At 43.8% G+C, this 288,358-nt stretch overlaps 1 long non-coding RNA gene across 1 annotated transcript; it reads left to right on the forward strand.

Annotated features, from left to right (window-relative positions):
• The first annotated feature begins 17,370 nt into the window (after positions 1-17,370).
• Positions 17,371-221,219, forward strand: LOC138417244 (uncharacterized). Its single transcript, XR_011248050.1, has 6 exons — positions 17,371-17,478; positions 27,627-27,758; positions 174,303-174,391; positions 195,183-195,299; positions 198,736-198,980; positions 219,255-221,219. It is a non-coding gene; the product is annotated as an uncharacterized lncRNA (long non-coding RNA).
• The last annotated feature ends 67,139 nt before the right edge of the window (positions 221,220-288,358 follow it).

Here is a 288,358-nt window from a genome sequence, read left to right on the forward strand (position 1 = left end):
AGTCGAGTGTCTACTTTGCATTTGGCACATGTCTTGTAAAGGTGGCCAGAGGTCAACAGAGTGCACCTTTAAAAAGGAAAAAGAAAACAGCTTTGATTTATTTCGATTACACGTATTCCTTGGAAGCAGACTGTGGTTTCTCTTGGTGATGGGCTCTCCGTTCAAAGAAAATCTGATTTAAAACAACCTCCTTTGGCTCTTCCCTCGTGGACGCTGCATTTCTGTATCTGCTCCTTCAGCAGGCCCTCTTTTTAATCCCTAGACCAAGGACTCTGCTATTCCTCTTCCTTGTAAAATAAGATACAGATCTGTGCTTTCAGAAAGTCTCCAAAAGGAGAAAACTTTGGGGAAGTGATAGTAGTGAGCATAGGTGATTCTTTCACATTCTCATAGCGATCGACACACTCCCCCAGGCAAATGATCTGGTGTCTCTGCTTCTTCCCTCTCCCTTGATTTTCTTTCCAAAGCAGCTCTAACCACCGCGTGTGCCACCAGCGAATTAGTTTCATAGACTGTGAATGTTAAAATGCTGTTGCTGTTGTTTTAGTTGTTAAATCGTGTCCAACTTTTTGGGACCTCATGGATTGTAGACTGCTAGCATCCGCTGGATCATGGAAAAAGCAAGAGAGTTCCAGAAAAACATCTATTTCTTCTTGATTGACTATGCCAAAGCCTTTGACTCTGTGGATCACAATAGACTGTGGAAAATTCTTCAAGAGATGGGAATACCAGACCACCTAACCTGCCTCTTGAGAAATCTGTATGCAGGTCAGGAAGCAACAGTTAGAACTGGACATGGAACAACAGACTGGTTCCAAATAGGAAAAGGAGTACGTCAAGGCTGTATGTTGTCACCCTGCTTATTTAACTTCTATGCTATGCAGAGTACATCATGAGAAACGCTGGACTGGAAGAAACACAAGCTGGAATCAAGATTGCCAGGAGAAATATCAATAACCTCAGATATGCAGATGACACCACCCTTATGGCAGAAAGTGAAGAGGAACTAAAAAGCCTCTTGATGAAAGTGAAAGAGGAAAGCGAAAAAGTTGGCCTAAAGCTCAACATTCAGAAAATGAAGATCATGGCATCCGGTCCCATCATCTTCGTGGGAAATAGATGGGGAAACAGTGGAAACAGTGTCAGATTTTCTCTTTTTTGGTCTCCAAAATCACTGCAGCTGGTGACTGCAGCCATGAAATTAAAAGACGCTTACTCCTTGGAAGAAAAGTTATGACCAACCTAGATAGTATATTCAAAAGCAGAGACCTTACTTTGCTGACTAAGGTCCGTCTAGTCAAGGTTATGGTTTTTCCTGTGGTCATGTATGGATGTGAGAGTTGGACTGTGGAGAAGGCTGAGCACCAAAGAATTGATGCTTTTGAACTGTGGTGTTGGAGGAGACGCTTGAGAGTCCCTTGGACTGCAAGGAGATCCAACCAGTGCATTCTGAAGGAGATCAGCCCTGGGATTTCTTTGGAAGGAATGATGCTAAAGCTGAAACTCCAGTACTTTGGCCACCTCATGCGAAGAGTTGATTCATTGGAAAAGACTTTGATGCTGGGAGGGATTGAGGGCAGGAGGAGAAGGGGATGACAGAGGATGAGATGGCTGGATGGCATCACGGACTTGATGGACGTGAGTCTGAGTGAACTCTGGGAGTTGCTGATAGACAGGGAGGCCTGGCGTGCTACGATTCATGGGGTTGCAAAAAGAGTCAGACATGACTGAGCAACTGAACTGAACTGAACCTCCTCTGTCCGTGAAATTTCCCCAGGAAGAATACTGGAGTGGTTACCGTTTCCTTTTCCAGGGAGTCATCCTGACCCAGGGATCGAACCTGTGTCTCCTGCATTAGCAGGTGGATATTTTACCACTGGGCCACCAGTGAAGCATGAATGTTGTAATATTATACCCCTAAATCTTTCAGGGTCACTCATGGTAGATGAAACTGATGCAGGCATCTTAGACTCTCACTATAGACTGCATTAAGGCTTTTATTTAACAAGATTAAATTGGGAGGGGGTATAGCAGGAGAGAAACCTGTATGCAGGTCAAGAAGTCACAGAACCTTACTTGAAACAAGTGACTGGCTCAAAATCGGGAAAGGAGTAACACGAAGCTGTATTGGAGCATCAGCTTTAGCATCAGACCTTCCAGTGAATATTCAGGGTTGATTTCCTTTAAGACTGACTGGTTTGATCAACCCTGAATATTCATTGGAAGGACTGATGTTAAAGCTGATGCTCCAATACTCTGGACACCTTATGTGAAGACATTAATTCTGGAAAAGATTGGAGGCAAAAGGAGAAGGGGCCAGCACAGGATGAGATGGTGAGATAGCATCACCCACTCAATGGTTGTGAATTTGAGCAAACTCTGGGAGATAGTGGGGGATAGAGAAGCCTGGCATGTTGCAGTCCCTGGGGGACACAAACAGTCAGACATGCCTTGGCGACTGAACAGCAGCAAAGAGCAGGGGAGAAGCTAAGAGAATGAGCTTTGGACTGAGATTGGCGGGCCTTGCCTATAGTGCTGCCGTTTCAGTCCCTATGACTGTGCTGCGCTTAGTCGCTCAGTCCTGTCTGACTCTTTATAACCCCGCGGACTGTAGCCCACCAGGCTCCTCTGTCCAGAGGGATTCTTCAGACAAGAATACTGGAGTGGGCTGTCATGCCCTCCTGCAGGGGATCTTCACCCCAGGGACTGAACCCAGGTGCAGGCGGATTCTCCACCATCTGAGCCACCAGGGAAGCCAAGGTGTAGAAACGTCCTGAGGTCAGCTTCAGCTGCAAAACTGGGATCATCTTAACAGTCTCTGTCTCATAGCGAGGACTAAATGAGATTGCACAGTTCAGCACAGAGCTGGGCAAGGAGTGATCTGCACAGCTAGCCGCCAGCAGCAGCACGGACGTCTCTGCACTGTGCTTCTGCGTGTCAGTGGCAAATGACCCTTTCCCTCGCCACCGAATCCAGCCTGATAATCGTCATCACGGCCAGACGCACTGGTGTGTTTCACTCTGGCTTTTCCGCACCTCCCTGTGTGAGTGCACGGGGGCGGCCATTCGGTGTGCTTCCTCTCACTCTTGTTCACGCTGCAGGCCTAGTCCATGTTCAAGACTACGCTCCCTGTTGCCTCACCTTCTGAGAAAACTACGCAGTACTTGACAGAATAGGTTTAGGGAAGAGACAACAAGCCTGCGTCCTCTCTGTGCTGTTCTTATGAACGCCTCCGGCCACCTACCCCAGTTCCTGGCTGGAGAATAAGCCAGGGAGGGTATTCATAGCTATTCAGTCCATTTTTGCCCCTAGATAAATAAGCCCTGGTATTCCCAAGACCTCCGACTTTTTTCCCACAAAGCACTGGCTAGTGATTTGCCAAACTTTATAAGGATTTTTAGAAGCTAGTCGACACGCATTCACAACACAAAAATTCTGAGGTTAGGGGAGTTAATTCAATCACTCGCATTGCCGACCCAAGTCTATGCTCTCAAGCTCTCATTCTCTGTCTTCTGCACACGTGTCTCCCAAGTTCCCCTCTGGACTGTTCCCCACAGGGCGCTGATTGTTTCTGTGAAGAGTGGTTTTTACTTACATACATCTTTTCTAACCTCTGTGTTATTCGTCTGAAGGGGAGTTCTGGTTGCTGAGGCCACTGGGAGTGGTGCGGGTGCCTTCAGCATTAGGTATCTTCTCCACCGGCTGCAAGCAACACCATGCAGCCTTTCTTACTGGTTCCTTTGCTGTGTTGCCAGGCATATGCTTGCCTGAATCCCCTGGCTTAATGCCTTTTCTTATTAACTACATCCGGCATGCTGTCCCCAAAACTAATCGATCTTTTCCCTGAGTGTCGTCATATCTCTGTCTCTTTCTTAATCCTCTGGCTTCTTTCTTCCTTTGAAATACTTCTGCTTTCTTTATCCATTAATTCCACCAAAGGTTTAGTAATAGTGCGTTAACAGACTGACTAGTTGACCTTATAGAGACAAGCTGAGAGTATGTGACTTCACATATTGATAATTGGGTGACCTAGGGCAAGAACATCTTGGTTTAGCTTTGGATGCCTTCTTCTGAGCTTTTGTCCCTACATTTATTTTGACTTCTTATTCTGTATTGAGTTATACCGATTAACAATGTCGTGATAGTTTCAGGTGAACAAGAAAGCCATACCTATATGTGTATCCTTTCTCCCCCGAGACCCCTCCCATCCAGGCCACCACATGGCGCTGAGCAGAGTTCCGTTATATGTGGAATCTAAAAAGAAATGATACAAGTGAAGGTACCAAATAGGAAGAGACTCACAGACTTAGAGAACGAACTTATGGTTGCTGGTGGGAGGGTTGGAGCGGGAAGGATAGTTAGGGAGTTTGGGATGGACTTGTACCTTCAGCTGCTGAACAACTTTCTTGAGACTTTTTTCTCATGGGAGATAATCCAGCTTTGATAAAGGAAGTGCTTCCTCCCGGCTCTTTCCCAGGGCCATCCCTTCTAGGGGTCACCCTTCTGATGCACATGACTAATATTTCTGTACCCTTTGTTGTCCCTACATTTAGACCGTCTGAACAGCAGTATCTTTCTCCTTCCTCACTACTGCCCTCCATTAGGCCGCTTTGAGAGCAAGTAAGATGCTGCTTAATTGGAGTGTCCCCTCACCCACCCATCACATCAGTTACATGAGGGAAGATCATCTTCTGATTCATCTGAGGACGGAGGAAGCAGAACCGATCGCTGTGCCAATGAAGTTGAGGGATTCATGCAAGACCGGGCTTCCTTATTCACAGTCAACAGACACACTTTCATTTCTTTGGCTATATATGCAATCAATGCTTGACAGTGGGGACTTTGTTCCTGAAGACGGTGGACAGGAATCTATGAAGGAGGAGCCGTAAGAGATACAGGGAGGGATCCCCGTGGCCCAGCCCTGCGCCTACCACTGCCCGCGTCACAGCTAGACTCCCCCGCACACAAGGTGAGGAATAATAAAGAGCCACCACCATACATGGACTCCCATCAGGCATCAGACTTTCTTCCAAGAGTCTCATTCGTGTGGCTTCGTTTTAGGTTTGGCAGATACTCTGTGAGGCTGGAGCTAAGTGTGATTGCCCACAGGCACGTAGCATGCAACACCATGGCTGGGACGATAGCTAATAGGGGCAACTCCACACTCCACATTCTCATATTGTACTTGGGATGTACATTACAAAGAGAAAGGTTCCATCCTGAAAGTGAAGTCGCTCAGTTGTGTCCGACTCTGCCACCCTATGGTCTATAGCCCATCATGCCCCTCTGTCCATGGGATTTTCCAGGCAAGAATACTGGGGTGGGTTGCCCGTTTCCTTCTCTGAGGATCTTCCCGACCCAGGGATCTATCGCAGGCCTCCTGCTTTGCAGGCAGACTCTTTACCGTCGGAGCCACCAGGGGATCGGGTGTTCTTGCGCCGCCCGCTCACAGCGCTCTTACAAAATGAGAGGGGCAGGATGACAAGGAGAGGAGAGGGGAGGAGGAGCAGCAGGGAGGAGTGTATTTGCTACTGAAATAGTAATAATGACATTTCTCAGTCTTATGCTTGTGGGTAACCGTATCATGATAGTCACTGCTTAATCCTTTTGCCAGAAAGACAAAAAAATATGTAAGCAAAATGCAGCCCAAACCAAAAGACTACGTTGGCATTTTTCCTTCCCTTCTTTTTGTTATAACTTTTTGTTTTAAGTCAGTAATGAGTTTCTTCTTCGATTTAATTAGAAAATCTGCTTCACTTTCAAGCTAACACTCAGGTAAGTGTCAAACTTCCAATTATACAAATTAAAATATGTTTGGAACCTATGTTAAAAACACTATTTGCATTAGGCTTTAATCATCATAAAGGAAAAATGTAAATGTTTCCAGGCGGTCCAACTACATAAATAATCACTCATTTCTTAAGTGCATGGTGGAGTTTTCCCCTGAGAAAATTCCATAACTTTGAGAGCAATGTAAGGGTAATTAATTACCAAAAAGAGATTAATACTGCGTGCCAAGAATCATAACAAAATGCACAGGGGCCCTCCAAACACAGTCTGCAGGCGGTTCAGAGAAGGAAATGTTGTGAAGTGAACCTATTTAATTCACATTTCAGGCTTAGTTCACAAAAGCTATTTCTCTTTTTTTGTTCAATTATCTCCATTGAATCTCTATTCCACATCATCTGAATACCTGCAATACCTTTTTATTGCCCTCATATTCCTCATAGTGTATCTCACCGAAAGTCTCATCTCAGGAAATCCATTTAAGTCTTGTTGCTCCCAACTAATTTCACAGTGACTCAGTCATCATAGTTATCTGCTCAAAAACCTTCAATGGCTCTCCATTACTCTCAGAATACATTCCAGTCTTTTTGGAAAACATTTTATTAAATTTTTTAATTGGTGGAAAATTGCTTTACAATTTTGTGTTGGTTTCTGCCATACAACAACACATATCATAATTTTATATATATATATATATATACACACACACACCCCCACACATATATATGTGTGTATATATATGTCCCTTCAGTCCTGAGCCTCCCTCCCACCCCGTCCCCCCAGGCTAGGTCATCACAGAGCACCAGGCTGGGCTCTGAGTGGTACTTAGCGGCCCCCCGCTCTCTATCTCAGACACGAGAGTGTGTATACATCAGGGCTAATTTCTCAGCTTGCCCCACTCTCACCTTTCCCCACCATGTTTACAAGTCCATTCTCTGCTGGGTTCATCAATACCATTTTTCTAGACTCCACACACATGTGCTGATATGTGACATTTGTTTTCTCTTTCTAACTTACTTCACTCTGTGTAAGAGGCTCCAGGTACATCCACCTCATTACAGCTGACTCAAATGCACTCCTTTTTGTGGCTGAGTAACAGGCTTAAAGGAAGATTCTGAGGCTCTTCCCAAGCATGGTTTTGGCCAGATTTGCTCTTTTCCTCCTTCCCTTGCCACCAAGCCCATTGTTCACCAGCTCACTGTTCCCCAAATTTGACTGCTGAAAAAAATCCATTGGGATATGTGTGAGTTAAGAATTCAGATTCCTAGGCGTCTTTCTAGGAATCAGATTCTCTAGGGAAAGGGACTTGGAACCTACATTATAACAAATGATCCAGATCTTTCAGACAGTTTGGAAACTGTTCTAAGCAAACCAAACCCTTTGCCTTCCCCTCCACATGACCCGTGGTTCCCTTCATGGCTCCGTGGTAAAGAAGCCTCCTGCAGTGCAGGAGACGGGAGATGCAGGTTCTCTCCCTGGGTTGGGAAGGTCCCCTGGAGGAGGAAATAGCAAACCACTCAAGCAATCTTGCCTGGGAAAAATCCCATGGACAGAAGAGCCTGACGGGCTACAGTCCATGGGTCTCAGAGTTGGACATGACAGCACAGATGCACACATAGCAAAACCCAAACACGACCCGTGTTTCCTCCCCCACACCCCCTGCCTCCTGAAAAGCTGTCACCGAGGACAGTTCAGTCGGCATGGTCTTGGCGGGGGTTTCCCCCAAATAGAGCCTAAGACGAGACTTTGGAGGTAGGTGGTTTATTTGAGAGGTGATCATGGGACGCACATAGAGAGTGTGGGAAGTGAGCCAGAGAAGGAAACGGGCCAGGCAGGCACTTTCCGGCAAGGGTATTGCTCGGGGCAACGGCAACGCAATTCTGCTGGCCGTCAGCAGCCTCTGAGAAGTGTGCAGAAATCCTGCTGGAACTGCCCCCCTGCAGTGTGGAAGTTTGGGCATTTACCTGCCTGCTTGGGTTCTCTTCTGTGTGGGTGACTTCATGGCCGTTAAATCCCTGCTCTTCCTGCCAAGGGCCCCTGAGGCATTGAAGCGGACTTTGGGGCAGGAGGAAGAAACACTGGGCATTCTCCAGATGGGATTCTGTCACTAGGGGGTAGCCTGAGCTCCTGCGGTACTGTTCCCTGCAGCTGCAGATCATGTCCGAGGTGAGTCCAGGACGGGGTGGGGCCAGAGGCACTCACTGCGTGCGTCCTTTTCATTCTGTATTAGCTAGCTATTGCTGTGTAACACACTTCCCCAATAATGATTTATGTAGCCATACTCACACACATTTATTATCTCATCGTTTCTGTGGATAGAGAACCTAGGTGTGGCTTAGCAGAGCCTTCCAGCTCAGGGACACCTCAAGTCTGACTTCATTTCAAACCTTGACTGGAAAGGACACGCTCCTGGGCTCAGTCTGGGGGTTGTGGATGTTTCCTCAGGAGTAGCTGGACCAGAGGCTTCGGCACCTCGATGGCCATTTTCCTCCCTGGGCTGCTTCCCATGTGGGCCTCTCCGAGGAGCTTTTCACAACACGGCTTCGTAGACTGAACAAGCAAGACAGATTCAGTCTTCTGTAATCCAACCTCAGAAGTGAGAGCTCTTCACATCTGCTGTATTCTGGTCATTACAAGTGACTCACTAGGTCCAGCCCACACTTGGGTGGGTAGAATCCACCATTTTCCAATTCTTAGGGTTATCTCTGTGATCCATTATCAGAATTTGCTAGGAATCAGCCAGGAATTTGTGTCATGATAAAATGTTATTTTGGTGTTTTATCTGTCAAATTTTGTATCTTCTTTTCCTATACTTGAAACTTCTGTAAATCTAAGGCACTACAGGATATATGGAAAGAACATTTGAATAAATCATTCGACACCTTTTTCAAAGACTGCCCTTTTAAAATTAATTCATGTGAAATCCAGTCAAGAGGTAGTAAGTACTATAAAAATTTAAGGTACTGTTAATAGATATTTCATGCTACATAGGCCTGAAAGAAAATGTAAACCACTGTAGCTAGAAGATTTACCCAAAGCTTGTAGGGCCTTTGTATTAAACTCTTTTTTTCTTTTTTAAAAATTTTTTTATTTTAATTGGAGGCTGATTACTTTACAATGTTGTATTGGTTTTGCCATACATCAACATGAATCTGCCATGGGTGTACACGTGTTCCCCATCCTGAACCCCCCTCCCACCTCCCTCCCCACACCATCCCTCTGGGTCATCCCAGTGCACCAGCCCCACGCATCCTATGTCATGCACCGAACCTGGACTGGCGATTCGTTTCACATATCATAATATACACGTTTCAATGCCATTCTCCCAAACCATCCCACCCTCTCCCTCTCCCACAGAGTCCAAAAGACTGTTCTATACATCTGTGTCTCTTTTGCTGTCTTGCATACAGGGTTATCATTACCATCTTTCTAAATTCCATATATATGCGTTAGTATACTGTATTGGTGTTTTTCTTTCTGGCTTACTCACTCTGTATAATAGGCTCCAGTTTCATCCACCTCAGCAGAACTGATTCAAATGTATTCTTTTTAATGGCTGAGTAATACTCCATTGTGTATATGTACCACAGCTTTCTTATCCATTCGTCTGCTGATGGACATCTAGGTTGCTTCCATGTCCTGGCTATTATAAACAGAGCTGCAGTGAACATTGGGGTACACGTGTCTCTTTCAATTCTGGTTTCCTCGGTGTGTATGCCCAGCTGTGGGATTGCTGGGTCATAAGGCAGTTCTATTTCCAGTTTTTTAAGGAATCTCCACCCTGTTCTCCAGAGTGGCTGTACCAGTTTGCATTCCCACCAGCAGTGTAAGAGGGTAAGAGTGTAAGAGGGTTCCCTTTTAAACCGTCTCCACCTTACCCGGGAGGAGGCCTTTGAACTGACCGCCTGAGGCCCTGAGTCCTGTAGGCTCACAACTCGTCTGGGACTCAGTTTCATCTCCTAGTCACTGGGGCGGGCTAATGGGAACCGTGGGCTCTGCGGGTGGCGCAGTGGTAAGGAATCCACTTGCCAGTGTAGGAAACCCAAGAGGTGTGGTTTCAATCCTTGGGTTGGGAAGATCCCCTGCAGAAGGAAATGGCAGCCCACTCCAGTACTCTTGCCTGGAAAATCCCATGGACCGCGGAGCCTGGTAGGCTACCATCCATGGGGTCGCAAAGAGTCGGACACTGAGCGACTTCGCTTCACTTTCGCAGTATCCTCAGAGTCGGACATGACTGAGTGACTGAACTGAACTGAACGGTATCCTCAGAGTCAGACACGACTGAGCGACTGAACTGAACTGAACAGCAGCCTTGACTGGGAAATCCCATGGCCAGAGAAGCCTGGTGGGCTATTCGGTCCATGCGGCTGCGGAGTCGACATGACTAAGCGCGTGCGTGCGTGCACATGCGCGCAACGGTGTGAACCTCGCAGCCTGTCACATGTTGACCGAGCAAGCACCGCTCTGCGGCGCCCTCAAAAGCGCTCATCATACTGCCTGCTTAGCACCTGGCACACTGTAGGCATACAGTAGACACCAACTGATCCTGACTCCGTGTCCAAGGGGACACTGGCACTGTGGCTGATCCATTTTTAATTCTTCAGTTTTAAGGGGAGCTTCTGAAGATCTTACTGGGGAAAGAGAAGAGCTAGGTTTACAGATTAGATGATATCTATATAATCGACTTGAAAGAAATTCCCTGAGTGAAAAATTAAGTTGCAAACATTTATCCTTGCAGTTTGAAGAACTAACAGCAGGTGGAGTTCCAAGCTCACCCGGGGGATCAATTATTCCGCACCTACTTATCGAGAGCCTCCCTATCCATGACATGCTGTCCTCTGGGCTCAAGGATGAGTGGGTGAGAGCAGAGACAGCACTTGGCAGTCAGGAGGGTCCCACGGGAGCGGCGGGTGCAGACACCCCGGGCCAGATACGGGTGCGCAGTCGTGCCTGCGTGGTGAGATGGGAAGCAGAGACTTGGGGGTGATGCCTGTGTTCACAGGGACGGACTTGGGGGGCTGCTGGCAGCATCTGGACGGTGCGGGACACTCTTCCTGTCTAAGCATGGCAGCTCAGAGCTTGTCCTCTGCAGACAGCCTGCTTGGGCTTGACGTGTGGCTTCACCATTGACTTGCTTTGTGATCCTGGCTATGTTACTTGATCCCTTTGAACTTCAATTTCTTCATCTGACATATGCGAATAATTACATGACTTATTTTGCAGGGCTGTTGTGGGTGAAGGAAAGTTGCATGGCTCAAGGTAGCCTGGAGTTAAAACTCCCCTCCAGGTCCTCCCCACCATTCTAGGCAAAACAAATAACTTTCTCACCCGAATAAAAAAATAGACATTAGGTTGATTATACCCAGCTCCAAGCCGGCCCAGCCTCTGGCTGATCTCCAGAGCTTCTTGCCCCAGCCGTTTAGGACAGTAGCTTTCTGCATACATGCCTCTATATACTTACTCTTTTCTTAGATAAGTGCAGCAGCTCGCTGAGCTGACTGCTGTCCCTTCTCGCCTCATTAAAGATGATCTGTTCCTGTAGAGTGCCAGTCTTGTTCTTTTTCTGAAACTTGCCTACTCTAACTCTGGACCTTCCAGTGGGGATTAAAAAATTATATACCTAAAGCATTTAGAACAGCCTGGCAGTGGTGTTTTGCATCAGCTGCTATTACTGTCGCTCTTGTTGATGTTATGGCTGTTGTTCATATTGTTCTTGTTATTATCATTGTTCTGATTGTCAGCAGCGGCGGTGAGACTCACGTCCTTTCTATCTTTTTATTTTCTTTGGTCTCCACTGTATTTCAGGGACTTTCAGATGTGCGATTCTGATTTAAGAGTATCCTGGGAAGTGTGCTGAAATGCAATTTGGGGGCCTGAGTTTTGGTTCAGTGGGCTGAGTGGGTTGGTTATGGGGCCTAGGAGCTGACATCTTTACTGGCCACCTAGACAGACTGCACTGTCAGAAACCCTTCCTTAAAGGTCAGAATCATGAAACCTAGGATTTATGGAAACACTACCATGCTTTAGACCCTGGGCTAAGTGCTTTGAGCATACCATTTATAATCTCAACAAAAGCTCTGCTAGGCCAATATCATTATCCTCATTTGATAACAGGCAAACTGAGGCTCAGCACAATCTGGACACCTCATTCCTGGTGACAGAGCTGGACCCTTTTGCTCTAGAGCCTGCCCCTCTTCTGCCGTGCAGCGCCGCGGCACTCCGTGCGAAGGTCCGCTTGGTTACTTTAGGCTGTTAGTCCCCAGTGTGACGCCTCCACTGCTGAAGCCCGTGTGCCCCAAAGCCCGTGCTCCTCAGCGAGAAAATCCACCGCAGTAAGAAGCCTGCAGACCACAGCCAGGGCACAGCCTCCAATCGCTGCAGCTAGAGGAAGCGTGCGGCGCAGCACCAGAGACCCAGCACAGCCCAGGAAAAATTCCCCTGTGTGAGACCACTTAGCTGAGGATTTGGGTGGGCTACTCTCTGACCTAGATAGCATATTCAAAAGCAGAGACATTACTTTGCCAACAAAGGTCTGTCTAGTCAAGGCTATGGTTTTTCCTGTGGTCATGTATGGATGTGAGAGTTGGACTGTGAAGAAAGCTGAGCGCTGAAGAATTGATGCTTTTGAACTGTGGTGTTGGAGAAGACTCTTGAGAGTCCGTTGGACTGCAAGGAGATCCAACCAGTCCATTCTAAAGGAAATCAGCCCTGGGATTTCTTTGGAAGGACTGATGCTAAAGCTGAAACTCCAATACTTTGGCCACCTCATGCGAAGAGTTGACTCATTGGAAAAGACTCTGATGCTGGGAGGGATTGGGGGCAGGAGGAGAAGGGGACGACAGAGGATGAGATGGCTGGATGGCATCACCGACTCGATGGACATGAGTTTGGGTGAACTCTGGGAGTTGGTGATGGACAGGGAGGCCTGGCGTGCTGCAATTCATGGGGTCGAAAAGAGTCATACACGACTGAGCGACTGAACTGAACTCTCTGACCCAGGCTCTCAACAATGGAGAAATATGGGAACCTCCATCTGCGAAATAAAACATTTTATTTAAAAAATTTCCAGCTTTATTGGGATATAACTGACATATAACATTGGCGGGCAAACAAAATTAAGAGATGTTCACTATGGTGGGGTTTTACAGGAGGGATAATATCAGAGGGGTATTTTGAAAGACAAAAGGCATTTCCAACAGGCAGAGACATAGAGAAAGGGCCTGGCGGGGAACAGAAGGATGTGGGAAAGACCATGGCCTGTTTGGGGATTGTAAGGAGCTTCTCGTGACAGAGCAAAGGATGGTGTTTTGTGTGATTGGAGAGGTGGGAAAGACTTGGGTAATGAATGACACAGCAAGTCATGCTCAGGATCGTGGGGAGACATGGGGGAACTTTAAGCAGGAGTGGAACATGGTTTCTAATTATATGGATGCCTACAGTGTGGTCGTAGGTAATACTGATGTCAAGATTTATAAGATCTAGGCGACCAAAAGGACCTCACCGTGAAGCTTTATCTACTCTGTGTGTGTCTGTGCACACGTGTGTCACACAAGGACCCCCGTGTTCTTTCTTTTTTTTAACAAAGATTCTTTTTTGATATGGACCATTTTAAAAGTCTTTATTGAATTTGTTGTTAATATAATCTTGCTTCTGTTTTATACCTTGGTTTTTTGGTCACAGGGCATGTGGGATCTTAGTTCCTGGACCAGGGATCAATCTTGCCCCCCTGCATTATAAGGCAATGTCTTAACCACTGGACTGCCAGAGAAGTCCCCCTCCCGCGATATTCTTTCATAGAACGCTTTCTTTTGTAATTGCCACACCTTTCATAAGCCTTTGGAAGCTTTGCTGTAAAAGAGAGCTACAAATGAACATATCAAAATCAACTCAAAAGTTAACCAAGGATTTGAAAGCAAAATTAACTTCTCACTAATGGTTGACATTTTTTTTTTATCGTCTTATCCTAAGTAATTCCACACATGCTTTCCCTTGACTAGGGAATCATTTAAAGTCACAGTGGAGTAAATGAAACTAAGATGCTTCTCACTCCCTCTCACTGACAGATTTTTAATATAAGTGTCAGAGCTTGAATATTTAAAATCCATTCTGCTACCTCTCTTGTCAACCCTCTCCACCCCAGCACCTGTGAGGCTTTGGGAAGATCAGCTTAAGAATGAACGTGTAACTTCTGATGTCCTATTAAAGCAATTCGACAACTGCTAATGTTTCCAGGATACTGAAGTCCCTACCAGACAATAGGGGCTCCAAAATGAATTCAGCCATGGACCATGCCCATCCTGTCAAGGTGCAGGTCTGGGGGAAAGAGCTGTGCCCTGAGCCATGGAGCCAGACGCGGGGTGGAGTTCCTACAGTTGGTATCACGTGACTGCAGCACGAATCATAGAGAGCGAAAGTAAGGAGATGCGCTGGGCAAATGTGACTCGCAGCTTTGCAATCCACCTTAAAAAGAAAGTATGGGCTTTACTCACTTTACCCTTAGAGCAATGGTCCCAGAGCCTTTGAAAAGAAAGGATTTCAGCAAAGGACTAACACCAGGCGGTCATCTTAGAAAATTCACTTTGATGGGTAGTAGGGTTGCTAGTGGGTTTCCCTGATGGCTCAGCAGTAAAGAATCTGCCTGCAATACAGGAGATGCAAGTTCAATCCCTGGGTCAGGAAGATCCTCTAGATAAGGAAATGGCAACTCACTCTAGTATTCTTGCCTGGGAAATACCACGGACAGAGGAGGCTGGTGGGCTACAGTCCACAGGGTCACAAAGAGTCGGACATGACTGAGTGCGCGCGCGCGCACACACACACACACACACACACACACACACACAGGGCTACTAGTAGCACACACAAGTGACTGGTACGTTTCGAAAGTGTGCCCATTCCTCTAGGGAGACTGCAAAGCCTGGTGCCTAGATTTATGATTTGGGAGAGGAAGAGTAAAGCCATAACAGACAGCACCCCCTCCTCCCCCACCGGCAGACAAACCCTGCATGACAACCAGCCCCGAGGAATGGAATGGGGAATGCAGGTCCGAGGCTGCTGGAGACAGCAGTGATGGAGACAGCAGTGATGGAGGCCGGAGCCCAGAGTGCAGATAGAGAACGCAGAGAAGACGGGTTTGATCCGGCACTGAGCTTGATGGGGTCTAGAAAGGTGGGGCAGAGATACGAGGTTGGTGCCTCGGTTTCTGACTTGACCATCTTGGGATTTCACATAATAAATGTATCTAGGTGACGGCATATTATGTTAACATTCAAAATCTCCTGCTCAGTCATGTTGGACTCTTTTGCAACCCCATGGACTGTAGCCCACCAGGCTCCTCTGTCCGTGAGATTCTCCAGGCAAGAATACTTGAGGCGTTGCATTTCCTCCTCCAGGGGATCTTCACAACCCAGGGATAGAACGTGCAACATTCAAAATAGCATATAGCTTAAAGTCTGGACCAAGATACATACATGTTATGTCATGAGTATGTATTCTGATTATCTATAGGAATATTTTCAAATGATTGCTAGAATATTCCTCGAGTCAGAATCAACTGCTCCCCCCACCTCCTTTTGATGGTAAAGGATATTCTGTTTGGAAGCCATCAGTTCAGTTCAGTTCAGTTCAGTCGCTCAGTCGTGTCCAACTCTTTGCGACCCCATGAATCACAGCACACCAGGCCTCCCTGTCCATCACCAACTCCTGGAGTTCACTCAGACTCACGTCCATTGAGTCAATGATGCCATCCAGCCATCTCATCCTCGGTCGTCCCCTTCTCCTCCTGCCCCCAATCCCTCCCAGCATCAGAGTCTTTTCCAATGAGTCAACTCTTCGCATGAGGTGGCCAAAGTTCTGGAGTTTCAGCTTTAGCATCATTTCTTCCAAAGAAATCCCAGGGCTGATCTCCTTCAGAATGGACTGGTTGGATCTCCTTGCAGTCCAAGGGACTCTCAAGAGTCTTCTCCAACACCACAGTTCAAAAGCATCAATTCTTTGGCGCTCAGCTTTCTTTATAGTCCAACTTTCACATCCATACATGACTACTGGAAAAACCATAGCCTTGGAAGTCATAGATGAGCATTTTGCGAGCCCTTCAGGTCAGTTTCCAGAGTCCTCAGCTTTTCCTGCCTTAGCTGGACTGTGTGCAGCAAATGGGCGAGTCCAGAAAAGGAGTGTCCCTGATGCCAAATGCCACACTGATGGTGCTTCGTGAGGAGAGCTCGCCTGTGTGTGGCTCGGCTCTGCGCCCAGGAGGGAGGGGCAGAGATGAAGCTGGTGCAGGACAATAGGGCCTTCCTGCCCTGTGCCTGCATCTCCTCTCGCTGTCCTGCGGGCACGGTCTGCTCCCGCCCCTCCAATGTGGCATCACAGGCATCGAGTGAGACGGGAACATCTCCAGCCACAAAACGTTTGAAAATGCTACCTTTTAGCGAATCCAACCAGTTAATATAATGAAATACTGCTGCCAAAATCTTTCCCCCTACCCATGTCCACTGGTGCCAGATAAAAAAATATAGAGACAGTTTGGAGGAAATAGAGTGGCTTTCTCTTTGTTAGGCAATGGGGAATATACAGCAGGCTTCTGCCTCAAGAACTGTGCCCCCTCCCTTGGGGAACTTGTTTAGTTGCTAAGTCCAGTCCGACTCTTTGTGACCCCATGGTTTGTAGGCCACCAGGCTCTTTCCTCTGTCCATGGGACTTCCCTGGCAGGAATACTGGAGTGGGTTGCCATGTCCTCCAGGGGATCTTCCTGATCCAGGGATCAAACCAGCATCACTCGCACTGAAGGCAGATTCTTCAGCATGGCACCACCAGAGAAGCCCTGCCTGGTGAATAGGGAGAGGTTTTATATCCTCATGAAGTTCTTGTATGTACATACATTTTTTCCCCCTGCAATTTTACAGCCAAAAGCTGGTGTCAGGAGGCTCAGCAATCCGGTCTGGTGTCCCGGAAGTTATTGGCTGTGAGCTTCTTCCTTTCGAGCAGCAGAATCCTACAAGAAAGTGTAGGGGGCAGAACTACGCCAGGTGCAGAGTGTAATCTACATGGAGTGAGAGGGTAATTAGTTTTGTGAGGGACGAGTCCAGCTACAAGTGTGTGTTAGTAGTAACAGTTAAAGAATAAGCAAGATTGTTTAACTGTTGCAGACCCGTTTGGCTGGTATGTGCCAAAGGCCGCTCACTCAGTTTTGTTTTCGCTGCAACGATCCTGCATGTGTCACCAGCAAAGCCCATTTACAATTCCAGGGAAATCAAGCTAGAATTGCGGTAAGAAAGTCCAACCTTTTTTTTTTTCCCCTCCCTTTGTGCTTAGTCTGGAGTTACTGGCTCACAGGGGACTGTGTTTAGAGGCCTCGCATCCTGCATTCAGACCAGAGCTCCTGGGGCAACACGACCTCCCGCACGGGTACCCGAGGGCTCTGTGGGCAGAAGCCCAGCGGCAACTCTCAACTCAAGATGGCTGCGCCCAGCCTCGCGCAGAGCCGCTCCCGGAGCCTGGAGCTTCCGGGCTGAGCGCTCCCGCGAGAACTCCGCCGGCCCCGCCCACCCGCCGCGAGGCCCTAACCAGCCCGGCGCGCAGCCTGCCGGGAGAGGGTGTGCTGTTGCGCCCCGGCGCCTGCCTCTCGGCTCTGTGGTCCGAGAGGAAGCGACACGCGGCAGGAGGACTCTCGTGGGGCCCCGACTTGAGAAGGTTGGTGACAAACAAGTCTCGTTTCAGAGAAAATGAGCGCCCTTTTCTCACTGAGCCCCGTGGCGTTTCTCGTCTAGCCCGTGTCTCAGGCGCTCCGTTGCCTTGTCCCCACCCTTTTTTGTGTTTTTAAACAATGATACCAATGCGGGCAACTGCAAAAGCAAAAACGAAATGAAAAGGTGGAAGAGAAGAAGAGTTCTTTTTCCTAAACTGAGGTTTTTCTGAGGTGTTTCTTCGGAGCGGGCTTTTATTTCCTCAGGGACAAGAGGCCAGACTGACAGAATAGCGGAGAAGCGCCCTCTTCCTGTCCTTGTATAATGACTGTCGACTCTTCGGGAAAATGGATTGCTGTGGGGTGGAAAGGCTGTCCTGACAGGGTCACCTCGGGAGCCTCCTAGATTCTTCAGGGAGAAGCGCGGGTCAGAATTCTCCTTCCTTCTGGAAGGAGGACAGGAGAAACTGCTGGAAAGCTCATCAGAGTGGAGAGGGAAAGCGGAGGTGTTTCGGCGTCGCCCTCGAGTCAAGGACCTCCACCTGTTTCCGTTTTGTTTGCGCGGTGGTCTGAGTCAGCAGCCCAGGCTGTGCCCCGGTGTTGTCGCCCTGACCAGTGGGAACGGGAGCCCAGCATTAGAAGCAGAAGGAAGGGCGCACCTGTTCCTGTTTGTTGGTATTGGAGTTGACACTTGCAACTGGTTAGTCACTTTGGTTTCACGTGGACACAGAACAAAAAATGTTCAGTGTGGTTAAAACTCGGTCTAGGCTGTCATTTACAATTGCCTTGTTATTTTAAAAATGGCCGTTTCTGGATTTTATTCTTTTCTCTTTATCCCGATCATTTTTCACCAACGTGTTTCTCCACCAGTCAGTCACCCTTGGGCAGCTCTCAGTCGGCTATACCCGGAAAACCTCTGCTGTGAGATCTCAGCTGTGCCTTTGCTCTAGCCGACAGACGTCAGGGTTGAGGGAGGTCAGGGTTGAGGGAGGTCAGGGAGGGGCATGACCCCCAGTTCATCCTGGAGCTGGATCGCGGCAATTGGGGGCGGCTACCCCATCCCCATCCTGGAAATCTACACCTGCCCACTGTCCCCACATAGATGCTGTTAGGGGATGTGGCCCTCAGATAGGAAGGTGTTAGACCATCTGGACTATGTGCCTGGCTGTGCTCAGTTCAGTTGTGTCCGACTATTTGTGAGCCTGTGTTCTGTAGCCCACCAGGCGCCTCTGTCCATGGGGTCCTCCAGGCCAGAATACTGCAGTGGGTAGCTATACCCTCCTCCAGGGAACCTTCCCGACCCAGAGATCGACCTCGCATCTCCTGCGCCTCCTGCATTGCAGGTGGATTCTTTCCCACTGAGTCAGCTGGGAAGTCCCACTGTGTGCCTGGACTGTATCAACTTAAGATTCTGGCAGGCACATGCAGAGCTATACTGTCTTCCAGATCCCAGGACAGACTTCATGTGTAAGTTGCCTTTTTTGTTAAAACTACCCATCCCCAGTGGATTTCTCTTTCTTCTGTCCCTCCCTGCCCTCTGCATTCAGGGGCCAGTTTGCAAACTGGTGGGAAGATATGTTCAGGGCCTTAATATTTTAAACATAAGTGTAATGTGATGAAACAATGGACTGAAAATGAAGAATGGAATGCAATCACTGACATAAGCCATGGTACGCAGGGTTGTGCTGTGGATAAATACATCTTCAGTGAACTGTTGTGTCATTTTTTTAGTTACAGGCTGTTGGAACAAAGGATCTCAGGGAGGCTGTTTTAATTTCCTGCTCCTAGCCTCCTGTATTAAGAATGATGAATCTAAGTGAAAAATCCTGATTAATTCAGTGAGTTGTGGCTGAGGTGTACCTGTCATGAGAGTGAGAGAATGTTTTAGTCTGCTGATGTTTTCTAAGACAGTACTGTTCATTGAGTCTCCAAATTTATTTACCAGCAGATATTTTTGTGTGAGCGTACCATGTACCAGGCACCAATAAGAATATTGGACTAGCATTCTATTGTTAAGCTTACAATTGCATTGGGACATATTATTTTCTTATTTAGAACAGTGGTTCTTAGTATGGAATAATACTTGGGAATTGAGTTGAAAAATAAGTACAATTTCTATGTCTGTTTCTATATAAATAGCTCAATGATATATATATATATATTTGGCCAGTTTGGGAGAACACGTCTGGGGTGGGTAATTTTTAAAATAGTTTGAGTAGTATAAAGACGAGTTGTTGTGAGTGTGGGTATTTTGGAAGGTTCCTCAATGAAGTTCTTATCCTTCAGACTAGCTAAAACCAAGATAGGAGAGAGGCCTATGTGTCTTCCGGTCAGAAAAGGCCGGCCACACTTATTAAATGACTGCAGAGAAGAAAAACACTCAAATTAATTTGAAGAGACTCACCTAAGTATTGGCTCCCAGATTCAAAAACTGATTGATTGATAAGCTGCTTCTATGCATAGCTCTGTCAATTTGCTCCAGGCTAAATGGCAGCAGGCCAAATGTATTTACTTAATTGTGGTTGTTTAGTTGCTAAGTCCTGTCGGACTCTTTTTCTACCCCATGGACTATAGCCAACCAGGCTCTTCTGTCCATGGGATTTCCAGGCAAGAACACCGAAGCAGGTGGCCATTTCCTTCTCCAGGGGATCTTCCCGACCCAGGGATCACACCTGAATCTCTGGTGATGGCAGCGGATTCTTTACCACTGAGCCACTAGGGAAGCCTTTGCTTATTTAATGTTGTTGCTGTTTAGTCACTAAGTCATGTCTGACTCTTGGCAACCCCATGGACTGTAGCCTGCCAGGCTCCTCTGTCCATGGGCTTTCTCAGACAGGACTACTGGACTGGGTTACCCTATCCTTCTCCGGGGGATCTTCCTGACCCAGGGTCAAACCCAGGTCTCCTGCGGTGGCACGGGGCTTCGTGACTCATGTACTAGTTCTCCCAAGGAATAACAGTAGGCAGGAGGCTAGCCAGCATGGTGAAAATAAAACACTAAGTCTTGCAAATGATTTACTTTTGTTATTATAAGGCAGTGCCAGCTCAAGATTTTACTTAGAGTTACTTTGTTGCGACAGTGTCTTAATGTGCTCTCTTGCTGCATAGTGGTGAGCTTACCACCCCCCCCCCCCCCCCCCCCCCCCCCCCCCCCCCCGTCTTGGGAACCTGAAGCCCTTGGGTGTGCTTCAGGAAGTGCTTCCTGAGCACTTGCATATGTTCTTTGTGGGTTATGTGACTGAGGGCAGGCCGAGAGCGATGTTCGGGTTCCTTCATCCTGGAAGTGAGGTCCTGGGAGGGCGCGCAGTATTGCTGTCTCAGTGGGATCTTGTTGGAAATATAGAATCATGGGCTCTTCTCTGGCCTACTGAATCAGAGTCTGCATTTTAGCAGGATCTCCAGGTGGATCCAAACATACGTCACACGTGAAAGTTTAAGAAGCACTTGACTATAAGGCCTTTGATGTTTTCTACATTTTTTCTTTTATTTGTCAATTTTTCAGTGCAGTTGTTCTTCTTTTACAGAGTAGCTCCTCGCTTTCCCCCGCTCAAAACAATTCAAATAGCTTTTGAAGCAGAAATCATTTAGACCTTAAATGGGAAAGTGAGGGAGAAAGTGGTTGCATTTGGAAGTCAGTGTTGAATAACAGTTTTTTAAAATCTGAAGTTTATCCATTTTAGAAGTCTAAACACAGTCCTGGCCCCAGAGATCATAATTCAAACAGATTACTTCATCTCTTTACCTGTATTCTAAAGAAAGAGATGTGCGTTTTTAAATGCATGTGTATATAGCTTCGTTAATGAAAGCTTTACTGCAAAAGCACTTTGTTCCTAATGCATCCTTAAGTGAAGTTTTGCATTCTTAATTTTCCACTCAAGTAATTTAGAAACCATTAGTTAAAGTGGAACTCTAAGATGAAGTAGGATCCTTGTAAGTTTAGATGGTTTCCTCTGAAGATTGCTCTTATAATTGTCAGAGAAAGATAAATTCTTAATTGCATTTCATTACACCTGAGTAGCGGATACATGTTTGCTTTCCAGATACCTGTCTGGCCAAAGCGGAGGAGGATGGGAGATGAAGTGTTGTGATAACATTAAGCTAACAGATTCCGGAGTTCTCCACCTGTCTAGCTGGCCACTGTGAATCACCTTTCATCAGGACAGAAGCATTTCCCCGTCTATCTACACCTCCTTTCTCAAGCAGCCGAGTCAGAATCGGTGTTTCTCCTTTGTCCCTGTCTCTCCTATAGTTTACTACACGCTAGACAAGCGAACGGTTGTTGCTCTTGAAGGGTAGAGATTTCTTTTGTCGCCTTCTGAAATTGGCAGTCATGGACGATGTCGGCCTCACAGACAGAAGCAGGTGCCCTTCCTTTGTTTCTCTCCTTAAAAGTGTGGTTCTGCCTCTGGCTCTTTTTAAATCCCATTACAAAATCTTCTCTTGTGCCTGAATGGTTTGATTTTTCTTTCAAGTTAGAGGTCTTCTAGAGAAAGTCTTTGAAGTACAATCAGATCCAAATTTCAAAAGTAAAGAGATATATTTTACTGATCTTAAGAAAGGAATTATGTTCACAAATACTAATATTTGCCCAGGGCCCTTTCCGAAATGAAAGATTTGCCCACGTAGATGAGTCTACGTGGATGTTGTGCAGCTGTAATTTAATACTAAGAAAACACTTCCTAACATATAGACCCTATGTAAGCTTCTCATATTAGCATCTGACTTCTTTCTTGTCTTTTTCAAGGTCATAGAAGGTGTTAGAAATTTGAGTTAGAAATTTTGCCATAGTTTCTAGCTTGAGGATTTTGAAGAAAGGCTAGCCTGTATGATTTTTCTGATTATATATAATACAAATGAGGGGGAGGTTTGTACTATGAGCAATATTTTTCTGACGAATCTGTGATCTCTTGGGAAAAGGAAATGGAGGTTAGAAGAATCTACCGAAAGTCTCCAGGTTAAAGTATTGTTAACTTTGGAGGGATCTGGAACAGACTGAGCTCCTGACCAGAGTTATGAATGTGTTACTGTTTCTTTTCCCTAGGCAAAAGGACTACACTTTCATTGGATTGCCAAGGAGTCTATATTAAAAAAAAAACAAAACAACAACAAACCCACAAGATTTACCGTTTGAATCATTCACAACTCATAAATCCCTGCTCCCTCTTTTCTTTGAATTATTTTACCTGGTTTCCATGATGGCTTTCATTTCCTGATTTCATTGTCTGCTCCTTCCTTAGCAATACTTGCTTGATGTAGACGTATATAGATTTGTGCTTCCAAGAGAAGAGAGTTCTCCTTCATGGGTTTTGTGAATCGCTGGTTACTGTGAACTTTGTATGTTCTTTGTCAGTACATATATGTGATTATAGATCTGTTTACACCTGTACATATGTAATTGGGCTTTCATGGCAGTGCTGGTGGTAAAGAATCTGCCTACTGATGCAGGAGATGCAAGAGACGTGGGATTGATCCCTGAGTTGGGAAGATCCCCTGGAGGAGGAGATGGCAACCTACTCCAGGATTCTTGCCTAGAAAATCTCATGGATGGAGGAGCCTGGTGGTCTGCAGTCCATGGAGGCACAAAGAGTTGGGCACGACTGAGCACACTTACCATGCATATATGCATTAGATGCTACACGTGTGCATGTCTGATGCACACATGCACACGTGTATGTGTGCATGCTGAGTCACTTCAGTCGTGTCCAACTCTTTGCGACCCTGTGGACTGTAGCTCGCCAGGCTCCACTGTCTGTGGGATTCTCCAGGCAAGAATACTGGAGTGGGTTGCCATGCCCTCCTCCAGGGAATCTTCCCGACCCAGGGATCGAACCAGAGTCTCTTAGGCCTCCTGCATCAGCAGGCAGGTTCTTTACCACTGGTGCCACCTGGGAGGCCCCCAAACACATAGATATATGTATGTACATAGACACATGTGTTCACACTGATGCCTTTGTATATTTAAACATGTATATGTACATTTATATGCATATTTATATATAAGTGCAATCATGCATATCTATATGTAAATATGCATGTAGGTATTATATATCTATATGCCTATGTTTGTATGTATCTGTATAGGTGAATATAAATATTCAGGCATGTATATGCACATATATAGTGTATGTGTATATCCATGCACGTGCACATGTGTATGTGTGCACATGTACAGATATCTGTATATCCGTGTGTGTGTGTTTACACGTGCAGTATGGGGCTTACCAGATGGACGCCGTGGTAAAGAATCTGCCTGCCAATGCAGGAGGTGTGGGACACTTGGCTTCAGTCCCTGGTTCAGGAAGATCCCCTGGAGAAGGAAATGGTGGCCTGCCTGTGGGGAGAGAGCAAATTAGTCCAGGTGGAATGTTCAGGCTTTCTCACCCCACGTTTTATAAATAAGGACTATGTAACAGCTGAGAGGTCAGGGGCGGCGGCCGGGAGGAGCAACCCCACGTCCAAGGAGTGGCTGCTGCGTGGGCGCAGGAGGGCCAAGAGGAGCTACTCCACATTCAAGGTCAGGAGGGTAGGGGGTGAGGAGATACCCCTGGTCCAAGGTAAGGAGCAGCGGCTGTGCTTTGCTTGAGCAGCTGTGAAGAGATACCCCACGCCCAAGGTAAGAGAAACCCAGTAAGAGAGGGCATCCGAGGGCAGACACACGGAAACCATACTCACAGAAAACTAGTCAGTCTGATCACACGGACCACAGCCTTGTCCAACTCAGTGAAACCAAGCCATGCATGTGGGTCCACCCAAGATGGGCGGGTCATGGTGGAGAGGTCTGACAGAATGTGGTCCACTGGAGAAGGGAATGGCAAACCACTTCAGTATTCATGGGGTTCTCTCCATGAACAGTATGACTCCGAGAGTTGGTGATGGACAGGGAGGCCTGACGTGCTGCAATTCATGGGGTCACAAAGAGTCGGACACGACTGAGCGACTGAACTGAATTGAACAGCTGAGATCACTTACAGTGCTGGGCACGTGCTCCCGAGGTCCCTGCTTGGCCAGGGGCTACTTTGTGCGGTAGCCGTCCGCGAGCTCACCTGAAAGGCCCTGGCCTCCCCACTGTGCCCGGCGGGTCCCTGGGGTCAGCCGGAGCGGAGAGGATGCGGCACTCTGCCACCCTGGCTGGGAGGGGAGACGAGGGCGCGGCTCCGGTGGCCCCTCCAGCTCCGAGTGCGCCGTGTCCACCCCGGGGTAAGGGACAGCACGCAGCGTCAGCACCACAGCACTCCAGTGTGCCTGCCTGGAAAATCCCGTGGACGGAGGCAGGCTGCCGCCTGTGGAGTTGCAGCGCCAGACACAGCTGAGTGAGCACCACGCGCACACACGCGTGGAATCCATATATCTGTATCTCTGCACTCGCGGGTGTGGCTGTGCTTATTCGTCTGTTGAGACTTAAGACAGAGCCTTGTGGTTGTGCACTGAGCATCAGAATAAGCTTCAGGAGCTGAAGCAGGGGAGCTGTGGCAGGCAGCGTGGCAAGCGGCCGAGTCGGGAGAGAGCCAGGTGGGGGATGTTTGGTCAGTTCCGCCCAGTAGTTGGGGGCTTCCCTAAGATCAAAATTTCCTGGAGAACCCAATTCAGTGGGTTGAGGTGAAGTGATGTTTTCCTCGGTGCTGTAAATCATAAATAGCCAGCTGTTCTTGTGTTGAATGGCTGCCGGAGACCAGGGCCCAGTTACCGGTGTCCGTCTTGCTCCGGCCGAGACCCGCTGCGAGTAGGGAGGGACGGGGTCAGCGATGGTTTCAGTTACCCGATCAGTTTTTGTTGCTGGAGCGTGATGTTCTATTTCCCTTGCCCAGACACACTCATTACTCAGGAACTCTGAGGAGACACGCTTTTCAGCAGCTGTGAAACGTGCTGCCGCTTTTATGGTGAGCAGACAGGTGAGGCCGTCAGAGCCTCTTTCCCCCCCAGCTGGCTCCCAGGTGCTGGTGAGAGACAGGTCACTCGTTGGCACTGCTTTTTGTAACTCTCATTTTTTTCCCTAATTCTTACTTTTTTTGAATTTGAAAATAAATGTTTTATTTTTAACATCATACATGGGAAGATCCCCTGGAGGAGGCATGGCAGCCCACTCCAGTGTTCTTGCCTGGAGAATCTCATGGACAGAGGAGCCTAGTGGGCTACAGTCCATGGGGTCGCAAAGAGCTGGACACGACTGAGTGACTGAGCACACAAGAATAATAATACTTGCCTCTCAGAGACACTGTGAAGATCAAACGAGATGACGTATCCTAAACCATCTTATCAAACATCCAGTGTAGGTCCCTGTTGCTGTTATCGTTGCTGCCACCACTCACTGCTGTTAGGGTGGAACATGAGTTAGCAGCGGTCCCCCAAGCAGATCAGAACTGTTATCCACAAATAATTGAGGATTTTTAGCTCTTGAAAGTTATTTTATTGATTCATTCCAGACTCGCAGCTGTTCAAGGACCACTGTGCTTTGCTTATAAACATTTGGCTACCAGATGTTGCCTATCTTATGTGTGTAAGTATTCTTCCTTTTTTCAGACAGAGATGGATTTGTGGGTGTTACTTGTACTCTAAGTTGAAAAATAAAAGCCTATGTCAGAATAAGTGCTTCAGGCTCTTTACACCTCATTACTATAACCTTGGGTGCATACTCAAGTGAAAGAATGTATCAGGAGTCGATATTCTTATCAGTCAAGCTATTGGCACCTCTAAAAAAAAATTAATGTTGGTGTAATTAGATTTAAAGGTACTGCAAAATGTTTTCTCCAGCCACAAAATAATAGGATAATCTCACAGTACAGGAGACAAATTGCTAACATCCTTATTGCAACCTAATCATTTCACATCACAGCATAGGAAGGGTGGTTCCTCTGACTTTCAGAATGTTTTGTAGATGATGAATTTGATTTCTGGTAGTAATGAATCTTTATAGAATTATATAGGGTGCCTAAGAAATGGATTTTTTTTCCAAGATGCCAGATCTGAACTGATGAGAAATGTCCAGATGAGTGTACTTTTAAGCAAAACTGAGTTGGATGTGTAAGTTGTATGCCAAAGTACATGGGATCAGATACGAATTCAGGACATAGAGGAAAAAAATCACGCATTTGTTTAATTGCTTCCAGTGCACCTTTGAGTCCTTGATAAGAGTGTCTGATAATTGCTCAAAACCATTTTATCCAACTCTTCAGGACAGCTGATCTATGATGAGACAGAAAGAGGCCCTCCTTTTAATTTCTCCTGACTTAATCGATTAAGTATGTTAATTACTCTACTTAAATTTTTCTCACGGTGTTGTTTGTTTGTTGAGGTGGATCGTTCTGGCAGTTGATGAAAAATAGCTTCCTGCTAAGCCAGCATAATGAATATTGACGTTCTTGGCGTTTACAGCCAATAGAAATAGCATTTTCAAGTCTCCATTTCCAAGGTCCTTGCTTAATAAATAACTTCTCCAACTGTCTGCACTATGGGGACATACTTTCTCAAAGACTGGAGTGAATAAAGCTGAAAAATTATTTGTGGATTAACGTCAGCATCTATAAAGAACAAATATTGAGGTTAGAAGTTTGAATCTCCAAGACAGAATGGCAAGGGGAAGCTGGGCCTGGGAGTCTGGAGATGCAAGCAGGACAGACTCAGGCATCATTAACTCGAAATCTCTGCCCCTGCTGTGTCTTTGCATTAGAGAAACATTACCGCGTTAAATGTGGCCAGCAACCCTGATAAAGATGCTAATTGAAAGAGGAACTTTTCCAGCACCTTTCCAGTTTCCTCTATACCCTGCTCAACCTTTATCTTAGTTTAACAGAGAAAACAAACAAAAAAACCCCTAAGGCCTGAAAAAGATGATAGCAGGAAGAGGAAGCTATTTTTTTCTGTGTCTCTTATGTAAACGTTGTCTTTTGGTAATACACATCTTAAAAAAATGAGAAGGAAAGAAAGCCCTTTAAAACACTTAAAAAATAAAATGGCACTTTCCCAAGGAATATTATAAGTTTCAGTCTCCAGACTTCGAAGCTCTCTTATGGGGCATTTTTCTACAAAGATCTTCAAATAACGCCCCTCTGAAAAGCTGTCTCTCCTTGACAGCTCTAGTTTACCAATCCATGATTACTTGTCATGTCTTGTTTTCAGTGTTCACGTGTAAAATGATAACCCCTTTTTTCCCTTCTTACAGCTCTCAGTCTGGAAAGAAGTCTTTATGATGAGGTTCTGTCTGCACTTCCGGTCTTTAGGATCTCAGAACTGGAGGACTGAAGAACCTCTGTGGATCTTGGATATCACCTTTGCCAAGCCTCACATATCCCAGGTAGGGAACCTGAAGTACGTTTCAAGTCAGTTCCCTCAACTTACTTGTACCTTCTGAGTGCTCATGCCAAGTTTAGAACTCAGGTTAACTGCCCTGCTCTTAGCTACCACAGAGCTGATAGTCTCTTTTCCTAATTTCAGAAGACAGAGACAGCTTGCTGGAGTTGTGGTTCACGAATGTTTACTTTTCCTCAATTGTTTTGAAAATCCACCAAGACCGGATGAAAAGAGTTTCGCTTTGTAAAATACTGCAGCCTCTTGGGTCCTTTGCTTTGCCTTTTTGCATATTGCTGTCTTGCTGTATTCACGATGAAGTGTACTTTTGTTCAAGAGGAAAAGCAGCCGTTGTATCCACCTTTCCCCTTTCTATGTGGGAAAAAGAACTGGTATGTGAAATACTATTCGAAGTCAACATCAGCCTTGTGGTAGGAGAACCACCTCCTTGCAACCTTAGCCACCCGTAGGGAGTAAAAGATGTCGTGCTTGTTACAGACTCTAAACCAGGGCTCCCCAGTTTGCAGGGTCTAATGCCTGAGGGTCTTAGGTGGAGCTGAGGTAACAATAACAACAGAAATAAAATGCACGACAAATGTAATGTACGTGAAAGCGAAGTCGCTCAGTCATGTCAGACTCTTTGCAACCTCATGGGTGGTAGCCGGCCAGGCTTCTCCCATGGGCTTTTCCAGGCAAGAAGGCTGGAGTGGGTTGCCATTTGCTTCTCCAGGGGATCTTCCCCACCCATGGATTGAACCCAGGTCTTCCACACTTCAGGCAGATTCCTTACCATCTGAGCCACCAGGGCATCCTGAAACCACTCCCTGCCTCTCTAACCCATCCTCCGGTCTGTGAAAAAATTGTCTTCCGCAAAACCGGTCCCTGCTGCCAAAAAGCTTGGGGACCACTGCTCCGAACTGGTTGAGGTCATCTGAATAGAGTCGCCCGAGTTACTGACGGTGAGATTATTGCTGTATCACACAGGGTTTTAGAATTTCAGTGGTGTTTATTCTGTCAGCTCTCTCTTTTGGCAGATGAAGAACCAACGGTTGTATTTGTCAGTGCTTTTATTGGTTGCCGTTGATAGTTGTTTAGATCTAATCTGAATGTACATCTTAATCAGACTGGCTAAAACTCAAAAGAAGGGAACTAAGAGCTGTATTGGCTCTTGGAAGTTTAGATGATAGCTTGATGGACTCGGGCTCAGATGATGCCGCCGGTCTCCTCCTCTCTGTCTTCTCCCCTCCCCTTGGTCTCCCTCCTCTCGCTCTCCATATTGCCAGCTTACATTCATCTTTACTCACTCTGGCTGTTGTTCAGCCACTAAGTCGTGTTTGACGCTTTGCAACCCCATGGACTGCAGCATGCCAGGCTTCCCTGTCCTTCACTATCTCATGTCCTTTGAGCCGGTGATGCCATCCAACCACCTCATCGTCTGTTGTCCCCTTATTCTCCTGCCCTCAGTCTTTCCCAGCATCAAGGTCTTTTCCAGTGAGTCGGCTGTTTACATCAGGTGGCCAAAGTATTGGAGCTTCAGCATCAGTCCTTCCAACGAATACTCACGGTTGATTTGCCTTAGGGTGGACGGGTTGGATCTCCTTGCTGTCCAAGGGAGTCTCAAGAGTCTTCTCCGACACCACGGTTCAAAAGTGTCAGTTCTTTGGTGCTCCGCCTTCTTCATGGTCCAGCTCTCACATCAGCACATGACCACCGCTGGCCTGGTTTAAACCGGGAAACTTGGCTCATGGTGACCCTGTGTGCCCTTGAGTACAGGCACGCCATTTGGTGCATTCAGGTCCCCTGCCTGCTTCCTTGAAGCTGCCGAGAGAGTTAGGTGGCAGTCCCACCGAGAGCTCAAGGACTGAAGGGTGGCCAGGGAGAGGAACTGTTGCTGGACTAGGGGCTGGATGCTTGGAAGAAACTAATAATAATCATATAGTAACATCAGTGTCTAACAGTTATTGATGTCTCACCTTAATATGCCAGGAACTTTTCTAAGTGTTTAATAGCTAATAACTTACTAGATTCTCAAAACAGTATGAGGTAGATATATACATAGGACTTCCATTTATATGAATACATGAAGATTAATCACAAGAGAGATTAGTGGTCCGTCATTATGATTTAGAAGCCAAGTGCATTGTTTTTTTCCCCCCAAGTATATTTTAAAGCCCAATACCCTTTCAGCTAACATTCATTAAATCAGTGTTTGCTTACAATTAATTGGGAACATTGGGAAGTGAGAAAATACCAACTTTGTCTTTATGGCATATGCAGTCTAAGGGTGGAGTCAAAGACATCTTATACCTAAACACATATTCTATATCGAAATAATGACCATGTGATTTATAGAAAGAAGCGCTACAAAGCAATCATGCATTGTGAAGGACTGTGATATGGAGATAGCTACTGTATTCTCTCTTGGTTGTTCAGAAGAGCTGTATTAAAATTGCTTTATCACAAGGAAAATTAGTTCAGATGACAATGATTGTTCAGAGAAGAAGGCTCGGTTGTTGCAAACATTAGAAGTCTTTTTTCCCAGGTGAATAGGGTCTTTCCAAGGCTGGAGGAGGGTCGTGGGTAGAGAGGCGGGAATTTTAAAGAACATGTGTGTGGAATAAATGGATAACAAATAATTCAAATGTTGATGAAAAAAACCATTTGGATTAGTTCTTATTTTGATTTTTTCCCTGATTTAAAACAAATTGCGCTTAAAACACCAACCAAGAAAACAGCAAGAGTTGCTTATCATACACTATAAATGATGTTTCTTTGTTTCAGATTGGTGAAGGTATATGAGAATATTTTCTTTAATTTTAAACTAGAATATTCATAGCATCAAGTTTGAGATTTAACTCTTGCTTCTTTTAGGGTTTCATTTGAAATGTTGATATTAGCCTTTTTCCAGTTAAAACACTTGAAGCTTTTGTCTCATTAATGAGGTCCATAAACCATAGATGCTTCTTCCTTTGTGACAGCACCCACCCCTGCCCCATTTGACAACTTAAATTTCCCACTAGTCAAAAAAAAGTTAATTTGTATTAACAACCAGTTTCACAAGAGGTTGATTATTCAAAAATGGGCTTGGACTCTAACCAGAAAACTTAAGAGTGCTATCTAGAGATCAACAAAGTATTAGAAAGCAAGAATACCAACTGAATCTGAAAATCAAAATATAAATCATATTGAAAAATCTTCTGGAGGATAGAAAGGCCATCTTATCCATTTTATGTCCTTATCAAAGTGTCTGAATAATGCCTCCAATGCACAGCTTACCCCAGCTACACGGACATGCTTTTCTTGGTGCACAGAGGGCCATTAAATCTGTCAGAGACTAGAGGAGATTACTTCGCATTTCTTGGAAAAATTGACTTGGAAGGTCATTGAAGGCTAATGCACTTGGGCAGTTATATTGGGGAGTTTACAAATCACTCGGCAGTTATGTTTTAACCAGAAACAAAAAATGAATAAATCGAAGGATGGGGGTCTGCTAGGTCTGTATTTGTGACTTCCTGAACGTGTCTTTTGTGTGTGTGTGTGAGTGATCAGCGTGTGTGTGTCTCCCATTTTATTCTTCCTGATGAATGGCTGGAGATACAGAATAACCTGAAATAATTCCAGGAAGGTAGCAGTCACTGTTCATTTGTCTCCATCTGCCGCATTAATTCTGATCAGATACAAACCCACTGGACAGACAGCAGGTGACGGATAGGAGTGAATGTTTTGTGTGTGTGTTTTGCTTTTCTCTTCCCCATCATATTTCCAGGGCTACAAGTTTAAAGATAATGCCCAGTGGAATTACAGAAATGTGTTCCCATGGCAGAAGTTTAGAGCATGTTTCTAAGGGATTCAGGTTCTCTCATTTCTAAAGCTTAGAGATGTAACTTTTGCTTTCTGAAACATTGTAACTGGGGAACAGGAAGCCTGAAAGTTCAGGAATTTTTCCTTGTTTATTTTTCCCTTGATACACAAGAAAGAATAAAAGAATAATATATAACCTCTGGTCCTTTTTCTTCTTCATTTGATCTTTGTCTCCATTGTGAAACAAGAATATAATAAAAAGGAGAAGTTAATTGGACATCCAAAGAACCCTAAATTATGAGAGTGTAGTTCTGAAACTGCAGTGAATATATATACATGTGGACACTGATCTCTGAGAGGGGGTTTTGTTTTTGAACCTGAGTATAATTATGTGCTTATCCAGGGCAGGAGCCAGGTCATTCTTCTCCCAAATGCCTAGAATGGAGCTTAGAGTATCTTAACAAGGTAACAGGATCTAAGATTATACAGCACTTACTCCCCTGTGCCAGGAGGGCGTCCCTGGTGGCTCATCAGTAAAGAATCCACCTGCAAGATAGGAGACATGGCTGGAGCCGCAGGTTCCATCCCTGGATGGGGAAGACCCCCTGGAGAAGGGAATGGCTCGCCACTCCAGCCCTCTTGCCTGGAAAACCCCATGGATGAGGAGCCAGGCGGGCTGCGGCCCATGGGGCTGCACGTGAGTCGGACACACAGCTTCGCGACTGGACGACAACAGCAGCCCCGGGCCAGGCAGGCTCCGTGCCAGGCAGGCTCCGTGCCAGGCAGTGCTGGAGGCGCTGGCACATGCGGTTCCTTCACTCCTTTAGAAGTTGCTTCTTTGCAGCAGGTGCCCTGCCCCGCAGCTGCCCACTTGAGCTCCCTGGCAGTAGGCACCCCGCCATCTCAGCCTGGGCTCACGCACGTCTCCTCTCTCTGGTTTCTTCTCCCTGGGAGCTTGCTGGAGCAGAAGGATGCGCAGCCCTCGAGCAGTGGCCGACGGGAGATCCTGTGTGGCTGGCGGAGCCTCCTCCGCCCCCAGTGGGATGAGTCCCTCTGGGAATTTCTGCCCAGAGGCCTGTGGCTGGAACCTGCTCATCGTCTCAGGCTTTACTGCTTTCCACCTTGCCTGGTGGGCGTTCTTCGCTTCCACCCTCACTGGGCTCCCCGGGATGAGCTCCAGCCTACCAGCACTCCGGTCCTTGTCGTCTCTGAGTCTACCTGTGGGCCGACCACAGTTAGACATTCTTGCCATATAATGTGAGTGGCCTGAATGAATGGACAAATGAGTGAACCTGAGAGATAGCTAGCAGTTCCAGGCCAACCAGAACGTGTTCAGTTTCCCATAGATTCTGCCATTAAGTTAATGTACTCAGGCAGCAATGCAGCTGCCGTGGTTAATGAAGCCGTAGGGAGTTAGGCTTAAGTAGAGACACAGGGAGGAATAGATTAACTGAATACAAACAGTCAGTGGAAGATCTGGGTCAGTTTAACGTGACTTGAGTCCAGCTGAGCTCCTGCTGAACACTGGCTTGAGATACCTTCCAGCTACGTTCTTCTGTAAATTCCTATTATCAGTAATTGCTTAAGACAAAGTAAGACTTTACTATGAAATGATGGATAATTTAGAGAAGCAATTGGATTATTTTGATTCCTTTGAAGTCTGTTGAAAATGACCCATGAACTGGATATGTTAATGATAACATTTATTTCGTGCTTTTGTACTTTGGGCTAAGGCCGAGGGAATGTGTTGATTATTGATGGTGTATTAATGATTATTGATTTTATGCATTTGTTGTTATTGTGAGATTAGCGATGACCTTACTTAGTTTATTCTGGCCCCAGAACTAGGTTGGTGATTCTGACAGTTGTTTCGGTTCTGTTAGTCAATGAAACAGCAGTAACAGCCGTGGACTCCCATGTGTCAGATACTGCTCAGACACATGTCGTGTCTTTTAATTACCATAACGCACCAAGGACGTTTCTGTCCTAATCTTAAGTTCAGTCGCTCAGTCGTGTCCAACTCTTTGCAACCCCATGGACTGCAGCATGCCAGGCCTCCCTGTCCCATCACCAACTCCCAGAGTTTACTGAAACTCATGTCCATTGAATCAGTGTTGCCATCCAACCATCTCATCCTCTGTTGTCCCCTTCTCCCGCCCTCAGTCTTTCCCAGCATCAGGATCTTTTCAAGTCAGCTCTTTGCATCAGGTGGCCAAAGCATTAGAGTTTCAGCTTCAACGTCGGTCCTTCCAATGAATATTCAGGACTGATCTCCTTTAGGATGGACTGGTTGGATCTCCCTGCAGTCCAAGGGACTCTCAAAAGTCTTCTCCAATACCACAGTTCAAAAGCATCAATTCTTCAGCGCTCAGCTTTCTTCACAGTCCAACTCTCACAGCCATACATGACTACTGGAAAAACCATAGCCTTGACTAGATGGACCTTTGTTGGCAAAGTAATGTCTTTGCTTTTTTTTTTTTTTTTTTTTTTGAGTATTTAAAGATTGGTGCTTTTTATTTTTTTTATTTTTATTTTTTTTTAATTTTAGTTTTTTATTTTTTAAATTTTAAAATCTTTAATTCTTACATGCATTCCCAAACATGAACCCCCCTCCCACCTCCCTCCCCATAACATCTTTCTGGGTCATCCCCATGCACCAGCCCCAAGCATGATGCATCCCGAGTCAGACACAGACTGGCGATTCAATTCACATGGTAGTATACATGTTAGAATGTCATTCTCCCAAATCATCCCACCCTCTCCCTCTCCCTCTGAGTCCAAAAGTCCGTTATACACATCTGTGTCTCTTTCCCTGTCTTGCATACAGGGTCGTCATTGCCATCTTCCTAAATTCCATATATATGTGTTAGTATACTGTATTGGTGTTTTTTTTTCTGGCTTACTTCACTCTGTATAATCGGCTCCAGTTTCATCCATCTCATCAGAACTGATTCAAATGAATTCTTTTTAACGGCTGAGTAATACTCCATTGTGTAGCTGTCTAGGTTGGTCATAACTTTTCTTCCAAGGAGTAAGCGTCTTTTAATTTCATGGCTACAGTCACCATCTGCAGTGATTTTGGAGCCCAAGAAGATAAAGTCTCTCACTATTTCTACTGTTTGCCATGAAGTGATGGGACCGGATGTCATGATCTTAGTTTTCTGAATGTTGAGGATTAAGCCAACTTTTTCACTCTCTTTCACTTTCATCAAGAGGCTCTTTAGTTCTTCACTTTCTGTCATTTTACCATTTACCAATTTTATTATTTTACCAGTGAGGGATTTGAAGCTCAGAAAAAAGTAGGATAACATCTTCAAAAATGCCTAGGCTGTGCTCCTTCAGCTAAGCGTTGAGGCTTCAAATATTGTGGGAAGGAAGATCTCAGAAGTGTCAGATTTCACCAAGCATTTACTTGCACTGTTGCTGTTCAGCCTGACTCTGAGACTCCATGAATTGCCTGTGGATTGCCCACGCAGCCCGTGCTTCCCTGTCTTTCAGAGCTACTAAGAACAGATAAGAATTCAGAGACTGGACGTGAAGCTGATGTATAGTTTTGAATCCAGAAGCAAGCAGTAAGATGGTGGTGTTACTTTAAAAAAAAAAAAAACTAATATTGTTTTTTTCACAATGAAACCCAGGTTTCTTAAGTTAGTTCATAAGTTCTGCTGACATCTGACATCTGTTTACTTTTTCAGCACTTTATCCCACACAGTCATCCCTCTTTATCCACGGTTTTATAACCAGGAAGGGTTAATTTTGACTCCATGCTAAAGACTTTAACCCTTGTTTTTGCCATTTTTGTTATTATACGTGCTAAATCACTTCAGTCATGTCTGACTCTCTGGAACATCATGGACTCTAGCCCGCCAGGCTCCTCTGTCCTTGGAATTCTCTAGGCAAGAGCCCTGGAGTGGGTTGCCAGGCCCTCCTCCAGGGGATCTTCCCCACCCAGGCATGGAGCCCACACCTCTCACGTCTCCAGCATCAGCAGGCGTGTTCTCTACCACTATCACCACCTGGGAAGCCCAGAGACCACCGCCCGCTCGGCCTGACCCTGAGGCTGAAGCCCTTTGTTAGCTCACAGGGCACCCCACCAATGACCGGGGCACCCTTCAGTTCCTTGTGCAGGGAGCGGCGCTGCCTGTAGCACGGCTCAGAGACTTGCATTTGGAGGGCTGGGATCACAGCTGCTGCCACAGCCTTGTTCATCGATACGGCAGGAGACACTCATCTCACGCCACCTGTGAAGTGACTGTAAGAGGAAGAAGCTAACCCGTCCCCCTGCCTGATACTTGCTTAGAAAAGTCACATGGTTTTACTTTTTCTCCCCGCCCCCCCCCCATCTCTGATCCATGGAACAGTTGGCATCTGGGCCCCAATGAGGGGGCTAGTTGGAGGCTTTGGTCTGCCACCTTCCCGGTCAGCTGGCTCTCCAAATAAAGTCGTGTTTCTTGCATCAGCACCTTGTCTCTCCGATTTATTGGCCTGTTGTGCGACCAGCAGAGCGAGCTTGGGCTCGGCAACAGTTTCACGTTCTGTGGCCTCAGTTACCTGAGACTAGGCGTGGCCAGAAAATATTAAATGGAGAATTCCCGAAGTTAACCGTTTATGCCTTGAGAGCTGCATGCCATCCTGAGTAGTGTGTTGACCTCTCACACTGTGCTGTTCTAGCCAGCCGAGGATGGGTTGGGTCATCTAGGTGGTGGCTGGAGTCACCGCTTTGTTGGGCGTGTCCAGGCTGTGTGTGCTACCCACCGATTACTGTCGGAGGAAACACAGAGTGCGCGAGTGTGGGGCTTGGCACTCTCCCGGCTCCAGACACCCACTAGGGGGGTCTCGGAAACATTCCCCCAGGAACTGGGGGGGCTGCTGTCCTGTCTTCGTGGCAGCCACAGTGAATTTCCTTTAGTTCCCCCAAAGCACAAAGCACATTTCCCCCCTGGACTTGGCGATGCTCTTTTTATTGTCTCAAATCTTTTCCCCATTGCTGCTATTATTTGCCTAGCTGGACATTTTATTATTATTATTTATTTATTTTCACTCAGGCCCCAGTGAAGTTTCATTTTCTTTGGCTGAGGTCTCTGTCTGAAATCAGCAGGTCTTGTTGATAGCAGGCCATTGGTGGAAGACCTCTGTGGCTGGGAGAAGATGCCAGTCCATCGAATAATCAATGACCAGTAAGATTCCCATGTTCGAGAATGTGAAGAGAGACATGAAATCAGTAATCAAGGAAGTGAGACGGGGTGGGACGGACAGACAGACACCGGAGCAGAAGTGGCGGGGCTGCCGGACCACGACACGATGCGGAGACTGGGATGGGACAGACAGAAAGGAGCAGAGGTGAGAGGTACCTGTGGGCCTTAGAAGGCTGAAGCCATTTCCTGAGATTCACGTGATCGTTCAGCAGGAACACTGTGACCCTCTCTGTATTTAACCCTTGTTTTAGGCTCTGGTTGTACTGCTAAACACGTGTAGTCTTGATACGCACTGAGCTTTAATTCTAGATGGGCATGTGTGTGCTTCATTTCTCAGCCATGCATGACTCTCTGGACTGTAGCCCGCCAGGCTCCCCTGTCCGTGGGATTTCCCAGCAAGGATACTGGAGTGGGCTGCCATTTCCTTCTCCAGGGGATCTTCCCGACCAGGGATTGAACCTGAGTCTCCTGCACCGCAGGCAGATTGTCTACCCGCTGAGCCATGCGGAGGCGTAGACGGTGTAAAAGCAGGGAAGGCGAGGCAGGGAGAAGATGGGTGGAGTGGAGGCGACGGCAAGTTTACTTTAAGAAGATTTAAAGTAATTGCTTCACTGTGAAGATGACATTTGAACAAAGGCCCAGAAGGGCTGAGTGAGAGGCATGGGGAAGACGAAACGCCTTGTCCAGTGCTGTAGAAATTCTCTCTTGGGAGCAGAATGAGTTCTGAGCCAAAATAAGGCCTGCTGGCATTAACACCATCCTCTATACAGAAGTGGCTTGTCGTTAGAAAATCCATATTTACCCTGTGACGAGGAGACATGAAAATGTTTCTGAGGTTTTCCCGTGATCTACAGAATAATGCAAATTTGCTGACATTTTCTGATGAAGAGCAAAAGCTTTAGTTAGGATTTGAACCAGTGGCTCCAGGGACTGGCAATATCGTTAAGTTGGATTTAAATCTTCTTAAGCCAGGTGCTTAATCCAGTGAATCCAGTCTTTAGTTCGCTAAGCTACCTTTCTGTGCCTGCTTAGGGAAATGATGTATGTTGGCTCCCAAAGGTTTTCTTTAAGTCAGAGCCAAGTGGAAGTCATGCCCCTGCAACCTGCTGTGAATAAGAACATGAGCTCCTTGGTTCTGCTGGAGTATGATTGTGACAGAAGGCATGGCAGAAGCAGAGTTGCCTGGAATCTGATTTGGTTCATATTGTCGTTTTCATACTGTCATGTGGATCTTTAATATTCATTGGCTCTGGAGTAGAGCGAGAAGGAAGAATCAGTGTACTTACAGATTTTGCTCTGTGGAAATCGGCGTTCGTCTAACGTGCACCCTGCTGCCTCAAGACCCTCAGTTTTCTGTTTTCTCTTTTTTTGTATTTAGTTATTGATGCTGAGGTGGGTCTGGTTGCTGGGTGGGCTCTCCTCTAGTGAGGTGAGCGGGAGCCCCTTGCGTTGTGGTGCTTCTCCTGTGGTGGCGTCTCTCTGTGCAGAGCGCAGGCTCTGGGGCCCGGGGGTTTCTCCCGGGCTCTGGAGTGCTGGCCAGAGAGGTGGTGCACAGGCTTAGCTGTGGCATGCCACGTGGGATCTTCCTGGACAGGCACTGAACTCATGCCTCCTGCGTTGGCTGCACTGGGTGAATTCCTATCCACTGAGCCACCGGGGACCCCTCAGCCGTCTTGTTTGGGTAATACATGATACATGTGTGTGTGAATTATAGTATAGGAGGGATCACAGAGGCTTTCAGGGGAGCCTGCAGTTAACGTAACTCAGTGAAGCAGTCGGACAGAAGGAGACGGACGCTAAAGTGTTACCAAGTCTGAGCTCACTGCTCCCTGCACTGTGGCAGGCCAGCGCACCAAGAGAGCAGGTGTGGAGGCAAGAGCACGACGCTATTCGGAAAGCCGACTGACCGAGAAGGTGGCAGACCAGCGTCTGAGGGTGGCCGTCGTGCCCGGGTCTGTGAGCCAGGTTCTTTCACAGTCAGAGAAGCAGTGCGGAGCGGTGTGTGTAGAGTGAGAGGGAGGCGGAGGGATGGGGAAGTGAGGAAGGGCCTTCGTCTTCCAAGACGCTTCTGGGAGCGGCCAGCCACTGGAAGGCCTGTGTCAGTCTCCTCTTGTCGCAGCTGTTCACACGTGGGCTCAGTGGCTCAGTGGTAAAGAATCTGCTGGCCAGTGCAGGAGGTGCAGGTTCAGCCCTGGGTGGGGAAGGTCCCCTGGAGGAGGAAATGGCAACCCTCCAGTATTCTTGCCTGGAGAACCCCGTGGACAGAGGAGCCTGGTGGGTCACAAAAGAGTCAGACACGACCTGGCAACTGAACACATACCCAGGTGCGCAGGCTCAGCTTCTCCTCTGACTTGAACAAAGGCGATTTACAGTCAGGCAGAGGAGCAGGGTCCTCTGAGGCAGGCTTTATGCATGATTATGGTAACAAAAGCAACAACAAAAAGGCAAGCCAAAGAAACAGTTTTCAATACAGAGTCAGAATTGGCTTCTTCTCTGCAACAAAATTGCAGACTGGCATCATCCTTTAAACACAGGGGAGAGTTTAACACACTGCCCTCTGCCTTTGCAGCTGCGGGCCAAGGTCAGGTGAGGAGAGTGGGCGTCTGTCTTCAGTTCCTAAAGCCTACCCTCATTAACCATGTGACTTTGAGATTTCTTAAGCCTGAGTTTCTCCATCTGTGAAGTGGGTGTAATTTCTTCCACGGTTTAGTTGCGTAAATCCAGTGAGGTGATGCCTGGTCAGATGTTCAGCACAGACCAGTGAACGCGCGCGAAGTCGCTTCAGTCACGTCCAACTGTGTGACCCTAGGGACTGTAGCCCACCAGGCTCCTCTGTCATGGACTCTCCAGGCAAGAAGACTGGTGTGGGTTGCCATGCCCTCCTCCAGGAGACCTTCCCGACTCAGGGCTGGAACTCACATCTCCTGCATCGGCAGATGGGTTCCTTACCGCTGGTGCCACCTGGGAAGACCCCTGACCAAAATAAGCACTTAACAAAGGATGAATTTCGTGACTTTCATTAAAATTGGTGTTCATCATTTACGACACACCATAGGAAAGATTTGTTCTTTACTGAACATTGGACGTTATCTGGAGCAAACCTTTTGTGTTATCTGATTCTGATTTTATGGGATTTAGTCTACAACTCTGTAAGGTGTGAATAACCTAAGCGATACAAAATAATTCCTGCCCATTGATGTGTAAATGAATTTTGCTCCATTCCCAGGGAAAGCTAGCTTTGGTGCCCATTTTTAATTCATTTTACTTCTTATATATTGTGCTTCTTTGACTTCTCCATTGAACTGGTTTATCTGCCTGGTTTGCTCATTTAACCAATGAATATTAAATAAAATCTGTAATGCAGGCTGATTTTATATCTGTATGAGATTCATGATTTTACCAGTTCTATAAAATTTTCCTTTAATGTTATAAAAAAACTATTCAAAGGATTGTGAGAGAGAAAAGGAATCCTTGAGACCTGGGAGATCTGACTGAGATGTAGCCTTGCTGGGCACAGAAAGCAGACTCCGCAGACGTGGAAGGATTAAGTCCCCATGAAGGAGATAAGATGCGAGTTTAAGGAACCGCTCTACCCTGGTGTTGATGAGTATATTCCACTGAGGAGGCCATTCAATAGATCAGACTTATTGGAATTTCTTTCCTCCCTCTTTACTTACTTCAGAGTACTAAGCCACTGAATAGCAGAAAAAAATTCAATATTCCCAGTAAAATCCTTCTTGACATAAATCTATAATGTGAGCAGCACTTTACACTGCAGAAGCAAGTATTTGTCTGTCTGTGTTCCTCTCATCAAGGATCATATGTTATTAATTTTGTCATTCTTTGCCACATAGGGCCTAAAGTATATTAGGGGTGAGGTATCTATTTACTGAATAAATGCAGAAATAAATTAATTTATCAGGTAAAAGCAAACTGCTTTACTAATTAGAATTCAGTTGCCAATAATATGAACACAACTTAAAATATGTTTCATGAGTTAAGGTAATTTATGAGTACACTGTCAAAGAAAAAATAATATTCATGACACTTGTTAGTGATGATCAGGAAGACATTTTTGAAGGGGTCTGACTGGGATGGGCTGGGGATGGCAGCAAAGGGGTCTTGGAGGGAAGATGGACTCAACTCCAGATACACTGTGGGAAAGTGGGAGCTTACAGCGCAGGAGCGGGTGGGGACAGTGGGTGGGGAGTCACCGCGAGGAGGCGCGAGGGGGAGGGAGCTGTTCGCTGTGGTTCAGCCTCTGAGTCGTACCTGACTCTGCAGCTCCATGGACTGCAGCACGCCAGGCTCCTCTGTCTCTGCTGTCTCCTGGAGTTTGTTCTGACTCATGTCCATCGAGTCGGTGATGCCATCCAACCATCTCACCCTCCGTCGTCCCCTTCTCCTCCCACCTTCAGTCTTTCCCAGCATGAGGGTCTTTTCCAGTGAGTCAGCTCTTCCCATCAGGTGACCAAAGTACTGGAGCTTCAGCTTTAGCATCAGTCCTTCCAGTGAATATTCAGGGTTGATCTCCTTTAGGATGGACTGGTTTGATCTCCTTGTAGTCCAAGAGACTCTGAAGAGTTTTCTCCAACACGACAATTTGAAAGCATCAATTCTTCAACACTCCCTTCTTGATAGTTCAACTCTCACATCTGTACATGACTACTGGCAAAGCCATAGCTTTGACTAAGGGGTAAGGGAGGGATCTCTGTGGCAGGCCCGGGTGATCAGACCTCGCCCGGGGGAAGGTGGAGGATGAAGGACTGGTGAGAGACGGAGGTGAGACAGCGTGGTTAGATTGGGTGGATGGGGAATTCTGGCTGAACTGACTTAGCAGGATTTTTACTAAGATCAGAAAATGCAGAGAGGAACATGAAAACCCAAAAGCCAGGCCTAATTTAAAGAAGCTCAGGAGAGGCTGATGAAAGTCTGGCCTTAGAGAGAATCTGTCAACACAACTTTAAAAGCGCGGGCTCAGCTCTGTTCCAGGGCTCACATAACCTCACCTTGGCTAGGCTTCCTCACCCTCTGTGTAATTTCCTCTGCACTCTGTTGCTCTTTGCCCTTGGGCAGTGCCGTTTTCAAGGAGTTATGCTCTGGTGGCAGCAGGTTTTGCTCTGTCCCCGGAGCTCGTGCTTTGCCAGCTCCCCGCTGCGCGCCCCTTTACGTGGTGCCCCCTCAGGCGTGCCCACAGAGGAGGCTCAGCTCAGCTCAGGCACATCCCGCTCTCTGTGACCCCACGGACTGCAGCACGCCAGGCCTCCCTGTCCATCACCAACTCCTGGAGCTCGCTCAGACTTGTGTCCATCGAGTCCGTGATGCCATTCAGCCATCTCATCCTCTGTCGTCCCCTTCTCCTCCTGCCCCCAATCCCTCCCCAGCATCAGAGTCTTTTCAAATGAGTCAGCTCTTCGCATGAGGTGGCCAGAGTACTGGAGCTTCAGCTTCAGCATCAGTCCTTCCAATGAATACCCAGGGCTGATCTCCTTCAGAATGGATTGGTTGGATCTCCTTGCAGTCCAAGGGACTCTCAAGAGTCTTCTCCAACACCACAGTTCAAAAGCATCAATTCTTCGGTGCTCAGCTTTCTTTATAGTCCAACTCTCACATCCATACATGACCACTGGAAAAACCATAGCCTTGACTAGACGGAGCTTTGTTGGCAAAGTAATGTCTCTACTTTTTAACATGCTATCTAGGTTGGTCATAACTTTTCTTCCAAGGAGTAAGCGTCTTTTAATTTCATGGCTGCAGTCACCATCTTCAGTGATTTTAGAGCCCCTCAAAATAAAGTCAGCCATGGTTTCCCCATCTATTTCCCATGAAGTGATGGGACCAGATGCCATGATCTTAGTTTTCTGACTTAGGAGAGGGTCAAAACAAAAAAGTATGTGATACTCCTAGTTTCCAGGGGAGATGTCACCACCCAGGCTCACAGAGGAAATGCCACAATCTTGTCAGGTTTCAGAACGGGCTTCCCAGGTGGCTCAGTGGTAAAGAATCTGCTTGTCAATGCAGGAGATGCAAGAGACGCAGGTTTGATCAGGAAGATCCCTGGAGGAGGAAATGGCAACCCATTCCAGTATTCTTGCCTGGAGAATTCCACGGACAGAGGAGCCTGGCAGGCTACAGTCCATAGCGTTGCAGAGTGTAAAGAGTCATGACTGAGTGACTGAACGAACAAACGAACACATGTGTACACGCACACACACGCACATGCGCACACATGCACACACGCACACACACGCACACACCACAGGAGTAGGAAGTCAGGGTAGGGCCGTTAACGGGATTTCTGCAGGAAAGACAGAGCTGGGCAAATTAAACAGTGCGCACTGGCGGGTGCAGATCAGCTCAGTGGGCTCTGAGCTGAGGAGGTGGTCCTGGTTCCTTGGCACTTGGCCCCAGGGTGAATTAGGCAGAGGCCGGTTATTCCTTCTTGGGGTGTGTGGCTCTGGTCTGGTTTATTGGACAAAGGAGTGCTCTAGCCTGGCCCTTTGCTCTAAGGGTCAGCTAGCCCAGGGAGGGGCCTGTCCCCCCGGCAGAAAGGGTTTGTCAGGTGTTGAAAACGGGGGGAAAAGTCAAAATATGTAGAAAAATTTAAAAGTATCTACACAATAGACTGCTCTATATTATTTTCCTGTTCAGATCTCGACATATTTTTGTGGAAGAAAGGAGGCCAGAGTAACAAGGGAAGTGTTAGGGGAAGTGCAGTGGCTGGCACCGCCCGCCCTGGCCGGGCACCACAGTGACCATTCTCATGAGCTGTTTCACGGCAGGAGGTCCTGGTGAGGATCACGGAACTAATAAGCCTCCACCAGCTGGAAGAGTTCGGGAAAGGTCAAAAAAGAGACACCGCATGTCCAACCACCTCCCAGAACCCTTCTCTCTGGCATCCATCTTGGCTGAGTGATGCGTCCACCACCAGGAAGGGCTCTGTCACTGGCTAAAGACAACTTGGAAACTAATCCCATCACCATAAACCCTGAGACTTCGAGCCACGTGGCAGAGGGGTCCTCCTGAGCTCCCTCACCCTCCTGCTCTCTACCCGGGCGCCCTTCCCAATGAAATCTCTTGCTTTCTCAGCACATGTGTCTCCTTGGACAATTCATTTCCGAGTGTTAGAGAGGAGTCCAGTTTCGGACCCTAAGGGGTCCCCCTTCCTGCAACAGAAGGAGGTGGGAAGGGAAGGAGGGTGAGTCAGGCTTGTTAAACTTTCTAATAGATGCAGAACACATGGGATGTGTACTTTCTTGTAAAACCGCTCCAAAATGCAGGTTATGAACCGCAGATGACTGCAAAAATGCCTTTTAAAATTGCAAAAGTCACAAAAAAAATTGCAAAAGTCTTGGGCTACAGGTAGGCCTTTTTCTCAAGGACATTCGTTGCTACTCTGGCTAGAAAAATGTTACAGCTATGACCCCAAAATGTTGACTTTATTGAAAGATTAGTTGCCATGATGAGATTGTGGGTTAGGCCTGAGTCTCTGTTGGCTCTAGTCTGATGTCCTCATATCTCAGCCTGGATGGGACCAGCGCAAATGAGGTGTTGCCTGGGAGCATGTCCCCTTCCAGGGAAGAGAAAATCCTCACCATGGGCTTCAAAGACCATGTTGGCTGTTTTCCAGTGGTGTCAGTCTTCAGCAGTTCCGGTTCATTTTCTGCCCCACTGCAAGTGCTTGCCCAGAATACCCTTTGGTGAATGGTAATACGATTCAAGTGACATCTAATCAGAGTATTCTTGTAATTGATCTGATATTTGCAAGGACTTTTCCTAATCTTTGAGGATGCTTTATAGCAAGGATGCTGCTATCTGTTAGAATTAAATATGAGAAATGGAAATATTAGCTCTTTGATAACAGATTAAAAATCAGAAATTAGATATGCAAATGATGGTTCCTTTTTAATTTGTTTCTTTGAAAGAAAGATTTTTATCATGGTGCAAACAAATAAAAACTTGAATATGTAATTAAGCACATTATGTAAAACTAGCCTGTCTTTCCAAATTGTTTCCTCTTAATGAATTGCAAATGAGTGTATTTAGCCTGAAAAGTTTAAAGTAAGAATTGCACAGTTTTTCTCCCTTGGTTCTTTAAAGTTCAAGTGAAGATTCTTGCTGCACACACAGGAAAGAAGATGTAGAAGCTTGGTTGAAATTTGCACTTTGTCTTGTTAATTATTCCTTTTATCTAGAACATGTGTGCACGCTAAGTCTCTTCAGTCATGTCCGGCTCTTTGCGACCCCATGGACTGCAGCCCACCTGGCTCCTCTGTCCATAGGGTTCTCCAAGCAAGAATACTGGAATGGGTTGCTATGCCCGCCTCTAGGGGATCTTCGCCATCCAGGGATCGAACCCATGTCTCCTGCAGCTCCTGCATTGGGCCGGCAGGTTCTTTACCACTAGCATCACCTCAGGTGGACATTTAAACCTTCATTTATTTTAAAAATTATCTCCATGCCAATGTTGTTGTTGTTTTCAAATGTTTTCTTTTTTCCTCTCTGTGATATTGGAAATGAGAAGATGGAGTTCAGGGTGGCTCGAGGCAGTTGTCTCAATAGGATGAATGGGAAGAAAAATCGTTTTCCCCGTACCCTTCTTGGTTCCTCACTGAGACCTCCCTGTAATAAAAGACAGATTAACAGGAAGAAAGAACAAACAGGAGTTCAGCATTGCGCACACCTGCTGTATGCCCAGGAAATATGAGGGAGATACGGGAGACGCCCGGGAAGACTGCTGGCCCAAGCAGCCACCTTAGATGCTGTCTCCAGCTAAAGTCAAAGGAAGGTGCTCGAGCTGGGGGTGGGACAGTTATGGGGGTGACCAGGAAAAGCCCAGTAAACAAGGGCAAGGTTGTTATGCAGATTTAAGTCCTTGCCGTCTCCATTGATGAGTTGCTAGAGATTTAGAGCATCTTCCTCTTTCTAGTGGAGATCCTTTCAAATGGAGGATTCTCATATATGTCAATGTCTCTTTGTTGTTATCTAGTAACTAAATCCTGTCCAGCTCTTTGCAACTCCATGAGCTGCAGCGTGAAGCTCCTCCTCTGTCCTCTACATTCCCTCCCAAGTTTGCTCGAATTCCTGTCTGTTGAGAGGTGATGCTGTCTAACCATCTCATCCTCTGCCATCCCTGTCTCCTTTTGTCTTCAGTCTTCCCCTTACAAGATGTCTCTTACAAAAGAGTAATTTCCACTTGGTTTTCAAAGATTCTTCTGTGTCTGCTGTTTCTTAAAAATAATCAGCCTTAGATGATGCGTATGCCAGATAGGCATACTGTAGGGTTAACAGTCTGCTCCCCTTCGAGGGACACGTCCTGGATGATGGGCAGATGGAGAGGTGGTATGAGTGGTCAAGGACCCGTCTGCCAGGGCGGGGGACGTGGGAGGGGAGGGCTCAGTCCTTGGGGCAGGAAAATCGCCAGGAGGAGGGCTGGGCAACCCACTCTAGTATTCTTGCCCCGGGAAATCCTGTGGACAGAGGAGCCTGGCCGGCTACAGTCCATGGGGTCGCAAAGGGTCAGACATGACTGAGTGACCGAACATGCCTGCACAGACTCACTTTGGATACCCTGGCCTCCCCTCCTGTTGTTTGCTCCCATGTTTAATAACGTCAGGAAGGAGCTGGTTCTGGCTTACTTAAGGAGAGAAGAGGAGGAAGCCGGTAGACAGACACAGAGGCACACACAGAGTTAGGTAGAGCAAGGCAAAATGAGGAAAACAGAGGGACCAAGAGGAGAGAAGGAGCAAGGAGCGAGAAGACACAGGGAAAGGGAAGAAGTATGTGTATATATATAGAGAGACAGAGGTTAGGACTGACTGAGGAGAGATGGGATGACTCAGCCAAGGAGAGAAGATGGGAGCATATACCGGGGGAGGATGCAGTGTTAAAAAATGTAAACAATTAATAAACAGAAACCCCAGTTAAATAGAGCCAGGAGACCTGAAAGGGGGCTCTCACTCCCCACGAACATAGCAGGAGCTCACAGGAGGAAGAAAGGCTCTTTTCCTGGTGAGCCAATAAAAACTATGGACTCTGTTTACAATACCCTCCTGACTTCCTTTTATTTCCTTATAAAAGCTTTCTTCTTTCCTTGCTGTGGGGGGCTTGCTCTTGGCTCGCTATGGCTGCCAGCCCCAAATTGCAATTCTTGGCTGATCGAGGATAAACCCATCTTTGCTAAAGGAGGTATTAATATCTGGCCGTCTATTTGTATTAGGTCAACAGAGACAGGCTCAGAATGGAGTCACTTGTGCTAGACCCCACTTTAGCAAACCAAAACTTAATATTTAAGCTAATTGCAATTTCAGCTTTTCCCACAAGCAGAATTTTAAACCAGTGGGTCGGAAATTTCCTGATCAACACTAGTGAGGTCATCTGCCTGATAGACCCCAGGAACTTCCTTCAGTAGTAGCTGACCTTGTCTGAAATAATCCTTTCTTTTGTTTGTGACTTCCTTGTTCCACCCATTTTCTGCCTTTAAAACCCGTTTTATTGGTATGAAAATCTTTTTAAAGCTAAATAAGCCTCCTGCCAGTTTTATAACTCAGGAATATTTCCTTAAGGACTTGGGAACCATCTGTTTGAAATGTAATCATTTAGGGAAGAGAGGGCCCTTACCCCCTAGCTCCCTGGGCAGGCTGGACCTTAACTTCAGCTGGTACCTGGCTTCAAGTAGCAAACCTCTTCAGGTCCTAGAGTCGTAATAAAATTATTGTTCTTCCAAGGCATTGGCAACAGGGGTGGCCATGCCACTTACTAAGTAGCTTTACGGTAAACAAAGGAAACCTAAGATGACCAGACCGAAAATAAACCTTTCACTTTGCGTGGCTCCTTGGAACACTGCCGGGGTCCAGCCCCGGTGGATCCAGGGAATTCGAAGGTGGGGACGGCATCGGCCTCCTTGGAAAAATACATATTTAATTACAGAGATATAGAGAGATTAGAAATGGATAGTGTAGTAGGAAAATTAGTGGAGAAAAAGAGGCTGAATCACTTGGTTTACGTGGAATAGCATCCATGATCCAGATGAGAATTCAGCCAGAAAAACGGGGAGCACGAAAGAAACGACATGGGGGAATCAGTCTTTCCGGAAGGAAACTGATCCGATTTCTTTATTTTTGGGTTTGCTTATATACCTTTTGTTACATATAGGGATGAATACAGAGTCACGTGGGGGTCAGCAGTCCTTACCTTTATCAAAATCAGGTGCTTCACATAAAATGGTTAGGGATTTTACATCATCTGGTCATGAGACCTGCTGACATTTTATGATCCTTTCTGATAACCAAAAACTTATTTTTCCAAGGGTGTTTTTTCTTAAACCAGGCACCACCCTCCAAATAAAGTTACATTCCTATAGGGTGAGGGTGTAGTGAGTTACAATCAAGAAAGGAATTTATTTAACCCAAGGTTAACATGATTAATCTTAAAGGTTAATACTTATTTCTCCTATATGCTTAAAGGTTAGTACTTATTTCTCCTAAATGCTAGTTATATTCATTATAAGGGCAGGGAACATGGAGATTTAGCAGCAAACATCAGCCCAACAAATGAAAATCCTTTCACCAATGCTCCCCTTAAGATCTATTTAGTCTTAAGATAGTGATAAAGTTACATTTTTACATAGCAAGGACACAGTGATTTATAACAAAGTACAGTGATCTATTACAAAAGAGAAAATCCATTAACTCAAAAAGTCTAGTATTGCTAACATCAAAAACTACTGTATTTCCTTTTCTATATTCCAAATACATTGATTAATATATTCCCAGCTGCCTAAGGATATGGAGGCCTGGTGGCAATCATTGACTCAACAAGAAGAAAAAACCCTATGCTAATTAAGACTCTCAAAATACTCCAAAACTCTCTGTGCTGTTTATGGTTGAGAGGTAATGAACAATCATGTGCCTAGTGGCAGGAGTATGGATAATCCTGTCACACAAGCTAGTCTGTCAGGAGAGAGGTTTGACCTAAGACACTCTTGTCACACCCAGGGCAGGGAATTAGCAGCAATTATTGGCACAACAAATGAAAAACCCTTCACCAATATAATTCCTAACCAATCCACTATACTAATAATTTCCAACTCCCCAAAAGAATTTGCCTTTAGTAAGTCTAAAACATCTCGTGCCTCTCAGGTTGGGAGGCTGTAAACAATCACTTGTGGCCGGACAAACCTATACAGGCGGACTAGATAACCTTCAGAGGAGTCCGTAAGCTGAAACACTCTTGTCACGCCCAGGAATTTTTATTGCCTTGAAGCTGCACGTTTACCCCTTCAAGAGAAACGGTTATGGGGGAGAGCCCCCCGTAAAGTCAGAGGTGTAGGTGAGAGCATAAAACAGACTCTGGTTTGGGGGTTAGATGCTCAGGAACAGGGGGTTTCCTGAGGCTTGATCACGTCTTTGCGTATGCCAAGCCTCCTTCCTCATGACCTTTGCCATGGGTGGAGTTCCTCACGCTGGCCCCCGGCAGAACACCCTTCTCCTTGCTTGATAGGAAGTTGGCCAAATCACGAACTGTTGAGTAGAGCCAATTTGATCTTCAGATTTACTCAGTGAATTTTGTTTTTTAACAAGAGAGAGAGACTAACAGACATCAGTTCAGTAGCTCAGTCATGTCCGACTCTTTGCGACCCCATGAACTGCAGCACGCCAGGCCTCCCTGTTCACCACCATCTCCCGGAGTTCACTCAGACTCACGTCCATCGAGTCCGTGATGCCATCCAGCCATCTCATCCTCGGTCGTCCCCTTTTCCTCCTGCCCCCAATCCCTCCCAGCATCAGAGTCTTTTCCAATGAGTCAACTCTTCGCATGAGGTGGCCAAAGTACTGGAGCTTCAGCTTCAGCATCAGTCCTTCCAAAGAACACCCAGGGCTGATAGTCTTCAGAATGGACTGGTTGGATCTCCTTGCAGTCCAAGGGACTCTCAGAGTCTTCTCCAACACCACAGTTGAAAAGCATCAATTCTTCGGTGCTCAGCCTTCTTCACAGTCCAACTCTCACATCCGTACATGACCACAAGAATAACCATAGCCTTGACTAGACGGACCTTAGTCGGCAAAGTAATGTCTCTGCTTTTGAATATGCTGTCTAGGTTGGTCATAACTTTCCTTCCAAGGAGTAAGCGTCTTTTAATTTCATGGCTGCAGTCACCATCTGCAGTGATTTTGGAGCTCCCCAAAAGATAAAGTCTGACACTGTTTCCACTGTTTCCCCATCTATTTCCTATGAAGTGATGGGACCAGATGCCATGATCTTTGTTTTCTGAATGCTGAGCTTTAAGCCAACTTTTTCACTCTCCTCTTTCACTTTCATCAAGAGGCTTTTTAGCTCCTCTTCACTTTCTGCCATAAGGGTGGTGTCATCTGCATATCTGAGGTTGTTGATATTTCTCCTGGCAATCTTGATTCCAGCTTGTGTTTCTTCCAGCCCAGTGTTTCTCATGATGTACTCTGCATAGAAGTTAAACAAGCAGGGTGACAATATACAGCCTTCTCGTACTTCTTTTCCTATTTGGAACCAGTCTCTTGTTCCATGTCCAGTTCTAACTGTTGCTTCCTGACCTGCATACAGGTTTCTCAAGAGGCAGGTCAGGTGGTCTGGTATGCCCATCTCTTAGTAAAGTGTGAACAATACCCCTTCAGGAGGAAATAACCCTGGCTGTACCTTAAAAAACAACACAAACGAGACAAAGCCTTTCTTCTCTGACCTGCCTGTGAGCTTGGTAAACCGTGACTCACACGACGGGCATGGGCTTCTCTTCCGGGGCCAGAGTCAGAAGTCAGGGCAGAGCCGCCCGGCGGCTCAGCGGCCGGCTGCCCGCCTCGTCTCCGTGTCTGCTGTGGAGGCTGATCTGCCCTCACTCGCGTCTCTCCTCCGGCTCCCCAGTTGGAGACCTCGCTGGCTGCGCTGCGGCCCATGGCTGCTCTTCTCTGCGAGTCCCTCCTGTCGTCTGCCGACGGGTTGGTGCGGGCCGTCGCGTCCCGGGGGCAGCGAGTGAGATCCCGAGTGCGCCTGGCTCACGGGTTTATCCCTCGAGGAGCGGTGACTCGGCGTTGGTGTCTTTCTCCGCGTCGCCTGCGTCTCCCCCTATTGCATGTGGTACTTGTTCTCGCGTCTCGTGTAATATTTAGCACAGCTGTGGAGTTTCAATGATTTAAAGCTGCAGGGGGCTAATGTTACAAAAGCTTAACCTTAGACGTGTGTTATACTCAGAGATTTGGGGCGAAGGGCGGACAGCTTTCGAGTCTGCTCCTCCCCCTCTTACCTCGCCACCTCTCCTCTGTAGCTTCTGACGATGGAGCGTCTAGCAATGACTTCCCCGTCTCATCTTTTGTTATTTCTCTAGACTCCGGAAATTGATTTTGAATATCTCCCCCAGGTCCTCGAATTCCTCTTACAGGAGCTCAGTCCTACTACTGTATAAAGTTTGGAAAGCTTGGACTCTCAAGGTGCATTCTGAACTTACTCACAAAATGAGGACGGAAGAAGGTTCCCTAAAGAAAACTGTGGCCTTTATTATCACAGAAAGAAGCTGGACTTTGGTGAAAGCGGAGAAGCTGTTGAAGTATTGGGGCTTAGGCAGTTCTTGGGAATTGCTCTGTCTACCCAGGTTTGGAACAGGCACCACTCACTGTAAACTCTTCTGGTTTGGTTGATGCCAAGTTGTTGATATATTCTCCCAGGGTTCTGGCTGCCTGCGATAGCCTGTAATTTCAGGGTCGTGTGAGCTATGCGGCCAGGGTGATGAACTCTGTTGCTGATAACCTGATGATAAGCATTTTGATTTATTGATGATTTTATGTAGCTTATCTCTTGTACCCAAATATCAACTCTTTGTGAGTAAATGTTATTTGTTTTTATTGCTTCTGGATTCTCCACAGAACCTAGCAGCTTTCTAAGAGACTATCAGGGATTCAATAAATACCTGTTGATTGACAGCTGATAACATCCCTGCTTTGAGGTCTGGAAGCTATGCATGCAAATGAGTTTTGATGCGCTCTCTGCAGCTCCCCTAAAAATCATGCATAGTGTTCAAGTCTCTTATGATTGAAGGTATTTTAAAATGGTGCCACGTTCACCTTGCCGTTCACAGAACTTCATGGTAGACCCGTTGTCCGAGCAGGCACCTGTGTTCAGGACATATAGCAACAGAGTGGAGCTCAGGAGTTGGACTTTTGTTTCAACCTTGTGTTTATAATCCGTTTGATGAACCAAGGGTGTGAATATCTACGGACTACAGGCAGGTTCCACAATCCAACACTTTTAGGGAGGAATTAATGTCTGGTCTTGTTCATTCTGGTAATTTTCCAAGGATATTAAACTTGAAGCAGTCTCTCCGAAGTTAAGCTAAGTTAAGCTCTGAGAAGAATTGATATGCGTGTGTTAGAGAGGTCAAGGTCACTGTTGTGAAGCCTGCCTCTGTGTAATGAAAAATCAAATTTGAATATTAAAAGCATTAATTCAGGCTTGACAGAAAGCGGAACTCACTCCTCAGCTGTGCTGTACAGCTCATGTATAGTGGTAAGATCTGGCGATGAGAAACATTCTGTGGCCTAGCTGGGTGAGTCTTTGATTGCTAAATAGAGCCTTTTGAGAAGCAGCTCTTCTGTAACCGCACGCCGTGTGTCTGCTCCGATCCTGTCTAAATAAATAATTTGGGTGCGTGGCTGGTGTTGTCCTAGTCAACTCTGTTTACGTGGCTGAGCCGTCTTACGGCAGGCGCTGACTCAGAAATTGCATCTTACAGCCTGCATCTTACACTTTGCACATGGCGTGACAAAGATCAGGGCCTTTCTTCTCCATAAGGAGAATACCTCAGCTGGGTTAAGCTATTATAATAAATACAGCGATTTGAGATGAATGAGAAAATCAGAGTCGATGAGGCTTGGAATCAGGTGGGGAGATGCAGTTGCTGGTGCGGCAGGAAAGACACAAATGCGCACATAGACGTAAACTCTCGTGACCCCGCCTTCCTCGGCTTTCTTGACTCACCACCCAGAGAGGAGGGAAAGGTGTCTACCCAGCTGCCTTTGGTTCACAAGGGATGTTGTGATGGTCTAGCAGGGTGGGTTTGGGGGTTAGGAGGGCGACTCAAGAGGAAGGGGATGCATGTATCCATATGGCTGGTCCATGTTTTACAGCAGAAAGTTATACATGTTATAAAGCAGTCACGTGTGCTCAGTCATGTCTGACTCTTTGCAGCTCTGTGGACTGTAGCCCTCCAGGCTCCTCTGTCCATGGAATTTTCCAGGCAAGAGTACTGGAGTGGGTTGCCATTTCCTACTTCAGGGGATCTTCCCAACCCAGGGATCGAACCCATGTCTCTTGAGTCTCCTGTATTGACAGGAAGATTCTTTACCCCAAGTGCCATCTGGGAAGCCTAAAGCAATTATATTTCCCTCCCCCCTTTTTTTTAAATTTGCTTCTAAGAAATAGAGAGCTAATGTTACAATTCTTTGGTAACACAGTCAGCTAGATTTTTTTAAGCATTATCTATACAATTTATTGAATATGGTCTTTTAATGAAGAGAATAAATATATTATCTTGGTATCATCTTGAAATGTTCACTTTCAGAAATGGCCCCTTTGGGAATGGCCATGTAAATATCCCCTTGCTATACAAACTGGAGTTCCAGGATATAGTGGCTGGTTGAAAAAATGAAAAAAAAAATTGGTTGATTTTGCTTGTAGGACTACCAAGATACTGATTTAATTTAAAATTTCAGTAAATTGACTTGCTGACATCATGGCATCATTTCATACTGGTATGTGCTAACTGAATCCTATTCTGGAATTTCTTCGGGTTCTGCTCTCTTATACACAAACTGGGGTTGTTATTTCAGCCCTGGAGGGCTACCCCACTTAATACATTAGAATTGCTCAGGTGTTTTACCAGAGTCTGTAAAGGACTGGTTGCTTTGATTACATTTAAAATATGCCTATAAAGGGAATGACTTCAATGTCAACTTTATTGATGGTTTAATCTGCCTTTTAAGAATAGGGTGCCCAGTAACATTTTTCAAAAACACCGGTCTGTAATTCTTAATAGCTGCTGTCTCAGCTCCCGCACTGTGCTGATGTGGTGTTCCGGTGACCAGGCCTCAGTGTTCTCAAGTCATTATGGCAGAGAATCTAACCTTTTCTGTGTAGGTACCCAGGGTATATATATTCCAGTTTCAGCAGTTTAATTAGGGTGCCAATAAGCCTATGGAGCAACAGAGAGAAGGGGAGAATGGAGAGGGTGGGACAGAGAAAATAACCACGCCTTCTAAAGGCTCTTACACAAGCTGAGCGATCAAGACGGTTAGACTTTTTGGATAACTCTTTAATATCTTATATAAACAGGGTTAGTTAGGATGAGTAAATCAAAACCAAACCCAAAAAACTTGAAATCAAGGCAACCTGACAAGTTTGAACATCCACTTTCCCATCTTTACCTCTAGGAAGAAAGACCACAGTCTTGTGTCTACATTTCCACAGACGGGAAATTATGCAGGATGGTTCTGAAGGGAGATTTAGGGGAGAGAAATGTTTCTGGGGAGTGGGTAGAAAAATGCTGGAATCAGAGTGTTTCAGAAAAATTCCATGTGACTTGGGTCAGAGACGGGTAGGAGGGAGCTGGCTGTTCTGTGTTGAGAGGTCCTGCACCCAGTGGTGCACTGGTGAGAATTTAACCACTGGCTCCTTGTAGAACCGCATGGGCAGAATAGGACTGAATGGGCTCGTTATGGATTTCACTAGCATGAACTGTATGTAGCGCCCAATGTATCAATGATAAGAAAACGTACAATGCACTTTGTTGTAAATTCCATATGACCAGTGGAATCGCACAGAACATTTTCATTAGTTTTTGGTGAACTCTTGTATCTGTAGACAAATTATGATTGTAAATGACCAAGAAGTTTAGTTCCGATATGAATGTTGAGTGATGTTTTTCAAAATACGGAAGTGCAAAGTTGAAGGCGTGATGTACTTCACTAGTTTATCAAGGACATGAGAAACTCCTTTGCTGAACTGGATGGTAGTTTGGAAACTGGAAGGAAACCCCTTGACTGTTGCTGCCTCTCTTTTCTGTGCAGGGTGTGTGTGTGTGTTCACAACGTGAAGGCTGCAGGCACGGCACGCCCGCGTGTAATCTGCGTTGTCAGTGTGGTTTCCTTCTCTCACTTTCTTAAGTCTGGAGATCCACAAGGTTTAGGGAGTTCTCATTTGTACCATTCGTAAAGCCGCCTGCCGTCTTTAGCTTCAAACCTCTGACGTGAGGACACCGAATGAGGAGTTGGGAAGAGAAGTGAAGTAGCTTGCTCTCATGTAGTATTTGCATTGTACAGATAAGATAGACATAAGTAAACTTTGCTTAAATAAAAGTGAAATATAATAAAATATCAGGTAATGATGATCTTTGTATATTTACTACCTTTGTTTTTAACGTAAAGTCTGTATTATTTAATTTTCAGTGACATGCATGTTGGGGTTCCCTGGTAGCTCAGTGGTAAAGAACCCACCTGCCGATGCAGGAGAAACATGGGTTTGATCCCTGGGGTCCTGAAGACCCTCTGGAGAAGGAAATGGCCACCCACTCCAGCATGCTTCCCTGGGAAGTCTCACGGACAGGAGCCTGGCGGGCTACAGCCCAGGGGGTCGCAAAAGAGCTGGATATGACTTAGCGACAAAACAGCAACATTCCTGTTTAGCAGCCTGCTTGCAAACTTCCCGAAAAACTAGTTGTTAGTTCTCGTAAGCTTGTTCAGGCCAGCTCCGGCACACTGCTGCCCGGATCCTGTCCAGCAGGGTCCCAGACCCGCACAGGAACCTCTGTGGGGGTGGCAGGATGGCACTGTGTACCTGAGGTGAAGGCTTCTACGCTGGTGCTTAGTTCTAACGTAGCACAGCTGCCTGCTACAACAGACCACAGTGGCTTGGACAGGTGAGCATTAGAAAGCAGCGTTGAGGTTCAGCACTAGCCTCCCCCAAATGTGCCATTTTTGTACGAGGGTTATTTTGAGTTTGGGCTTTCCTGGTGGCTCAGACAGTAAAGAGTCTGCCTGCAATGGGGGAGACCTGGGTTTGATCCCTGGGTTGGGAAGATCCCCTGGGGAAGGGAATGGCTGCCCACTCCAGTGTTCTTGCCTGGAGAATCCCATGGACAGAGGAGCCTGGTGGGCTATAGTGCAGCCTGGGGTTGCAAAGAGTCAGACACAACTGAGACTTTCACTTCAGTATTTTGAGTTTAAGGCAGTTTAGACTCTATAGGTTCAGGAGAAACTACTTTCTGTCTCTCCTTTAAATACCTAGAATAATTTAAATTGGGAACTTTTCCTAGAGAAAGAGTAATGACCAGAGATAAATTTTATCTAAGTGGCCTCATCTATATGGCAGGTTAAACATCGAATTACTAGACATCAGCTCTGCTTGTCACCCTGTACGTGACCTTCCTCTCCTTGGAAGTCCCCGGCCCCACCCTGTTCCTGTGCTCAGAATGGCACATAGTCCTCATTTTAACTTTGTGTCTCTGAATCTCTCATGTGTGGTGTTCCCGTACATACAGAATTAAATTGAGTATTCTCCTGTTAATTTATCTCACGTCGGCTTGCTTCTTTGGCCAGCTAGAAGGGTAGAGGAACATTGTCTTCCTTCCTGACAGCAGTAACTGGGGTCAGGGAAAACCAAAGATCTCTCCTGAGTTTGAGTCTGGCCTGTGCGTAACCTGTCACGGCTTCTTTTTTGGTGACTGAGCCCCAGTGACTTCTGAGAAGGAAAGGTTCCAGCAACTTCAGCGTTGGAATATGTGCCTGTTCAATTGGGGAATGCTTGGAGTCGGTTTGAATTCCATCTAGAAAAATAAAGATAGCATGATTTTTCTTATACCAAATGTGGCAGAGTAGAATTCATACCCACTAAACGCATTGCAGTATTTTAGGCTGCTGAATGCAGAACCCTGCCCTGAAAAGGAGAGTGAAGCGCTGTAAGCCTTAAAATAAATCAACTGAGATTCCAGGCCCTACCACCAATTCGGAACAATTTCAGCTAAGTTGACTATAAAAAAGATTTCATTGGAGTTGTAATATTGTTTTTATGCCCTGTGTATACCTGCCAGCAGATAAAGAACAAAACCTGGAAGCTACATTGAAATACAGTTGATTGGGGGAGTCCTGGAAAAGGGAAGGGAGAAATGGAATGGAGGGAAAATGGCTGTTATTACTTTTAATAGAATGTAGCTCTCTTAAATCAAGGTGGAAAGATTGAATCACACTGAAGTATTTATTTCTTCTCAAACATTTAAAATTTTCTAGTTAGAAATGCCACAATTTTAAGAGTCTCAAATGTCACGCTGTATCAGCCCTTTACATCTATTTATAGACAATATTCAAATAGCACTTCCAGTGTCATAAAGTTCCCGTGAGTCCTAGAACTCCACTGTTTCTGCTTAAAGCTCACACTGCTGGACACAGAGCACTTTTTCACTTACTCCGAAATGTCTCACCATGCTATTAACACACAGTTTAACATTCAGAAGCAACTTTACAGTAAAATCAGAGGAGCATAAAAACTAGGGAAAATCTTGATGCAATGCTAAAACACATTGAAAGTTCAATTGAAATGGTTATTGATTGCCCAAAGTCCCAGATTATTTTATATTATCACAATCGGCTAATTGGATTTAACACTAAGGATTCTTTTTAAAAATCCTTTATTCAAGCCAGATTGTGCTTGTTTACAAGTGAATTCAGGCATAAATAAGCCCCCTTAATGTAATTATCTAGTTTGTCCAATTTAGATGTAGGATATTTAATAGTTTATCCTGCTGTTGACATGCACTCAAAATCTGATCTAGACATTGTAATACCATCCAGACCTAGAAGGCTTTGTACCATATTTAAATATATTTATTGTTTTTTAATTTACTCAGATTTTTTGACAATGTATTTATTTAGTTGGAAGATAATTGCTTTACAATATTGTGTAAATATGGTTTCTGGCGTACATCAGCATGAATTGACCTCAGGTACACATATGTCCCCTGCCTCTCAAACCTGCCTCCCGTCTCCCGTCCTGTCCGGCACCTCTGGCTGTCACAGAGCGCTAGACTGAGCCGCTTGCGTCACACGGTGAGTCCACACCGCCTGTCAGTTTACACCTGTTCGCGCATGCGTCTCCATGCTGCTCTTTCAATGGGTCCCACCCTCTCCTTCCCACTGTGTCCACAAGTTAATATAAATTAACATATATAAGATGTTAATATTTGTAAAACACTTTTTTTCTTTGGGACTAATTCTCCGTTTGCACAAAAACTGCAGAGTGAGAGCAGAGAGTTCCTGCTTAACCCTTTGCCAGCTTCTCCGGATGTTAATATCTCACATAGCTATTAAGGACATGGCAACCCGCTCCAGTGTTGTTGCCTGGAGAATCCCAGGGACGGGGGAGCCTGGTGGGCTGCTGTCTATGGGGTCACACAGAGTCGGACACGACTGAAGTGACTTAGCTTAGCTTAGCATTGTCAAAACTGAGAGATGAATTTTGGACCATTGCTATCAGCTAACTTGCAGACTGTATGCTGGTTTCACCGACTTGTTCATTCATGTTCTCGGTCTGTTGAAGAATTCACCCCGGGTCGCACACTGCACTTAGCCATCGTCTTCCTTCCGTCTTTTCTGGTCTGTGCAGGCTTTCGTTTCTCCTGCTTTCCATGACCTTGCTAGTTTTGAGCAGTGTTGGGTAGGCATTGTAAGACTGTCTCTCAGTTTGGATTACTGGTATTTCTTGTATGTTAAACTGGGGTTATGATGTTTCTGGATGCATTCCGTAGAGGCCATGTGTCCTCTTGACATCCTATCAGGGTACAGGATATGAACATGACTTCTCAGTGGTCATATTGACTTTGACCACTTGGATGGGATGGAACCTGCTGGCTTTCTCAGGTGTAAAGTTTGTATTGCCCTTTCCATATTCTGATTTAGGACGTGAGTTACTAAGTCCAGCCTACCCTAGTGATGGTGGTAGTAATGGGAGGGTTGTTGTTTAGTCACTAAGTTGTGTCCAACTCTTTTACAACCCCATTCTGTAACCCACTAGGCTCCTCTGTCCATGGGAATTTTCAGGAAGAAGAGTGGAGTGAGTTGCCATTTGTTTCTCCAGAGGATTATCCTGACCTAGGGACAGAACCCACATCTCTTGCATTGGCAAGCAAATTTTTTATTTAATCACTGAATCACCTGGGAAGCTCAGTAGAGGGTTGTTTTTGTTGTTCATTTGCTAAGCCATGTCCAGCTCTTTGAGACCCAATGGACTGCAGCATACCAGGCTTCCCAGTCCTTCACTATCTCTCGGAGTTTGCTGAAACTCATGTCCACTAAGTCAGTGAGCTCATGCAACCATCTCATCCTCTGTGGCCCTCTTCTCTTGCCCAGCATCAGGGCCTTTTCCTGTGAGTCAGTTCTTCCCGTCAGGTGGCCAAAGTACTGGAGCTTGAGCTTCAGCATCAGTCCTGCCAATGAATACTCAGGGTTGATTTCCTTTAGGATGGACCGGTTTGATCTCCTTGCTATAGGGGGTGAAGTTAGGAGTACTCTAAGGAAGATGTGCTTGTTTTTCCTTGAAAGGAGTTTGTCACTTGTGAAATGATTAAAAGTGATTAAACTCACACTTAGCAATGAAACTTTCACAATTTAAACATGCCCATCCATTTTAGAAGGAACAGACACTATAAGAAACAATTCACATGGAGAAAACTCTCCATGTGAGTGGCCTCTGAAATCTTATTCTCCTGTTTTGATTACACATTCCATGTACAATAAGGATGTGCTTCAGTTAAGTGTTCATTCACTTCTATCCCCTGTGAATGCACTACTGAACTAATGTGCTGTGTACTTTGGAAAATATGCATAAAAGTGAAGGTGAAGGATGTGCTCAAAGTCAAAATCTAAACAGAACAGCAGTTTCTAATATTTAAATACGTAGTGTGTTCCAAGCATCGTCCTAAACACTCTTTCCGATTTTAATAAATTTGATCCTAACAAAAAAACCTATGGAATCAGAGCTCTGACTCTTCACGTTTCACAGATGGGGAACATCTTGAGGCAGGAAGCACCAAGTGCTTGGCCGGAAGCCCCAGCGTCAACAGGCGCTCGAGGCGGGTCCTCCCCGGGGGTCTGTGCGGAGCGCCTCCGCCTCTCCTCCCACCCCGCTCTGATGCGTGTGCAGTTCCAGCTGGGGTTGCGTCCAGCCCACTGCTGAGACGGGGAACCGCTCAGGGCTGGCGCTGACTGCTGCCTCGCGCCCGGTGCTGGGCTGTCCTGGATGTGCCCGTGCGGGCTCGCCCGGCCCCACCACGCCTCTCTGCTGTGCCCTTGGTGGGGACCCCGGCGCCGAAGACCTTGCTTCTCTTTCTTAGCTTCGGGAACAGCTTTCTCTTGCTGCTGCCATCTCTCTGCTGTGAACCCGCTTCATTGGTGCCTCTGTGTGACCGTGACCACCAGCTAATTTTACAGTGTGAGCTGGGAAGAGGGCAAGAAAGGCTTCACACTGTGGTGGGAAAAATCTACTGCCGTCAGCATGAGAATGATTTCATTGCAGCTCAGCACTGGGGAACTTCTTTCTATATCTTGCCTTTAAGTATCTATCTCCCAGGCAACAGTTACTTGGATTATTATTATTGAATCACCTCATGGACAATATTCTGTGTGTTGCATAGACTCATGTCATTTTTTTTCTACTTTAAAAAAGGCATGCGGTTTTTGCCTGTAAAAGACAAACGTAGCTGTAGGACACCATTTGGAACATACAGAAAATATAAACAGATTTAAAAGGCACATTAACTCCCTTCAGCTGGAGATAATTCTTATTAACAATTGAATTCATTTCCTTTCATTCTGATTTCTGTATGAGGAAAATACTTATATATACATATGTATGCACATATATGTATGTGTTTATATGTGTTTAAATTTGCATTAATAGATTGTATTTTCTTTTAAAAATGATTTGTCAGAACATTTGTGTGTTAGTAAACTTAAATCTGCTTTTGAATTGGTTTACTAAATCCACTGGTTGTTTTTAGTTTTCAATTGACATTCAGTTCAGTTCAGTCGCTCAGTCCAGCTCTTTGCGACCCCATGAACCGCAGCTCGCCAGGCCTCCCTGTCCATCACCAGCTCCCAGAGTTCACTCAGACTCACGTCCATCGAGTCGGTGATGCCATCCAACCGTCTCATTCTCTGTCGCCCCCTTCTCCTCCTGCCCCCAATCTTTCCCAGCATCAGAGTCTTTTCCAATGAGTTAACTCTTTGCATGAGGTGGCCAAAGTACTGGAGTTTCAGCTTCAGCATCAGCCTTCCAATGAACATCCAGGACTGATCTCCTTCAGGATGGACTGGTTGGATCTCCTTGCAGTCCAAGGGACTCTCAAGAGTCTTCTCCAACACCACAGTTCAAAACCATAAATTCTTCAGCGCGTAGCTTTCTTTGTAGTCCAACTCTCACATCCATACATGACCACAGGAAAAACCATAGCCTTGACTAGATGGACCTTTGTTGGCAAAGTAATATCTCTGCTTTTTAATATGCTGTGTAGGTTGGTCATAACTTTCCTTCCAAGGAGTAAGCGCCTTTTAATTTCATGGCTGCACTCACCATCTGCAGTGATTTTGGAGCCCAAAAAATAAAGTCAGCCACTGTTTCCACTGTTTCCCCATCTATTTCCCATGAACTGATGGGACCAGATGCCATAATCTTAGTTTTCTGACTGTTGAGCTTTAAGCCAACTTTTTCACTCTCCTCTTTCACTTTCATCAAGAGGCTCTTCAGTTCTTCACTTTCTGCCATGAAGTTGGTGTCATCTGCATATCTGAGGTTATTGATATTTCTCCTGGCAATCTTGATTCCAGCTTGTTCTTCTTCCAGCCCAGCATTTCTCATGATGTACTCTGCATAGAAGTTAAATAAGCAGGGTGACAATATACAGCCTTGATGTACTCCTTTTCCTATTTGCAACCAGTCTGTTGTTCCATGTCCAGTTCTAGCTGTTGCTTCCTGACCTGCATATAGGTTTCTCAAAAGTCAGGTCAGGTGGTCTGGTATTCCCATCTCTTTCATAATTTTCCACAGTTTATTGTGATCCAAGCAGTCAAAGGCTTTGGCATAGTCAATAAAGGAGAAATAGATGTTTTTCTGGAACTCTCACTTTTTTGATGATCCAGTGGATACTGGCAATTTGATCTCTGGTTCCTCTGCCTTTTCTAAAACCAGCTTGAACATCTGGAAGTTCACGGTTCACGTATTGCTGAAGCCTGGCTTGGAGAATTTTGAACATTACTTTACTAGCGTGTGAGATGAGTGCAACTGTGCGGTAGTTTGAGCATTCTTTGGCATTGCCTTTCTTTGGGATTGGAATGAAAATGGACCTTTTCCAGTCCTGTGGCCACTGCTGAGTTTTCCAAATTTGCTGACAGAATGTGGTCCACTGGAAAAGGGAATGGCAAACCAGTTCAGTATTCTTGCCTTGAGAACCCCATGAACAGTATGAAAAGGCAAAAAGATAGGACACTGAAAGAGGAACTCCCCAGGTCAGTAGGCGCCCAATATGCTACTGGAGGTCAGTGGAGAAATAACCAGAAAGAATGAAGGGATGGAGCCAAAGCAGAAACAACACCCAGTTGTGAGTGGGACTGATGATGGAAGCAGTGTTCCATGCTGTTAAGAGCGATATTGCATAGGAACCTGGAATGTTAGGTCCGTGAATCGAGGCAAGTTGGAAGTGGTCAAGGAGGAGATGGCGAGAGTGAACGTCGACATCCTAGGAATCAGTTGACAGTGTGTTTATGTATTTCTCCTACTTTTCTTGGTTTGTTTAATTATCATCTTTCTAATTTCTCGAGTTAGGCTGTCAGATCAATATCTATTTATTATGGTTATTAATCATAACATTTAGAGCCATGGCTTTTTATCTGAGTTCATTTTTGGTCAAATGCTATAAAATTTCATGTGCTCTGTCTTGAATGTGATTATATTAAATGGCCCATAATTACAGTTTCGGTTTCCTCTTTAATACAAAAGATTGCTGGTTTTGTAGATGTAAACTTTTAAACTGAAAATCTTTACATTTTAGCATATTTTTAGATTTACAGAAAAGTTGTGAAGATTTTTCAGAGTTCCTACACACCCTATACCACGTTTCTCTATTGTTAATGTCTTAAATTAGTATAGTATGTTTGTCAGAATTAATGAGCCAATAGAGTGTTATTAAAATCTTTATTCAGAGATCCTTAGTTTTTACTTAGTGTCCTTTTTCTGTTCAGGATCCTGCCTAGGATCTCATATTAGATTAAGTGATGCTTCCGTAGGCTTCTATTAGCTTAACACGAAAGTAGTGAAAAGTGAAAGTGTTGCTCAGTCATGTGCGACTCTTTGAGACCCAGTGGACTGTAGCCTGCCAGGCTTCTCTGTCCATGTGATTTCCTGGGAGAATACTGGAGTGGGTAGCCATTTCCTTCTTCCCAACCCAGGAATTGACTCAACGTCTTCCACATTGCAGGCAGATTCTTTACAGTCTGAACTGCCAGGGAAGCCCCAAGAATACTGGAGTGGGTAGCCTTTCCCTTCTCTAGGGGATCTTCCTGACCCAGGGGTATGGGGTTAGGCTGAGTTGATGAATTATTGGGAGATTTTCAGGGCTTCTTGCAGTTCTTGCCATTTTAATAGCTGTGTGGGGTATCTTGTTTGAATTTTCATTTTCCTAGTGACATCTTTTCATTTCTCATTTTCCATGTATCATCAGTCTGTCCATTTAACTGTCTCACCATCTATCCAGCTATCGTCTATATATTTATCATCTTTTTTGAGGTGTCTGATCAGGTCTTTTGCACATTTATTAATTCGATTTTTTTAAATAATTGAGTTTTATGTTTTTGTATATTTGATACCTTGTCTTTTATTAGATATCTAGTTTGCAAAAACTTTCTCCTAGCCTAAGGCTTGTCTGTTCATTCTCTTAATAGTATCTTTCATAACACAAAATATTTTTAATTTTAATAAAGTCCAATTTATTGTGTTTTTTTCATGGATAATATTTTTGGTGTTGTATCTGGAAACATCATCAGATCCAATGTTACATATTTTCTCCTGTTTTCTTCTAGCTGTTATATAGTCTTACATTTTACATGTTAGACTATTATCCATTTTGAGTTAATTTTTTCTTCAGGTATAAGGTCCGTGTCTTGAGTTTTTTTGTGTATAGACACAATACCCTTGATTGAAAGATGACCCTATCTCCATGAATTTCAGTTGCATCTTCTTTTAAAAAGTATGCTTTTATTGTATTTTAGTCAGATGTCAATTACCATTGGTATTCTTTTTCATTTTTTAATATTTTGAGATTTTCTTTGTGGCCATATATATATATATATATATATATATGAACAGTCTCAATTGTATTCTTTGTAAGCTGCAATTGCAGCTCTTGAAACAACATTATTAATTATATTATTTAAATCATCAAGTTCTTGTTAATGTTTTACATGCCTTCATATTTGTCAAAACTCACAGCTTCTGGCTATTAAATTATTTCAGACCATTTCTCCTGTTTTCTAAAATTCTTCTTTATCTATTTTGATGTTTTATGAATCATGTCAAAATCTCATGAATGTACTTTGTTATTGTTCCCCCCCGTGCTCATCATCGTTGGCTGTTTACATGATATCTGCCGTCTCTTTTCCTAAAAGAACGGCAGTTTAAAAACAACAGTGTATTTCCCAGAATCCCTGGAACTTTGGGATGGCTTTGTGATAAGTATCAGGCCAGAAAAACATGCCTGATGTCACCCGGGAATTTTAGAGAACGCTGCTTCCAGTACACGTGCAGTCTCTTGGTCCCTGCCGCTTCTTTCTTCAGTTTTTCTGAAATGCACACAGGAAGCAGGAGATGGTGCAGCTATCCATTCTAAACACAAATCTCTTTCATTTCTACAAAGTTGTCTTCTGGTTTTTTCTATTTTAAAACTTCATCTTGTTCATATTCTTTCTTATGGCCGCCTGCTATTGTGTGTGTGTGTGTGTGTGTGTGTGTGTGTGTAGAGACAGAGAAAAGAGGAGAGTTCCAAAGAATAGCAAGAAGAGATAAGAAAGCCTTCTACAGCGATCAATGCAAAGAAATAGAGGAAAACAACAGAATGGGAAAGACTAGAGATCTCTTTAAGAAAATTAGAGATACCAAGGGAACATTTTATGCAAAGATGGGCTCGATAAAGGACAGAAATGGTCTGGACCTAACAGAAGCAGAAGATATTAAGAAGAGGTGGCAAGAATACAAGGAAGAACTGCATAAAAAAGATCTTCACGACCCAGATAATCATGATGATGTGATCACTAATCTAGAGCCAGACATCCTGGAATGTGAAGTCAAGTGGGCCTTAGAAAGCATCACTACGAACAAAGCTAGTGGAGGTGATGGAAGTCCAGTTGAGCTATTTCAAATCCTAAAAGATGATGCTGTGAAAGTGCTGCACTCAATATGCCAGCAAGTTTGGAAAACTCAGCAGTGGCCACAGGACTGGAAAAGGTCCATTTTCATTCCAATTCCAAAGAAAGGCAATGCCAAAGAATGCTCAAACTATCACACAATTGCACTCATCTCACACACTAGTAAAGTAATGCTCAAAATTCTCCAAGCCAGGCTTCAGCAATACATGAACTGTGAACTTCCAGATGTTCAAGCTGGTTTTAGAAAAGGCAGAGGAACCAGAGATCAAATTGCCACCATCTGCTGGATCATGGAAAAAGCAAGAGAGTTCCAGAAAAACATCTATTTCTCCTTTATTGACTATGCCAAAGCCTTTGACTGCTTGGATCACAATAAACTGTGGAAAATTCTGAAAGAGATGGGAATACCAGACCACCTAACCTGCCTCTTGAGAAATCTGTATGCAGGTCAGGAAGCAACAGTTAGAACTGGACATGGAACAACAGACTGGTTGCAAATAGGAAAAGGAGTACATCAAGGCTGTATAGTCACCCTGCTTATTTAACGTCTATGCAGAGTACATCATGAGAAACGCTGGACTGGAAGAAACACAAGCTGGAATCAAGATTTCCGGGGGAAATATTAATAACCTTAGATATGCAGATGACACCACCCCTATGGCAGAAAGTGAAGAGAAGCTAAAAAGCCTCTTGACGAAAGTGAAAGAGGAGAGTGAAAAAGTTGGCTTAAAGCTCGACATTCAGGAAACGAAGATCATGGCATCTGGTCGCATCACTTCATGGGAAATAGATGGGGAAACAGTAGGAACAGTGTCAGACTTTATTTTTTGGGCTCCAAAATCACTGCAGATGGTGACTGCAGCCATGAAATTAAAAGACGCTTACTCCTTGGAAGGAAAGTTATGACCAACATAGATAGTATATTCAAAAGCAGAGACATTACTTTGCCGACTAAGGTCCTTCTAGTCAAGGCTATGGTTTTTCGTGTGGTCATGTATGGATGTGAGAGTTGGACTGTGAAGACGGCTGAGCACTGAAGAATTGATGCTTTTGAACTGTGGTGTTGGAGAAGACTCTTGAGAGTCCCTTGGACTGCAAGGAGATCCAACCAATCCATTCTGAAGGAGATCAGCCCTGGGATTTCTTTGGAAGGAATGATGCTAAAGCTGAAGCTCCAGTACTTTGGCCACCTCATGGGAAGAGTTGATTCATTGGAAAAGACTCTGATGCTGGGAGGGATTGGGGGCAGGAGGGGAAGGGGACGACCCAGGATGGAATGGCTGGATGGCATCACGGACTCGATGGACGTGAGTCTGAGTGAACTCCGGGTGTTGGTGATGGACAGGGAGGCCTGGCGTGCTGCGATTCATGGGGTCGCAAAGAGTCGGACACGACTGAGTGGCTGAACTGAACTGAACTGGGAGAGGAGGGAGCAGAGAAGTAGAGAGAAGCCAGGGGCGGGGGTAGAATTTGTGGGATCTGCCCCAAGCTTTTGGATCCTTCTCTTTAAATTTTATTCCATTTTAAATTTCCCTTAAGCTCTGCAGAGATCTCACGAGCTCACCTCACCCACAGGATTTTCAGTCCTCTCTCATCTACTCTCCAGGAGACAGGAATTCAGCATCTGAAGCAATTTATATTTTAGCGTTGATCTGGCAGTAGAACGTAAAGCTGAAGGGTGCAGCCTTCGGGATCAGAAAACTGCGTTCTAATCCTGGCTCCGCCACTACTTATTTTATCCTGAGCGAAAACACCCAACTTCTGCTGCTTGTTTTGCCATTTGTGAAATGTGTACAAAAATGGTACCTCCTGATAAGGTTTGAGGAGCTTTAAATGAGAAACTGCATACAAAGTCCCAAAGATGTGCCTGATAAGTATTCAGTCCTAAATATACATTTTGGTCCTACGTTATTGTTCAGTAGTTATTGGTTTGTTAAGGAAATGGTGATCCACCCCAGTGCTCTTGCCTGGAAAATCCCATGGATGGAGGAGCCTGGTGGGCCACAGTCCATGGGGTTGCAAAGAGTCGGACACGGCTGAGTGACTTCATTTTCAGTAGTAGTTGGAAAGTGAAGAGAATCATAAAGCCTAATACTTCCCAAATAACCAGTTAAATCCTTCTGATAAGATCAAATGCTAAATATTCCTGCAAATTAAAAACAGACTGGTCTAGTACTTTTACGCCAATGTCCATGCCAGCACTATTCACAATAGCCAAAACTCAAATGTCCATCAGACATGAATGGATAAAGAGAAAATGTAGTGTGTACACAAGTGAGGTGTTATTCAGTCTTGTCAAGGAACCCAGTTCTGATACATGCTCCTTGGAAACACTGTGCTCAGTGAAGTCAGCCAGACAGGAGAGGACAAATACTGTATGATTCTGCTTATATGAGAGTGAAAGTCGCTCGGTCGCGTCCGACTCTTTGCAACCCCATGGACTACACAGTCCATGGAATTCTCCAGGCCAGAATCCTGGAGTGGGTAGCCTTTCCCTTCTCCAGGGGATCTTCCACCCAGGGATCAAACCCAGGTCTCCTGCACTGCAGGTGGAGTCTTTACCAGCTGAGCTGTCAGGGAGGCCCTTCTGCTTATGTGAGTTACCTGGAATGGGCAAACTAGTCAAAACTGCAAGTTTAATGGTTGTCCCTGGCTGAGGAGAGGAGTGGAGGAAGTCGCTGTGGAGCGGGTACGGAATTCTTGTTTTGGATGAAGACGTCCTGGATGAGCTGGGTAGCAGTGGTGGCTGCACAACATTGTGAACGTCCTGAACGCCACTGGATTTATCGTCCTACAAATGGTTAGAATGGCAGAATCTACATTATGCATATTTTACTACAATAAAAACAAAGAAACTTTCAAGACACAGAGTTCCAAGTATCATATGGATGTTTGATTTTTTTATCTCTGACGTTGAATGATCTGTTATTATAAAGTCTGTGTAAATTAATCCACTCTCAGGAAACTGAGAATATGCCAGTTTTTATACATTACATTTGAGGTCCTCACTGTTCCTTGTATCTGCAGAGAGTCCTTTGCCATATTTAAAAGTAAGTGATAGGCAGTGGTGGGAGGGGTAGTGGGCAGCTCTGAACTGGGAAGGGATTATCCTGGCCTCAAAACGTCCGAGGGATTCACAGAGCCTCACGTGTAAGAGCTCAGCACGGAGTTACCTTCACTGCTGTTCGGGCTCCCAGTCGGTTCTGACTCTGGGACCCCATGGACTGCAGCACGCCGGGGCTTCCCTGTCCCTCACTACCTCCCAGAGTGTGCTCAGACTCAGGTTCATTGAGTTGCTAATGCCACCCAACCACGTCATCCTCTGTTTCCCTCTGGGCCTTCTGCCTTCAATCTTTCCCAGCATCAGAGGCATTTCCAATGAGTCCAAAGGATCAAGTGTCCAGAGTGTTAGAGTTTCAGCGTCAGTACTTTCACTGCATACTTAGGGTTAATTTCCTTAAGGGTTTACTGATTTGATCTTGCAGTCCAAGGGACTCTCAAGAGTCTTCTCCAGCACCGCAGTTTGAAATATCAATTCTCCAGCTCTGAGCCTTCTTTATAGATCACCTCTCACATCCATTCATAACTACTGGAAGAACCATAGCTTTGACTGGATGGACCTTTGTAACCAAAGTGAAGTCTCTACTTTTTAATATACTGTCTAGTTGCCATCATAGCTTTTCTTCCAAGGAGCAGGTATCTTTTAATTTCATGGCTGCAGTCACCATCCACAGTGGTTTTTGGAGCCCAAGAAAGTAAAAGTCTATCACTGTTTCCATTTCCCCCCATTTATTTGCCATGAAGTGATGAGACCAGATGGCGTGATTTGATTTTTTTGAATGTTGAGTGTTAAGCCAGCTTTTTCACTCTCCTCTTTCACCTTCCCCCAGAGGCTCTTTAATTTCTCCTCACTTTCTGCCATTAAGGAGGTGTCATCTTTATAGCTGAGGTTACTGGCCTCTCTCCTCTTCACTAGGGTCACTGGCCTTTCTCATCTTCATTAGGTGCTGCATTTGATCTTTATAGCTGAGGTTATTGACATTTCTCATCTTCATTAGGCACCGCATTTGATCTTTATAGCTGAGGTCACCGGCCTCTCTCCTCGTCACTAGGGTCACCGGCCTTTCTCGTCTTCATCAGGTGCCGCGCTGGGCTCTCTTGGAGCTTCTCTGGTGGACCAGTGGTAAATAACCCACCTTCCAGTGCAGGAGACACAAGAGACTCCTGTTTGATCTCTGGGTCAGAAAGATCCCCTGGGGGAGGAAACGGCAACCCGCTCCAGTTCTTGCCTGGAGAATCCCATGGGCAGAGGAGCCTGGTGGGCTACAGACCATGGGGGTCGCAAGAGTCAGACGCAGCTGAGCCCGACGATGCGGCGATGCCCGACTGCCCTGCTGGTCTCCACGTGCAGGAGCGCTGCGCACTGCGCACTGGAATGGACTAGTGTGGGTCGGAGTAGGGGTTTGTCCTTAATTAGTATGGAATGAGCTTAACTCAGAACATGATGAAGCTGACATGCTGTACGTTTCCGGATTAATCACATTTTCCTGTGTCTGTAGAGTCAGAAATCAGAAATATTACATTAATAGGGTTCTGAAGCTCAGGTCTAGTAAGGTGACAGGGAGATACCCTGCCAGTAATGAACAAAAGGCAACATCCATGAAACTGTCTCTGTAATATGAGGACGCTTGCTAGAGAGGGAAAGACAGTCACTCTGGGAAAGTGTGTGGTCATGACTGGAAAAATTAAAAGAGGAAACACAGTCTCATTTTCTTTGGAAATATGTAAAGTAAGACGTTTTATTGGGAACAGATTTAGTCAAATTTACACTTTATTCATTGGAAATTTTTCCTGGAAATGATATAAAGGGATGGAAAGCATCCTGTAAACCGAATGGGGCGAATATCTTACCAGAAAAGACTCACACTCAGCGCAACATGTTGCCAATTCAGGCTGTGGCGGGAAGAGTCAAACTTTTACTCATCTCCTTGAGTCGACTTGCTTGGCTTGTTTCTTGGGAATTGCGCAGACAACCAATATCCAAGTTAAATTCATCACTTTATTCGAGACTTTGAGTGATGGCAAAAAATATTACGGTAGCATCAGTTCCATGTCTGATTAAAAGTTAGGCATCTCATACTGATTCATGATCCATCAGCCTTCTACATGAGTCTTTAGGGTCCTTTCACTGTGGGGGTTAACACTGACTTGATTTGGGTCCCTTAAACCACTAGATTCAAGGAGGGCACAAGGTAAGAGACATAGAAACCTTTTCCTCTTAGCCAATAGGCTAGAATAAGGAAAGACAAAATGCAAAGTATATACTTTTCTATCAGATACAGTTTTTTTTTTTTTTTTTTTGCTAAAGTAAAACCCTTTCTGGGTTCTTGTCAGGTGGAACATGTCTGTTGATCTGAAACTTTTCACTTCTAAATATTGTACATAAATTATGTGATTGGGGAGTTTACTGGCATTCATTTGATCCAGTCTTTGCATGTACAACAGTTGCTTTTCAAACTACTGACTATTAAACATGCATTGCTAGATACAAATAATCTTTGAATAACAGGCCTCATAGGGAATCATGGCTCAAACACTTCAACTGATAAAATGCTAGCTACGGTTTTGAAAAATCGAGCTTAGAAAAAATTATGGACAAGAAGGTACCATTTCAAGTGTGGCATCCAGGAGCCGCAAGTTGAACTCATGAGTGACTGATTCTTCCGTGGAATTACTCACTGTGTAACTTTTCTGGTGGCTCAGTGGTAAAGAATCTGTCTGCCAAGCAGGAAATGTAGGTTCGATCCCTGGGTTGGGAAGATCCTCCTGAGAAGGAACTGGAACCTGCCCCAGTATTTCCGCCTGGGAAATGTCATGGACAGAGGAGCCTTTCCAGCCACAGTCCACAGGGCTGCAAAGAGTTGGAAACGACTTAGCGACTAAACAACAAAATTAACAGCAAACTTAAAATAACAGAATGGTTAGTGTTCCTGAGATCCAGAAGGCTACATGTGTGGCCCGAGGGAAGGGAAGAGCTCTCTCTGTGGGAAAGGATGTCGGCTTGGTCAGACAGCTTCTGTGGGCGTCTTGCATCGATCAGTCCCAGTTAAAGTGACAAGCAGGAGTGGCATGATTAAACACAAAAGAAGTAAGAACACTACTGTTGAAACATAAGTCCAGGTTTTTCTTTACCAGTAGTGCCACCTGGGAAGCCCAGTGAAATCCCTTAGTATAATGCTTTTATAGAGTTAGTACTCATTAAGTGTTAGGTATTATTAACATTACCCTCATGTGTAAGTCACTCATGACACTATCAGTTCAGTTCAGTCGCTCAGTCGTGTCCAACTCTGCGACCCCATGGACTGCAGCACGCCAGGCCTTCCTGTCCATCACCAACTCCTGGAGTTTACTCAAATTCATGTCCATTGAGTTGGTGATGCCATCCAATCATCTCATCCTATGTCATCCCCTTCTCCTGCCTTCAGTCTTTCCCAGCATCAGGGTCTTTTCCAATGAGTCAGTTCTGCGCATGAGGTGGCCAAAGTACTGGAGTTTCAGCTTTAGCATCAGTCCTTCCAATGAATATTCAGGGTTGATTTCCTTTAGGATGGACTGGTTGACCTCCTTGCAGTCCAAGGGACTCTCAAAGATGGGCACAATAAAGGACAGAAATGGTACAGACCTAGCAAAAGCAGACGATATTAAGAGGTGCCAAGAATACACAGAAGAACTGTACAAAAAAGATCTTCATGACCTAGATAACCATGATGGTGTGATCACTCACCTAGAGCCAGACATTCGAAGTCAAGTGGGCCTTAGGGTGCATCACTATGAACAAAGCTAGTGGAGGTGATGGAACTCCAGTTGAGCTATTTCAAATCATAAAAGATGATGCTGTGAAGGTGCTGCACTCAATATGCCAGCAAATTTGGAAAACTCAGCAGTGGCCACAGGACTGGAAAAGGTCAGTTTTCATGACTCTAGATTTTTATTTTTCTGGCTCTCAGCTTTCCCGTCTAAAAAGTGAGGAGGGTGGGGTGAATCCTTGGCTTCCAAACTTATTTCTAAGCATGGACACTTTTCCTGAATGGCTCTTGTGCGTTCATCCAACACACAGCAATAGAGCAGACGGCACCCAGGCTGCTCTGGTTGGAGCAGCCGCAAGGGGCCTGGGCTGTGACAGCCCCACACGCTCCCTGCCGGCAAGTCACCGAGGCATTTCTGAAGGTTCAAACTCCTGGTTTTAAAGACAGAAACGAGCTTAGATTTCTTGATTGCCATCTTTTAGTTAGCTGTGTGTTCGTAGGTAGATGGCTCTCCTTCTCTGGACCTCAGATTCTGCTTCTGTAAAATCAAAGCAGCGATGAAGAATAGCTTGGGGTGTGAACAAGGTAGAAAATGTGAGGTGCTCCGTGCCTGACACTGAGGAATCTGAGCTCAATAAAAGGAAGCCAAAAGCATCTCACCACAGCTAACAAAGAAAACAGTGACTCTGATGATCAAGCTGCTCTCAAAAGACGGCAAGTTAATTTCAAGTGTGTTTCAGTTAGGATCTTGTCTCAAATCCACCTGAGAGAAGACAACAAAGGTTTATGAACGGTTTTCCTTGATAAGAATGACTTTCCATTTTCCTTTTGGGTTCATGTGTCTATTTGAACTCAGGAAATGGAAGCTGAGGTTTTGTTTTCCTGTCTCTACTTTAACTTCTGGGTTTATGTGACTTCTTCCGTGGAGCCTTGGGGGTGAGTGATGTGTCAGAGTTACACTAAACCATTAGTTTCTAAAATGCTCGTTTTTACTTTAGGCATTGAACCTCTAAGTTCAACAGGCCCCTAAGGTTTATCGCCCTCCCAAAGATTTTAGTTTTCTGTGATGGTGTTTGAAGGAAGCTGGGGCTGGGAGATTCCTGCTTAATTCTTTTGGGGGGAAACAATTTTGTTGAGAACCGTGAAAGTGCTGGCAAGTTGAAGATCAGGCCAAGTCACTGTATTGCTTTCTTCACGTAGCTTTTTTTTTAATGAGGAGGAATAACATCTCAAATCACCTGCTAATCTTTATCTCCCTGTAAGTGGTTCCAGGACTCAGTGGTCACAATTATAAAAAGTACAGAGTGCATTCCTGTAGAAGTGATAGGATGGGTGGATGTATGAATAGAGAGGTGCGGGAGCAGATGAATAAGCTGCTGTGGACAGACTAGAATAAAGCCAAAAATGCAAGAAGCTGAAATACTAAAATCCACCTCTGTTATACATAGCATATTGCTTACCATTCCTAGACAGTTTGATTATATTTGTGTGGCGACAACAGATGAAGCCTGACTTTTCCATGTGAGTTTTCACTGTCTTCCTGTTTAGATTATAAGCACCTAGAGGGTAAAAAGTGAGAGTGAGAGTCTCTCAGTCGTGTCTGCTCTTTGTGACCCCATGGACAGTACAGTCCAGGCCAGAATACTGGAGTGGGTAGCCTTTCCCTTCTCCAGGGGATCTTCCCAACCCAGGGATCAAACCCAGGTCTCCCACATTGTAGGCAGATTCTTTACCAGCTGAAACCCAGGTCTCCCACATTGTAGGCAGATTCTTTACCAGCTGAAACCCAGGTCTCCCGCACTGTAGGCAGATTCTTTACCAGCTGAAACCCAGGTCTCCCACATTGTAGGCAGATTCTTTACCAGCTGAAACCCAGGTCTCCCGCACTGTAGGCAGATTCTTTACCAGCTGAAACCCAGGTCTCCCGCACTGTAGGCAGATTCTTTACCAGCTGAAACCCAGGTCTCCCGCACTGTAGGCAGATTCTTTACCAGCTGAGCCCCCAGGGACGCCCATGAATGCTGGAGTGGTAGCCTACTGCTTCTCCAGCAGATCTTCCAGACCCAGGAGTCGAGCCGGGGTCTCCTGCATTGCAGGCAGATTCTTTACCAGCTGAGCTACAGGGAAGCTCAGAGGATGAATGTACCATCCGATTTTTCTTTTTCAAACAGCTCCTAAAATGCATAGGACTACAGGCAGTATTGAATACTTGTTAGATAAATGCATAAAATAAAAACAATAAAAGGAAAAATTATATTAGAAAATCTACATTTTGCCTATTCAGTTTTGCAATTTAAAAGCAAAGTGTGTGTTTTCAGGCCACTGCTACAAAGATCAGTGTTAACTCACAACGTAATTAAGGTCCAAAGAATTATTTTGCATGAAAACATTAAATTAAAAACCTTCATTTTACCTTTTACGCCATGTTTCAATTCCATGAAAGCCATCCCTAGCAATTTTGAATGGGAAAAGTTGAGTTTCATGTTGCTTCTACTTTCCCAGTGATGGTGGCTTTTCTCACTCTTAAGTGGGTCTTCATATTGGTGTTAATAATGATTGTCTCAGGTATTAAAGATGAAAAACGTGTTTGTGATGAAAAAAATGTCCTTTAAGCCACCTGGAAGGAGCGTCCTTTATTTATGCTTATACACAAAGTGAGGGCTGATTTTCCTCAGCAGTGGCGAGGAGTTTGCCCTGGTGACTTGGAGTTGCAAAGTCCTGTAAGTAGTCACTTAGATACTGAGAGCGGATCTGTCAGCATTGATACAACTCAGCCTGGAAACTCAGGTGGATTCAGTCATGCTAATGAGGTGGGGGCATTTCTTTCCTTTTTTTTTCCTGTGTTTTACCTTTTTCTTTACTTAGTGCTGTTAACTGTTGTTGGTGAGAATATGAAATGTTGGATTGCTCATGTATAATAATTCATATGTTATGCCTCTTAATCCTCACAACAGCCCTTTTAAAAAGGGAATAATATTATTTCCATTTTGTAAAGGAGCAAGCTAAGACTCAGAGAAGCTATTTTTCTAAGGATACGTGGTATGAGCACAGATCTGTTTTTAGGGTTTATACCCAGCTACTATGACAGATTAAAAAAAAAATCAAATGCCATCTTGTTTCAAAACATTTAAATAGAATTTAAAACAGAGACTGCAATTCATTAGTCATACTAACTACAGGGAAAATCCAATAATTTATCTTTAGTATTATATGATTAGTTCAACTTATACACAATAAGTACCATTGAATTTCTGTTACTCAATATGATGTTAGGTTCTGGGATGCAATGCTAAAAAAAGAAAGATACTGTTTCAGCAGTCACAAGTGTTGCATAGTCTAGACCACAAGTTGGCTAACTGTGATCCGTAGGCCAAACCTGGGCCCACAACCTGTTTTTGTAAATAAAGTTTTGTTGAGCACAGCCATGCCCATTTGTTTACACATTGTCAGTAGCTGCTGCTGGGCTTCCCTGCGGGCTCAGACAGTAAAGAATCCGCCTGCAATGCAGGAGACCTGGGTTCAGTCCCTAGGTCAAGAAGATCCCCTGGAGAGAGGAATGGCTACCCACTCCAGTGTTCTTGTCTGGAGAATCCCATGGACCAGAGAAGCCTGGCAAGCTGCAGTCCGTTGGGTTGCAAGGAGTCAGATATAACTAAGCAACTAGAACCCCTTGCTTCTTCACCTGGCAGCTGCTGTACAACAGTGGTAAGATTCAGTAGTTGGAGCAGCGACTATATGGCCAGCAAAGCCAGACACATCTGCTGACCTCTCCCTGGACCAGCAGCCAGACATTTACAGACAGATGGCGCGTTCTGGAGGAGCTGTTGTCTGAGCTGTCATATTGATAGGGATTCTCCAGGGCCAGCACGGTGCGATGGAGCAGGTAACAGAGGGATAAGGCTCTTCTAGGGGGCTCATTCAGTAAAGAACCCGCCTGCCAGTGCAGGAGTCCCAGGTTCGATCCCTCGGTTAGGAAGATCCCCTGGAGGAGGAAATGCAACCCACTCCAGTGTTCTTGGCTGAGAAATCCCATGGACAGAGGAGCCTGGAGGGCTATAGTCCATGGGGTCACAAGAGTTGGGCACAATTTAGCAACTAAACCACTACCAGGCTTTGGAAATCCCTTCAACAAGTCCTTGGGTGAAAGAGGCTGTTTCCTCTGAGGACTTGAAATATTCAGTGTGAACAAGGGTTAGTGTCAGCACAGGATTGTGTGAGTTTTGTCACCTAAGCATAGTGGTGGGATTCCCTATCACCACTAACCCATCGATGTCCTGGGCAAGCCTCATTTTGGAATTTTAGGAATTCTGGGGATTGTCAGGAAAGTACTCAGAAGGTGGTCAGATTGAAGACGGGGAATTGAAGGCTGAGGGAGTCTGGTGTTGCCCAGGTGTCTCCATCCTAAGCCAACAGCAGCATGGACTGGGCTAAATCTGAGTGCAGATGAAGGGGGTTCTGGCTCCAAAGTCAGTCAGTTCTTTACTGATTGGGCTTTTCAGCACGGTCTTTAGCCCCACCTTGGCTTGTGTGTGCTGCCTCTGCCCACCTCACCCCACCCTGAAAACATCCTGGGGTCCAGTCCCAGTCCTTTCACTTGGGTGTCATCCACCCAAATCCTTTGATCTCAAAAGATCTCAAAAATCTCAAATTTTTGTTGCCGCACTCCCAAAACCTAGTCCTTTTCCTTTCCTAAGAGACTCCAATTGTCCATTGAAGCTGGAAGTGGAATTATTGAAAGATAATATAGTATAGTGATTACAAGTACGAATTCTGAAGTTCAAGTCTAAAGCTGTGTGGTTAAGCAAGTCACGTAACCTCTGTGCTTCTCAAGGTTTAACCATTCACGGAGGATCTACCCTGATGAGTTGTTTAGAGGCAAAACTGTCAACATACTTAGAAACCGACTCATGGCAAATGCTGTATGTATGTGAGTTATGTTTGTCTATCATTGACTCAACACTCAGGTCCCTTTTCCCAGAGGTCAGTGGCTTCAGATGCTCCTGGAGACTGAGGACGATGGGTGGAGTTCTGCTGGGGCTGGGCAGGGAGACAGGGAAGGAGTGCACGGGGCAGGGGCTGGGGGGCCTCAGTCTCCCTGGGACCACCCATGGGCTCACCACAGACTCCAGGAATCAAGGTAAATAACATCTGGATGCAATATTTTAAACAATAAAAATGAATTTAAAAATTCTGTGATGAACGAAAATTTCCAAATTTTAAATCAAGAAGTGCTATGTCAAGCCATCTTGGAGCCTAAGGCAAAGGAAGGTTACTATGTGAGTGGCAGGGATGTCCTGCCTCCCCACTAATGTAGCATAAAAGGAAGAAAACCAGCCTAAGTGTCCAGAGTAAAAAACATTGAATATCCGTAATTTGACTCTGCCTGGAATGAAGGTTGCAAAGTGGTGAACAGAGAGAGACGAAGCCAAGAAGAGAACACCTGTTCTATCAGGCTTGTTGAAGATTATAAGCTTTATGTCCCAAACAAAAGGAATCCTTGAAGGGTTTTAAGCTGGAAAATGTCATGAGCTAATTCTCGTGGGGTATAAATTAGGATTCGAATCTGTAAAACCCTAAACCATACTGGGTTAAAAAAAAAAGGGGGTATATATTTCTTTGAAATCCAAAAATAGTAAGCTGTTTTTAAATAAAAGAAGTAAATCTATATTGTCTAATGAACTGATTTTGAGATCAAACATATATAAATGTAATTCTGTTCAACATTCACCGAAAAAGAAATAAAAGTTGATTCAAACAAGCTTTTTTTTTTTTGACACTCCTCTACTTTGATAACTGCCAATTTTATGAGCATTCTTGCTTGAATACTCGTGAATAAAATTGAAACAAGGCTATTAAAAGTATTTCTGGATGACGCTAAGTCGCTCTGCATTTTAGAAGATGATATTTTTGGCAAGAAAGGACCTATGATATGTGGTCTTTCTTTGTTGTAGTTTGAAATTGCTTCATGGTAATTCTTTAAATTTTTCATTTAAAATGAAAGGTTAATAGTTATCCTGCACAGTTCTTGCAAAGTGAAAATGAGATTGGAAAGTTAAAATATAATTAATTTACTTTCCTATTATCCCTTCACTGGAGGAATATTCATGCATTCTGAACAGATAAGTTTTAAAAGAGGCACTAAATTGCAAGTGTTCACACTCGGATTCAGTTTAAAAGTTAAAAGCTTTCAGACCAAATAAATTAGACAAGCACGCAAGATGAATCTCCATCTCAATATTAATGAGTTAGGCTCCACCTTTCATATCGTTTTGTTCGCAGTTTCAGTATTAGACTCAAAGATCTTCTTAAAAGTTGCTGTAGAATTATATTGCTATTTACTTTGCAAATGCGTCAATTTGTAGTTGTCCAAATTTTAGCTGTGGCCTTTCAAAATGAAGAGTGGTCTAAGTTTTGGAGACCTGACTCAGGAGATGATTCTGTTACTTGCTTGCCACCTCTCCAGCTTGTTCTTGGTGATACATCACTTAAGGTTCTCTGGTTGCAAGCAATGGAACTGTTATGCAAGAATATGGATATGCCCCTGGGATCCAAAGAAAAGAGAAAAGTAGCGGCCTTGTTTAGAGGGAGCCGGCCAGTCATGTGACCGCAGTGATGCCTGAAGACAGCCTCTGTGCGAGCCTTGAGGCAAAAGATGAGACATGCTGGGTCTGCCTTTACTCGCCAGTTATTTACGGATTACTCCACGGCATCTGTTGATGAAGTCACAGCGAGATTGCTACTCGAAGATTTAATGAATTCCTAATAGTTTCTCTACTGGTTTTCATATTACTAGATGTTTTTAGAGTATGAAAATAGGCATATTGTGTTCAAAATACTGAAGGAGTTTTTGAAATGATTGGGTTATTTACTGATTTTTTAATTTTCTCGATGAATAATAAATTGATGGGAAGAAGAACTAAAGAATCTCTTGATGAAAGTGAAAGAGGAGAGTGAAAAAGTTGGCTTAAAGCTCAACATTCAGAAAACAAAGATCATGGCATCTGGTCCCATCACTTCGTGGGAAATAGATGGGGAAACAGTGGAAACAGTGGCTGACTTTATATTGGGGGGCTCCAAAATCACTGCAGATGGTGACTGCAGCCATGCAATTAAGACGCTTACTCCTTGGAAGGAAAGTTATGACTAACCTAGACAGCATATTCAAAAGCAGAGACATTACTTTACCAACAAAGGTCCGTCTAGTCAAGGCTATGGTTTTTCCAGTGGTCATGTATGGATGTGAGAGTTGAATTATAAAGAAAGTTGAGTGCCGAATATTGATGCTTTTGAACTGTGGTGTTGGAGAAGACTCTTGAGCATCCCTTGGACAGCAAGGAGATCCAACCAGTCCATCCTAAAGGAGATCAGTCCTGGGTGTTCATTGGACAGACTGATGTTGAAGCTGAAACTCCAAAACTTTGGCCACCTGATGTGAAGAACTAACTCACTGGAAAAGACTCTGATGCTGGGAAAGATTGAGGGCAGGAGGAGAAGGGGACGACAGAGGATGAGATGGCTGGATGCCATCACCGACTCAATGGACATGAGTTTGAGTAGACTCTGGGAGTTGGTGATGGATAGGGAGACCTGGCGTGCTGCAGTCCATGGGATCGAAAAGAGTCAGACACAACTGAGCAACTGAACTGAACTGTATGCCAAGTACTCTGCCTGAGAATATCACATAGATTAGGCGGAAGTGGACAAAGGGGAGAGAGCAGATGAGAAACAATAAACAAGTTTTGAGAAAAAGATATATTCAGAAGGTTATGTGCACTGAAAACAAGATAAGATGGGGGTGACGCCTTAGGCCGTGGTGGTGGCAGAGAGGTGGCAAACTAGGAAGGTCCGCAGCGGTGCTTTGAGGGGCTGCTGTCGGAGTTGAGTCCAGAATGGTTAGAAGGAACTAGTCACGTAAGGGTGTGAGGAAAGAACTTCCCAGGCAAAGAGAACCACCAGTAGAAGGGCTGTGAGGCATGAATGCGCCTCGAGGGGTTGAGTGGAGAGCTCACGAAGGCTGGAGCACAGTGGGGAGGGGAGACGGTGACGGGAGACGAGGACTGGGAAGGAGCTGGCGGTCGTGTGCAAGGTGCCCAGAGGAGGCCAGGGGCCTCCAGCCTCCTTGGAATCTCGCGCGCGCTCACCAGGTCCTCTGGCCTCCTGATAATTCTCATGCCTTCCGGAATGAAGATGGACTAGTGATTCACAAAGGAACAGAGGGTAATTTAGGGAATCCTTCCAAGGATATGTCCAGCTTTCAACTCACAAACAACTCTTATTTTTTTCTCCTTTCTTTTTGTAATCATTTTTCCTTTTTAATGAACATTTGGCCATCTAGTAATATTTTTAATGGTGCTATTAGTCTTCCCAGGTGGCACAGTGGTAAAGAATCTGCCTGTCAATGCAGGAGACACAAGAGACGCTGGTTCAATTCCTGGGTCAGGAAGACCCTCTGGAGAAGGAAATGGCAACCCACTCCAGTATTCTTGCCTGGGAAACCCATGGACAGAGGGGCCTGGTGGGCTAGGGTCATGGGGTTGTAAAAGAGTTGGACATGACTGAGCGCACACACACGCATGATGGTACTCTTAGCTTCTTTATCTCAGGCCGCACCACGTGGCCTATGGGATCTTAACTCACCAACTGGGGACTGAAGCCATGCCTCTTTGCAAGTACTGGAAATACAAGGTCTTAACCGCTAGACCACCAGAGATGTCCCTGTGTTTTTGGTTTTAATTGTTATTATTAAATTCAGAACCATGAGAGCTTTACGTTGAAGTCTGGTGATTATTTCATGTAGTCTTATTTGTCAAGGTAGTATTACCTTGAATGTGTCATTTCTTTCTTTCTTTTTTATTTTACTTTACTATACTGTATTGGTTTTGCCATACATTGACATGAATCCGCCATGGGTGTACATGAGTTCCCAATCCTGAACCCCCCTCCCGCCTGTCTCCCACCTATCATTTTTTCTATAGATTTGTTTTTTCTCAATATCCTTGAATTTCTGTGAGTATAATTATAAATTGTAACTGGTGTCAGTGGAAGATTAATTTAGGAGACAATTTTTCAAAGTTTGATTAAATCCGTGCACCTTTTAAATTTACCGTGAGGCTGCAGCTGCTGCTCTAAATTTTGCATCTTGTAGCATTGCCTGTACATCTATTTAACATATTTGATGCGGCCAGTGGTTATGACAGATTTTCTTTATTCTTTCTAAACATCATCTGATACACAAAAATCTGCAGTTAGAATGGCATTAAGTTAATATCTTTTGCATATTTCTATCACTCAGGATGAGCTATGGCCATGAGTAACAGAGATACAAAATAACAGTGGATTAATCAAAATAAAAGTTTCCTTCTCTCTCGTGAAAATTAAGAGGTAATCAATTGAAGGCTGGTGGCATATTCCTGATTCTTGAATTCTTAGGGACTCAGATCTAGGCCGTCATCGTTTTTCAGGATGCCCTGGTCTTCAGGGCACAAAACTGTGGCTGGAGCTCCCACCGTTGCATCTGTATTCCACACAGCAGAGAAAGGAAAGAACAGAAAAAACAGGAACAAATGATGGATATCAGCTATCATTTCGGAAATTCCCCAGATATTCTGTATGATGCTTGTCACGATTTCCAATTTATTCATAATGTGCTCACGAGGTTAAAAACTGGTGACAAGGGAAGCATGAAAAATGGATTTTTAAAGGTGGCTCAGATGGTAAAAGCGTCTGCCTTCAATGTGGGAGACCTGGGTTCCATCCCTGGGTTGGGAAGATCCCCTGGAGAAGGAAATGGCAACCCACTCCAGTATTCTTGCCTGGAAAATCCCATGGATGGAGGAGCCTGGTTGGCGTCCATGGGGTCCCAAAGAGTCGGACACGACTGAGCGACTTCACTGTCACTTCATTATATGTCCAGCTAAAAAGTTTAGGGGTTCCTCTAATAAGAATTGATGCTTTTGAACTGTGGTGAGAGTCCCTTGGACTGCAAGGAGATCCAACCGGTCCATCTTAAAGGAGATCAATCCTGGGTATTCATTGGTAGGACTGATTTTGAAGCTGAAACTCTAATACTTTGGCCACCTGATGCGAAGAGCTGACTCATTGGAAAATAACCTGATGCTGGGAAAGACTGAGGGCAGGAGGAGAAGGGGACAACAGAGGATGAGATGGTTGGATGGCATCACTGACTCAATGAACATGGGTTTGGCTATACTCTGGGAATTGCTGATGGACAGGGAGGCCTGGCGTGCTGCAGTTCATGGGGTCGCAAAGAGCTGGACATGACTGAGAGACTGAACTGAACTGAACTAATATGGAAAGACAGTGAAAGTGAAACTGTTAGTCGCTCTGTCCTGTCCGACTGTTTGTGATCCCGTGGACTGTAGCTTGCCAGATTCTTCTGTCTTTGGAATTCTCTAGCAACAATACTGGAGTGGGTAGCCATTCCCTTCTCCAGGGGATCCTCTGACCCAGGGACCGAGCCCAGGCTTCCTGCACTGCAGGTGGATTCTTTTCCATCTGAGCCACCAGGGAAGCCCCTCTAATATGCAAGGAGAGGAATGGATGTTGGTGAGGGAACAGCTAGCACTCCAAAACGAACCTTTAAAGCATTAAATTTGTCTGATTCCCTTGGAAATAAACCAGTTCAATGCATAATTTAAAAACTCTCTGAGTAAAGCTGTAAGTATTAATTATCTTTTTATCTCTTAAATAGCTACGTGTTATTTTTCAGTACGTAGTAAAGAACATTTAGTGGAAAACTCTAGACTTTTTTCCCTGAAGAATAAAATAAGGAGAGAAAGAGTCAGACTAAAATAATTAATGAGAAGAAGTGGAAAGAGTTTTTGAAATAAAAAATTGTGTCATTTTCCAGGATGGCACTAACTTTATTTTGCTCTATTTGATATTCAGTAAATTTTCTGCTCTATTCGATTTGAAGTCCTGTTGTCTCTACTCAATATCTGTGATCTCCCACAAATGGCTAAAATTGGGATTAGTAGGGATAGCAGTTGTAGCAACAATAAAATGATGACTAGTTGTACTAATAATATGAAATGGTTGAATAACATCACTGACTCAATGGGTATGAATTTGAACTAACTCTGAGAGATAGTGAAGGACAGGGAAGTCTCGAGTGCTGCAGTTCATGGGGTTGCAAAGAATTGGACACAACTTAGCGATTGAACAACAAACTAATAGTATTCATGTTCAATAAAAATATTTACCTCATGGGTTATTTTGAAAAATAAATTTATGTATGTCAGAGCATTGATTTTGTATTTGAATTCAAATATTAGAACATGGATGACTGTTCCATAAATCCCATAAGCATCAACCTCATAAATCTTTCACCCACAAAGACCTTCCATGAAGTCGCACCGTCCATGGACGGCGCCGCACGTCTCAGGCGGTGCGCACGCAGCCCTGCCAGCGGTGTCTCTCCCGCTGCTCCTTCTCGGTCATTTTCTGCCGCGCATTCCCCTCTGTTTCCCTCACTGCAGACAGTGACTTTCGAACAATTATCATAGTTTGAACAAATGAACAAAGGTTTCCTGAGCTGCGTAAGAGACTCCCCTGTGCTCTGCTGTCGGTAAATGAGGGAGACGAAACCCTCTGCGCTCAAGGGGTTTAACAGTCTAGGATGGAAACGCAAGTATATGATAATCATTATGGTGCTCAGCGTGACAGTCCTAGTCAGGAAGACGGCGGCAGCGATGAGATACAGTTTCTAAAATCCACTTCAGTTTCCGTGAATAAAAACTTTATCTTTCAGACAAACTGCCCATCCATTGAATAGTAATTTTTATAGCTAGTTTGTGTGTCTGTGTGTGTGCTTTTGCTGATCTCCAAGCATTTCTGTTTTTCTCTGCCGACTCCTATCTCCTAAAGGAAAAATATGTGAAGAGGAGCTAAGAGGGGGAATAGACTGATTTATAGAACAATTAAAATGTGAATCAGTGAATTGCCTGTGAAAGGCAAAACTATCATTTAGAAAACTCTAGCCATGTAGTTTTTTCTGAGTTGTAACATCACTATGGATTATTTTATTTCTGTTTTATAATGCATGATGCAGTATCATGGCTTTAAATTATTGCTATATTAATTATCTATGGATGGTGATATTTTGCATGTAAATAAAAATGGTTTTTACTATTAATGCATGACATAAAATCTTAGTTTCTGGAGTCAGTGCAAAAAGGAAACACTAAAATAAAACTGAGCTAAAATTAATATATTCAAGGAGTTTGGAAAATATGGGGATTTGGAGCTTACTAAGTCGTCACGCAAGTGGACACTTACAATTGGAACTTGAAAGAGAGAGAAGTATCAATAGCATGTTATCATTGGGAATAATGCAGAGGTTGCAGATTGTGGGCTGAGGGCAAAATAGTGCCTGCTGCTTGGTTTTGTAAATAAAGGTTTATTGCAACAGCTCAGAACTGTCATTCACAGATTACTTATTGCTGCTTTTGAACTACAGTGGTAGAGTTTAGTTGTTGCAACTAAGATTATATTGCATGGAAAGTAAAAAATATTTATTCTCCTCCGACCGTTTATAGCGGAGAAGGCAATGGCACCCTACTCCAGTACTCTTGCCTGGAAAATCTCATGGACGGAGGAGCCTGGTGGGCTGCAGTCCATGGGGTCGCTAAGGGTTGGACACGACTGAGCGACTTCACTTTCACTTTTCACTTTCCTACACTGGAGAAGGAAATGGCAATCCACTCCAGTGTTCTTGCCTGGAGAATCCCAGGGACAGAGGAGCCTGGTGGGCTGCCATCTATGGGGTCGCACAGAGTTGGACACGACTGAAGTGACTTAGCAGCAAACCGTTTATAGAGAGACCTTGCTGATCTTTGTAATTGTCTCACAAGTTTTATCCAACCCAAGGACCTTAATTCCTTTTCTACTTTGCGTCTGTAATACCCTTCTACATCTTCACCCAGTTTGTTGCTGTTGTTCAGTCGCGAAGTCGTGCCCGGCTCTTCTGTGACCCCAGTGGCCCACCAGGCTCCTCTGTCCGTGGGATTCCCAGGCAAGAACAGCGGAGTGGGTGCCATTCCCTCCAGGGATCTTCCCGACCCAGGGGTCAAACGCGAGTCTCCTGCGTCTGCAGGTGGATCCTTCACCAGCGAGACGCAAGGGAGGCCCTTCACTCAGCGTCCCGGCTCTTCCCGGCGTTCCGGTTCCGGCTGAAACGCCGCCTCCCGGGGCCCCGCGGGAGCCGGCTTGTCCGGGAGGCGTAAGCTCAGCCTCTGGACCCGCTGCCGCTGGCCACCGCGCCTCCTTCCGTGTTTCCTGCTGCGTTTACTCAGGCCCTTTTCCTGCCTGAGATCACACTGCTTGTTGGTTTCCTTTCCCCTCACTGGAATAGTTTCTACAGGAGAAGCGGTCTTGTCTGTCTCTCTCTCTCCCTCCACTGAATTCTGAGAGCACCATTCAGCTCCTCGTCGGGTAGAGACCAAAAGAGCCGGACCGGGGCTCAGTCACTGTGGCTCCCATCTTGGATGTGCTCCCCAGGGCAGTGACCAGGTGTGTGCGTGTGTGTGTGCGTGTGCGTGCGTGCACGCTGGTGGGATGGTGCTAGACTGAACTGCTTCCTAGGAAGTGAGTTGCTCACTCACCTTCCTTAGATGTCCGCTGCGAAGCTTTCTGGATAACAAGAGGTTTATGGAGCATCCCATCATGGACATGAGCACTTTCCTCTGTCACTTCGGGAGTTACCTTATCTCAGGGGTTTCTCAGACACCTTTGCTGAGGTGTGTCCGTGAGGGAGTCGGAGTTTGTGGCATAAGCTGACTGCCGGCTTTGTCCCGTCGTCCCACAGTAATGGGTTTGGAGAGCCCGACCTTGTGCTACTCAGCGCATCTTGCTGATTAACTGACCTGAAATTGTATCCATTTGCTTAATATTATTGCTTCCTAAGGTGTTTTTTTCCAGACAATAGATATTATTATTATTAAATATTTAATTCAGCAATTTGAGTTCTGTTTATAGAATATTTATTAGATGCTTTTCCTGAAGGTTTTTTATCTTCAGTTTTGCAACTGATAAATCTTATGACAGAGCACTTCACACTGGCTGTACTTGATGTCAGCCTTCTGTGAGAGGAAGCGCAAATGTGGTGGAGTGTTCATGAACTCAGCTGGGTGATTAGATGTGACCTGAGACGCCCTCTACTAGGTCCCCCTTCTAACCTTTCTTACTAACAGTCTGGCCATCCTTACTGTCTTGGGAAAACTTGCTGTTTTTATTAGAATTATAAGGGAAAATAAAGTGGCTCACATGTCCTGTTCACTGAAGATACTTGTGACGCCCTGAAGGATGATTTGTTTATCAGTGCATTCACTGGATCTTCACTGAGCCATTTCTGTGTGTTAGGCTGCGCCTGCATGGGGTTCAAAGTCCTGGGCTCAACGCTCATGAGGAATATTGCTCAATCTATTATGAAGCTTTCTTTTAGAAATCATTTTCCATTACAAGGGTGATAGAGGCAAAATGAAATGGAAATTTGAAGACTATATGCAGAAAATGACAAGACAGGTAGCATAATACACTTGGTGTGAAAAGTCCTGTCTGAAACCTACTGACATCCTGTTCCCCTCTTGAGTCATCTGAATAAAAATGCTGAAGTATGTGTGGATGGAATGTGTAAAGATACAGTAATGATGGTGGGCTTCCAGGAGTGCTCTGTGCTGAGTGCTCTGTGAGCTTATTTCTCTCTCTTGCAACATTGTTCCCATTTTTCAGATGAGCAAAGAGTCATGAATAAGTTTGGCTGGTCTGGTTTTCAGCCAAAGTCTTACTCCAGCCCAGGAATGCAAAGTTTTGATTCCTCCTCACACTGATTGTTTCCCAGTACAAGGAGAGCATGCGGAGAGAAATGGAGGGAAAGTCTGAACTGTGGCTCCCAAGCTAAGAATGCTGACATTCCACTGACCATGCTTGAACCAATGGAACGGTGCTTGGGGTGAGGAGCAAAAGCTGTTGCCCCGTGTGCGTTCACACTGACAGGCACACGCACCATATCCTGGATTCACCCAGTACATGTTATTTCAGTGGTTCTTGAGTCAAACACGAAGATGTATATTTTTAGTAAGTTAAAAATGAGGAGGCTGGTTATTTTCCCAGTTGCTTCCAGCAGATAATCACCAGGCGGGCTCCTTGATTGTGCTTTGATCAGTTCCCAAGTGTTCAGGAATATGTATCTTAAAAGGTAAATATATAGCGTATTTCACAGGGAAATGGGGTGTTCTGAGCTCTGCAGCTGGCTGTCAGGCGCCAGTGGTCCTATTTCCATGCTGTAGATATATCTCAGCTTCCTCAGTTGACCGCCTATTTGAGAGATTTTAAATTTTCAAGGAAGAATTTTAAGAAAGAGATCTGAAGACACATTCTATTTTAATTAAGAGTAAGCAAGTTGAATTTTCTCCACTGTGGGTTTACTTGCTAAAGTACAATACAATCCACGTCACCCAACACAGACGAGTCTATATTTTATTAAAGGAAACCTGAGGTTGCATTTAGAGTTTATTAGTAATGAAATAAATATTCTGATGTTTCTTAGGAAGTGTATGTGAAGAAATAAGATATCTAGAGGTAGTTACAGAGCTGGGCTTCAAAATCACTTTTCTAAAAAAGAACAGCATTTGTCATTTTTGTTGAAAATCTTGATTTATCACATTCTGAGCCGAACTTGAAATGTTGGGTTTTTATTTTACCTATCAAAATGCCTTGCCTGCAGGCAAACAGAATGTTGAATTAAAACTTTCAATACTCTTGGGCAAAATCTGCTGCTTTAATAAGAGACAAAGGCTCATTTGGAACTTTTTGTCATTACATAAACAAACTGAGCTTCCGTTTATCATGTTCATTGCTTTAATTCTGGGTGCGTGGCATTGAGGAGGGAGACAGTTGCCAGGGCACACATGGCCTGCGATAAGTGATAAATCTGAGGATCTGTCAACAGAGGCACTTGCTCTCACAGGTAATTGTCTGACTCCATCTTCTTTCATCTGTAGCCAAGAAGATTTCAGATGGATATTGTTGAGAAATGTATCACTTTATGCAAATGGCTTCAAAGAAAAATGAGCCCCACATAAACAGATACCATCAATGAGGTCATCTGTCTAAGAAAAAACGTTCACCTGGATTGGGTCCTTCTACATAGCAGGCACCCTACAGAGCATGCCATAGGCATAAATACACATATTCTTCAAAAGGACCTTTTGATTTAGATATTATTGCTATTCTATTTGACATAAAAGGAAACAGTAAGTCCAGAGAGGTCAGCTGGCTTGACCAAGGTAGAGGAGATGGGCTTTTTTCCCAGGAATTTGACTCCAGCTCTCTACCAACATGTTATGTTGCTTTTAAAAAGCTATTCACTTACGTTGGCCTCTTTCTCTGGTTGCAGAGCCTTCTCGCTGTGGCGGCTTCTCCCGTGCAGCACGGGCTCCAGGTGCACAGACTTCGGTGGTGGTGGCACGTGAGCTCAGTGGTCATGGTTCCAGGCTCGCAAGCAGGTTGAGTAGTTGCGGCTCACGGGCTTAGTTGCTCCAAGGCACGTGAGATCTTCCCAGATCAGGGACTGAACCTGTGTTTCCTGCATTGACAGGCGAATTCCTTACCGGTGGGTCACCAGGGAAGGCCTGTGTTCCTTTTTGATCTCAGCACGTGTGAGGATTTGACCTTTCCCTTCTGGTATGCGGAAGTGACGGGGCAGCCCAGAGGCCGGTTTCTGGTGTGGTAGGCCTCCAGTGTGCGTCCAGGCAGGAGGCAGATAGGCCACGGGGTAGGGGATCTGGCAGGTAGCATGCCACGGAGCTGTGGAAATCCATCGGTTAGCGTGAGGAGAGTGTCAGTGCCTGTTTCAGTGGCCTCCGCGTTTTATGTCAAAGATCACCATTTTTCCATGTATCACCTCATCTATCGGGGTCAGAAAGATGGTGAAGACCGGGAGCTGTGGCACGCTGAGCAGGGTGAAAATCTTGCCTGTACTGTGTCATCTAAATAGTTCACTACGTAAACCATGAAACCTCTCTTGGCCTTGGTTTCTACATCTCCAATTTGGGCATAATTACCACTACTTTATAGAGTCGTTGTAAGGATTAAAATGAGATAATATTTGCAAAGAAATTTGCAAAGGCCTCTCTGGCTCTGATGAATGTTGTGTAATCATCATCATTAGAGTCATCCGTTGGAGAAGACTCCTGAGAGTCCCGTGGACTGCAAGGAGACCCAGCCAGTCCATTCTGAAGGAGATCAGCCCTGGGATTTCTTTGGAAGGAATGATGCTAAAGCTGAAACTCCAGTACTTTGGCCACCTCATGTGAAGAGTTGACTCATTGGAAAAGACCCTGATGCTGGGAGGGATTGGGGGCAGGAGGAGAAGGGGACGACCGAGGATGAGATGGCTGGATGGCATCTCAGACTCGATGGACATGAGTCTGAGTGAACTCCGGGAGTTGATGATGGACAGGGAGGCCTGGCGTGCTGCGATTCATGGGGTCACAGAGTCAGACACGACTGAGCGACTGAACTGAACTGAACTGTTATCACCTGTTAGTTTATGGCCATGCATGGATGCTACGTGTTTGTGGCATAGATACAACTCTTTCACCATGTTAGTGGTTTGCATCTGAAAAGTGGGGATAACTGTGATTACTAAGCTACACACATTCAGTGCAGATTGAAGTAGAGAGTGGAATCATCTTAACTATAATTTAGCCCCTAAATAATTTGAGTCAGTATTTTCAAAATTTATCCTTTGAAGTAAAAACAGTTTTGTTTCGTTTGATACATTTTTATTGAGTACCTGTGCCAACTGTGTGTGGGGCAAAGACAGTATTTACTCTCAATGAGTTTATAGCTGAGGAAAAGAAAATAGCCACACCAGTCCAACCTTCTCTCTGTAGACCCAGCCTTCTCTCTGTAGATCAGTCTTCCTCTGTAGATCCAGCCTTCTCTCTGTAGACCCAGCCTTCCTCTGTAGACCCAGCCTTCCTCTCTTTAGATCCAGCCTTCTCTCTGTAGACCCAGCCTTCTCTCTATAGATCCAGCCTTCTCTCTATAGGTCTAGCCTTCTCTCTGTAGACCCAGCCTTCTCTCTATAGATCCAGTCTTCCTCTGTAGACCCAGCCTTCTCTCTGTAGACCCAGCCTTCCTCTCTATAGATCCAGCCTTCTCTCTGTAGACCCAGCCTTCCTCTCTATAGATCCAGCCTTCTCTCTGTAGACCCAGCCTTCCTCTCTATAGATCCAGCCTTCTCTCTGTAGACCCAGCCTTCCTCTCTATAGAGCTAGCCTTCTCTCTATAGATCTAGCCTTCTCTCTATAGATCCAGTCTTCCTCTGTAGACCCAGCCTTCTCTCTGTAGACCCAGCCTTCCTCCCTATAGATCCAGCCTTCCTCTGTAGACCCAGCCTTCCTCCCTATAGATCCAGCCTTCTCTCTGTAGACCCAGGCTTCTCTCTGTAGATCCAGCCTTCCTCTGTAGACCCAGCCTTCCTCTCTATAGATCCAGCCTTCTGTCTGTAGACCCAGCCTTCCTCTCTATCGATCCAGCCTTCTCTCTGTAGACCCAGCCTTCTCTCTGTAGATCTAGCCTTCTCTCTATAGATCCAGCCTTCTCTCTATAGATCCAACCATATGTCACCGATGAACTCATACATAATAAGGAAATGACATACACAGAGCAGTGAACACATTTATCATCGAGGAAGACTCCGAAATGAGGATGGTATCTGAATAGTACACTCCTACAGATGCCTGAGGGGCTTTGGGCGAAGGGGCAATGTTCTTTGTATGCTCAGTTACTTCGTGTATGTTAGTTAGCTGCCTGCTTTGCATCAGCGCTGGTGCTAGGTGCTTGGGTTGTAAACGGTGAGCAAACCCAGAGATGATCCCTGATCTCGTGGCACCCTGGTTGATTTGGGAGGCGCATCAGATCTGCATTTTATGTGGCATTTCTGGTGACAGTGTGAACAGCATAGTGAAGTTGAGCAACAGTGGAATGCCGAGAGGAAGGAGAGGATTGTAATAATTTGAGTGCTACTTCGTGAGGAATTGAAATAAGGGATGGAGATATATTGGTCTGAATTATCCACAAAGTGCATCTGATTATGGCTTCATATTTTCCTGTTAGTGTATATGTTACCCATGGCCATATGGTATTTATTGAAGGAGGAGAGGTGAAATATAGCAGAGCATTTTCTTGTCTACTAGAGGATTCAAATTTGTGGTTATTTCCAAGTGGTGTTTCTCGGAGGATAGAAATGGAAATAGAACCAACTCCCAGTAATACAGAGCAGATGAATCTTGAAAAATGAAACAGTGAATAATTGTCATGAAGATGACAGCCTGGGACGCACACAAAGGGACAAATTCTAATTTCAGATTGCGCAGTCGGGCAACAGAGCTGAGCAGAAATGAACGGTTTTTGAGAACCTCACGTCATAGACTAATTTTGCATTTAAAACATCCGCCCACTCTAAGAACAGATAAAAAGTGCTTAACCTGGGCAAATCTGCATCTTAAACTTTGCTGTGAGCTTCTGATAAGGTGAATGAGACTCGGCTGTTGGGTTCTTGGAAATTAGCCTGCTTGTCTGTGATGCTCACTATTTCAAAACTGTGCGTTGAATTTAGCAAACATCTGCTGAGGATCTAGCGTGCTGTTGGGGTCACGGGTAACTCAAAGCTGAATGAGACTCGGTTTATGTTCCTGCGGTTCTCAGAATCGACTGTGGTGCCGCACGTCAAGACCAAGTGGCGTAGTGGTAAAAGCTGTGGCTTTGAAGTAAGAAACCGCTGGGTTCAAGCCCCAGCCTCTCGCTTGACATCAGCGTCCGTGAGAGCATTATAGGCGTTGCCAGTGATTCTCAGTGTGGCCATCTCCTTAATGAGAATGAGACTAATATTAATATTGGTTTCCGTACTGATTAACAAATAACCACAAATGTGGCTTAAAATGACACAGATTTGTGACTCATAATATCAGTGGATCGGGACTCTGGATATAGCTTACCTGGGTCGTCTGCTTAGGCTCCCAAGAGACTGAAATCCAGGTGCCAGCTGGGCTGTGCTGCCTTCTTGAGCTCAGAGTCCTCTTCCACGGAGACAGAGTGATTGGCAGAATTAGTTCCTGTGGTTGTAAGACTGAGGTCTGGCTTTAGGCACAGCTGTCCGCTGAGGCCTCTGCTTGACTCCCGGAAGCCCCACGGTGCCTGACCTTAGCCTGTCTCAACATGGCAGCGTATATCGGGCCGATCAGAAAGTTGGTTTCGGTGTTTTATAAAGATGGTATGAAAACTCAAAGGAATTTTTTGGCCAACCAAATACTTTCAGAGCCAGCAGGAGAAGCTCTCTGACCTCTAGACTCTTTTTTTAAGGGAATCATCTGATAATCTCCTTTTGGATTAAAGTTAACTAGATCAGAAATTTTGATGATGTCTGCAAAATCCCTTCACCTTTGGCTAGAAGCAGTCTCCCACATTTAGGGAAAGGGGTTTCTCATGCAGCCAGGAATCACAGAGTGCCTCTTAGAATTCTGCCTCCCACAGGTCCTTACTGTTATTCTCTTTAGAATGCAATGAGACAACCAGGATATCAGTTAGGATCTGGACAAGCAGGCTGTCCCTAAAATGTCAGCAACTTTAAAATGCATCATGTGATCACCTACACATGCAGAAGAACCCTCTCCAAGTTGGTTCAGATTTCAAGGCTGTTGGTGCCACGCACACACACCGCGAGGGCACGGGAAGCTTTATTGTGTGTGTGATTGAGGCCCTGGAGGAGAAGGCGGTCTGAGATGGCCTGAGAGAGCGTGCGTGCTTGCGTACACACACACGCGCACACACACATGTGCACACACGTGCACACACACGCACACACGCACACACACCCGAACGCACACACACGTGCGCACACACACGCACACACACACCCGAATGCACACGCACACACACGCACACGCATGCACACACACACGCACACGCACACGCACATACACCCGAACGCACACACACATACACCCGAACGCACATGCACGTGCACGCACACGCATGCACACACACACACGCACACACACATACACCCGAACACACACGCACATACACCCGAACGCACACGCACGCGCACGCACACGCATGCACACACACACACACACGCGCTGGCCTCGGTTCTTCTGATGGTTAGAGGGTAGGGCCAGAAGGATGACTCTCACGCTGACACGGCCGGCATGGTCTGAATCTCTAGCCAACATCCAAGGTTGAGAGCACTCAGGTTCTCTTATCCGCTCTATGTAGGTGCAAGAGGAAGTGGAGGGATAAGGCTTAGAGGCTCAAGCTGTCAAGTGTGGAAACAGGGAGTGGGACTCACTGTGATAAGGCATAAAAGCAGCCTTGAGGTGGCTGGCTGAGGCCCAGTGTGGCAGGTCCACACAGTGAGATGTGACGTAGCTCTCCTCTGTCTTTTTGCTGTTCCAGCCTTGTTATCACCCTTCCTTCTTCAGGATCAGGATCACCATTTGAATCATGATGGCTCCTGGATCTTTAGCTTTTTATCCACATCACAGGCAGCTGGAAAGGGAAATGAGTAAAACCATAAAAGCTGGCTTTCCCCAGCTGTTTGCCCCTCATTTTAAAAATGTTCTGGAAATTCTTCCAAATAACCCTTGATTCTGTCTTCATGATCATAAGGCCATGAATTTTTAGTAAGGGTTAGAAGCCACAGAGATAATGGGAATGCAGTCTCTCAGCTAGTCCCAGGGCCAACCCTAACAATACAGGGTTTGATGAGGAGAGGAAATCTCTTATTCAGTTACCTAGCCCAGTGTCTGGCTTTTTTTCTAGAGATATCATGTATTTATTAAAAACACTCACTTGAGGTTTTTTATTTTCCAAGTACAGTTTTAACTTCTGAACAGTTTTAGATTTAGACAAATGTTAGAGACGGTAGAGAGAGCTTTTCTGTACTCATCACCCATTCCCTGCCCGCACCGCCCCCCCCCACCTCCTCCCATCATATCACAGGGGCTGGAGGACCTTTGCCGAAACTGACGAAGCTGCTGGGGTGCATGACGGCCTCGGACTCCAGGCTGCACTGGCGGCTCTGCAGCTTTTCCTCTCTCCTCTCCCAGGACCCCATGCAGGGCCCCTCACTGTGGTCGTTCATCGGACATCTGTTGTCTTCTCTGGTTTGTGACAGTTTCAAGCAGTTCTAGTCAGTTATTTCATAGACTCTCTCTCAATGTAGATTTTTCTGATGTTTTCCCATGATTAGAGTTTGGGGGGCGGGTGCCACAGAAACAAAATGCTTTGCTTGTCACTTCCTTTGAGGGCACAGAAGTCCATCTGATGAAGCTGTGATGGTCATCTCCGTCACTGACTTGGCAAAGGGGTATTTCCAGGGTTCTGACGTCACTTTGTTTTCCTCTGTCCATACACAGTTATTTGGAAGTGGGTCACTGGATCCAGGCCACATCCAAGTGCATGTGTGTGCACAGGCGTGCGCATGCCTGAGACGGGAGGGAGCTAAGCTCCATTCTCGTTCACATAGACTGTTTGCGATTCTTCGGTACAGAAAGGTTTATCTCTCCTTCCTCGCTTTGGGTTCAGCCATTTATCTGAGTATAGACTTGTGCATTCCTAGTTTATACTGGGTTGTAATCAACACTGTATCTGCTTTGTTGTTCCAGTGATTCCAGGTTTGGCCATTGGGAACCCTTTCAGCTGGTTCCTATGACTTTGCAACATGTTCCCATACTCTTCATTTTTTAGGCACTCACTGAATCTCTGTCACTCCGAATACTGCTCTTTCATCTTGTGTTGTCCCTGGCCCAATCCTAGAATCTGTCATTTCCTCATGAATCCCTGATTCCTTTTACTGGAGAACAGTATTAACCCCCCGGGTGCACATTACATTTTATAACTGTCAGCTAAATACTAAGTACTGACAGATTTCTATAAAACTACGAAATTGATTATCAGTGGAGAGTTACAGTGTAACAGCAAGAAGCGTGCTTTGTGGGTGGCGTCGTTTGCCTGTAGATCACCTTGTTTTATTCTCCGACAGCTCCCCAGCTTATGCAGAAGAATGTGAAGACTCTGATGGCCAAGGGCTTTGCATACATCATGTAACTTGTGAGTGGCAGAGGCAAAACTGGAAATGATATTTCCTAGCTCACTCCCTTCTTTCATCACAACATTTTGCCTTCCTGAGGGACATTTCTAAACGACTTGATTCCAAACATTATCATTATTTTTTTTGTTGTTCACTTAATAAGTCAACAAAAACTATTTGTTTTCACCAGTACTCTTGCCTGGAGAATCCCATGGACAGAGGGCCTGGCAGGCCACAGTCCATAGTGCCACAAAAAGCTGGACGCGACTGGTGCAACTTAGCACAGCACCCATGCACGCTGGCTGTGTGCGGCTCTTAACTCTGGGGACCAGGTGACAGGGCAGAAAAGTTCTTGGCAACCATTCAGTTTACAGCATGGTGGAGATGAAAGTCAATAAATAAGTGAGAAAGTAAGCAAATAAATAAATAACTTCAGAGAGTTGAACTGCTGCACAGAAAATAAAATGTGCTGGAGGGTGAATGATGAGAAAGAGGCTGTGTATGCATTAGGAGGTGGCATATGGAGAAGTCTGGTATAAATGGAATAACTGCATAAAGAGGGCAGTCTTCAAGGTCAGAATGGGCTTGGTGTGTTCTGTGGAATTGAATGAAGACCATTGTGAATGAACTGAGGAAAATCAGGTGTTATATGGCAAAGTATAAAGTCAGAAGTTTAGGAAAAGGTCAGATAATAAAGGGCCTCATATGGCATGCTAAGGAGGTTATATTTTATTTGTTTTTCTCAAAATAGTAGAAGTCATTGGATCAGTTTTGGCAGGGGAGTAATGTTACCTGAATTTAAAATTTTTTATTCTTATAGTTGCATGGAGAATATATGTCACGTACCCATCAAAGTTAAGACAGTGTTTATTGTGATTTTGAGATGTTAAAATTGGAAAGGCTTAAAAAAAAAAAAAAGAAAAACAGAACCAGTGCAATTTTAAAATGCCATCAACTGATTGTAAGATGTATTCCAATTTCAGATGTGTTAAGATATGAAAACCATAGACATCTTAGAATATAGCACATAGAGCGCTAGCTGGAAGTAGTGCCCGCAGGGAGGCAGACTGGCGTTGATCACTGCCAGGTAGGTGGGCTATGTCAGTGGAGTAGGCCGGTGTCCTTGAGATGGGGGTAACCGACCAGATTTTGAGTGTAGCTGGAGACTGAATGGGAAGAGGGTACTGAGAGTTGTGATAAGGAGTGAAGGCGAGAGAGCGACTTCCAGACGTATGGTCTGAGCAGGATGGGCGGTGGTGCCTTTACTGAGATGGAGAGAGTTATTTTGAAATGTCACGATCATAATTTCATTTCTGGCCACGTGCCTAATAGACTTCCAAGTGACCTTATTAAGCAATGATTGAATAAAGAAATCTGGGTTCAGTAGAGATGGGGTGAAAATCTACCATACCGATTTGGGAGTCATCCGCGTGTGGTAAAGTCACGGGGGTGGATGAGCGTGCAGATAAAGAGAAAACTGTGCAGAGCACCAGAAATACGCCTCGGCCAAGGAGGAGGAGCCAGCTCGGGAGTCTCCAAAGGGGAGCTTGCGTGATGAGTGGAAGCGGCCCGAGAGGTGTCACAAAGCCGAGGGTGTGGCGAGCAAGGGCGTGGCTGACCAGGCAGAGGCACCGAGACCAGACGCTGCCCTGTCTGAGCCACCGGGGAAGTCTAGAGAAGAAGAGTGACTCTGGATGTTGCAGGATGGAGGCCGACTATGGCATTCTAGACTTTTCTGGGTGTTAGTGCTGATTCATGAATGGGCTTTCCTGGTGCTTCAGTGGTAAAGAACCCACCTGGCAAAGCAGGACACGAGGCTTCAGTCCCTGGGTCAGGAAGATCCCCTGGAGAAGGAAATGGCGACCTAATCTAGTATACTTGTTTGGGAAATCCCATGGACAGAGGAAGCTGGCAGGCTACAGTCTGTGGGATTGCGAACAGTCGGACATGACTTAGTGACTAGACAAAACAACAATGTTGAGTTACACCTTGGGTGGGAATGTATCATCTTTGCATAATTAGTAACGTTAACTATTAACTTTGACATGCTTTCTTTTATCTAGCTTCTCTCTAGAATATTTGCAGCTTCATTTAATAAATGCTGTCAGTGGGGTGTTTAAAATTGATGAGTTCTGGAATTATATGATCAAAATGACAAAATCACAGTATTAAAACTCAGACTTACATTACGTAAAAGTTATTTTATATAGTCAATATCTTTCTTTTTTGTCCTGCATAGGTTTGCTGGAGTCTTCAAATGTCTAGAAGAATGATTTCCCTTTAAAAATTTAACCACATTCTGAGTGTTTTAAGTTTGTCTAATTGTGATACATTTTTGATTGATTATTCTCTAAGGGTTTTTATTTGTCTAACTGTGAGATATTCCTTTTCATAAATTCAAATGCAGATATTGTCATCAGGAAATGAGGGCTTTATCTAAGTTATATTGGGCTTCCCTGATGTCTCAGACGGTAAAGAATCTGCCTGCCAAAGAAGGAGACATGGGTTTGATCCCTGGATCAGGAAGATCCCCTGGAGAAGGAAATGGCAACCCACTCCAGTATTCTTGCATAGATAATTTGCTGGACAGAGGAGCCTTATGGGCTATAGTCCATGGGGTTGCAAAGAGTTGGACATGACTGAGCAACTAACACTTTCACTTCACTTTTTAAAATCCAGGCTATGTTATAGGAAAGTAATTGTTTTAGACATGGTGTTTACTTCCATAGACCATCTACCTTATCTTGGGGGAGGCAGTATTTGGAGAAAGAAAAGCCTACTGTTCTGAGCTGATGAAAGCTCTTTGGTTTATTTTTTTGGCGTGCTCTTTGTTTTAGGGCAGTCGCAGATTTGCAGAAGATTTTGGAGGTAGGACAGCGTTTTCCGTGCTCTCACTTCCCCGTCTCTGGCATCTTACGTTAGCAGGCGATAGTTATCATAGTCAACGCACCAATATTATTGCTGCATTATTATTAGAGGACAGAGTCCATTCCTTTGTTGTGTGTGTGTTAACCTAATGTCCTTTTCCAGTTCCCGAATATCCTGTTCAGCATACATTTAGTTGCCATGTCTCTTTAGGCTCCTCTTGACTATGATAGTTTTTCAGATTGTCCGTGTTTTTGGTCATGTTGACATTTTTAAGGTATACTGTTCTGCTAATTGGTAGCATGCATGCATACATGCTCAGCCATGTCTGATTCTTTGAGACCCCATGGACTGTAGCCTGCCAGGCTCCTCTGTCCATGGGGTTTCCCAGGCAAGAATGGAGTGGGTAGCCATTCCCTTCTCCAGGAGATGTTCCTGACCTAGGGATCAAACCTAGGCCTCCCACATTGCAGGCTGATTCTTTCCTGTCTGAGCCAGGGTATCTGGTGCTCTCTGCTAAGTCATTTGACAGTATATGCTATTTGAATGGTGTATACCGTTAAATGACTTACAGCCGTTGCTGTTAAACTTGATCACCTGGTTAAGGCAGCGTTGGCTGGTTTTCTGCTGTATCATTTACTCTTTCCCCTTTCCTTGCTGTACTTTTTGTAAGGAAGTCAGTATTCTCAGCCCATACTTGTTCAGTTGGCCATTACACTCTATCCCACTGAGGACAACCTCTCCATGAATTATTTGGAATTTTTCTGCACAGCACATTTATCTCTTCTCTCTTGGCTATTCATTTTTTTGTTCATTCATTCCCTCAGTCAGCAATTTATAACAGGACAGGCTCACGATGCATGTTTTGTACTCTGGGTTCTGAACCTTACTGCTGTATTTTAGTGCTGAGACAGTCCCCTGTTTGCTCTTAGCAGCTCGTACAGTCGGTGCCTTTGTCCCTTTGCCGACTTCCGTCCGTGTGTGTGCTGACCACTTTGTTCCTGTCTGGCGCTTCCCTGATCTCAGGTTCCTGTTGTGTCTTCACTGACCATCTCCTGGAGCTGGTAACTAATCCAGAGATGCCTGATTTCTTTTTTTAAAAAAACATAGTATTGGAAACCAAGATCTAGTTGCTAGAAGTGTTCTTTGCTACTGAGATGTCATTTCTTCTAGGCGATCTCAGAAGATAGAAAAGAGATCTGGGTTAATGCACATATCTATAAATATTTATTCACACACATATATATATAGATACACACGTATTTCTATATATACTTTCTGTATATAGATTAGGATAAGCATGCGCCCCTACTGTTGTCTCAACGATAACTTATTTCTAAATTGTTCATTCTAGCCTCTTCCCATTGCTTATCTGTATATTCTACTCCAAAAATGAGAAACGTGACTCCCATCATCCATCATTCATTTATATAATTGCCCAGCAGACGCTGATGCTGAGGAAGAGCGAAGGCAGAAGGAGAAGGGAGTGGCGACGGCGAGATGGTTGCAGAGCATCAGCAGCCAGTGGACGTGAACCTGAGCAAACCCCGGGAGACAGCGGGGGACAGAGTAGCCTGGTGTGCTATAGTTCACGGGGTTGCAGAGGGTTGGACACGACTTAGCGACTGAACAACAACAAATTTTAGTTCATATATACAGTGGTTTCAGAATGTCTAATATTGAAACTCTTTTCATATGTATCTATTTATTTCAACTTGCACGTAAATGTCATTATGAAGAGTGATTTTTGTCCTGTGGTTAATCTGTAAGCCAATGAGCATAATATATTTGCAGTAAGTCAGTAAGAAGCAAGTATTTTTGTTTTAATAATTACGTTAATGAATGTAATTAGTGTATATAGTTTTAAAAACTAGTAACATATGCAAAGAGCTTAAAAGTAGCATAAGCTAAGGTTATTGTTGGCGGGAACAATATGCAGAGTCCCTGCCTCACTCTGCCCCATCCTGCCGCCTGCTCTCCAGAGGAAAGCTGTGTTCAACTTTTTAAGGGTTTCGTGTGTATATGTGTGTGTGTGTGTGTTTACCTCAATACCTCTAAATCGTATGCTTATACTGCTTTTTCTTGATATAAACTTAAACGTGGAAATTTATATCCAGTAAGCACTCTTTTTCTGCTGAGATAAGTAATACTAAGATAGCTAATTGCCTCTTAAATGGATTCACGATCAGTCTTTTTGTGATTAGCCCTATCTATACCCCTTGCTTTCAAAAACACTACGTACCCTTTCATCACAGCCTCTTAACTTAGATTTGATATGTTACTGCCACTTGCTCACTGGCTTCCCACATTTCAGTTTGATTAATATACTTCTCTGTTCCTATCTTCTTCCCTTCCTCCTTGTTGTCGAAAGTCTGGGCCTTTTAAATTAATGTCACTGCAAATTTAGTGGGTTTGTTGAAGAGAGCAGAGTTAAATGCCTTCATTTTATTCACATACGTTTATTTGGAAGTCAGAGGTCAACGTATACATTTCCATCTGAGCACAGTATGAGATTTTGTAGAATGAGATTATTTTGCTGATTATAAAAGAAGTACATTTTAAATTAAGTAATTAAAATCTTGAAAAAGAAAATTGCAAGTTTCTCTGTTGTATGATCTTCCACCTCCTCCCCAACCAAATTCCATGGTTTAGACTGCTCTTTTTCTGAATTGATTCTTTCCATTGTTACAATGTTTTTATTCACATTTTTTGATGATACATAGAAACCTATTTCATCTTGTTAAATTGCTGCATATTATTCTGTGGTTTGATTTCCCCTAACCTATTAAAAGGGCTTCCCTGGTGACTCAGATGGAGAATCTGCCTGCAATACAGTAGACCCAGGTTCGATCCCTGGGTTGTGAAGATCCCCCAGAGAAGGGGATCCACTCCAGTAATTTTGCCTGGAGAATTCCATGGATAGAGGAGCCTGGCAGGTTAATGTCCATGGGGTCACAAAGAGTCAGAAACCACCGACTGGCTTTTAGATGGTTGTCAGCCGGCTGAGAGGAGCTACCCCATGTCGGAGGTAAGGAGCAGCAGCAGCGCTTTGCTGGAGCAGCTGTGAAGAGATACCCCACATCCAAGGTAAGAGAAAACCAAGTAAGACAGTAGGCGCTGAGAGAAGACGTCAGAGGGCAGACAGACTGAAGCCATAATCACAGACAACAGGCCAAACTGACCGCACAGACCACACCTTGTCTAACTCAGTGAGACCAAGCCATGCCCGCGGGGCCACCCAAGACGCGCGGGTCATGGTGGAGAGGTCTGACAGCACGTGGTCCACTGGAGAAGGGAAGGCAAACCACTCCAGGATTCTTGCCCTGAGAACCCTGTGAACAGTGTGGACAGGCACTGAAGGATGAACTCCCCAGGCCGGTAGGTGCCCAGGATGCCAGAGGAGGTCAGTGGAGATGTAACTCAGGAAAGAATGAAGGGATGAGCCAAAGCGAAAACAACACCCAGCTGTGGATGTGACTGGTGACAGAAGCGAGATCCGATGCTGTAAATAGCAATATTGCATAGGAACCTGGAATGTCAGGTCCATGAATCAAGGCAAACTGGAAGTGATTAAACAGGAGATGGCAAGAGTGAACATCAACATTCTAGGAATCAGCGAACTAAAATGGACTGGAAAGGGTGAATTTAACTCAGATGACCATTATATCTACTACTGTGGGCAGGAATCCCTCAGAAGAAATGGAGTAGACATCATGGTCAACAAAAGAGTCTGAAATGCAGTACTTGGATGCAATCTCAAAGACAACAGAATGACCTCTGTTCGTTTCTAAGGCAAACCATTCAATATCATGGTAATCGAAATCTATGCCCCGAATAATAATGCTGAAGAAGCTGAAGTTGAACAGTTCTAAGACCTACAAGATCTTCTAGAGCTAACACCCAAAAAAGATGTCCTTTTCATTATAGGGGACTGGAATGCAAAAGTAGGAAGTCAAGAAACACCTGGAGTAACAGGCAAATTTGGCCTTTGGAGTACAGAATGAAGCAGGGCAAAGGCTAATAGAGTTCTGCCAAGAGAACACACTGGTCATAGCAAACACCCTCTTCCAACAACACAAGAGAAGACTCTACACATGGACATCACCAGATGGTCAATACCGAAATCAGATTGATTATGTTCTTTGCAGCCAAAGATGGAGAAGCTCTATACAGTCAGCAAAAACAACACCAAGAGCTGACTGTGGCTCAGATCATGAACTCCTTATTGCCAAATTCAGACTGAAATTGAAGAAACGGAGAAAACCACTAGACCATTCAGACATGACCTAAATCAAATCCCTTATGACTATAAAGTGGAAATGAGAAATAGATTTAAGGGACTAGCTCTGATACACAGAGTGCCTGATGAACTATGGACGGAGGTTCATGACATTGTACGGAAGACAGGGATCAAGACCATCCCCATGGAAAAGAAATGCAAAAAAGCAAAATGGCTGTCTGACGAGGCCTTACAAATAGCTGTGAAAAGAAGAGAAGCGAAAAGCAAAGGAGAAAAGGAAAGATATAAGCATCTGAATGCAGAGTTCCAAGGAATAGCAAGGAGAGATAAGAAAGCTTCCTCAGCAATCAGTGCTAAGATAATAGAGGAAAAGAACAGAATGGGAAAGACTGAAGGTCTCTTCAAGAAAATTAGAGATACCAAGGGAACATTTCATGCAAAGATGGGCTTGATAAAGGATAGAAATGGTCTGGACCTAACAGAAGCAGAAGATATTAAGAAAAGGTGGCAAGAATACACAGAAGAACAGTATAAAAAAGATCTTCATGACCCAGATAATCATGATGGTGTGATCACTCACTTAGAGCCAGACATCCTGGAATGTGAAGTCAAGTGGGCCTTAGAAAGCATCACTGTGAACAAAGCTAGTGGAGGTGATGGAATTCCAGTTGAGCTATTTCAAATCCTGAAAGATGATGCTGTGAAAGTGCTACACTCAATATGCCAGCAAATGTGGAAAACTCAGCAGTGGCCACAGGATTGGAAATGGTCAGTTTTCATTCCAACCCCAAAGAAAGGCAATGCCAAAGAATGCTCAAACTACTGCACAATTGCACTCGTCTCACACGCTAGTAAAGTAATGCTCAAAATTCTCCAAGCCAGGCTTCAGCAATATGTGAACCACAAACTTCCAGATGTTCAAGCTGGTTTTAGAAAAGGCAGAGGAACCAGAGATCAAATTGCCACCATCCGCTGGATCATGGAAAAAGCAAGAGAGTTCCAGAAAAACGTCTATTTCTCTTTTATTGACTATGCCAAAGCCTTTGACTGCTTGGATCACAATAAACTGTGGAAAATTCTGAAAGAATAGGAATACTAGACCACCTGACCTGCCTCTTGAGAAACCTATATGCAGGTCAGGAAGCAACAGTTAGAACTGGACATGGAACAACAGACTGGTTCCCAATAGGAAAAGGAGTACGTCAAGGCTGTATATTGTCAGCCTGCTTATTTAACTTCTATGCAGAGTACATCATGAGAAATGCTGGACTGGAAGAAGCACAAACTGGAATCAAGATTGCCGGGAGAACTGTCAATAACTTCATATGTGCAGATGACACCACCCTTATGGCAGAAAGTGAAGAGGAACTAAAAAGCCTCTTGATGAAAGTGAAAGAGGAGAGTGAAAAAGTTGGCTTAAAGCTCCACAGTCAGAAAATGAAGGATCATGGCATCTGGTCGCATCACTTCATGGGAAATAGATGGGGAAACAGTGGAAACAGTGTCAGACTTTATTTTTCTGAGCTGCCACATCAGTGCAGATGGTGATTGCAGCCATGAAATTAAAAGACACTTATCCTTGGGATTTCTTTGGAAGGAATGATGCTAAAGCTCCATTACTTTAGGAATGATGCTAAAGCTCCAGTACTCTTGCCACCTCATGCGAAGAGTTGACTCATTGGAAAAGACTCTGATGCTCGGAGGGATTGGGTGCAAGAGGAGAAGGGGATGACAGAGGATGAGATGGTAGGATGGCATCACCGACTCAATGGAGTTGAGTCTGTGTGAACTCCGTGAGTTGGTGATGGACGGGGAGGCCTGGCGTGCTACGATTCATAGAGTCACAAAAATTCGGACATGACTGAGCGACTGAACTGAACTGAACTCCTTGGAAGGAAAGTTATGACCAACCTAGACAGCATATTGAAAAGCAGAGACATTACTTTGCTGACAAAGGTCCATCTAGTGAAGGCTATAGTTTTTCCAGTGGTCATGTATGGATGTGAGAGTTGTACTGTGAAGAAAGCTGAGTGCTGAAGAATTGATGCTTTTGAAGTGTGGTGTTAGAGAAGACTCTTGAGAGTCCCTTGGACTGCAAGGAGATCCAGCCAGTCCATCCTAAAGGAGATCGGTCCTGGGTGTTCCTTGGAAGGACTGATGCTGAAGCTGAAACTCCGATACTTTGGCCACTTCATGCCAAGAGTTGACTCATTGGAAAAGACTCTGATGCTGGGAGGGATTGGGGGCAGGAGGAGAAGGGGATGACAGAGGATGAGATGGCTGGATGGCATCACTGACTTGGTGGGCATGAGTTTGAGTGAACTCTGGGAGTTGGTGATGGACAGGGAGGCCTGGCGTGATGGGTTCATGGGGACACAAAGAGTTGGACATGACTGAGCATATGAACTGACTGACTGAATTTTTCATGAATAAGTAATGTTAGAGTGGGAATCTTTTCCATAAAAAGTTGAGATTTGGATAAAAAAGGAAATAATGAAGACCAAACTTATAACTGATACTCATAGGATTTGTAGTATTTTTCTAAAAAAATCACATTTTCTGAGCTTATGTGGTACAGTGACAACTTTTGCAAAAGATCTTTTCCTAAAGAGTGAGCATGATTCCAGCTCACACAGTTTAAGTTTGTATTTCCAGTAGGAGTAAAAGTGAAATGCACAGGAGTATATTCTCAAATCTGGTAAATCTGTAGCTATTTTAGCATTCTTTATAAACATGTTTCTTTAAATTTTCACAATATAAGCACTAATGTTTCATGCAATGATATAGCAGCAACATAGCACATCACTGTGGTTACTTAAACTTCCTTGTGGTGTTTCTATCATACCGAGTATTGATTTTCCAGCATTAGCACAGAACTGCCATCACTTATTGGAAGCTTGGGATGCATTATTAGAGAATCTGAAAAGAGTTTAAATTGTAACAGCCTTGATAAATTGTAAGGGACTTCCCAGGTGGCACAGTGGTAAAGAATCCACCTGCCAACCCAGGAAATGTGAGTTTGATCCCTAGGTAGGGGAGATTGGCTGGAGAAGGAATTGGCAACTCATTCTGGTATCCTTGCCAGAAAATCCCATGGGCAGAGGAGCCTGGCAGGCTCCAGCCCATGGGCTCCCAAAGAGTTAGACATGACTGAGTGATACACACGTCCACATGTAAAGTAATAGCAAAGGAGTCCTGGGTTACTTCCTGGGCATTTGTTTAGCAAACATGTTTCGTACAGTAGCTCCAAAGGCTGGCCGTCTTTTCTAGGCACGAGCTAGAAAGTGGAGTCATCAGGGAGAAGTATGGAAACCAAGTCTGTGATTCCTTCAGTCAGCATTGAAACCAGATGGTACTGTTTCTTGCCTCCTTCTTGGAAAACGACTCTCTAACTTAACAGTTAAGATTTTAAACATCTAATGAAAGTGTGGGCACTGAAAGCTTAAGAAACCTGGTCTTGACTTGTCAGTTGTTCAAATGCAACAGTATGTTCTCCAGTTCTTGAGACACTAGAGTAGGGAAAAAAAAAAAAATCAGTGGAAATGATCAGCACGCATCGTCTCAGGACCCAGTGTTGCTGGGCCGTGAATGACTGGCCCCAGGAGATATTTTAGCATTATGTCCTTCCAGCGTGGTGATACAGAGCCAGTGGTATAGTACAGAAAATAACTAAAATAGACTTTGTAAAGACTCTGATGCTGGGAGGGATTGGGGGCAGGAGGAGAAGAGGACGACAGAGGATGAGATGGCTGGATGGCATCACGGACTTGATGGATGTGAGTCTGAGTGAACTCTGGGACTTGGTGATGGACAGGGAGGCCTGGCATGCTGCGATTCATGGGGTCGCAAAGAGTTGGACATGACTGAGTGACTGAACTGAACTGAAATGTATTTGGGGGAATAATATCTAATCATGTGCTCAGTTGTGTCCAGCTCTCTGCGACCTCGTGAACTGTAGCCTGCCAGGCCGCTCTATTCGTGGGATTCTCCAGGCAAGAACACTGTTCTAGTTTAAATGTAATTTTATGTGAATATATATCAGTTTAAAATACTGAATTTTTAAGCTTAAATTCTTTTTGTTTTTTCTTTTTTTAAAGAATTGGGTAATGGTAACTAAAACATTTTCTCCAAAGTAGTCACCATTCCTTTGGGAAATCAGTTTTCAAAAACACATTTATGTATTTTCCCCACCTACCTATTTAGGGGAAAAAGGCAACCACTGTAAGAACAGAAAAGATTGTTATTTGAAAATGTTCTCTGGGTCCATTTTCCTGCAGGAAATTGTGATTTTATGACTAGTTTCTGATTACTTAAGAAAAAGTCACTTCTTTAAATAACTTACGATAACATCCTTTAGCAGGCAACTTCAAATGATGTTTTCTGGGAAGTTTGAGGGGACAACTTATTTTTCTTGCTTTACATAGTTTTATTTTTTTTCCCATTTACTCTCATCAATAACGTGATATATTTTCCACATGAGATATTTTAAATTCTCTGTACATTTATTTGGAGATTTTGCTTTAAGGATAAAAAAAAATCACATCAATTTTTTATGTTATGCTTTCAAGATTCTATACTGAGTACTCTGTGTGTTCAATTGTGCTCACTTGTGGTCCTCAAAGAATTTTCAATATAATCAAAAAGTTGATGCATTACAGGCAGATTTGGAGAGGATGGGAGGGCTGGGGATGCAGAATGTGGCAATTGAATAGCAACCTATTTGATGGTAGCCTATTACAACATGGCAGATACCATGACTTGGGGTGGATGATTATTGGCCAAATTGGGTTTTGTGCCCTCAAACTGTGTGTGTACTCAGTCACATCTGACGTTACCAACCCCATGCATTGTACCCTGCCAGGCCCCTCTGTCCATGGGATTTCCCAGGCAAGAATACTGGAGTGGGTTGTCGCTTCTAACTCGAGGGGATCTTTCCAACCCAGGGATCAAACCTGAGTCTCCTGCGTCTCTTGCATTAGCAGGCAGATTCTTTACCACTGGACCGCCAGGGAGGGCCTAAGAGTCTGAAGATGCTAAATTTCTTTGAGGTTTGAATGTGATTATAGTCTTATCACCTTTCTTCTCCGGCTTCTAAATTTTAACCCAGTGTTTCCATAGTTTAAGGTTAGTATCTAATTTGTGTTGAAATAAGGTTTTCGATGGTTGGGTTGTTAATAACTAATGCAGCACATTGCAAACAGCAGGCTGGGTTCTCAGTTGACCCGCAGATTCTAAACTACCAACGCATCAAAATGCACTTTTACAGCGGTGAGGTAACCATTATGCATTTTTCTTTCTCATTTTGATCAATCTGAAAGAAGTGAAAATATTCCTTATTCATCATATCAGGGATTTTCTAAGAAATGCTAGTTTTTGGCATTCTGCTCAATATACGTTATATAACAAGGCATAATCATAGAGGAAATTTTCAAAAATCAAAGGTTCTTTTGAAAATCCCCTTTCTGTGTTCTTCTCTGGAATGAAATACTAGTTCCCTTCATACTGCTTTCCTTTTCTCTCCATGTGTAGAGGGCGTTTCTTTCATCTTCCACAACAGTGAATATTTTTGCTCTTTTATTGTTATCCTAAAGTTAAGTTTTCTTATCATTTGTCCTCAAAATGAATAATTCTCCTCTTAAGTCCCTAAGGAAGTGAATTCTTGCATGTTCTACTTGTAGTGAGTTTCTTTTACTCCTTCTTGAAATTTAATTTTTCTCTTCTGGTTTTTTTACTCAGGTAATCTTTCTTTTACTATACTTCCCCTAAGAGTCAAATTGATGACTTTTAAAAAATGATTTTTTTCATTTCCCTGATAAATTCATGAGGCAACATTAGGACTTAAAGTTACAATTGTAATATTCTCATCAATATCTTCTTTCAGGACTTTCTGCAAGTAATGACTTCTGTAGACCGTTACAGAGTTGGCCCATTTTTATTTCCTCCTAGCACTCTTTAATTTATATTGCCAAAATACATATAAACTACATGTTTAACGAACATAAATGGCTTTTGTTAAAAAATTGAAAATATCCCCTTTCCTGTATAATTGTTTAAACTTATATGACCAATCAGCTTGTAATGGCTGAGTAAACAGTGAGCCTATTTTTGGAGGCTTCCTGGGAGATTACAGCTTTATTTCCAATTTTGCTCTGATGTGTGTGATGACTAGTGAGCACAACTGTTCTGCCTGGCTCCCTCACTCTTATACACAGATATTCATTCATTCATGAAGTAAGTATTGAATACCCATTATATGCAAGGCACTGGACTATCTCTCCTGGTGACTCAGATGGTAAAGAAGCTGTCTGCAATGCAGGAGACCTGGGTTCAGTCCCTGGGTCAGGAAGATTCCCCTGGAGAATGGAATTGCTCCCCTCTCCAGAATTCTTGCCTGGAAAATTCCATGAACAGAGGAGCCTGGTGGGCTACAGTTCATGAGGTCACAAAGAGTCAAACGCACTGGACAGGCTGGACAGAAGCAGGTAGCTAGAGTGATCTCGTTCCCCACCCCCACCCCCCCAACCACCCAATGGGGCTAATAGTTTTATTTAGGGGGACAGTCTTAAATCAATACATAATCCGTATAGCTGTACACACTCTGATTTTCCACTGTAGGGTGATTCCAGTCCTTTACCCTGGATTGCCATCCATTTTCTTACTTCTCATAAATAACGGTAATTGCTCGCACTGCTTACTGAGAGGTTACAGTTTGCCAGGGACTTGTTTAGCAGTCTTTTAGTTGGATTAGCTCATCTGGTCCCCCAGACACCCACTGATGGTGTGCATCCTACATGGGGAAACTGAGTCCCAGAATGGCTGTCATCGCCCGAGCAAACTGGAGCTAAAGTCAAAGCCGGGTGGCCTGACGCCTGCGCTGCGGCGCTTCTGGAGCCTGAGTCAGTTCATGCGCTCTTCCTCTCCTACCGGGTAAAGGACCACTTCTTGTGTGGAACAGACCTTCTCCCGGCAGTCAATTCAAAGGTCATTGTTTTACCTTTTCCCAAACCGTTACTATGAGTTTTGGCTAGTTCTTCACTGGCCAATCATTTATTTATTTTGTTCCCCCCCCTTTTTTTTTCAGACTTTTTATTTTGTGTTGGGGTATGGCCAGCTAACAATGCTGCGGTAGTTTCAGGTGAACAGCGAAGGGACCCCAGTCATACACATACATGTATCTATTTCCAAACCCCTCCCAGCCAGGCTGCCACACAGCACTGAGCAGAGCAGGTGCTTGTTGGCTATCCAGGTTAAATACAGGCGTCTGTGTGTGCGGATCGCACACTTACCAGCTCGCCTTCCCCCCATCCTTCCCCTTGGCAACCATAAATTCATTCTGTGCTTTTTTGCTCAGTCAGTCAGCGTATGTGCTGGTGCTGAGTAGCTTTCGTGACACCCATGCCTGGCTGACTTGCTTACTCACTGGCTCAGGGCAGTGTATAACTCAACACGGGTCAGTCAGAGGCCCACAGCAGCCGTCCCGCGCCTTCCTGGGAGGTTCTGAGAATGAGGTGTTCTCTTTCAACCGCAGTTTCCACACTGGGATGATTTAAGCCTGAAACTGGCTTCCTGACCTCAGGTAAGATGTCTCGTGCAGGATCATCTGTGATGCCCTCTTAGAAAGGAGCTGCAGAGAGAGGTGGCTGGGATTAGAAGAGGCCAAGAAGTCATCACCAGCTGACCTGCAGCATGGATGCATCTGCACCCTCCCTGTAGATGCTCGCTAGTAGCAGATGGACTCTACCTAGCTAGCGCTTTCTTGGCTTGAGAGCACAGGCAGTCCCACAAGGCAGGGAAACCATTTCTGTATGAATGCAGAGACAGAGAGCCTGGGCCTGGGGGAGGTCTGGCTCCTTGAAAGCTGTGTTAGTGGTAATAAAGAGACAAAGGAAATTGAGACACAAGAGGAGGCCTGTGATTGACACCAGCTCCCCCGTTTCCCAGGGCTCCCACAAGTGATGCATAGATGTGTGTAGCAATGAGGGTCTGTCAGACTGTGTCAAAGGAAATGTCATCTGCAACTCAGTGTAGAAAGTTGTAAAGCTAAGGAGAACACACTTGGGATGCAATATCCGTATCCAGGTTGGCATTAAATCAAAGCACATTAGAGGAGGCTTCACAGAAGAGAGGCCAGTCTGAGCGGTGGCAGTTTCGCTGGGTTCCCAATCAGCCACGAAACAGGAAATTCATATCAGCTTTGGGGAGAATTCATCTGTTGATTCAAAAGCAACTTCCAAGCTGTCTTTGGTACATGACAGCTGGAAGAAATTGCCTCCTCAGATCGGTGTTTCAAATGCAGGCACTCACTGGACTGGTTAAGGAGGTAAAGAGGGTAAAGGGCGTGAAGATGCAGAGACCCATGAAACGAGGGGCAGGCGGACCACGTGGACACCTGATGGTGGGACCAGGCGAGCTTCAGGGGCTCCTCCAGGCGCCTCCACAGGCTGCAGACACGCCCCCGGCCATACAGGAGGCAGCTCCCCCGTAGCAGCTCTGCCAGGTTCACGCTTGATCCAAAGCCACGTTCTTAAACTGGATCATTATTTTTACTTCTTAAAGCATTGGCTCAACTCAGGAAAAAGTAGATACTCTCTAGTATTCGGACACTTAACATCAATAGTTTTTTTTTGCCAGTGTCACTCTGAAATTTACATGAAAATGTGCCAATTTGCCCTTTAAAATCAGTGTCCCCCAAGAGTGTAGGGACAGGGCATGGCAGTGGTGGCCAGCGGGCTACTGTAGTGTTGCCTCATAATTACCGCCCTACAAGACCTTGCTCGGTGGTGAAAGAACCCACCTGCCAGGGCAGGAGATGCAAGAGACTCCGATTTGATCCCTGGGTCTTCCTGAGAAGGAAATGGCAACCTGCCCCAATATTCTTGCCTAGAGAATCTCATGGACAGAGGAGCCTGGCAGGCTACAGTCCATGGGGTTGCAAAGAGTTGGACATGGCTAAAACAAAAGCAAAAAAAGAGCTCTTGCAGAGCATTGGAACCTGGGTTATAGTCATAAAGTAAACAACAGTTTAAAAAAAATTTATTTCTAAAACATTGTGCCTTTAGCAGGTATAGAACAGCCTTCAGACTTGAGTTATCCCCATGCTCTGGTCTGCTTTCCTGGTGTTTACTCAGCTGCACTCTTGTCTCTAGTGTTCTTCTTCCTCCGCCTGGATTATCCAAGGGGAGCAAAATGGCTGGAACATTACTGCAACTCATAACCACATGCCTTCATCATCACCAGAAGAGAAAATGACTTCTCTCATAGCTTTGCAAAGTGGTCTCACTCTGTTTTTAGAATCCATTCAGTAAAGCTCTTTTAATGTGTCAGTGGCCCATATTAGGGCGAATGCCCCTTCCTGAGCTTTCTTGTGGTTTTGGGAAGGTCATGTAACAGTTTGCTTATGCCTGGATCCTAGAACTGTCGGGATAGGGAAGGGCGAATCGGAATTCCTTCTGTTCTGATCAAACCAGCGGAGACGGCAATGGCAGCCACTCCAGTGCTCTTGCCTGGACAATCCCATGGATGGAGGAGCCTGGTGGGCTGCAGTCCATGGGGTTGCGAAGAGTCGGACATGACTGAGTGACTTCACTTTCACTTTTCACTTTCCTGCATTGGAGAAGGAAATGGCAACCCACTCCAGTGTTCTTGCCTGGAGAATCCTAGGGACGGGGGAGCCTGGTGGACTGCCGTCTGTGGGGTCGCACAGAGTTGGACACGACTGAAGCAACTCAGCAGACTTAGCAATCAAACCAATCTGCAGAGTGTTCAAAGGGCTGCCTCCAAAGCACGTGGCTCCTTCATGGGAGGCATTGGCTTAGTTTCCCATTCCTGCCATAACAATTAACCACAAGATCGGCACCTTAAAATAACACATATAATAAATAAATAACATTAATACTCTCACAAGCCTGCAAGTTGGATGTCTTGGCCAGCACAGCTCGGCTGGTGCTCTGAGAGTCTCACAAGGTCAAAGCCAAGGTGTAGACAGCTGTGTTATCTTGTCTGAAGCTCTGGGATGAATCTACTTCCCATATTGTTCGATGTGCTGGCAGACTTCAGTTACCCATAGTTATGGAGCTGAGATTTCCGTTTTCTCGCTGTTGTCAGCCAGGGCTTATTCTCAGCTTCAAGAGGCTGTCTGTATTCCTTGGCTCTTGGCTACTGTTTGCTGTCTGCAAAGCCAGTGCCAAGGTCAAATCTTGATTTGCTTTGAATCTCTTTAAACAGAAACTTCTATGGAGAACAGAAATACATGCTCATTTGCAATGCATTGATGCATATGTGCAGATAGGTGGTTTATTCTCAGGGAAGAACTAACAAGAAGTTATATACACATTAGCGCTCATCACATATATATCCAACTTTCACATTGCTCATGGGGTTCTCTTCTGAAGGAAATCGCTCCAGAAGAGAAGCAGAGACTTAGTGCTAATAGCAACAACGCAACCCGGGTCTGCTGCATTGCAGGCAGATTCTCTACTGTCTGAGCCTCCAGGGAAGCCCCACAAGCAACAAAGCAAATATTAATACTCACATTTTGCTTCTCTGGTTAAAGAGAGAAAGTACCCCTACTTCTCACAGAGATGGATGACATCCTTGATGAATTCCTACACTTTGATTCATAACTCTCACATTGTAGGTGAGGGCTTCCCTGGTAGCTCAGATGGTAAAGAATCTGCACGCAATGCGGGAGACCTGGGTTCCATCCCTGGGTTGAAAAGATCCCCTGGAAGAAGGCATGGCAACGCACTCCAGGATTCTTGCCTGGAGAATCCCCATGGACCAGGAACTTGCTACAATCCATGGGTCGCAAAAGAGTTGAACACAACTTAGTGATTAAGCAACACGTTCAGTTCTGCATACTGGGGAGTTCGTTTACATGCTCACAGCAGACGATTCTCCTCCCTGCTCTGCCAAAAGTGAAAATAAAACCATAGTGGGCTAAACGCATAGATACTTATTTTTTCCTCTAAAAGACATTTAAAGACGGTAAGACAGGCTGGCATGGTGTTCTACCACTGTACTGGTCAGGATTCTCCCGAGAAACAGAACCGATGGGAAATACAGTTAGCTCAAGTGGTTGTGGGGGTTGAGAGGTCCACGATCTGCTGTTTGCAAGTTGGAGAAATAGGAGCGCCAATAACATAATTCAGTACAAATCTAAAGGTCTTGGAAATAGTGTTTGAAAGTGAAGTTGCTCAGTCGTGTCCGACTCTCTGCGACCCCATGGACTATAACGTACCTTCCATGGGATTTTCCAGGTGAGAATACTAGAGTGGGTTGCCATTTTAGTAAATGTTTTTTGTATCACCAATAACTCAATGTTTCTGTCAGGAGAAAATGACAACAATTATTGCGTCTACTATGTGGCAGGTACTTTTCTAAACTATTTATGTGAATAAACTCAAGTTAATAAATGTAAAGATGTTGTCTCATATTACAGAGTTGGGCATTGTGGAGATAAGTACATTCCCACATTCACACAGTGATTTCAGGGGGAAGAACAAGGTCTGAGTCAGAGGAGTTTTGAGGTGCACAGCTCACACTGCTGCCCGTAAATTAGTGCTGCCAAGTAAGTTAGGCATGACTTATGTGTGGGTTTTTAAAGTAAAACGCATAAATTACTATATTTGCAAATAGATTGTATTAAAGAGAAGGACCGGCATTTAGTTTATTTTCTTAATTTCTCACCCACATGTTTTTGTGGGTGGTGATATTGATGGATATTTTGCCCTCATTATTTAAATGCATATGTGAGTAATTTGAATATATTTTTAGGGGATTCCCATACTGAAAGGATTACTAAAGGCCAGACTTCGAGGAGCACTTTTAAAGTAAAAGGTTCCATTTACTTGTTTTTTCCAGTGTAGGGAGTAGACATCTGTATTTTGGTTAATGTAATGAGTGCGGTGCCAACAGCTGATTGGCATTTTGCTTGCTGGTTTTAACCTGTTCCATTCAGGAGCCCTTGTAGTATCTTTTCTTCTAGAAAAAGAACCTATAAATAACCTGGGATTTTGATATTTTGAGAATCTCTGGTCATTTATTTTGGGGAAAATGTTATATGATTGATATTTGCACATTTATGCATAACATAAAGTGATGCACACCTGTACTTTTCTGGGAAATTGGAGCTTCATAAATATTTTGAACAGTGCGGAGCCTACTTCCTCCCACATGCATATATATCCATACCTTACCAAGAGGCACCAGATATGGTATAAGCATGTTGTAAAACTCTGCATGTAACCATATAGAAGTTGCTTTGGTTGGGCCAGGTCTTGGTTGCAGTGTGTGTGATCTAGTTCCCTGACCAGGGCTCAAACCCAGGCCCCCTGCACTGGGAGCCCAGAGGCTTGGTCACTGGACCTCAAGGGAAGCCCCTACGTATAAATTCATAGAGAATAAAGAAATGAGTGCTGACTTGGAATACAGTGCAGCGTCACCTTGGCTTTTCAGATGACCACTGAGTAAAAATTCAGCAGGTGTGCACAGAGAGTTACAGAAAAACAAGATCGATTGCTGACATCCTGTCACTTTCTCTCTTAAATTTTTTTCTGTAGTGACATACATTACAATGATAGAAACGCATTTTAATGGATTTTTTAATCTTTCTACATTTGATGTGCCTAAAGATTAATCATTTACAAGTCCTTTTCTTCTTAATTTCATTCTCTCTCTCATCAGTGTTAGACTTATTATATTTCCATCTCTTTTCTGGGCACTTATTTTTCTTTGTTGTTTTTGTTTTGGAAACTATAAAATGTAATCACAAGTTTAGATTGCTGAGGAAAAGGAGTTGCTACTCTTAGTGATTTCTGTTGTTTGAACAGAACTGAGGAAACCGATGGATTATGCGTAGCAGTGTGCAGGCCTCTTTGCATTCACCAGAGAGATACCTGCGTGGCTCGTAGCGGGGCGGGAGCTGCACAGATAGCCCAGCGCACTGTAAGCGCTAAGTCGCAGTCCTCACCACCTTCCCTCTTATGTGAAGTGTGGAAGCCACTCAGTCATGTCTGACTCTTTGCGACCTCATGGACTTTGGCCTGCCAGGCTCCTCTGTCCATAGAATTCTCCAGACAAGAATACTGGAATGGGTTGTCATTCCCTCCTCCAGGGGATCTTCCCAACACAGGGATCACCCCAGCTCTCCCGCATTGCAGGTGGGTTCTTTACCGTGTGAGCCACCAGGGAAGCCCTATATTAAGTGGTTTCTAAAGGAAAAGGAGTGCGTCAAGGCTGTGTACTGTCCCCCTGCTTATTTAACTTATATGCAGAGTACATCACGAGAAACGCTGGGCTGGAAGAAACACAAGCTGGAATCAACATTGCCGGGGGAAGTATCAATAACCTCAGATATGCAGATGACACCACCCTTACGGCAGAAAGTGAAGAGGAGCTAAATAGCCTCTTGTTGAAAGTGAAAGAGGAGAGTAAAGAAGTTGGCTTAAAGCTCAAGATTCAGAAAACGAAGATCATGGCATCTGGTCCCATCACTTCATGGGAAATAGATGGGGAAACAGTGGAAACAGTGTCAGACTTTATTTTTTGGGGCTCCAAAATCACTGCAGATGGTGACTGCAGCCATGAAATTAAAAGATGCTTACTCCTTGGAAGAAAACTTATGACCGACCTAGATAGTATATTCAAAACCAGAGACATTACTTTGCCAATAAAGGTCCGTGTAGTCAAGGCTATGGTTTTTCGTGTGGTCATGTATGGATGTGAGAGTTGGACTGTGAAGAAAGCTGAGCACCGAAGAACTGATGCTTTTGAACTGTGGTGTTGGAGAAGACTCTTGAGAGTCCCTTGGACTGCAAGGAGATCCAACCAGTCCATTCTGAAGAAGATCAGCCCTGGGTGTTCTTTGGAAGGAATGATGCTAAAGCTGAAACTCCAGTACTTTGGCCACCTCATGTGAAGAGTTGACTCATTGGAAAAGACTCTGATACTGGGAGGGATTTGGGGCAGAAGGAAAAGGGGACGACCGAGGATGAGATGGCTGGATGGCATCACGGACTCGATGGACGTGAGTCTGAGTGAACTCCGGGAGTTGGTGATGGACAGGGAGGCCTGGTGTGCTGCGATCATGGGGTCGCAGAGTTGGACACGACTTGAGCGACTCCTGTTATTGGTAAGCCTAGTGATGTTATTGATATAATCACATGTCATCTGTGTCAGTGTACATGATTTGCAAAAGTGTTCTTTCTTGATACAAATGTATCTCAGATAAAGTAAGGAAACAGACATTGGCTTTAGACACTCAGGGTTCGAAGTGTGTGTTCACTGAGCACCTGAGTCTATAATGTCAGGGAGTTTATTCGCCTGTGCTTTAGTATGCCAGCCATTAACCTCAGAATAATTACTCCTTCTTCTTAAGGAAACTATGAATGTAAGATATAGCTTAGTATAAGCATATGATGACTATGTATTGAAGAATCATTTATTGAACAAATGCTAAGTTTCAAGTTTTGTCTCAATATTTTATAGTGTGTATGCATTTTCTAACATGTATTCCAGTCTATTTTTTTAAAATAAGAACTGGATAATACCAAACTGTATACAAAACTACAATTAAATTGCGTGATTTTTTTCTCTACTTACATGTTTAAATGAGTAATTATCAGTGAATTTCAGCTTCAACAACCTGATCACTTAAGCAAATTAATAATCAAAATGATAGAAAATGAACAAAAGTATGAACTTCATGAAAATGACAACCCTAAAAAAAAAAAACCCTGTTTCTCTAGAGAACCAATCAGAGAGCACCAGAAAAAGCCACTGGCCCTTCCTCTTAAGACTGCGCAGATTTGCTTCAGAGCTATGCCTACCCTTTAAAAGAGTTGACACTTGACATTTTCCCAGGTTATAAGTAATTTGGGTAATAAAGCTGTAGGGAAATTGAATTTGTCAGCATGTTAAATGAATTTGTCTCTCTGAATGTAATAAACCATGCTGGTGGAATGGATGATAATCTCAAGCATATTTTTCTAATTTATCAGAAAAGTTATTAAAACACTTAAAAAAACTTTTATTCTTCTGTTACCAAGTGTCAAATTTAAAACTTTATATAAAATCAAGCATACTTTTGAATCTTTTCCTCAGTCTCAGGTTTATGGAGTAAGAGAGCGTCATAGCCATTTCTGCTTACATGTGATGTTTCGCTGTGGATGCATTCGAACTCTCCTGCCATTTGTGTTTCGATATATTTCTACTTGATGTACTATATCTTGTTACATGATATGTTTTGTGTGAGTTGCAAGTTTAATTCACTTTTGGAGTTAAGACACTTGAAGGTCTGATTTTTGAAATAAGGTGCCTATTTGCAAACACTTCTATTTTTGCCTTAACACTAGTGGAAAATGCAAGTAACGTGAGTTCCAGGGGAAGACCAACAAGCATGCTCAGTGAGTGCCAGACATAGGTAAGGTGTTGTACGTCAATGGATTTGTTTCACCCTTAACAACAATCCTAGGTAATAAGCAATTATTATCATTCCCCTTTTAATAATAGATGAGCAAACTGATACTCGAGCTAAGTAACTTGCCCAAGGTTACACACCCAGAGGGTTTCAGAGTTAGAATTCAAATCCAAAACTTTGGCGCCAGAATAGGACATTTTACTCCTAAGCTGTGTTCACCCTTAACTCACATTTCCACGTTAGATAGCACGAAGGACTTGAGTTGTAGCTGAAGCGTATTATTTTTATTATTTTTAATTTTATTTTTAAATTTATGGCTGTTCCGGGTCTTTGTTGCTGGAAGAGCTCTTCTGTAGCTGCGGAGTTGGGGCCGCTCTCCTGTTGCAATGTGTGGTGTACTGGTAAAAAATTAAATAAACGGAGGGAAATATTGTAAACTGTTAAGATGGGAATCTGGCAGAGGATAAATGGGTGCTTGATACGTTATTTTTTGTTAAAATCGACTGTTTGAAATGTTTCATCATGAAGATGTTGACAAGCTAACTTCCATACGGATGGGGAGTCGTCTATGATTAGGTAGGGCTTGAGCACAGTCAGTGTGGGGAGAGAGCAGTTTAGGTAAGGTGGCGCGTTCAGGCCCTCTCGGCCGTGTTTTGTCAATAGTAACGTAGCTGCTACGATCACATGGCGCTGGGCATGTGCGCACGAGGTCCCTGCCTGGCCAGCGGCTACTTTGTGCGGTAGCCGTCCGCGAGCTCCACCTGAAAGGCGGCGGCTTCCCCGCTGCGCCCTGGCGGGGTCCTGGGGTCAGTCCGGGAGGAGAGGACACCGCGCGGCTGCTGCCGCCCCGGCCGGGAGCTGAGACGAGCACGCGGCTCCGGCGGCTCCTGCAGCCCCGAGCACCGTGCCCGCCCCGGGTTCAGGGACAGCGCGGTCAGCGTGGACAGCAGACGCGCCAGCAGGGAGAACGCGGTGCGAGTGGCGCAGTCGGCGGGACGGGGCCCCCGAGGCCGCACAGACGGGGAGGCGGGAGCCAGCGGGACGGGATGCCGCCGCCCCTGGAGGGAGGAAGCGGTGGCCCCCGAGCAGCCTTGGCGGTGCCCTGCGGGTGCGGACACGCGAAGGAGAGCCCGGCTGCGGAGCCGCGTTGCCGTGGACGTGTGCGTGGGGCCGGTGGTCTGGCTCGGCAGAGGCCGCTTACAGCACGGAGCGAGGGGCCACCTCGGCGCCCGGTGCGGCGAGTCCATGGTGAACCGACCTACCCTCTGGCCGACTGGGTCGCCTGGGGTAGCAGTTTCGGCAAGAGCAAGGGGAGACCGCTTTTGCAAGGACATGGGGCCGGCCCGGCACCTGGGGGTTGGCAGGTTCTTCCTGAGAAGCAGAGGGGCGGCTTGTGAGGCGGTTTTCGGAAAGTGTGAAGACCCCGAAGGGCGCCCCAGCTGGCAGGGGTCCCGTCTGGGGTGAAAGTGGAATGAAAGTCACTCAGCCATAGCCGGCTCTTTGTGACTGCATGCACAGGGGAGGATTCTCCAGGCAAGGATACTGGAGTGGGTAGCCTTTCCCTTCTTTGGGGGATCTTCCGGACCAGGGATCAAACCTGTGTCTCCCGCGTTGCACGCGAATCATTTACCACTGAGCCACTAGGTGAGCCCTGAGTTTCCATTTCTGAAAGCCCCACTCTGATTGCTGATGAGAAGGCACCATTGGTAAATCTGCTGCTTCACGCCGGGTCCATACTCCACATCTCGGAACAGAGAAGTAATACTTCTCATGTTAATGTCCTAGGAAGAGGCAAATAAAACCCAGGAGATTTTCTGGGAGGACATGACAAAAGTTCTTTCGATGCTGTTTCCTCCCCCTTGAGTAGCTGAAATAAACGTAGTTTTGAAAAATAAGTGAAGTTGACAGTAATATGAAAACATGAAAGTGTCTTTTGGCATGAAAGAGACAGTTGATCCTGGTAGCTTTTTTCCTTTTTAATGTAAGATTATACTGTATGAACGTGAGTTATCTGCTACTGAGATTTTGTTGTATGTCCAATTAAGCTGGATTTATTATGACCTTAGCTAACAAAATAAACAATTCTGTTGTGAATAAGGCTTAACAAGATGGAAACTGAAAATGCATTAAGTGAATAAGTTTTTTAAGAATTACAAGTTCAAGCTTCTGAAGAGTACTTAATACCCACAGTTTTAAAACAGCAGCAGTCATTTCAAATGTGTTCAACAAATACTTCAGAATCGCACCATCTTTATAACATCTCTCTTTAATCGGTATTTACTTTTACTCCTGCTCTCTACAAACTAAGAAAACGTTAGACTTTCCCCTAATGCCCAAGTCTTACCACTTTCTTACTGGACTGACTTTGACCAGTTGCTGTATCTTTTACTCTTTTCTTAACATCTTAGATGATGGTGTTGTGCTGTAAAATCCAAAGGCAGGTTTAATGTAAGCTTCTATGATTCTGGATGGTTTTGGACAATGAAAGAAACTTCTCTCCAGCTAGTCATGCTGCGTGGTTGTTCAGTCGCCAGGTCATATCTGACTCTTTGCGACCCCGTGGGCTGTAGCACGCCAGGCTTCCTTCTCCCTCACCATCTCCCAAAGTTTGCCCGAGTTCATGTCTGTTGAATCAGTGATGCCATCCAACCATCTCATCCTCTGTTGCCCTCTTTGCCTTCTGTATTCAGTCTTTCCCAGCATCTGGGTCTTTTCCATTGAGTTGGTTCTTCACATCAGGTGGTCAAAGTAGTGAAGCTTCAGCATCAGTCCTTCCAATGAGTATTCAGGACTGATTTCCTTTAGAATGGACTGGTTTGATCTCCTTGCAGTCCAAGTTACTCTCAAGAGTCTTATCCAGCACCACAGTGTGAAAGCATCAATTCTTCAGTGTTCTGCCTTCTTTATGGCCCAACTCTCTCATCTGTACATGCCTACTGTACATGCCTATATAGCCCTGACTGTACGCTGGACTGGAAGAAACACAAGCTGGAATCAAGGTTGCCGGGAGAAATATCAGTAACCTCAGATATGCAGATGACACCACCCTTATGGCAGAAAGTGAAGAGGAGCTAAAAAGCCTCTTGAGGGGAGTGAAAAAGTTGGCTTAAAGCTCAACATTCAGGAAACGAAGATCATGGCATCTGGTCCCATCACTTCATGGGAAATAGATGGGGAAACAGTGGAAACAGTGTCAGACTTTATTTTTTGGGCTCCAAAATCACTGCAGATGGTGACTGCAGCCATGAAATTAAAAGACGCTTACTCCTTGGAAGGAAAGTTATGACCAACCTAGATAGTATATTTAAAAGCAGAGATACTACTTTGCCGACTAAGGTCCGTGTAGTCAAGGCTATGGTTTTTCGTGTGGTCATGTATGGATGTGAGAGTTGGACTGTGAAGAAGGCTGAGCACCGAAGAATTGATGCTTTTGAACTGTGGTGTTGGAGAAGACTCTTGAGAGTCCCTTGGACAGCAAGGAGATCCAACCAGTCCATTCTGAAAATCAACCCTGGGATTTCTTTCGAAGGAATGATGCTAAAGCTGAAGCTCCAGTACTTTGGCCACCTCATGCGAAGAGTTGACTCATTGGAAAAGACTTTGATGCTGGGAGGGATTGGGGGCAGGAGGAGAAGGGGACGACAGAGGATGAGATGGCTGGATGGCATCACAGACTCGATGGACGTGAGTCTGAGTGAACTCCGGGAGATGGTGATGGACAGGGAGGCCTGGCGTGCTGTGATTCATGGGGTCGCAAAGAGTTGGACATGACTGAGCGACTGAACTGAACTGATATAGACCTTTTTCAGCAAAGTGATGTCTTTGCTTTTTAATACACTGCTATGTTGTAGTTACCACAAAATTAGCCAAAGCCACTTCTGTCTTTAAGGAGAAACCATTCTCCGTATGGAGTGAATATCTATTGTGTTATGATTAACTTTTATTTTACCTGTTCAGCATCCACCCCCCCCACCCCCAACTAATAACAAGATCCCAATTGATTTTCCACTGAGGAAGAATTCTCTCTCATCTTTGATCTGTGTGATTTGATAGGTAGAGCTGAGTATAGGAATTAGCTTTAGAACAGAAATTTATTTTTTCACAGTATTCCATTTGCCAGCCATGAGCCTCCTGCATTCGGTCAGTGAAACCTGTTTTGAGAATGTTTGTTGCAGCTGTCAGCAAGGGTAAACACGTGTTCCACTAATGGCATTTAGGGGTTGTATATGCTTGGGTTGTTAGGAAAGCAGAGTTGAGAGCTGTTGCTGGTGTCAGATATTTTCTTGCAAGCTTCACTTATGAGAATCAAAGCGTTCACTTTTGTTCAAGCTGCTTTGAGCTGTTTCTGTGACTCAGAACTGTGAGCTCAGACACATTCCCTGTGTACAGCTGATTGGTGCAGACATAGGGGCTGTGTGAGGGCTGCATGTGACCGCTTCTCAGACCTCCAGTTGCTCAGCGCAAGTCTCCTTCTGCAGGGAGACTGGGAATTCTCCCTACTGACTCTTCTTCAACCAGGCTTTCATCCTTTTCTAATTTCAGACTTAAAAGTCAAATATTTGGGGGGAAATGTGAATGTATTAGTTGGAATTCTCCAGAAAACAAGAAAACAGGGGGGCTTCCCTGGTGGCTTAGTGGTAAAGAATCCACCTGCCAGTGCAGGAGAGGCAGATTCGATCCCTGGGGGAAGAAGGCCCCCCGGAGAAGGAAGTGGCAACCCACTCCAGTGTTCTTGGCTGGGAAATCCCATAGACAGAGGAGTCTGGCAGACTACAGTCCATGGGGTTGCAGAAGTGTTGGATGTGACCTAACAGCTGAACGACAACAGCATCCACCATGTGCACGACTGTGAAGGCTGCCCAAGTCCGAAGTCGACAGGGCTGGCTGGTAGGCTGGAGGCCTGGGGAAGGGTCGATGCGCATAGAGTCAAAGGACAGCCTGCTAGCAGAATTTCCTCTTCCTTGCGAGTCAGTATTTTTCTTAAGACCTTCAACTGATTGGATGAGACCCACTCACATTGTGGAGAGTGAGTGCCTTTACTCAAAGTCTACTGATTATTTTTTTTATTAATATTTATTTTATTTTTTATTATTTTTTATTATTTTTTTATTTTTTAAATTTTAAAATCTTTAATTCTTACATGCGTTCCCAAACAAAAAAAAATAAAATAAAATAGAAATCAAAGTCTACTGATTAAAATGGTAATCTTATCTAAAAATACCTTCACAGAAATGTTTAGGGTAGTGTTTGACTGAATATCTGGACACTGTGACCTAGTTAAGTTGACACATAAAATTAATCATCACAGTAGATCAATTCTAAAATTTGCTTTTTGATACAGGGAAGAGAATATATATATAAATATGTGTGTAAATATAAATACTGTATATATATGTTGTGTTGTTCAGTCACTCAGTCGTGTCCAACTCTTCATGACCCCATGGACTGTAGCCCACCAGGCTCCTTTGTCCATGGGATTTCCCAGGCAAGGATACTGGAGTAGGTCACCATTTCCTCCTCCAGGGGATCTTCCCAACCCAGGGACTGAACCCACATTTCCTGCATTAGCAGGCAGGTTCTTTACCACTGAGTCACCAGGGAAGCCCGTATATATATATCACATGTATGTGGAAGCCCATGTATATATATGCATAAATATGCATATGTACACATATGCATATATCTGTATATATCCCTTCTCCAGTGGATCTTTCTGACCCAGGAATCAAACCAGGGTCTTGTGCATTGCAGGTGGATTCTTTACCAACTGAGCTTTCAGGATGTGTGTGTTAGTTGCTCAGTCGTGTCTGACTCTTTGTGACCCCATGGACTGTAGCCTGCCAGGCTCCTTTGTCCATGGGATTCTCCAGGCAAGACTACTGGAGTGGGTTGCCATTTCCTTCTCTAAAAAGGCTGATGAAAGTATGTAAAATCAAGATGATAACTGTACTTAGCAGCACAGTCGCAATAAAGCACCACTGAGATCTGAGGAACTATTCTCAGGAGTTTCCTGCTTTGGACTGAGTTAGCTTCAGACAGTGACTCACCCCAGTGTCCTAAATCCACCAATAGGAACACAGATGGCTCTATTTGTCATAAATATCTATTAAACCTTTTAAACTGACAGCTAAGCCATGCCATGTGCATTTTTATATAAACTAATGCATATATAACATCGATTGAAATGAATAATAATGAAATAATACCTGTGAATTCACTCCTCAAACTAAGCACTGTAACAGGGTGGGCACTGGTCAGCCCACCTGTGTTCTTCCCCACTTCTCTTCTCTTGCCTCACTCCGGGTTTTGAATTTACCGCACTCTTATATTTAAAAAATGTTTCTGCTATTTCATGGACCTACCGCATATGCATGCATCGAGATGACCCTGGTTTGTTTCTGAGCTTTCAAGAGTTGTGTTTGGTGTGCAGTCACCTGTGACGTGCTTTCCTCCTCTTCACACTGTCTCTCAGCTTCATCTCCATCGTCCTGTGTGGCCGCAGTTCATCCATTTTCATTGTGTATGAAGTTTTACTGGGTTAATAGAACATAATACTGTTCCTGCCAGTAAAATTTCAATGGACAACGGAGTTTATGCCTTTTTGCTTTATGGGAAATGCTGTTGAAAATGTGCTTATGCAGGTAAACTTCAGAGATTCTCTGGGAGAGGAGGTATCAAATCCCTGGACCAGAAACATTGGCTTAGCATCACATGTGAATCTGACTTAGAATTTCTGGTGGTTCAGTTCAGTTCAGTTCAGTTGCTCAGTCGTGTCTGACTCTTTGCGACCCCATGAATCGCAGCACGCCAGGCCTCCCTGTCCATCACCAACTCCCGGAGTTCACTCAGACTTGTGTCCATCGAGTCAATGATGTCATCCAGCCATCTCATCCTCTGTCGTCCCCTTCTCCTCCTGCCCCCAATCCCTCCCAGCATCAGAGTCTTCTCCAATGAATAAACTCTTCGCATGAGGTGGCCAAAGTACTGGAGTTTCAGCTTTAGCATCATTCCTTCCAAAGAAATCCCAGGAATGATCTCCTTCAGAAAGGACTAATTGAATCTCCTTGCAGTCCAAGGGACTCTCAAGAGTCTTCTCCAACACCACAGTTCAAAAGCATCAATTCTTCAGTGCTCAGCCTTCTTCACAGTCCAACTCTTACATCCATAAATGACTACTGGGAAAACCATAGCCTTGACTAGACGGACCTTAGTCGGCAAAGTAATATCTCTGCTTTTGAATATACTATCTAGGTTGGTCATAAGTTTCCTTCCAAGGAGTAAGCGTCTTTTAATTTCATGGCTGCAGTCACCATCTGCAGTGATTTTGGAGCCCCCCAAAATAATGTCTGACACTGTTTCCACTGTTCGCTCACATGAAGTGATGGGACCAGATGCCATGATCTTCGTTTTCGGAATGTTCAGCTGTGAACTCTCCTTGTTCACTCTCTGGTGGTAGGTCTCAGCAATCTGGGTTTTTAGACGATTCTGAAGTTCTGTCACGTGTACGTGCCGTGCTCCTGGGCTTACACGAGGAGTTGGTTCTGGAGCTCTGCCGCGTGTACGCGCTGTGGTCCTGGGTGTCCGCGTGTACGCGCTGTGGTCCTGGGTGTCCGCGTGTACGCGCCGTGGTCCTGGGTGTCCGCGTGTATGCGCCGTGGTCCTGGGTTTACACTAGGAGTTGGCCTGTTCATTCATGGCTCAGTTTACTTTACTTGTTAAATATTTTTTCTCTGAATATCTCAGTTTTACTCCTCTTCAATTCCATGCTTTCATTTTATATTTCCTTGGCTCAGAGCCTCTTGAAATAGTTCTTAAATAATTAATTTCTTCCATCTTAATCTCTAAATCCTAATCGCAGATTCCAGGGCTTCTATCTCTAGAATTAATTGATGTTCTTCTGTTTCTTTTACCCTTTACATCTGTTGGTTTAAATATTTCAGGTTTTAGCTCATATTTATTTTAATTTCCAATTTTCATTCTGCTCTAATCTTCTTGAGCATCTATTATTTCTGTGTTTTTTATCTTATCATACATTTTCCCCATATTCTTTTTCAATGGATTTTTCATTTTCACTCTTGGCAAGAAATGAGTCTAAAATTTGTGAACTGAGGAGCTGCCTGTATAATGGCAAAGTGGTCTTGAGATTTTTATCCTGAGTTGCTTTCAATTCGGTTCAGTTCAGTCGCTCAGTTGTGTCCAACTCTTTGCGACCCCATGATCGCAGCACGCCAGGCCTCCCTGTCCATCACCATCTCCCGGAGTTCACTCAGACTCACGTCCATCGAGTCCGTGATGCCATCCAGCCATCTCATCCTCTGTCGTCCCCTTCTCCTCCTGCCCCCAATCCCTCCCAGCATCAAAGTCTTTTCCAATGAGTCAACTCTTCGCATGAGGTGGCCAAAGCACTGGAGCCTCAGCTTTAGGATCATTCCTTCCAAAGAAATCCCAGGGCTGATCTCCTTCAGAACGGACTGGTTGGATCTCCTTGCAGTCCAAGGGACTCTCCAGAGTCTTCTCCAACATCACAGTTCAAAAGCATTAATTCTTCGGCGCTCAGCCTTCTTCACAGTCCAACTCTCACATCCATACATGACCACAGAAACCATGTGGAAACATGTGGAAAACATACGGAAAAACCATAGCCTTGACTAGACGGACCTTAGTCGGCAAAGTAATGTCTCTGCTCCTTCCCTCTTCTTACCTCTCCCAAATGAATTCCTATCCCACTGAAGGAAATGCTTTAAAAAATCATGGGTTAAGAGCTGTTGCAGTATGAGAATTTCTCTCCTTTGAACCACATGGCTTACTGCCTAGTTGGCAACATTGATTTTTCTAGAACAATATTGATTGTTAACTAATTAACTCACATTCATTCCCTTCACGTGAAATTCTCTGTTCAGCTCACATGACTTGGTCCAGAAAAAATGATACAATGCCTACCACCCACAACAGGCAGAGTAAGGGGGGCTTTGGTCCCAGGAATTTCACTCAGGTTATGTGTCAAATGCCTTGTGACATCAGAGAGACTTCCCCTGTGGGTAAAAAGATGCCTAGAGGGTCCAGCAGACAGTACATTTTCAGAATCTGTGATAGCACAAGTCCTAGAATTTAAGATTCCAATGGGAAACATGAATTAAGGAACTGCTCAAACAAATTTTGTGTGCAAGAACTCTATTGGTATTTTTGATATAAGGGATAAAAAATGACTAAATTTGGTAATAATACTTAGGAGTTCTACTTAAAATGAGTTTTGCTAAATGCTAGAGCAGTACAGTATACGGATTAAAAGCATGAACTCTGGAGGCGGAATCTCCTGACTGTGTCATCTTGGACAGGAGCAGCTAGCCGTGAATCCTGCCAGGTGGGTGGCTGGCTTTGGGCAAATCGCTTAACGTCTCAGTTTATTCTTGAGTGAAACTGAGATAATAGCGTAATTGTTTTAATCGTAAAATGACTTAATGAACGTGAGATTCTTATACTATGCATAATAAATATGCTATTATTGTTATAATTAGATAATTTACATCTCTGTAGATACATTATAAATATCTCCTTGTAGTTCAGAAGCCATGACCTAGTCTTTGAAAAATCCTTATTTATAGCCAACACTTTAATATTATATATCTTACTTGATGAGAAAAGATGTTGATTTCTCTGAGAAAAATGTTTTTAAATAATCCATTAAATATTAACTTAGATTTTTATTTATTTGAATATATTATGAAGAACTGCAATTCTCCAGAAGTTACAGCTTAGACCTTACAAAGAGCACACACACACACACACACACACACACACACACACACTCTCTCTCTCTCTCTCTCAAATGTGTACAACTGCATTGTGATTCGGTGTACTTGGTTCACAGTGTAAGCACTAACACAAAGAAACATGTGAGGTCAGCATCCAGACTTAATTTTTTAATGGATTTTCAGATAGTGACCTTAAAATCCTTTAATGAAGGATGTGTATCAAGCCAAGTCATACACATTTATGTTAGGGAATAATTAGATTCATGAATAAATAATTCAAAATAATGACTTATGAATTGATGTGCATTGTAAATAAGCTGAAATTGTTGTTACTCTCCTAGAATTGACTTCCCTGGTGGCTCAGATGGTAAAGCATCTGCCTATAATGTGGGAGACCTGGGTTCAATCCCTGGGTCAGGAAGATCTCCTGGAGAAGGAAATGGTGACCCACTCTGGTATTCATGCCTGGAAAATCCCATGGATGGTGGAACCTGGTAGGCTACAGTCCATGGGGTCACCAAGAGTCAGACATGACTGAGTGACTTCACTTTCACTTTCACTTTCCTAGAATTGAAAATTAAGGGGCTCTTGCTCTAAGACCTGACCTTCTTGTGTCCAATAAAAATATGAAATTAAAATGCTTGTTACTTGGAAGAAAAGCTATGACAAAGCTAGACAATGTATTAAAATGCAGAGACATCACTTTGCCGACAAAGGTCTGTATAGTCAAAGCTATGGTTTTTCGTGTCGTCATGTACAGATGTGAGAGTTTGAACATAAAGAAAGCTGAGTGCCAAAGAATTGATGCTTTTGAACTGAGGCTCTAGAGAAGACTCTTGAGAGTCCCTTGGACCATAAGATCAAACCAGTCAATCCTAAGGGAAATCAATCCTGAATATTCATTGGAAGGACTGAAGCTGAAGCTCTAATACTTTAGCTACCTGATGCAAGAAGGCAACTCATTAGAAAAGACCCTGATGCTGGGAAAGATTGAAGGTAGGAGAAGAAGGAGATAACAGAAGATGAGATGGTTGGATGGCATCAATGACTCAATGGATGTGAGTTTGAACAAGCTCTGAATGATAGTGAAGGACAGGGAAGCCTGGAGTGCTGCAGTCCATGGGGTCTCAAAGAGTCAGACACGACTTAGCACCTCAGCAGTAACAGTGACTTTTAAAATAATTTTTTGGGAAAAATTTTGTCCATTTTTCTAAAAATTCTCTAGGTGTCAAAAATTCTCAAGAAAGTCAACAAATAGTTGGAGAAATAATCCATTTAAAGAGAGTTATTTGAGCATGTGTAAGAATGGGGCAGAGATGGGATTAGAGTGACTTGACTGCAGTGAGCTACCATAAACAGTCCATTCTAAGGCTGTGTGCCATCTGGATCTCAAAGACAAGAGGAAGACGCTTCACTTGAAGCAACTGTCATTTCTCACCATAGCTATTTTCCACGGGTTTCAAGGGCTAGAAAGGGAGGTTGGAAGAATAGTCCATCTTTCATGCCAGCTATGATCCGTTGGTGGTGCCTGCCTGGATGGTGTTGAAAAGGAATCAGAAATTAATTCTCAGGACAGAGTGCTGCAGTCAATTAATTAATTCTGGCTTTGTGAATAGGGAGAGAGAAAAGGAGAATCAGCTCACTCATGTAAGCGTGGCTGTCGCAGGCTGGAGGCATGTAGGAAGAAAAATAATGATCCTTTGTTCAGCTCTGAAATAAATCATGCCCGTGGGCCTGGATAAATTTTCTCTGCTTTGTGTATTGGTTCATATAATTGAAATACCAGATTTCTCAGTAGTTTTTAAAACTAGATAGCCTAAAACAAACACACAATATGATCCTTACTTCCTAGCTGTTTATAGGTGAATAGGCACAGCATGTATCTGATTCAGTTTTGTTTCTTTGCCAGCACAGTACCTGGCACATAGTAAGTGCCCGTAATTTCTGGTGAATCACATATTCATCAACTGTTTCTTCCATGTGTCAAAAAAGATGCTATTTTTGGACTGGGAAGTGAATGAAGCAGAAATATTATGTACCTTAATGGAGCTTGTGCTTTTGTGAAAGGGCTGGGTGTGAAATAAATTAGAACCCAAATTTTGGTGAGTGCTAAGTCAAGACATTGTGCTTTGAGAGAGAGAGAATAATGGTGGGACCTGTGTCAGGATAAGGATTTGGGAAAAGCCCTTTGAGGAAGAAATTTAAGTTGAAATTGAGGAATGAGTGATTTTGTTTGGAAGAGCATTCCGAGCTAACATGACAGCATGTAAAAAATATGGAGGTGGAAAAAAGTTTGACACAGGCCGAATGACTGGCTTGGCTGAAGTCCAGTCAGCGAGAGTGTGCCTGAGGATGAAGCTGAAGAGATAGACAGGACCAGGCTCTGCTGAACTTGAAGGTCGTACGAAAGAGTCTGAAACTGACTTCAGGAGCAGCGGGAAGCCAGTGAGATCTGGAAGTGGGCCGAGTGGTGGAGGCTTTATTTGACTGATATTTTCAAAAGTCACATAGCTGCTGGATGAAGAACGGGTTGGAGGATGGCTTATCTTGTGCCGGGAAGCTTGCCCAGGACGCGAGAGGCGGAGTGCGGCGGGCCGTCTGGCAGCAGGAGCTGTGTGCGTGGCTGCTCTGCAGTGCGTGGCAGAGACCCTTAGGGGCTGCCCCTTGAGACGAGGCTGGGCTTGCCAGCTTGCAAGAGTCACCCCTAACTCCTTGGATTAGGACGGTGCAGAGGGAGCAGACAGAAGTAGATGAGCTCTTGTACACTTGCCCAATTCACTTACAGAAGTTCCCGGCATCACTGGGGCACCATCTCCATTTGAATAACTTCTGCTCACACTTTCTCTAAATTCCCTTTTCCGAACTATAGAGAGTATCGTTCTCTACCATTCAAAGACAGAGACATGCTGGAGATGAGGTGGGGAATATTGCCATTATCATTTTCACTTGTAGATTTGATCTACCACCGAGGGGCGAAAATTGCCCTGTAAATTCTAAAAGTGGTCCACAGTACTATTTTCCCTAGTGGCTGCACCAGTTCACATTCATGCCAACAGTGTAAAGGGTTCCCTTTTCGTCACATCCTCACAATATTTGTTATTTGTAGGCTTCCTCATGATAGCTATCCTGGCAGTTGTGAGGTGAGATATCGCCAGTGTGGTTTTAATTTGCCTTTCTCTGATGATTAGCGATATTGAACATCTTTTCATGTGCTCTTGGTCATCTGTATATCTTCTTTGGAAAAATATCTATTCAGGTCTTCTGCCCATTTTTCAATTAAGTAGTTTGTTTTTTATCTTGAGTTATATAAGCTCTTTATATGTTTTGGATATTAACCCCTTATTAGTCAAATCATTTGCAAGTCTTTTCTCCTAGCCACAGTGTTCTGCCATTTGGAATACTCTGAATGACCTGGAGGGTATCATGCTCAGTGAAGTAGAAAAAGACTGATACTGTACGTCATCACTTACATGTGGAATCTAAAAAATGAAGCATATGAACATGGCACACTAGACACGCATTCACAGGTTTAGAGAACAGGCTGTTGGTTACCAGAGGAAAGAGGGTGTGGAGGAGGGAGCGGAATGGGGTTGGAGATTGAGAGGTGCAAACTGTGCGTAAAATAGATAGGCTACAGGGGTGTGTCATACAGCACACCAAAATACAGCCATTACATCAGGGTGACTTTTAATGGATTCCAGTCTATAAAAGTGTTGAGTCTCTATGTTGTACACCTGAAATGAATATGATGATGTAAATCAATTATACTTCAATTAAAAAAAAGTTCAGCTTACCCAGTGGACAGTCTCCAGAGACGAGGGAAGGTTTGCAAGGGGGTCATGGTGTGATTTCCACTGTCTCTTCAGCATGACTCTGCCGCAACAGGCTGGCTGCACCATCTCCCCTTTCTGCAGGAGGCTCCCCAGTTAGTAAGATGGTGAACATTCTAGAACGCCCATATGAGCATCTCTAGTGTAAGAAACAGCACAAAGTCCAAGTCCAAGTCCTTTGGCAGCCTTTCGGTGAGTGTTTGGCCTGCATTTCGTCAACGCAGCTTAATAACCTTGTTTCATTCTGTCAGGGGAGCATTGTGCTAATTATAATTAAATCAGCAAGAAGGTACTGGGAGGCTGCCACCTCCCAGTACTGCCACCATTTGGTCTTTGATCAAGACACAGGCTTTCTCAAGTAAGTTGGTTAGAGAATCGGGCTTTTGTTGTTCACATTGCCAGCAGCAATAAAAATCCATCCCCCCCCACCCCCGACCCTGAGATGTTTAAATACATCTTAATTGTCATGATTACTCCGAGAGGTTTTTTCTCATAAATTGGTTCCATGTAAAGACCTGAGCACTTCTTGAGAGTGGTAACAAAAGCCAGCCCAACTGAACAAAGCTAGCTAAGAGCCATGTTGTTTTTATCTTTTTTTATTAACTAGCTATTTTCTTTCATTTTTGAACTAGGAAATAATGTCTATATGTTGTATAATATTCCGACTACACGAAAGGTTATATTCTAAAGAGTAAGACTCCTGTCCTTGACATTTGATTCCCTAGACTTCATTATGACTTCTTATGTCTCATTTCACGGTTAGTCTGTACATGTACATGGCAGCTTGTATATAGACTGTGTATTCAGATGTATGCAGACTGTGTTTAGACGGATGGAAAGCACATCTGGCCTTTTTTTCTTTTTTTTCACTCATATAAGGGTTTCCTATACTCCTCTTATGCATGTTGCCTTTTCCACTCAATTAGCTTAGCCATTGTTTCATGATTTTTGATAATTTCAATATTTGTGTAAATGAACCATCCTTCCTGGTCATATTGAGGAAGCAGACAGCGTCATTGCCAGTAATCAGAGCTCCACTTTATTTTGGGTTCCAGGAACCCCACTCTCTACTCTCCATCTTGGTATTCCTACAATGCTCCCCCTTTCTTCTCTGCTTCTGGCGATTCTTCAGCCCCACCAGGACCTACTGACTGCTGGACCCACCACTGTAACTCGTCCTTTAACCCCTTGAATTTTACTTCCTTTTCTATCTGGAATTTAAAAATGTTGGTTGAAATCATTAAAATTTTCCTTCAAGTATGTCCTCAACTTTCTCAGCCTTCACTGTGAGAGGGTAACAGGCAGGAAGGCCAGCGGTCTCCAAATGGAGGAAACAGCCTGCAAGTGTCAGACATTTTTATCTCCCTTAAGCGGCAGGAAGAAACAAACTAGCGATATTTTTTCCTTCTCTATACAAATTTAAAAGGAGGTTTCTCTTAAAATTCTGTGTTGCCATAATGACGCCTGGTTTCACTTGCAGTTAACCATTGCCTTTTTCTTATGGAAATGCTTATCTTAGGCTATGCTAACGTACTACGCATTTACCCCAAACTCTGTCTTCAAGTCGGTTCTGCCTTTTGGGCTCAGAACCTTCTTGATAAACCAGTATGTTATACTCCGATATCGTTCCTCTAATCTGTGTAAACGACACTATTTGTATGGTGCTCTGCCCTTCTTCAAGATTCAAGTTAATCCTTTTATGGCCCAAGATGAACCATTTGGAGCCAAGATTATCCCAAAATACATCTTATGGGTGAGGGGCCTGGTGCCATTCTAAGTTTTGAGACATTCCTTTCTTTCATTAACAGGCTGCTGGTGACTGTATAACATCCAGCTAAAGACTAGCAGGGGGTACTCTTTCTGCCCCTTCTGATGCCTATGTCAGAAGCTTTCTCTATCTCCTTTATACTTTAATAAAACTTTGTTACACAAAAGCTCTGAGCGATCAAGCCTCGTCTCTGGCCCCGGATTGAATTCTTCTCCAGGGGCCAGGAATCCCGGCGTTGTAATTCAACAACAACCTTTCAACTGTACTTATCAGAGAAAACCTAATGAGGTGTTAAGTTCAAATTTTGCCCGTTTGATGCCCAAATGCAGTCCACTAACGGATCTGACCTAAAATACATGCTTATTAATTCAAGCAGGCCCTCTGTTCCAGACTCATTTACTCCACATTCTCTGAGGACCTTCTTTCTTCTCAAACCTCAATACCCTCCATACCAAACTTGGCTGATGATTTTGCTATTCATTTTATCGATAAAATAGTCCAACACTCAGAGCTTTAACACGTCAATACCAGTCATCTACTAAGTGAGAGTCTCCACAGTCTTACACTCTGCTTTCCGTCCGGGTGCTGCATACCATCTGTCTGACAATCCTGCTGCTGACATTGACAAGGCCTGGGGAACAAGTATACTCGGAGGGTCTGAGTGCAGGTCCAGAGCCACCTTCTTTAAGGTTCTTTCTTCTCTCCGTACCACAGAGCATCCCCAGAGGTGTAATCCATCCTTAGGAAATCTGACTTGGGAAGAGGATCTTTACAGTCCCTGAAGGAGATGCAACCCCTTTGAATAGAGAAATCAAAGATCTTAAGTTACATTTAATGCACTATGGAAGTGGGGTGCAGGTTCCTGGGAGAAGCATCTGTTGAGGGGCAGAGCCTGAGAAGGACCAGAGGGACCCTGTCTCAAACCACGGAATGCTAGCCAGGGTCTCCAGTGCATGGATAAAAGCAGCGTGCCTTACACTGATTGATTTGCGGATATTGAAGAATCCTTGCATCCCTGAGATAAAGCCCACTTGGTCATGGTGTATGATCTTTTTAATGTGTTGTTGGATTCTGATTGCTAGAATTTTGTTAAGGATTTTTGCATCTATGTTCATCAGTGATATTGGCCTGTAGTTTTCTTTTTTTGTGGCATCTTTGTCAGGTTTTGGTGTTAGGGTGATGGTGACCTCACAGAATGAGTTTGGAAGTTTATCTTCCTCTGCAATTTTCTGGAAGAGTTTGAGTAGGATAGGTGTTAGCTCTTCTCTAAATTTTGGTAGAATTCAGCTGTGAAGCTGTCTGGACCTGGGCTTTTGTTTGCTGGAAGATTTCTGATTACAGTTTCAATTTCCATGCTTGTGATGGGTCTGTTAAAACTTTCTATTTCTTCCTGGTTCAGTTTTGGAAAGTTGTACTTTTCTAAGAATTGTCCATTTCTTCCACGTTGTCCATTTTATTGGCGTATAGTTGCTGATAACAGTCTCTTATGATCCTTTGTATTTCTGTGTTGTCTGTTGTGATTGCTCCATTTTCATTTCTAATTTTATTGATTTGATTTTTCTCCCTTTGTTTCTTGATTAGTCTGGCTAATGGCTTGTCAATTTTATTTATCCTTTCAAAGAACCAGCTTTTGGCTTTGTTTTATGTATTCAGCAGCATATTGTTCAGCCTCCATATGTTGGAATTTTTAATAGTTTTTCTCCTGAAATTGAGATCTAATCTTACTGCATTATGGTCAGAAAAGATGCTTGGAATGATTTCAATTTTTTCGAATTTACCAAGGCTAGATTTATGGCCCAGGATGTGATCTATCCTGGAGGAGGTTCTGTGTGCGCTTGAGAAAAAGGTGAAATTCATATGATTATCTCAATAGATGCAGAGAAAGCCTTTGACAGACTTCAACATCCATTTATGATAAAAACTCTCCCGAAAGCAGGAATAGAAGGAACATACCTCAACATAATAAAAGCTATATATGACAAACCCACAGCAAACATTATCCTCAATGGTGAAAAATTGAAAGCATTTCCCCTAAAGTCAGGAACAAGACAAGGGTGCCCACTTTCACCACTACTATTCAACATAGTTCCAGAAGTTTTGGCCACAGCAATCAGAGCAGAAAAAGAAATAAAAGGAATCCAAATTGGAAAAGAAGTAAAACTCTCACTGTTTGCAGATGACATGGTCCTCTACATAGAAAACCCTAAAGACTCCATCAGAAAATTACTAGAGCTAATCAATGAATATAGTAAAGTTGCAGGATACAAAATCAACACACAGAAATCCCTTGCATTCCTATACATTAATAATGAGAAAATAGAAAAAGAAATTAAGGAAACAATTTCATTCACCATTGCAACGAAAAAAATAGAATACTTAGGAATGTGTCTACCTAAAGAAACTAAAGACCTATATATAGAAAACTATAAAACACTGGTGGAAGAAATCAAAGAGGACACTAATAGATGGAGAAATATACCATGTTCATGGATCAGATGAATCAATACAGTGAAAATGAGTATACTACCCAAAGCAATCTACAGATTCAATTCAATCCCTATCAAGCTACCAGCAATATTTTTCGCAGAGTTAGAGCAGATAATTTCACAATTTGTATGGAAATACAAAAAACCTCAAATAGCCAAAGCAATCTTGAAAAAGAAGAATGGAACTGGAGGAATTAACCTGTCTGACTTTAGGCTCTACTACAAAGCCACAGTCATCAAGACAGTATGGTGCTGGCACAAAGACAGAAATATAGATCAATGGAACAAAATAGAAAGCCCAGAGATAAATCCACACACCTATGGACACCTTTGACAAAGGAGGCAAGAATATACAATGGAGAAAAGACAATCTCTTTAACAAGTGGTGCTGGGAAAACTGGTCAACCTCTTGTAAAAGAATGAAACTAGAACACTTTCTAACACCATACACAAAAATAAACTCAAAATGGATTAAAGATCTAAATGTAAGACCAGAAACTATAAAACTCCTAGAGGAGAACATAGGTAAAACACTCCCCGACATAAATCACAGCAGGATCCTCTATGACCCACCTCCCAGAATATTATAAATCAAAACAAAAATAAACAAATGGGACCTAATTAAAATTAAAAGCTTCTGCACAACAAAGGAAACTATAAGCAAGGTGAAAAGACAGCCTTCGGAATGGAAGAAAATAATAACAAATGAAGCAACTGACAAACAACTAATCTCAAAAATGTACAGGCAACTCCTGAAGCTCAATTCCAGAAAAATAAAGGACCCAAATCAAAAAATGGGCCAAAGAACTAAATATATATTTCTCCAAAGAAGACATACAGATGGCTAACAAACACATGAAAAGATGCTCAACGTCACTCATTATCAGAAAAATACAAATCAAAACCACAATGAGGTACCATTTCACACCAGTCATAATGGCTGCGATCCAAAAGTCTACAAGCAATAAATGCTGGAGAGGGTGTGGAGAAAAGGGAAACCTCTTACATTGTTGGTGGGAATGCAAACTAGTATAGCCACTATGGAGAACACGGTGGAGATTCCTTAAAAAACTGGAAATAGAACTGCCTTATGACCCACGCAGCAATCCCACTGCTGGGCATACACACCGAGGAAACCAGAATTGAAAGAGAGGCATGTACCCCAAATTTCATTGCAGCACTGTTTATAATAGCCAGGACATGAAAGCAACCTAGATGCCCATCAGCAGATGAATGGATAAGAAAGCTGTGGTACATATACACAATGGAGTATTATTCAGCCATTAAAAAGAATACATTTGAATCAGTTCTACTGAGGTGGATGAAACTGGAGCCAATTATACAGAGTGAAGTAAGTCAGAAAGAAAAACACCAATACAGTATACTAACACATATATATGGAATTTAGAAAGATGGTAACGATAACCCTGTATGTGAGACAGCAAAAGAGACACGGATGTATAGAACAGTCTTTACTTTAGGAGAGGGAGAGGGTGGGATGATTTGGGAGAATGGCATTGAAACATGTATAATATCATATAAGAAACGAATCGCCAGTCTAGGTTCAATGCAGGATACAGGATGCTTGGGACGGGTGCACTGGGATGACCCAGAAGGATAGTATGGAGAGGGAGATGGGAGGGGGTTTCAGGATTGAGAACATGTGTATACCCGTGGCGGATTCATGTTGATGTATGGCAAAACCAATACAATATTGTAAAGTGGTTAGCCTCCAATTAAAATAAATAAATTTAAATTAAAAAATTTAAAAATAAATTTTAAAAAGCAGCGTGCCTACCTGATTGTTGGTCCAGGAACACAGCTCACCGCTGGTACAGTAGGTGCTGCCCTGTTCCTGATTCAGCGACCTCTGTCCAGGAGGGGTTCCCCCTGTCTCCTGCATTCGCGCCCTCCTGCCTTCTCTGGACAGTTCTCAGCGTGCACACATGCCAGAGTGTCTGCTGTCTAATAAAACAAAAACACATTGTTGTGTAGCAGTAGGTACCTGGAAGACAGCCTCATACGAAGCCTTTAAATTATTCATCAAATGATGAAGGAACATGTTTCCTACTGGCATGGCGTTTTTTTACCCTATAAAATCCTGTAGTGTTCCTCCCTCCCTCTCGCTGCCCGCCTCTCGCCCCCCGGAGCTGGTGGCATTACTACCAAATTTGATACTTGAGGTGGATTATGTTTTATCACTCCCTGCTCTATATGACAAAAACATTTTCAGTAGCTGTTGTGAAAAGAAACAAGTAAAAAAATGGCAGAAAAGAACTACAGATGGGAGAAGTTTTCTTTTATTATGTTTTCTGTATATAAACATGCCAGAGGAACAGATAAGTAAATAAGTATATGTGTAATAACAAGTGAAACAGCTTGGAAAATAAGACAGTAGCATCGTGATGGTTGTTAATTGCATCCATACAAGTTTTAATACATCAGTGCATTTAAAAAAGCTCTGTGCCTGCCTGTCTTTTGTTGTGACAAATAATACCGTGATGACTTCTCCCTATTAAGCAACTTTTTAAAAATTTAAGCACCAAAACTCCAAGTGGTCACATTAAAAGGACAGAGTTGAAGTATGGCGTGTTTTTCTTTAATTCTTGCCTTTATTATAGTCTCTGGGTGATGTGTGTTTATTTCACAGCTACTGTTTAAATGCAAGATTAGATAGTTCCACGGGTTTGAGGACACAAGCTATGCCTGAGGCGAGCTTGAAGGGTTCCAAATCTTGAAGAGTTTATTCTTGGAAGAGATGCATGTGACTGAGTCTGTCTGAGTCCAGGGCCAGCTTATAACTGGAATTTCTCCAAATAAACTGCCATGTACAAAACAGTGTGGTCAAAATAAAAGACATGAGAATTGATCTGGCTTTTGGGCCACGATTGTGCAAACATTTAGAGAAGGTGGACCTCAAGGACAAACGTTGAACAACCACTGAAGTCAGCACCCTTCTGTCTTCCAGTGAGTGGAGAACCAAGGACTTTCTCAGCTGTGGAATGGAGATACTATTTCTTTTTATTAGGTTTGTAGCAGATAAGAACTTTGAAACAATGTAAAGGAAAGCGAGAAGTCCTTGGCAGGGCTCCGAGCTTCGGGGTGGCGGCCCAGTGTGGAGTAACAAAGCTGGCGCCAGATCTGGGTCAGGGACTCAGGCTCTGCCCCTTCTCTCCCGCGTCCCCGCCTCCGGGACGGGGCTTTGCACTCCAGCTGCTGCCGGTCCACGGTGCGGAGCGAAGAGGGGCCACAGCAGCCTCCCGTCTCCTGCCACTGCGTCTCTTCCAATCAGGAGACCATGCTCTCGCCCAGCGTGGAACCTTGACCCCCAGGCCGGATTCTCAGAGAAACGGCTCTGATCCATCTGGCTTGGCTCAGGTGTCCCGCGGAGGTGTCCCGAGCTGTGGCCAGGCAGAGCTCTCGGTAGCAAAGGTGGCGGCTGCAGGCCTGTCCGATGAAGCCGTGGGTTGGCGGGGAAGGGCGTGACGGGTGTGCTGGGCTGGGGTGGGGGCCAGAGGGGCAGGAGCGCAGGCGGGACTATCAGGGCCGTGAAATGCTCTCCATGGGTGCTCGTTCCCTAAAATGTTTGCTTGTTTGTTTGGCTGTGCTGGATCTTAGTTCCAGCAGGTGGGATCTTTGTTGGGGCATGCAGGACCTATTTCCCTGGCCAGGGATTGAACGCAGGCCCCCGGCATTCAGGGCATGGAACCTTACCCGTCGAGCTACCAGGGAAGTCCCCGTATGATGTGATAATGGTGGGCATTGTTGTTGTGCCTTCTACCCATTTCTGTAGAGCGTGCAACACCAAGAGTGAAACGGGACTGTGGACTTTGGATGGTTACGCAGTGTCTGTGTGGGCTCACCCTTGGTAAGAAATGTACCATTCTGGTGAGGGATGGTAATAGAAAAAGTGGCTAGCGTTACTTGTGTGAAGTCAGGCTGTATATGCAAAATTTCTGCACCTCCCCCTCGTTGTCGTAAACTTAAAATTACTCTGAAAAAAATGTCTTTACAAAAATTTGAGAAGTTAAACCTGAACCTTAAAAAAAAAAAAAACTAGAAAGGGACTTCTTAAAAACTTAAATATATTTGCTGTTTTCATTTTGAAAATGGATCTTGTCAAAAATATTAATTTTTCCACCTAAATATATTAATTCATGCCTAGGAAGTCTTAACATTCCCTTTCATCTTTAGTTTTTAAAATATTGGAGCACTTAGCTGGTGCTTTCCATCTTTTCTCATCCCATTCCTAAAACTCCTGTAAATGCCTTCCCTATATAGAGATCACCATAGAGAAGTTAGAATTCATCTCTCATTTTTCTTTCTTTATTTTTCCAAGTACACATTGCACATTTCTTTAGGATTTCTTATTACTTCTGGGACTTAGGCTCTCCCATGGCTTTATGTCATTTTGAGAGCAAGAGATAATGAGTAGACAGTTTACTGTTACTCTCAATTCCAAAATGCTTTAGCATTCTACTTACTCCTTTCTTAAAAAATGGGAAATAAAAGTGGAGAGACATACAGTATATATAAAAAGAAACCTAACCTATGACTCAGCAATTCCATTTCTGTGAATTGGTGATAACATAGTAAACAAATTCTCAATTATTATATATCAATGTATTATTACACTATTTACAATAAGAAACTGAAGCAATTTTAATGTCCCATATATAAAGGCTTAGTTGGAATCATTATGGTATTCAATGAATTTATTTTAAAAAAAATTGCCGTCAGTGCTTGTAAGAGTGTGTTTACTGTAGGAATTGAATCCTGTGTCAGACACACACATACATGGCATATGTGTGACGCATGCCAGCGCACCATGTATGGATGGTCAGTGACTGAGCGAAAGTAGGGATCAGTGTTTCCTTTCTCCATAATGATTTTCTGCATTTTCCAAATTTTCTACCATGAGCGTTTATATCATTTCTGTGATCTGAAAGTAATATTAGTTAAAACCTAACAAAAAAGAAGCCTAGCGTCCTTTTTTGATATGGTGGTCTTGAAATTTCCTTCTAACAATGCAAAGAAAAGACTTGTGTGTCATTTTATTCTTTAAAAACAAAGCAAAATGAACCACTGGAACAGGCTGGGCACACGTATATCACGATGTGTAGTCAGTTCTTAAAGCCTGTTATTCTGTGCATAGAGCTCAGAATGTACCCTGACATTCCTGGGCATCGTCTGTAACTCATCATTCTTATGAATCTGTCATCAGTTTTCTCAAAGGAATCTCCACTTCTGTAACGTTGCATTTCCCATTATGCCTTATTTCCACCGAAGTAATAAGAGGACATAAAGTCTATCTCCTTTGCTTTGTATTCTCTCCTTGCCTGGAAGAAAAAGTAATTAAATATGTTTTCCTTTATCTGATTTTTTCCCCCCCTAGGCATCCTGGAAAGCGGTCACAGAGTCAGTTTTCTGGGATAGCAATTTCTGTATAGAATGGACTTCCTCCAAACCACCTAAAATGATCAAAAGTTTATCCACATTTAAAAAGATCAAGAATGTGTTGGAACATTTATTTTTAGCTTTTGTATTTATTATTACCAGGATATGAAGGTAGGCAACACAATAATAGAAGTGGGTAGAGAGAAAGGGAAAGCAGAACTCCTTTTTTCATTAATTTTTCACTTAAGATTATGCATGACCTCAGTAGACTCTAATACTGGGAAATCAATCAATCAGTCTCTCTCTCTCCAAAAGGCAGGCTCTGTGCAAGCAGGAACCAGGCCCATCTGGTTCATCTTTGGAATAGTGAGCGGTGCATAGGGCATGGTCCATAAATATTTGCTGAGTGACAGGTTGATTTTTGAGGCAGAAGTAGAAAATACTGGTCAATTAGGAAAGTACTTGTGACCGATGTCAGAATAATCCTACATTGTTTTGTCTTGATTTTATTAGCTAATATACTGGCTGCATTGTTCACAGAGTGTAGGGCAGTATCAATAGACTTTCTTTTCTATCTAGAAATCCGTTCTCACTCACAGAAAGCCTAGTGCAAAGAACGTTTTTCCTGTGTATCGAGTGAGAGCAAGTTGCCCCATCACCACCGAACACTGTAGTGTGTATCCTGCGCTATTCTACATAATTGCAATACAGCCATCAAATTCAAGTCATTAACGCTGACGTATTGCTATCATCTAATTTATGCACCCTTTTCAGATTTCTTCAGTTGTTTCAATAATGTCATTTATAGCAAAAGGATTCAGTCCAAGAATCATGTATTGTATTGAATTTTTATGTCTCCTTCAATCTGGAATATTTCCCAAGTCTCTCCTTGACTTTTGTGACATTGATTTGACAGTTTGGAAACTTACAAATGAGTCATTTTTTTAAATGTCTTTCAAGTTTGGTTTGTCGGATATTTCCTTATAATTTGCTGCTGCACAGTTGGGCTTCCTTGGTTTGGTGGTTCAGGTGGTAAAGAATCTGCCTGCAATGCAGAAGATGTGAGTTAGATCCTTGGGTCAGGAAGATCCCCTGGGGAGGGCATGGCAACCCACTCAAGTATTCTTGCCTGGAGAATTTCATGGACATAGGAACCTTGCGGGCTACAGTCCATGGGGTCTCAAAGAATTGGACACGCCTGAGCAACTGACGCATAATTGGCAAGAATGTCACCATAAGGTGACATGGGCGTTGTGACTGTGTCCTTCTCACTAACCCTGTCAAGTAGTCCATGATTCCAGCTTGCCCCACCCAGTCCTCCTCGTGTTCACTTTGATCACTTCCCGATTTTTCCAACCAAAAGATGCTCTTTTCTGTTTGCAATTAATGTGTATTTTGTGGGGAGGTACATTAAGATTATATAAATACAAAATTCCTCATCAAAATTTGATGAGTAGTTCTATATCTGTTGATTTCCCTTGGCTCAGTTTGGTGATGGTTGCCAAATGGTGATTGGCTGATTCCATCATTCTTTCTGCATTTATCAATTGATGGAAAGCACCAATTAATTAATATATTTGTTTCTTACTTTCTGTTCCCTTCACCCATTTCTCCCACCTCTCATACCCTGTCTCTGGCCGTCACCAATCTGTTCTCTGTATCTAGGAGCTTATTAATATATCTTTTAGATTCTGCAAATAAGAGAGGTCATAGGGTATTTGTCTTTTTCTATTCTGATCCGTTGATCTGAGTGCTTGTTTTTACACCAATACTGTACTGTTTTAATTACTGTAGCTTTGTAATATATAAATTGCTTATGCCTAATTTTTAACTAGTGGGCACAAAATTCAAATAATGGAGCTAAAGACTAACATCCCTAGAAACATTATAAACAAATTCAAACTTAGGTTAATGTGAGTAAGGATTTTCTAAGAATAAAGCTTTACAAATAAGTTGAACATAAAAAAAGTAAAAAGCATTCTGCCTGAATTCACCACTCAGATGTCCCTGTACCTACTCTGGGGCAAAAAGATTTGAGGATGGAGAGATACCAGAAATGACACTGCTTGAACTGCCTCTGAAGGGAGGAAACTGAGCCAAAACTCGCAGCAGTGGGGGGCTGATACACCTCCTGGAAAAGGGAGTTCAGGGGAGGCACTCTGAGTGATGCATAGTTATTATAGCGTGCACTAAATATTTGCCCAACCAATGGGTTGAAATATGTGAAAACGACAATGTCATCCCTTGTTAGTCAAAGTGACCCAACCTTTGTCTGGTGTGCATTTGGGCTTTTGTTGGGCTTTTGTGTGACTGGAACACTGGAAGTTCCTTAAGCTCTTTGTATCGCACATCTTGGTAATGCCTTTCTGTTTACAACCAGAACACTCTGTGCTTCCAATTCTTTACTCTTGTTTGTATACATACACGAAGTTTATGACCTGCTGACTCAGATTCCCTCAGTCTGTTAATACACACTGGGGGTAAGTGTGTATTTGAAATAATGCACTAACTTCTTAATGAATCCAGATGCCTTGTTGGGATTGTTGGGTCTCTTCCAGTGTGACAAATGGCATTCTGGCAGGGTGACAGAGGCGTTCTCTCCACAATTCCAAGACAACAGTGGAAGAGCTGTAAAGAGACAGCTAATCAATTGGTCTTTTCTGTTTAATTCCAGATGACTTCTGTAACTACTTCCATTCAAAATCTGTTTAAATAACTAAGTAATTTTAAATATAGAGTAAATCTGTCTGTATGGGTGTATGTGTATATGTGAGTATGTGTATAAATATGTGTGTATATGTGCATAAAACCTCTCTCCTGTCTTTAGAAAATATTAATGCCAGTTTAGAAAGATATATCTATATTAAGTAACAGGGTCATAAAACAAATGTAAGAAGAAGATTAAAAAGCGACATCCACCATCATCAATACAAAAGAAAGGGAGCCAGTAAGGAGTTTAATACAAAAATGTATGTTATCAAATCCCATGGATTTTCTAGGAAGATATGGCCCCAGTCGGCCTTCTCAGGTGGTACAGTGCTAAAGAATCCACCTGTGAATACAGGAGACACAGAGACACAGTTCAGACACAGTTTAGATCCTCCAGGAAGATTCCGTGGAGGAGGAAATGGCAACCCATTCCAATATTCTTACTTGGGAAATTCTACAGACAGAGGAGCCTGGCAGGCTAAGTCTGTGGGGCTGCAAAGAGCTGGACACGACGTAGTGACTGAGTGCACACAAGGCCCTGATTCTTCATAGGCATTCAGGGTAAAAAGGGAATCACCTAGTGTACCGTGCTAGGATGAGACAAGCCAGTTACTGTGAAAGGTGCTCACATTCTTGAATTAAAGGGAAGACAGATATCTCGAGAGAGTCTTTATATGAGCTATATGCAATTCATATTGTTCAGAGATGCTATTTCGCCCAAAAAACTTGAAAGAACTACTTAGTAAATATAATGGAACTTACGGTGAAAATAAGGTTAGGCAAAGCCTTCAAGCCATGTGGATATGTAATCAGAACAACAGTAGAAACAATACTAATTCTAGAAAAACCAAATACAAGCACAAAGATGTTACATCTTAATAAAGAACTATTACAGGAAGTATAGAATTTTGTGTCTTTGAAAAGAAGTGAAGAAATCTCATTAGAAAAGAATGTAAGGTGGACTGAAGCTGCAAAATCAAATTCATAGATAAATGCATGAAGAGTGGAGAGACTGGTGCAAAAATCATTTCCAAGACAGACCCCAAAGGCAGGCACGCTCAGAGAAGAGCAGTGAGTGGGCATCGCCTGAGCCCCTCTGCGGCTCGCCCTGCGCAGCCGTGGCAGGGCGGCTTGCGGCTCTGCTCGGGCTCGGTGCTGACCTCATCCTGCGTTCCCTGTTTGCGTACGAGTCACTTTATGCTGCAGAAGCAGGTGTCATGGAACAGCGGACCGCCCTCTTTGTGTGGCGTGTGTACGGGCGTTTTGGGACACCACGTTCACCACCTTCCCAAAACGTTTAAGAAACTTTAATAAAGGTTTGTGTTTATATGCACATAACTTGTAATTTAAATTACCTTTTTTGTGTGTTGTGTGGTATTCAGTTTACCATTTACAAATCTGCAGAATAGATATTCTACTAAATGACAAGTTCACTGAAGTTTGGCAGTTAGCTAAGTGAGGGTATTTTTCATAATGGAAAGTGGTTTTTTTTTTTTAATCATTGATATGATTTTTAACACTGTTTTTACAGTCAGCTATTTTACACTGAATATGAACTGGTGAACCAGGTCGGGAGTGGACACTATTTTTCTAAAAAATGGCACTATTCACAGTGCTTCCGTGTATTCCACGCTGTCATATTTGTATCACAACATTAAGATAAATAAGAGGAAATAAAACAGTTTCAACTTGTGGGGTTTACTGTGAGGTCTTCAGTAATACTTTAGAATGCAGTAGGTTTTGGCAAGTTTCTCCCTAACAAGTAAAGATGGATCTTCAGGAAAAACCAAAGTTACTATATTATATGGGCTGTTGTGTTAACAGCACTTGAGGAAAATGAAAATGGGCGCCTAGTCTAAATGTAAATGGCATATCCAATGTGGAAATAAATGACCACAGGGTTGAAGAACGGTTGAAATATATGCCTGCCTCGAGTTGGCCATTCAGTCCAATCTTATGAGGTAAGTGCTGAGATTTAGTGGCAGCGCTTATCACTTTATGACTCTGTGGGAGCTCTGATATTATGTTTGTGTCCTTTCCTCTTGGAGGGAGAAAATGCACAGCACCCACAGAAATACAGTACAGAGGAGCTGGAGAAATTAAGAGGAGATTATCATTATCAAGAAGTTGCAAATAATTTGAAATTCTAGGATTTTCCTCTTGGAATTAAGTTCTGAGACGAGGTGCTGCATATGTTAAATTTATAAATCTATGTAAGTTTCAGAATCAGGAATATTTTTCTCACCATCACTGTTTTCTCTATCCCTCCAACAAATTTCCCTTGAGACTGTATCCCCCAGGTTGCAGAGAAATAGGGATCTGATGGTTACAGGCTGACTTTAAGTCTTGCCAGGTGGCTCAGTGGTAAAGAATCTGCCTGCCAGTGCAGGAGACATAGGAGACAGGGGTCCATCCCTGGGGTCGGGAGATCCTCTGCAGGAGGAAAGGGCGACCCACTGCAGTATTCTTGCCTGGGGAGTCCCATGGACAGAGGAGCTTGGTGGGCTCCAGTCTAAGAGGTGGCAAAGAGTCAGACATGACTGAGCACATAGGCCTGCGTGCACGCACGGCTGACTGTATCAGTCTAGAGAGATGAGTCAGGAAGGTTTTAACGCTCTTCTGCCTGGACAATTGGGAGTTTGGGAATTGGGGTTTCAAATTGGGTGCGCCTCACTCAGTATATTTTTGACACATGTCATTTAGGAAACTGATTCTGAGGTATGACTTTCTCCTGTACATTGAGGAGTAGTGACAAAATTATCAAAATCCTTGATTCTAAAATCTGACTGCCTGACTTCCAGTCTTAACTTCATCTCATTGTAGGTTTGTCGTTTTCGGAAGGTTGCTAAATCTATGCCAGCTGCGGTTCCCTCTGTAGACTAGGGAGGATTCTCATATGAACCTTAAACAACTGTAGTGAGGATTGGATGAGACAAGGCACACAGTGTCCCTAATAAAGTCCTTGGCACAGAGCGAACTCTGGATGCATGTTAGTGTTCATCTTTATCACTATTATTATTGCCCCAGCTGTAGGTCCAGGCTGTGGCAAGATGGGTTTATTCTTCCAGGACAGTCATAGCTACCCTTTGGAATGTGAGCACTAAAGATAACAAGCTACCGTCATTTATCTAAAACTTAGAATTGCTACACCACTTGTTTTAGGGTGTGCCTGACTGGGTTTGCATTACCCTACAATCAAACTCTGATGGGTAACAATTTGCATGTGTGTTTCTGTTGCTGAAGACCATTTTATCAAATTGTACATGAAAATAGTCATCATCACAATAGGTGGACCAGCAGTTGAGTCACAGGATATTCAAGAGCATCTCGGAGTTTGCTTAGGTGATGCCATTGTTGGGAGTGACACAGGTAAGAAGATATGTCATTTGGATGGTTCTTAACAACTGACCGGAGAAGGCGATGGCACCCACTCCAGTCCTCTCGCCTGGAAAATCCCATGGGTGGAGGAACCTGGTGGGCTGTAGTCCATGGGGTCACGAAGAGTCGGACACGACTGAGCGGCTTCACTTTCGCTTTTCACTTTCATGCATTGGAGAAGGAAATGGCAACCCACGCCAGTGTTCTTGCCTGCAGAATCCCAGGGACGGGGGAGACTGGTGGGCTGCCGTCTGTGGGGTCGCACAGAGTCGGACACGACTGATGCGACTCAGCAGCAGCAGCAGACACCTGACTGATTGGTTGAGCCAGTCCAGAGCAGCACAGCCAAGTGTCACTCTCTGTTCTTAAATTATCTTTTAATTCCTGGTGTCTCAGCTTGTAAAGAACTTTACTGTTGAACAACTTTACTGTTACACAAGGTTACTGATACACAAAACTGCTACCTTCATCATAAAAACAGTCCAAATCACCAAAAGGAAAGTGGTAATTTGAAAACAGATACATACCATGTTTCATTCTGACTAATTAAAACAAATCACAGGATGGTAACAAATATCTTAACATTTCAGAATGAGTGCATTTAAAAATTGGCCTTCCTCAGAAATTGGCTGAATTGATTGTTATTTTGATTGTTATATTGTTTATTTAGATAAAGATATGTTCTAGGAGCTTTACTGTTTTTAAAAAAAGTAGATAATAGAAATAACAATTAAAATGTATGTGCAAGTCAGTATATTTTTGTCAAAAGTAGAGGCATTAGGTAAAAATTGTCTTTAAGTTTTTCTTTGCAGATTACTCTCAACACAAAGTTTTATTTTTGTTTTCCCTTTGTGGTGGCCAGTTCTATTCTTTTAGCACTAAAGATAAGCTCTCTCTTGCAGACATCACTGATCTCTCTTCTTTTTCCTCCTCTGTTAAATTAGCCTAGTATTCTCCAATGTGGCTGAACTCAAACGTCTTCTGTCTTCTTGTGTGGCTAGCATGAGTATTCATGGAACATTTATATGTTCTCGCATTCTTCCTAACAAAGCCATGGTTTCATCCAGGGCAATAGTGTATGACTACATACTCTGTCTTCCTGGTTCCCTTGCAGCCAGGCTCCCTCGACCACGTGGCACAGGTGTAGCCACTGATAATGTGAGTCGAAGTCTAGTGGGCGTTTCTCGGAAGTCCTTTTTTTCCTGAAATAAAACTACTGAGACTGGTGAAGGCCCTTTCTTCTTTTCATTGCTGCGATTGCTGATCCATTAAAGATGGAAGCCCACGTGCTAAGCACAGAAGTGAAGGAAGAAACAGCCTGCATCCATGATGCCATTGTTTAAGCAGCTGCTGAGGCAACAGCAACAACTGTGTTACCTCCAGACTTTTTATTATGTAAGAGAAAAAAAGAAGCCCCTGTTTGCTGACCCCACCGTGCATCAGTTTTTCTGCAACTTGCAGCTAACTTACCCATGTTCCTACAAGCACATCAATCCCTGGACATTGCTGGAGAAATCAACCTTTATGACTGGTCTTTATTTTAAATCATGCTTATAGAATACATAGGATTACAGCTTCCAGTCCTATTATATTTTCCTGGCAAGAGTAAGTTCTTTCCTTTCTTCTTTCATGGACCTTATAATCACCATCTCCTCTCTATCACCTGAAACACTCACACTTTCTTCAGAGAATGGAAGCCTCCAGGAACGTCCTCGCCAGTCCTCTCCCGCGCCTCCCTGCATTGCGCATCAGTTCTCATCATGTTTAATTAGCCCCAGGAGAATACACTCCTGCTTTTCTCAAAGGCAGTCCTTCCATTTTTGCTCTGGACCTGTATCACCTCTGCCCTTCACTAGGACGCTGCTCCTTTTTTCTCCCTCCTTTTTCTTCAATTTGTCTGTCACTGCTAGACCATTACTGGAGAAGGAAATGGTAACCCACTGCAGCATCCTTGCCTGGAAAATCCCATGGACAGAGGAGCCTGGTGGGCTGCAGTCCACTGGGGTCACAAAGAGTTGGGCACGACAGAGTAACACACAGTAGACCGTTACAAGAATATAAAAATTCCAGTACTTTTCATCTTTGTAAAAACTTGCCTTCACGCTTCTTCTTCCTTTAGCCTCTGACCCATTTTCCTACTCCCCTTTCTATTCAGACAACTGGAAAACAATTTTTAGAGTGTGCCGCTTTTTGAAGTTTTCTTCAAGCAGGATTATAATCCTGCTTATCTTCCTACCAGGACACTAAACCCGTCTCCCAATCAGCAGCCTCTGTGTCGACAAACCCACAGGACTGTGTGTTTCTAACACACTGACAGCATTTGGTGCAGCTGATTAAGCTTTCTCTGAAATTCTTCTTTTAAAGTGCTACATCTTGGTTTGCTTCCTTCCTCCCTAGCTGCTGCTCTCTGTCGTCTCTAAAGTGATGGAACTCTTAAGGCTAAATTTTACACTGTCGTTTTTGCTTATCTATATTTTCTCTGTAAATAATATTATCCCCTAAATAGCAAAAAATTGTATAAAATTTTACATTAATTCCTAATGACCTCTGCTCTGAGCTCCAGACCCATACACTGAAATACCCACTTGACGTCAAGTAGAAATCTAATGAACGTCTCACATATGGCACGTCCACATAAGCGATACTTTCCTCCTCCATCTCTGTTTGGTCCCCAGTTTTCCACTTTTCTCTCTCAGAAGCTCACACATCATCAGCCAGATCTTAAAGCCAGAAACATGAGATTCGTACTTGACATTTCCCTTTTCTTAATTCTCTGCATTCAGTCTATCAGCAAATCCTGTTTGTTCCAGTTTCAGAACCTGTCTTGTGTACCTGCTTTACTTTTTTCTGTTATGCAACATCTATAATAATCTTTTGAAAAGTGAAAGCATTTACTGTAAAGGCTAAAATTGAAAAGGATAGCTATACCAGTTGGTGGCAAGGCTGTGGAGCATTGAGATTGCACACTTGGTACAAGCTTTAATCGGTAAAATGACTTAAAAAAAAAGAATGTTGAAGATATGCCCTAGTTCTCTTCCTAAAAGCATTAAGAATGAGTGTGTATGGATGCAGCAGAGACAAGGATGATGGTATTCATATCAGCAATGTTCACAATAACCCCCCCCCCAAAAAAAAGATAAACCCAAGGTACATCCACAGTGGAATGGATTCAAACATTAAATGGAGGATAGACATGCAATGGAGCACTACAGAACCATAGAAAATGAATAAATTACAGCTTCATGCAACAGCATGGATGGGAGTTCATCCATGTTCTTGAACTTGTATCAACATTACTCATCAAAAGAAGCCAGACACTGATGCAAAGGCAGTTTCACATGTGTAAAGTTCACAAATCTGGAAACCTGAGCTATTGTGTTTATCAGTTCATACTCGGGTGGGACAAGTGTAGAGAAAAGAAATGACTACTATGAAAGTCAAGATAGCAGTTACCTATGAAGGGAAGGGAAGGGAAGGGAAGGTGGCTTTGAGTGACAGGGGCGGGCGGGGGTGTTCTGGGATGCTGGCAAGGTGTTGTTCGTCGCCTGTGCCTGTTTTTGCAGTGGCATACCACATCTGCATTGCCGCTCTGTGTACCTTCAGCATCTGTGTTACATATTAGGAAAAAATGCAGATATGAAATATACGAATAACTTGCCTGAATGAAACCAGTGTGTGTAGAATGAAATCCAAACACCTCCTTGTGTCTGACAAGACCCTGCAGAAACTGGCTGGGCTCCTTTGCAAACTCATCTTGAAGTCCTTTGCTGCTTGTTAACCCCTCCGAATCTCACCTGCTTTCTGCCAGTGCCTTGGACATATCAGGCACTCTTTACCCACTGTTCCCGCTTAAAAAAAAAAAAAAAAAAAAAAAACCTATCCTCCGACTTTTGTTTGATGAGCTTCATCTGACCCTAAGTCTCAGGCTAAAATGTCGTCTCTTCAGAGAAGAGTTCCGTTATAAAGAGTCTACCTTTTATCCTCCAGCATACGGCCCTGTCTGTTTTCTCCTTTGTGCCTAGCACAATTTGTGATTCTTCTGGTGCTACTTACTGATTTGCTGACTACATTCCCAACTGTATTGGAGGTTCTTGGAAGGCAGAGATCTTTTGCTTATTTGTTTTTATCCTTGTGACCCTAGGGCTTGTCACACAGCGTACTTGGCTAAGTATCACTGCAGGTAGGAAATCATAGGTTGGATTTTAGGAAGAGATCCTGTTTGATGATCTATTTGAGGAATATTAGTGATTGCATAATTAGACATTTTCTTCTTTGGTTCATGAATGATTCTGAGTAATTAAATTTTTTCCATATCCTCTTTTCACACAAACACAAAATACCACATTGAAAATTGACCCCATTTTAAGAACAAAAGTGCTATCTCCCAAAATGATTATACAGAATAGATAATGCTTCAATGATTATAAAGTCCTTTTAAATTTCTATTTTTAAAACTTTTTTAAGAGTTTGGCTGCACAGGATTTTAATTGCAGCATGTGGCTTCAGCTCCCTGACCACAGATCAAACCTGGGCCCCCATAGCAAGAGTGCAGAGACTAAACCCGTGGACCACCAGGGAAGCCCCTGTTAAGTCCTGTTTTGAACGAGAGACCTAGAGAAAGCTAGTGAGAGCTAGAAAATGCATCGGTGACCACAGAGTCGGGAAGGAGACAAGGAAGGGTGAGGAGACCGTTTCTTTGCGGCGGGAGGTTTGCTGGGAGACGAGGAGGAGGGGGAGGAGCAGAGAAGAGAAACAGGAATAGGAGATGAACTGGAATCCCATCCTACGCACCTGCCAGCATGTGCGGGGTGAAGGTAAGGGCTGAAGGGCGCTCAGCCAGCGTCAAACAGCGGGCGACAGAAAGACCGTGTCTCGGCTGCCAGTGGACTCCGTGTGTGTGTCTCTTGTGGGTAACGTCTGATTGCATGTAGGATGGGTCCAGTCATTTCTTTCCAGGCTATCCGTTTAAGAAGGCGCCAAACAGAACTCTACCTTTTCACTACGAAGCACTGACAGTGGTTATTTGCCTTAAGAAACGGCCGCCGCCTGTCCTGTGACTGTCTGCAGGTGACTGACACCTGTGTGAGCCGGTCAGTGGCCGAGAGCCACAGGGCCCCAGAGTCCTCACCTTCAGACCCTGCCCCGCCGCTCTGCCAGGCTGGCCATCTAGTCCCCCTTTCAGCAGGCTGTGAAGTGGAAGGGGCTGTGTCAGTCTGTTTAAAGCATCTGATGCTAATGGAGTGGCCCGGCACGTTAATTAGCCAGTCGATAGACCATTCAGTCTTCAAAGCTCAGTTTCTCTTCTCTTCATTTATTTTCAAACAATTGAGCAGCAGCACATTAGGAATGATATCAGAATACTAATTATTCCAGTTCAGTAAATTTCCAGGTAAGTTTTTCATATTCATATTCTGGAAATAATTTAAAATGTAGTTGCATAATAATGAAATTTACCTCTTTTTCTATTAACCATAATGAAGGGAAAAACACGTTATGCTATTTTTACATAGACTCTAGAGATTTCGATAGTGTGTTAATAACACTGAGTAAATAAAGTATAGTTCTCAAAGAGAACAGAACCGTGTCCTCACGTCAATTCGTTAGTCTCTCAGTCCTGTCTGACTCTGTGACCCCACGGACTGTAGCCCTCCGGGCTTCCCTGTCCTCGGGATTTTCCAGCAAGGATACTGGAGTGGATTGCTGTTTCTTCATCCAGGGGATCTTCCCAAGACAGAGATCCCGAGGCTCTTGAATTGCAGGCAGATTCTTTGCCGCTGAGTCACCAGGGAATGTTGTCAGAATTGATATCTTGTATAAAATGTCTATAAATTTAAATGGATAAGATGTTTGTTTTGTTACAAAATAAGATTATGAAATCCAGCCATCAAATTTTATAGGACTTGTTTCAAGATGAATAATGTAATCCAAAATGTATTAAGAAAAATGCCTTTTTTTTTGGCCAAAGATAGAAAATTTTATTTGAAAATTCAACATTTTATTTACCCATCCTAAAAATAACTGGGGAACTTAGGAGAGAAAAACATCACTGATATGATATCTTTTTATTTAAATCAGCTTGCAATAAATGAACTATCATTAAGAGAGTGTGGAGGATTAAAAATGACTAAATCAAAAGCAATATGAATATCAAGATTTGGAGATAGCTTTGAGATTGCTACTTCATTTTGTGGCTTTGCAACTGATGATGATCAGGTAACACTTCCAGGGCTTAGTGAGCATTGCTAACGAAGCTTATATATACTGATGTGCTTCAGATACAAAATTACTAAAAATTGTTGGCCCTTTTCTCTTGTAAAATACTTGTTTGATCATTTAATTCTTATTGAGGATCTGAGCAGTACTACATACATTTTTCGTCCTGGTATTCTGATGTTGTCTTATGTTATTGGCAGGCAGTTTATAATAATACAAAGAAAGAAAAGGCACATAGAAAAAAACGGCAACCGTAAATCTATCACCAAATATTATATTTCATATAGTCTATGTCCATGCCAATCAGTGTATATAACTTTATTATACATATATATATATTTGATATGATTATATACCTTGTGGCCATTCCTGGTGGCTCAGTGGTAAAGAATTCACCTGTCAATTCAGAAGACAAGGGTTCAGTTCCTGAGTCTGGAAGATCCCTTGGAGAAGGAGATGGCAACCCATTCCAGTATTCTTGCCTGGAAAATCCCATGGACAGGGGAGGCTGGGGGGCTACAGTCCATGGGGTTGCAAAAGAGTCAGACCCAACTTAGGAACTAAACAACAACATCCGTAAATGTTAGATTGTGTCATACTTTAAAAATAATCAGTTTTATTGAGATATAATTTATGGCATAAAACATTTTTAATGCTAATCACTATTCCTTTGAAGTAGTCCTTTTGATAATGGTTTATTATTCTAATATGCTACTAAATATAATCTGCCATCTGTATTTGAGTGAGTTGGATCTGTACTTCTTTTATCTTTGTTGGGTTTTATCTAAATATTATATTTAAGTATGATTAGAGAATCTATTTTAAAAATTCTGGATTAACATGTATGATGGGGATCAATATTTCAAGGAATGATAAACAAAACTCATGAAGATCCAGAATTATTGTGTGTGTATGTACGTACAAATCATATGTGTGTGTAAAAACTCAATGAGTAGCACTTGAAAGAAAACATTCTTTTTTAAATTTACAAAATTGAGTTTTAATAAAGCTGTGTGAATTTTGGTAGTTTGTATTATCTTATTAGTGATTAAAACCAATATGTTCAAGTTTGTTAATAGCACAGAACTGTGTATTTTATATATAACATATATAAGCCATTTTATATAATAACATATATAAGCCCTCACGTGTTCAGTTTTACTTCTAATTTAAGTTCCTTTGATTTCTCCATCCCTCTTTTTTGATCAGAAAGAGAAATTCTTTAATGTTTGCTTTGCAATCATTTCTTGAATTGATATGTCATGTATTTATCTGGGCTTCCCTGTGGCTCAGCAGTAAAGAATCCGCCTGAAATACAGGAGATGCGGGTTCAGTTCCTGGATCAGGAAGATCCCCTGGAGAAAGAAATGGCAACCCACTCCAGTATTCTTGCCTGGACAATCCCATGGACAGAGGAGCCTAGTGGGCTACAGTCCATGGGGTTGCAGGCTTGGATATGCAGCAATTAAAACAACAGCGATTTTTCACCTAATGCACTAATTGGTCATTATTTCAATTCCTTTTTCTTGTTTTCTTTGGATAGATCATTCTTTTAAAATTCTTTTTTGTAATTAATTAATTTATTTTAATTGGAGGCTAATCATTTCACAGTGTTGTGGTGGCTCTTGCCAGGCCTCGGCACGAGTCAGCCACAGGTCCCCCCTGAGCCCTCTCCGTCCCTCTGGACTGCCCCAGGGCAGGGGCTTTAGGGGCCCTAGTTCATGCGTCGAACTTGGACTGGTCATCTGTCTCACACATGGCAGTATCCGTGTTTCAGTGCTTTCTCTCAAGTCATCCCACCCTTGCCTGCTCCCACAGAGTCCAAAAGGCTGGTCTTTGCCTCCGTGTGTGTCTGTTTTGCTGTCTTGCACACGATGTGCTTCTGAATAACCTGGTCATCGAGTTTGCAAAATGCGTTCTGTCAGCTTTAAAGATCAGTCCAACAAGTATTGTATGCCTTTCATCTATATTCACCAGTGGTTAGCCCTCAATATCATTTTTGTTTTTTGAACCATTTGTGAGGAATTTTCAGACACAAGGATTTGTCTTTCAGACACACATATGTCTACAAGGATCATATATCATCAGTTTGTATTTACTAAGCGAAAGGACATTTCCTACAGAAATCTAATGACCTTTAAGAAATTCAGAGGATTTGCACCATTGTTTGCACTCCAGTATCTAACACGCACTCCATATTCAAGCATTTATGATAATGTCCCAAAGCACAATGCTGGGTACTGCATTTTTCTATAATTTTCTAAATGCAGTATTTTGCAGTTTCCTTTAACTGATAAAAACTTCTCAGCCTTTCTTTGTTTCTCTTGAAATTGGTCATGTTAGGGAACATAGATCAGTTGTTTTGTAGAATTCCTCTCTTTTTCTGATTCTTATGATGGGATTCAGACGGTGCATTTTTAACAGAGACAGTGCATGTAGTGTGTTCTTCTCGATGTGTTAGGAGGTGTTACAATAGGTGTGTTACAATAGGTGTTACAATAGGTGTTACTATAGGAGGTGTTGCTGTTGCTCAGTTGCCAAGTTGTGTCTGACTCTTTGCAACCCCATGGATTACAGCATGCCAGGCTCCTCTTTCTTCCACTGTCTCCCAGAGTTTGCTCGAATTCATGTCCATTAAGTCGGTGATGCCATCCAACCATTTCATCTTCTGTCACCTCCTTCTCCTCCTGCCCTCAAGTTTCCTGGCATCAGGGTCTTTTCCAATGAGTCGGCTCTGCATCAGCTGGCCAGAGCACTGAAATTTCAGCTTCAGCAACAGTCCTTCCAATGAATATTCTGGGTTGATTTACTTTAGGATTGACTGGTTTAATCTTGTGGTCCAAGGGACTCTCAAGAGTGTTCAACAGAAGGTACATAAAGTTAGCCTCTTTGATTAGATTACATTTGCTCAGTTAGAGAGAGTGTCTTACAGATTTATGTGCTATGAAATTACCTCCCCCTTCATTCGTTCATAATTACTAAGTGATCGAGAGGAAGATGCTTGTAGTTGTCCACAGCAAGAATTTAACTCCCTTTGCTGATTTTTCCTCTAAATCAGTTGCTCTTAAAGTCCTTGTAAAATAGTGAATAAATAACTCTTTCATTAATTCAACATTTATTAGTAGGATGAGTGTTTTACTGAAAAAGAGAAGACAATTGAAAACTCTTCCTTCTTCCTCCATGAGTGTGTGTGTATAAATACATAGATGCGCATATATGCCCATATAGTGTGTGTATATAAATACATAGATGCGTATATATGCACATGTATGTCTATTTGTGTTGCATAGATGTGTGGATTCACTTTTATTCAGTATGGTAAGATCAACTGCTGTCTTTATTTCTTGCAATGCTCAAAAATTTTCAGAATTATCATCAAGCTGTTTCTTATGTCCTTTTCGCATGTTTTCATTAATTTTTTTGGCTGAATAGTTGATTTATAATGTGTTGGTTTCAGGTGCACAGAAAGTGATTCAGTTATACATATTGTTTTCAAATTATTTTCCATTACAGAATATTATAAAATACCAGACACATTTCCCTGTGCTGTGCAGCAGGTTCTTATTCTCTAGCTCATTTGTTTTTTTAAGCAGGTTTTTACATCTTGGCACAGAAATTTGTTTAACAAAGTCAGCGTGTATCCTTGTGTTCTGTCTGTCCTAGCCGTGGAGCCGCCCACTGCGGCGTGTGCTTACAGACACTGAGCACGATATGGGCACACATCGTTATCATCTATGTGTGTGCGAAGCCCTCAGTTCATGCTAACACTTCTAACTTCAATTCAGGGCCTCAAGAGACTTCCATGAATCAGGAAGTGAGAAGAGGACAAAACAAAATGAAATCTGCCTTTTTTGGGGGAGATATGTATCATTTATAGGAGCTTATGTCTACATTTCAGGGGCAGAATTGTTGTATGTGGATACCTCAAAAAAAGCTTAAGATATCTTGTTTTTTTTTGTAGAATGAAAGCAATGTCCACTTAAACAAAACTGGAGTTCTGTTAATTTTTTTTTAATTTCAAATTGAAATGCTTTTTAAAGAAAATTTATTTATTCATTTTATTTGGAGGACAATCATTTCAGAACACCATGGAGGCCCTGCCATACGTCGACATGAATCGGCCACAGGTACACATGTGTCCCCTGTCCTGAACCCCTCACTGCCCTCCCCACCCCGTCCCTCTGGGTTGCCCCAGGGCGCCGGCTTTGAGTGCCGTGCTTCACGCGCCCGACTGGCACTGGCCGTCTGTTTTACATGTGGCTGCAGACATGCTTCAGTGCTGCATCTCGTACCGTCCCACCCGTGCCTTCTCTCTGTTGCTGCCTTGCATATTGGGTCATTGTTACCGTCCTTCTAAATTCCGTATACATGTGTTAGTATACTATATTAATATACTGTGTTTTTCTTTTTCACTTACTTCATCTGTAGAATAGGCTCCAGTTTCATCCACTTCATTAGAACTGACTCAAATGGATTCCTTTTAATGGCCGAGTAATATTCCGTTGTGTGTATGTACCACAGCTTTCTTGTCCATCTGTCTGCTGATGGACATCGAGGTTGCTTCCATGTCCTGGCTATTATAAACAGTGCCACAGTGAACATTGGGGAACACGTGTCTCTTTCAGTTCTCGTTTCCTTGGTGTGTATGCCCACCAGTGGGATTGCTGGGTCATATGGCCATTCTATTTCCAGTTCCTTAAGGAATCTGCATACTGTTCTTCCTATTGGCTGTACCAGTTTGCATTCCCACCAACAGTGTAAGAGGGTTCCCTGTTGCTTATAGACGTTTTGACAGCAGCTATTCTAACCGGCGTGAGATACCTCACTGCGGTTTTGATTTGCAGCTCCCTAATAACGAGTGATGTTGAGCATCTTTTCATGTGTTTCATAGCCATCTGTATGTCTTTTTTGGAGAAATGTCTGTTTAGTTCTTTGGCCCAGTTTCTGATTGGGTTGTTCATTTTTCTGGTATTGAGCTGCATGAGCTGCTTGTATATTTTGAAGATTAATTCTTTGTCAGTTGTTTTGTTTGCTATTATTTTCTCCCATTCTGAAGGCTGTCTTTTCACCTTGCTTATAGTTTGCTTTGTTGTGCAAAAGCTTTTATGTTTAATTAGATCCCACTTGTTTGTTTTTATTTCCATTACTCTGGGAGGTGGGTCATAGAAGATCTTGCTGTGATTTATGTCAGAGAGTGTTCTGCCTATGTTTTCCTCTAAGAGTTTTGTAGTTTTGGGTCTTACATCTAGATCTTTAATCCATTTTGGATTTATTTTCGTGTATGATGTTAGAACTAGTGTTCTAATTTCATTTTTTTTACACGTGATTGACCAGTTTTCCCAGCACCACTTGTTGAATAGATTGTTTTTTTCTCCATTGTAAATTTTTGCCTCCTTTGTCAAAGATAAGGTGTCCATAGACGCATGGATTAATCTCTGGGCTTTCTATTTTTTTCCATTGATCTATATCTCTGTCTTTGTGCCAGCGCCGTGCTGTCTTGACGACTGTGGCTTTGTGGTATAGTCTGAATTCAGGAAGGCTGATTCCCCAGTTCTGTTCTTCTTCTTTAAGATTGCTTTCATAGTCAAGGTTTCTTGTGTTTCTATACAAACTGAAATTATTTACTCTAGTTCTGTGAAAAATGCTATTGGTAGCTTGATAGGGATTGTGTTGAATTTGTAGATTGCTTTGGGTAATATACTCATTTTCACTACATTGGGTTCTTCCAATCCATGAACGTGGCATATTTCTCCATTTATTTGTGTTCTCTTTGATATCTTTCATCCGTGTTTTAGAGTCATATATATATGTATGTCATATATATATATATGTCTTCTTTTTTCCTTTAGGTAAATTTAAGAAAGAACACAAATGACATCAGGCTGACAGCTGGCAGTGGTTGCCCCAATGTGGCGTATCGACCAGGAGGAGCACCAGCAGGTTGTCGCACTTATTCTGGAGTGACTGTGGTGCTTGACTCTCCATGCTTGAGGAGAACATGATCCTTTTTTATTTCCAATTGATAGTACTCTTAACACTCATTTTTTAAAATGTAAATAAATACACAGTAAAAATTTTAGAGACTCTCACTGAATATTATAGTGTTTAAGTAGCTAAAAAGACATTTATTATAGCATGCTAAGGGCTTCCCTGGTGGCTCAGATGGTAAAGCATCTGCCTACAATGTGGGAGACCTGGGTTCGATCCTTGGGTCAGGAAGATCCCCTGGAGATGGAAATGGCAACCCACTCCAGTATTCATGCCTGGAAAATCCCATGGACCGAGGAGCCTGGTGGGCTACAGTCCATGGGGTCACAGAGTCGGACACGACTGGGTGACTTCACTTTCTTTGCCTGTACAAACGTCGAGTTCCAAACCTAAAGCACATAGCAAGTCCAGAGAGGTGCTTTGATTGTGTTGGTGTGACCTCTGACTCCTAGGTCGTCCTGGCTCTTTTGTTTTTGCTGTTCAGTTGCTAATTTGTGTACAATTCTGTGTGACCCCAGGGGCGTCAGCACACCAGGCTCCCCTGTCCTTCACTAGCACCCCAGATTTACTAGATTTGTGTCCACTGAGTCAATGATTCTATGTAACCATCTCATCCTCTACCACACCCTTCTCTTTTTGCCTTCAATCTTTCCCATCATCAGGGTCTTTTCCAATGAGTTAGATCTTCGCATCAGGTGGTCAAAGTATTGAAGCTTCAGCTTCAGTCTTTCCAATTAATATTTAATGTTGATTTCCTTTAGGATTGACTGGTTTGATCTTTGTGCAGTCTAAAGGGCTCTTCTCACTCATATCCAGTTCTCCTTTTGCATCTGATTCTGTCTACTGGCTGTGTTCCATCTTTCCCCAGCTTTTCCAAGCCTTAGTTCATCAGCCTCTGAAGCAAAAAAGCATTTAAGACACCTGTGTTTTGCAAGAATGGCTTAATTCCCAAAAGGCTATACGGATGCTCTCAAGCTGACCCATATAGAACTGCAGGTAAACTAGATCATGATATTCCTATAAACAGAGGGAAGTGTTTTACGCATTCCAGCATGAAATCTCTTACAGTATGGCTTCTGAGGGTGTCCACCAAGTCTTTGACTTATAAGTTGGAGAATAAGATTTAAAAACCAATGGGATAATGAGGTTACATACCAGAGAGCCACATTTCAATCCGTGTGTGTTGACTTACAAACTGATCCTCGGTGGAACTCCATTGATCAATTAGAGAAAAGTCACAAAAAGTTTTCTGAGTCTGGGGAGAGAAGGAGCCAGGAGGAACCTGCTGTATTATCTGAAGTGACCCGTCCATTACATTCGGTCTCACGTCACCATTTGTCCAGTTCCCTCCCTAAATGCATGTGTATAGTAAGGAAGGGGATGATGTGAAGTGAAGTGGATGGAAAGCATCACGCTGCTTTCTTTTCAACATAAACATAATTCCCTGTTGAGATTATTTTTGTTTTAAGAAAAATTTGAAGTCATATGTCTCTTCTCTGATGTTCAGCCACAATTACTGAATATTTAGCACTTTGGAGCCTCGGATGCTATCCCACACTAGTAGCTATCTTTGATATTTCGGACTCAGCCCTCATTTGACTACCTTTTCGTCATGGTCATGTAAAAATGAATACCCAGAGTCAAACACTGAAACTCTAGTTTGCCTAGACAATTCAGTTCAGTTCAGTTGCTCAGTTGTGTCCGATTCCCTGAGACCCCATGAACTGCAGCGTGCCAGGCTTCCTTGTCCATCACCACCTCCCAGAGTCCACCCAAACCCATGTCCATCGAGTCAATGATGCCATCCAGTCATCTCATCCTGTGTTGTCCCCTTCTCCTCCTGCCCCCAGTCCCTCCCAGCATCAGGGTCTTTTCCAATGAGTCAACTGTTCGAATCAGGTGGCCAAAGTATTGGAGTTTCAACTTCAGCATCAGTCCTTCCAATGACCACCCAGGACTGATCTCCTTTAGATTGGACTGGTTGGATCTCTTTGCAGTCCAAGGGACTCTCAAGAGTTTTTTCCAACACCACAGTTCAAAAGCATCAATTCTTCAGCATGCAGCTTTCTTTATAGTCCAACTCTCACATCCATACATAACCACTAGAAAAATCATAACCTTGACTAGATGGACCTTTGTTGGCAAACTAATGTCTCTGCTTTTTAATATGCTGTGTGGGTTGGTCATAACTTTCCTTCCAAGGAGCAAGCGTCTTTTAATTTCATGGCTGCACTCACCATCTGCAGTGATTTTGGAGCCCCCCCCAAAATAAAGTCTGACACTGTTTCCACTGTTTCCCCATCTATTTGCCATGAAGTGATGGGACCAGATGCCATGATCTTTGTTTTCTGAATGTTGAGCTTTAAGCCAACTTTTTCGCTCTCCTCTTTCACTTTCAACAAGAGGCTTTTTAGCTCCTCTTCACTTTCTGCCATAAGGGTGGTGTCATCTGCATATCTGAGGTTATTGATATTTCTCCTGGCACTCTTGATTCCAGCTTGTGTTTCTTCCAGTCCAGCGTTTCTCATGATGTACTCTGCATATAAGTTAAATAAGCAGGGTGACAATATACAGCCTTGATATAGTCCTTTTCCTATTTGGAACCAGTCTGTTGTTCCATGTCCAGTTCTAAGTGTTGCTTCCTGATCTGCATATAGATTTCTCAAGAGGCAGGGCAGGTGGTCTGGTATTCCCATCTCTTGAAGAATTTGCCACAGTTTATTGTGATCCACACAGTCAAAGGCTTTGGCATAGTCAATCAAGCAGAAATAGATGTTTTTCTGGAACTCTCTTGCTTTTTCCGTGATCCAGCGGATATTGGCAATTTGATCTCTTGTTCCTCTGCCTTTTCTAAAACAGCTTGAATATCTGGAAGTTCATAGTTCATGTACTACTGAAGCCTGGCTTGGAGAATTTTGAGCATTACTTTACTAGCATGTGAGATGTATCCAATTATGTGGTGGATTGAGCATTCTTTGGCATTGTCTTTCTTTGGGATTGGAATGAAAATGGACCTTTTCCAGTCCTGTGGCCACTGCTGAGTTTTCCAAATGTGCTGGCATTTTGAATGCAGCACTTTCAAAGCATCATCGTTCAGGATTTGAAATAGCTCAATTGGAATTCCATCACCTCCACTAGCTTTGTTCGTAGTGATGCTTTCTAAGACCCACTTGATTTCACATTCTGGGATGTCTGGCTCTAGGTGAATGATCACACCATTGTGATTATCTGGGTCATGAAGCTCTTTTTTGTACAGTTCTTCTGTGTATTCTTGCCACCTTTTCTTAATATCTTCTGCTTCTGTTAGGTCCAGACCATTTCTGTCCCTTATCGAGCCCATCTTTGCATGAAATGTTCCCTTGGTATCTCTAATTTTCTTGAAGAGATTTCTAGTCTTTCCCATTCTGTTGTTTTCCTCTATTTCTTTGCATTGATTGCTGAGGAAGGCTTTCTTATCTCTCCTTGTTATTCTTTGGAACTCTGCATTCAGATGCTTATATCTTTCCTTTTCTCCTTGGCTTTTTGCTTCTCTTCTTTTCACAGCTATTTGTAAGGCCTCCTCAGATAGCCATTTTGCTTTTTTGCATTTCTTTTCCATGGGGATGGTCTTGAAGCCTCTTTTAATTTCATTGCAGCCATCACCACCTGCAGTGATTTTGGAGCCCCCCAAAATAAAGTCAGCTGCTGTTTCCACTGTTTCCCCATCTATTTGCCATGAAGTGATGGGACCGGATGCCATGATCTTCGTTTTCTGAATGTTGAGTTTTAAGCCAACTTTTTCACTGTCTTCTTTCACTTTCATCAAGAGGCTCTTTAGTTCTTCTTCACTTTATGCCATAAGGGTGGTGTCATCTGCATATCTGAGGTTATTGATATTTCTCCCAGCAATCTTGATTCCAGCTTGTGCTTCTTCCAGCCCAGTGTTTCTCATGATGTACTCTGCATATAAGTTAAATAAGCAGGGTGACTATATACAGGCTTGACATACTCCTTTTCCTATTTGGAACCAGTCTGTTGTTCCATGTCCAGTTCTAACTGTTGCTTCCTGACCTGCATACAGGTTTCTCAGGAGGCAGGTCATGTGGTCTGGTATGGCCATCTCTGTCAGAACTGTGATATATTTAACTAGCTTAGAGGTGGCTTCATTAAAGACAGAAAATTCAGATCCACTACACCTTAAAACATAAGTTACCTTAGACTAATCATCAGATATTCTTGCCCAAAAACTCATCATAAAATAATATTTCCTAGGCTTTCCTGGTGGCTCAGTGGTTAAGTGTCTGCCTGCCAGTGCAGGAGACCCAGGTTCAGTCCCTGACCCAGGAGGCTCCCACGTGCCGCAGCTGCCGAGCCCAGGCACCTCAGCAGGGGGCCCAGCAGAGTGAGCAGCCCGGGCCCACCAACGAGAGAGCTGCCCGCACTCCCCACAGCCAGAGAAGAGCCCACGCAACAGCAGAGACCCAGCACAGCCAGAGACAATAAGAAAAGTAAAGCATGGTGTTTCTAAATGCTTGAAATCTGGGTGATTTTCATGTTCTTTGCCACACATGAGTGTGCCAATATGCTCTAGAAGAGTGTTTCCCAAAGTGTGTGCCATGGAACGCTACCCCCGGGTGCTCCACAGAACTGAAGGGCTCTGGAGGCAAATAAATTTGGGGAATACTGCAGACCATGTTCCTCAAATGGATGTTCTTACTTGCAGAGTTCTAGAGGACGCCTCATGTTTGAACTCACGTGCTCTTGGCCCTAGAGCTCACGGGCCTCAGAGTGCCGACATCCTGTAGAGGCAGTGTTTTGCACAACAGCAGTTGTGAAACCTGTGTTGAGGGTTTAGATGAAGCACTGAAATTAATCCCATTATAATGCTTTTAAGGCTTGTCTTTCCTACCTTGGCTCAAAGAGAGAGAGGGTACATTGCTATAGCTACTTAGCTGTCTAAAACATTTAGACATTTTAAAAATGTGAGCCATTACATTAAAATTTGAGCCATTGAAAAGCTTCAGTAGAATTATTTTCATCATAATTTCTAAGAGTGCCCTAAGTGTTGGAAATAAATGTTCCATATCCAATCCTGCCTTTTCAAATGATGACAACAAATCCTTGCTGCTGCTGCTACTGCTAAGTCACTTTAGTCGTGTCCGACGCTATGTGACCCCATAGATGGCAGCCCACCAGGCTCCCTTGTCCCTGGGATTCTCCAGGCAAGAACTCTGGAGTGGGTTGCCATTTCCTTCTCCAATGTGTGAAAATAAAAAATGAAAGTGAAGTCATTCAGTCGTGTCCGACCCTTAGCGACCCCATGGACTGCAGTCCACCAGGCTCCTCTGTCCATGGGATTTTCCAGGCAAGAGTGTTGGAGTGGGGTGCCATTGCCGTCTCCAAACAAATCCTTAAATACCCAGAAAGACCCACGTATTGAGAGAATGGAGGTTGATAAAGAGGAATGCAAATGTTCTTCTCAGCCTAGGCTAGAGGGAAGCTTCTGCTTTGTGTGTTTTTGGACCAGTGACACACAAAGGTCTCAAGGAAACTATCCAGATTTTGAGACTGTTGTAGAGTGATGGACATCTGGGGAGGCTTGGGGTGCCAGATCCTACATTAAATATATCTCAGCACTAAGTCTGGCCAAGTCTCTCTCAGGCCAGTTACCACACCCTCCTGATTCTTTGTCATGGCCCCTCCTACGATTCCTTTAAAACTTCTTTCTCCATCATCTGCCCGCACAAAGATAGCTTGTTCACTGCTGGGGACTCTTCTCAAACGCCACCTCCATTTTCAATCCTGCTTCTCCCTTTTACCTGAAGCCATGGCTGAAATACACAGATGCTCCGTAGAGCTAATTGTGCCAGTTCCAGACTCCACAACTTCATTTTTATGTTGCAACACTAATTAGCTCTCTGTCTCGCCCTGCAATGAATCAACCTAATTTCTCACTGTTTCCCCACACAGACCGCCTCAATCTGCTCTCTTCGCCTCTTGCATGTGTACTGCCGTTTCTTGACCAGCCCCCCAGCGTTTGCAGTCGCTGCTCTTTCTCTGTCAGACTCTGCTTGCCATTGTCATCCCGCTTGGCCCACTTCAGCAGCTGCTGTGCAGTGGAGCCCTATGCGGTGTCCATCCCCTTTCTTTTGATCAAAGTGGTCCAGTTTTCTTTTTTTTTTTAATTTATTTATTTATTTATTTATTTTTTTAATTTTTAGTTTTTTATTTTTTAAATTTTAAAATCTTTAATTATTACATGCATTCCCAAAAATGAACACACCTCCCACCTCCCTCCCCATAACATCTTTCTGGGTCATCCCCATGCACCAGCCCCAAGCATGCTGCATCCTGCGTCAGACATAGACTGGCGATTCAATTCACATGATAGTATACATGTTAGAATGTCATTCTCCCAAATCATCCCACCCTCTCCCTCTCCCTCTGAGTCCAAAAGTCCGTTATACACATCTGTGTCTCTTTCCCTGTCTTGCATACAGGGTCGTCATTGCCATCTTCCTAAATTCCATATATATGTGTTAGTATACTGTATTGGTGTTTTTCTTTCTGGCTTACTTCACTCTGTATAATCGGCTCCAGTTTCATCCATCTCATCAGAACTGATTCAAATGAATTCTTTTTAACGGCTGAGTAATACTCCATTGTGTATATGTACCACAGCTTTCTTATCCATTCATCTGCTGATGGACATCTAGGTTGTTTCCATGTCCTGGCTATTATAAACAGTGCTGCGATGAACATTGGGGTACATGTGTCTCTTTCAATTCTGGTTTCCTCGGTGTGTATGCCCAGAAGTGGGATTGCTGGGTCATAAGGGAGTTCTATTTGCAATTTTTTAAGGAATCTCCACACTGTTCTCCATAGTGGCTGTACTAGTTTGCATTCCCACCAACAGTGTAGGAGGGTTCCCTTTTCTCCACACCCTCTCCAGCATTTATTGCTTGCAGATTTTTGGATCGCAGCCATTCTGACTGGAGTGAAGTGGTACCTCATTGTGGTTTTGATTTGCATTTCTCTAATAATGAGTGATGTTGAGCATCTTTTCATGTGTTTGTTAGCCATCCGTATGTCTTCTTTGGAGAAATGTCTATTTAGTTCTTTGGCCCATTTTTTGATTGGGTCGTTTATTTTTCTGGAGTTGAGCTGCATAAGTTGCTTGTATATTTTTGAGATTAGTTGTTTGTCAGTTGCTTCATTTGCTATTATTTTCTCCCATTCAGATGGCTGTCTTTTCACCTTGCTTATATTTTCCTTTGTTGTGCAGAAGCTTTTAATTTTAATTAGATCCCATTTGTTTATTTTTGCTTTTATTTCCAGCATTCTGGGAGGTGGATCATAGAGGATCCTGCTGTGATTTATGTCTGAGAGTGTTTTGCCTATGTTCTCCTCTAGGAGTTTTATAGTTTCTGATCTTACATTTAGATCTTTAATCCATTTTGAGTTTATTTTTGTGTGCGGTGTTAGAAAGTGATCTAGTTTCATTCTTTTACAAGTGGTTGACCAGTTTTCCCAGCACCACTTGTTAAAGAGATTGTCTTTACTCCATTGTATATTCTTGCCTCCTTTGTCAAAGATAAGGTGTCCATATGTGTGCGGATTTATCTCTGGGTTTTCTATTTTGTTCCATTGATCTATATGTCTGTCTTTATGCCAGTACCATACTGTCTTGATGACTGTGGCTTTTCCAGTTTTCTTTTGAGGCAACTTCTCTCTCTTTTTTTCTTAAATCCTTTTCTCATTGTGTTTTGGGAGAGCAATCAGTCTCAGTTCAAGAAGTGGTCATGGGATGATACTTGACTAGAGCTACCATGATTGGCTTGATTTAACACGTGATGCTTCTGATCAAAAGAGAAACAGTCTCCAGACTTTTTATGGAATTATAGGGAGAGGTGCTGTCTCACGTGTCTTCACTCCCCAAAAAGGCTTTGCTCAACAACCTGCAGAAGACAATGGGCTTCCGAAGCAGTGCAGTGGCAAAGAACTCCCCTGCCAGGGCAGGGGACACAGGAGACTCGGATTTGATTTCTGTGCTGAGATGATCCCCTGAAGGATCACACACTCCAGGATTCTTGCCTGGAGAATCCCAGGGACAGAGGAGCCTGCTGGGTTACTGTCCATGGGGTAGCAAAGAGTCAGACACGGCTGAGCAACTGAGCACTCACATACGCTCACAGAGTGTAAGGCTATAGCTGCTGGTGGGTGACTTAGCACTGAGTTAAGACATCTGTCCCTGGTGGCTCAGCTGGTAAAGAATCCGCCTGCAGTGCAGGAGATCCTGGTTTGATTCCTGGGCCAGGAAGATCCCCTGGAGAAGGGACCGGCTGCCCACTCCAGTATTCATGGGCTTCTCTGGGGGCTCAGCTGGTAAAGAATTCACCTGCAATGTGGGAGACCTGGGTTTGGAAGATCCCCTTAAGAAGGGAACAGCTCCCCACTCCAGTATTCTGGTCAGCAGGATTCCAGGGACTGGATAGTCCGTGGGTCGCGAAGAGTCAGACACAACTGAGCAGCTTTCACTTTCACTAAATAAAACCCTCACAGGGAAAAGCAGAGTCAAGAGATGGAGAAGTATTTGGAATCTTGTATCCAAATACAAACTGTGCCCCAAAGCACCCCATTTACTTTTCCGTAATCTGAATCCTATTCAGTTAGGTTTCTGCCATTTGCAGGTGAGGGGTACAAGTCAATCCAAGGAGCCTGCTTTGTGACAGGCTCTCTGCTAGCTATTTTCTATCAGCAACGCACCCAAGTGCTGCACTTTCAGACTCGACAACAACCTCACGCAGCAGGCACGATCACCTGCAGCTGAGACTGAATGCTTCCAAGTGTTTCTCTACCATTTTTTCCCCTGTGCCTAGTTTTTCTAGTCTTTTCGTTGATAGATCCTTCTATCTTCATTTTAAAATCTATTTTCCAAAATTTTGTTTAACCTTCATATTTATCAGTAGCACAAAAAGACACAGACGTGGGAAGGATAAGAAGTGTGTAATGCACAGCTCCCTTCGTGGAGAAGTTCTTGCTCTTGTACTGGTGTGCGCATTTTGCTGTATACACACACACACGCACACACACACACGCACGCACGCACCAGACCCTGGCAACACAGTTTGCCTTGAGGTGTCATAAGCCAGAGTCTAATCAGGTCAAAGCATGTTGGGGACATCACAAATAGAAAAACTGCCGTGCAAACAGTTTTGGCCGTTTTTAGCCCAGTGGAGGGAGCTGGTTCGACACTGGAGACACAGCCAGTGCCAGCAGAATGCGGCGCGTAAAATCACGTTTCTGCTCCTCCAGGCCTCATGCAAAGCACAGAGCCTGGCTTCATTTTCAGTTTGATAACGAAAAGGAACAAGGTGCTAATCTTTCAAATGAAGATGGAAATATTTTTCCTACAGACTGACTTTGAAACACTATTTCTAAGTGAACCGTCCTCAGGGCAGCAGCCCAGGATATAATTTTCCTGTCACATAAAACATTGCATTGTGTCTCCCTCCAATACATTTTACGCTCTGACACCTCTCTCTCTCTCTCTCTCTCTCTCTCCCCCCTGCCCTATGTGTGTGTCTCAGTCTCTCTCAGCAATTGCAGTGAAAATAATCTCTTGGAGTGAAACTTAATCTCGGTAGGTGAGTCAGTGCTTCCTCTAACTGATAAACACGTGCATCTCAGCAGACACAGGATGCTGATGGCACTTAGCAGCCCCACCTCCTCCAGGCAAAGAAAGCGGCCGTGTGTTATGAAGAAGAGGGAAGCGTAGTAGGAACAAGTACAATAATAAAGAAAAGACCATCATTTTTTCCTTCCTCAAAGAGATTTTTCTAAAACAGCATATTAGGATGGACACTAGCTTACATAATGAAACAGAGGTAGAAGGGGGGAAGGGAACATAGTTGCCTCCTTTGAAGTCATTTATCTTTTCTTAATATAGGAAAATGATTCATCTAGGTTACTTTTTATTTTTAAGTGAAATGGGGAGGGAAAAGGAACTTTGATGTGATATATATTAAATAAGATTCTCAAGTTTTGAAACTTCTGGGTGATTTTTTCTTTCCTCCTAGAGAAAAAACTTGATCTGGGATAAAAGACCCAAATTGCTTTCCTTTCAGACTCACTTTTAATTTATGTTAACTTTCATTGGAAGTGAGCTATCAGGAATAATGAAATTTGTATTTCCTCTCATCATCCCCATATCTAAGTGTGTAATGATTATTATATTATGTTGTCCTGCAAATCTCTGTTCCAAGAAGTGATTACTGGATTACTGTCATCTTATAAGTGTAATTCCAAATGTAGCACCTTATTTTTAGAGAAGGAAAATCACTTCTATATGAAACTATAATACGGGTAGAGATGTGGATGGTGAAATAATATTAAATGCATTATGGATAGGCTGGACTGTAATAAAGCCAAGGAGCCTTCTTATTCTGAAAAACAGTGGGAAGCCCAGCATAGATCAAAGCCTGGGTAATAGCAAACCCATTAATAGAGAAACCCACAGGGACTAGAGCATAATGTAAGCTGATGCCACTCAAGACCCAGTTCCTGCTTCTCTGCTGCCTCCGGTAGGAAGAACTAAAAATGAGCTTTTCCTCTTCATTACCAGATCTGACATCTGGGCTAGACCCAAGAATCCTTCCAGTTTCACCAAATGTGGCATGCTCAGTTTATCCCCATTTTCAATTCCTTGAGGATTCAGAACTGTCGTCTGGGAAGGAGTGAACCTCATTCTGAGTTGGATATTAGATGGTGTGCCTCTTGTCAATGACTGTCTCCACCTGACTTGACCCAGGGCAGATAATTGCACTTCTGGTTTCTTTCCATGTGAAGAGTTTAGAGGTCTTGCTTTCTAAAATTGTAAACCTTTGGGGCACACAGCCTAACAAGATAAGCCCAGATCATTGAAAGGAATTGTCAAAAATAGCTACTTAGGAATTGACCTGCTGCAAAATTTTTCTTTCTTTTTTTTTTTAATAAACCATGTTGACTGTAGGAAAGGGTACAAAACATTTTCTAAGATGTGTGGCTTAGTGATCACCATTAAAAGACTCAGAATCCCCGTTTCATCAACTTCCAGAGATAAATCTTAATACATTCTACTTGTGTGAAGGTAACTATAGTTTACCTGGCAAATGACAATATTAATACGAGTAATGCTGATGACAGCAAGTGTGTTTGGAATATTTATCATGATCCAGGTGTCGAGCTGTTAAGTCTTATCTTCCGTGTTTTTCTAACAACCCTACTAGGCAGTCTCTCCAGTTCTCCCCTTATTTAGGGAAAACGAGGCCTGAAGAAGTGACCCAGGATCTCACAGCTGGTGAGTGGCCAACAAGGTCCAAACCCGCGTTGTCTGAGGATAAGTCCTTATAGCTAATTCTTATGTCGATCTGGATAGCATCACCGCTTCGATGGACGTGAGTTTGGGTGAGCTCCGGGAGTTGGTGATGGACAGGGAAGCCTGGCGTGCTGCAGTCCATGGGGTCGCAAAGAGTTGGACACGCCTGAGCTACTGAACTGAACTATGTCACTCTGCTTTAGCACATAGAAGGCACTAAAATATCTGTTGAATGAATACATTGTGAGATATCTAATAATGAAAAGTGCTTACAAACAGAAGCCTTTTTTTTTTTTTTTAATGGGGAGTGCTGAGGGTTGGCGAGGCATCCCACGGAGGCTGCCCCAAGTCCAGGTACAGCCCTCCTCTCTCATCTCCAGTCTGCTCCAGTGGCACGGCAGGCGTCGGAAACGGGACCTAAAGCCCTGCGGTGTGTGATTATACAAATGTTACCGTAGCGGCTTCGTTCTCTCTTTTCCCCCTTTGTGGTTGTTCAGTTGCCCAGTCGTGTCCGACTCTTTGTGACCCCGCGGACTGCAGCATGCCAGGCTTCCCTGTCCTTTACTCTCTCTTGGAGCTTGCTCAAACTCATGTCCATTGCATCAGTGATGCCATCCAACCATCTCATACTCTGTCGTCCCCTTCTCCTCCTGCCCCTTTATTCAGTTCAGTTCAGTTCAGTTGCTCAGTCGTGTCCGACTCTTTGCAGCCCCATGAATCGCAGCACGCCAGGCCTCCCTGTCCATCACCAACTCCCGGAGTTCACTCAGACTCGCATCCATTGAGTCAGTGATGCCATTCAGCCATCTCATTCTCTGTCGTCCCCTTCTTCTCCTGCCCCCAATCCCTCCCAGCATCAAAGTCTTTTATAGTCTCAAATGTGCATCAAAAAACAAGGTTTTGGTTTTTTAATCATTTTGCAATATTTGATAGCAAAATCTAATAGACGCATGAATGCCTGCTGGGTGTGGAGCACTTCTGAGGTCTAGGAAGATGGGATCAATCAGTAGTTAATGAGCAAGACAGGAGAATCCCTGAGCTCCAGGGATTTACATTCTGATGCAGGAATGGAGCCACTTTTACAGACTCACCAGTGTGATGGGCAAATGTGTGAAAAAACAGACAAAACTCATTTTAAAGCTCTAGGTGAAAAAAAAATATATATCTATTAAAAAATGCTTCTTCTCATTTCAAAATATAGGCAATTAAAGATATAAATAGCTTCCCTGGTGGCACTAGTAAAGAACCCGCCTGCCAAAGCATGAGACATAAGAGACGCAGATTCGACCCCTGGATCAGGGAAATCCCCTGGAGGAGGGCGTGACAGCCCACTGCAGTGTTCTTGACTGGAGAATCCCACGGACAGAGGGGCCTGGAGGGTGACAGCACATGGGGTCGCCGAGAGTTGGACATGACTTAGCGTCTAAACAACAAAAGGAAATAAAATGCATTTTTCTCCTGAACACGCCCCCAGGCCTTGGTATTTGGTCTTTCCTCTCCTTAAAATGACGTTCGGAATTTTTTCCTGGGTTGCTTCTTCTTATCCTTCCCATCCCTTTGGAAAGCTGTCCCTCCCACTGGCCTTGCGTTAGGTGATTTCTCCCTGATGCCAGTACCCACAGCCACAACCACTACCTCTCTTTCACACTAATCTGTGCATTTTTCTTCAAAACACTTATCGCTGTCTGAAGCTATTGTTTGGTCATTGATTAATTCCACGTGTTTGTCTTATTAATTGGTAGGATTTCAGTGCATCATACTCAATACATAATGATACGTGGCAGGATGAATTTAAAATTTGAGAAGATGATGCATATTAACTTTTATGAAGTTAATGTTTTTGCACTCAATTATTTCAGAAGGCCATTCGTTGTTTTTTGGTATGAATCCCTCATTTCTCTGTGCGTGGACAGGGCCATCTGCTAATTTGCAGTTGGAAGTGTGTCCCAGATGGGTGTTAAATTACAGACATGACCAAGGAAACATGGCAGAACCTGCTACCACCCTTTGCCAGTGGCCTTTGTAGCCTGCCTTTTAGAGGCCGGACCAGTGATTCAGCTTAGAAGCCTCCACATAAATCAAATTAATTGTCTACGGTGGCTGTTTGAAAGCAGTTTTGTTATGCCAGGGAGGAGGTTTTGTTTCAGAACGTGAATTATCTTTGAGTTCTGAGGAAACCTGAAAGTCCCTGTGTGATCAGGTGCAGGTATCTTGAAACCAAGTGCAGGAGATTATAAAAGAGATTTCTGGAAGAGAAATCATGTGTCCACTGGATACACCACGGCTGTGTTCTGCCTGCAAACCTGCAGTTTCAGGAAATTCGTTTGACTCTCTTTTGCGCAGAACGGCTCCTCCAGCACACTGCAGGTTTTGGTCAGATTGTTTTTCACTGCCAGGCAGACGGGTGATGGGAATCGGATTAAGCAGTTTGTCCAGTTTTTGGCATCTTGTGTGTTGGAAATAAGAATCACGCCAGGCTACGCTTAGAACAGAAACTGCCATCTGCGACCCATGGCCACCAATTATTTTCCTTAATTTGGAGTTTGTCTTCATTTTTAATAAATGGAAAGGCATCACAAAATTTTCAAGCCTAATGGGGAGTTTGGAATACTTTGTCAGACATGGACCTGCTTACTGGCAGTTCTGGTCGGTGGGTAGCGTCATGGGCGTCTGTTGCTTTCCCTGCTCATATTCATTTCCTATTCTAGAGCGTTCCTTCCATTTCTTCTTGCAGGCCCACCAGTTCCCAGTCCCACCCTATGTGCTCAGTCCTCAATCTCAAGGGGCGGGCCCATGACCCAGGCTGGCGGGTCAGCATGTTCTAACCCAGACCTACACCCTTTGATTCAGGGATGGACAAGTAGCTCAGTCTGGTCCAGTGAGTCTAAATTTCACAGTGCTTGCAGAAGCTGCTAAGAGAAAGGCATGCTCATTTTATCAGACTCACAGCTGTGAAGGGATGAGTCTGGAGCATCAGTGGCCACAGGACAGAGGCCCTGGCTTGAAAGAAATACAGCAGAATACAAAGGAGAAGTGAAAGACGGAGAGAGGCCAAAGTGAGGAAATCTGAGACACACAGCTTTTGTTTTCCTTTTTTAGTGGCACAACCACTTTGGAAAACAGTGTGGCAATTTCTCCTCTTTGTTTTAAAATATGTATTTGCCCTTTGGCTCTGATGGGTCTCCGCCGTGGCCCGAAGGACCCTTAGCTGCAGCATGTGGGATCTGGTTCCCTGGCGGGGGGCTGACCCAGGCTCCCTGCCCCAGGAGTGTGTGGTCTTAGCCACCGGACCCCCGAGGAAATCACCTGAGAGAAACTTCTGATCAGAGTGTTTGAATTATCGAACCCCACTGAATGTGAGGCCCACCTTCCTATACTTGTTCAATTATTTCATTTTATTTTTTGCTTAATCTACTTTGATTTATATTCCTGTCATTTGAACCCCCCAGATTGCAAACTGGTAGATTTGGACTTGCTAAACCCAAAGATAGCTATGTAATTCTTTAGAAATGTGGCATAAGTTCTCCCTACAGTTCATAAGTCCCTGAGACCTAAATTTTAGTTTAATTACAAACTCTGTAAGATCAGTTAATGAATGAATATAGCTTGCTAGAGCGAAGCTTGTCCATACTTTCTAAAGAAGAACCTAGGAGCCACGTTTGCCAAGAGCTTTATGACAGTTCTTGTTCAAAGGTGAGGTGAAACCAATATTATGGAAGCTCAAACCAAAAAGGAGGTTGTTATTTTCACATGCGTTTCCAATTTATTTCTAGCCGAACTCTGAAGGCGAGAAGAGGCCGATCGCCGTATAATCTATTCAATTTCAATTTCAAAAGATGCTGCCGCTGATCAAAGGATACCCGTGAGTAGCACATTTCCATAAAATGAATTTTGACAACTTTCTCCTAAATGTGTGTCTTACTTTAGCTTTTGATTTGAAAGGAAAAATGGAGGTTGGCCGGAAAGGTAAATGAAAGTGGTACTGACAGTTTGGGGCTGCAAATAGTCCGTGTCTTAGAACGTCCGTGTTCTTCTGTGGCAGGCCTTCGCCGGGTTTTTAATCCGTGTTCACCGTGTTCTTCTGCGGCAGGCCTTCGCCGGGTTTAATCTGGCGTGTTCACCGCTCCTCGTGGTTTCTCTAGAAGGCCTTTTACGTCTCCTCTGAATGATGGGTGTGTCAAAGAAGCGCCCCCTCTGCCCCGTCCCCAATTTAATCGCACAGAGGTCAAGGCAGCCGATCTTACTGTCTGGGGATCCTTTATATTTCTACAAAAATACATAAAACACTCTCACATGTGGTTACCTAGAACTCCACATGACTATATGCTTCAGATAGGAGTCCTGAAAGTAACTGGGCCGCAGGGTTCATGGCGTTAGTATTTTTATACTGGCTCCAAGGTTTGCTTCCTTGTTATTAAGATAGCACTTCAAATAGCATATTAATTTCTTGTTTTTTAAAAAAATGATCCAATTATCCCCTTGACATCACCTGAAAGAACTTCTTGGTTAGCTGGCTTATTATTTGTTACTTTCTCTCTGAAGTTCACAACGAATTTGTCTTGATTATGTGAAAAGTCTGACTAGTTTGCGATCCAGCTTATAGAGACACTACAACTGCAAAGCAGGACAGGACTAGGATCATAAATTAAAAAATAAAATAAATAAGTGGGCTCTGAATCAAATATAATTTTAATTTTTGAATAGTTTACTTCTAGGTTGGCATCGAATGGGTTGTGAATTATTTATGGTAAACTTGCTCAATAAATAATAAGTGTTAGTTGCACATCATAGAATCTGTCCTGTAGTACTTCATATTAATTTATTAACTTCAAATTTTCCAGTTTTTGACATCTTTCCAAAATTCAGAACCTCTGTTCTCTGAGGCTAAGTTCAGCTAAACATATAGAACTGATTAAAGTGATTGACTGGAAACCTTAACTCCTCCAAGGGAGTAAGAATCCTAATAGAAAACTAGTGAACCCAAATGAATATACAGTATTATTTATTTGACTATTGAGTGTTTTAGTCATTTAAAGCTGGTCTTGCTCCAGAAGGGATTGAAGACAGTGATTCCAATAGAAACGATGAGCACCGTCTAGAACACATTACTCTCCCAACTCTATCCTTCATCCATCCACCGCCAACCCCTTGCATAAGCTATCTATCACTGCATGTTGAAATATAGCAACGTAACAACAACCGTGTGTTATTATACAGTTTCTCTGGGTCAGGAATCTAGGCACAGCCTTGCTGCTGGTCTGTCCCTCAGGATCTCATAGGACAGGAATCGAGACATGGGTGGGGGCTGCAGATTTCACACGGCGAGACTAGGAGGGCGTCTGTTACGTATTTAAGTCTGCGCTGGGACCTGGTGGCTCTGTGCGGGCTTTCTCTGGCTGTGGAGCGCAGGCTCAGTACTTACGGCTTGAGGGCTCTAGAGCGCAGGACCGGGAGCTGTGGTGCCGGCTTAGTTGATCCGTGGCGTGTGGGATCTTCCTGGACCGCAGACTGAACCTGTGTCCCGTGCATTGCAGGCAGATTATCATCCGCTGCTCCACCAGGGAAGTCCTTGGCAGGTCTTAGAAAATTCATCACCGAGCTGACTCCTGGGGCTCTCGGCCTGTCCCACGTTCTCTCTTGTCTGTTAGGTGGAGCCATTCATTCCAGCCATGTTGGCCTCTTTGTAGGCCTACTCACAACATGGGAACTTGGCTTTGCCAGAGTGAGGGCTGAGAGAGAGAGATGAATATTGCCATCTTTCAGGAAGAAGCTGGTTTGGGCAGTGGCGTCCCCCAGCTTTTTCCATGCTGCGTGTTAGAAGTGAATCAGCAGGTCCAGTCCACATCGGAGATAAGAGCATCCCCACGGGTGTGCAGAGCAGGAGGTGGGAGAACCCTGGGTGCCGTTTCAGAGGCCGCCAGGCTCACAGACCCAGGAGACCCGGGGTCAGTCCCCCGGTTGGAAAGATCCCCTGGAGAAGGAAATGGCAACCTACTCCAGTCTCCTTGTCTGGAACACCTCATGGACAGAGAGGCCTGGTGGGCTGTAGTCCATGGGGTTGCAAAGAGTCAGCCACGACTGAGTGATTAACACACACACACAACCTCACAAACTAGTGAGAGATGAGCCCTGAAATCAGACAGACCAGGGTTTAGTTCTGCTCTTGTGCCGATTAGCTATGTGATTCGATCGAGGATTTCTCAGCCCTAGTTTCTTCATGTATTAAACATGGAGACAGAAATTCTCCCTCCTAATCTTGTAATGGCAGTTTTGTGCAGTAATATTAGCAACAGCACATCAGACGCCCCTTGCACAGTGCCTGGTACTTAGTAGTGAAAGTGAAAGTCGCTCAGTCGTGCCCGACTCTTTGCAGCCCCACGGACTGTACAGTCCACAGAATTCTCCAGGCCAGAATCCTGGAGTGCATGCTGCTGCTGCTAAGTCGCTTCAGTCGTGTCCGACTCTCTGCGACCCCATAGACAGCAGCCCACCAGGCTCCCCTGTCCCTGGGATTCTCCAGGCAAGAACACTGGAGTGGGTTGCCATTGCCTTCTCCAATGCATGAGTGCGTAGCCGCTCCCTTCTCCAGGGGACCTTCCCAAACCAGGGATCAAACCTAGGTCTCCTACATTGCAGGCAGATTCTTTACCAGCTGAGCCACACAGGAAGCTCAGTACGCAGTGAGGACTCAGTCAGGTCCATTGGTGCTCTGCTTCTCTCTCTTCCTTGCAGTCACAGAGCGTCTGCCGCCCGTTTAGCCTTGCAAGGCCTTCTGTGTCCTGTCGCTGAGAGCATACTCTCTCTTCCTTACAGTCACAGAGTGTCTGACACCCTTTTAGCCTTGCAAGGCCTTCTGTGTCCCATTGCTGAGACCACAGATGCTTCAGTGATCCTGTCCAAGTTTGAATCCAGGTTTTCCTACCTCCCTGCTGTTCAAACAAGGGCAAATTGATGTCTTTAAGATGCTGTTTTCTCAATTATTACATGGAAAAAGTAAGGATTAGATAAAACAAAATGTGTAAAGGGTTTAGCATATACCTGGCAGATATAATTAATCAACATGTGGCAACTCATATTTACATCAAAATTATTATGAAATCAAAACTATTTTTAAAAATAGTTTTTAAAATAATGTGGATGGAAAGTATTGTTTAAGAAATAACGTGGGCAGCTCAGATCACACACCCCTATAGATCCTTGTAGGCTGGCCAGAGAGAGAGCGTGTAATGAAAAGCTATCCACTCTTCTTGGTAATCTGTAATTTATTTTGAATTTTATGTCTATGTAGGATGAAAAAACCAAACCCCGTCTCTGTCATGGGAACAGTGTTCCATCCCTATTCTCTGAGACAAAGAGTGTGAAATAGTGATTTGGGAAAGAATCGTAAATTATGTTTCTTGTTTTAGTGTTTTCCTCTTCGCTTTCTTGTCTCTCAACCTTGTGCCCCATTCCACCTAAAGCTACCTACAAAACATGGCTGTCTTAGAAAACACACTGATAAGCGCGCAGGCTTCACTGAAAACAGTCTTGTTGCTTGTGGTGCCCTGTCAGGCTTGCCCAAGACCAGGATGAGACCTGGGGCTGCTCGGAGAATGGACTCAGCTCAGCTGCCCTGGTTCCACCCACCTCCTGTAATGATCGCCGAGAAGCCAGCGTGTGGTCCGGAATTTTAAGGATGGTGATTCCTAGCCTCGTCTGTCTTCACTCAGGCTTGGCGATCAGGATGGGGTCACCTTTTGATTACCCAGATTTACTGTCCCCTTATACCCAGCAGGGGCTGAGCTATTGAAAATGGAGCTCAGGAGGAAAGAGAGAGACAAAGTGGATTTCTGTCAACCACACTAGGGAATCACCTTAAATGCAGAAAAATGTGGGTTAGTGTAGAGACTCTTAAGAGAGTCTGTAAGCGACTTGCACGTTTCTTGTTCATCACACAACTCTGGGCACTGTGGTGGGTGCAGGCAGGCTTGCAGTTTATTGCTGTGCCTAAGTAACTTGTTTCTTTGAGTCTCTCTGTGGATGTGGAGCTTCTGAACTGAATCAAGAAAGGCAATTACTGATTCCATCCCACTCACCGATCCCTGTGTGGGGCAGCTGGCTTTGAACGCTCAGCAACGGCAGAAAATAAAAGTGGAGGCAGGAGAGCAGAGGCGGTCTGCGCACAGCCTCGGGAGCCAGACTGTGGGTTTAGAGCGGGCTCCCCAGCCCCCAGGCGTGAGCCGGGGTACGTTTCCCCGTTGTGGTCTTATCTGTGATGTGTGCACGCTAGCCCCAGAGCTGTGAGATTCACGTTTCAGTCAAGCAGAGAAAATGATGCTCTTCATGGGATTCCATAGTTCTTCATTATTCCATATGACGGTCCAGTCGATGTTACTGTCTGTTGTATGGAACTTGAACCACAGTTTTCATTTTGTGCCGTCAATAAGCACTTCTTAAGAATTTCTCCTTAGATACCATGAGCCTTTGGCAGAATTGAGTTTTAATAATTGTCAAGGATTTTTGGCACTTACATCTGTTCCCTGAACATCCTGATACTAGTACATTTGGACTTGTTTCTGTCATAATGCTGTTTGTGCCTCACTCTGCTCCCAAGTTTCATAAACTTCTACTTTTCCCTTCTACCTTTGCCAAAACGTTTCATTATCCCTTTATCATTCCAGTGCTTTTTGTTTCTTCCCTACTGGAAGTTATAGATTCTGTTCCTGTGCTAAATTTAATAGTACAGCTGTTTGCAAATAACTATAGGAATTTATAATATTTAAACTGTGATTACAGCTTCACAAATACATGGCCTTTGTTCACTATGTTATTTTCATCATTTAATCTAATAGATTAGACATTACTGTTGCTTCGTATTGACCAGCTGAGCCACACAGGAAGCTCAGTACGCAGTGAGGACTCAGTCAGGTCCATTGGTGCTCTGCTTCTCTCTCTTCCTTGCAGTCACAGAGCGTCTGCCGCCCGTTTATCCTTGCAAGGCCTTCTGTGTCCCGTTGCTGAGAGCACACTCTGTTTAGCTGTATCTATCTTTGTTAGTGGTTCCATTAATTCTTCATGCACCTCAGGTCTTCCTTCTGGGAGATAGTTTAGAACATGTTTGGTATTTTAAAGTATGCTCTTGAACATTTCCGTTAGAAGCCTGTTTATGGTAGAAGTCCCTTGTTTTTGTTCACATAAAGATGGTTCTATTTCAACTTCTGATCTTGAAATGCAATGTCAGTGCTATGAGCTGTCCAGTGGAGAGCGGTTTCTCTGTCCCCCTGAGGCCCCTGCCGCTGCAGAGGAGCTGTCAGGGCGGCCCTCTCCTTGGTCTGGGCGCCGCCACCTCCTCTGACTGCTGCGAAGACTTTCCGTCTATTTCGCTTTCTTGGCTTCACTACACTGTGTCTGTGTGAGATTTCTTTCCATTTATTTTCCTCTCATATCTTTCATTGGTTCTGGAATATAGTCTACACTTTTTCAAAATATTTTTACATAACATTCTTCTGTCTTTCTGGGACTCTAATTTTTTTTAATTAGTTTATTTTTGTTGGAGGATAATTACTTTACAATATTGTAATGTTTCTTGCTGTACATTGATGTGAATTGGCCACAGGTATACATGTGTGGAACTCTAATTAAATTTACGTTAGATTCTCATTCTCCTGTCCACATCTCTTAACCTCTATTTCATAATGTTCACCTGTGGCCTGCATTTTGAGTAATTATTTCAGATATTCCTGTTCAATAATCCCTTTTTCTCATATGCCTAATTTGCTGTGTTCAGTTCAGTTCAGTCGCTCAGTCATGTCCAACTCTTTGCGACCCCATGAATCGCAGCACACCAGGCCTCCCTGTCCATCACCATCTCCCGGAGTTCACTCAGACTGTGATGCCACCCAGCCATCTCATCCTGGGTCGTCCCCTTCTCCTCCTGCCCCCAATCCCTCCCAGCATCAGAGTCTTTTCCAATGAGTCCCTTTATTTACAATTTTAATCTTTTTTTCTTCCAATTTTTAAAAACATGATTTTCTTCCTTTCTTTTCAGTATCTACTTAGCTATGTTTGATTCTCTTACTAAATGCCCCTTGTCTTTCTGTTATTCTATAACTTTAATTTTTTGCTTTTTATAAAACTATTGATATGGTACGTTTCATAATTCCATTATGTGAAATTACTGGAGCCTGAATCTGCTGTCTGTTGCTTCTAACGACGTTCTTGAGGTTTCTTTTCATGTTTGTTGTCTTTGATTGTGAACTCACGCATATTTGATCTTAAACTTTGGGAAACTTCGGACTTAAAGCGAGGATATATTTTTCCATAGAGGATTTACATTTTTTCTTAAGAAAAATCCAGGAACCTCTGTGATCTTTCCAGTCACGACTCTAGCACCTCGTTTTGTTTGACTTTTCTCTCTCTGCTTTTGATATCAATACCTGAAAATGGAATAAGAGTCAAGGAAAAAATTGAAATTCATTTATATGAAAGTGAATATGGTTAGTAATTCAAACATTTGCTAGCCAACCGTCATTCGTACATCAGGGCTCTTATAAATACTGGCTGAGTCTCTCCTTGGTGGGAAGCAGTGGTCTGGGCTCAGGGCACGCAGTGGCAAAGGAAACAGGTGTGGCCTGTGTGCAGAAAGATGAGCCGCAGCCCTGAGTGCCGAGAGTGCTCCTTCAGGAAACGGGAAGCTCTAATTTGCAACTTCCTTTTGTCAAGAATCCTTACTATGCCTATAAGTAGTAATCTCCACCATTAGTGCAGAAAGTTATGGAACAGAGACAAGGTCCTGTAACATTATTTTGAAGAGAGACCATAAGTAGCGGCATGGGATTAGAACACCGTGCCCTCACCTACCACTTCCTAGTGCTGAGATCTTTAGTCTTTCTTAACCTCTCATTCTCTTTCCATATGTAAACAATGAAGATAAACATATCTATTTTACAAGGCTGTTGCAAGAAATAGAAATAAACAAATAATGTGGTATACTGTGGTAGCAAGCAAAGGTCTGTGACATCCCTTTATTTTGTCCTGAGCTGTTCACGTGCATGAGGATTTTCATGCAAGTGTTTGCCTCTGGAGCTTCCCTGGTGGCCCAGCTGTGGAGAATCTGCCTGCAATGAAGGCAGCCGCAGGAGGTGCAGTTTTAACCCCTGGTCAGGAAGGTCCCTTGGAGGAGGGCATGGCGGCCCACTCCAGTATTCCTGCTTGGCGAATCCCTTGGACAGAGGAGCCTTGTGGGCTGCAGTCCATGGGGTCGCAAAGAGTCGGACACAACTAAAGCGACTTAGCATTCCTGCATATTTGGGTTTAGGCCCCTCCGCCATCTGTGGCGAACCCTGGCGAGAATATCTCATGCTTTCATTGTAACAGTCAGGGTGATTCAACAATCTTGTCTCCTGATCAGAACCCTCTGATCCACTTGAACATTAAACTTGAATAAAGAGAGCAGTGTCTGTCATGTTCAGTCTCTCCAGCCACGTCCAACTCTTTGAGAGCAACTTGTGGACTGTTTCCCATGAGGTTCCTCTGTCCATGGGATTTCCCAAACAAGAACACTGGAGCGGGTGCCGTTTCCTCCTCCAGAGGACTTCCCGACTCAGGGGTCTAACCCGCACCTCCTTCATTACAGGTGGATTCTTTACCTCCGACAAAGTTCAGATAATCTAAGATGAAGAAACGATTCTCGATATCTGATTCCCATCTCCTTTCCTTCTGCAAACCAGGAGCCAGAACAACAAAATAAAAGAATTAATTCCACATAGGAAACAAGATGGAATAATATGTTACTTAAGCAAGACAGGAAAGCTGGAGAGAAGGCAATGTATAAACAAGATCCAGATTTTTGCTTTTTCTTTTCCAGTTCCCAACACCTAGCTTAGTATCTGGCATCTTTTAGGCACACGGACTTTATTCAGTGAGTAGAGTTAGAAGTGAAGCCAGTGGAAAGTGTTTACAGTGAACATCTTCTATTTTATTTTTAAATGGTTTTTGCTTTTTAAGGAGTCAGTTTAACATGCAGTTTTGTTGATTGCCTGCCTGGGCTTTGGACGGGGATACATCTTAGATAAAACATTGCTGTGTGAGTTAGTACAAGTGATTTCATCTCTGTAAGCCTTTGTTTCTCCCTCAGGAGTTATGGCAATGGTACCTACTCACATGCTTGTGAAGTTAAAGAAAGATGGTTCCTATGTCAAGCAGTGGTATTCCTGTCTTTCTTCTTTATTTATCACCAGCATCACCACCGTCTTCACCATTGTTGCTAATACCATATTTTCTATCGTTATTAATAATAGCTGTTTTCCCTTTCTATATAAATAGTCAGGTATTTGATTATGATAGTGTTTGTGAGTGAGAATCTTTTTTTTTTTTTTGGTAAGTATTCAAACTTTTGTGAACAAAGGAAAAGACACCTGGGATGGATTTTCCCTGAGAGCAAAGAATAAAGACATGTCAGTTCTGCACCTGGAACAGTGAGAAGGACAGCAGGCCCAGATACTCTCACTGTGGTCGAAGCACCAAGCCGTTATGCTTGAGGAAAGGCGGATGCCATGCTTTTAGCCAATTATCAGATTGTGTTTCACTGAATAGGGAGCCAAAGAGCTAAGATTAAGAGAGAGATATTTTTCCCCAGGTCAGGCCAGGAAGGGAGACGAGAGAGTTGAGGCAGCTAAAGAGGAGAAAATCTTTGGGGAAAAAGACACATTTCTATGAGGAATTCAATAATATATTTTTGCCTTGTTGTATGAATTGTAATTCTTTTCCCTGCCTCCTCATAGAATTTTATTAAAACACTCCTTTCTGGCACCTTATAGGTTCTCATACACCTTGATCCCTTTAACTTCCCAGTCCCTACTATTATATTTCAATGAAGAATATAAGAATCTGGCAAAGTTTTAAAATTAAGGCAATTTAAAATAATATTAAGAATGTGGCTTTAATGAGCTTTCAAGGGGAGGGCACGGAAGGGGGAGGTGGAGCCTATAGAATCAGGGGATCCTCACGCTCAGAGGAAAGTAGATAATGAGCTTTAAAGGGGAGGGCACGGAAGGGGAGGTGGAGCCTATAGAATCAGGGGATCCTCACGCTCAGAGGAAAGGAGACTCTGCCGCTGGAACATGGATGATGCTCTAGCAGAACCTCCAGACTCGCAGCCTAACATTTCAGTGTTAAAAGGCCGCGTCCACCTCCTCTCACTCCTCTGTCCTCCCGAGCCCCAAACAAAAATGTATTTCAAGACATTTTCAGACATTATTTCTTGCATGTGTTTCTGCACTGTATTTAAAAACCATTGTTACCCTCATACTGTAGATGAGAAAAGAAACTGGGTCTTAGAGAAAATAAGTAATTTTCGCAAATGCAGAGCTGGGATTCAAGCCAGGCTAGTCATTTCCAACCTTTTAAATACCATATTTTAGAGTTCCTTGGTTTCTCCCTTCAAACATAAAGCAAAAAGGATAAATTTAAAAGCAAACAGAAGAGAGGTTTTTAGTGCCTAAGGTGAAGGAGTAGGCACAAATATGAGTCTATAGTGTGACTTTGTGGAAATAGATGTAATTTGAAATGCAATTAAAAGAACCCGTGAATGAAATGAGAAGGGAATGGAAAATGATGCCTTCTGCAGAACACCAGTTGTGCATAACAATGTCATGGATAAATGCCCATCTGATAAAGAGGTTTTAATTAAACTAAATAATTTATTACCCATTATACTTCAATGAATTAAAAACAATATAAGATGCTTTATTTCTCTGAAATAGGATTGTGTGCCATAAATTCAGCACACTGTGTGTTCTCAAGTGAGAAAAATGTCCAGGTTAATAAAATGTAGGAGAAATAATAATTACTTTTGTTTTATTTTAACCTTCATCCAAATACATTCATCCAAATACATTCACCTGGAGTGGACCTAGACTCCATTTTTTCTTGAAAGGGAATCACATGAAAACAAGTTATTAATAGGAAAATTTTAAAAATTACATATGGGCTGGTAAAATAATTAATTCGGTGAGATAGCTATCAACTCTGTATTTCATATATATGCATGTGAACATTCCCTTATACATATGAAATTTCCTGTATGTTATATATATACATATAGCCACACATATGCATTATTCATATATTTATGTAGATAAGTGAACATATGTTTGTATAGATTCATGGAAGCTGCTGCATATGCTATGTCAGCTTTACCCACCTTTACTTTTAAATGCTTAAATATTTATAATTGTTAGATATTGAATAAAAGGCTCATACAAAAAAAGACATGAGTGAAACATGAAAGGCAAATTAAAAGAAAACATATACTTAAATTTTTCTTTCTAATTTTTCTCCTTGCCATTCTTCTCCATAAAGAAAACCACTGTTAATAATTTCTTGGGATTCATTCAGAAAATACAATGTTCAAACTGGTATTGAAAACTTTTAGAAGGATATTCACAACAGTTTCAAAAGTCACTTTTGAGTACTTGAAAGAAAAAAAAATTCAGAAATTCATATTTTTAGTTTTTCAGGATTATAGGATTCTTATGGGAGAAGGCAATGGCACCCTACTCCAGTACTCTTGCCTGGAGAATTCCAGGGATGGAGGAGCCTGGAAGGCTGCAGGCCTTGGGGTCGCTGAGGGTCAGACGTGACTGAGCGACTTCCCTTTCACTTTTCACTTTCATGCGCTGGAGAAGGAGATGGCAACCTGCCGGGAGCCAGCACGAGGAGTCCCGCCCATGGCAAAGGTCATGAGGTTAAGGGGTCTGACCCGCAAAGGTGAGTCGGGCCTTAAGGGAGCCTCGCTGAATTTTCTTGAATGTCTACCCCCAAAACCAGAGTCTGCCTGCCTTATTGTACTGTGCTTTCCACTCTTCTGACATTACAGGGGGGCTATCCCCGACCACCTTTCTCTGGAAAAAGAATTAACTTAGAGCTCCAGCTAACAGTCTCCTGCATATGAAAAGAATGTTTCAGCTCAAACCCCTCTGATGGCTCTCTAACTTGCCTGACAGGTTTAACTACACTTGTGATTGTTTACAGCCCCCCAACGGCAGGAAGCTTAAAGCATCTTAAAGATATAGAGTCCCTTTTTTAAAGAGCTAAGAATTATATTGGTGATGGGTTTCACTGTTGAATCAATGACTGTTGCCAGACCTCCATATTCTTCATCTTTTAGGTACCTGGAGGATATTAATCAATGTAATTGGGATATAGAAAAAGGAATATAGTAGTTTTGATGTTAGCAACACTAGACTTTTGAGTTAGTGAACTTTCTCTTTGTTATAAATCACTGTACTCCTCTTTCTTTGTTATAAATTGTTGTGTCCTTGCTATGTAAGAATGTAACTTTATTTAGTGCTTTCTGAGAGTGGCACCAGACTTTGGGAAGAACAACACTATTACCCTTATCAGAAAAGGGCTGTAAAATGTTAATTGACCTTCTGGCTAGAAGATGATGTAAATCACCTAAGACTTGTGTATACAGCTAGGTATGCAGAGAAAGCCTGGTCTCAGTAAGAGTCAGGGCTACTGACACTGCATAATTTTGTGTTATCCATTGATCTCTATGTACAACCAAAAGTATAAGAAGCTTTTCTGGACAATAAAGGATGGGCCAGTTTCTCAGACCAGCTTCTCGAACTGGTTTCCTGAAAATCTGGCTCCTCCTGTGTCGACTCTCTCTCTCTCTCTCTCACTTTCTCCCTCTCCCTCCCTCTCCTTTTCAGGCTGATCCCTTGGAGCGCGGAGGCTCACCGAGTCTACTTACTTGCCCTGGCTTCTAGAACCATGCAAGAGGGAGCCCAAGGTGGGGCACCCTCCACTATTCAAGCAGGCGCACGTGGCCTACGTAGATGGTGCAAACCTCTTGTCTCGAGGTTTTATTAGCTTTCCGCGTAAACCAGGTTATTCAGCTTCTTTTCTCCACCAATTTTCCTACTACACTATTCTTTCCTAATCTCTTTATATTTCTAATTAAATAGTCCTTTCCCAGACGCTGACTCTGTCCCCGCTTCAAATTCCCTGGATCCACTGGGGCTGGACCCTGGCAGCAACCCACTCCAGTGTTCTTGCCTGGAGAATCCCAGAGACAGGGAAGCCCAGTGGGCTTCTGTCTGTGGGGTCGCACAGAGTCGGACATGACTGAAGTGACTTAGCAGCAGCAGCAGGATTTTTATGAGGTTAAGCATAAATACAAGTATAATTAGACTTTCAGCTAGAAAAATAGCTAATTGAAGAAAAGATCATTTTTAAAAGTATTTAAAGCATTATTTCTGATAATGGATATCACTCTAGGACATTATTAAATATAGAAAATATTTTAAAAAGCACAGCAAAACTGAGAAACATTCATAATTCTGTCTTTTGAGAGGGTATATATTGTTTACCATATACTTTTTATATTAAGGTGAAAGTGTTAGTCTCTCAGTCATGTCTGACTCTTTGCAACCCCCTGGACTGTACCCTGCCAGGCTCCTCTGTCCATGGAATTCTCCAGGCAAGAATACTGGACTGGGTAGCCACTCACTTCTCCAGGGGATCTTCCCAACCCAGGGATCAAACCTGGGTCTCCTGCATTGCAGGCAGATTCTTTACCATCTGTTGCTGTTGTCATCATGCAGTTGCTCAGATGTGTCCGACTCTTTGCAGCCCTGCACGCCAGGCTTCCCTGTCTGTCACCATCTCCCGGGGCTTACTCAAACTCATATCCATCGAGTCAGTGATGCCACCTGACCATCTCATCCTCTGTCACCCCCTCCTCCTCCCCCCACTTCTCCTTCCAATCTTTTCCAGCATCAGGGTTTTTCCAGTGAGTCAGCTCTTCACATCAGGTGGCTTAAGTATTGGAGCTTCAGCTTCAGCATCAGTCCTTCCAAGGACTGATCTCCTTCAGAATGGACTGGTTGGATCTCCTTGCAGTCCAAGGGACTCTCAAGAGTCTTCTCCAACACCACAGTTCAAAAGCATCAGTTCTTCAGCACTCAGTTTTCTTTATAGTCCAACTCTCAAATCCATACATGACTATTGGAAAAACCATAGCTTTGGGTGTATAGACCTTTGTTGGCAAAGTAACGTCTCTGCTTTTTAATATGCTAACTAGGTTGGTCATAGCTTTTCTTCCAAGGAGCAAGTATCTTTTAATTTTATGGCTGCAATCACCATCTGCAGTGATTTTGGAACCCAAGAAAATAAAGTCTCTCACATCTATTTCCCATGAAGTGATGGGACCATATGCCATGATCTTAGTTTTTTGAATGTTTGAATTTTAAGCCAGCTTTTTCACTTTCCTCTTTGACTTTCACCAAGAGGCGCTTTAGTTCCTCTTTGCTTTCTGCCATGAGGGTGTTGTCATTTGCATATCTGAGGTTATTGATATTTCTCCTGGGAATCTTGATTCCAGCTTGTGCTTCTTACAGCCCAGCATTTCTCATGATGTACTCTGCGTATTAGTTAAATAAGCAGGGTGATGATACACGGCCTTGATGTGCTCCTTTCCCCATCTGGAACCAGTCTCTGCTCCACGTCTGGTTCTAACTATTGCTTCTTGACCTGCATATAGTTTTCTCAGGAGGCAAGTCAGGTGGTCTGGATTTCCCATCTTTTAAAGAATTTTCCAGTTTCTTGTGAGCCACACAGTCAAACACTATCGTATAGTTGATGAAGCAGAAGTAGATGTTTTTCTGAAACTCTCTTGCTTTTCCTATGATCCAGCAGATGTTGGCAGCTCAATCAGCTTGATCTCTGGTTCCTCTGCCTTTTCTAAATCCAGCTTAAACATCTGGAAGTTTTCGGTTCATGTACAATTGAAGCCTAGCTTGGAGACCATTATAATGGAGATGACCATCATATCTACTGCTGTGGCCAAGAATCCCTCAGAAGAAATGGAGTAGCCCTCATGGTCAACAAAAGAGTCTGAAATGCAGTACTTCGATTCAGTCTCAAAAATGCCAGAATGATCTCTGTTTGTTTCCATAGCAAACCATTCAATATCATGGTGATCCAAGTCTATGCTTTAACCACTAATGCTGAAGAAACTGAAGCTGAACAGTTCTATGAAGACCTACAAGACCGTCTAGAACTGACACCAAAAAAAGATGTCCTTTTCATCATAGGGGACAGAAATGCAAAAGTAGGCAGTCAAGAGATACCTGGAGTAACAACCAAGTTTGGTCTTGGAGTACAAAATGAAGCAGGGAAAAGGCTAACAGATTTTTCCCAAGAGAATGCACTGGTCATAGCAAGCACCCTCTTCCAACAACACAAGAGACAACTCTACACGTGGGCATCACCAGATGGTCAATACCGAAAGCAGATTGATTATATTCTTTGCAACCGAAGATGGAGAAACTCTATAGAGTCATCAAAAACAAGACCAGGAACTGACTGGGCTCAGATCATGGACTCCTATTTCCTAATTCAGACTTAAATGAAGGAAGTAGGGAACACCACAAGACCATTCAGGTATGACCTAAATCAAATCCCTTACAATCATACAGTGGAAGAAACCAATAGATTTAAGGCATTAGATCTGATAGACAGTGCCTGAAGAACTATGGACAGAGGTTCATAACATTGTACAGGAGGCGGTGATCAAAACCATCCCCAGGCACAAGAAAAAGAAATAAAAAAGGCAAAATGGCTGTCTGAGGAGGCCTTACAAATAGCTGAGAAAAGAAGAGAAGTGAAAGGCAAAGGAGAAAAGGAAAGACATACCAATCTGAATGCAGAGTTCCAAAGAATAGCAAGGAGAGATAAGAAAGCCTTCCTCTGTGATCAGTGCAAAGAAATAAAGGAAAACAATAGAATGGGAAAGAGAAGAGATCTCTTCAAGAAAATTAGAGATAGCAAGGGAACTGGAAAAGGTCAGTTTTCATTCCAATCCCAAAGAAAGGCAGTGCCAAAGAATGCTCAAACTACTGCACAGTTGCACTCATCTCACACGCTAGTAAAGTAATGCTCAAAATTCTCCAAGCCAGGCTTCAGCAATACGTGAACCGTGAACTCCCTGTTCAAGCTGGTTTTCAAAAAGGCAGAGGAACCAGAGATCAAATTGCCAACATCCGCTAGATCATGGAAAAAGCAAGAGAGTTCCAGAAAAACATCTATTTCTGCTTTATTGACTATGCCAAAGCCTTTGACTGTGTGGATCACAATAAACTGTGGAAAATTGCCTACCAGGCTTCTCCATCTGTGGAATTTTCCAGGAAAGGGCACTGGAGTGGGCCGCCATCTCCTTCTGAAACCGCTGCACAGCTGCACGCAGCTCACACCTTGCACAGTAGTGCTCCAAATTCTCCCAGCCAGGCTTCAGCGTATGAGAACTGAGAAACTTACCCTCTGAGCCACCAGGGAAGCCTGCTCTTTATACAGGATTCTCCATTCTGCCTGCGCTGGGCCTTTGCTGCCGTTGGGCTTTCCTCTAGCTGCGTCAGGTGGCCGCTGTGCTCTAGCTCTCGTGTGACGACTGCTTACCACACTTGCCTCTCCTGTTGAATTCAGGCTCGAGCAGATGTGGGCTCAGCAGCTGGGGTTCCCAGGCTTAGTTGCCCGGCGGCATGTGGCACCCTCCCAGACCAGGGGTCAAACCTGTGTCTGCTGTGTTGTCACCACCAGGGGAGTCTGAAGGTGTATATTTTTAAAAGAATTAAAGTATGTCCTTTCTTTGCTTCATAATTTTGTATATATTTTTCTGTTTTTCTTTTTCCCTGTTTCAGATCCTATCTATCTCTCTGCCTATCTAGCCACACAGCAGACATATAACACACATCCATGTATGTGTGTGTGCGCATGTGTGTGATGCCCATTTACATAGATGGAAGGGTAAGTAAGGCAGGACGGTCTGAATTTTCTCCTGAATCATCATTTGCAAGTGTAGTTTGTTTCCTCTGGTCCATACAGACATCCAGAGCTTTGAGCTGTATCTTAGAATTTCAGATCCAGTTCCGGTGAAATGAAGGGCTGCTGTTGCCGTTCAGCTACCGAGTCCTATTCAGCTCTTTTGGAACAACCCGTGGACTGCAGCACGCCAGGCCTCCCTGTCCTTCACCATCTCCCAGAGTTTGCTCAAACTCATTTCCATGGAGTCGATGATGTCATCCACCCATCGCATCCTTCTCCTCCCGCCTTCTCTTTCCCTGCATCAGGGTCTTCTCCAATGAGCTGGCTCTTTGCATCTGATAGTCAAAGTTTAGGAGCTTCAACCTCAGCATCAGCCCTCTCAGTGAATATCCATGGTTGATTCCTTAGGATGGACTGGTTTGATCTTCTTGAAGTCCAAGGACCTTCTGCATGGTCCAGTTCTCACATGTGTATTTGACTACTGGAAAACCCATGGTTTTAACTATACAGACCTTTGTCCGCAAAATGATGTCTCTACTTTTTAATATGCTGTCTGGTTTGTGATAGCTTTTCTTCCAAGGAGTGAGCATCTTTTAATTTCATGGTTACTTCTGAGAAGTCCTCAGTGGACTTTGTGTCTCTTCTCCCTTGGTGTTTATTTTAGGAGCATGCTCTTCTCTAGCTCTCCCTCTCTATCCATTAGGAGTTCTAGGGTATCTTCATGAAAGAAAAGAAGCTCTGCTCAAATAAGGGCCCACAAAGCATGCCTGCTTATGTCGGTTAATGTGGCATTTACGAGCTTATAAACATGTAAAATAATATTCCTTAAAATACAGTGCCTGCCTTTTAGCTCCAGGTCCCTCTCCTTTCCTTGACTGAGGGTAGACGCAGCATGAAGAAGGATCTGGGAACTCTTTATGTTTATTTCCTCACTTCTCCACACAGTCTCAGCTTTTTCCTACTCACTCCACAGCTGTATGACTACCATGGTGGTGAAACCTGTTTAACCTCTGTTCTAAAGTTTTTTGTTTCACTTTGTTCAAAATGTCCTGCTCTGGGGAACCAGTCTTAGAAAATTCTCAAGACTATTTCCATGATAACCTGCTGCTTTGACTTGCCATGTTTGTTGTTAAATACAAGGTAGAAATACTCTTCACCACAGAGAGGGAACTAGGGGAAGGGTAACTATTTTACATTTATGGAAAGTTCCCTTTCAGATTCATAGTTTGTGAGTTGGATCAGTGCATAATCAGGGTTCCACAGGTGAGTGGTAAAATATGTCATTTGTAAACAGGAATGATTATTTCTGAGAGTAAACGAGACTTGTGCCCCAGCAGCTGTTGTAGGAGCAGACTGACAGATGGTCCAGAGGCAGAGAGGAGCTCTGCTGCTGGGGTATCTGGGTCACGTGATCCCCAAGCTGAGGTGCCCCCTGCCCTTTTCCTGATTCACACATGGAAGGAAAGAGGGGAAAAGAGGGTCTGTGTTCTGTCTTGTTTATCCATCCCTTGGTTGCCCAGGATGTCAGAGTTTACTTCAAAGACAGGACTCAAACGCGGGGGATTCCAGATTGACGTGCGGAAGAGCAGGTTGCAGCTTCACGGTCTGTTCAGAGCCTCTGCAAACAATGGGTTAGGCTTAGAGGGTGATCCCATGAAAGAGATCCCACAATCCAACTTAGATTTGTTCTGCTTCATTCTCCCTCAATGTGAAAGCTGTAGATGAATGCAATTAATATTGCAGCATTGCTGTATATGGACATAGTCAAACAGGTGATCTCCCATCCAAAGGTCATTCTTCCGAACTCTCCCCTCCACCCCAAATAACCACTGTTAGTGTCTCTGAAGTGCCTGCCACACCTCTTGTGTGTGCACGCTGAGGGAGGAGACGGAGATACCACATACACACAGGTCAGACATGAGACGATATTATAAAGAAGTCTCTGTGGCCTATCTTGTGTCGAAAATCTGTTCCAGTTAGTTCCTCTAGGTCAGGCTCACCAGCTGTAAAAGCTTTGTGGTGTTCTGGAGGAGATACTGTTTAACCACATCTCTGTGAATGGACCATTAGCTTCTTTGCAGCATTTCAGCATTTTATTTCATCTTTGAATCTCCTTTCTCCCCTTGTTCCGCTTGTTGCAGAGCGTGGGCTCTCGACCCACAGGTGTCAGTAGTTGCAACACGTGGGCCCTAGGGTACTTGGGCTCAGTAGTTGTGGCACACGGACCTAGCTTCTCTGCGGCACGTGGAGTCTTCCTGGACCAGGAATCAAACTCGTGTCCCCCGCCTTGGTAGACAGACTCTTACCCACTGTGCCACCAGGAGGGCACTGCTTCAGTGTTTGGAGTGGTGCTGCGATAGTACCTGTGAACCCTAAGACAAGCCACTCCGTACCTCTGTGCCCACGTTCCTCCCCTGTGCCATGCGGGTGGGGCAGCGCCCGCCTCACTCATAATACCATCTGCAGTGCGTGCTCAGAAATGTTTTTATTCCCATGAAGCTGATGGTGGTGATCCCTCTTTGCACACCTGTACTGTGTGCCTTAGAAGTGATTTTCAGAAATAGTTTTATTGTGGAAAGAGTTTGCATACAGATTTTGTCAGTTACTCTGTGTGTGTTGCTGAGTTGCTAAGTTGTGTGCAACTCGTTGTGACCCCATGGCCTGTAGCCCACCAGGCTCCTCTGTCCATGGGATTTCCCAGACAAGAACACTGGAGTGGGGTGCTGTGCCCTCCCCCAGCAGATCTTCCTGACACAGGGATCGACCCCAAGCCTCCTATGTCTCCTGCATCGACAGGTGGCTTCTTCACCACTAGGCCTTCTGGGAAGCCTGTTACCTACTTCACATTGCCTTCCAAAATGCCTTTACTGTTTGCAGCGGCTCTTTTGTATTGGAATAGCCAGTTACACGCTTTGCTAACGCTGAGCATTTATCTTTTTTTTTTTTTTTTTTTGCCAGCTTGATGGCAAAATATCCCAATGGTTACTTATTCTATATTCTTTTAATTGTGTAAGGAGACAGTCTGTTTTTTTTTTCCCACTTTCAGTTTCTTCAGTAAATAAGCATGAAGTTAAAGTAGCGAGTGGACGCCTGGACGTGGGCTCTTCAGAGACGAGGAGAGAGAGGTAGAGCTGCTGTTTGAAGGTACCTGTGCCGCAGCCGCCTGGCAGTGGGTGAGGAGGAGGGCTTGTCGTATTTGCCTGAAGGACCATGAAAGCTAGTAGGATGAGGATGCAGGGTCTGGATTGAGATTTTACCCAACCCCAAAGCCCTGCGGCTCAAGGGTAAAGAATCCGCCTGCAGTGCGGGAGTCGCAGGAGACCCAGTTTTGATCCCTGAGTTGAGAAGATCCCCTGGAGAAGGGAATGGCAACCCACTCCAGGATTCCTGCCTGGAGAGTCCTGTGGACAGAGGAAACCAGCAAGCTACAGTCCATGGGGTCTCAAAAGAGTCACACAAGACTTGGCAACTAAACAGCAACAGCGGGAGTAACGGCAACAGCGGGAGTAACGGCAACAGCGGGAGTAACGGCAACAGCGGGAGTAACGGCAACAGCGGGAGTAACGGCAACAGCGGGAGTAACGGCAACAGCGGGAGTAACGGCAACAGCGGGAGTAACGGCAACAGCGGGAGTAACGGCAACAGCGGGAGTAACGGCAACAGCGGGAGTACGGGTAGTTTCCGTTTCAGTGGACGATGCAGAGGCAGTCTGCATATCCACACATTTAAGGTCTACACCGTGACGCATTTGGAGGGAAGTGTGCATCCACGGGGGCTTCCCGGAGGCTCAGCTGGTAAAGACTCCGTCTGCAGTGTGGGAGACCTGGGCCCGACCCCTGGGCTGGGGAGACCCCCTGGAGAAGGGAAAGGCTCCCCACTCAGGACTCTGGCCTGGGGAATTGCACGGGCTGTACAGACCAGGGGGTCACAAAGCCGGACACGGCGCATGTGTGAGAGTCGGGCGACTTTCACACGCACAGCCATGAAGCCAGCTGTCGATGACATGCCCGCCTCCTTTCCTGTCAGAGTTTCCTTCCTCCCTGTTTCTTTAGTCACTCTTTTGTGATAAGAATACTCAGGTGAGATCAACACTCTGATAGAATTTGGAAGAACACGATGCAGTGTTACTAACCGAGGGCGCTGTGGTGTGCAAGACTCTCCCCTGGCCTGGCCGGAGCAGGCTGCCCTGTCAGTGTGCTCTGCACGGCCTTTGCGGGGATCGCATGGTGGTAGTTCGCCGTGTCTCTGCACCTGTGGGTCGTTCACGTCAGTGTACGGCCAGACCACCACGATATCGTAAAGAACTCATGCTCCAACTAAATTAATTTTAAAAGCTCACTTGTTGATTATTAACTGTATGTCTGTATGTTACTTTTCTTTCTTTTCTTTTTTTGGCTATTTGGAGTTCCTCTGTTTTTGAACTGTTTCTCTCTTCCAAGTGTCTACTGGGTTATCTTCTTATCGGTTTGTAGGAGGTATTTTTCATGTAACCTGGATATGAACCCTTTTCCAGTTCTATAAATCGCCAATAACGCTGCCCTCTCTATAGACTGATTTTTAAATGATGTGCCTTTTCATGAATGTACATTCTTAATTTTCCCTTGATGGTTGGTGCTTGTTGTTTCCCTTTAAGAAATGTATTCCCAATCAAAACAGGAAATCTGAGTGAAAGCTGATCCTGGAGTATGGGAAATCAGTGGCATGTGACTAGTGGATTTCAGAATTGTTATGGATTAGTAACTACTGTTCGTTCACCATTTTGCCCCATTTTCAGTGAAAATATATACTGTTGTCTTGTTGCATCATTGTATTTTAAGTGTGTGAGACACACAGTCTTTTTTTAGTTAACAGATCTCTGGATCAAGAGAATCTGCACCTCTGGAAATTCATTTCTGCCTGTACTTAATTTAGATGACAACCTGGACTTCAAGATTGAGCCTGGGACTGATTCCGTAACAGAGGTGAGAGTGTTGAAAGTTCTGGGTTATTGGTATAGTTTGGTTTTGGAAGGTATGTGAGTAATTTTTAGTCACAGGAACCACCATGTCAGACTGTCTAATGCCCATAAGTCCCTCCTGAATCTCTATGCTCAGATGCAACGTGACCTTACTGCTTTTCCTTCTCGAGGCATCTTTCTGCCCATCACCTTGACTTGGAGTTTGGTCATGTGACATGATCTGGCCAGTGAGCTAGCAGGACGTTTGGCACTGATGTGATATTTTATGCATTAGGGCTGGTCCTCTTGCAAGCCAGCTGTTGTCTAACAAAGTCTGTGCTATATTTTGGTGAGGACATGTGGAGAAGAGGTGCTGGGGACTGAAGAACCTTCTGGAGAATGACCTGAGTTTCTAGCTGAGAGCCATCATTAAGTGTCAGACAGAGCAGTGATGTGAAGCTTCCTGCTGAATGCAGGCTGTGAGAAGCCCCAGAAGATGCTGCATGGAATAGAATAATCACCCAGCTGTGCTCATCCGAAACATAGTTATGGGAAGTAATGCACTATTTTTGTTTAAAGTCACTAAGCTGTAGCTACTGATACACATACCGTTTTAGAAGTTGAGAAGTCTCAGTATCATGACTAATAAGTCTCTTTAATCAATTAACAAATCAATTTCAGTTCAAAACAACTTTTCAAAGGGACATTTGACACTCAAGGAAATTTTTCTAAACTCCATCTGAGACAGTGGACATAGGAGAATATTTATATGTGAAAAGCAAGAATGTATAATTATATTGCATGAAGTTGAGCTGATGTTCCTTTTAATCATATGCACAAGGCTTTGTTTATGTCCTAAAACATGTAAAACATGGCAAACGTTTCGATTTCAGAAGTGCACCATAATCTTCAACTTTGAGCAACTCATTCAGCAAATATATATTGAACGTTTACTACTGTAATATAATTAAAATTATGTTAAAAAAATTAAATTTTGATCCAGTTTTGATCCAGAGGCTGTGTCTAAACGCTGTTCAGTTCTCTTCCTTGAGCAGCTGATTAAGGAGACATAACACCCTCTTGTCTTATTGAGCTCCCGCCCTCCCCAGGTACTATGCCCCAGTCCTAATCTCCCCAGCTGAACAACTGGGGACAGGCCCTCTGCCTCAGAGCCTTAAAAATCATCCAGAGAAGCCAGTCCACAGGGCAGTCACAGAGCCTGGCTGGCCTCACCCTGCTTGTTTGAAGGAGGCCGTCCGCTGCAGCTCCAGCTCTCCAGCTCCCAGCTGGAAGGCTTATCTGCTTTAGCTGAAGGTAGCCGAGTCCTGATTTCCTCCATCCAGTGTTAGTGTGCCGTGTCCCTCCCTTAAAAGGATCTTTACATCTTAGAAAACAGTTACTAGCTAAGAATTTTTCTGTGTGCTAGAAATAACATAGATTAAGTGAATAAAAAATGGTTCGCTCAAGTAGTTTTCCTTCTCATGGATTTGTGAGAGAGACACAAGGCCGTGGTGGGTATTTGTATTATATTGGGCTGCCCTGGGGGCTCAGATGGTGGGGAGTATACCTGCAGTGTAGGAGACCTGGATTTGATCCCTGGGTCGGGAAGATCCCCTGGAGGAGGGAATGCCAACCCACACCAGTGTTCTTGCATATATATGTGTGTGTGTGTTTGTATATATACTATTTCATCCTTTATATATATACACACACATATATAACCCTTTATATATATACACACACACATATATAACCCTTTATATATGTATACACACACACATATATATGTATACTATTAAATATTGACCAGAAAAAATCTAAACATTTTAAAGGAAAACTGAAGATGGCAATGACACCATAGGCATGATAATTAATAAAGGAAATTTTAAAGATTCACAAATCACAGGGAAAAATCATAAAAACAAAAACAATTTACAGTATATTTTTAAAAGTTAAATTGACCATTATTATAAAGAATAATACAGACCATGTGCAATTTTTTAAATTTCAAAACTATTAACATATAACACAAGAGTACATTTTTAACAGTTAACTGAGTCCTTTCCACTGAAAGTGGAAGAATGATAGAAATTACATAAAGTAGAATTGGGACTTCGGATCATAGAAATTAAGATATAAAGGACTGATTAGGTAAGATGTTCTATCTACATTTTCTCGGACAGGTGGTGAATAGATGTAGTTCTGAGCCTCACTATGAAGCTTAACTTGAATTTATATGCACCAAGTGATATTCTTTTTTTCACTGTTCATTATCCTGGTAATTACAATATTGACTGAAAGCTTAGTTTAATTTGTATCAATTATCCAAAAAACATTTCAGGACACTTTTTTTTTTCCTTTTGGATCAAAGCTTGTTTGAGGATATTTTACGTGTGTTTCTGCCCTTGAAGTTCATCTGTTAAACCCGTTGATGTTGTCGTGAACTAAGTATGAAGTGAATCCTGCTGATGGGATGGTTCTTGGTTTTATATGCAAATAATATCTTTCCCAAGTTTCTAATGATTTTTAGCTTTGCTCAGAATAAATTATTTTTTCTTCAGAATTTAATGGATACTATGAAAAAAAGTCAATATCTTGAAACAATCAGCTACATTTCTATCTAGTAAAAGTTGTGAATCTTCAAAAAAAAAAAATCCAGTGTGTTTAATTCTAAAAGGAAAAGGCAGTCAATTAAACCACAATTTTGCTAGTCAGTTACTATCAGTTAATCTTGTAATCCTTTCTTCACTATTTTGTACTTAGGCTTTATAGTAACCATGAAGAACTTAGCTTCATTTTATGGATATGGAAATTAATGCCTGGGTTGATTAAATGACTTACCCCTTCTAGTCACTCAGTAAGTGACTGATGAACAATTGTGTCTGACCACAGAGCCAGTATTCTCTGCACTTTTCCATTTTGTTTAAGGACTTTTACTTAGTTAACTGATTGGTAGGAGGCAGGGGATAGTGTTTAAGGATTTTAGAAAGTGGGCTAAACCCTTCAGAACGAGGCGGGTCCTAGCACCGCCAACCGGAATTCATCCAGACTGAAGCCGCTGATGGGAGCGGCCCAGCCGCTGCGTAGCAGTGACCACCCCGTCTAGGCGCGTGGCCACGCCCTCCGTCCCAGCCTCGTCACGCTCGGGTCCACAGGGACTCTCACCTGGCGTGCGCTCTGCTTCTCTCGGCAGTGTGTGCTCGACTATGCTGTGTTTTGACCTCTGCAAAGCCTGCGTTTTTGAATGATGTTTTAAACTGCTGTCTCCAAAATCTACTGTAATTTCAGGGATAAGGGCAGGTGTTCATTAAATAGTTGCTGAATAAATAAGTTAGCTAGGTGAATTATGTTGATGGATTTCCATTGCTAAACCAAACTTGCATTTCTGGGGTGAACTCAGTTTGGACAGGATGGATCATGCTTTTCTGTCTTGTTGGACTTGACCTGTTGCTGTTGTTCAGTTACCAGGCCACGTCTGACTCTTCACAACACCGTGGGCTGTAGCACACCAGGCCTCCTGTCCCTCGGCGTCTCCCAGAGTTGGCCCCAGTTCACGTCCGTTGCGTTGGTGACGCTGTCCACTGTCTCATCCTCCATCACCTCTTCTCCTTCTGCCTCAACCTTTCCCAGCATCAGAATCTTTTCCAGTGAGTTGGCTCTTCACATCAGGTGTCGAAGTATTGGAGCTTCAGCACCAGTCCTTCCAGTGAGTAGTCAGGGTCGATTTTCTCTAAGATTGACTGGTTTAATCCCCTTGCAGTCCAAGGGACTCTCAAGAGTCTTCTCCAGAACCGCAGTTTGAAAGCATCACTTCTTTGGCGCTCTGCCTTCTTTATTGCTCAGCTCTCAGATCCATGCAGGACTGCGGGAAAGCCTGTAGCCTTGACTGTGTGGACCTGTGCTGGCAAGGGGCGGCTCTGCTGGTTTACACGCTGTCTGGGTCTGTCAGAGCTTTCCTGCCGAGACGCGCTTGTCTTCCAGCTTCATGGCTGCAGTCCCCATTCCCGGTGATTTTAGGCCCCAGAAGAGGACAGCCGCCACTGCTTCCACCGTAACCCTTCTCTCTGCCGTGAAGTGCTGGGGCCAGTTTCCATGGTCTCAGTATTTTTCGATATTTAGTATTAAGCTGGGTTTTTCACTCTTCTCCTTCACCATCATCAAGAAGCTCTTGACTTCCTCTTTGCTTTCTGCCATTACAGTGGTATCATTCACATACGTGAGGCTGTTGATATTTCTCCTGGCAGTCTTGATTCTAGCTTGTAACTCATCCAGTCCAGCATTTCTGGTGATGTGCTCTGCATGTAAGTTAAATAATCAGACTGACAATAAACAGCCTTGTCATATGCTTTTCATATATTATTTAATTACTGACATTTTATCTAGAACTTTTTAAACTGCTGTCTCCAAACTGCTGTAATTTCAGGGATAGGGCAGGTATTCATTAAATAGATGCTGAATAAATAAATCAGCTAACATCACAAGGAAATGGAACTCTCATACGCTGTTCACAAGCATGTAAAACAGTGCACCAGCTTTGAAAAACGTCTCTCTGCTCCCACATTTGAACCAAGAGGAATTAAATCATGTGAAGGTGCAAATGCTTGTACATAAACGCTTGTAGCAGCTTTATATTTAATTGTGAAAAACTGGAGACAAACCAAATGTCCACCAACAGGCAAACAGCTAAACAAGCTGTGGTATGTCTGCAAAATGGAATATTACTCAGCAGTAAAAAGGAATGGGCTACTGGCATTGCTACAGCAGGGATGCATCTCAAATAATTCCAAGCTAAATAAGTCAGACAAAAGATACATATAGAGTGATTCTATGTATAGCAAATATTACAAAAGATGGACTAATCTGCAGTGACAGAGGTGGATTAGTGGTAGGTAGAGCGGTTAGGGGCGTAGAGAGCAGGGTTACCAAGAGGCACGGCTCTCAGACGTGACGAGACGCTCGTCTGCTCTCATAGTTGTGCACACGCGTCAGAACCAGCCAAATCACACAAGTGTGTCTTACTGTCTGTCGGTTACACCTCAGTGTGTTTAAAAAGGGAAAATAAGTAATTGATGCAGTTCAACTTAATCATGTTTTATATTAGAAAAAAAGAATCACTAGCTTCCCTGGAATTTTTCAGCTTAAAGATGACTTTTAAATGAATTATCTCATTGTTTTATGAATAGAATTAAGTCAGTAATAATGGTTGGAAATAAACTTTAGCTAATACAAAATATCCAGTTTTCTTTAAAAGGTCATTTTATAATGATTAGAGGGAGTTAGAAGCTTACATGTTACCTCATTATTCAATTTTTTCTAGCCCAGATCAGTGCAATCTCTGAGAAGGACTAGGTAGGATAATAAGAACTTATTACCACTGACTTTTTCCACTACTTCTTTGTTAGCCCAGTGAAATTTATGAGTAGAAAATGTCATTGGGTTTGAATTGTCATCAAGAATACAAACCATTGTTTAAAAAAAGAGATGTTTTCTCACATCATTAAAAAATTGATGTTTTCTCACATCTATTGATGATAGAAAATGCATACTTTCTGTAAAGATCTACATATATGCACACACACTATATATATGTATATGTATATACACACACAGTGTGTGAATGGAATGCAGTGAATCAGTTACAGGTTGTGAAGTATCCCTCTATTGTTACATGGTCAAGAGTATAGTCAAAAAAATCATCCAAAGGGCACCTCTGTCTCTTCTCTCCTTTGGGAAGGATATTGCAGGGTGCTTTCCAGTTTGTGTGGCAGGACCTGACTTCCAATTTCCCCTCATCTGTGACTTTGGATATTATTACTTGTGCACAACATATATTTATGGGACAAAGTTAAAATAGACATTGTAATAAGAAGTAAAGCTTTCAGGGAAAAAAATCAATGGGAAATAGATTTTTGGATAGAATCCAGCACTTCATCTGCTTCAAATAATCATGTCTCTATCTGTCTTGGGTCCAAAATGTCTGCAAGCAATTAAGTTAGATATTCTACCATATACAAGCATATAAGGACAAGAAAAATAGAGAAGTTTTCTTAATACAAGGATATTGGTTCTTTTCTGACAGTTTTTCATAGGATTTGAGATTTTTTAGCCATTATTAGTTGTTTCTTTTCTTTGAAAAACTGTTTAAGCATCTCCGAATGATGGAGAAACCACAAAAACATTTTTTTAAACAAAGAGCACCATAAAGTAGGAAACAGAGCACAAAGCTTGTATGCTTATAGTTTGTGTGACTATGACTAAAATGTTTTTAATTAGAAAACTGTATTTAATGTATGTGTGTTTGTTTTTCTAGAAAAACGAGTAAGTGAAACTTCAAGGAGCCTAAATGGATACATGTTCTGTCTTAGTTTTAAGCCTTTATTTTCTTTCCGTATTAATTCTCTACTGTGCTCTGTCCTTAAAGAAATGACATTTGGCTACATAAGTCTTCCTTGGATTTCTGTTCCTAAGGAGATGGAATAGACATACTTTTTCTTATTTCTCAGGCTAACCACTCTGAAAACTCTGAACATTTTATGTAAAAGAAATGAGAGAAGAATCTGAAAAGTGGATTAAAAAACACATTGACTAATGAAATTAGCTAGGAAAAGCAACAGGATAGTAAGTTCCATGGGTTTCCTTTTGCTTCATAGACCAGACTTACAATGAACGTATTTTAGGAAAAAAATAGAAAATCTTTGTGAATAAGACTAGGCAATTTTTTTTTTTAGTAGACACCAAAAGTACACTTCCTAAAAGGAAAAAAAAATGATAAATTGAACTTTGTAAATAAAAATCTTGTGAAGTCTCCTGTTAAAAGGATAAAAAGCAATGTATAAGAAAGTGTTTACTGACTCTGATAAATTACATACTGACAAAACACTAGTATCTGAAATACATAAAGAATGCTTAAAACTTCAGCATTAAAAAATAAACCAATGAGAAAGTGGACAGGAGACATGGAGACTTTTCTCTGAAGAGAATAGACAGATAAACACATGAAAGCATGTTCAACTTTACTAGCCATTAGGGTAATACAGACTATTATCCTAGTGAAATCTCCCTCTCTCTCTCTCTCTCTCTCTCTCTCTATATATATATATATATATATATATATATATATCAGAATAAAGCTCGGAGAAGGCGATGGCACCCCACTCCAGTACTCTTGCCTGGAAAATCCCATGGATGGAGGAGCTTGGTGGGCTGCAGTCCACAGAGTCGCAAAGAGTTGGACACGACTGAGCGACTTCCCTTTCACTTTTCACTTTCATGCATTGGAGAAGGAAATGGCAACCCACTCCAGTGTTCTTGCCTAGAGGATCCCAGGGACGGGGGAGCCTGGTGGGCTGCCGTCTGTGGGGTCGCACAGAGTTGGACACGACTGAAATGACTTAGCAGCAGCAGAATAAAACAAAGCTCTAAGTAAATGCTGGTGAGGATGTGGAGATACTATGTTATTCACTCATTGCTGGTGAAATGAATGGCCGTACTTGGTATGGACATAACAAGAACAAAGGCCAGCATTTGCTTAAAAAATACGAAGTACAAACTGTCATATAGCCCAACAACTGCACTCTGTATTCATCCCAGAAAAATGATCACGTATGTTCACACAAAAATTTATAGACAAATGTTCGTACCAGTTGTATTCATAGTAGCCTAAAACCAGAAGCAGCACAGATGTCCTTCAATGGATGAACAGTTAGACAGACTGGAAGCTCCTTCAATGGATGAACGGTTAGACAGACTGGAAACTCCTTCAATGGGTGAACGGTTAGACAGACTGGAAACTCCTTCAATGGATGAACGGTTAGACAGACTGGAAACTCCTTCAATGGATGAATGGTTAGACAGACTGGAAACTCCCATAGCATGGGATATGCAGTGATAAAAAGAAGTTGACTGTAGTCACACACAGTAGCCGGGATGAATCTCCAGAGAATTATGCTGAGTGAAAAAGCCAATCCCACATGGTTAGGTATCAGTATAATGAGATTCTATCTCTATATCATTCTTGAAATAGCAGCCATACATAAATAGAGAACAAATGACTAGTTTCCAGGGCTTAACGCGGGCTTCCCAGGTGGCTCAGCAGTGAAGGATCCCTGCCAATGCAGGAGACACGGTTCAGTCCCTGGGTCCAGGAGATCCCCTGGGTCCAGGAGATCCCCTGGAGAAAGAAACGGCAGCCCACTCCAGTATTCTTGCCTGGAGAACCCTGTGGGCAGAGGAGTCTGACAGGCTGCAGTCTATGGGGTCACACAGAGCTGGACACGACTGAGTGACAGCATGCATGCAAGGGTGAATGGCTTGAGTGGGAGGGAAAAGACGTGAATATAAGAAAGCAACATTAGCATCTTTGTAGTGGTGAAAGTGTTCTGGATCTTGACTATATCAATATGATACACTGTTTTTGATGTTGTATCAATACTAGAGTTTTGCAAAATTTTGCCATTGGGAAAACTGGGTCAAGTGCACATGGCGTCTTTGTATCACATTTTCTCAACTGTGTGTGGATCTAGGATGGTCTCAGAGTGAGAAGCTGTAAAATACACACTTCTTGTCCTGTGCCTTCTTTTGGGGCTTCCCGAAAGGAGTACCAGTCTTTACTGGCTCAGGGGTGAAGAGTCTGCCTGCCCATGCGGCAGGCCCAGGAGACTCGGGGTCAGTCCCTGGGTCAGGGAGATCTCCTGGAGCAGGAAATGGCAACCCGTTCCAGCATTCTTGCCTGGAAAATTCCGTGACAGAGGAGCCTGGCAGGCTACAATCCATGAAGCCACAAAGAGCTGGACGTGACTGAGCCTGTGCGTGCGCACACACACATGCACACACAGAGACATGCATGCAGACACGCGCACACACGCACACATGTACATGCACATGCATGCACACACGCACACACATGCATGCACACACATGCACACACAGACATGCACGCAGACACGCGCACATGTACATGCACACATGCACACACGCACACATGCAGGCACACACACATGCAGGCACACACACATGCATGCAGACACGCACACACGCGCATATGCACACGTGCACACATGCACACGCACACGCACACACACGCGCACACCCCTTCTTTTTAGTTCAGCTAATGGGGAAGCTGAGAAGATGTTACCAGGGAAGGAGAAGTGGGAGGCCCAGGCACTGCTTTTCCTCAGTTCTCTGCGTGGCCCTGTTGTCTTGTGTTCCTATCCAGGGAGTCTTCATTCCATGATTGTCTGGGTTTTGTACCCATTTCCTCCCTCCATCCATTTGTTCTGACCTTGGATAACACCCGTTTTAACTTGCCCTGTAATAGTGAGTGTGGTTTTCTTACCCACTGCCCATGATTGTGTGCTAAGTTGCTTCAGTTGTGTACAACTCTGTGTGACCCTATGGACTCTAGGCAAGAATACTGGAGAGGGTTGCTGTGCACATCTCCAGGGGACCTTCTAGACCCATGGATCGAACCCAAGTCTCTTATGTCTAACCTGCATGGGCAGGTGGATTCTTTACCTCTCGCACCACCTGGGAAAGCCCATTCACTGCCCACAACTTAGTAAAGAAATCGTTGGTTAAACTCTCCAGAGAGAGCCTGTGCTTCCTGCTGGTATGTGGGCTCGTGCGGTCGTAGACTGTGAAGCTGTGAGACACGCCGGCCCTGCGTGCCTGTGTCCATGCCTCATGGCAGGTGAGGTTCTTGCTGCCATAGACTAGCAGGGAAAGAGAAGGAAATTCTAGCGGAAAGAGGAGGAAATGCACGTGTGAGTGAAGACGGTCACTTCATATAGTGACAGGAAGAAAACCTGACATTGCGATGGAATAAGAAGCAATCGTACGCATGGTTTGCTTTCGATACCATGGTTTGTGTATAACTCTCTGAGCAGGTACCAGCTGAGCTGAGCCTTGATTATGTGAAGACTCCAGTCACGCAAAGAGCTGGGGGAGGAATTCGGGATGACTAAGCACAGTAAAGTCAATCAGCTCATCGCACTGACTAAGGAGAGATGGAGGGAAGAAGAGAGGCCTGAAAGACAGGCAGGCCGCTGTGGGGTTCTGTTGCTATTTGTGATACAATTTGCATCGAATTCAATATGAAAGCGGCAGTGATTAGAGTGTTTTCTTCATTATCCATTTATTTAATCTATTATAAGCAAGATTTTGCAGTGAAGTAGTGGGATTTTGCTGAAAAAATATATGGCCCTAGGATTCTAGAAGCTTGCAGTTCATTGAAAGAGATAAGATGAATATACAAACAGCTACAATAGAAAGTTCTAGCTAATTTACATAATGATCGATTTTGTTCTAAAAAGAGCAAACCTTTGGGATTATCCAGCTGTCTGTCACTTCCCATTTAGCCTAGTAATTGCTACTCTGGTGAGAACAAAATAAAGAAAAGAGATTCTTGATAAATACCTTTAATTGTTTACAAGGGTTTTGATGTTTTTACCTTTTTAGTGAAATGGAACCATCTTGGATGCCAGAATGAACAGTGAGTTAATGGCACCCCTGTTCCCTTTCTTTCTTCTGGATGGCTCCTGTTTTTCAGCACAAGCAGTGCCAGAGAGAGTGTGTCTCACGGCAGGAACTGGTCCAGGGGTGCTGGTGGTTTAGATAGTACTTCCTCAAATTTCAGTCTGTGAATTGGACACACCAGAATCTCAGATATTCTGAATTTTAAGATGTTCTGAACAAAGTCCCCAACCTAACCCTGGGGAGTCTTACTCTATTAGTCAGCGTGTGTGTGTTGCAGAGAAGGGTAGCAGGAATTCAGTGTTTCAGTTTCCCAGGTGATTGGAGAAGGACATGGCAGCCCAGCCCAGTGTTCTTGCCTAGAGAATCCCATGGACAGAGGAGCCTGGCAGGCTACAGTCCGTGGGGTCACAAAGAGCTGGACACGACTGAAGCCACTTGGCACACAGGTGGTTTGAAGTGCTCGGGTTTAGGGGAGAAAACACTTAGTGAACAAACTGGCAAGCAGCAGATCGAATCACATCCTCAAAGTTAGCACCTTGGTCTCTCTTTTTCTTATTCTAAACTTTTTATTTTGTATTGTAGTATAGCAAGTTAACAATGTTATGACAGTTTTGTGTGAACTCTGAAGGGACTCAGACATACACATGTATCCATTCTCCTGCAAACGCTCATCCCATCCAGGCTGCCACATAACACTGAGCCAAGTTCAAAGATGAGTGTGGTGGTGTCCCAGCGGCACAGGGACGAAGATGGGAAGGAGGAGGCCGACTCAGATTTTAAGAGTAGATGAGCTTGGGGAGGAGGAAGGGGGAGTCAAAGGCTCCAAGTGGAGAGCAGGTGGTAACCTAACTCAGAAACGGAATGTAGAGAGAAGGGCTGGTTTCCGAGAAAGTGGTGCCCGTTTGGCAGTGAGATATGTAGGCATCCCGGCTGGCTGAAACGGTAGAGAGTCTACCTGCAATGCAGGAGACCTGAGTTCCCTCAATTAGGAAGATTCCCTGGAGGTGGGAAGGACAACCCACTCCAGTATTCTTGCCTGGAGAATTCCATGGACAGAGGGGCCTGGCAGGCTGCTTACTGTCTATGGGGACATAAGGAATCCAGCTCGGCTGAGTGGTGCTCACTTTCTGTGGGTTTGAACCCACGGTGGCCTGTCGAGGAGGGCTGGCCAGCACAGGCTCTCTGAGACTGTTGGCCCTCATTTAGTTTGGATTTTCTCAGGCTCCCTTGCAGCCAGCCTAGGATCTTGTAATTGGGTTCTAGCTAACGGGGGAGAAATTAGCAAAGCCACTGCCAGGCCCGACTCTTAAAAACACATCCCTGCAGGCTCTCCGGTAACTTCTCAGTGACCCTGGAAGAGGTATGCTCCTAAGGTGTCATCACGAGATAGAGGGAAGTCCAGCAGACTGGTATCAGGCTTTGAGTAAACAGCAAATAACCTTTCTTCCTTTTTCCTCAACTCTAGTTTAGAAGGACTCCAAAAAAGGGATTCTTGGGGGCCAATGAACTGTCTTGCAGATTTCCCTTGGTGCTCCCTACTTTCTGTAGGATACAGCTCTCGGTCCACTGGGGGCTGGACCGGAAGACAAACCTGAGAGCTGTCATCACTCCCTTCTCGAGGTTATTCTTTTGGAGACTGTTCATTCTGAAGCCTGGTCATTGATCATGCCTTTTATTTCTACTGGATGGGTTTCTCCTGGGAGAGTCTGCAGGCTCTGAAGTGAAATGAAATGAATTGTTCAGTCTTGTCCAACTCTTTGTGACCTCGTGGACTGCACAGTCCATGGAATTCTCCAGACCAGAACAGTGGAGTGGGTAGCCTTTCCCTCCTCCAGGGGATCTTCCCAACCCAGTGACTGAATCCAGGTCTCCCACATTGCAGGCAGATTCTTTACCAGCTGAGACATAAGGGAAGCCCAAGAATACCAGAGTGTAGGCTCCCTAATTCCAAACATACTTGAATCATAGAATCTATAACCCTTATTACACTTGAATGAAATCAAATACTTTCATCCAGCATGCTGTGGCATAGGGTTGCTAAATATGTGGCACCTTGACCAGCTGCCTCACTGTCTCCTGGGAACTCATAGAAATACGTATTCTCAGGTCGCACTGAGACCAATTGAGTCTGAGTGTTAACAAGCCATCCAGGTGAGTCTGGAAGAGGCTACAGTTTGAAAACAACTGGACTAGTGCCTATTTAATCTTTCCAACATTTTTTCCCTCCTATTTAAGATGAAGATTGCAAGGGTTAAATTAGATAAAGTGCATAGCATTGCCGCTCGCACCTAATGGTGCTTGTTTGGGGGAAAGTGTAAACAACACCCCCTCCTCTCGCCAAAGCATGCATCTCTGCCACGGCCTTTGGTGACACAGAGCTGAACCCATTGTGCTGTCAGGGAAAGAAATGCATGGAGCGGGAGCGTACTTTCTCTAGCGGGAGAAGAACCGCACGTTTGCTCTTGTGTGCTCTGATCATAGCACCAGAGAGAGACCAAAGTGGCTTTTGGTAAGGTGAAGGATTAGAAGAGAGCGTAATAATTTCTCATAAAAGTACAAGAAAGCTGATATTAAAGACCTTGAAAGGATAAATCTCAGCACGTTGTGCTTTTATGTGTGCAAGTGATGGAGAGACAGGTATAGAGCTGGAAGAGGCGAGAATCCATGAGGCTGGCGCTTTGATTAGAGGAAGGGCTGCTGGAGTCCAGGTAGGCACCCATCCTTTCCACTTTCAATTTTATCCTTAAAAGTCGTACAGATCAGGCCAGCTCCGTTCACCAGTCCCCAACTACAAAGAGTTGGGAGATGGTGCCTCAAGACAGCCCATCTTTTTCAATCATTTTGAAGGATACTTCACTGATGAAAGCAGATCTGTGAGTGGGTGCATTTTAATTCACAGTTAACAAAAGAAACCATCTTCACTGCGGATGGTCAAACGCCAGCCCATTAAAAAGTGTAGTCTCAGTGCAATAGGGGACGCTAAGCATGGATGCCCGCGCACGTAGAACTGACTGGTAAAAGTAAATTGAACACGAAGACTGATGCTTTGCAAAAGTGGAACAAAAAATGAGCAAAGAATGCAAATTACTGGAGATAATGGTTGCCATGGCAATTGTTTGTCCAGAACTAAACCTGTGGTAACTCAGGCAAGAGTGATTGAAAATAAAAGCCGTTGCAGACCTCCCCCACTTTGGTTTTGTCGCCGCTGCTGCAGCTGGAGCAGTGAGACAGCACCTCCCTCGCCCTGTGGGAGCCCCAGCACAATCTGCTGAGAGGGGGTGGTCTGCGGCCCTCACAGAGCACCCGGGGATGTCTGGCCTCCTCGGCGTTTGGGAAACACATCAGACACTGCAGGGTGAAGTGCCATGCCTGGCACAACTGTTCCGACACCCGCTACCCGGAAGAGCAGGCCATCTTCTGTCAGTAAAAGTGCAAAGCAGTGGGATTTCTTTTTTTTTTTTTTGATCAAGGTTGCAAAATGCTGGATGGGAAGAAGCAACACACCAGCAGTTTTCTTCCCTCTGTGTGGCTGTCCGCACCCTTTCTCCCATGTAATCACCCATCTGTTTGAGAGGGAGGCGATGCTCCCTGTGACATTTAGAAGAAAGGCACCTGTTTGTAGAAAGGCAAGAATAACCTAGTTTGCAGGTATCCTTGGCTCTTAAATTTGCCTTTCCTGACTCAATATAATGGGTTTTTCTTTTTCATAATCATATTGCTCTGACTGTAGTCTTTTCAAATCCTTCTTTTCACCTCTCACATGTCATTCTTCGAATCAGCTTCTAGTAGGAAAGCTGTTCTTGGAGAAGAAAGCAAAGAAAGAGAGGAATCATATGGGAAGAGGAAGAGAGCTTTGAGGGCAGAAGGCCTGTGTTGAAAGTAGTCTCTTTTCTCCTAAATTCTGTAACCATGTTTTATGATCTTTTCATCTTGCATGGTTGGTTGGTGAGAAATGGAACATTTGCATTTCAAGGTAGACAAAGGCTTTTACTGATGTCCAGTAACCAGGGAAACTTAATGAGAAGTTAGAGTGGTTGGACTCGCAACAACATGTTTTCTGTGGCAGCCAGACAGCAGAAGGCTTTGTATACACAAACACAGAGAGTCCGCTGCTTGTTAGGGACCATATCTAATTAGCTAGAACCCAAAAAACTTGCACTGATGATATTTTTATGCCAGGAGAGTTTGAGAAATTGCACTTCAGTTTGGATGTTTTAAAACAGTAGGAATTGCCAGAAGTTATGCACACAAACAATACAGCTAACAGGGGTTGAAGATTAGAGCTCTACATCATGCAATCCTCACCGCAGCACTATGAGGTGGTGTATCTGTTGTCTGTTGCTGCCACAAAATAATTAGCACAGATTTAGTGGCTTGAAACAACATCCATTATTATCTCACAGTCTGTAGGTCTGAAGACCAACATAGACCTCACTGGGCTAAATACAAGCTGATGTGTCAGTGTAGGGACGTTGTAACAAATGTACCATCTGGTGGGGAAGGTGGGTGATGAGGGGATATATGCATGTGGGGGGAAGGGGGTAGATGAGGGGGTATATGCATGTGGGGGGAAGGGGGTAGATGAGGGGGTATATGCATGTGGGGGGAAGGGGGTAGATGAGGGGGTATATGCATGTGGGGGGAAGGGGGTAGATGAGGGGGTATATGCGTGTGGGGGGAAGGGGGTAGATGAGGGGATATATGCATGTGGGGGAAGGGAGTAGATGAGGGGGTATATGCATGTGGGGAAGGTGGGTGATGAGGGGGTATATGCATGTGGGGAAGGGGGTAGATGAGGGGATATATGCATGTGGGAGGGGGAAGGGGGTAGATGTGGAATCTCTGTGCCTTACCTTCCTTTCTATCTTGCTGTGAACTAACTGGTCAAACCAGTCAATCCTAAAGGAAATCAACCCTGAATATTCATTGGAAGGACTATTGCTGAAGCTCCAATACTTTGGCCACCTGATGTGAAGAGTGGACTCATTGGAAGAAACCCTGATGTTGGGAGAGATGGAAGGCAAAAGGAAAAGAGGGTGCCAGAGGAGGAGATGGTTAGATAGCATCACTGACTCAATAGAGATGAAACTGAGCAAATGCTGGGAGATAGCGGAGGACAGAGGAGGCTGGTGTGCTGTAGTCCATGGGGCCGCAAAGAGTCAGACATGACTTAGCGACTGAAATGCAGCAACATAAAAATAAAATAAAATTTGAAAATAAAATAAACATTTTTAAATAAATTAAGCTTTAAAAATGGAGGGAGATGGTGGGGAGTTTCAGGAGGGAGGGAATGTGTGTGATTCATGTTGAGGTTTGACGGAAAACAGCAAAATTCTGTAAAGCATTTATTCTTCAATAAAAAATAAATTAATTAAAAAAATTAAAAAACAGAAATAAGAGTAAAACCATGCCCTGAGTCCATGCTGGACCTTGAGAAGTCACAGAGAATTCCTGAACCCAACCCACAGCCTGGAGCCCAGCTCAGACCAGGCAAATAAGAGGGCCCCTGCTGGCCTGCAGATCTGTAAGTGAGAAGATACACTTGCTTTTGTAAACCACTGAGCTTTTGAGGTTGTTTGCAGAATAACAGTATTATAGAAAGAACAAATTTATACTTCCACTCCTACTAATAATCTCCATGGTCTAAAAAGCCACGTGTTTTGCAGGCAACAAACCCTGTTACCCTATTCATTTCTGAAAGGTGTCCAGAGGTCTTGCCATAAACAAAAATCGTCCCCAGGGATGACTCATGTCAACTGGTGGCTAAAAAGTCCAGTCTGATTCTGGAGAGGTCAGCGTTGGAAGGCACATATCAGAGAGACGTCTCCTGTAACTCTTTTGTTAGATATTAACTTGAATCAAAATATGCCATTTACTTTGTAATCCTGTCCTTGTTTGTTAAACCCTCCCATGTGGGGAATATTAATACCTGCTTCATTCAGTTGCCATGAAGATTAAATGAGAATACCCAGCACCTAAAATTCATAGCATAATGTCTGCTGCATGGGAAGAGATTAGTAAATGTTAGCTGTTAAGTACCAACACTTGGAAAGACAAAGATGGTTACATTTGTTAATTCTTTCTTTATTGAATCAATTTCTGCCAAAGGTATCACAGGTGTTTTATTCTTTTAAGAATAGTAATACTTGAAAAATAAACTAATTGATGTAACAACCTTAGACAGATGGTTGGGGCTTACACAATATAAAAGAAAATATTTTTAAGTAAGGAAAAGAATCATCTATGTGATAATCTAAAAAAACTGTGGAAAAAGATAAATGTGAATAATTAGCAAAATCATTCAGCATATACTATTTTACAAATAAGTATAAAGCATTATTTGGGTAAGTCAGTTACTAGAAACTTGGATATTCCCCAGTTAAAGGAAAAAAGCATCAATTTAGAATTCAAGTGTAACGAGATTGTCACAATGTGAACCAACTCATTGACATTCAGAGAATTCTCGGCTTGCTTGCCAAATTAATGGATTAGGATCTCTCAATAGCATTTGATTCAGCAATCTAAACCTCTTAAGAAGAAATAATTTGAATAAAGAAAGATACATGCTCAGTGTGTCTGACTCTTTGTGGCCCCAAGGACTGTAACCCGCCAAGCTCCTCTGTCTGTGGAATTTTCAGGACAGTGGGTTGCCATTTCTGTGGCCCAACCACGAATGGGAAAGAAGCAAAGTTGAAAGGTTCTACGAAGACCTATAAGACCTTCTAGAACTAACATCAAAAAAGATGTCCTTTTCATCATAGGGGACTGGAATGCAAAAGCAGGAAGTCAGGAGATACCTGGAGTAACAGGCAAATTTGGCCTTAGAGTGCAGAAGGAAGCCGGGCAGAGGGTGACGGAGTTTCGCCAAGAGAACACACTGGTCATAGCAAACACCCTCTTCCAACCACACAAGAGAAGACTCTACACATAGACTTCACCAGAGGGTCAATGCCAAAATCAGACTGATTGTATTCTCTGTATCCAAGGATGGAGAAACTCTACACAGTCAGCGAAAACCAGAATGGGAGCTGACTGTGGCTCACATCATGAACTTCTTATTGCCAAATTCAGACTTAAATTGAAGAACTTAGGGAAAACCACTAGGCCATTCAAGTATGCCATAAATCAAATTCCTTACGATTATATAGTGGAAGAGACAAATAGATTCAAGAAATTAGATCTGATAGACACAATGCCTAAAGAACTATGGACAGAGGTTTGTAACATTATATAGGAAGCAGTGATCAAAACCATCTACAAGGAAAAGAAATGCAAAAGGGCAAAATGGTTCTCTGAGGAGGCTTTACAAGTAGCTGAGAAAAGTAGCTGGCAAAGGCAAAGGAGAAAAGGAAAGATATACCCGTCTGAATGCCGAGTTCCAAAGATAGGCACGGAGAGATAAGAAAGCTTTTGAAGTGAACAGTGCAAATAAATAGAGGAAAACGATAGAATGGGAAAGACTAGAGATCTCTTCAAGGAAATTAGAGATGCCAAGGGAACATTTCATGCAAAGATGGGCTCAATAAAGGACAGAAATGGTATGGACCTAACAGAAGCAGAAGATATTAAGAAGAGGTGGTAAGAATACAAAAAGGATCTTCACGACCCAGATAATCACGATGGTGTGATCACTCACCTAGAGCTAGAGACCCCGTAGTGAGAAGTCAAGTGGGTCTTAGGAAGCATCACTACGAACAGAGCTAGTGTAGGTGATGGAATTCCAGCTGAGCTATTTAAAATCCTAAAAGATGATGCTGTTTAAGTGCTGCAGTCAATATGCCAGCTAATCTGGAACACTCAGCAGTGGCCACAGGACTGGAAAGGTCAGTTTTCATTCCACTCCTAAAGAAGGACAATTCCAAAGAATGTTCCAACTACCACACAGTTGCACTCATTTCACATGCTAGAAATAATACTCAAAATCCTTCAAGCTAGGCTTCAGCAGTATGTGAACCGAGAACTTCCAGATATACAGGCTGTATTTAGCAAAGACAGAGAAACCAGAGATCAAATTGCCAACATCTGCTGGATCATTGAAAAAGCAAGAGAGTTCCAGAAGTCTGTTTCTGCTTCATTGACTACACTAAAGCCTTTGACTGTGTAGATCACAACAAACTGTGGAAAATTCTTCAAGAGATGGGAATACCAGACCACCTGCCCTGCCTCTGGAGAAATCTGTGTGCAGGTGAAGCGACAGTTGACACTGGACCTGGAACTCTGGCTCAGAACTGGGAGTGGAGTCGCCAAGGCGGGATGTTGCCACCTCGCTGATTTAATTCACATGCGGAGCGCAGCATGTGAAACGCCAGTCGGGATGAAGCACAAGATGGAGTCAAGATTGCAGGAAGAAATATCAATAACCTCAGATATGCAGACGACACCACGCTTATGGCGGAAAGTGAAGAGGAATTAAAGAGCTTCTTGAAGGTGAAAGAGGAGAGTGAAAAAGATGGCTTAAAGCTCAACATGCAGAAAACTAACATCAAGGCATCTGGTCCCATCACTTCATGCCAAATAGATGTTGAAACTGGAAACATTGAGAGACTTTTTTTTTTTTTTTTGCTCCAAAATCACTGCAGATGGTGACTGCAGCCATGAAATTAAAAGACACTTGGTCCTTGGAAGAAAAGCAATGACAATTCTAGACAGTGTATTAAAAAGCAGAGACATTGCTTTGCCGACAAAGATCTGTTTACTCAAAGCTATGGTTTCTCCAGTAGTCATGTACTTATGTGAGCTAGACAATAAAAAAAGGTTGAGTGCCAAAGAATTGATGCCTTCAAACTGTGATGCTGGAGAGGACTGAGAATCCCTTGAACATCAAGGAGATCAAACCAGTCAATACTGAAGGAAATCAACCCTGAATGTTCATTGGAAGGACTGATGCTGAAGCTCCAATAGTTTGGCCAGCTGGTGTGAAGAGCCTGATGCTGGGATAGACGGAAGAAGGCAGGATGAGAAGGGAATGACAGAGGATGAGATGGTTGGATGGCATCAGTGACTCAGTGGGCGTGAGTTTGAGCAAACTCCGGGAGATGGTGAATGACAGGGAAGCCTGGCGTGCTGCAGTCCGTGGGGTCGCAAACAGTCGGACACGACTGGGCAACTAAACAACAACAAAGGGGAGCTTCCTGACCCAGCGATCCAAGTGTGTCTCTTGAATGGGAGGCGGGTTCTTTACCACTAGCGCCACCTGGGGAGCCCTTCAAGAAAGATACATCAGTTCAGTTGTTCCCGAGTCACAAAGCGTCCCCAGCTCCGTGACCGGAACCCACGAGGCTTCAGCCCTCATTTCCTGGTTTAGTGGCGCAGTGCCGTCTACCGTGCCTCCACTCTGTTTTCTCAGCTCAGCTGCGGGTTGATGGGGGTCTCCCACCGACTAGAGCACCGAGTAGCATCTTCAGCAGATCCGCTCTTTGTTCCACGTGTCCTCGTATTTCCAGAAGGCTATACTGGGCTCTCTTGGTAGCTGAGATTTTAAAGAGTCTGCCTGCAGTGTAGGAGACCAGGATTCCATCCCTGGGACTCTGTTGGTAGCTGAGATTTTAAAGAATCTGCCTGCAGTGTAGGAGACCAGGATTCCATCCCTGGGACTCTCTTGGTAGCTGAGATTTTAAAGAATCTGCCTGCAGTGTAGGAGACCAGGATTCCATCCCTGGGACTCTCTTGGTAGCTGAGATTTTAAAGAATCTGCCTGCAATGTAGGAGACCAGGATTCCATCCCTGGGTTGAGAAGATCCCCCGGAGAAAGGAATGGCTACCCACTCTAGTATTCTAGCCTGGAGAATCCCATGGACAGGGGAGCCTGGCGGGTTACAGCCCATGGGGTCACTAAGAGTTGGACATGACTTGGCGATTGAACAGCAAGAAGGAGTGAGGGATATTTTACGCCTGTGCGAGAAAGCCTAACAGAAAGGGGCAGAACAAATAAGCCCGTGTCAGCAGATGGGGCATCAGGAGGCGCCGATGCTGAGGCCAGCGGGGGACACCTGTGCAGGACTCGAGTCTCTGCATGGTGACGCCATTGAGCGAAGGCGGCAGTGTCTGTGGGCAGTGGTTTAGGGGGCCTGTGGCCCATCTGCGGGCTCTGAGAGCAGAGGAAGGGGGATGCAAGAGTGATTAGAGGGAAGGTGCACGATCCTGGCTCATGGGACATTTCTTTAAGTGTGTGAGATAGCCTCAGTGGAATCCCAGGGATTATTTTATGAAAATATATGAGAAGTGAAAATAAAAAGTTGATGTTATAAGGAAGGTAGATAGCAGTAATGCGATTGGTAGGAACTAAAGAGTTCCTCCCTCCCTCCCTCCCTCCTCCCTCCCTCCCTCCCTCCCTCCCTCCTCCCTCCCTCCCTCCCTCCTCCCTCCGTCCCTCCCTCCCTCCTTTCTCTCGCTACCTCTCTCATCTCTTCTTTCCTCACTTTCTTCCTTTCTTAAACATCTAGGTATTGAAAAGTTAAAACGTTTGAGAGGCACAAAGAAAACTCATGACTAATCACTGGGCTAATGAACAGTTGCAGTTTGCATTTTATTTTTTAAGTGAAGAAGGATTGTCCAAAGTTTTTTGTAACTATTTTTGGAATATAATTGCTCAACAGTGTTTGTTCTTCCTGTAGAACATGAATCAGCTGTATGTGTAACACAGATCCCCTCCCCCTCGAGTCTCCCTCCCACCCGTACCGTCCCGTCCCTCTAAGTCTTCAGGGAGCACCGAGCTGAGCTCCCTGAGCTATAGCGATTTTCATTTTAAAAGAGCAATAATAAAATATGAGCTGTATCTTTTGCAGATGATGACACACTTTGCGTTTGGCTGACATTAATGTGTAGCTTTTTGCTTCAGTGAGAAAATGTGTCCAGGCTAATCAGCAGTGGCCATCGCTGTATATGGTGAAGATACGGCGGAAGAGGAGCCAGTAGCTCCGGTCTCTTTGTGGTCCGTTGTTCTGAGTCTCCATCCAGGATCTCAGAGGAGGTTGACAAGTCAGCTCTAGGGTCCATTTCATCTGATTCTCTTCAGGTTCTAGGTGGGCGTGCGGTGCTTGTGTTGTCTGGGAAGGAGACCCATAGATTTATCACTTTTTCGGTAGTCCTTCTCTGACTTGTGAGCTTGAAGTGATTTTCCTGATGCCAGGCAAACAAGACAGATCAAGGACCATGCTGCAGTCTCTGCTCATAAGTGACAGTGGGATCTTTCAGAAGCTGTTGAATTTTACGTGTTTCAGTTTCCATATATTTATGATGGGATTATTGTTCTTTAACCCAGAGAATTGGAGTGGAAATATGAAAAAAAAAGTGTAAAAATTTAAACCACACACAGAACAGATCTCATGGTATTTCTGCTTTTCTATATCATGACCAAGCCATCTAGCCTTAATTAGATGTGAGTCTCTACTACTGCTAGTTAAATGCTGATAAGTCTCCAATTCAAAACATTCAGAGCCCAGCAAGCCCATGGTTTGCAGTCTAAAATGTTCGATAGTCACTGTATGACTTGATTTCTTCCTCCTGGGCCTCTTTAAAGTTTGAAAGGCAAGCATTCTGGGTTACCTTTTTTCTCAGTTTAAACCTAATGAGTCCAGTGCCAGCTTATTTTTTTTTTTGTATGAGATTGGTGGCACAGTGATAATAAGTTTTTTTCCTAGCAACTCAATTATTTTTAATGATTTACACAAGGTAATTACTGTTGACAGATGTCCAGATCCTGAGAGCAAGGAAATATTCATTTCCAAGTCTAGTTTTATGTTTGGTATTGATTGAAGCTTTTGGCAATGATTAGCTATCAGAGACTGAGAAATGTCGAGGAAAAGTGAGAAGAGAAATAGACTCACAGGGAATTGAGACTTAAAGATCAAGCAGAAAAAAAATCCTTTACAAAAGAAATTTGTACAGAAAAGCAGAGATAATATTTTTGTATTGTCTGAGACTTTTGGTTGAAAGTCAAAGAAATTGAATTCGTAATGACTTGAGCAAAGAAAGAATTTATCAGTACGAATTCACATGACCTGAACATCTAATGTTGCCCAAGCTTTAGGCCTGGCTGATTCTAAGGGATCGAAGGATTTCGAGAGTATATCTTCCTTCCTGTCTCTTGGGTTTACCTCTTTATCTGTTGGCCCCTCTGTAAGCCATCTCTCTCACTCTACTTAGGGCTCCCTAGCAACTATAGACATGAATTCCCTAGTAGCTCACAGTCCTAGTGAAAGGGGGTTTTTCTTTCTGGCTGTTTTTTCTGAAGTCTTAGAATGAAGTTTTGTTAGCTTGTCTCGGGTATTAGACCCATGAAAGACCCAGCTAACGTGTGTGAGATAGAGCTGTCTGAATAACCAGATGTGCTTCATGTATCCACAACCAGAGCTAGGGGGTAATGTTCGCCTGTAGGAATAGCATAGTACCTCACAGGAAAAATCGAAGTTCAATTTCAACACAAACAGGGAAGCCCAAAACAAGAACGCTATAGCACTGTGCTTAAAAATTAGCTTGCAAAAATCATCCTGTTTTTATTGCCATCAAATAGTAAGAATCATAGGGACTTTGATTTTCTATATCAAGTTTGCCTTTTCAGAGATATGAATTCTAAAACAGGACTTCAGAGGCTTATTCAGAATTTCACAGTGAATTATGGGGCCAAGAAAGAAACCCAGGACTTCATATTTTTAGCATATTATCTGGAGATAATGACTACATTTGCAGATAGAGTCATAGCTGTTATGTCTTACTTTGGAGTGCATCTTTTCCCCCTCTCTGTCTTTCTGTTCTCATTTCCTTCAATACATATTCATTGGAAACTATTAATACTATAATCCAAGCTATCTTCTTCCAGCTCTTTATTGAGAATTTGTTCTGTGCTTAGCCTTGATTCAACATGTATTTGATAAACAGTTTATATTCCAATTACAGTACCAAGCAGTGGAAATAAAATTACAGATAGCATATTCTAGAGGGGAAGAAGGACAGTTAATAAAATAATTAGTTATGATGAGTGCTTTTTTTTGGGCAAATAACAGGTAAAATCTAGTATAAGGAAAAATATAGATATGAAAGCTTAGCCTGAAACATGAAAAGAAACTAGCCCAAAAGCCAGGAGGGAGAGTATTTCAGGGGAAAAGATTCTCAGAAGGACTGAACCTAGAGTTTCAAGAAACAAAAATTTGGTTAGTGCTTAGGGAAGAAATTGGCCAACTTTGTAAACATCCCTGGCGTTGTAGGCCAGATGGTCTCTGCTACTCAGCTATGCTATTGTGGCTGGAAAGTGACTAGGGGCAGTGTGTAAACAAATGGGCATGGCTTGCATTATAATAAAACTTTATTTAAAACACATGTAGAAGACAGAATTCCCTTCATCCAGGGAATGGAGATTGAGGGAGACAGGAGTTGACCTTGGAGGACCAGCAGGAAGCTTGAAACCTGGAAGGGCATGATATCAGTGTGGAATCGACTTCTGTCAGGAAGCTTCTAGGTGTTTGTTTAAGATGACGATTTTAAAGAAGTTCTTTTCTTTCTTTTGAAAAAGCTGCCATCGACAGTCAAGTGGCAGGTCAAGCTGAAAGCTGTCTCATCAGTGTGGCCTGGTGTCAGCAGCAGGCATCGCCTCTGGCCGCAGGTGCTTCCCCATATGTCTGCCTGGTGCCGGCTCCTCCCACTTGGCTTCCGACTCCGCTGTCTCTGTGGGTTGGGCAGCAAGGATGGAGAATCATGTCCCAGTGGGTAAGATGCTAGCAGCGAGGGCAGCGACAACCCAGCCCTGGGAAGACGCGCCCACTCTCAGCACGGCAGGCGGGGCGGCCCGGGGTCCTGCGCCCGTCTCTTCCTTGGGCGTCCCCTGAAGTGAAGTGCGGAGCAAACTCTCTCTCTGTTTCTGCAGTTATGAAGCAGCCTTTGACTTATACCCCAGTCCTGTGGTGGCATTTTTCCTACCATGGTAGTATCGCTTTGGAGACATCAATTGAGTACATCATTTTTTCTGAAATGTTGAGTTTGGGAGAGAACTATACTCATATTTGCTAATGGAACAGGGGAGGGTGAACTGAAAGGATCAGAAGAAACTCTGATGCCCTACAGTCAAAAGAGAAAGTGGGTTTAGTACAATAAGGGGCACAGACAGTTCATTTTGGAGACTTCCACAGGAAACAAATTGCTGGTCTACAATTCCAAGATCCTTCAGTCGTGTCAAAATATATCCTGCTTATCTGTAGTAGGGTTCATTGGTGCACTTACCACTTTCCTGGTTAGCCGTTTGGGGAGAAAATGAAAGCAGTACGGATGTAAAAACTTAGAACATTCATCAGCTGAAAACTCATCAGAAGCATTGTTGTGCTAATGATACTGTTGAAATGGACTTGCCTGCCAAAAACGGATATCTTCCTCTGAACCAGGGAGGCCCACTCCTTTGACGAGAAAGCTTCAGCAGAGCAATGTGGTGGAACCCTGGTGGTGTGCCCCACTCTCACTGGCTGTCATCTTAAGCCCTTTCCGTTTCATCTGTTCAACCAGGTTGTGTCAAGTTCAAGAGGAATTTATTTCTGTTTTCCCTCACACCTAAAAGATATGATTATAATTCATCATGAAATATCAGTGTGTACTTGATTAACAGGAAACAGAGCTCACATTGTTTTTGGTTGCGCTGGTTTTCGTGTGTTCCGTGCCTTATTAATATTTTAAAGTAACTTTTCCCTGCTGTATGATAGTAGTCTATGTTTGTTGATTTGGAAAATAAAATGGAAAATTAGAGAAGTACAAAGCAACGCATGATATCTTCTCTGGGCTTCCCAGGTGGCACTAGGGGTAAGAACCCGCCTGTCAGTGCAGGAGGCTCGTTGCTCCTGGGTCGGGAGCTCCCCTGGAGGAGGGCACGGCAACACACTCCAGTGTTCCTTCCTGGAGGATCCCGCGGACGGGGGACCTAGTGGCCTGCAGCCCGCGGAGTGGCAGAGAGTCGGACGCGACGGAAGCAATCGCACGGCCCAGCCACGTGCTCTTCAGTCAGCTGCGGCGATGTTTAACGTGGATCTGCCTAGCATTTTTCTCTTTGTGTATTTATGCAAATGTATATAATTATTTCCTCAAATTTGCATACCACTGATTATGCTGTGCATACTCGTTTATAAACTGTATCAGAAATCACATTTTCTGTGAGCGGTTTATACATTCCCCTTGTCAATAATGGTTTTGTAGTATTGGGCTGACAGCTGAGTCAATGTTTATTTGTTAGAATTGTTAATCATTTTCAGTGTTTTGCTATTAGGAAAACATTCCAACAAATGTAATGATAGTATTTTTTCAATTATATTGTCTTTTAAAAATTATATTTATTTTTAACTGATTGATGATGGCTTCACAATGCTGGATTGATTTCTGTCATACGTCAACATGAATTAGCATAAGTTTACATATGTGCCCTTCTTCTTGAACCCAATTTGTATTATCTTAAGTAAACCAATAACCTTACTCCTTAAACCATTAAAGAAAAATTTATTAATTTTTTTGTTTTTTTAATATAAATTTATTTTAATTAGAGGTTAATTACTTTACAATATTGTATTGGTTTTGCCATATATCAACATGAATCCACCACGGGTGTACATGTGTTCCCCATCCTGAACCCCCCCTCCCACCACCCTCCCCATACCATCCCTCTGGGTCATCCCCAATGTAAATTTAAAAAACTATTTCTAATGAAAATACATAGTTGACTTGAGCTATTTATTAATATAAGTGAGAAAAAAGCAAAACTTCAGTAAATTAGAAACAAAGTTACATTTATTTCTCTCAGTTTTGTTAATTCCTCAATGTGTATCCAGTTCATTTGATCAGATTTTGTTTGAGCATTCCTCTTTCTCTTGCCCACGTGAGAACCCGTCATGATGTGACTGGGATGCGCCGGCTGGCGTGCTCTGGGGGTTTGTGAGCTTTGTTTCGTGTGTGCAAGCTGCACCCTGTCGGCAGCACTGGGGAAGCGGAATGGAGAGTGTTTGCTGCGACAGAGGAGCCTGGTGGTCTGCAGCCCATGGGGTCACTAAGAGTCAGACATGACTGAGCGGCTTCACTTTCACTTTTCACTTTCATGCATTGGAGGAGGAAATGGCAACCCACTCCAGTGATCTTGCCTGGAGAATCCCAGGGACAGGGAAGCCTGGTGGGCTGCCGTCTATGGGGTTGCACAGAGTTGGACACGACTGAAGTGACTTAGCAGCAGCAGCAGAGTTGACTTACAATGCTGTGTTGGTTTCTGGGATACAGAGAAGTGATTCAGTTATACAAATCTATTGCGTATTATATATGATGTTCCGTGCACATGCATGTTATATATGATGTTCCGTGCACATGCATGTTACTTTATACATTTAATGTATTTTATGTATTCATACTCTTATAACATGTTATAATATTCATAATATGTGTTATTTTTCATGCGCTTTTCCATTATGGTTTATCAAAGGAGACTGAAGATAGTTCCGTGTGCTACACAGTAGGACCTTGCTGTTTATCCATTCTGTATCTGAGAGTTTGCATCTGCCAGCCCCACACTCCCAGCCCAACCCTCTGCCCTTCCCCCCAGCAGACCCAAGAGGTCTGTGAGTCTCTGTTTCTCAACTTACTAAATGAGATGATTATTGTGAAACTAACTTGCAGACCAGGGAAAGAATCTAGAAAATAATAGATGTGAAAATGCTCTGTGAGCCGTTAAGCGGTAGACTCTCGCTTATTCATCTATTATCAGTTAAACTTTGATTTTTAAGATAAGCAGATATTACCAGGCAGTTGTAAGAAGTGATATTGAGATACCATGTGCTTTCTACTCAGTTTCCCCTCGAAAGTAAGATCTTGCAAGAACCTGTAAAACAGCAGCATGATCAGGACGTTGGCATTACAAATACAATCGAAAATCACAATGTCTCTCTCACTACCGCGGCGTGCTGCTCTGACGCCTCATAGACCCGTTTCACACCCTCATCCATAGCCTCTGGCAGCCAGCAGCTAGTGCTCTCCATTTCTGCAGTTGGGTTATTTCAAAAATGTTACAGAAATAAAACTGTGTGGTAGGTAACATTTTAAGACTTTCAAAAAATATTCAGCATCATTCCCTCAAGATTCATCAAGGTTGTTGCATATATTAACCATGAAATTACATTGATTAATTTTTTAATATTAAACGACTTGCATCTTCAAACTGTTGTCATAGTTTGGTGTATGTTTTATATATGCCGATATATATATGTATTGTTTAGTCACTAAGTCATGTCCAACTCTCTGTGACCCTGTGGACTGTAGCCCACCAGGCTCTTCCTGTATATACGTGTGTGTGTGTGTATAACCTTAAAATGTAATGTATGGACATCTGACTTTTATTGACCCCAAATAACTATGACTTTGGAGTTGGGGATGGATAGCTTTAAAGCCTTGCTTCCCTGCCCTCCCCTCTAAAAGGACTATGTTCTGGTCAGTGTAGCTCTGACTACCCTGACAGTGTGCGGCATTTTTGATGTGTTCACAGAATCAGCATCATCATTATTACTATTATCATCATCACCGTCATCATTAAGCTGTGCTATATATGAGACTGAATCCAAACATCCCCCCGTCGTCACATTCTAATTTGTTAAGCTTCAGATCACTCACATTCACCAGCAATACCCTCCATAGTCCTCTCTCACACTTCAGGTCTGCAATACTGAAGCGATCGTCGAGTTTCTTGCCTTTGCTCTGAAGTTTTCTGTTCATCAACCATCATGTTTTTTCATAATATGTCATCATTATACAGGCAATCATTGTTTAAAAAAAGTTGTGACTAGTTTGCTAAAATCCTTAGTTTCATCCACACATAAAACAGGCAAAATTTAAAAAAAATTATTTTGTTGGCTATCTAAAGGTAATCATTTAAATTTTTTAAAATTATGATTGTGTATCTCACTCAAAGATCCTTTTTCAAATGATCAAAGAAAATTTAAGATTAATATAATGACTGCTTTAAAAGTTGATACGCGTATAATGCAGAAAGAAAAAAAAGAAAGACTCACATGTGACACTGACTCAGAACTGACCCTGGGAGACAAAGTGGATGGCCCTTCCCGCCAGGCGCATCCTCAGCACACACAACTTTGTATCTTGGCAAAACGTCCATGGTTCTGGGGCATTCTCATTCAGATCAGTTGTGGATGACTGAAACAGAAAACACTATTCTCTGCTGCCGAATGCTTACTGAATAGATTTAGAAAAATAATTCAATTTTTAAATCACTGTAGAACTCAGTATTTCACCTACCAAATAACTTCAGAAAAAATTCTGAAAACAAGAATGGGAATGTATATTGAAATTTTTTATTTCAGAAGAGAGGCCCATGCCTTTTTTAAATGGGAAGGGGCAACCTACTGTAATCTCATCAATTACTAATTTCTTTTGGACAAAACTTCCTTGGAAAAGAATTAGTACTGACTATTCAAATGTTCATGGTGTATAAAGCATTTTCATTGCAATGAATAACTATCTGTTAGAGTCTTGGAACTTAATTAAATGTCCTGAATTATAACTGTTCACTGGCTGTAAAAGTATTTTCCCTGAGATCTGTGGCTATCTCTCTGCCGTATTTTACCTTGTAAATTTGAATGTGCATTTTTGTAAATCGGGGTCATGACTATTTATATGGCAGCTGCTGAGCTTCAATTATTGGTCATTGCTGGCACTATATTAAGTCTAAGATCTATAAGAAACTGAACACTTAAAAGCAGTCTAAAATGTCAGATGAACTTTTTGTGCATTGCTACGTTATCCTCACATACCATTCATTTGAATTATCTCATCAAAAGTAGTTTCCGAAGAGGAAAGTTTGAGACATTAGCGGCTTTTTTCACGCCGATCTTCCGATCTGGTGGATGTCTTCCATGCAGTTTGTCTCTTTTAATGCCTTGAGTTGTTTCGGTCAACCTGCTGCCAACGGTTTTTCACCTGAGAACACAGACTGTGCTAGGCAGTTCTCATTGACATTAATGGTAGTTTAAAAACTGCCCCTTAGGTACTTCTTGGAAAATTTAGGGAGTCTGTTCTCCGCCAGAGCAATATTTCTTTAGGGCGAAATCGAAACCTGGTTTGATAGTAAAAAGGACATTTCAGTTCAATGCCTGTGGAAAATTTAAGTGGGGAAGTTTCTAACAGAATCTGCGGTCTGTTTTCAGATCAGAAAAGTAACATGGTGTCACCACCTGAAGCTGAAGGTCTGAATCTTTATGTATGAGTCACGGTATGCTTAAAAGAAGTTGGAAAAAGCAAGTAGATGAACTCCTACTCTACGACCTGGGGCCCAAATCCAGCTTACTGTCTGGTTCTGTACAGTTCATAAGCTAAGACTAGTTTTGTGGTTTTTTTTTCACTTACAAAGATTGAATTAAAAATAATATTAATGATGTAAAATTATATTATATTTAAATTTCAGTGTCCATAACTAAAGACACACCATAGCGTAAGAGTCTTTGGGTACTTTTGTGTTATAACAGAGCTGAGCAATTGAAAGAGATACCATATCATCCACAATCGTAAACTGTTCACCATCTGACCCTTAACAGAAAATATACTCCTGGTATATTTACAAATTTGATATTTGTGTTGTTTCCATCATCTAAGCATCTTTGTATAACACAATGTAAATATTTTTGAAACTAGTTGAAATTTCATGTGTAAATAGCTGTGCATGTTTATGTATATTTTAATATTGGTTACGGTCAAATTTGCCTGTTACTCCAGGTATTTCTTGACTTCCTACTTTTGCATTCCAGTCCCCTGTAATGAAAAGGACATCTTTTTTGGATGTTAGTTCTAGAAGATCTTGTAGGTCTTCATAGAACCGTTCAGCTTCTTCAGTGTTACTGGTCGGGGCATAGACTTGGATTACCATGATATTGAATGGTTTGCCTTGGAAATGAACAGAGGTCATTCTGTCGTTTTTGAGATTGCATCCAAGTACTGCATTTTGGACTCTTTTGTTGACCATGATGGCTACTCCATTTCTTCTAAGGGACTCCTGCCCACAGAACTAGATATAATGGTCATCTGAGTTAAATTCACCCGTTCCAGTCCATTTTAGTTCACTGATTCCTAAAATGCCAATGTTCACTCTTGCCATCTCTTGTTTGACCACTTCCAATTTGCCTTGATTCATGGACCTGACATTCCAGGTTCCTATGCAATATTGCTCTTTATAGCATCAGGCTTTACTTCCATCACCAGTCCCATCCACAACTGGGTGTCTTTTTTTAATTTGTTTGTTTGTTTTTTTTTGCTTTGGCTCTGTCTCTTCATTTTTTCTGGAGTTATTTCTCCACTGATCTCCAGTAGCATATTGGGCACCTACCGACCTGGGGAGTTCATTTTTCAGTGTCCTATCTTTTTGCCTTTTCATACTGTTCATGGGGTTCTCCAGGCAAGAATATTGAAGTGGTTTGCCATTCCTTTCTCCAGTGGACCATGTTTTGTCAGAACTCTCCACCCTGACCCATCCTTCTTGAGTGGCCCTACATAGCATGGCTCAGTTTCACTGAGTTAGACAAGGCTGTGGTCCATGTGATCAGATTGCTTAGTTTTCTGTGATTGGTTTTCAGTCTGTCTGCCTTCTGATGGAGAAGGATAATAGGCTTATGGAAGCTTCCTGATGGGAGAGACTCACTGAGGGGGAAATGGGTCTTGTTCTGATGGGTGGGGCCATGCTCAGTAAATCTTTAATCCAATTTTCTGTTGATGTGACTGTGTTCCCTCCCTGTTATTTGACCTGAGGTCAAACTATGGTGGAGACAGTGAAGATAAGGGTGACTCCCTTCAAAAGGTCCCATGCATGCACGGCTACACTCAGTGCCCCCAACTCTGCAGCAGGCCACCTCCCACCCACGCCTCCGCCACAGACTCCTGCACACTCACAGGCAAGTCTGGGTCAGTCTCCTGTGGGATCACTGCTCCTTTCTCCTGGGTCCTGGTGCACACAGGGTTTCGTTTGTGCCATCCAAGAGTCTGTCTCCCTGTCCTGTGTAAGTTCTGGTGGCTCTGTGGTGGGGTTAATGGCGACCTCCTCCAAGAGGGCTATGCCACACCCAGGTCTGCTGTGCCCAGAGCCCCTGACCGTGCCGCAGACCACTGCTGACCTGCTCCTCCACAGGAGACGCTCACAGCTCTGTCTCAGTCGCTGTGGGGTCTCTGGGTCCTGGTGTGCACAAGGAGAAGGCTCTGGTCATAGCAAACACCCTCTTCCAACAACACAGGAGAAGACTCTACACATGGACATTACAAGATGGTCAGTGTAGAAATCAGATTAGTTACATTCTTTGCAGTAAAAGATGGAGAAGCTCTATACAGTCAGCAAAAACAAGACTGGGAGTTGTCTGTGGCTCAGGTCATGAACTCCCTATTGCCAAATTCAGACTTAAATTGAAGAAAGTAGGGAACACAACTAGACCATTCAGGTATGACCTAAATGAAATCCCTTATGATTATATAGTTGAAATGGTCAATAGATTCAAGGGATTAGATCTGATAGACAGAGTGCCTGAAGAACTATGGGTGGAGGTTTCTGACATTGTACAGGAGGCAGTGATCAAGACCATCCCCAAGAAAAAGAAACACAAAAAGGCAAAATGGTTGTCTGAAGAGGCCTTACAAATAGCTGTAAAAAGAAGAGATGTGAAAGGCAAAGGAGAAAAGGAAAATTATTGAATGCAGAGTTCCAAAGAATAGCAAGGAGAGATAAGAAAGCCCTCCTCAGTGCTCAATGCAAAGAAATAGAGGAAAGAAATAGAATGGGAAAGACCAGAGATCTCTTCAAGAAAATTAGAGATACCAAGGGAACGTTTCATGCAAAGATGGGCACAGTAAAGGATAGAAATGGTATGGACCTAACAGAAGCAGATGATATTAAGAAGAGGTGGCAAGAATACACAGAAGAACTGTACAAAAAATATCTTCATGACTCAGATAATCACAATGGTGTGATAACTCACCTAGAACCAGACATCCTGGAATGCAAAGTCAAGTGGGCCTTAGGCAGCATCACTACGAACAAAGCTAGTGGAGGTGATGGAATTCCAGTGGAGCTGTTTCAAATCCTAAAAGATGATGCTGTGAAAGTGCTGCACTGAGTATGCCAGCAAATTAGGAAAACTCAGCAGTGGCCACAGGACTGGAAAAGGTCAGTGTTCATTCCAATCCCAAAGAAAGACAATGCCAAAGAATGCTCAGACTACCGCACAATTGCACTCATCTCACACTCTAGTAAAATGATGCTCAAAATTCTCCAAGCCAGGCTTCAACAGGACATGAACTGTGAACTTCCAGATATTGAAGCTGAATTTAGAAAAGGCAGAGGAAGCAGAGATCAAATTGCCAACATCCATTGGATCATTGGAAATGCAAGAGAGTTCCAGAAAAACATCTACTTCTGTTTATTGACTACACCAAAGACTTTGATTGTGTTATCAAAACAAACTGTTGAAAATTCTTCAAGAAACAGGAATACAAGACCACCTTTTCTGACTCCTAAGAAATCTGTATGCAGGTCAAGAAGCAATAGCTAGAACTGGACCTGGAGCAACAGACTGGTTCCAAATTGGGAAAGGAGTACGTCAAGGCTATATATTGTTGCCCAGCTTATTTAATGTATATGTGGTGTTCAGTTCAGTTCAGTCGCTCAGTCGTGTCTGACTCTTTGCGACCCCATGAATCGCAGCACGCCAGGCCTCCCTGTCCATCACCATCTCCCGGAGTTCACTCAGACTCACATCCATCAAGGCAGTGATGCCATCCAGCCATCTCATCCTCGGTCGTCCCCTCTTCCTCCTGCCCCCAATCCCTCCCAGCATCAGAGTCTTGTGTTTGCTTTGGCTCCATCCCTTCATTCTTTCTGGAGTTATTTCTCCACTGATCTCCAGTAGCATATTGGGCACCTACTGACCTGGAGAGTTCTTCTTTCAGTATCCTATCATTTTGCCTTTTCATACTGTTCATGGTGTACATCATGAGAAATGTTGGACTGGATGAAACACAAACTGGAATCAAGATTTCTGGGAAAAATATCAATAACCTCAGATATGCAGATAACACCACCCTTATGGCAGAAATTGAAGAAGAACTAAAGAGCCTATTAATGAAGTGAAAGAGGAGAGTGAAAAAGTTGGCTTAAAACTCAACATTCAGAAAACTAAGATCATGGCATCTGGTTCCATCCCTTCATGGTAAATAGATGGAAAACCAATGGAAACAGTATCAGACTTTATTTTGGGGGGCTCCAAAATCACTGCAGATGGTGACTGCAGCCATGAAATTAAAAGACGCTTACTCCTTGGAAGAAAAGTTATGACCAACCTAGATAGTATATTCAAAACCAGAGACATTACTTTGCCAATAAAGGTCCGTCTAGTCAAGGCTATGGTTTTTCCAGTGGTCATGTATAGACGTGAGAGTTGGACTGTGAAGAAAGCTGAGTGCCAAAGAATTGCTGCTTTTGAACTGTGGTGTTGGAGAAGACTCTTGAGAGTCCCTTGGACAGCAAGGAGATCCACCCAGTCCATCCTAAAGGAAATCAGTCCTGAATATTCATTGAAAGGACTGATGCTTAAGCTGAAACTCCAATACTTTGGCCACCTAATGCGAAGAACTGACTCATTTAAACAGATCCTGATGCTGGGAAAGATTGAAGGTGCGAGGAGAAGGGGATGACAGAGGATGAGATGGTTGGATGGTGTCACCGACTCAATGGACATGAGTTTGAGTAAGCTCTGGCAGTTGGTGATGGACAGGGAAGCCCGGTGTGCTGCCAGGAGTCCAAGGGGTTGCAAAGGGTTGGACACGGCCGAGCGACTGAACTGAATATTAGTTTTTAATCACTATTAGAATAAGAAAGAAAACAAAGTGTTAGTGGCTCAGTGGTGTCTGACTCTTGGCAAACTCATTGACTGTAGCCGAACCCTACCAGGCTCCTCTGTCCATGGAATTTTCCAGACAAGAATAGTGGAGTGGGTAGCCATTCCTTTCTCCTGAGTATCTTCACAACCCCATATACCGAACCGGCATCTCCTCCATTGCAGGCAGATTTCTTACCTTCTGAGCTACCATATTTTAATATTAGCTTTGATCATTATTAGAGACAGAGACAATTTTAATAGAATCCTTATAGATTCTAAATTTTAAAACAGTTCTGCAAATATGATATTTTCTTTTTCTACCGAGAAAATAATTAGACAAATGTTTTCTATCATAATATTATACATCATTCAATGTGAAAAATACAAATGGTATTATAAAATAAGAAAAAGGAAATTATTTACAGTTTCACATTTTAGAGACAACAATTTCAATCTGTGCACAAATGCACATTAGTGCCTAGAAAGGAATAAACAAGTACACATACTGTCTTTGAAAATAGAGCAACAACTCAGGTAGTGTTTATAATCTGCTTTTTATCTTAAAAACAGTCATATGCTGTTACAAGTCATACATTTTCATTCTAGAAAATTCAGAATATAAAAGAAGATAAACTGCATTGCATTGCCACTGGCCACAGGTAAGCAGTACTGAAGTGTTTATTATTTTGTTGTTTATCCCATACATAAGTTATCTTTTTATTATAAATGAGTGTTTTTATATATATCTTTCCACAAATATGCAGTCAGATTTACATGCTACTTGGTAATTTTTTTCATTTAACATTCCATTACAAGCATTTTTCTGTATCAATAAAGCTTTTATGTCATTTTAATGCTTGAATAAGGATTTAAATGTTCTTTAGCACATAAAGCGTGAACACCTTTTACATCAGTAATTATAAAAAATTAGAGCAACCTAAATATAGAGACATTACTTTGCCAACAAATGTCCGTCTAGTCAAGGCTATGGTTTTTCCTGTGATCATGTATGGATGTGAGAGCTGGACTGTGAAGAAGGCTGAGCGCTGAAGAATTGATGCTTTTGAACTGTGGTGTTAGAGAAGACTCTTGAGAGTCCCTTGGACTGCAAGGAGATCCAACCAGTCCATTCTAAAGGAGATCAGTCCTGGGATTTCTTTGGAAGGACTGATGCTGAAGCTGAAACTCCAGTACTTTGGCCACCTCATGCGAAGAGCTGACTCATTTGAAAAGACCCTGATGCTGGGAAAGATTGAGGGCAGGAGGAGAAGGGGATGACAGAGGATGAGATGGTTGGATGGAATCATCTACTCGATGGACATGGGTTTGGGTGGACTCCGGGAGTCAGTGGTGGACAGGGAGGCCTGGTGTGCTGTGGTTCATGGGGTTGCAGAGAGTCGGAGACGACTGAGCGACTGAACTGAACTGAACTGATAGATTGTTTATAGATGAATATTGATTGACATGTTGTTGAAAGGCTGATACCATCCTGCACCCTTGCTAGCTGGCATTATTTTCCCTCCATTCTTTCAATGACTGGCTCCTTATTATTATTCAACTTTCAATTCAAATGTGACCTCTTCTGAAATACCGTCCCTTATCCCCTAAGCCAGAAACTCTGCCCCAGTCACCCTCTGTCCCATTTTCCTGTTTCACTGCATCTTCTTTGTGCTTTATAACCTTTCTTTCCTTATCAGAATGTAATCACTCTGAGGCTGGGAAGCTGTCCTGTCTGTTACTTTTCAGAATCTGGAACAACACACGACACGTCTTCACTAAAAAAGGCACATTCTCAGGCTTAACAAGTCTGTAAAATGGTATGAAAAGCAGGCTACCGCTAATACAGATATTCACATGCGCGTGTGTGTGCTCTGCCTAGTGAACACAGGTAGCTGGATAGGGCGTGGACCGGTAGGTAGATAGACAGAGCGAAAGATAATGCCACACAAACATCTTGCCTAGATGCCAGACGGAAATGTATTAATGTTAACAGTTCCTGTCCTTTGTTGGCAGAAGTTTACAGGACATCTTTTTTATCAGATGCTTGACAAGCCCAGCCTTCCTCAGGTGTAATTTTGAAGCTCGACTTGCTGAAAGCCCACTCTAAGTGAGGCACAGGCTGTCTCTGTGGCCCTGTTTGTTTTAGTCCACATGTGAAAGCAGTGCTCTTTCTCTCTCTCTCTCTTTTTTTTTTTGGAGTCCTAGTAAGTGCCTGACACTTTACAAGGCTTGTATCAAGAATATAGAACTAGAGACTTGTGGCTTTTGCCCTCATTTTTGATGGAGTAAAAAGAAAATGGGTGGAAGATAAAGAATGTCTGGGTGAGGTGTACATTTCTGGGCACCTGAAGAAAGGATGTTTCAGAAAGTGACATCTGAGCTGAGAGCTGAGAGAAGAAAGGAAGTCAGCAAAGCTAAGAGCGATTCAAGTGGAGGAAATCCTTTTTGAGGAAGGAAAGAACCAGTGTTTGAAGGGCTCAAAGAACCTCTGTTTGAAGAAGAAAGAGCAGAGAGACAGCCACGTGTGCCAGGACCTCGGAGAGTGATGGAGAGGGTGGTGGGAGAGACTCCAGATCCTCTAAAATGGTAGAAGATACTGTGGTGGAAGTGTTTGGCAGTCACAAAGGAAGGCCAAGAGGCACAGGCAGAGGGCATGGAATTCCTTCACATCCGTTAATGCAGAGCATTCATTCAGAATCACGGGAAGCGGGTTCCCGTAGCATGTGGCTCCCCGTGGAGGAATGGTTTAGCAGACCCTAATTTTCCATGAGGAAATAATCTGCCTGCAGTGCAGGAGACTCAGGTTCAATTCCTGGGTCAGGAAAATTCCCTGGGAAGGAAATGGCGATCCAGTGTTCCTGCCTGGGAAATCCCATGGGTGGAAGAGCCTGGCAGGCTGTACGCCCTGGGACCGCAGACTGGACACAGCTTAGTAACTGAGCGATCACCACGCAGATCACGGCACCAGACTGAAGGCGGCGTCTGCTGCTCTAAACATGGGGGCTGGCAGCGTGGCTCTCACCGGCCTTGCTGGAGGCTGGTTTCCTTTCTAGAGACTCTGCTGCTTGAAGTAATTCGATGGAATTCTCTGATAGTCCTGGCGTGGAGGAAACGTTCTGAGGTCAGCTGCTTCTATCGGCATTTCTAACTATAAATGATTAACTGTGTCCTGAATCGAATTTAAAACAGAAAACAAACATCCTCTGTATTCCTGCCTCTGATAAATAGCCAACTATGGAAGGTATATCCTTCTATCTAAGGGCTTCCCTGCAGCTCAGCGGGAAGGAACCTGCCGGCCAGTGCAGGTTTGATCCCTGGGTTGGGAAGGGCCCCTGGAGCAGGAAGTGACAACCCACTCCAGTATTCTCGCCTGGGAAATCCCTGGACAGAGGAACCTGGTGGGCTAGAGTCCATGGGGTTGCCAAAGACTCAGATGGGACTTAGCAACTAGACAACTACATTGCCTCTTTATTATTATTATTATTATTATTATTATTATATCAGACTTGTGACTTAACTACTTTAAAAAGTGCTTTACTCAGTTTTGTATGTAATCTAAACATAGGAACCATCTAGTGCTTATCTTTAAACTAAGTTTAACATTATCCATTGCGTCTGCCACCAAATTACACAGATGCGCACACACACACACAGATGCACACACAGATGCACACACAGAGAGATGCACACACACATCTGCACACACACATGCACACACAGAGATGCACACACACAGACACACACACAGATGCACACACACAGATGCACACACACAGATGCACACACAGATGCACACACAGATGCACACACACAGATGCACACACAGATGCACACAGATGCACACACAGATGCACACACACAGATGCACAGACACACAGATGCACACACACAGATGCACACACACAGATGCACACACACACACAGATGCACACACAGAGATGCACACACAGACACACAGATGCACACACACACAGATGCACACACACAGATGCACAGACACACAGATGCACACACACAGATGCACACACACAGATGCACACACACACAGATGCACACACAGATGCACACACACACAGATGCACACACAGATGCACACAGATGCACACACAGATGCACACACACAGATGCACAGACACACAGATGCACACACACAGATGCACACACACAGATGCACACACACAGATGCACACACACACACAGATGCACACACAGAGATGCACACACACAGACGCACACACACAGATGCACACACACAGATGCACACACAGATGCACACACACACAGATGCACACACAGATGCACACACACAGATGCACAGACACACAGATGCACACACAGATGCACACACACAGATGCGCACACACACACAGATGCACACACACACACAGATGCACAGGGAATCCCGAGATTCTCAGGGAAATAAGAGATTTTGCTGCAATTATCACAATAAGACTGAATGTTAAACACTCTAAGTCATTTGTTTCCCCTAAATGAGGGCAGTGCTCCTGACAGCTTCCTTATCTTTGGTTCCTTTTGCTCTTAGCCCTTCTTGTCCCTTGCTTCTCCCCTCTCCTCTAGCTTCTATATTATAAGCACATACTAGAAATTACAAATCTACTCAGGTTTTCCAAATCTTCAGGATTTTGAAGAAAATTGAAAAGATGTATTGTGTAAAATTTCTATACCTCTAAAGTAAGTGCAGCTCCCAAAACCCATATCTGTGACCTCTATTACAGTTTATATAATTTTCTTCTAAAACTTTGTTAACTACTGCTTTTCTACTTGTGTGCTCCATTTTTTTCCATCTTGATTCATATTATGTTTTTTGAAAGTCTTTCTTCAAAACCTTTGCTGTCATCTTTATCCTAATTTCAGAATCTTTTCTTTTCTATATATTTTAGGATATCTCTTTGAGCTAACTTCTACTGTTACAGAATTGAGTTATTTTAAGCATTTAATCTCTTGTTTCTGGTCTTGTGTGGAGAATTCCCATGGATGGAGAAGCCTGGTGGGCTACTTCCACAGGGTCGCAAAGAGTCTTATTACTGAATAGGAGTGTACTATGTGGATATATCCCAGTGTGTTTATCTGTTCACCTAGAGAAGGACTTTTGCCATTAATTTCATCTTTTTGATGGAATGTTTTCTGACTCCTGTTTCCATTGTGTAAGTTGTCCTTTGGAAAAGGAAATGGCAGCCCACTCCAGGATTCTTGCCTGGGAAATCCCTGGACAGAGGAGCCTGGCGGGCTACAGTCTGGGGTCACAAAGAGTCAGACACGACTGGGTGGCTAAAGAACAAAACGACAGGTCGTCTTCAGTTACATCAGGACAGTGGGCTCCTGAAACGGGTTTCAAACGTGAGTTCCTCACCGTGTAAAGTTTCTCTGAGAGTCCATGCTCAGTCTCTCGGTCATGTCTGACACTTCTCAGTGCTTTGGGCCGTGGCCTGCCAGGCTCCCCTGCCCACAGGAGTTTTCCCGGTAAGAAGAGCTGTGTGGGCTGCGCTTTCCTCCTCCGGGGGGTCTTCCCGACCCAGGGGCCAAGCCCACGCCTCCTGCGCTGCGGTGGGCTCTCTACCTGCTGAGCCACCGGAGAAGCCCCCGTCTACAAAGTGCCTTTTAGTCAAGCAACTTTGCTTTGAACTTTCTTTTGAATTACTAGTAACTTTTCATTTGCTTATGACTTTTAAATATATCATTCAATAATTTGTACTAACTCTATAGACTAGTACAGTTCTCATCAGACCTTTGCAGTAGACTCCTTCTTGCCCCCCTGCCCCTATTCACATAGTAGGTAAAGAGATCTCTCAACATAAATGAGATTATTTTACTCACCAGCTTAAATCGCCTGTTGGCTTCCCAGTATATCTGGCATAAAATCCAAACTCCTTGTTGCTCGTGAGGCTCTCTGCTGTGTGGCCCTAAATGACCTTGGACGTCGTGTCACCTATTGATGTCTTCTGCTTCCTTAACTTGGGACAGAGCAGCCCTCTTGCCAGGCTTGTTCTCACCTCCGTACTCCAGAAATGCCCTCTCTCAAAACGCCCTCTCTCTGTCCCAGATTTTCTGCCCTCCCCCTTCTAGTGTTCACTTCTCAACACGAATGCCCCCCTCGGCCGTGCTTGTGCCCGCCATGAAATGGAATCTCCATGAAATGAGGGGCCTCATATGTCTCATTCTTGATTGCATTCTCAGTGCCTGGAACTGTGTAAATATTTGCTGATGGAACAGCTGTTTGCTTGGGGTTAGACCTCAGAGGGACACAGTTATAGCTGAGCTCCCTCGCCTGTGTCTCACTGGATTCCCCATCAGTGCACTCTGAGAGTCAGCACTGTCACACGCCTCCTCCTCAGCTGAGCTGATACACCTGCTTTAGCCAACAGCTCCAGGGATCTGGAGACGACTGTGATAGTGGTCATGACGATGTGATTGTACCACCACCCGTGACCCCTGTTGACCCCGTGAGTGAGGGGACATTACAAGCCTCTTCATTCTCATGACTTGCTTTTCAAAGTCATGTTGGTTTTTTTTTCAATCCAGGCATGGCTGTAAGTCTTCAAATTTTTTCACTTATTTAACTGATCTCCCCATGGTTCACACTGAGAATATACGTTTTTCCCCGGTTTTATAGTTTTTGTTCTTTATAATGGAAATCTAAACACACCAATGTATGTGGCTACAAGTATACGTGTGCTCACACTTCGGCTTGTAGGTACTGGGACCTGTGGTCGGCATAATCCTGGAGGTGGGCCAATGCCCTTGCTCTCTGATGTTATTCTCATGATTATCTTATAGAGGAAAGGGATTTTGTGAATGCAGTTAATCAGTTTAATTTGAGATAGGAAGATTATCAATGCTCAGTTATATCACATGAACCTTGTAAATGTGGAGTATTTTCTCCAACTGGTAGCAGAAGAGAAAGATTCAGGATATGAGAGGATTCAACATGGTTATTCTCTATGGAGATGGAGGAGGCCAGGGAATCAGGGCTGGAGAGTGGCCTCTGAGCTCTGAGAATGGTCCCTACCAATAAACAGCAGAAAACAGGGCTCCCAGTCCTGTAAACAGAAAGAGCTGAATGGCCAACAGCCTGGATGGTCTTGGAGGCGGAGTCTTCCCTGCAGTCTGCAGAAAAGAGCACAATTTTGCCAGTACCTTGATTTTGGCCTGTGAGACCCATCAAGGCCACCGGGACTTCTGACCTGTAGCGATATGAGATAATAACTGGATATTGTTTCAAGCCACAAAATGTGTGGTGATTTTTTTTTTACGCAACAGAAAACTAAGTCAAATATGCCTTTGTCATCATTTTCCCTACGTAAAATTTTTCACTATATTTCAGTCCTTTTTATTCTTCTTTTAGTGGAATTGATATTTAGTTTTTTAAAGAATGTTTGAATAAGTGAGTTCTCCTTTCCACTGATGATTAGGTGTAACTGCCTAGTTTAACTTTCTATCAGCCGTCCACTTTTTGAAACTGTTTTTCTTTAATAATAGTGTTAATGATTTGCAGATGGAGGGCCACTTTTAAATGTCACTCAAACAATTTTGGGTGATAAGAACTGACAGAGACGTGAAGCTTGTTTGTAAAATTTCCACGTCTTCTGAAATTCAGTCTCACATTCTGCTCGTTCAGCACAGAAACTTTAGGGTTTGCATTTGTCTTCAGTAGTTGCTGTTTCATTGCTCATTTGAGGCATAAGTTGCTTGTTTCTGACAAGTGTGTCTTTGGGTTCTGCTTCTAGTCTTGACAGTTATTACAGAGAGGTGCCTGAATAAAGGGTCAAGAAATGCTTGTCCTTCAGTGTAACACAGCTTTGGTTTTATTGAACTTAAGGCTGCTTTAAAAAGTTTTATATAAGAATAAAAGTTCAGCAGCTAGAGTGCTACCACAAGGAGAGAAGAACATTTGTGGTCTGTAATTTCCATTACTTTAGATAATCTCATCTGTCTGGTGTTCTGAGAATCTTAAAGCAAAGCAAGATGCATAGGAGCAAAATAATAACTCTTGATCATTAACGAGCTGTGCATTGTAGGTAAATTATTTTTCCTCTCTGCGATTTGGTTTTGTTGATTTTATTTATCTAATTGCTTATTTTTAGACTGCACTGGATCTTTGCTGCGTTGCTCAGGCGATCTCTGGTTGCGGCGAGCTGGCGGCTCCTCTCCGTTGCAGTGCATGCAGGCTTTGCTGCATTGCTCAGGCGATCTCTGGTTGCGGCGAGCTGGCAGCTCCTCTTCGCTGCAGTTGTGCAGGCTTCTGGCTGTGGTGGCTCCCCTTGTTGCAGAGCGCAGGCTCAGCGGTTATACCGCACCGGCATGTGGATGTGTCCTGGACCAGGGGGCGAACCTGTGTCCCCTGCGTTAGCAGACGCGTTCTTAACCACTGCACCAGGAGGGAAGTCCTGTGATTTAGTTTTTGTATCTATAAAGTGACACAAATGTGTTAATTACCTAGGAATCCAGTGCTTCTTAAAATTTTCCTCCTGGTAATGGTTCTCAAAGTGTGGCCCCTGAACCACTGGCAGCAGCATTACCTGGGAACTTGTGAGAAGCGAGTTCCCAAGTCCCAGTACAGATTTCATACATCAGAAACTCTAGGGGGTGGGCCCAGAAATCTGGATCTTAACCAGTCCCCCAGGGAGTGTCTGAGACTGATCGTCATTGTCATACCTAACATAACATTAGGCCTGGCGTATATTTAGCAAATGTTAGTTGTTAAATTATAGAAATTAACTCGGAGATGGTAGGGCATAGCTCTAAATGTATGTAGATGCATGTGATTTGTTTAAAAATCCACGGAGGAATTGTTTTGCATCTTTGCTTACTTTAATATAAAAAGATGTCTAGAATTCCTTTTATAATAAAAAAGAGATGTTTTCTCTTCTAAATCGTTATGCAAATTTAAGTAAAATGAAAGCTCCAGCAAAAAATGTCATGTTGCTCTTATAGCTTTGAAAGTCTCCTGGCTCACCTCTGGTTACTGTCTCAGTGTGACTTGAGTTTGAGATGCAAGGCCCTGTGGACAGAGGAATCTTTCTGGACTGTCCAAATCTGGCTCCTCTTCTGATGACACTATATTGTTTATCCCTCACTTTCTTAAAGGGCCCTTGGGGCAAAGCCTTGATGGTCATCACAACAGGCACGTTGGTATTAATATGAGATTTTTAGGAACGCTGCTGCTGCTGCTGCTAAGTCGCTTCAGTCGTGTCCAACTCTGTGCGACCCCATAGACGGAAGCCCACCAGGCTCCCCCGTCCCCGGGATTCTCCAGGCAAGAATACTGGAGTGGGTTGCCATTTCCTTCTCCAGTGCATGAAAGTGAAAAGTGAAAGGAAAGTCGCTCAGTCGTGTCCGACTCTTAGTGACCCCATGGACTGCAGCCCACCAGGCTCCTCCATCCATTGGATTTTCCAGGCAGGAGTACTGGAGTGGGGTGCCATTGCCTTCTCCATTTTAGGAAAGGCTAGATGTTAATTCAGCTCTCCTCCTCTGTTGGTGCCTGAAGTTTCACCATGAGAAGCAGTGTTCTGCTGCAGTCCTGGTGGCATTTTGCTGTACTCTCTGTTGAGGAACCAGAGATCAGATTGCCAATATCTGTTGGAACATCAAAAAAGCAAGAGAGTTCCAGAAAAACATCTATTTCTGCTTTATCGACTACACCAAAGCCTTTGACTGTGTGGATCACAGTGAATTATGGAAAATTCTGAAAGAGATAGGAATACCAGACCACCTGACCTGCCTCTTGAGAAATCTGTATGCAGGCCAGGAAGCAACACTTAGAACTGGACATGGAACAACAGACTGGTTCCAAAGAGGAAAAGGAGTGTGTCAAGGCTGTATATTGTCACCCTGCTTATTTAACTTCTATGCAGAGTACATCATGAGAAATGCTGGGCTGGAAGAAGCACAAGCTGGAATCAAGATTGCTGGGAGAAAGATCAATAAACTCAGATATGCAGATGACACCACCCTTATGGCAGAAAGTGAAGAGGAGCTAAAAAGCCTCTTGATGAAAGTGAAAGAAGACAGTGAAAAGGTTGGCTTAAAGCTCAACATTCAGAAAACAAAGATCATGGCATCCGGTCCCATCACTTTATGGCAAATAGTTGGGAAAACAATGGAAACAGTGTTTAGCAAGTGAAAAAAAATAAACAGACTTTATTTTGGGGGCTCCAAAATCATTGCAGATGGTGACTACAGCCATGAAATTAAAAGACGATTGCTCCTTGGAAGTAAAGTTATGACCAATGTAGACATAATATTAAAAAGCAGAGACATTACTTTGCCAACAAAGGTCCATCTAGTCAAAGCTATTGTTTTTCCAGTAGTCATTTATAGATGTGAGAGTTGGACTGTAAAGAAAGCTGAGCGCCGAAGAACTGATGCTTTTGAGCTGTGGTATTGGAGAAGACTCTTGAGTGTCCCTTGAACTTCAAGGAGATTCAACCAGCACATCCTAAAGGAAATCAGTCCTGAATATTCATTGGAAGGACTGATGCTGTAGCTGAAACTCCAGTACTTTGGCCACCTGATGCCAAGAACTGATTCATTTGAAAATACCCTGATGCTGGGAAAAATTGAAGATGGGAGGGCAAGGGTATGACAGAGGATGAAATGGTCGGATAACATCACTGACTCAATGGACATGAGTTTGAGTGAACTCCAGGAGTTGGTGATGGACAGGAAGGCCTGGTGTGCTACAATCCATGGGGTCGCAAAGAGTCAGACACGACTGAGCGACTGAACTGAACTGAAGCTTCCTTATCCTTCACTGTCTCTCTAAGTTTGCTCAGATTCCTGTCCACTGAGTCAGTGATACATAAATTTGTATATCCATTGTATAAATATCTTTATAAATTACTATATAACTTATATATACTACTGTTCATAATATATTATTAATATATGATATAATATTCAGTAATATATATAGATATATAAACATGGATATAAAATGGTTATATATGTGTGTATATATATATAATGGAAAATAGGGAGTGTCCATTTTATAGGATTTTTTTTTTTCAGTAAGTCATTTTGCTTAGTACTCCCATGTCTAACCAGATCCATTAGGGTCTGTTTAAAGAAACCAGGTTAGGTTAAACTTACAGGGCAAGACCACCATCTCTTTTCTCTTGAACTAGAGTTATAAAAGACGCTTACTCCTTGGAAAAAAAGTTATGACCAACCTAGATAGCATATTCAAAAGCAGAGACATTACTTTGCCGACTAAGGTCCGTCTAGTCAAGGCTATGGTTTTTCCTGTGGTCATGTATGGATGTGAGAGTTGGACTGTGAAGAAGGTTGAGCGCCAAAGAATTGATGCTTTTGAACTGTGGTGTTGGAGAAGACTCTTGAGAGTCCCTTGGACTGCAAAGAGATCCAACCAGTCCATCCTGAAGGAGAACAGTCCTGGGATTTCTTTGGAGGGAATGATGCTAAAGCTGAAGCTCCAGTACTTTGCCACCTCGTGCGAAGAGTGAACTCATTGGAAAAGACTCTGATGCTGGGAGGGATTGGGGGCAGGAGGAGAAGGGGACGACAGCGAATGAGATGGCTGGATGGCATCACTGACTCGATGGACATGGGTTTGGGTGAACTCCGGGAGATGGTGATGGAGAGGGAGGCCTGGCGTGCTGTGATTCATGGGGTCGCAAAGAGTCGGACACGACTGAGTGACTGAACTGAAACTGAACCGAGTTATGAAGGCTTAGTAGAGAACTGGTGGAGAAGGCAATGGCACCCACTCCAGTGCTCTCATCTGGAAAATCCCAGGGATGGAGGAGCCTGGTGGGCTGCAGTCCATGGGGTCGCTAAGAGTCGGATACGACTGAGCGACTTCAGTTTCACTTTTCACTTTCATGCATTGGAGAAGGACATGGCAACCCACTCCAGTACTCTTGCCTGGAGAACCCCAGGGATGGGGGAGCCTGGTGGGCTGCTGTCTATGGGGTCACACAGAGTCGGACACGACTGAAGCGACTTAGCAGCAGCAGCAGCAGCAGCAGCAGCAGCAAAGAACTGAAGGCTGGACTTGTAGATTTTGTTCCTGTTCCATAATCCATTACTATACACTTTCTCTCTACACGTGTGCCACTGACTTTGATATCAATGAGTCATGAATTTGAGTCCTGGTCTGACCAATTACCAGGTGTATAATCTCGGTCAAGTCGCCTAAACTCTTTGAGCCTAAGATTTTTCATCTATAAAACGTGGATAAGAACAGCTTGGCGACAGGGGAGCATATGAAGATATCTGGTACATGATAGTTGCTCAGTAAATTTAAACTAATGTGCTGGGCGACAGATAGCAAAATTAGGATACTAGCGGCTGAATGATTTTACTGTCCACACTGAGGAAGGCAGGATCGAAAGCAGGGATTCTGGCTGCTTCCTCACATCCCTTCCCATCGCATCTCTTTCCTCAAGTCACCTCGCTTTTCATGTTACTTATCACATGTCAACATCACTCTGCGTGTTTAGTGGTGATTTTAATTGCTCAGCTGTCCCACTTGCGACGCATGGACTGTTGCCCCCAGGCTCCTCTGTCCACAGGATTTCCCAGTAAGAACACTGGAGTGGGCTGCCATTTCCTTCTCTAGGGGGTCTTCCCCACCCAGGGAGTGAACCAAGGTCTCCTGTGTTGCAGGCAGATTCTTTACCGCTGAGCCCCCGGGGCAGCCGACGGACACCCCTCTGCGTTGTTCAGGCTTCTGTCCCAGTGCTGCCTCGCCTGAAGCCCTTCCCTGGCCCGCCTCTGCCCCCCAGCCCTCCTTTATCACTCTCGCTTCAACACTTACTCTCTCCCCTGTGGGACAGCTTGCTGTATCCCCGTCTGTATATCGGTCGACTTTTCCTTTTGTGTTGTTGTTTGTTTCCGCTTCTCTTAGTACAAAGTCAGTAAGCTCCATGAAGGCGAAGATTCGTCTTTTTATCACCTTATCCCCAATCAACCAAAACAGGGCTTAGTAGAAAACAGGGATCTGATCCAATCTGTTAAGTGAATAAAGTGTCTGACGATTGACTGAATGACCAAGATTCATTCAGTGGGTCATGACTCTGGAGAAGCAGGGGGATGAATCACGTCAGGCACTCACCATTGCTCTCATTTCCTGCTGGGATTTTGACGTGTTCGCAAACTATCTGACCTAACTATGGGTCATGTATCATGTATGAGAGTTCTTGCACTACAGTGTTTAAGTGTGAGAAAAGTCACATAGATACAGGTTTCTATTTTTTCCAAATAGTGGATTAAAAATATTCAGTAACTTACAAGCTGAAAATCACATTAATACATCAATCAAATATGGCTCTCTGAAAAAGAAAAAAGCAGAATTTCAATTAAAAAAAAAACTCAGTTGTGCCTTGAAAGGAAAATAAAAAAGTTTCAATGAAAAATGCTCAGATATTGGTAATATTAGCACCCAAAGGAAGCTCCCTTTACTTCTGCAAATATTGTAAGCATTTAAGCAATTCGTTGTTGATACTGGCTATCCAGGCAAGCAGTGTTCCTCCAGATTGTTTGTGGAAGTTTGACCATAAATGACCTTGTTTCAAGGTTGATAGTGGTCTCTTAATGACTTTTCTGCACCTTTTCAAAGTTCTGAGAGCTTATTGGGTCATTATACCAGGTGATTTTGTTCACTGGGAATTATCTAGAAAGACTGTTAATAGTATAAGCCATTAGTGGATCCGCCAGATAACACAGGGAGGGTTTCCTTTTTTTTTCCTCCCTGTTTGGCTTTGACCTTAACTGCAGGCTGGCTTGTTAGTGTCTCACGTTGCAGTTTCACAGGAAGCTTTTAATTGACAGATATGAGTGGGGTGATGGGATATGGTACAAAGATGCCTTTCTTTAGAACCCATACCATAGTTCTATGGTGTGCTGAGACTGGGTAGAAGTTTGTCAGCCACTTGCTGGAATGATGGTGTTCCTTTTCCAAACAAGTCATGGCAAGAGAGATGGAGGAAACGGATTGTTTTTCTGAATAGCAAGAGTATAAGCATGATTGGCAGGCAGTTCTTTTAATGAAATAGATCTGCAAATTTGTATTTGGAAAGATCCAGGTTTAAATCATGTAAGGTGAGAAAGGCAGATTTCAGAAATTTTTGTGTAACTCTTGTTTCAAATTCCAGCTCTAAAATTTAATCTAAACCTTACGTCATTGGGAAAATCGCTTAAAAGTTCTCAGTGCCTCCGAGTTTTCATCTTCTTCGTCTGTGGGGACTATAGCAGCCTCTACTTGGGAGAGTTGGTATGGTGATCAAGTAAGCGCCGGCATGTGCATATGTGAGTGTGTGTTGCGTGTGCTATAACGGAAGCGAGGGTGTGTCTGCTTTACAGGATTCGTTTTTTTGTAAGTCATCATGCTCAGTGGATTCAGCAGACTCCTTGATTGACTGGATGTGGAGCGTGAACTGAAGGATGATGATGGTTCTCAGAATACTTGTTTGGCAGTCGGGGGTATAAAAGAGTTATGATTAAAGAATGAAGACAGTTGTGAAAGGACAAACTGTGTATTTTGGTTTAGAAACCATTCAGTTGGAGGAGAAATGGAGCAAGGTCCGAACGAGAGGAAATTGTTGACATTCCCAATCGGGTTTTCCAAGACGTCTCTTCAGCCGTTTCCTTACCAAGAGTGGCCTCCACGGGTAACTCGTCAAGTTGAATTTGCCGATGACACCAACGTCTTCGGAAACTGAAACGTGACCCATTCTTCTCCAGGGTTGGGAAGTGTTTGGAGGTCTGCTCTTCACGTGGTTTCTGCTTCCAGTAGGGTGGTGCATCCATTCAGCTCTTACCTAAGAGGTGACTCCCCAAGGATACCTGTGCTTGAAGAAGCTTGGCTTGGGACTTCCCTGGCAGTCTCGTGGTTAAGACTCTGTGCTTCCGTTGCAGGGGGGTGGCCTGGGCCCAGTCCCAACTAAGATTCCATGTGCTGTGTGGCAAGGCCAGAAAAAAAATTGATTTGCCTCAAATCCTGTGACCATCAAGACAAGCTCAATAGCCCCTCCATGAGGCATCAAGAAGGGTAGGACATGGCTGGTGACTTTCTGGGCAGTGAGGTCACAGGGGTGGCGCACTGCCCCCGCCATCTGGCGGTGCCCCCAGCAGGGTGGGAATGAGGGATCTCGTAGCTGGGATGAGACCGCCAAGCGAACCACCTTGCTGCGTGGACAGAACCCGTGAAGGATTTCACTGGTGCCTCGCTCTGACAGCTGCTGGCATCAGAAGACAGAGTTTGCTCTGCTCAGCATTTTTTCCAAAGAAAACAGCTCGGCTCTTGGCGGTCTTATTTTCCCAACAAGACAGCATCCCCTGCTGTAAAGTGAAGAGGGACCGCACCTCTCTGCTCTTGCGGGCCGAGAGCACCGCTTCCGGGGGAGGAGCTCAAGGTGTAGCTGGATGGCGGCTCAGAGCACACAGAAAGGGGGCCACACACCGTACATCCTTCCCGGACGTGAACAAACAGCAAAGAAGAGAGCTAGGCGCCGATGGGCTTCTAGCGGCGAACCACCGATCGAGCAGGTATGTGTTCACATGCTGCGTGCCCAGAAGTACCATATGGTCTCCTCGCAGTGGTGAGAGAGAGGCAGGAAAAATGCAAGAAATGAGCCATCTGCACTTCCAACTGCTAATATGATCCCTAATGTCACCAAATAGGTCCCGGCCGGCTCCTCTCACCGCTGCTGTCACCGCCTCCAGAGACACGGCTTCTCTGTCCGTGCCTCCCTTGTTGCCACCTCAGTTACCCACATCGCCTTCCTCAGAGTTATTGTAAGGATTAGTGAGTATTCAGTGGAGACTAACCATCTTTATTTCTACTGTGGCCACAGCAATAACGACAAATATGCCTGCATTTGTCTTTCTGTGGCCACTTGCTTAGCTTTTCCCATATGCCGTCTATGGTACCCAGACCCATATGCATCTTCCTTGCTTAATCTTCACTTTTACTCCGTGACTTTGTTTATATGAATATCTCTACTTTCTAGACGAGAAAATTCTAGCCGAAAAAATGTTGAATATTTTGCCCGGGTGGCTAAGGCAAGGAGTACCGTTCCTAGAACATTCAAAGTGCTCAGTAAATATTTGCCAATTGACTGATGAACTTTAAAGCTTATATTTTATAATCTGGCCTTCTAGACAAAACAGAAGCCCTTAGTCAGAGCTGTTGTGGATGCTTTATTGGCCTTCACCAGCTCGTTTTTCGTGTAAATCGGGAGACATCGTCTTGAATTGAGAGCATCCATAGCGTGCACAAGCACTCTGAGCTGATGGGTTTGGTTGGGGGGGGGGGATTAAAGAAGTAGCTGCCCTGGTGATGTGTTTTCGTGCTGAAGAGCACTCAGTCAGCCTCAGGTGGGCACCGCATGTGCCCCTGCTTCCCCAGCTCAGAGCCTGCGCTCTTCCCACCTTGAGCTCTCGGGAGAAAGGCTGCGTGATGCTGCCGAGCCTCACAAATGCAATTAGGAGGTGATGACTCAGGGGGGATGTAGCCAGAGGATTCAGATCAGGGCGGGAGTCAGCAGTGCTCGACGGTGGTGCAGCCAGTACGGGCTGGAGACATTTGAGAACTGAGGTGGACCTATATCCCGGAGTAACAGGGAGGATTTCGTAGCAGCCCTTGATTTGGAGCCATGATTTAGAGAGGGGCAGAGTTTGCGCTTCCCTGGTGGCTCAATGGTAAAGAAACCGCCTGCAATGCAGGAGATGCGGGTTCCATCCCTGGGTCAGGAAGACCACGTGGAGGAAAAATGCCAGCCCGCCCCACCGTTCTCTCCTGGGAAATCCCGCGGCCAGAGCAGATGGGTGGGCAGCCGTCCATGGGATCACAAAGAGCCAGACTCGACTTGGAGACCAGACCACCGTCACCAGCCTTTTTAAAGGCAGAGAAGAGAGGGGGAAACTGTTTTGTATGTTGCCTATAAATAATAAAATGCACACCAAATAAGTTTCTCCTTAAGTTAAAGGCACAATAACTTTTAGGAGAAGCTCCAAGTCGGTCCTCGTATTCACCAGGATTGGATTGTTTCTTGAAACTCCTGAAATGGCCTGAGAGTAGTAGGGTGAAGCTTGAGTAAGAAGCTAGGCCCTGGGAAAACCCTGGGGACTAATTAGCACCCCAGAGATTCTGAGAGCATCCCTGGGGTACCACTTCCTGCCTCCTGGAACTGACTGCACTCTGGGCCATGACCTCTGACTCTTCCTCTCCCTTCTGGTTCCTGAGGCTCCCAGAGGGAGCAGCAGCGGAAACCCTGGCAAGCTCAAGGACTGCTCCAGTGATAATGAGCTCCATTCATGGCAGGAGATGAACACAACCCCTCCGGATCTCCGTGGCAGCTGTCTCTCTGGGCTCACAGCGTCAGAATTGTCCAGCCCAGCTTCCCAAGGATGCAGGAGCCTCACTGGCCGTATGGTTGCTGAACTTAGAGCTACCGATGCTGAGTCTACTGACTTCAGTTCGTCCCGACCAGCCAGAATATCTTCCTCCTCTGCGCTCTACCAACGCCACGTGAGCAGATCCAGCATGCTGAGAAAAATCTCCATTCTGGCATCAGAGAGACTTACGGTGGAGTCCTTGGTGCGATCCTGGACTCGTTTCCTAAGCATCTAATTTTTACTTTCGTTATCGGTAAAATGGGGAAAATAGATGTGAGAGTTAAATTAGACCAGGCATGGAAAGCCCCCAGAGCAGTGCCTAGCAGATATTGAGTGCCCGGAATTCATTATTTCACTATTGTTGTGGTTGTTTTCATTGCTACCACAAGGAGCTAATCTGAGGCAAGAGAAAAATAAAAAGGAACACAAGCGTTCCTATTTGTTGTTGTTCAGCCAGTAAGTCACTTCTGACTCTTTGCGATCCCCTGGACTGTAGCCCGCCAGACTCCATTGGATTCTCCAGGCAAGAATATTGGAGTGGGGTGCCATCTCCTTCTCCAGGGGATCTTCCTGACCCAGGGGTCAAATCCGAGTCTCTTGCGTCTCCCGCACTGTTAGGGAGATTTTTCGCCTGCTGCGCCACCTGGGAAGCCCGAGCATTCTGCCAGAGCTTGGCCAGTCACACACTTCCTGGTGGAGAGCTGCAGTGCTGGGGCAGGATGGAAAGGCCAAGGAGACACCAACGTCAGGGCCACGGAAAGAAGCTGTGTGCGTGCCTCTGGGAAATGTGAGCGCTAATGTCTGATTCCGTGATTCGGCGAGTCACAGGTAAAAGCGCCGGTGACAAGTGCAAATGGTTTGCTCAGCACCTGGAATGCGCGGGGTGTGACCTTGTTCTGCAGCTCGGTGCCGGCGCCTCGGGTGAGCGGAGGTGTGAATGAGACAGGAGCGGTGGTGGCGGGAGCCCCGGGAGGATAATTGCCTTCCTAGAGGCGCTGTCTTCTCATCACCTGGCCGCACTTGTCCACATGGACAGCGTCCTGATGCTTCCTGAGCACCCCGGCTGCGGTGGCAGGGGCACTCAGTGACCCAGCGTCGGGGGCACCTGTGTCAGCCTGACCGTCTTTCCCAGACAGCGCCTACTTCATTCAGCCATGCAGGATTTGGGCTTTGAATCATGAGAGATTTACCCAGCCTCTGATACGCTTGGGGCTGTCCATCCAAACAGACTTCATTATTATGCTTATTATTATCTTTCATCATGACACAGCTCTGATTGTTTAAATACAATTTTATGTATTTACTTTGGTCCATGCTGGGTCTTCCTTACTTCATGGGCTTTTCTCTAGTTGCAGAGAGTGGGGGCTGCTCTCTAGCTGCGGCATGCAGCTTTGCTGTGCGGCGAGTCCTCTTGATGTCCCGTGTGGGCTCTGTCTGTGCAGTGAAGTGAGTCCTCTTGATGTCCAGCGCAGGCTGTGTCTGTGTGGCGAGTCCTCTTGACATCCAGTGCAGGCTCTGTCTGGGCGGTGAGTCCTCTTGATGTCCAGTGCAGGCTCTCGGGCACCTGGGCTCCAGTAGTGTGGTGCTCGGGCTTAGTTACTCCACAGCATGTGGGATCTTCCCTGGCCAGGGGTCAAACCTGTGTCCCCTGCAGGCTGGCTCTTTACCAGTGAGCCGCCAGGGAAGCCCTGTGTATAGTTTTAAAGAATGTCTATATAGGCAGCCAGTCCAGGGCTCTGTGACGACCTAGACAGGAGAGGTGAGTGTGGTGGGTTGGAGGGAGGTCTAAGAGGGAGAGATTTATGTACATGTGTGTGTTAGTGGCTCAGTTGTGTCCGACTCTTCGAGAGCCCACAGACCTTGGTTCACCAGGCTCCTCTGTCCGTGGGATTCTGCAGGCAAGAATACTGGAGTGGGTTGCCGTTCTCTTCTCCAGGGGATCTTCCTGACTCAGAGACTGAGCCTGGATCTCCTGCATTGCAGGCAGATTCTTTGCTGTCTGAGCCACCAGGGAAGCCCAGTATATGTATACATATAGCTGATTTACTTCATTGTACATAGAAACTAACACAACATTGTTGTATTATATTCTAATTTTAAAAAACTCATTAGTAAATGGAAGGTTAAATAATAAGGAAAACAGGAGAATCCTTCTGGTCTTGACTATCAAAATTGGTCAATGACTAGAATCCCACAGGTCCTTGAACACTTTGTATGAATGAGTTCTGGCAAATGGTTCATTTTGTATACCTGTTGGAGGAGTGAGGGAAAAAGGGAGAGGGGAGGAAAAGAGCTTCAGATTTTCCTTCTATGGACCTGACCATCCCTGCCCCTGATTTGACAGCCTCTCGTAGCAGAGCTCATCATGACGATTGTATCAGAAGTGGTTTCCCTTCTGCAATCAGAGTGATGTGCCGCCCGCCTCACTGCGCATCGCTAAGTGTTCGAGGTGGATGGGGCTTGGCAATCAAGCAGCCTGTCCTTCATTTTACTGATGAAGAAAAATGAGCCCAGGAAAATTAGGGAGGATTTGCAAAGACAGAGGCCTGTTGACAAATACTGTTCCTATCTCCATTCCAATGTGATAATAGCACCTTAGTTTCCCTCTTAGGAAATATTCTTTCCAATTCTCAGCACATATGTTTCAGGTAAGGCTTACTGGAACATTCTTGGCCCTGCCAACAAATTCCGAAGGTCCAGCAATTGGCACAGAACCCAGGTCTGGCCATTAGTGATTGGATTGGCTGTGTGCATTGACCCAGCAGTTTCTGGAACTGACTTAGATATTAGAAAATCTAAGTTCTTTCCCATCGGGTGGGGTGGCTGAGACGGTAGGGTACAGTCCTGGAACTGCCAGGACTATTTGCTGACAAAACAGAATAACTCAGTAGTGAAGCTCACAGGGCAGTCAGCGGAGAGGAAAATGTGGAAACTCATTTCTTTATAAACCTTCAGCTGCGCCGGGCTCGTCCCAGTGCAGGGACTGCTGGCTGCAGCGAGTGGGCTGCTCTCCACTTGCGGTGCGCGGGCCTCTCCCCGCGGGGCTGCTCTTGCTGCAGAGCGTGGGCTCTAGAGCCCACAGGCTTCAGTATCTGTGGCATGCAGGCTGTAGAGACAGGCTTGGTAGTATGGCACACAGGCAAAGTTGCCCCAAGGCATGTGGGATCTTTGTTCCCAGACAGTTCAAGTCAGTTCAGTCGCTCGGTCATGTCCGACTCTTTGTGATCCCATGGACTGCAGCACACCAGGCTTCCCTGTCCATCCCTTTGTTCCCAGACCAGGGATCAAACCCACATCCCCTGCATTGGCAGGTGGATTCTTAACCAGTGTACCACCAAGGAAGTCCCCAAGACTTCTTTCTGATGATGTTATTGAGGCCCTGGATCATGGACCTCTTCGTATGTTCAGTGGCTTTGACACAGTACTCTTTCCATTTTGAATTAGATTTCTTCATTTCTAAGTTAAAAAAATTTCCTGAATGCATTAGAGCTACCTAGATAAAGGATGTCTGATCGTCGAGCAGGGGTCTCTCTCTCTCTCATGAACAATAAAAGGAAAGACAAAACATTGAGAAACACCAAAGGTCTTTAATGAGTTTAACTATTTTAATTATGACTAAGAAACTCAATTTACAGACTCTTAAGCAAAGATACACACAGAAGAACAGTACAAAAAAGATCTTCACGACCAAGATAACCACGATGGTGTGATCACTTGCCTAGAGCCAGACATCCTGGAATGTGAAGTCAAGTGGGCCTTAGAAAGCATCACTACGAACAAAGTTAGTGGAGGTGATGGAATTCCAGTGGAGCTGTTTCAAATCCTGGAAGAAGATGCTATGAAAGGGCTGCACTGAATATGCCAGCAAATGTGGAAAACTCAGCAGTGGCCACAGGACTGGAAAAGGTCAGTTTTCATTCCAATCCCAAAGAAAGGCAATGCCAAAGAATGCTCAAACTACCACACAGTTGCACTCATCTCACATGCTGGTAAAGTAATGTTCAAAATTCTCCAAGCCAGGCTTCAGCAATACATGAACTGTGAACTTCCAGATGTTCAAGCTGGTTTTAGAAAAGGCAGAAACCAGAGATCAAATTGCCAATATCTGCTGGATCATCGGAAAAGCAAAGGACTTCCAGAGAAACATTTTTATTTCTGCTTTATTGACTATGCCAAAGCCTTTGACTGTGTGGGTCACAATAAACTGTGGAAAATTCTGAAAGAGAAGGGAATACCAGACCACCAGACCTGCCTCTTGAGAAACCAGTATGCAGGTCAGGAAACAACAGTTAGAACTGGACGTGGAACAACAGACTGGTTCCGAATAGGAAAAGGAGTACGTCAAGGCTGTATATTGTCATCCTGCTTATTTAACTTCTATGCAGAGTACATCATGAGAAACGCTGGGCTGGAAGAAGCACAAGCTGAAATCAAGATTACTGGGAGAAATATCAATAACCTCAGATATGCAGATGACACCACCCTTATGGCAGAAAGTGAAGAGGAACTAAAAAGCCTCTTGATGAAAGTGAAAGTGGAGAATGAAAAAGTTGGCTTAAAGCTCAACATTCAGAAAACGAAGATCATGGCATTGGGTCCCATCACTTCATGGCACAAAGAGTCGGCCACAACTGAGCGACTGAACTGAACTGAAGCAAAGATATTTTTAAAAGACTTAGAAACAATAGGGAAAACCAAAGAGCAGCCACATTATGCTTAATTTTAATCCCAAACCAAAAATATCAGTTGTGTATATTGTGAAACTGTGTCTTCCCTTCAGCTTGGCCTCTGAGCTGTAGATGTGACCTTGAACATGTTCTTTGTCTTCTCTTATGTTCTGGATGTCTGTTTCTACAGGCAAACCACCACCAAACAGTGGGTTTTAAAACAATAATAGTCATTTATTTTGCTCACAAATCTGGAAGTTGACCGAGTTCATGTAGGTTTGGAAACCCTCCTGTGGTTGCAGTCAGATGTTGGTTGATGGGGTAATAAACTTCACTTGGTCTACTGATTCACGGATATTCCTCTTATCCAGAAATTGCCTCATAGGCACATCCAGAATAATGTTTGACCAGACATCTGGGTACCCCGTAACTCTGTCAAGTTTACACCTTAAAATTAATCATTAAGTTCAGTTCAGTTCAGTCACTCAGTCGTGTCCCACTCTTTGCAACCCCATGAATCCCAGCACGCCACGCCTCCCTGTCCATCACCAACTCCGTTCACTCAAACTCATGTCCCTCGAGTTGGTGATGCCATCCAGCCATCTCATCCTCTGTCGTCCCCTTCTCCTCCTGCTCCAAATCCCTCCCAGCATCAGGGTCTTTTCCAATGAGTCAACTCTGCATCAAGTGGCCAAAGTACTGGAGTTTCAGCTTTAGCATCAGTCCTTCCAAAGAACACCCAGGACTGGTCTCCTTCAGAATGGACTGGTTGGATCTCCTTGCCGTCCAAGGGACTCTCAAGAGTCTTCTCCAATACCACAGTGCAAAAGCATCAATTCTTTGGCACTCAGCTTTCTTCACAGTCCAACTCTCCAATCCATACATGACCACTGGGAAAACCACAGCCTTGACTAGAGGAACCTTTGTTGGCAAAGTACTCTGCTTTTCAATATGCTGTCTAGGTTAGTCATGCTGCTGCTGCTGCTAAGTCACTTCAGTCGTGTCCGACTCTGTTTGACCCTATAGAAGTCAGCCTACCAGGCTCTCCCATCCCTGGGATTCTCCAGGCAAGAACACTGGAGTGGATTGCCATTTCCTTCTCCAATGCATGAAAATGAAAAGTGAAAGTGAAGTCACTCAGTCGTGTCCAACCCTCAGCAACCACATGGACTGCAGCCTTCCAGGCTCCTCTGTCCATGGGGTTTTCCAGGCAAGAGTACTGGAGTGGGGTGCCATTGCCTTCTCCAGGTTAGTCATATCTGAAGTCAAATGTCATGGCAGACAGGAACTGTTTAGAATCATTCACTCTACTTGATTCAGTCCTGTGGCCTGAGTTTCTAAAGTCTGAATGGTTTGAACATCGAGACATGGGTATAATGCTTCAGTGTTGCTTGCTCCAGGTGGCTCAGTGGTAAAGAGTCTGCTCACCAATGCAGGAGACACAGGGAACACGGGTTCGACCCCAGAGTCAGGAAGATCCCCTACAGTAAGAATTGGCAACCCACTCCAGTATTCTTGCCTGGAAAATTCCATGGACAGAGGAGCCTGGTGGGCTACAGTCCACGGGGTCGGAAGGATGGGACACGACTGAGCACACGCCAGTGTCTGTGTATCCTCATAAAATGTTAGTGAGCATGAAAATACTGGATAGAATTACATGTGTGTGTATACATGCTATAATGTGCATATGTGTAACATGTTATATAGAGTCCTTAATGTACCACTTAGAATATTAACATTCTAAATCTATGAAATTTATAAAATGCATATACAATGATAGAATAGCATAATAAATCTTCTCATATACATTACCCCAGCTTTGATCATTATCAGTATTTTTCAATGTATTTTATACCCACTGCACTTTAAATTTCTGCTCTATTGCTTTAAATCAAATCCCAGGCAACACGTCGTTTTGTGCAGGAGCCCTCCAGGATGCATCTCTAACAGAAAAGGGGACTTTGTCTTCCCTGTTCAGCTTTGATTCCCCCATCACATCTAACATTTAAAATAAACCCTTAATATCATCTAATATTGAGAGGGTCTTAAAGTGATTTTGATCATACATGATTTTTATTTTGTCTTCACCAATCATCTGGCCTAACACCCATGTGAGTCTGAGATGATCTAAACCTAGAGAGGAGAATCAGGTGGCATGAAAGCTCCTGACGGAACACGTGAGCAGAGCGAGTCACATGTTCAGCGGCACGGCAGAGTCTGGAAGCACTTGACGCACTCAGAAACGGGAAGTCTGCGTGGGCCGTCTGGGTGGCAGACGGGTCCTCCATCCTGTCGGCGTGCCTGTCACACTCAGAATTGCTGGGCTCCCTGCACTTGGGACGGCCATTGTTACATCCACAACAGAATCCTAGAATGTGATGGTCTCTTTCTCACTGCAAGAGTGATGGTGCTTTATAGGTGAAACCCCGTGCCTGCCAAAGAAGATCGGACTTTCGCCTCTAATTGAGACAGCTTAATAACATAAGGGGCAGTGCACGGAACTTCTTAAAACTCTGGGCCCAGGCAGACTTGCTGTTGGGTGTCTGCCAGCCCGCTGCACCTGCGGCATCTTCCCCAGAATATTTCAGAATGTTGGCGTAAGTGGCCCAGGAGCCCCCTGCAGAACCATGCTCATTGCTGAGCTGTGCCTAGACCAGCTGAGAGGAGTGCCAAGAAACAGGGAAAATGTCAACAGCTGGGGTTCTTGCTACTAATTTTGTTTTCTTAAAAGTAAACTTTGTGGAATGACAAATCCCACTAAAAGCTGATCTGGAATTAGACAATCACCAGTTCTCTCACTGGTCTTTGAAGTCCTGTGTTCAGTCACTGCGTACATGGCAAATCCGCCTCGGAGGCACAGACGCTCTCCCCTCGTGGCGGAGGCGGGCGTCTCGCGCGCCATCCTCTCTGGGCGGGTCTGCCCTGCACGTTCCGCCCTTCTCCACACGGGGCTCCACGAGGAAGGCACTGAGCGCAGTCGGCGCGTGAGACGAAACGCGCCCCCTCTTTCCAGCTCGTTCTCAGTGCTCGTTTCGCCTCTTCGGGGAAGGGAGACGAACCCCAGCGTCCGAGCACGTGGCATGGTTGCTTTGCAGTCGCTGTCATGTTCAACTCTTTGCGACCCGACGGACTTCAGCCCGCCAGGCTCCCCTGTCCATGGAGATCCCCAGGAAAGAATACTGGGGTGGGCTGCCGTTTCCTTCTCCAGGGAACCCTCCCAGAACCAGAGATCAAACCCACATCTGCGCTGCAGGCAGATTCTTCACCACTGAGCCACCAGGGAGGCCTGGTGTCCCATGGCAAACAGACCAAAGATGACACACAGCTCTGAAAGGGCAGAGACTTCACCAGTCTCGTTCACCACTGTGCCTTTAGAGCCACGCCTGGGCTCAGGAATAAGAAGCTGTTCAAAAAATATGCATTTAACAATTCAATGAAATTGAAGAAAAGAAGCCTCATGTGTGCTGTTGGAATCAGATCCCTAGATTGATATGCCTGCAAAATAAGAGCAGTAGCGATGAGAATATAAAATAATTAGTAGGCAGCTGATGCTGAATGATTTCTGTATGCCAGGCATCGTGCTGATGTATTTCCACAGACGGCCTCTCACTATTTCTCACAGTCGCCTTCTGTGCCAGATCCTGTTTTGAGCTGCATGTTTCCAGTGGGGAAACTGAGGCTTCATGAAGTTAAACAAGTTGCCCAAAGAGCAGCTATACCACCCGAGTTCACTGTCTGCATAAGTCTCCAATCCACTGCAGCCTGCTGACTCTTGTGCGTGAAAAGTCTGGCCAGTTCTGGGGATCATGATCATCTCTAGGTGTCTTTGTGAAATTTATCTCACATGGCCATCTCTTCCTAAGTTTAAGAGCATTCAGTGTAACTTCACTCGTGGTGGTGGTGGTGGTGTGGTTTAATTTCTAACTCTTGTCTGAGTCTTTTTGACCCCGTGGACTGTAGCCCGCCAAGCCCCTCTGTCCATGGGATTTCCAAGGCAAGAGCACTGGAGTGGGCTACCATGCCCTCCTCTAGAAGACCTTCCCAACCCAGGGGTCAAACCCACATCGTTGTCTCCTGGATTGGCAGCTGGGTTCTTTACCACTAGCACCACCTGGGGAGCACGTATATGGTGCACATGTGTTTGTGTATGTGTGTGTCTATGTGTGTGTTAGTCACTGAGTCATGTCCAACTCTGCAGTTCATAGACTGTAGCCCACCAAGCTTCTCTGTCATGATTTTCCAGGCAAGAATACTAGAGTGGACAGCCATTCCCTTCTCCAGGGGATCTTCCTGATGCAGGGATCGAACCCAGGTCTCCTGCTTTGTAGGCAGATTCTTTATCATCTGAGCCACTAGGGAAGCCCATATATATGTATGTATGTGTATATATGTGTGTGTGTGTGTGTGTGTGTCTCTGTGTGTGTGTAAAGAGAGAGTATACCAAGTAATACATATACTTCAAAAATAAAAATTAGGGATGTTTCCTTTGCCAGGACCTAGTTACAATTATAAAAGGAGAAGTTTTTTAATGCTCTCATTAATATATTGAATTTATGAAACTAAGCATTATTCAGTATTTTTGCCTTGAGAACCCCATGCACAGTATGAAAAGGCAAAATGATAGGATACTGAAAGAGGAACTCCCCAGGTCAGTAGGTGCCCAACATGCTACTGGAAGTCAGTGGAGAAATAACTCCAGAAAGAATGAAGGGATGGACCCAAAGCAAAAACAATGCCCAGTTGTGGATGTGACTGGTGATAGAAGCAAGGTCCGATGCTGTAAAGAGCAATATTGCATAGGAACCTGGAATGTCAGGTCCATGAATCAAGGCAAATTGGAAGTGATCAAACAAGAGATGGCAAGAGTGAACGTCGACATTCTAGGAATCAGCGAACTAAGATGGACTGGAATGGGTGAATTTAACTCAGATGACCATTACATCTACTATTGCAGGCAGGAATCCCTCAGAAGAAACAGAGTAGCCATCATGGTCAACAGAAGAGTCTGAAATGCAGTACTTGAATGCAATCTCAAAAAGGACAGAATGATCTCTGTTCTTTTCCAAGGCAAACCATTCAGTATCACAGTTATCCAAGTCTATGCCCCAACCAGTAATGCTGAAGAAGCTGAAGTTGAATGGTTTCTATGAAGACCTACAAGACCTTTTAGAACTAACACCAAAAAAAGATGTCCTTTTCATTATAGGGGACTGAAATGCAAAAGTAGGAAGTCAAGAAACACCTGGAGTAACAGGCAAATTTGGCCTTGGAATGTGGAATGAAGCAGGGCAAAGACTAATAGAGTTTTGCCAAGAGAATGCACTGGTCGTAGCAAACACCCTCTTCCAACAACACAAGAGAAGACTCTACACATGGACATCACCAGATGGTCAACACCGAAATCAGATTGGTTATGTTCTTTGCAGCCAAAGATGGAGCAGCTCTATACAGTCAGCTAAAACAAGACCGGGAGCTGACTGTGGCTCAGATCATGAACTCCTTATTACCAAATTCAGACTTAAATTGAAGAAAGCAGGGAAAACTGCTAGACCATTCAGGTATGACCTAAATCAAATCCCTTATGATTATACAGTGGAAGTGAGAAATAGATGTAAGGGCCTAGATCTGATAGATAGAGTGCCTGATGAACTATGGAATGAGGTTTGTGACATTGTACAGGAGACAGGGATCAAGACCATCCCCATGGCAAAGAAATGCAAAAAAGCAAACTGGCTGTCTGGGGAAGCCTTACAAATAGTTGTGAAAAGAAGAGAAGCGAAAAGCAAAGGAGAAAAGGAAAGATATAAGCATCTGAATGCAGAGTTCCAAAGAATAGCAAGAAGAGATAAGAAAGCCTTCTTCAGCGATCAATGCAAAGGAAATAGAGGGAAACAATAGAATAGGAAAGACAAGAGATCTCTTTAAGAAAATTAGAGATAGTAAGGGAACATTTCATGCAGAGATGGGCTTGGTAAAGGACAGAAATGGTATGGACCTAACAGAAGCAGAAGATATTCAGAAGAGGTGGCAAGAATACACAGAAGAACTATACAAAAAGGATCTTCGCAACCTGGATAATCACGATGGTGTGATCACTCATCTAGAGCCAGACATCTTTTAATGTGAAGTCAAGTGGACCTTAGAAAGCATCACTACAAACAAAGCTAGTGGATGTGATGGAATTCCAGTTGAGCTATTTCAAATCCTGAAAGATGATGCTGTGAAAGTGCTGCACTCAATATGCCAGCAGATTTGGAAAACTCAGCAGTGGCCACAAGACTGGAAAAGGTCAGTTTTCATTCCAACCCCAAAGAAAGGCAATGCTAAAGAATGCTCAAACTACCACACAATTGCACTCATCTCACACGCTAGTAAAGTAATGCTCAAAATTCTCCAAGCCAGGCTTCAGCAATACATGAACCATGAACTCCCTGATGTTCAAGCTGGTTTTCAAAAAGGCAGAGGAACCAGAGATCAAATTGCCAACATCCACTGGATCATGGAAAAAGCAAGAGAGTTCCAGAAAAACACCTCTTTCTGCTTTATTGACTATGTCAAAGCCTTTGACTGTGTGGATCACAATAAACTGTGGAGAATTCTGAAAGAGAAGGGAACACCAGACCACCTGACCTGCCTCTTGAGAAATCTGTATGCAGGCAAGGAAGCAACAGTTAGAACTGGACATGGAACAACCGACTGGTTCCAAATAGGAAAAGGAGTATGTCAAGGCTGTATATTGTCATCCTGCTTATTTAACTTCTATGCAGAGTACATCATGAGAAACACTGGACTGGAAGAAACACAAGCTGGAATCAAGATTGCCAGGAGAAATATCAATAACCTCAGATCTGCAGATGACACTACCCTTATGGCAGAAAGTGAACTAAAAAGCCTCTAGATGAAAGTGAAAGAGGAGAGTGAAAAAATTGGCTTAAAGCTCAAAATTCAGAAAACGAAGATCATGGCATCCAGTTCCATCACTCCATGGGAAATAGATGGAGAAACAGTGGAAACAGTGTCCGACTTTATTTTTGGGGCTCCAAAATCACTGCAGATGTTGACTGCAACCATGAAATTAAAAGATGTTTACTCCTTGGAAGAAAAGCTATAAACAACCCAGATAGCATATTAAAAAGCAGAGACATTACTTTGCCAACTAAGGTCCGTCTAGTCAAGGCTATGGTTTTTCCTGTGGTCATGTATGGATTGGAGAGTTGGACTGTGAAGAAAGCTGAGTGCTGAAGAATTGATGCTTTTGAACTGTGGTGTTGGAGAAGAACTGAGAGTCCCTTGGACTGCAAGGAGATCCAACCAGTCCATTCAGGAGATCAGCCCTGGGATTTCTTTGAAAGGACTAATGCTAAAGCTGAAGCTCCAGTACTTTGGCCACCTCATGCGAAGAGTTGACTCATTGGAAAAGACTCTGATGCTGGGAGGGATTGGGGGCAGGAAGAGAAGGGGATGATCGAGGATGAGATGGCTGGATGGCATCACAGACTCGATGGACGTGAGTCTGAGTGAACTCCGGGAGTTGATGATGGACAGGGAGGCCTGGTGTGCTGCGATTCATGGGTCGCAGAGAGTCGGACACGACTGAGCGCCTGCACTGAACTGAAGCATTGTTAATTCTTCCATTACAGATACAGTCGCAGTCAGAATGGCTACCCTATGTTTCCATTTGGTTACCACTGGCTGACGATGTAATGGCCTTTTAGACATTGTTGCCTTCTGTCTGCCTGCGTATCAGCCTATCTACTCTCCTCGCCTTTGGTGAGAAGACATGCCAACTCCTTTCTATGGAGTCATGCGTGAGTGGTTGCCTTGGGGAGACAGATCCCATGCAGTCTCTATTAACTATTCATACCACACATGTGTAAGGGCTTCCCACGTGGCACGAGTCGGAAGAATGTGCCTGCCAATGTGGGAGATTTCGGAGAGGGAGGGTCAATCCCTGGGTCAGAAAGATCCGCCTAAGGAGGGCATGGCCACCCGCCCCTGTATTCTTGCCTGGAGATTCCCATGGACAGAGGAGCCTGCAGGGTTGTAATTCATGGGGTCAAAGAGTTGGATACAGCTGAAGCAACTTCGCACGCATGTACACAGTACATAAACTTTTTGCCTAAGGAACATGTTTATAAGGCTCTGAGTCTATTAAAAATTATCTTTGCCATTGTAACTGTGGTATAAGGGTCCTAAAGACCTCATGGATGGAAAGGAATTAATACCTAAGTGAAGCTTCCCCCAACCAGGTTGGGCCAGGGTGGTTGTGAGCAAGCTCCAGTGATGGAGGAAGACACTGCTGTTGCTCAGATAAACTCGTCATGAGGAGTTGCAGACGCGCTTTGGGTAGACTGGATAGTGACCCCTCAGTGGCATCTGTTCTAAACTACTGCTGAATTTTACGTTCCTTGGCAAAAGGACTTCACAGAGATGAAGAATCCTGAGATGAGATTATCCTGGATTTTGCATGTAAGACAAATGGAACCCCAGGAGCTTTGTAACAGAGAAGCAGGAACGTTCAAATTAAGAAAAAAAGGCAGAGAGAGAGGGAGGAGATGTGATGATGGAAGGAGAGATGGGAGTTACATGGCCACAATCCAAGCAGCATCGGGCACTGGAACCCAGGGTGGGTTAAATTTATGTAAATTATATCAAGTCCTAATAGGTGCCAAGGTGGGAGCCATAAGAAACGTGGGTTCAATCCTGGGTCAGGAAGATCCCTGGAGGAGGGCATGGCAACGCAGTCCAGGATTCTTGCCTGGAGAACTCCATGGACAGAGGAGCCTGACAGACTACGGTCCACGGGGTCGCAGAGTCGGACGCGACTGAAGCGCCTTGGCCCACAGGCACAGTTTGTGTCCGGTTTCTGGCTGTTGTGAGTGAAGCTGCTGTAGACGTTCATAGTCGGGCTCTGTGTGAACATGGTTTTTACTCTTCTGGGGTGAGTGCCAGAGGCGCCCTTGCTCGTCCATGTGGCAGCTGTGTGTTCGGTGTCTTAAGCAGCCACAATGCCGCTTTCCAGAGCGGCTGTGCCATTTTCTGTCCACCAACAGTAGATGAGTGAGCCAGTCTTTTTCATTATTTCTTGGTTACTATTTTTGTTGAGCTTCCCAGGTGGCTGAGAGAGTAAAGAACCTGCCAGTAATGCAGGAGGCCCGGGTTTGATCTGTGGGTTGGGAAGATCCCCTGGAGAAGGAAGTGGCAACCCACTCCAGTGTTCTTGCCTGGAGAATCCCAGGGACAAGGGACCCTGGTGGGCACAGTCCGTGAGGTTGGAAAGAATTGGACACACTGAGCAGCTCATGTGTATCTTTGTTTCAGTCATGCTTATAGAGATGTCGTGGCACCTCATCATGGTTTCATTCTGCGTCTCTCTGACAGGCAATGTATTGAACGTCTTTTCAAGTGTTTGTTGTCTGTATAGCATCCACAGTGAGCTTCTTTTTTGGTATCTTTTCCTTAAATTCTTTCTGGACCTTTGAGTGGTTTCTTTCTTTTTCTTTTTTTTACTATTTTGTTTTGCAAACTCTTTTTATATATCCACTGTGATTGTTTCCCCCCTATAGGGAAATATATTTTTTTCTCTTTTATTGCTTTCAAGATTTTTTTTCCCTTTGAAGTTTTTCAAAGTTTAGCTATGATGTGTTTTCAAATGAAGTTCTTTTCATTTTTCCTGTCTGGGTTTTGTTCAGTTTCTTGAATCTCTAGGTTAATGTCTTTTGCCAATCTTGGGCAAAAGATGCTTATTTCTTTGAGTCCTTTTTCAGCCCTACCCTTTTTCTCTTCTCTCCTATCACACAAATTTAATGTCTTCTGTATGGACTCAGCAGTCCCTGGTGTGTAGAGCAGTCCCTGGCGCTCTATTTTTTTTTTTTTTTTTCAGTATATGCTCTCTCCTTTGTTCGGCTGGGTCGTTTCTATTGTTCTGTCTATTGAGTTTTTTAAAGTGGTTATTGTATTTTTCCATTGGGTTTTCTTTATATTTTCTATTTCTTTCCTGGAACTTTCTATGTTTTATTTATTTCGCTCATGTTTGTAATTGCCTTTGAAGCATTTTTATGAAGGCTACTTTAAAATTTTTTTTTCAGAAAATATGATTAAAACGTCACTGTCATTTTGGTATTGGCATCTATTGATTACCTTCTATTTTTCATTCAACTTGGGCTCTTCCTGGCTCTGTTATGATGGTATGATGAGGGATTTTTAATGGAAAGTTTTTAAGACTCTGAATCGTAAACTGTCTGTTTTATCTGGAACTCCTAACCCTGTTCTCCCAAGGGAAGGGAGTGGTGACCTTACTGCCATATGGGGTAGAAATCCCAGGCTGTTCCCAGTGGAGTTGGAAGTCCACACTCTCCACCTGGTCTCCACTGACACTGAGGGCTGGGACCTTGCCACCTGGTGGGAATGAAAGTCTTGCCTTCTTTGACCCCATCCCAGTGGGGAGGTCAGGGCGACTTATCCCAGCATGCCAAAGGTAGGAGAGCCGCTCCAGAGGCAGCATTTGCTGCTCAGTAGCGACGAGGCCCTTCTCTCTCCTGTGCGGTTTGGATACAGAAGCGCTTCTGCAGCTGAAAGTGTCCTGTCTCTCTGCTGCTGCTGCTGCTGCTGCTGCTGCTGCTGCTGCTGCTGCTGCTGCTGCTGCTGCTGAGTCGCTTCAGTCGTGTCCGACTCTTTGCGACCCCATGGACTGCAGCCCACCAGGCTCCCCGTCCCTGGGACTCCAGGCAGGAACACTGGGGTGGGCTGCCACTTCCTTCCCCAGTGCATGATCCCATCTCTCTAGGCTGCCCTGATTCTAGACTTTGGATGGACAGATCTGGCTTCTGTGCCTGTGGGATCTCTATGTTGCTGGCTCTTCAGCTCCACGTCTGGGAAATAAGAGGGAGAAAGGAAACCCAGAGAACTCACGGCCATGTTGTTCCTTGGGTCCCACTGTTCTCAGCTGCTCTGCTGTCTTTTCTGCACCTTTCAGAATCTCCTTCTGTTTGTTTTATAAATAGCATCTTGAGTTTCCAGGGAAAGATACGTCTACACATCATTCTGGACATTTTGGAAATAGCAATTCCAGACTCGTTCTGCAGCCTAATACTGGAAGTGGCATTCTGTCGCCTCATTCTGTTCTGCTACTCAGAAGAAAGTCACAGTTAAACAGCTCACAGCGAAGGCATTGTTTCGCAGTTACACAAGGGCATGAAGGTGAGGGTGTGAAGGTCGCTGAACGCAACCGCAGGTTCGTGCACGCTCCCCTGAGCAGACGCTGCCCGTCAGTTTCGTTAAACTTCATGCTCATTTACATTTCTCATCGGCAATATGGAAGAGTTTCAATTGACTCACACTGTTGCTGTTACTTGACTTTTTAAAATCTTTTGGAGAATATAGCTATGTTGACAAATATAGTCGATTCTTATTATTATTTTAATTTGCATTTCCCTGATGTGTTATAAAGTTTAACACCTCTTTATGTGTTGTCCATTTATCTTTTTCCTCTTTTGTGAACTTCCTATTTAAGACTGTTGCTTACATTCTGGTAGACTGTTTGCATATTCATGTGTAACTGAAAGTGAGATCTTACTGCTCAGCTCTCAAAAAGCCAATAAAGAGGCCAGGTTGGTGGGAACGAAAGTTTGCTTTGTTTTGGATGCTGGCAGCTGGTGCAGGGTGGGTGGATGCCCATCCACAGGCTGACTCCCCACACTGACAACCCGTGGGCGGGAGCTTCTATAGGCTGGGGGAGGGGACTGCATTCAGAAACAGAACAGTCAGCTCTGACAGTCATCTTGAAATGGGTTATCGGTAGTCTGACCAGCATCATCGTGATTATTTTAAGTACAGTTAGTCTTTAGTTCCAGTATCAGATTATTCCAATTTCTTTGGGGCCAGTTCTTAGAATTGTGGCAGCTTATATCATGACTACAGTCTGATCATCACGTAAATTACTGTCTTCCATCTGGTGGGGGTTTTGGTATCAATATGATAGCCGACAGGATATGGCTCCGAATATTATCTGTAGCTTTCAGTTCAGTTCAGTTTAGTCGCTCAGTTGTGTCTGACTTTTTGAAACCCCGTGGACTGCAGCACACCAGGCCTCCCTGTCCATCATGACCTCCCAGACCTTACTCAAACTCATGTCCATTGAGTCGGTGATGCCATCCAACCATCTCATCCTCTGTCATCCCCTTCTCCTCCTGCCTTCATTCTTTCCCAGCATCAGGATCTTTTCTAATGAGTCAGTTCTTCCCATCAGGTGGCCAAAGTATTGGAACTTTAGCTTCAGCATCAGTCTTTCCAATGAATATTCAGGATTGATTTCCTTTAGGATTGAGTGGTTTGATCTCCTTGTAGTCCAAGGGACTCTCAAGAGTCTTCTCCAAAACCACAGTTCAGAAGCATTGATTCCACTTACCACATCATTCTGCTCGACCCCCTCCTCAAATTATGTCATTATTTTACACTGTTAAGTTAATCATGTTCCCTTTATGGCTTGTAATTATAATTGTCTTTTATCTTTTGTCTGGCTATTGATTGTGAAAAATGCTAAACATCTTTTACTATTGTGATTATATAACTATTACTCACTTAATACCATTGTATTATGATTGGTCAACAGAAAATAATAGAATATCACCAAAACAGGATCTAATAGTAAAACCTGTAATCACTTTTAAAAATCCAGATGTATATCACAATTATCTTGAAATATTTTGAAAAATACAAACACTCAGGTATTGTTTTGTTTAAAAGCATCAATTCTTTGGAGCTTAGCTTTCTTTATGGTCCAACTCTCACATCCATACATGACTACTGGAAAAACCATAGCTCTGACTAGACAAACCTTTGTCGGCAAAGTAATGTCTCTGCTTTTGAATATGCTATCTAGGTTGGTCATAACTTTTCTTCCAAGGAGCAAGCGTCTTTTAATTTCATGGCGGTAGTCACCATCTGCAGTGATTTTGGAGCCCAGAAAAATAAAGTCTGACACGGTTTCCACTGTTTCCCCATCTATTTGCCATCAAGTGAAAGATGATGCTGTGAAAGTGCTGCACTCAATATGCCAACAGATTTGGAAAACTCAGCAGTGGCCACAAGACTGGAAAAGGTCAGTTTTCATTCCAATTCCAAAGAAAGGCAATGCCAAAGAATGCTCAAACTACCGCACAATTGCACTCATCTCACATGTTAGTAAAGTAATGCTCAAAATTCTCCAAGCCAGGCTTCAGCAATACGTGAACCATGAACTCCCTGACGTTCAAGCTGGTTTTAGAAAAGGCAGAGGAACCAGAGATCAAATTGCCAACATCTGCTGGATCATGGAAAAAGCAAGAGAGTTCCAGAAAAACATCTATTTCTGCTTTATTGACTATGCCAAGGCCTTTGACTGTGTGGATTACAGTAAACTGTGGAGAATTCTGAAAGAGAAGGGAATACCAGACCGCCTGACCGCCTCTTGAGAAATCTGTATGGAGGCCAGGAAGCAACAGTTAGAACTCGACATGGAACAATAGACTGGTTCCAAATAGGAAAAGGAGTCCGTCAAGGCTGTATATTGTCATCCTGCTTATTTAACTCCTATGCAGAGTACATCATGAGAAACGCTGGACTGGAAGAAACACAAGCTGGAATCAAGATTGCCGGGAGAAATATCAGTAACCTCAGATCTGCAGATGACACCACCCTTATGGCAGAAAGTGAAGAGGAGCTAAAAAGCCTCTTGATGAAAGTGAAAGAGGAGAGTGAAAAAGTTGGCTTAAAGCTCAACATTCAGAAAACGAAGATCATGGCATCCAGTCCCATCACTTCATGGGCAATAGATGGGGAAACAGTGGAAACAGTGTCAGACTTTATTTTTTTGGGCTCCAAAATCACTGCAGATGGTGACTGCAGCCATGAAATTAAAAGACGCTTACTCCTTGGAAGAAAAGTTATGACCAACCTAGATAGCATATTCAAAAGCAGAGACATTACTTTGCCGACTAAGGTCCATCTACTCAAGGCTATGGTTTTTCCTGTGGTCATGTATGGATGTGAGAGTTGGACTGTGAAGAAAGCTGAGCGCTGAAGAATTGAGGCTTTTGAACTGTGGTGTTGGAGAAGACTCTTGAGAGTCCCTTGGACTGCAAGGAGATCCAACCAGTCCATTCTGAAGGAGATCAGCCCTGGGATTTCTTTGGAGGGACTGATGCTAAAGCTGAAGCTCCAGTACTTTGGACACCTCATGAGAAGAGTTGACTCATTGGAAAAAGACTCTGATGCTGGGAGGAATTGGGGGCAGGAGGAGAAGGGGACGACCGAGGATGAGATGGCTGGATGGCATCACGGACTCGATGGACGTGAGTCTGAGTGAACTCTGGGAGATAGTGATGAACAGGGAGGCCTGGCGTGCTGCGATTCATGGGGCCACAAAGAGTCAGACACGACTGAGCGACTAAACTGAACTGAACTGAACTGATGCGACCAGATGCCATGATCTTAGTTTTCTGAATGTTGAGTTTTAAGCCAGCTTTTTCACTTCTCTCTTTCACTTTCATCAAGGGGCTCTTTAGTTCCTCTTCACTTTCTGCCTTAAGGGTGGTGTCATCTGCCTGAGATTATTAATATTTCTCCCAACAATCTTGATTCCAGCTTGCACTTCATCCAGCCTGGCATTTCACATTATATAATCTGCATATAAGTTAAATAAGCCGGGTGACAATATACAGCCTTGATATACTCCTTCCCCAATTTGGAACCAATCTGTTGTTCCATGTTTGGTTCTAACTATTGCTTCCTGACCTGCATATAGGTTTCTGAGGAGGCAGGTCAGGTGGTCTCGTATACCCGTCTCTTATAGAATTGTGCTTGTTGTGATCCACACTGTCAAAGGCTTTGGTGTAGTCAATAAAGGAGAAGTAGATGTTTTTCTGGAATTCTCTTGCTTTTTCTATGATCCTACGGATGTTGGCAATTTGATCTGTGGTTCCTTTGCCTTTTCTAAATCCAGGAAGGTCATGGTTCACGTACTGTTGAAGCCTGGCTTGGAGAATTTTGAGCATGACTTTGTTAGTGTGAGATGAGTGCAGTTGGGTGGTAGTTTGAACATTCTTGGCCTTGCCCTTCTTTGGGATAGGAATGAAAACTGACCTTTTCCAGTCATGTGGTCAGTGCTGAGTTTTCCAAATTTGCTGGCTCTCAAAGGTCTCAAGAAGCTCCATAGCTCTGAAGAAGGAGCTAAACGCCCTGGACCATGCTTAATGGCTGGGTTTTCCTGGTGGCTCAGTGGTGAAGGATCCACCTGCCGATGGAGGAGATGTGGGCTCCATCCCTGGGTCTGGAGGAGCCCCTGGAGGAGGAAATGGCAGCCCAGTCCGGTATTCTTGCCTGGGAAATCTGGTGCCTTGTGGGCTGCAGTCCACGGGGTCACAGAAGAGTTGAGCACAGCTTAGTGACCACACAGCAGCCGTGGTGAATGGCTACGTCGGTGTTTAGCTCTGCTGGGTGTTTCCCTTGGTTTCTATTCCCACGCAGTCACTCCTAAAATGACTGTTTGCAGTTTTCCAACCTGGGTAAATACCGGTCACCCTTCAGAATCAGGCACTTCCCTTCCTCCCCGGGAACCATCCCTGACTCTTCAGGGGACAGGAGCCCAGTGTGTGCCAGCGGGCCACCGCTTCTTCGGCCGTCTGCTCATGTCTGTGGCTCGAGCTCCTCGAGGCCACGCCGGCACTGCGTTTAGCTCTGTCTTCCCCTCTCAGCACAGTGCTGGACACAAAGTGAGATCTCAGAATGTTTAGGGAAAGACTGATGTATTAATTCATGGGCTCTCAACTGGTAGAGATTTTTACCTCTCACGGGACATTTGGCAACATCTGAAGGCCTTTTGGTTGTCAGAATTGGCATCAAGTAGGTAGAGAGAGGCCAGTGATGTTGCTATAATGTGCGGGAAAAGTCACCAAAACAAAATATTGATGGTGTGGAGGCTGAGAAACCTGGGGCTAACTGAATGAATGCGGAATGAATGAGGAATGAATGAATTTTTCCTTTACTTCAGTAATGAATCTAATGTCGTATATGCCACAGGAAAAATGTGAAATGTAACTTTAATCCACAGAATCCAAGGATGTCATTTGTCATTTGTCTCATTCTTTTTGTTCCTAAACTTTTCATTTTAAGGAAAAAAATAAACCTCAGAGTAATTATATAATTTAGGAATTTTGGAATATTCAGCATCATAAATGTCTTCATGTCATTTAAAGTAACTTGAAGCATAAAGAGGGCTTGCCTGGTGGCTCAGATGGTAAAGAGCCTACAATGTGGGAGACCTGCGTTCAGTCCCTGGGTTAGGAAGATCCCTGGAGGAGGGATGGCACCCCACTCCAGTAGAATCCCATGGCCAGAGGCGCCTTGTGGGCTGCAGTCCATGGGGTCCCAAGGCATCAGACATGATGAAGTGACTAAGCACCGCACACAGCTCAGAAGCATAAAGACAGTGACAGGATTTGCAGAAATCTTTTTTTAACCACATCACCTGCTGTGTTAGAACTAAGGATGTCAGTATTTGTCGAACACAACCATTATGCCTTATTTTAACAGATTTTGCAAGTAATGCTGCCTATATTCATTTTCTACAGCCTGATACAGAATTGAACTCTAAGCAGTGACTCATGAAAAGAAACGTGTCCTACACATAGACCTTGTATTAAATCTGTTGTATTGCTGTGCAGTCCTAGAGAGTCTCTGTAGTTTGGCTGATGTCCACTCATTTGCACTCACTTAATAGAGTGTTGCTGGTCAGTCACTAAGTTTTGTCCCGCGCTTTGCGACGCTGTGGACTGCAGCCCTCCGGGATTTTAGTAGATACTCCTTGCCAATTGTTCTAGTGGTTTTAGTGACTCGTGTCAGCTGTCAAGTACTTGCTGACTTGAAATAAATAGCTATTATATCTTCAGCAAACATGCATTTATTTGGAACCAGCAGAGAATGTGATTTTAGGGTCTGCGGCCATGAAGAGGCACGTGCAAGGTCCCTCTAGGCGAGGGGAGGAGAAGGCCTTTATAGAGAGCATGGGAAGCTGGGAGGTGCAGGGAGCAGAGTCCAAGCTTCGCACTGGCTGCGTCTGTGCCAGGAGGGAAGCAGAGGAGCCTTTATCTTCCCACTGGGCTCCGCTGTCGTCACTGGCCATGGCCTTCTGGTCTCCAGTTCTGTTTAATTGAGGTTTCTGTTTATTAACTTTTTTATAGGAGGCAAAGGGAAAGTTTTGAATTAGTGAAAAAGCAATGCCTCCTAACAAAGTTTCTGGTTAAAATTGCAAATACAGAAAGAAATTTTGACTCAAAGTGCATCTAATGTACTTAAAATCAGCTACCGAGTTCAAGTTGCCTTATGGAATAAATTAGAGCTCAGTGCTTGCCTATGTTCATGTGGTTATTAATCACCCACCAGTATTGCCACAACTGTCTCTGTTTTAGAACTAATTGAATTTTTTAAAAGAATTCTTGGAATACAAATCAGTTTCTATTCAAAGAACATGAAAAAAGAACAAAACCTAAAAACTGAAGAGACTTTACGTAGAGACAGTGATAGAAGAAACACGTTCCCGTGTTGTGACCAAGAAGGAAAGTCACGTGGATATGCTAGGACAGCGACCGTTGTGTGTGTGTGTGTGTCTGCATTTTCTGAACTGATGGAAAAAAACAAAAGGAACGAGGGAAGAAAGGATGGATGAATATAAATAAAATATATGTCTGTACATACCGACAAGTCTTCTGGAGAGCACACACGTCCTATAAGGATATACTTATAAGCAATCTATTCTCTTGATCATTATACTAATACATGCTCATTGTCAAAAATTTAAAGCCACAAAAGAATATAATGCAAAATAGCAAATGGAACATGATAGTAATCTAACTACTGAGCAAAACCATAGTTGGCCATGTTATATTTCCTTAGTATTTATTCTGTGCAACTATTTCTGTATAAAATGTATACATGTATTTGTATATTTATTTTGTATCATATGAAATATTCTCTACATGCAATTTATTATCCTTCCTTTTTCACATAGTATATTATGAATAATTTGTTCACTCAGTAAATTTTCTTTTAACATAATTTTAAATTTATACTTAATGTTAGGTACTATGAGCCTGTTACATTACAATGCTTTCATTGGAAATTTAGCAGGTTTCTTTTTTCACTTTTTATCATTGCAATCAGCAATTACAATTATACAAACATTTTCTTTACAGACAAATTTATTTTGAAAATGAGGTCAAACTACATTTTATTATCCTGATTTTTACATGAATTCATTATATTACATGCATTATAACAATTCATAAAACAATTTAACAATTAATGACTGCATAATACTTCATGTGGACTGCGCAGGAAGCATGGCCGAGAGGAGCTATCCCATGTCTCAGGTCAGGGGTGGCGGGCGAGAGGAGCTACCCCACATCCAAGGAGGGGTGGCTTCACAGGCACAGGAGGGCCGAGAGGAGCTAATCCATGACAAGGAGGGGAGACTTGTCCAAGGGAAGGAGCAGCAGCTGTGCTTTGCTGGAGCAGCTGTGAAGATATACCCCATGTCCAAGGTAAGAGAAACCCAAGTAAGATGGTAGGTATTGTGAGAGGACATCAGAGGGCAGATACACTGAAATCATAATCACAGAAAACTAGCCAATCTGATTACATGGACCACAGCCTTGTCTAACTCTAAACTAAACCATGCCGTGAGGTGCCACCCAAGGTGGACAGGTCATGGTGCAGAGGTCTGACAGAATGTGGTCCACTGGAGAAGGGAATGGCAAGCCACTTCAGTATTCTTGCCTTGAGAACCCCATGAACAGTATGAAAGGGAAAATGATAGGATACTGAAAGAGGAACTCCCTAGGTTGGTAAGTGCCCAATATGCTATTGGAGATCAGTGGAGAAATAACTCCAGAAAGAATGAAGGGATGGAGCCAAAGCAAAAACTATACCCAGGTGTGGATGTGACTGGTGACAGAAGCAAGGTCCGATGCTGTAAAGAGCAGTATTGCATAGGAACCTGGAATGTTAGGTTCATGAATCAAGGCAAGTTGGAAGTGGTCAAACAGGAGATGGCAAGGGTGAACGTCGACATTCTAGGAATCAGTGAACTAAAATGGACTGGAAAGGGTGAATTTAACTCGGATGGCCATTATATCCACTACTGCAGGCAGGAATCCCTCAGAAGAAATGGAGTAGCCATTATGGTCAACAAAAGAGTCCGAAATGCAGTACTTGGATGCAGTCTCAAAAACGACAGAATGATCTCTGTTCGTCTCCAAGGTAAACCATTCAGCATCACGGTAATCCAAGCCTATGCCCCAACCAGTAACGCTGAAGCTGAAGTTGAATGGTTCTATGAAGACCTACAAGACTTTTTAGAACTAACACCCAAAGAAGATGTCCTTTTCATTATAGGGGACTGAAATGCAAAAGTAGGAAGTCAAGAAACACCTGGAGTAACAGGCAAATTTGGCCTTGGAATGTGGAATGAAGCAGAGCAAAGACTAATAGAGTTTTGCCAAGAGAATGCACTGGTCATAGCAAACACCCTCTTCCAACAACACAAGAGAAGACTCTACACATGGACATCACCAGATGGTCAGCACTGAAATCAGATTGATTATATTCTTTGCAGCCAAAGATGGAGAAGCTCTACACAGTCAGCAAAAACAAGACCAGGAGCTGACTGTGGCTCAGATCATGAACTCCTTATTACCAAATTCAGACTTAAATTGAAGAAAGTAGGGAAAACCACTAGACCATTCAGGTATGACCTCAGTCAAATCCCTTATGATTATACAGTGGAAGTGAGAAATAGATTTAAGGGCCTAGATCTGATAGAGTGCCCGATGAACTATGGAATGAGGTTTGTGACATTGTACAGGAGACAGGGATCAAGACCATCCCCATGGAAAAGAAATGCAAAAAAGCAAAATGGCTGTCTGGGGAGGCCTTACAAATAGTTGTGAAAAGAAGAGAAGCGAAAAGCAAAGGAGAAAAGGAAAGATATAAGCATCTGAATGCAGAGTTCCAAAGAGTAGCAAGAAGAGATAAGAAAGCCTTCTTCAGCGATCAATGCAAAGAAATAGAGGAAAACAATAGAATGGGAAAGACCAGAGATCTCTTCAAGAAAATTAGAGATACCAACGGAACATTTCATGCAAGGATGGGCTCAATAAGGGACAGAAATGGTATGGACCTAACAGAAGCAGAAGATATAAAGAAGAGGTGGCAAGAATGCACAGAAGAACTGTACAGAAAAGATCTTCATGACCCAGATAATTACAATGGTGTGGTCACTCACCTAGAGCCAGACATCCTGGAATGTGAAGTCAAGTGGACCTTAGAAACCATCACTACAAACAAAGTTAGTGGGGGTGATGGAATTCCAGTTGAGATATTTCAAATCCTGAGAGATGATGCTGTGAAAGTGCTGCACTCAATATGCCAGCAAATTTGGAAAACTCAGCAGTGGCAACAAGGACTGGAAAAGGTCAGTTTTCGTTCCAATCCCAAAGAAAGGCAATGCCAAAGAATGCTCAAACTACTGCACAATTGCAGTCATCTCACATGCTAGTAAGGTGATGCTTAAAATTCTCCAAGCCAGGCTTCAGCAATACCTAAACCATGAACTTCCAGATGTTCAAGCTGGTTTTCAAAAAGGCACAGGAACCAGAGATCAAATTGCCAACATCTGCTGGATCATCAAAAAAGCAAGAGAGTTCCAGAAAAAAAAAACATCTATTTCTGCTTTATTGACTATGCCAAATCCTTTGACTGTATGGATCACAATAAACTGTGGCAAATTCTGAAAGAGATGGGAATACCAGACCACCTGACCTGCCTCTTGAGAAACCTGTATGCACGTCAGGAACCAACAGTTAGAACTGGACATGGAACAACAGACTGGTTCCAAACAGGAAAAGGAGTACATCAAGGCTGTATATTGTCACCCTGCTTATTTAGCTTATATGCAGAGTACATCATGAGAAACACTGGGCTGGAGGAAGCACAAGCTGGAATCAAGATTGCTGGGAGAAATATCAATAACCTCAGATCTGCAGATGACACCACCCTTATGTCAGAAAGTGAAGAGGAACTAAAAAGCCTCTTGATGAAAGTGAAAGAAGAGAGCGAAAAAGTTGGCTTAAAGCTCAACATTCAGAAAACGAAGATCATGGCATCCGGTCCCATCACTTCATGGGAAATAGATGGAGAAACAGTGGAAACAGTGTCAGACTTTATTTTGGGGGGCTCCAGAATCATGCAGATGTTGAGTGCAGCCATGAAATTAAAAGACGCTTACTCCTTGGAAGGAAAGTTATGACCAACCTAGATAACATATTCAAAAGCAGAGACATCACTTTGCCAACAAAGGTCCATCTAGTCAAGGCTATGGTTTTTCTAGTGGTCATGTATGGATGTGAGAGTTGGACTGTGAAGAAAGCTGAGTGCCGAAGAATTGATGCTTTTGAACTGTGGTGTTGGAGAAGACTCTTGAGAGTCCCTTGGACTGCAAGGAGATCCAACCAGTCCATCCTAAAGGAGATCAATCCTGGGTGTTCGTTGGAAGGACTGATGTTGAAGCTGAAACTCCAATACTTTGGCCACCTCACGGTAAGAGTTGACTCATTGGAAAAGACCCTGATGCTGGGAGGGATTGGGGGCAGGAGGAGAAGGGGACAACAGAGGATGAGATGGCTGATGGCATTGCCAACTTGATGGACATGAGTTTAAGTAAACTCTGGGAGTTGGTAATGGACAGGGAGGCCTGGCATGCTGTGATTCATGGGGTCACAAAGGGTCAGACATGACTGAGTGACTGAACTGAATTGAATATTTCATCACATGAGGATGCAAATTTTATACTAATTTTTTTAATGTTTTGAAAATTTATAGTGTTTCCAACTTATTGATATTATAGATAAGTTAAATATGGACAATATTATAATGTGAATCATTGTATCTATCTTTGATTATTGTCTTAGGACAGAGTTCAACATTATGTATCATTGTCCAAAGGTACAATCATGAATAACACTCAGTATATGTTGGATAAATTCCCACTATTTGGGATTTTTTTCAATGTTCAACATCAACAATTAAAACACTTGCATGTATTATTGCAAGCACTGCATTTAATTCAATAATAAATTGAAAGATAGAAAATTTGGCTTGTTTTCAACTTTAAGAAACGTTTTATTGTTGTTTTTTGTTGACATTGGTCTAACCATGGCCTAAACTTCTTTCATCAGTGGAGAACTTATTCCTAAATATTTATAAATTTCTTGGATATTATTTGTTTTCTTTATAATACTGATATTAAGAATTTTCTTTGCAGAGTGATCAGGACATTATTTATTTATCAGATTTTACATTTTCCCTTTCTTTACTCACCTATTGGCAATAAAGACTTTTGTCCAGACTTGTAAACAAAGTGATTGGATTACCCTTGACTCAGTTCACTGTCTGCCTCGTAAAATTGTAAAACATTTCAAAGACTTGTGGGTATTACAGTTTCTGCTACAGTAGTTGAGCAACAAATGGGCGGAGAAGCATCTAGAGTGAGTTACCGTGCTCCTGCTTCAGATCCGCACCCTCCCTCCTTAACAGAAGTTCCAAATAGTCGGCTCTCGGAGAAACAGTGTTCAGAAAGTAGTGTGGAGTCTCTTTATCTCTGCAGTCATGCTGCTGTGTCCCCTTTGGGAATAGTTGTCCACATCTGCCGGAGGCACGCCTAGACCTGTTGTGCTAGAGTGTTTTCACCAAATCCCATCAACTCTTTAAGATTTTGAAGGGGTTCAAATGGCTGCCTCCAATACAAGAATTCAAGATTCCAGACACCATAGATGACGCAGAGGAAAATTAAGAGCCCTCAAACTGTTGCTTAATACTTGGAGAGTAGTACAGTGCTTCTCAGAGATTCACAGAAGCCCACACTAGTCTGTGAATGTTCTCACCAGCTTAAGATGAGAAAAGGCTAGAAGTTGAGAATAAGCCTTTAGACATTTTTTAACTGTTTGACTACCATACGGCATTACTGTGAATGTCAAATATAAACTTTAGGTTGTAATTATCATATAATTTTTTTCTGAAAATAAACTATGAACCAGAACATTCTATTTTTTTCTACTGTAATAATTCTGTATACAGTTGCTCAGTCATGTCTGGCTCTGTGTGACCCACTGGACTGTAGCCTGTCGGGCTTCTCTGTCCATGGAATTTTCCAGACAAGGATGCTGGAGTGGGTTGTCATTTCCTTCTCCAGGCAGTCTTCCCAGTTCAGGGATCAAACCTGCATCTCTTGCATGCCTGCATCGGCAGGCAGCTTCTTTAACACTGTGCCACCCAGCAAGCCCATTATAGTTACTATGTATGCTATATCTCATAATAATTGTGTATGAGATGGTTGGAATGACATCACCCACTCCACGGACATGAGTTTGAGCAAACTCTGGGGGTCAGTGAAGGACAGGGAAGCCTGGGCTGCAGTTCTTGGCATCACAAAGAGTCGGGCACAATTTAGTGACTGAACAACATCAACACGGTGCTGTATCTTGATAATTGTTGATCATAGTTCACAAAATAAGCTCCCCACCAAACTCTTCTTGTATTGTACACTATAAACACTGTGTCCCAACTGTTCATTCACTTACTTTAAGTGGGACTTTTCCCTGATGCAACCTCCTCACACAGAAAGGTACCATGCCCCCAGGGGTGCTCCTCAGCATCTCCCAGAGTGCCGAGGCTGCAGATGGCTGCCTCTCTGATCGCAGGCGGTTCTCTGGAAGCCCTGTCGTCAGAGTGGGGTGGGTGGGGCACAGGGGCCGGGGGTGGACGGCCCACCCAGCATCCTCCCTGCTGTTGCTCTGGTTTCTGGGTGGGCAGGAGGCACAGGGAGGCGCATCGTCCGGGCTGGCCAGTCTCCTTTTTCAGAGAGCAAGGGTGTTTCAGGGTCAGCTGAGACTTGTTTTGTCTCTCAGCTCCATCAGTTAAATAAACTGGTAAAAATCTCTCCAGAATTCTGGTGATAGGTTGACTGTCAGTCACAATTTTTGGTATCATCATTTTCTATGGTTGCAAATGTTTTTGTAAGAGGAAATTGAGAAAATCTGAGTGATAGGCAGCTTGCCAAGGCAGAAGTCACAATGCTACTCCTTGCCTTTCAAATGGTACATGATTTTTTTTTTTATTAGAGATTTCATTTTTGGTGCAATGAATTATCCTGATTTTTCCTTTGTGATTATATTGTTTTTAATGAAGATCAGACTAATATTGTCTTGGAGTTTCTAAAGTGTCAAGATTACCCTTATTTTAATATTTATATATGTTTCAAATGTCTGTTTTTGGGTTTATTTGGTTAAGAACTGACATTAAACTCTGAGTCTTTTCTCCAAAATTTATTTAACATCTCTGCAATGTATGAAATAAGCATTTACTTCCAACTAATCTGTGAGACTGATTTATTGTTCCTCAAATTCTTGTGTCTGTTTCTGAGCTTAAGCATGGATGAACTGTTCACATCTCCTTTACAGACACACTGTTCGTTACTATACTTTGTGACACACGTTGGTAACAGGAAAGTTTGCCTGACTGTAATATCATTCTTTTTCACAACTTCCTCGAATATTGCTCTAACAATCTTGTGAGTTTCCTCAACAAGTTAAAAGAATATTCCACTTATTTTTTATAAGAATATTCCACTCATTTTTAATTGAATCACATTAAACCCACACATTGCTTTCAAAAGAGTCTTCATTTTTTACAACATTTAATCTTTATATTCAGGACGATGATATAGTTTTTCCATTTATTCAAATTTTCTTTTATGACCTTCAGTAAAGTTTTATGATTTCTTCAAAGCAATATGGTATGAAATTGTAGTAGTTATTCCTAGGAAATTGTTGTATTTTCTTGCTATTTTGCATAAAGTCCAAATACATTCTCCAAAAGATTATTGATTTAAGTATGTGATATACATGAGAATCCATTTATTTTTCCATTTACATGAATGATGAGTGAGAGGCCTAAATTGTCTTCAGAATATTGCAGTTGGAACAGTTTGAAGAAGTTTCTGACTATAGTGTTGATTATGGGCAGCACCCAAACAATAGAAGCCTCTGTCAGTTCATTGAATGAAAACAGCTACCCTTGAATGCATCACAAAGAAAATGTCTCATTAGGATACATTGTTATTTAAAATATATTTCTAGTTAAATACTTTTGACTTCATTTATGTTTTTGTGCAGACAGTGTCCAAAAGGGAATATATTTATACTCGTATTGTTGAACTTATGCATTATTTAAAAAATCGGATCAAAATTTCATGGAATCAGTGAAACGCAGAACATCACTGTTTAAGGACGCTGCCTGGCAGTTTCTGAATCTCTCTCAAGCTTCTTTCTTGTGAGGCCATGTTGAGTAATGGCGCAGTGGCAGAGAACTTGCCTGCTAGTGCAAGAGACCCGGGTTCGATCCCTGGGTGGGGAGATCCCCCGGAGAAGGGAATGGCAGCCCTCTCCAGTGTTCTTGCCTGCGAAATCCCAGGGACAGAAGAGCCTTGTGGGCCACAGTTCATTGATGGGGGAGGGATACGGGGCGAGTCTCAAAGAGCTGGACATGACTGAGAACACACGTGACTGACTGTGGATAGCTGAATCTCTGACCCTGGGGTTTACAATGCCGAAAAGGACTTCCGTGGACCAGGCCTTTCATGGTATCGTCTTTGTGTCTTGGACATCTCAGTGCAGCAGCACTGAGAATTACCTACGAGAACTTTAATTACAGATGACTCTCAAGGAAATTACTACCAATTGTATCCGAGTAGCTCAGCATTTCCTCTAAAATGCACCTTAAATTTTAGTATAAATGGATAGGTTCTGTAAATTCAGCTAACACTTGAGAGACTCGCAGCGTCTTTGGAACTGCAGCTCTTAATGAAGGCTTTGTCAGGACCCATGCAAAGTACATTTGTTTCAAGGAGCAAAGAATTACATTTCCTTTTGTCTCTGTGTAGTCAGGCTAAAAACAAAGGGGGAATTGACTTGGGAAGTTAATGATTCGATTCTGCATTTGAATAAAAATCTCCGCCATATTGGCCTGAATAAATACTTGTTTGGTAACTATTTTAGGCTAATTATAGGTAAAGTTAAAAATCAAAATTTCAAATTAGTGTTAAAATAAATTATTGCATCAAGAAACTGAATTCTTTGTTTTCAAAGCAGACACCAAATCTAAAATCTATACTGTTCCACTCTGAAAATACAAATGTCACTTTAGGGGAACCATCCTGAAGATAGAGAACTTCAGTGTTTTTCGATACTTTCCTTCTCCTCCTTCAAGAACGGGCCTGACTCATCCTGAAGAGGGGATGAGAGCGTAATCCTCTTTTCTCATGTTCTCTGCTGCTGCTGCTGCTAAGTCACTTCAGTCGTGTCCAACTCTGTGTGACCCTGTAGACGGCAGCCCACCAGGCTCCCCCGTCCCTGGGATGCTCAGTCACTTCAGAGAGTCTCCGGCTCCTTGCGACCCTATGCACTGTGGCCTGCCGGCTTCTGTGCCCACAGGATTCTCTAGGCAGGAATATGGAGTGGGTTGCCACTTCCTCCTCCAGGGGATCTTCCCGACCCAGGGATCGAGCCTGTGTCTCTTGAGTCTCCTGCATCGGCGGATGGGCTCTTTACCACGAGGGCCACCTGGGAAGCCCTGCTTTTAGCTGCTGTTGTGCTGTGTTGCAATAAGGAGGAAGGAAGGAAGAGACGACGGAAGCTTCCTCCATCTCTTTGCTGGGTGGATTCTTGCAGCTTCTTGCCCTTGCGGTCTACTGTGTGGTCCACACAGAAAGCAGTTCTTTCTGCTTAATCCGTCATAGGGTGAATTGTCACGTATACTGAAGCCCTCAATGTTATTAACTCAGAATGTGGATGTACTTAGAAACAGGGTTTTTACTTTACTTTTTCATTAGTGAAAAGTCACAGAGGTGCAGATTGAGACACAGAACGTTTACATGATCTCAAATGATTACACCACAAATTGCTTACTAATTACCAAAAGGGAATTGGGCCTTGTCATGAAAAGTGCCGTTCGAGGCGCTTCTTGACATCACGGCGTTCTGTGTCTCTTGGCACAAGATGGTAAGAAATACAAGACATCACCTCAGTGGCTGATGCTGGAAATTAGGCATAGGGTCTTTAGAGAGGTATCAAGTCAAAATAAAATCATTACGGTAGTCCCTAACCCAGAATGATAGGTGACCTCAAACAAACTTGAGCACAGAGACAAGCACAGAGGGGGAAAGATGTGAAGACGCAGGGAGGATCTATGCACCGGAAGGCAGACATACAGAGACGCCTCTGCAAGCTAAGGGATGAAAAAACGTCCCAGAGTTTAGAAGAGGGCAATGAAACAGATTCTTTCTCACAGCCTGCGGAAGGTACTGGCCCTGTGGACGCCTTGATACTGGGCTTCCGGCCACCAGACCCGTGAGACAGTAAGTTTCTGTTGTTTAAGCCACGCACTTCACGTGGCAACCGCTGGAGACTAACGCACCTTCTCCAAGCGCGGGCTCTCTCACAGGGTGCTGGTGTGCTAGTGTGTGTACGCTCAGCCGCGTCGGCCTCTTTGCGGCCCGTGGGCTCGAATCCACCCAGAGCCTCTGCCCATGGGATTTCCAAGGCCAGAATACTGGAGTGCATTGCCATTTCCTCCTCCAGGGCGTCTTCCTGACCCTGGGGTTCAACCTGCGTCTCCTGCACGGCCAGGTGGATTTTGTACCACTGCACCATGTGGGGACCCCCTCTGGAAGGTTAGGTCTTCGGAAAGCCCTGCAAAGTGTTTCATCCTTTGTTCTGTGACATGAGCTTTCTGGGCCTGAGTTTGACTTCTTCCATCATTTCTTGCTTCCCTCACAGGACAGCGTCTATGCCAGGGATCTCTTGTCTGGGTGCTTTGGTAGGGCACCAAAGAGGAGGCTGAAGTCAGTATGCTTTCCCTCGGTCAGGGTTTACTCGTCCCTTGGGAGATTTCTACATGTAAGACGCTGAGGATGCAGATCATTCTACTGGTGAACATATTTGCAAGCAGGAGATAAATTTCAATACTTCATTCTTGCAACATTCTTAATCTCTGAAAGTGATAATTTTGAACTGCCTCTTCATTGGAAGAGTCATTGGAAGAGTCATTGGAAGAGTCTTCCTCAGAAACCCTGTACTTAAAAGGACTGTATCCTCAAAGAGGTATAAACCCCTAGCATCCCTCAGCCTTCTCGTGCTGACTTGGGACTGGAGGGCTGAGGTTAGTGGCAGGGCCAGGTTTTCTGCATGAGTCACAGAGCCGACTGTGAGGTGCCTAACACCGGCCTCTGAAAGCTTCTTGAACTTAGATTCAGGGGGACGTTGCTCCAAATATCCTCGATTTTGGCCACAGCTCCAAAAGAACAGGGAAAATGCCACGCGGTGTCTTATATATGGATGGCGACCCTGCTGTTAAATTCAGATTTTCTTTCCTTCACTCTGTGTCCTCTCTGTTGAAAATACCTTCTTTTTTCGACATTATCAACATACAAAATGTTGGCTTAAAAAAAAAAATTCTGTTGTTCCACATCCACGTAAGCTTTCTGAAATCATGACCCCTCTTGGCATTATTTACCTTGTATCTCCAGTGCCAAGAAAGGCACTAGCTCAGTAAGTATCTGAATATTGACCAAGTAACAAACAAGTAGGTTAACAGATGGTGAAGGAGAGACATCTAATTATTTTCCTTCACCAGAATGCAAAATATAATAAAACATAAAAGCAAATAATTATAGTCAGCTATATAACTAGAGTATATTTTCAGATATTAAATTACGTAATTTTAAATCCATATAATCTTTGTTATCACAAACTTCAATTCAGTTCAGTCGCTTAGTTGTGTCCAACTCTGCATGGACTGCAGCACGCCAGGCCTCCCTCCTGGAGCTTACTCAAACTCATGTCCGTTGAGTTGGTGACACCATCCAACCATCTCATCCTCTGTCGTCCCCTTCTCCTCCCTCAATCTTTCCCAGCATCAGGGTCTTTTCAAGTGAGTGAGTTCTTCGCATCAGGTGGCCAAAATATTGGAGTTTCAGCGTCAACATCAGTCCTTCCAATGAATATTCAGGATTGATTTCCTTTAGAATGGACTGGTTGGATCTCCTTTCAGTCCAAGGGACTCTCAAGAGTCTTCTCCAGCACCGCAGTTCAAAAGCATCAATTCTTTGGCACTCAGCTTTCTTTATAGTCCAACTCTCACAACCATACATGACTACTGGAAAAACCAAAGCTTTGACTAGACAGACCTTTGTTGGCAAAGAAATGTCTCTGCCTTTTAATATGCTGTCTAGGTTGGTCATAACTTTCTTTCCAAGGAGCAAGTGTCTTTAAATCCATGGCTGCAATCACCATCTGCAGCGGTTTTGGAGCCCAGAAAAATAAAGTCAGACACAGTTTCCATTTGGAATGCACTGTATGCCAAAGCTTATTTCTACTGAAATAATGGCACTAGTCCTTTCAGCCTAAAATAAAAAGAAAAAAGTGGGTATAACTTGCTCAAACTTGATCATCAAAATTTTTTTATTGTGAACGCTATCACATAAGCACATGGTATACGAGAGAATAATAAGATGCAGCTCAGTGAATTGCTGAAAGACACACACTCTTATAACTGTATCCATGTCATTGAATGGGAAAAATATTATTATTTTCTTCACTATAAAACTGCTAAAAGGAATTTTAAGGTATGATTTTTTTAGTAATAGACTTTCTATAGGGTATATCCTATTATGGATATGTAGACAACTTGCTCAGTTTTACAGTTAGCTGAAGAAGGAGCAGTCTAGGGCCACTGGAAGATGAGAAGGAAATCTCAGAAAAAAAAAATCCAGAGGAGAGAACAGACCTCAAACTCTGTATAAATTTTCCCTGAATCCCTGGCTAACCCTTGAAACATACATGCAACAAGAAGAATGCATGAAGGTAAGTGAATTAAAGTGAAACCTGAGCTGCTTCCTCAGGAGACAGAATTTGCAATTTGACTTCTACTAGTTTAATTATCTGTTAAGACAAAATCATCATCCAGCAAAATAGCAAAGTCCAGAACCTGACAGTGTGCTTCATGCAGCTCAGAGCTGCTTGACATGCAGAGGAACGGGGAGATAAAAAGTATTCTACTGGGATCAACCTTAAACTGACCCAGAAGGGCTTTTTGGAAAGGGAAATTAAAGCTATATAGCTATGTTTAACAGAAGAAAGTGAAATATATTTGTGACAAATGAAAAAATAGGGAATATTAGCAGAAAACAATGCTATAAAAACAACCATGTGGAAATTCTTAAACTGAAAAATACAGTATCTGATGTGAAAAATTAATTGGATTGGCTTAACAGTAGGGTGGAAAAGAAAAGGGAATGAAATATTGAGCTTGAAATATCGCTCCATAAATATGGATTTGAAAATAGTCAAAATTTGCCACATACTCAATAGGACTTAACCTTGCTGTAAATTTTTATTTGTATTTTAGCTGTTCTTATAGGTGTATGGAGATATCTTAGTGCGGCTTTAATTTATGGCTCCCTAATGGCCAGTGATGTTGAGAAGAAGCTTCCCTGTGCCTATCTGCCACCCACGCATTCTCCATGATGAAGCGTCTGATCCAGTCTTGTGCCCGTTTTCTAACTGGATTGTTGGCGCCTTTACTTTTTGTTCCCCCCACAGATTGTTGTACTACTCTTATTTTTTTTTAATATTTACATTTTTAGGTTCATTTAATTCTTAAGAAATTAACTTATTTATTTTAATGGCTAAATTTTAAATACTGATTACTTTATAATATTGTCGAGTTTGTGTTCTGAATACAAGTCCCTTGTTGTATGTCTTATCATCTCAAGAAGGAAAGCTGGTTTGAATTAGTGAATATACAACTGATGGAAGCTGTTAGGTAAAAGACGACCGGGACACCCAAGAGAGTGTCTAACAGGCTTTAATGAGGAACCGCTCGGGGCGGGGGTTCCAGACCCGAACGAGGCAGGTCGAGGAGGTCCGAGCCTGGCCCGTGTTGGAGGTGGCTTATATGTGCTCCTTGCGAGGGATGGTCAGGTTAATGGAAGGGGGTTCGGATGGGTCTCCAGGCTGAGGCGTCGCGGGCTGATAGGTCCTTCTGCGTGGCTGGGGTGGGGCGGCTTTAGCTGGCGAGGTGGATCTGGGATCTGGGAGGCTCCTTCCCTTAGGGACGTCCCCCGCCGGCGGGAGGGAGAGGAGGGACGGCCCATCATGGCCCCGGGTCCGGCCTTACAGAAGCAAGACTTGCCTCTGTCTCTTTAAGGAGTGTCTTGCTTGTGGAATATCTAGGTTGATAGTTATTATCTTCAGTACCGTATCTTTAAAGATATTGTGCCAAATAGTGTAAAGCTTTAAATTATACTTTTTAACTGCAGGAAACCAATATCTTCATCATATATGATACTGGTTTGCTGCAGTTCAGTTCAGTTGCTCAGTCATGTCTGACTCTTTGTGACCCCATGGACTGCAGCACGCCAGGCTTCCCTGTCCATCACCAGCTCCCAGAGTTGTTCAAACTCATGTCCATTGAGTTGGTGATGCCATCCAACCGTCTCATCCTCTGTCATCCCCTTCTCCTCCTGCCTTCAATCTTTCCCAGCATCAAGGTCTTTCTAATGAGTCAGTTCTTCACATCAGGTGGCCAAAGTATTGGAGCTTCAGCTTCAACATCAGTCTTTCCAATGAGTATTCAGGCCTGATTTCCTTTAGGGTGGACTGGTTGGATCTCCTCACAGTCCAAGGGACTTTCAAGAGTCTTCTCCAACACCACAGTTCAAATTCATCAATCCTTCAGCACTCAGCTTTGTTTAGTGTCCAACTCTCATATCCATACATGATTACTGGAAAAATTATGGCTTTGACTTAGATGGACCTTTGTCAGCAAAGTAATGTCTCTGCTTTTTAATATACTATCTAGGTTCATAGCTTTTCATCAAAGGAGCAATCATCTTTTAATTTCATGGCTGCAGTCACCATCTGCAGTGATTTTGGAGCCCAAAAAAATAGTCTCTCATTGCTTCCATTGCTTCCCCATCTGTTTGCATGAAGTGATGGGACTGGATGCCATGATCTTTATTTCTGAATGTTGAGTTTTAAGCCAGCTTTTTCAGTCTCCTCTTTTACTTTCATCAAGAGGCCCTTTAGTTCCTCTTTGCTTTCTGTCATAAGGGTGGTGTCATCTCCATATCAGAAGTTATTGATATTTCTCCTGGAAATATTGATTCCAGCTTGTGCTTCGTCCAGCCCAGCATTTCTCATGAGGTACTCTGCATGTAAATTAAATAAACATGGTGACAATATATAGCCTTGACGTATTCCTTGCCCAGTTTGGAGCCAGTCCGTTGTTCCATGTCTGGTTCTAACTGTTGCTTCTTGACCTGCAGACAGATTTCTCAGGAGGCAGGTCAGGTGGTCTCGTATTCCAATCTCTTAAGGAATTTTCTACAGTTTGTTGTGATCCACACAGTCAAAGACTTTGGTGTAGTCAGTAGAGGAAAAGTAGATATTTTTCTGAAACTCTCTTGCTTTTTCTATGATCCAGTGGATGTTGGCAATTTGATCGCTGGTTTCTCTGCTTTTCTTACTCAAGCTTGAACATCAGGAAGTTCTTGATTCACATACTGTTGAAGCCTAGCCTGGAGAATTTTGAGCATTACTTTGCTAGTGTGTGAGATGAGTACAATTGTGTGGTAGTTTGAGCATTCTCTGGCATTGCCTTTCTTTGGGATTGGAATGAAAACGGACCTTTTCCAGTCCTGTGGCCACTGCTGAGTTTTCCAAATTTGCTGGCATATTGAGTGCAGCACTTAAACGGCATCATCTTTTAGGATTTGAAAGAGCTCAGCTGGAGTTCCATCACCTCCATTAGCTTTGTTCCTAGTGATGCTTTCTCAGGCCCACTTGACTTCGCATTTCAGGATGTCTGGCTCTAGGTGAGTGATCACACCATCGTGATTATCTGGGTCGTGAAGATCATTTTTGTACAGTTCTTCTGTGTATTCTTCCCATCTCTTCTTAATATCTTCTGCTTCTGTTAGGTCCATATCATTTCTGTCCTTTATCGAGCCCATCTTTGCATGAAATGTTTCCTTTGTGTCTCTAATTTTCTTGAAGAGATCTCTAGTCTTTCCCATTCTGTTGTTTCTTTCTATTTCTTTGCATTGATCACTGAGGAAGGCTCTCATCTCTCCTTGCTATTCTTTGGAACTCTGCATTCAGATGCTTATATCTTTCCTTTTCTCCTTTGCTTTTCGCCTCTCTTCTTTTCCCAGCTATTTGTAAGGCCTCCTCAGAGAACTATTTTTCCTTTTTGCATTTCTTTTTCTTGGGGATGGTTTTGATCACCTCCTGTACAATGTTATGAATATATGTCCATATTTCTTCAGACACTCTATCAGATCTAGTCCCTTGAATCTACTTGTCACTTCCACAGTATAATCTTAAGGGATTTTATTTGTGTAATACCTGAATGGTCTAGTGGTTTTCCCTACTTTCTTCAATATGAGTCTCAGTTTTCAATAAGGAGTTCATGATCTGAGCCACAGTCAGCTCCCAGTCTTGTTTTTGCTGACTTTATAGAGTGTCTCCATCTTTGGCTGCAAAGAATATAGTCAATCTGATCTTGGTTTGGACTATCTGGTGATATCCATGCGTAGAGTCTTCTCTTGGGTAGTTGAAAGAGGGTGTTTGCTATGACCTATGTGTTCTCTTGGCAAAACCGTCTTAACCATTGCCCTGCTTCATTCTGTACTCCAAGGCCAAATTTGACTGTTACTCCAGGTGTTTCTTGACTTCCTACTTTTGCGCTCCAGTTCCCTAGGATAAAAAAGACATCTTTTTTGGTGTTAGTTCTAGAAGGTCTTGTAGGCCTTCAGAGAACCATTCAACTTCAGCTTCTTCAGCGTTACTGGTTGGGGCATAGACTTGGATGATGTCATATTGAATGGGTTGCCGTGGAGACGGACAGAGGCCATTCCGTCATTCTTCAAACTGCACCCAAGCACTGCACATCAGACTCTTTTGCTGACCATGAAGGCTACTCCACTTCTTCTAAGGGATTATTGCCCACAGTAGTAGATGTAATGGTCATCTGAATTAAATAGTGATTTCTCTGTCTATATATCATATATACCTAATTGTTATCTTTCAGTAGGAGTTCAGGGTTTTCATATTAAGTACCAGGATTCAGAGAAAAATGACATTCTTCCTGGTTTATTGCTCCCCTCCTGAATTTATCACTACTTTCTTCTCCTGTTGAAAGTGAAGTGAAAGTGAATTTGAAAGTCACTCAGTCGTGTCCGACTCTTTGTGATTCTCCAGGCCAAAATACTGGAGTGGGTAGCCTTCCCCTTCTCCGGGAGATCTTCCCAACCCAGGGATCGCACCCAGGTCTCCCACATTGTGGGTGGTTCTTTACTAGAGGAGCCCCCAGGGAAGCCCGTGAATACTGGAGTGGGCAGCCATTCCCTTCTCCAGCGGATCTTCCCAACCCAGGAATCGAACCAGGGTCTCCTGCATTGCAGGCGGATTCTTTACCAGCTGAGCCACCAGGGAAGCCCAAGGATACTGGAGTGGGTAGCCTTTCCCTTCTCCAGCGGATCTTCCCGACCCAGGAATTGAACCGGGGTCTCCTGCATTGCAGGCGGATTCTTTACCAGCTGGGCTATGACAGAAGCCCTATGGCATAACTCAGATTTCTCGAGAAAGCCTTCCATAAGCTTAAACTAGGCACTAATTTCTAAATATTCTATTTATACCTCTATAAGAGCGGCGGACTTAAATTTTTTAAATCATGACTAGACATTCTGGGAAGCTACAGTACTCCTTCATTTCCTCATCTGATCCATTTTGCTTAATTTCTACATCTGATCGGTTTTGCTCTGGAAAACCCACTTGCTAATTTGTATTTGCTTTCTCTTCCTCCCTGCGTTTCTTCCTTCCAACCTCCCTTGTTCCTCTGAGATCATACCTCCCAATAGATCCTTTAGCCCGGAAGTGTTGATTCAGCCTATTTTTCTATAGAACTGGGCTAATAAAATTGGAAAGTGAGTTTTTGAGGAATATTGTTTTGCTGCAGCTGATAAGGATATAATCAACAGTTATATGCTATTTGGCATCAGACTGCCCCTGAATTGACATATGTGCCCTTCTCTTCACCTTCTTATTCCTTCTCACTTAAGACTCTGGTGCTCAATGTAATGTGGTGAGTTGTTGAAAAGGAGCAGATGAGAAAAAGCACCCTCAGGACACTTTCTCAAGGTCTTTGGACCCTCTCAGAGTGGCCGCTCTTAATAAATATGTAGGAGGTGTGTGAGCCCCCCCACTCCTTGCTGTCCGTGCATTATTTACTATTGATGAGAACTGTGCACTTTTCCTTTACAGAGCATATCAGGTCATTGCTTTTGATTCCCTTATGCTCCAAAGGGCATTTAAAACAAAGCTCAATATTCAAGTTGAATGTTAATGCTTTGGGAGAGGAGCGTGGTGTGTTCAAATACAGCAGGCTTGCCATGAAATGAATTGCTAGGGTGTTAAGCAATCTTAATTTTTAGCACTTTTATTCTGCTTCTCCTAAGAGAGAGAGAGTGCCTTATTAGTTTATCATATTGATGGAGATCTAACATATATTTAAAATTCTGTTGTTAGAGCTCTCATTCACGTCAGCAAGTATTGATCAGTCACTTTTATCTGGCCTATATTTCCATGCATTCAAACTGAGGAGGATACAGATGTCGTCTGATGTAAAACTCATTCTTAAATGGTTTATCATGGAGGGCTGGGGGAAGGCCTGGTGACAGACATGAAATGATCACACAACCCAGACCTGAGCGCAGAGAAGAATACAAAAAGAGACTAAAGCTATTTTTCTTTTAAATGAACGAAGCATATCATGAGTGCTGCCCGGCAGTCACAGTGAGAAATCTCTGAGGACTCAATCTCTGAGGACTTTGAGACTTCTTAAAGGGATAATAATATAAACAACTGTTGCCTACAAGGGGAAACATATAGGGTGGGTCTTAGAAAATAAGTTAGAATAATGGAAAATACATTCACAGTTTTTATTCAGAGAATTATACCTGTATTTTTGACGAATGATAACAATATATCAAGGTTATGTGTATAGTGGGTTAAGCAAACAGGAAGTTGTTTTTAGGACATAATAATAAGTCTAGAGAAGGTCCACCCTGGATCGCTGAATTAACCCCACAGCATCATCAGTGTCCTAAGAGCCTTCTGTCTTTCTGCTTCACATGTGGTTTTCATGAAGGAAATGGCAACCTACTCCAGTCTCTTTGCCTGGAAAAGTCCATGGATGGAGGAGCCTGGTGGGCTACAGTCCATGGGGTCCCAAAGAGTCAGACATAACTGAGCATGCACGTGCGCGCGCACACACACACACACACACACACACACACACACACACACACACACACACACACACACACACACACACACACACACACACAGTTTTCATCCTCTTTCCTTTGTTCATCCTGTCAAGATGGCCGCTGCAACTCCAGCCTCATGCTTCAGGAGTGGTGGATGTTATGAGCTCTGCTTAGCTCCCCCTTCAGGATGGGAGGAGAAGTGCAGATTTCTGCAGCC

This window comes from Ovis canadensis, chromosome 13, assembly GCF_042477335.2.
Source record: "Ovis canadensis isolate MfBH-ARS-UI-01 breed Bighorn chromosome 13, ARS-UI_OviCan_v2, whole genome shotgun sequence".
NCBI lineage: Eukaryota > Metazoa > Chordata > Mammalia > Artiodactyla > Bovidae > Ovis > Ovis canadensis.